The 226,071-nt window shown below is 40.2% G+C and overlaps 1 protein-coding gene and 1 long non-coding RNA gene across 4 annotated transcripts; both read right to left on the bottom strand.

The window, feature by feature from the left end:
• Window positions 1-25,985: 25,985 nt before the first annotated feature.
• LOC109496440 lies at window positions 25,986-34,357 on the bottom strand. The gene is made up of 3 exons (XR_002152434.2): window positions 34,061-34,357; window positions 27,181-27,276; window positions 25,986-26,396 (listed from the first exon to the last, which is right to left on the bottom strand). It is a non-coding gene; the product is annotated as an uncharacterized LOC109496440 (long non-coding RNA).
• Window positions 34,358-49,747: 15,390 nt separating this feature from the next.
• GLRA2 (glycine receptor alpha 2) lies at window positions 49,748-222,137 on the bottom strand. 3 transcript variants are annotated; one of them, XM_004000283.5, is made up of 9 exons: window positions 221,306-222,137; window positions 218,993-219,126; window positions 177,666-177,733; window positions 170,010-170,233; window positions 151,924-152,006; window positions 148,893-149,030; window positions 147,073-147,287; window positions 85,904-86,053; window positions 49,748-51,300 (listed from the first exon to the last, which is right to left on the bottom strand). In XM_004000283.5, exons 1-9 carry the CDS (start codon window positions 221,371-221,373, stop codon window positions 51,022-51,024), a joined length of 1,359 nt encoding a protein of 452 aa, XP_004000332.1. In that variant the 5' UTR covers window positions 221,374-222,137; the 3' UTR covers window positions 49,748-51,021. The 3 variants fall into 3 exon arrangements, with proteins under 3 accessions (XP_004000332.1, XP_004000331.1, XP_019679126.1); XM_004000282.5 differs by lacking the exon at window positions 177,666-177,733 and adding an exon at window positions 177,829-177,896 and having other exon boundaries at window positions 221,306-222,136; XM_019823567.3 differs by lacking the exon at window positions 221,306-222,137 and adding an exon at window positions 177,829-177,896 and having other exon boundaries at window positions 218,993-219,022.
• Between the last annotated feature and the right edge of the window lie 3,934 nt (window positions 222,138-226,071).

The raw sequence follows: 226,071 nt of genomic DNA, 5'->3' as shown, positions 1-226,071 counted from the left end.
ACACATATATTTACCACATCTTCTTTATCCATTCATCTATCATTGAACACTTAGGTTGCTTTCATATCTTGGCTACTATAAATAATGCTGCCATAAACATAGAGGTGCATACATTTTTTTGTATTGTTTTCATTTTCTTTGGGTAAATATGAAGTGGTGGAATTACTGACCATATGATATATCTATTTTTAATTTTGGGGGGAGCCTCCATGCTGTTTTCCACAGTGGCTGTACTAATTTACATTCCCACCTGTAGTACATGATGGTTCCTTTTTCTCTGTATCCTCACCAACACTTGTTATTTCTTATATTTTTTATTTTAGCCATTCTGACAGGTGTAAGGTGATATTGTGGTTTTGATTTGCATTTCCCTGATGATTAGTGATGTTGAGCATTGTTTCACGTGTGTGTTGGCCATCTGTATGTCTTCTTTGGAAAAATTCAGGTCCTTTGCCCATTTTTTAAATTTGGCTATTTGGGTTTTTTTGGTGTTGAGTTGTATTAAGTTCTTTATAGATATTGGATATTAATTCCTTATTGGATATATCATTTGCAAATATCTTCTCCCATTCAGTAGGTTGCCTTTTCATTTTGTTGATGGTTTCCTTAACTGTGCAAAATCTTTATTTTGATGTAGTCCCAATAGTTTGTTTTTGCTTTTGTTTCTTTTGTCTTAGGAGACCTATCTAGAAAAGTATTGCTATGGCTGATGTCAAAGAGATTACTGTCTATGTTTTCTTCTAGGAGTTTTATGATTTGGGGCCTCATATTTTGACCTTTAATCCGTTTTGAGTTTATTTTTGTGTATGGTGTAAGAAAGTGGTCCAGTTTTATTCTTTGGCATGTAGCTGTGTAGTTTTCCCAGCACCATTCATTGAAGAGATTTTCTTTTCTCCATTGTATATTCTTGCTTCCTTTGTCATAGATTAATTGACCATATAAGCATGGGTTTTTTTTTTGGCCTTTCTATTATGTTCCAATGATCTATGTGTGTCTTTTTGTGTCAGTACCATACTGTTGTGATTATTATAGCTTTATAGTATGTCTTGAAATCTAGGATTATGATACCTCCAGCTTTGTTCTTCTTTTTCAAGATTGCTTTAGCTATGGGGTCTTTTGTGGTTCATTACAAATTTTAGGATTATTTATTCTAGTTCTGTGAAAAATACTATTGGTATTTTAATAGGGATTGCATTGAGCCTGTAGATTGCTTTGGGTAGTATAGACATTTTAACAATATAAATTCTTCCAATCCATGAGTATGCATGTCTTTCCATTTGTTTGTGTCATCCTCCATTTCTTTTTTTTTTTTTTTTTATCATTTAAGTAATGTCTGTACCCAACATGGGGCTTGAACTCATGACCCTGAGATCAAGAGCCACATGCTCTTCTGACTGAGCCAGGCAGGTGCCCCTCTTCCATGGCATTGGTGTTTTATAGTTTTCAGAGTGTAGGTCTTCCACCTCCTTGGTTAAGTTTATTCATAGGCATTTTATTCTTTTTAGTATTTTATTCTTTTAGTGTAATTGTAAATGGTATTATTTTCTTAATTTCTCTTTATGCTACTCCATTATTAGTGTATAGAAATGCAACACATTAACAGAATAAAGGATAAAAATTGTATGATAATCTTAATAGATGCAGAAAAGGCATTTGACAATATTCAATATTCATTCAGGATAAAAACTCTCAACAAAGTGGGTTTAGAGGGAACATAACTCAACATAATAAGGCCATATGTGAAAAACTCACAGCTAACATCATACTCAATGGTGAAAAACTGAGAGCTTTCCTCTAAGATTAGGAACAAGAGAAGGATGTATACTCTTGCCACTTTTATTCAACTTAGTACTGGAAGTCCTAGCCACAGCAGGCAGACAAGAAAAAGAAATAAAAGGAACTCAAAATGTTAAGGAAGAAGTAAACCATCACTCTTTGCAGATGACATGATACTATATACAAAATGCTAAAGACTCCACCAAAAGACTATTAGAAGTAATAAATGAATTCAGTAAAGTTGCAGGATATGAAATTAATATACAGAAATTGGTTGTGTTTTCTCTAATGGCACAGATTTTTGTCCAGTGTGTTAGTGATCTATCCAAGAACCTAGAATAGTGCCTGGCACATAGTAGGCTTTCAACAAACACTTTTTGATTGAACAAATGAATGTATACATGCTTAAAAGATAAGAAATAATTCTGTCTCCTTGCCTTCTGTTAGAAAACCACCTAAAACCTATTAATAATAGTACAATTATACATGTCAAAGAATGTTCTAGATTGTTTACATATATCCATGATCTAATTTAGTTTTTACAATATCCCTGTAAGGTAAGGAAACAGAGGCTTTGAGGAGTTTCATAATATTGTATTACCACAGAGCTAGCGATTGACCCAAGCATGTCTTAACCATGTTGCCTCTGATGAACATAACTGCGGTGTTAATGCTATAGAAAGTGAGGATACAAAGAGTTCTAGTCTCTAACTATAAATTAAGCAATCATCTTGCAAACATCATAAACAAAAGATGAAGGACCCAATCAAAGGTATTTCTAAACATTGAATCTGATAGAGTGTGATGACTCATCATAAAATCAGAAAGAAACTTTATTTCTCCCTTTTGGGTTGTTGCAAGTCTTCTGGGAGTGAATTTTATTAAACTGAAATTACTTTCACTGTCATAATTCCTTATGTTATTAAGTGTGATTATTGTTAGCTTTTTTTGTCCAATTCATTCTTTCTGAGAAAATAATGTTCTACTGAACAATGGCATGCAAATAAAATCTTCTTGTGAAATGTCAGCTCCTTTTAACAGCCTGAGACAATATATCCCAGAGGGTTAAGTCAAGGGCTCTGTATAAACTGTGTGGCTTTGATAAGTTCCTTACCCACTCTAAATTCTAGGTTCTATATCTGTAAGATGGGATCAAAAAAGTACTTAGCTCATAGTGTTGGGGGTTAAGTGAAATACTGAAATCAAAATGCTTTGCACAGGACCTGACTCTAAATGTAGAATAAAATGGGAAATTAATAAATATAAGATGAAAAAACTGAGATCCCATGAGAAATACAATAGAAACAGAAGTTGAAGGAGGTACAGTTAAAATAAAGCTTAACACTTTTAGGTTAAAAGGTGAGGTTTCTATGTATAGAAATAGTGTCACTGCCATGACACCACCACCATCCCGATCACATTGAAGAAAAGTCCTTTTTATAATGGCACAATACTGTTACTTGTTTGAAGAAAGATTACTTTTTGCTGGGGTAGGGACGGTTTCTCTGGGTCTTAAGACACAACATAGAGGGCGAAACTTGCCAAGATCATTTGTGTTTCTTCTTATGTGAGTTAGGGCCTCACCATCCTCTACAGCTGTGTTGTCCTACATGGTAGCTGCCAGCCTCATGGAGCTCTCGAGCACTCCAAATATAGGTAGTACAAGTGAGGGACTGAATTTTAAATTTTATTTCACTTTCATATGTTTAAATTTTAACGTCAAGAGCTCCCTGTGGCTAGTGACCACCTGGCTGGACAGCACTGTGCTTTGGCATGCTGGGGATGGGACTTTGCTAACCTTTGTCAGCTGTTAGGCTTTGCCGGTGGGGGGCACTAGACGGAGACTTCAAGGTTGGGAGAAGGGCCTTGCTCCTTCCTGTCCACTTCTGTCCCTGCCAGCTAGTACCACCACAGCAATGGCTCTTTACTTTTGCCAAACTTCCAGGACTAACCCAGCTGTGCCCCTCAGAGAGGCCAGGACCAGCTGGGCAGTGCCCCTCCCCTCCCCCAGGGCTTTTCCTGCAAACCTTTAATTTCCAATTACCCAAACCTCTTACCCTGGGGTGGGTTGCTGCTTCAGTTTACTCTTTTTTTAAAAAATGTTTATCCATTGAAAATTTTTATTTATTTATTTATTTTATTCTTGAGAGAGAGAGTCACAGAATCTGAAGCAGGCTCCAGGCTCTGAGCTGTCAGCACAGAGCCCAACATGGGGCTCAAACCCACAAACTGCAAGATCATGACCTGAGCCAAAGTCAGATGCTTAACTGATTGAGCCACCCAGATTCCCCTTCTTTCTGCTAATTCTTAACCTCACCTTTTAACCAAAAAGTTTTAAGTTTTATTTTAACTGTACCTCCCTCAACTTCTGTTTCTTATATGGTCACTATATTCTTACATGGTCAACTATTGTATTTCTCCCTGGATCTCAGTTTTTTCATCTTAAATTTACTAATTTTCCATTTTTCTTTAAATTGGGGGTTTTGGGGCGCCTGGGTGGCGCAGTCGGTTAAGCGTCCGACTTCAGCCAGGTCACGATCTCGCGGTCCGAGAGTTCGAGCCCCGCGTCAGGCTCTGGGCTGATGGCTCAGAGCCTGGAGCCTGTTTCCGATTCTGTGTCTCCCTCTCTCTCTGCCCCTCCCCCGTTCATGCTCTGTCTCTCTCTGTCCCAAAAAATAAATAAACGTTGAAAAAAAAATTAAAAAAAAAATAAATTGGGGTTTTTTTTAAATTGGGTTTTTAATTATTACTATTTTTATTTTGTCTTTTGGTTTTCTCCTATCTTACTCTTGGTTTCCTCATTTAAAGTCTCATTTGTTTCATTTTTTTTTCTTTCTGTTGTTTATACTGGGTATGTTTATTTAAAAAAAACTTTAAAGCAGTTTTAAAATTTTTAAAAATTACAAAAAAAAACATTAGCTTTCTTTTATTTTTTAATTTATTGACTTAAGTCTCTGCTTCTTTTTCTTTTCCCTTGTTCTCTTTGTTTCATGTATGCTTTAAACATATTTAAAATTATAGTAAGATACACTTAACATAAAATTTACCATCTTAACCATTTTTAAGTGTATAGTTCAATGATATTAAATACATTCACACTGTTGTGCATCCATCACCACCCTTCATTCCTGTAATTCTTTTCATTTTCTAAAACTGAAACCTGATTCCCATGAAACAATAACTCCCCATTCTTCCCTCCTCCCAGCCCCTGGAAACCACCATTCTACTTTCTGTCTTTCTGATTTTGACTACTCTAAGTACCTTATATAAAGTGGAATCATCCAGTATTTGTTTTTGGGTTTTGTGTGTGTGTGTGTGACTGGCTTATTTTACTTAATGTAATGTCCTCAAGGTTCATCAATGTTGTATCATATTATAGAATTCTCTTCCTTTTAAAGGCTGAATAATATTCCACTGTAGATATAGACCACATTTTGCTTATCCATTCATCCATCAATGGACATGTGGGTTGATTCCACAGCTTAGCTATTGTGAATAATGCTGTGAGCATGGATGTACATCATATATGTTTTAAGTGACTTTTTATAAGCACAGCAAGAACTGAGTGAGTCCCAAAGGGCACTGAGGAAAGAACACTTTAAATGCTGATTTTCTTTCTCTGGCTCCCCCTAACGGATCCCCCAGCCTTGGTGAGGGATGTTCTCCCAAGAAATTCATCATGTAGTGACTGAGGCCATATGAAAGTTACCATTCCTTGGAATCATAATCCCCATTTTGCCTTTGACCCATTTTCTTCATGGCCACATTTCTACATTGTGACATTTCACATCATCTAACTCACTAGGCTGTAAATCTATGGCCTATGAAATATATTATCACTGGATCCTGGACAAATCCTTCCGGGCTTACAAACCTGGAGAGCTTGACACTAGGGAGTGGCAACCAGGGCAAGGCTGATTTCATGGTGCTCTCAAGTGGGAATGAACTTCTTGATACCAGTGGAGGCCCAATAACAGATTATATTGCCACTTCTTGGGCAATTTTACCCCAGTCTGCTTTCTGCCTACTAATTTGGAGGCTCTTTCTTTTCACTTTTTTTTTTTTATCAGGGCCCAGGAAAAGCTCTTTTGAGGTAAATTTGTCATCCCTTTCCTTGCCATGAAGGCCAAGGAGAAATGGGTGAAACAGGAATTAGCATTAACAGGAGTTTAAAAATAGTTTATATTGTATTGGGGAGGTTCTTTTATTTGTCAGGTTCCATTCTTGGCAACTGATGTTAAGGAGAAAGACCAGACCCTAGCACTTTTATATAATAGGTCCAAGATGCCACAGCTCCCACCTGAGGGTCAGGAAAAGTCATCTCCGCTTATCAAAGCTTCTGGGGCAAAGCTTTTAGAGACTTTTTTTTACCATAGTCCTTGTAGTGTGTGCTGCCCGTTTTCCCTTCAGGACTGAAGCCCATCTCCCCATGAGCTGAATACTGGTGGCTCACAGTTCACAGTGGGAATCTCTCTTTGGGAATTTCCCTGGGTTGAAGAGAGTCACTGCGTAAGGGTCACACCCCTTCCCTGGGGGCAGGCACAGTTGTTGATTAGCTGATGCAAGAGTAGAAAGATCTGGCCCCCTTACTTCAAGGCAGGACAACTTGAAGGGCAGTTTCAGCTGCAGAGCTCTCCAAGTGGGCTCAACTGAGGCCATTGTTGTGAAAACTTAACTTCCCTCTGTGCCCAAACCTGCTTTCCTCCCACCCTTATAGGTGTTTCCAAAAACACTCCTACACCTAAGAGATTTGGTGCCAGGAGTGATGAGAAGAAGCTCACTCTAAAACAGGATTTGGGAGGTGGATTACGCACCCATCACTGGGGGGCAGTGAAGCATGGACAGCCTCTGGCATACTGTAGCCCACAGGTTATTAAACCTTTCCAGGGTGGCAAACTGGGGCAGAATACTTTTTTCTCCTCCAGCCAATAGTAGACGAACTAGGGTCATTTTACACCATAACCCTGACAGAGAAGTGCTGGCCTTCTGAGAGAGGAAGAGGACTGTATCCCAAAGTTCTTGCAGGATCTAGCCAACAAATGCTGTTAGGATCCAGAAGAAAACAATGGTACTGAGTCTTGAGGTGCTGGATCAAGGGGAAGCGAGCCGAAGTTGGATCAAAGAGAGAGTATTGATTTGGGAACACTCTCCTGTGATGTAGGATTTGACATTCTGACAAGGATGCAAGGAGAAGACTGTGCTGACATACAATTATGATAACTCTTGGAAGCTTGGAGAAAACAACAGTCTGCACCAAGTCAAGTAAAAATGGCAGAATTGCCATAGCAAGTGGTGTAAGCAAGAACCAAAAGGCTCAGAGAAAGGGACACTCTGGCCTGGATATAGTATATACGACTAGAAAATCCACTAGTGATGATATTCCTAATCCCCACAGCCTGTGAATATGTTACTTTACACAGCAGATGTGATTAAATGAAGGATTTTGAGATGGAGTGATCATCCTGGATTATCTTGGTGGGCCCAATGTAATCACAAAGGTCTTAATAAGGGAAAGAGAGAAGCAGGAAAGTCAAAGAAGGAGATGTGATGACAGAAGCAGAGGTTGGGGTGACAGAATTGTTGATTTTGAAGATGAAGAAATTGGCCATGGGCTGAGGAATGCAGTCAGCCTCTGGAAGCTGAAAAGGCAAGGAAATGAGTTCTCCCTTAGAACCTTCAGAAAGGAACACAGCCATGCTAACATCTTCCTCTTGGCCTAGTGAGACCAATTTCAGACTTCGGACGTCCCGAACTGTAAGACAATAAATCTCTGTTGTTTTTAAAAACCTAAGCTTAAACAGAAAGACAAATAAAGAAACTGATCCCATTCACAATTGCACCAAGAAGCATAAAATACCTAGGAATAAATCTAACCAAAGATGTAAAAGATCTGTATGCTGAAAACTATAGAAAGCTTATGAAGGTAATTGAAAAAGATTTAAAGAAATGGAAAGACATTCCCTGCTCATGGATTGGAAGAATAAATATTGTCAAAATGTCAATACTACCCAAAGCTATCTACACATTCAATGCAATCCCAATCAAAATTGCACCAGCATTCTTCTCGAAACTAGAACAAGCAATCTTAAAATTCATATGGAACCACAAAAGGCCCCGAATAGCCAAAGTAATTTTGAAGAAGACCAAAGCAGGAGGCATCACAATCCCAGACTTTAGTCTCTACTACAAAGCTGTCATCATCAAGACAGCATGGTATTGGCACAAAAACAGACACATAGACCAATGGAATAGAATAGAAACCCCAGAACTAGACCCACAAAAGTATGGCCAACTAATCTTTGACAAAGCAGGAAAGAATATCCAATGGAAAAAAGACAGTCTCTTTAACAAATGGTGCTGGGAGAACTGGACAGCAACATGCAGAAGATTGAAACTAGACCACTTTCTCACACCATTCACAAAAATAAACTCAAAATGGATAAAGGACCTGAATGTGAGACAGGAAACCATCAAAACCTTAGATGAGAAAGCAGGAAAAGACCTCTCTGACCTCAGCCGTAGCAATCTCTTACTCGACACATCCCCAAAGGCAAGGGAATTAAAAGCAAAAGTGAATTACTGGGACCTTATGAAGATAAAAAGCTTCTGCACAGCAAAGGAAACAACCAACAAAACTAAAAGGCAACCAACGGAATGGGAAAAGATATTTGCAAATGACATATCGGACAAAGGGCTAGTATCCAAAATCTATAAAGAGCTCACCAAACTCCACACCCGAAAAACAAATAACCCAGTGAAGAAATGGGCAGAAAACATGAATAGACACTTCTCTAAAGAAGACATCCGGATGGCCAACAGGCACGAGGGTTGATGGGGGGTGGGAGGGAGGGGAGGGTGGGTGATGGGTATTGAGGAGGGCACCTTTTGGGATGAGCACTGGGTGTTGTATGGAAACCAATTTGACAATAAATTTCATATATTAAAAAAAAAGAAAACTTAAAAATAAAAAAAAATAAAAAAAATAAATAATAAAAAAATAAAAACCTAAGCTTATGGTAATTTATTACAGCAATGATAGGAAAGTAATAGTAATACAGGCATGTATTGCTAACATAACATGTCTGTGTCCATTGGCATTTGTAACTGTTGCATTCATGGTAATAGGGTAAAGTGTCCAACCCCTCCAGGATATCTTCTCTTGTAGTTGTGCCCCAGCCTTTCCATACTGAAATATGTGTTGTTTTATTGTGAATTATATTTTCTATTCTTCCTGTATACACTCTTCCTTTTGGGTTCAAAATCCTCAAGATCTCTTCCCACAAATATCCCCCTGATCTTTGCTCTTATGGTTTAATGAATTCCTAAAGATCTTCCATTGTATAAGCCTTCTCTTCCTGAGTTTGATCCCACACTCAGCTCTCCTCCCAGGACATGCTGGAATCTGATTATGGTGACTGACTGAGTGACACTGACTGGTGGGGCACACAGTAGTAACTTTGTTCTGTAAGGGTACACATTCAGGCCAGGAAGTAACAGTTTCTCTAAGCAAGAGAGGGAGAACTGCTCTGCAGACACAGGAGACCCAGTGGGAAGCTCTTCCTAAGGGGTTGGGAATTTAGGGTACTCCTCAAAGTGTTCCAGATATTTCCCTTCAAGTTGTTGGAATTGTACTCTTTCCAGGGCACTGCCTTCACTCACATCAAAGGCCTGGAAGGGCTATGAATCCTACAGTGGATACTGCCATTCCGCAAGCAAACTTGGATGGGGTCAGACTCACAGTCTGAGTTAGGTTTTTGGGTATTTGATTCCTACAGCCATAAGAGAGAACATTATTTAAAAATCATGTTATGGAAAATCTTTGATCTTAATCTGTGCCTTGAGGTAAACGTTTAGGCATATGAGGTGTTTGTCCATGCATTAAGTTCTGCACTGCCATCAGGAGCAGCTATCCAATTTCATGAGCTGTTTCAGCCCTGCCTAGTCTGAACCACTGAGTCCCTGTATCAGATTATGGACAGAAGGTTCAGTGTGTGTCCCATCCCTGCTACTCAGAGTATGGTCTGCAAACCAGCAGCATGGACATCCCCTACGAGCTTGTTAGAAATGCGACATCTTGTGCCCCATCCTACATGATGCTGAATTAGACTTGCATTTTAACAAGATCCAGGGTCTGTATGCACATTAAAGTCCAAGAAGCGCTTTACACACTGTCAGCCAGGTCAACAAGGCTAAGTTCAGAGTTTAGCTTCTCACTATCTCCTGGCTCTGCATTCCCTGAGGTTTTCGGTTTGAATCTTCAAGAGCTGGTCCTAGCCTCAACATATTCTTTAACCTCTCAGAGTTAGGCTAGGGGGAAATGGTACCATTGTCCCCCCAAGAAGCCCTAATAAAGGGCTAATTACCTCTCAGTAGTTCAACTGGGCCACACATTATTTCTGAACCAATCACCGGGGCCAGAGAAATGAGATACACTGACCGGGATTGCAGGCTTCAGTGCCGTAACGAGAAGTAACATCCAGTGAGAGATGCCCAATAAATATTGTCCGAGGGTAACTGATAGCATATTCCAAGAGAATATGTGGGGACTTTATGAGTATTGTTTTACTAGAAAAGCAAATAAACTCTGGGCCACACAGGATAGCAGCTGTTTACTATGTATCTCCCTTTGAGTTTTTGTGATGGCTCCTAAGGAAAGTGAGTTCTCGTTCGCGAGAACTCTGCCCTGTCACTGAACGTCCCCTGCCCTGCTCAGCTTCAGACAGTGATAGTTTCCCTCATTCTCGTGAAGTGAAACCTGAGTGGAGCATTGGTGCCACAGGCTGGCACTCTATCTTATTGCCTTTCTTCCCAGAATGAGTTGTTGGGACTCCTCCTCTGTTGTGTGAACAGTCTCCTCTCCCCTGCTGGTGAACTCGTCTTAAGACCTGCAGACTCGGCCTCCACTCTGGAACTGCTCAGGAACATTCTCTATCCATCTACTTAGACCTACAGCTGCAATTTTTTATTTTAGGAGTTTGCTTTCCACATGACCAACATTCCTTTCCGGATATGGAGCCCACTGAATAAGGTCCCCAAGATGTTGGCTTCATTCTGGGTTTTTACCTTCCCAGCCTGTGAGCGACCTAGCTTTTAGAATGTTCATCCCCTCAGATTTGTAATTTTAGGCTCCCAGAGAAATAACACAGAAATCAAGGTTATTATCAACGTTAGTGAACACTTTTTTTTTTCCTGTGCCACATTCCCTCAACCTACCTGTGATAGCATATACCGCTCTGCTGGAAGGTTCCCTGGGATGGCTGGTACCACCTCTTTGCTTTTCTGTTTCACAGCTTCACCAAAGTGGAGGAGCTTTACTGACCCACAGCCAGGGCAACTTAAATCGAAGAGACTGTAGCCAGGAGATAGTGACCCAAGCCTCCTATTCTTCACAGGGGCGTTTCTGAGGCATATTCTACCAGTTTCTCAGAGGATCCCCAGTGGGATAGAGCCCAGCTGCCTTCAGTAACCAACATAATAACACTTTGTAGGGTTTTTCTCTTTTTTTTTTTAGATTTTTATTACATTTCTTTATTTTTGAGAGGCAGGGAGAGACAGAGCATGAGCAGGGAGGAGCAGAGAGAGAGGGAGACACAGAATCCGAAGCAGGCTCCAGGCTCTGAGCTGTCAGCACAGAGCCCGAAGCGGGGCTTGAACTCACAGAGTGTGAGATCATGACCTGAGCCGAAGTCAGACACTCAACTGACTGAGCCACCCAGGCAGCCCGGGTTTTTCTCTTTTGTACCCTCTCTCTCTCTCCCCTTCTCTCCACCCCTTTCTCTCTGTCTCCTTCTCTCTCTCCCACTCTCCTATTCCTTCACTCCTGCATCCTGGGGCCACCTCCCAAATAAACTACTTGCACCCAAGCCTTTGCCTCAGCCCTGGTTTGAGGAAACCCAAGCTGGGACACCAGGTTCTCGAACCAAACCCACCCCACTACCTATTTTTATATAACCCACTAGTGAGCGGAGAATGATTTTTACATTTTTGAGTGGCTGAAAAAAAAATGAAAAGAAGACTATTTTGTGACACATGAGAATTATATGAAAATCAAATTTCAGTGTCTGTGAAGTTTTATTGAGACATAGCTATACCCATTGGTTTATGTATTATCTGTGGCTGCTTTTGCACCACAATGCAAGGTTGAGTAGTTGTGACAGAAACTATCTGGCCTACAAAGCCTAAAATTACTACTGACTCTTGCTTGCCCATGATTTACGCAATAAGCATCACGTTGAAATTGAATTGTAACATTATCAAGTATAGACTGAACTGTAACCTTCCACATTACATCAAAATAATTTTCTTTCAGAATATTTTAGACACTTAAAAAGTTTAGCAGACATTCTTCTACCTGATTATCATTAATAAAACTTACTTTTTTGACCTCAGACTAAGAGTTAATGTCGTAGGAAATCCTCTTCTGGTTATATACAGAATATAGAGTTTAAAAATCCAGAAAACTGGGGCGCCTGGGTGGCTCAATCGGTTAAGTATCTGACTCTTGATTTTGGCTCAGGTCATGATCTCATGGTTCGTAGGATCGAGCTCAACGGGCTCTGCGCTGACAGCATGGAACCTGTTTGGGATTCTCTCTCCTCCTCCCTCCGTGCCCCTCCCCTGCTCATGTTCTCTTTCTCTCTGAAAATAAACAGTTTTTAAAAATCCAGAAAACTATTTCAATTTTTAACTTTAATGTTTACTCCTTAATCTATCTAGTGCTTGGAACATAGTAGGCAGACAGAGAATAACAATAAACAAACAAAAAATGACCCTAATTTTCTGAGATACCAAGTAGTTCTCCTGTTTCATGTTAGAAAATTACCTTGTTATAAAGACAAGTGTTTCATTTTGTAAAATAAGTGGTCCCAGGCCACAGGGAAACAAGCTTCCTTTTTATGGTTGGCCATAATCACAGTTCAAAGTCATTTGATCTATTCATGTATTTCTAGAGCAGGAAGCCCCTTTGTACACAGAAAGTAATCAACACCTAAGAATTTTTCATTTTCCTTTATTACATTTTGCTGTACTTGCAAGTTCCCCATTATTTAGTAACATGCTTGGAAAATGTCTAATAAATTACATTTAGTATCCACTAAGGTTTATTAATGTGGCCAATTCTATTTCATGTGGAATGCTCTCCCCTACTGAAAATACTGGTAATGGTTTTCTGTTGTTCACAGGCTACATCCAAATTCCTTAGTTAGACTCATCCTAGGTGTGGTCTATCTCTCTGACCTTATCTCCCACTATCATCCAGCTAAAGGTCTTCTTACTCAAAGGAGCATCCCCAACCTCTTTAGCCTCCAAGGTACCTCTTCTTAGGCATTAGGTTTCCCAGACGGAGACTCGGACACAAGGATTTGCATGGAAACGATTTCTTAAGGAAGTGCTCTCAGGAGGAAATGCTGAGGGGGTGGAGTAAACAGGATAGGGAGGAGAGTGGTTGCAGGTACAGCCCATGAAGTGTCCCTCAGCCTGACCCCGAAGGGGAACCCTGGAGTGTAAGTTACTCCTCAGTGCTCGTCTTGCCTTGAAGAACAGCACCTGGACTTCTGTACTCCCGCGGTGCTGAGTTAGTGGCTGAGGGCTGCTCAGAGGCAAATAGAACACCAGGGACTGTGGACTTGCCATGCATGTGGGCACACTGGCTCTAGGCATGTAGGAAATGTTTTGAACAAAGTCCTAGGTGCATGCTGTCTCGAGCAGAAGCACACCGAAGCTAGTGAAGGGTGCATGGAAGCAGGAAGAAGGATCTCAGTTTCTGTCTCCTGATCTCCTCCAGCATATGCTTGCCGTGTGCATGTACCACCTTGTACTTCCAAATACCATGGGAACGAGAGAGCCCTGGGAGTGAATCTCGGCTTCCTACCCTACCAAGGGACCCGAGTCATGTGTCTAAACTTCTCTTAGTTTCTTAGGTTGTGCTTCTTTCAATGAGCATAGTTCTACATACCTCAGAGGATTATTCTGCAGATTAAAGAAGACACCTGGGAAACTGGTACAAGATAGGTCTTCCATGGATGTCAAATCTGAAATTGTCCCACTTTGCTAGTCTCTGGCAGCCCATTGCTCTCCTGGCCATAATGTAGAATTAGACTCTATTGCATGGCACAATGGAATGAATTATGAGCTTTTCTATTTAGTACAGGTAAGCTCCATTACAAATAGCGCGTCATGCCCTAGTTGAGTTAAGCGGGAGTTTTCAACCTCCGTTGACATTTTGGACTGGATACTTCTTTGTAACAGCGGGCTGTTTTGTGCACTGTAGGATGTTTAGCAGCACCCTTGACCTCTACCCACTACATCCTACTAGCACTCCCCCGAGTTGTGACAACAAAAAGTGTCTCCATACGTTTCCAAATGTCCCCTAGGGAGCGAAATCACGCCTGGTTGAGACCAGTGGATTAAATAAATTCCTAGGATCCGGTGCAGCGTTGATTTCAGTCTTGGAAACCATGTAGGTTGATTAACAGTAGCATCTTTTTTAAAAAATTGTTTTAATGTTTATTTATTTTTGACAGGGAGAGACAGAGCATGAGCAGGGGAGGGGCAGAGAGAGAGGGAGACACAGAATCCAAAGCAGGCTCCAGGCTCTGAGCTGTCAGCACAGAGCCTGACGTGGGGCTTGAACTCACAGACCGCGAGATCATGACCTGAGCTGAAGTCGGACGTTCAACCGACTGAGCCACACAGACGCTCCAACAGCAGCATCTTTTAAATGCCAGGAATATGTTCCTCCTTTCCCTCTTTAAACAATAGAATTCTTCATGCATGCTTGTTTTTCTTTGTTTTGGATGTTCACAGGTAAAAGGGAGGAATCTCACATTATGCAAATGCAAGAATTAGAGGAGCCATGCTCTGAGCAATATGTGGGTCTCAGAGACCCAGATGTCCCACATACAGTCTTATCCCAAGTCTCTGAAGAAATCAGGATTTGAATACAGACTGCCTTGCTCAATGGTAAGCAGCCATTAGAAGACTATGATACTGGGTAATGATTGTTTCCTACATAACATTTTATTGGGGACAAGAGGAAGAGAATGAGTATTATTGGCTAAGGCAGGATGTGCCAATCTCTTATTTAAAAGGAAAGGTTAACAGTGTTTTGTGACTGTGATTCTAATGAGACATATCGAGGAGCGGATGTTTCCATACAAAATGCTGTCCAGTGTTCTTATCTTTGTAAGACCTGTGTGTTACAATTTCAACTTGTTTCAGTCATCCTTGTCGAGGAGAAAGCCAGACTAGTTGAAATCATCAAATTACTGTAATTGTGACTTTATACTAATCTAGTAATTATCCCCTGAATTCAGTTTCAACACTGAATATTTATATCTCTATTAGGGGCAGAGAGAATTGAAAAAAATATTGAGTATTGCAAATCATAATCTCAGGAATTTGGACTGATACAAAGGCATTACCTTTCCATCTTAGAAAACTAGTTTGCTCTTTTTAAGCTCTCCGGAAGTGATGAAAGCTGACTCTCAGCAGGTGCCCTAACAAGTAGATCCCTGGGAAAAATCAGCGAATTTCTACTACAACAGACCTTTTATTCAAGACATACAAACTTCCAGTTATAAAATAAATAAGTCACGAGGATATAAAATATAGCACAGGGAGTATAGTCAATAATACTGTAGTAACTTGGTATGGTGACAGTTCGTAGGTACACTTATCGTGGTGAGCATTGTGAAATGTATGGAAATGTTGTAATGATTGGTTTTACTTTTGTAAACCCGCTTTTAGATTCAGCAATGCCTGCAAGGTCTGGAAACAACCCATTGTTGGTGTGGGCTGAAGCAGGAATACCCACAGAGGTCAGCACACACGGCGGTGTTGCCTGACCGTTCCCCTCTAGGCACCTTCCGGTTACTCTGAGCCCACCTCGCATGGGCAGCCAGGAGTCCTCCTACCTTGGTCCCTCTTTCTGCTGCTTCTTCCAGCCTGTCCCCTCAGTTTCACCCCTCTGATGACCCAAAAGGCCACCCAGTGTGGCCCACATGACAAGTTTTCATCCCTTGTATTACAACTTCCATTTTGCCCAGAATCCTTCTTCCATCCAGAGTGGCACCGCTACAGGATGGGCACCTATCTCTCTTGCTGATATTGATCAGTCCTCACAGGTGTCCCTTGATTTTTTCTTATGAGTAACTGTTTTAGTTTGGTGAAGTGATTGTCAAGCTTTATTTTAGCACCTAAGTTTCCCCCTTGAATAAAAACAGCTAAGCAGTCCCTCTATGTGAAATAGAAAAATAGACGCATACGTTGCTCCTAGAGAAGTGGGGCTGGGGCGCAGTGGCCGTCTCAGCTGGTCTTCACAGCTCCCTTCTCAGCTAAGGCACTCCAGAGCCTGGAGCTTCCTGTTCAGTATTCCTGGTGAATCACTCGTCTAGTTCAACCTGTCTACTTTATGAAGAACTTAGGCCCAGAGAGTTATAGGTGCAAATTCAAAGCTTCATTGCTTGTTTCTGACAGAGCCAAGATTTGAACTGGCCTGCTGCTCTTTCCCCAGTAGCCCTCCCAACCATCCTGGCCAGATGTCCAGCGGGTGTTTTTAACAACTCGAAGCAAGTAGGCATTTTCCCTAGGATCGGTCTGAACTACTTGCTTTTATCATTGTTGATGAACTAAAAAGCGCTCCAAAGAGCCACCGCATCTAAGCTGGTGATGTGCAGCCTCTCACACCATGAGGAAACCACTCTTTTTCTCATTTCTACTTTTCCTGCGATTGCAGAACCCTTGGCCCCTGTCTCCCCGCCATCCCAGTAGCTTTGAGAGCGACTAGGGCATATAAAATGTGCCCACCAACAGATCACCAATTGTATTCCCCTTCTGACAACCCCCAGCAGGCCTGCTGCTCTCAGGCCCTGTGTTCTCCCAGCTCAGCTTATGGACACGGGTGACCTGTCCACCATACAGCACTGCTCTTGTTTGGAGAGCTGGTGTGGAGTGGATGGAGAATCTCTCTTTCCTCTGTCATCCTCCATATAGCAGCATCTTGTGCCCTGGAGATTTCCAGAGTTTTTGATGATTGTGACCACGAATCCTCCACAAGGCACAGCCATTTGTCCAATAGTAGGTGCTCAGTAGAGAGATAACTCTGAATAACTGGTTCCACGCGATACTCGAAACAGCCTCAACCCTCTGATCATTATAACTGGGTAGAGGGATCAAGCTGGTTGTGCAGGACTTCCTTCTGTTTTGCTTTAGGAAGTTCTGTCTCGGGAGTTCCCTTGATTCCTCAAAAAACGTGGGGGGATTTCTGGCAGGCTTACCACAGCGGGCCCACAGACGTGCACAGATACTCTCAATTCCCCTTGGCGATCCGGTGGAAGCTCCAGCTGAGACTCCACCATGCTATAAAAAGTAATTCCTACAGCTGAGGATTTGTCTACAAGTTGGACTCCTCTCTAGCCCACTGAGAAGGTCCAGAATAGGTACCTCCCTTTCCAAGCTGCTTCCTCTCTGTGCCAGGATTCCCACGTGTCCTCCTAACACCATCTCCTGATGCAGCCTAGTTCTTCTGAGGTTCCTCTGCCCCTTGCTGACTGGCCAAGCAGGAATTGTTCTGAAATGCAGAGTAAGGAGGGCAGGGAAAGGTTTGGCAGTAGGAAAATCTGCAAGTGTAGAAAAGAGAGTTACATTTTAATTAGTGTTAAATAACAGTTCACAGTTTATAAAGGCTTTTATATATACACATAACGTACTTAGCCCTCAGACCTGGGCATTGTTCTCCGCATGAGGTTTCAGATTCTTGGAGAATACGGTGCCACGAAAATTTGTATGTCCTCAGAGAAACTGATATTCACTCTCTTTAATGAAAACCAAATATATGTGACCTCATTTTTCCCTTCGTGCCCTGGCTTTTAGGAACCTCAGATTCTAATATGATGAAAACGAATGGCTTATGTCAACCTCTATAGTTAGCATGCTTTTTCCTTTTTCGTTGATCTGATTCTTCCCAGCTTCACTTCCTCTCTTTTCTTTCTTTTTCATTTATTCATTTCTTTCTTTACCCATATGTACCCTCCTTAAAAACATTTGAAACAGATTATGAAAACTTATACCAACTGGTACCAAAATAAAAAGATTGGGTTAGAGGAATGGAAATTACAGAGTGGAAATAGAAAAAGGCCCCAAAAGGGAATGTACTAGTTTATAGACAACAAAGAGACATGGTCAGAGCTCTAGGAATTGGGTCCTTAGCTACCTGTGAAAGGATAGGAAAGAAAATAAATACATATGAGAACATTTGTACTTTTCCTCCGGGTTAGATACTTTGAATCACAAGCAAGTTTTCACTACTCCCAGGTTGTAAAGAAACTGGCCCATTTTTTTCCTCTAGTACTTTTAAGATTTCATAATTTTACCTTTAAATCATTGATACATTTGGAGTTGACTTTGCTCACAATGTAAAGTGGAGAGCCAGTTTCATCTCTTTCCACAGGGCTGCCCAGTCGTCCCTACATTTCTTAAAACATCCAACTTTACCCAACAGGTTTGAGACACCCCTTCTAGCTTATACTAACTCCATGTGTATTTCCATCCTATATTTCTAGGCTATTCAGTTATGTTGGCATTCCTAGTGTGCACTAGTTCCATATTTTTAATATGAACATTATAGATATATTTTAATATCTAGTAGCATTTGTCACTCCTCATTGCTTTTATTACTTTTCAGGTGTTTGCTTAACTACTCTTGTCTATTCTCTCATTTAATTTTACAATTAGCTTGCCTAGTTCTAGACAAAAAATATTGGCATTTATTGGAATCTCATTAAATTTATGAAATATAATATAAAAATTTTTGTGGTTACTTCTATTCTTTCATATTGATCTATCCTAATTTATCTAACCATTATGCTCTTTTGGGACCTTTACATTACAGGCATTGACTGTGTTGTCAGGTCTTTATTTGCCCTCTTTCCTTTGGGTAATGCTCCTTTCTCAGTCTAATCCTATGACTTGGTTGAAGGACATGAAACAAAGAACCTCATTACATCCTGGTAGCTGGTTCAACAGACAGACTGGTGACACAGGCCTAACCAGTTAGATTCTTTCTCTGGGACCTCTTTGAATTGGGAATCTCATGGTAGGGGGAGGAGATGTGAAGTTTTTAGCATTGAGTTGTAAGGACGGAAGAATGGTTTCGCTTCATGGAGAACACAGCAAGAAAGAAAAAGGCTGACATCAATAGAGTGTTCTAGTGACATGGATCTCCTGCTTCACATATCTCTAACTAGAATCACACTCTTGCTGGTTATGAGAGCTAAGAATCCCATTTTTCTAAAGATAGTTTTTCCCTTCAGTTTTATAGAGGCATGATTCACAAATAGAAATTATATATATTTAGGATGCACAGTGCACTGATTTAGTATGTGCATACATTATAAAATGATTACCACACTCAAGGTAATGAAGACATCCATCACTTCACATAGTTACCATTTGTGTGTGTGTGTGTGTGTGTGTGTGTGTGTGTGTGTGTGTGTGATGGGAACACTTAAGATCTATTCTCTTAGCAAAGTTCAAGTATACAACGCAGTATTATTAACTGTAGTCACCATGCTGTACATAGAACCTGAGAACTTATTCATCTTATTACTGAAAGTTTGTACCCTTTGACCATCATCTCCCTATTTCTCCCACTGCCTAGCCTCTGGCAACTACTGTTCTAAACTGTTTCCATGAGTTTGACTTTTCTAGATTCCATATACAAGTGAGAATATACAGTATTTCTCTTTTTGTTTGGCTTATTTCACTTAGCCTATCCTTCAGATTCATCCATATTATCACAAATGGCAGGATTTCCCTCTTTTTATGGCTAGATAATATTCCCTTGTGTGTATATAACACATTTTCTTTGTTCATTCGTCGGTTGGTGGACACTTAGGTTGTTTCCATATCTTGGCTGATATGAATAATGCTCTAAAGAACATAAGAGTGTAGATATCTCTTTGATATACTGATTTCATTTCCTTTGGATATATACCCAGAAATGAGGTTGCTGGATCATATGGTGGTTCTACCGTTCTACCGTTTTTCATAGTAGCTGCACCAAGTTACACTCCCACCAACATTGTATGAGCTCTCCCTTTCCTTTGGATCCTCGCCAACATTTATTAGCTTATCTTTTTGGTGATACCCATTCTAGCAGGGGCGAGATGATATGAAATAGTTTTAATTGAAGTAGGACCGAACAATACAAAAGATACTTTCACTCCTTCCCTCTCTCCCTCCATGCCTTTGTTTAGATGTGAGAAGCTTACTGAGTATTGAGTATCCTCTAAATTTCAGTCATGGCCTTTCTTACCTTCCTGCATGTCAGCCAAACTGCTTTAGGACTACACCTTTGCCTTTCTTGCCTTTGAAACCTCTTCCAACATTCCCAGATCCTCCATTTTTCTAATTTGAATAGCGCCATTATGATACTTCACCATTCGTAGGAAGTATGTTCAGAGCCTTCACAAAACCCCACCTTTGCTAAGTTGAAATGTTTGTTCGTGCTTCCTTTTGAGCTGAAGTTTTTGTACAAGGCATGTCTATATCCTAGAACTAGCTCTTGAATCATCACTGATGTTTTAGGTTTCACTTGATTGCTGTTTTTCAGTTTTTTTAATGTCTTCATAAATTACTATATGCTGCATAAGATTAAAGACAAATGGAGGGCAGGCAATGAAAACACATGACCAGCTAGTTTCACACATTAGCCCAATGATGCATCTTTCACCTGTCCTATGGTCTTGTGATAACTGCTTTTTATATTACCTTACCTGAAGACAATTATCCGTTATTAGAATTACACAAAGCTTTGATTGTTAAGTCAGCAGGATTTTGATTCATTTTTTTCTGTTTTTCATTTGTTTGCATTAAGTATTAACTTGCAATTTTGTTTTTTTGAGGGAAGAACACACATCTAATTCATCCCCCATATCACTCCCAGGTGCTTACTAATTTATTTAATGGCCGAATGAATTTCTTATACACAGTTTTTCACAAAGCACCTGGCACAGTGAAGCACTCAATAAAAATTTATTGAATGAAGTATGAAGATATGAATGAGTAGGGAATGAATAAATCAAAGTGTAGAATGGATCAATGAACTACATGTTTTCAAAGTAGAAATGGTCTAAATACCAGAGTATTAAAGCAACCTGGGGGCACCTGGGTGGCTCAGTCGGTTGAGCGTCTGACTTCGGCTCAGGTCATGATCTCACAGCTCTGTGAGTTCAAGCCTCTCATCGGGCTCTGTGCTGATGGCTCGGAGCCTGGAGCCTGCTTCAGATTCTGTGCCTCCCTCTCTCTCTGCCCCTAACCCACTTGCATTCTGTCTCTGTGTCTCTCAAAAATAAATAAACATTAAAAAAAATAAAGCAACCTGACTTGTCAGTGTAACAAAAAATTCATTTACAGACCGTCTCCGACTTATGATCGTTTGGCTTGCAACTTTGTGAGTTTACGTTGGTGTGGAAGTGATATACAAACTGTACTCGGAATTTTGAATTTGGATATTTTCCCAGGCTGGGGACATGCAGTACAAGTCTCTTGTGTGATGCTGGGCAGGGCTGGGAGCCGCAGCTCCCAGCCAGCCATGTGACCATGAGGGCAAACAACCGATACACTGACAGCCATTCTGTCCCCAGAGAGCCATTCTCTTTGTCACTTTCAGCACAGTATTCAGTGAGTTACGTGAGATGGTCGATACTTTATAATGAAAGAGGCCTTGCATTGGATGAGTTTGCCTGACTGTAGGCTAACGTAAGTGTTCTGAGCACGTTTAATGTAGGCTGGGCTAAGCCACGATGTTCAGTAGGTTAGGTGTATTAAATGCATTTTCTACTTACGATATTTTCACCTTAGGATGGGTCTATCAGGATGTAACCATGTTGTAATTTGAAGATCATATATTTCTTTCTCTCTCTCTCTTTTTTTATTACAAAGCTACTTTTAATGCTTTGGGGTGAGCCCCACAGGAAAAACAAGTCTGGGAAGAGGTAAGCCCTTCACCACCCCTCCCCCCAGGAGTCGCCCAGTGGGAGAGTGGCCACCTGAAGGAAGGAAGCATGAAGGGGACCCACTGAAACTCGAGCAAAGGGAACACCACCGGTTCTGGGGGCTGGGAGCGCAACAGGAGGAGCCACGAGTGAGCTAGAACTGGCTCCCGACATACAGGCCAAGGGCAAGAGGGTTAGACATGAAACCACAAAGCTCCTTGGCGGCCTCCTCCTTCTTTTTTATGCTTCCACATGATCTCCGAGTCCTTGGGGGTAGAGAGGATGGGGCGTTGTGCCTGGCGCGGGCAGAGGGCTGGGGCACTGTACTTGAGAGTGGCCACAGAAAGCCCGTCGTGTTGGCGCTTCCCCTTAACTGAGTCACTCTGCTTTCTCACATTCTTCTGGTGGGCGAGCTCACTCTGGGCACCGTGGGTCATGGCCATGGCAGCAGCTCCAGCCTGCCCCTGCTGCATCCCTCATTCTGTCCGATTGGATATTTCTCTTATGAAGCAGGATTTCTCTCTCAGCTTCAGCCCTGAAGAATTTGGGGTCAGATAATTCTTTGCTGACCCCACGGCTGTCGTGTGCATTGTAGGATGCTTAGCAGCATCCCTGGTCTACTAGATTCTGGTAGCTTCTGCCACCCCATTTTGACAACCAAAAATGTCTCCAGCCTTTGCCAAGTGTCTGCTGGGAGTGGGGGGCGGTGACAAAATTGCTGTAGTGGAGAAACACAGCTCTTAAGATCCTTTGCTTCATTTCCTCCCTTCTCTCCAGCTACATGTTTAATAATGTGTAAATCATTTTTAAACGTCTTTCTGTTCCTCCAGCGGCAGAGTGGACCCTGGCAGATCTCAGTAGTCTAATACACATTTGTCGTTCCCATCCTGGCTTGAGGAACTGCAGGAACTTGTATTTCTAACAGACATCACTTGTCTATCATCAGCATTTTCAGGCTGAATCTAGCTGTCAGGCTTTGTCATAGTGAAGCCACTGTTGCCAACTTCAGTAAGCAAGAACAACAAAAAAATGCCTTCTGACTTCCCTAATAGATAAGTCCTGTTTGACAGATTTAATTCACATAGGTACTGGGGCCTTTCATTAATAGATGATGAACTTAACTGTCATTTCTGAACTGTCTTCTTACAGTTCGACTGAAGAAGGGGTTTTGTTTCTTAGACGATGGAACCATTCCTCATTATTGTGTCTCATAAAAGACAGGCCGATTGGCCAAGATAGCAGGTAGACAGTTACCTATTATATTAGTCATCACCTAGTGTATAACAAATTACTCCCCAAACTTAGTGGCTTTAAATAATAAGCATATACATGGGGCACCTGGGTGGCTCAGTCGGTTAAGTGTCCGACTTCAGCTCAGGTCATGATCTCACGGTTCGTGGGTTTGAGCCCTGCCTCAGGCTCTGTGCTGACAGCTCAGAGGCTGGAGCCTGTTTCAGATTCTGTGTCTCCCTCTCTCTCTGCCCCTCCCCCACTTGCACTCTGTCTCTCTCTGTCTCAAAAATAAATAAACATTAAAAAATTTAAAAAAAAAAGTAAATAATAAGCATATAGGAGGCTCCTGGGTGGCTCAGTTGGTTCAGTGTCCGACTTTGGCTCAGGTCATTATCTGGTGGTCTGTGGGTTCGAGCCCTGCGTCGGGCTCTGTGCTGACAGCTCGGAGCCTGCAGCCTGCTTCACAATCTGTGTCTCCCTCTCTCTCTGCCCTTCCCCCTCTCATGCTCTGTCCCTCTCTGTCTTGTTGTCTCTCTCTCAAAAATAAACATTAAAAATATATAAAAAATAACAAGCATATATGATCTCAGTTTCTGTGGGTCAGGAATTCAGAAGTAGCTTAGCTAGGAGGTTCTGGTTCAGGGTCTCTCCCAAGCTTGAAATCAAGAGGTCAGCTGTGGCTGCAGCCAGATGAAGTTTTGATTGAAACTGGGCTGGGGAATCCATTTCACTCATATGGCTGCTGACAGGGCTAGCACGGTCTCAGAAAAAAAACACAGAAACACCCCAGGGTGCCTAGTTAAATGTGAATTTCAGTTAAACAACAACTAATTTTGCAAATGTCTGCAACATTTGGGACATACTTATACTCTTATTCATTGTTTATCAGAAATTCAAGTTGAATTGGCATTCTTTTTTTCAATCCAACAACCTTATTGGCAGTAGGTCTTTGTTCTTTGCCATGTGGGTCTCTCCAAAGGGCTGTTTTAGTGTCCTTATGGCATGGTGGCCAGCTTCTCTGAGAATAGGTGACAGAGAGGTGGAAACTGCATTGTCTTTTATGATATAGTCTCAAAAGTCACATGTCATCATGTCTACCAACTTCTGTTGGTCACATAGACCAATTCTCATTCACTGTAGGAGGGAATTACACAAGGGTCTGATCATGGGGTGCCATCTTGGAGGCTGATTCCCACGTCTATATTCTGGGACTTGAGGGATGGTTGGTAAGATCTTCCTCAGTCTCCAAATATTATCTGTTTGTGCAAGGCAGAATTCTAAGGTGCCCCTAAGGAGTTATACCCGTATAAAATACCTCCTCCTTAAATGCAGGCAGAGCCTGGGACTTGCTTCTAGCCAACATAATAAGACCAAGGTGATGAGATGTCACTCTCTTGATTAGGTGATATTATATGGCAAAGATACTAGGGTTTCATTTTCATAATTCTATTATATGAGTCCCCTTTAGCCTACTAGAGCAAGAGACTCTTCCTTGCTGGCCTTGAGGGAGCTTCCCTGTTGAGAGGCCTGCCAGACGGTCAGTGTATGACAAGATGGGTGGACTCTCGGAGTAGAGAGTGGCCCTCAGCTGACGGTCAACGAGAAACTGGGGGGGGTCTCAGTTCTACAGTGGCACAGAACTAAATTCAGCCACTGATCATGTGAGCTTGGGAGAGGACCTATGACTCCCAAAAGGAATACAGCCCTGGAAGCACCTTGATTGTACCTTTGTGAGACCCTGAAGTAGAGGACCCAACTAGTCTGTAACCGGGGTTGTGATGCACAGAAACTGTGAGAGAGTAAGTATGTGTTGTTTTAAGCTGCTGAGTTTGTGGGTATTTGTTACGAAGCAATAAACTGGTTCCCCCTTCTATCTTTCACACTGTATTGGGCTGATATTCCACCCTTGGGAGAGTATTATTAAATCTCACTCCCTTCTCGTGCCCTCTATTAAAATTCGTGCACTTTCACAATGTGCCTGAAAAGATATATAAAGCCAATTTGCAAAACTTGATCAAACAAGTAGCTGTAATTAAATGTGGAGAGTTGTTAAGATAGGTGAGCAACAGGGGACGTTGAATACACAGCAGGATGAGCTAAAATAGTCTAGGGATTCAGGAAAGGGCTTCTGGAGAAAGTGATATTAAAAGTTGGAAGAGAAAGATTTCCTTAGACAAAAGGAGAGATGCAGAGTATGAAGGCGGAGAAGTTTTAAAAAGGGTGAACTATTGTGGTGTGACAGAAAAAGTGCATAAATCCTAAGTGTGCAGATTGACACATTTTCACAAAGTAAACACCCATGCAACTTTCGCTGGGATCAAGAAACAGTGTTACCTGTCCCTTAGAAGCCTCCCTGTGTCCCATTCCAGAGAGGGACCTGCCCTTCTTCTCCAGAAGGGTAACCCTATCCAAACTTGTAACATCATAGTTTCGTTTTTGACTATTTTTATACTTTATATACTTGGACTAAGATAGCACCTGGCCTTCTATACCTGCTTTCCTTCCTGGTGTTATGTTTGTGGGACTCATTCATGTTGTCGCATATAGCTGTAGTTACTTTTGTCTCATGGCTGCACAGTATTGCCCTTTAAGGGGATCCCACATTTATTCATGTTCATGTGGATGATCTGGGTTGTTTCCCATTTGGAATGATGGTACACAGTGCTGCTGTGAACATTGTGCGTGGCTCTAGTGAACAACAATATATGTTGAGGAGATTCCTAGGAGTGGAATTGGGTTATGGTATGAGGCATTGGACTTTTGCAATCAAGGAGTGAGGCATCGAATGTGACTTATAGGAAACCAAGCAGTCTAATGCCAGTCTGCCTTTGCAAGCTTGGTTTAGACCACTCTCTGAAATACAAGAGAGTGGTCTCAACAGATTCCAGGAAGGTAGGCCAGTTCTAGATTATTCACTGCCCTGCAAACCACATTCAATTCGGACTTTGTCCTGAGGAGCCATTAAAGGGTTAAAGTGAGTAAAAGATCAAAATTGATTTTTTTCAATACTTAAACATTTATTTACCTCTAATTATTACTAAACACAATACTAGACACTGCAATAACACCAAAAATAACAAAACGGAGTTCACATCTTCTGGCTACAGTTTGAACAATGAATTGAAAGGAGCCAGGCCTGGTGTGTGGAGACAGATGGACTGCTCTTTCAGTGCTTGTGAACCACAAAAATGTTTGATCTTATAAGGGTTTATTGAGTCTGGTATCAATGTTTTCTGAAGTGAAGGGCCTTGCGTTGAATCATTGTTTTCTCCTGGCTCAGCCAGAGGACTTAACTGGCATTTTTCACCGAAGAAATGTGGCAGCCGGTGGAGCTGCTGGTTCGCTTTTGTTGGCTGACATGCTGTCCCGTAGTAGTCATGCACTCTGCAAATGCTCCCATAAAGAAAACAAGAAAAGCCTGAGTGCCACTGTCCTAATGGGGCCTTTGACCATAGAACATTGCTGGCTGTGGAAGAAAGCATGACTCCAATACTTTAGTGATAGAAATGCAGACTAGTGCTTGGGCCAGGAGGGCATCCTTGATTCTCTCCAGTAGACATGTGTGGTCAACCCACCGTCCTCTACACACTGAGACACTTCTAGCCAGAATGGCCCTTTCCCCACGTCATGGCTAGGGTTCCCCCATCTTGCTCTCTTTAATCGTCCCCACCGAGGTTTAACCATCACATCTACACTTGTTCACTCTCTTTATAGAAAGCTAACTCTCTACATCAGTATATGCTCATCTTCTCCAGCAAGGATTGTGCCTGCTTGAGACCTGTTTCATGTCTGTTCCCCATGTATCCACAATCTGCCTTCCACCTTCCACTTGTTTGGCCCGGCCTTTCATGATCTTTCTCACCACTCTACATCCGTTCACTAAATCCCATCTGTTTGACCTCAGAAAACCCACTTATGACCAGTTGTTTTCTTTCCGCACCTCCTGCCGACTTTCTAGCCCTGTTTCAGGCACTCTGCATCTCTTGAATGACCCCAACTGAATGACCCCAAGTGATGCCTTGCTCATTCTCCCCAGCCTGCTTCACTTTTTCTATATGTCCAGAAATTATTGTCTTTTTGGCACTATTCTTCCAGCTGTAGCCACAGTTAGGGTTCACTCTTAGAGCTTCTGAGACTGTTGCTGTTCATTCGAAAAAACTTATGAGTGATCACTGACCTGGAAAGTGATGAGATGCATAGGCCCAGAATGGACCCCCTTTCCTTGGGATTGGCCAAAAGAGGCAATTGTTTCTTAGCCTTCTAAAAGCTCAGTCTAAGAAAGCAAGAGAGAGAGAGAGAGAGAGAGAGAGAGAAAGAAAGAAAAATTATATATATATATATATATATATATATATATATATATATATATACATACTCAGTCTTTGCCCAGATCTCACAATCATGCTTCTAATCCATTGTCTGCACACCTTCCCCCATTGTGCAGATGCTTAAGGATTAGGACTCCCCTCACACCTGTGTGCATGATATATCACTAAGTGTTCGTAACACTACCATCTCTTTCTACCAGCACTGTGTCCCCAACTCCTTATAATCTCTCACCATTATAGCCAATCGTGAACTTCTGCCCATTCTGTTTCAAAAGTTTATCTTGGGGCACCTGGATGCTCAGTTGGTTGAGCATCCAACTCTTGGTTTTGGCTAAGGTCATGATCTCACAGTTCATGGGTCAAGCCCCACGTTGGACTCTATGCTGATGGGGCAGTCTGCTTGGGATTCTCTCTCTTCTTCTCTCTCTGCCCCTCCCCTGCTCACGTTCTCTCCCTCTCCCTCCCTCCCTCCCTCTCTCCCTCTCTCCCCGACTTTCCCTCTCTCAAAAAATAAACCTTAAAAAAAAGCTTATCTCATGTCAGCCTCTTTTCTCCACCTCTTCTGCCATGCCTTAATTCAAACCCTCCTCATCTCTTGAATCATTTGCATCTGACCTCCCTGTCACCATTCCTCCTTCAGTAATTTATTTACAATTACCCACACTCTTTCTCAAATACTGAACTGCTATGTTACTCTTAAAAACTTCCTAAGATTACCTCTGTAAGGGTATATATTTTGTGGCTATTTAATAATATTCCATTGTATAATGTACTACATATGGTTTATCCATTTATCAGTGAATGAACCTTTCAGTTGTTTCTAGCTTTTGGTGATCATGAATAGTGCTGCTATAAATATTGGCGCACAAGTTTTTATTTGAATACCTGCTTTCAATTCTTTTGGGTAGATACCTAGAGTTGGAATTGCTGGGTCATATGGTAACTCTATTTGTAACTTTCTGAGGAGTTACCACACTGTTTTACATAGGGGCTACACCATTTTACATTCCCACCAGCAACGTATGAGGGTTCCGATATCTCCACATCCTTGCCAACACTTGTTATTTTCTGTTTTTTGATTATAGCCGTCCTAGTGCATGTGAAGTGGTATCTCCTTGTGGTTTTGACTTGCAATTCCTTAATGACCATTGATATTAAGCACCTTTTCATGTGCTTATGGGCCATTTGTGTATCTTTTGTGAGGAAATGTCTATTCAAGCCTTTTGCTCATTTGCCCTTAGGATCCTCTTTTTGTATTATGTTCTAAGAGTTCTAATTACATTCTGGACATAAGACTGTTTTTAGGTACAGTAAAACCTTGGATTGTGAGTAACTTGTGTGAGTGTTATGCAGAATGAGCAAACATTTCGAATAAATTGTAACTTGATAAATGAGTGACGTCTTGCAATCCGAGTAGTATATGATGCCGAATGTCACATGATCACAACTGAGCCAGTGGTTCTTCTCTCTCTGTCTCACTGCGGGATTGTGGAAGATCCTCTCCCACTCTTGGTGTCAGGTCAGGCCACGGTGTTCGGCAGAAATCAGTGATTTTTCAGAACATTGGAAGGTGCCCACAACTGGCACTGGTGTATTTTCTGTCCCTTCAAAGTACCTATGGACAGTCCTTTGCTTTTCCAGACAAGAGTAAGCTTAGGAATGCTCTGCTTCATTCTAGGTCAGGCTGCCTTCAGATACAGACCCTTTCCTCTGCTGCCTTATTGCCAGTTACATTAAATACAGTCTGTGACAAGAGTTTATTAATGTACTGGAGTCAACATCTGTGCAGGCATATACAATGGCCCCCATACAGAAAAAGGTTGAAAAGAAAGGTGGTAAGAAGAAGAAGATGATTACAATGAAAGTTAAGAAGGAATTCATCGAGAAGTACAAATAAGGTATGCAAGTGGCCAAAATTGCAAGATTTCATAAGAAGTCTACATCAACCATTTGTACAACATTAAAGAAGAAAGACGAAAAAAGTGGACTAGATGCAGCAAAAGGAGTCATGAGAATATCAAAGCAATGGCCACATGTTCTAGAAGATGTAGAAAGTTGCTTCTGGTTTGGATAAATGACAAGCAACTAGCAGGTGATGCTGTGACTGAGAACTTTATGTGTGAGAATGCAAAGGCCTTGTATGCCGACCTCATAAGTAAACTGCCAGGTATGTCAAGAGAAAACAAAGAAGGCTTCAAGGCAAGTAGGGGGTGGTTTGATAACTTTAAGAGGGAAGTATCATCCATAGTGTTGTGAGGCATGGAAAAGTTCCGAGTTTAGACACTAAGGCAGCAGAGGTGTTCACTCCCAAGTTCCAGAGGCTCTTGGTTTCTGAGTGGTACCTGCTGGAGCAAGTTTTTAACTGCAATGAGACGGGGCTTTTTTGGAAAAAGATGCCAAAGAGGACCTACATTACAGAAGAAGAGAAAGCAGTGCCCCGTCACAAGCCCATGAAAGACCATCTCACCCTCTTGTTTTGTGCTAATGTAAGCGGGGATTTTAAAGTGAAGCCCCCGCTTGTCTATCATTCTGAGAATCCACAGGCCTTCAAGAAATGCAAGGTGCAGAAGAGCCAGTTAAACGTTATGTGGAGGTCCAACAGCAAGGCTTGGGTGACTCGTATCTTGTTCCTTAAGTGGATCAACGAGGCCTTCGGTCCTGCAGTGAAGAAATCCCTTTTAGGAAAGAGTCTGCCACTCAAAGCCTTGCTGCTTATGGATAATGCTCCTGTTTATCATCCAGGCTTTGAGGACCACTTCCTGGAGGAATTTGAGTTTTTAAGGTCAAGTTCCTTCCTCCCAACACCATTCCAGTCCTTCAGCACACAGATCAGCAGGTCATTTTGAACTTTAAAAAGCTTTACCCCAAAGCACTATTTCAGCAATGCTTTGAGGCGACCAAAGGAACGCCTCAAGGAACAAATCTTCCCCTCCAAGAGTTTTGGAAAGATCATTTTGACATCGTGAACTGCCTCAGATCATGGATAAAGCCAGGGATGGGTCACTAAGAGAACCCTCAATTCTGCTCAGAGAAAACTGGCCTGAAAGTGTTCTTGGGCATGACGTAGAGGGGCTTGCTCATGAACAGGAGCTGCCAGTTGTCACTAAAAGTGTGTCCTTGGGGAAGGCCAGGGGCCTGGAGGTGAACAAGGACGACATTCAGGAGCTGGTGGAGGAACATGGCCAGGAGCTGACCACTGACGAACTGACGGATCTGCATCGAGAGCTACAGCAAGAGGTTACGGAGGAGATCTCGTCTGCAGAGGAGGAGGGGAAAAAGGCAGAGGAATCCCTCACTTCAAGATTAGGGAGATGTGTGAAATGTGGGAAGCAGTGCGAAATTGTGTAGAAAAGCACCACCTGAATAAGGCTGCAGCAGTGCGAGCGAGGAATCTCTTTCACGACAATGCATTGTCACATTTCTGAGAAATCCTCAAAAGGAGGCAAAAGCAAGCGTCGGATAAGTTCTTTGTTAAAGTTGCACGAAAAGAAAAAGATTCCATTGAGCCAATAGATAGCAGTGATTCCGTTAGTGAGAGTGAAAGTCATCCTACACAGTAACCCTCTTCTCTCTTGTTTCCCTCACACCAGCCACGAGGGTTTTCAAAGGTAAGTGAAGGTTAATTTGTTTATTTTTCTTTCTATTTTGTATTTTATGTATTATTTTGTATTATATGACAGTGTTGTGATCATTTTTATATGAATATTTTGGGGTCGTGGAACGCATCATCTGAGTTTCCATGATTTCATATGGGGAAATTTGCTTTGATATACAAGTGCTTTGAATTAGAAGCATGTTTCCGGAACAAATTATGCTCACAAACCAAGGTTTTACTGTATGATTTGCAAGTATTTTCCCCCATTCTGCAAGTTGTCTTTTTACTTTAATGATAGTGCCCTTTCATGCATAAAAGTTTTAATTTTGATGAAGTCCAATGAACCTATTCTTACTTTTGTTGTTTGTGCTTTTGGTGCCATAACTAAGAATTTATTGACAGATCCATGGCCAGACTAACTTTTAAATTTCCATTTCCCACCATGAACCTTTATCCCATGGTTTACCCAGAATGAATGTCTAATAAATCCCTTGAAACCTTTTCCCTTCCTTCTAGATCCAGTTCACATGTCACCTCAGTGAATTCCCAATACCCACAGGAGGAGTGTTACTTATTCAAATACCTCCCTCCTTCAGGTGCTGATCCTATCTCACCTGGTGTATAAATGTATCTGTGTCTTTCTTTCCTTTTAAGATTGTGGTGCTTTGAACACAGGGATGAATTTTATTTTACTCTGAAGCCTATGGCTTGAAAACTGATCAATGTCTGTGGAATGGATGGATGAATGAGCAGTTATGGGAAACAACACATTTTCTTGTTACATAGCTTTAAAGGCATTCCTGGCACCCCATAAGTTTTGTGGAAAGGAGAGACAGATTTCCCACTGCAAGGGTCAGACAGATGTAAGACTGACTGAAATACATGGCATTGTCATTTGGCACTGAACACCCAGCAAGGTTCTTCTTGTCTTACCTACCCCCTATGGCCCTTTTTGGAGACCTTCCAATTCTCTAAGGCTCCCTGCCACCCTCTTTACATGAGAAGCCAGGACAGGGGAGTCTCATTTAAGATCTAATGTAGGCTTCATATTTATAAAGGGATAACCCAATTTATTTGAAGCTAGGGATATACTATTAATAAGGGGAAAAAAGTCATCATGGGAGTTAAAGTCTCTCATAGAAGTATATAAAAAATGAGCACTATTCAGCTGCTTGAATTTTAATCTGTTCTCTGATTCCAAATGTAGTTGTAATAAGACACAAGACTACCTTTACTTTGGTTTCTTTTTTTTCTTTCCCCTTCTGTTCCTCTTCAGCATCCCATGCTTTCTCTTATTCTCCCCTTTTATCTTGGTATTGGGGCAATCAGAGAGACTATGCTTTCAACGAAATACCATTTTTTGCACTTAATGGTTTTGTAGTTAATGAAGGTAGGAACATCACTTTTCAGAGAAGCAAGATCCCCCCCTGTGTACATTGACAGAGCTCTTCTTAGGTTGCCATGAGAAGTGGCCCTGACTTTCTACTTGGGCAGCCTTGACCTCACAGAGGAGCCATGCCCCTTGTGGTAATAAGCTCATAGCCCATTGTGAAATAGCATCTGTGGCCGTGTGAGGCCATGCCGCCAATGTAACCTTTGCAGTGTCCCACGTTAGTTCTATACAATTAATTCCAATAATTCACAAAGAGCCCTCATACTCTTAGGGAAAGATAGCCCCTTCTCTAGCCATGGTAACAGTCTAACCCCAGAACCAGAAATAAAGCTGTTCTATCTGCCTTATCTTATCTTTCTGAAAGCCAGCCAATCGGTGTCAGTCTCACACTTTTACCTTCATGTAATGGGAAGCTGCTGACTTTGAACTTGTTTCTAAGACTGACTACTCTCCTCTCTGACAATGTAACCTCAAAACAGACCCATGCCCTAAATCAGCTTCTTGTTTTGCTCAGGGAGCAAAGCTGCCTGACCAGTGAAACTCTCTTACTTAAGTAAGAAATAAATTCAGGCCTTTGATTTCAGAAATTGTGCCATGGTTTTATTCTTTGTCAGTTTTCCATTACCTGTCGAATGTCTGCATATGCCAGTATTACAATGTTCAATCATCTATGCTGTATATGATGTTTCATGCTGAAGATGATAGTTATTGAGCATAAAGGTGTATCCATGCTATATATATGATCGTAAGTCTTGTAGTTATTGAGCATGAATAAAGTTACATTTTACATAGTCACAGGTTAAGAGAGATACTGTGCCTAAGGGGATTGGATAAGAATTTCATTTATACAAAATTTAAAATCTTTCTGTTCTTGAAGTTTGATTTTTTTTTTATTATAGGTTAGAAAAGCTGAGATTTCAGGGCGCCTGGGTAGCTCAGTCGGTTAAGCGTCTGACTCTTGATTTTGGCTCAGGTCGTGATCTCATGGTGTCTGAGGTTGAGCCCCGTGTCAGGCTCTGCACTGACAGCCAGGAGCCTGCTTGGGATTCTCTCTCTCTTCCTCTCCCCCTCTCCCTCCCCCGCTCATGCTTTCTCTCTCTCTCTCTCTCTCTCTCTCTCTCTCTCTCTCTCTAAGTAAATAAACAAACAAACAAATAAACAAAAGTTGAGTTTTCAAACTCATGTTCTTGAGCCTAATTTAGCATGTGCATGTGCTCTTAAAAATACTTAAACCAACATTTAGAGAGTCTGGCAATTTCACATTTAAGTCTAGGTCTCCATATTTTCTTGGGAGGAAAAGATGGTGAATTTGGTGTTCCAGGGCCTCCACCGCTGCCTGGCAGCACTCAGCAATAATGGAGGAGCTGGTGCTGCTGCTTATAAAGTGGGCATAGGCCCCCATCTTTCTCACGGTCTCAGTCCTCCCTGTCCCTGCCCCAAGAGGTAGAAAGATCCTCAGTGACTCTTCGTCACCTCTTTCATTTATCTTACAATAGGGACCTATTCCTTATTCCTCTACACAGAATTCTCCATCATTTAGCATTTGTGTTCACTGCATTGTGGCTTCAGAGAGTGACCATTACAATTCCTTATAGGCTTTTAAATTTGTCCCCTGGACCAACAAAAAAAGCAGGGTAACAGACCCTTTATGAGGCCCCTTGTGTTACAAGCCCTTTTCCCACAGTAGTGTGGCATCTTGGATTTCATATTCTTTCAAGGTTATAAATTTAAGTGTTCATACCTCACTGTTTTGGAGGCTTTTGTCTTTTCTCCCGATTTCTTCCATCAATAGCGTATTCTTTCTTCCTTAAACAAACGTCATCCCTTGTGTTTAGCTGCTGTGGTAGATTATAAAAATGGTCACAAATTATGCTGCTTTTTCTACCCATGATCCATGCGAGTGTTCTCCCACACTGACTCCGAGCCTTGTGACTTCCTTTGGCCAACGGGACGTGAACAAACACGATGCAAGCAAAGGCTTGCAAAACATTTATGCGCTGGGGCTTGCTCCTCTGCTGAGCTTCAGGACTATGACCACCACCACCGTGTGTGTGTGAGCCCAGGTTAGCTCACTAATGCAAATGATGAAAGACACATGGCTAAGTTGCCCTTAGCCCCCTGGCTCATATCCAACTGCTAGACTTGTGAGAGAGCACATCCTAGAGCATTCGGTCCCAGTCAGGAGGGCCCAAACCAAAAGAATCATTTAGGTGACCCACCAAGTTGTGAGAAATGATAAATTTATATTGTAATAAATTTTTGGTTTAAGCTGCTAAGTTTGGGGGTGGTTTACCACATAGCAAAAACTAACAGGTACAATGTAAATTAAAGAACATGCTATTACCAGAAAAGACCTGCATTTTCCAAAAATGTCAATATTATGAAAGAAAAACAAAAAGACCAAAGAACTGTTCCAGATTGGAGGATAGCAAAGAAGCATGAAAATCCAGTGTAATAGTAAATCATACTGGATTGGATCTTGGACTGTGTGGGGGAAATGCTTTAAAAGACATCACTGGAACAATTGAAAACATTGGAATGTGGACTGTGAAATAGATAATAGTATTGTCTTGAATTTGATAATTATATTGTGGTTGTATAAGAAAACATCCTTGCCCTTAGGAAGTACACATTAAGGTGTGATGCAATAATGTGGTGTGGTTTATCTAACCTCCAAAGAGGAAAATACTGATAACGATACTCTCTCTGACAGGATAGATAATAATAATAATGCTACTAATCATAATGTGTGGGGGGGGGGGAAGGAGGAAATAGTTGGAGGAGGAGGGGGAAGGTGGGAGGAAGTCAGAATTATAAAGCAAACTGTAGTAAATGTCAAAAATTGATCAGTCTGGGTAAAGTTATATGGGAGTTCCTTATACTATTTTGTATCTTTAAGTTTTAAAGTGTTTCAAATGACATGAAAAGGAAAACTCAATGATTGAGGAAGTAAAAAATTAACTGCTATAGCTTCCTTCAGAAACTTCCTGACAACATTATCTCAATCAATGTATTGAGAATAGTGTGTTTTAGGCAAGAGCCAAGATACTTATTTATGTAGATATCAAACCTTGGGGCTTATGACTGAAATTGGACATGGAGAATGCTGGAGTCATGTTCATTTTATGACCAATACATGTGGAGATAAACAGAAGCCCTTTAAAAATATTGGGCAGTAAAAAGGATGCTAGATAGGGAAAAGAGGATCTGGATTTTTGTCTTGGTTCTGCTACAACTATCCTAGATTCACGGGAAATGTAATTTCTCAAGGTTCCTCTTGGTGCTAACATTTATAAAATACCCACAAAACAAAACCACATGTGTTGATCAGTGACTTCTAGTGTAGTCAACTTAGTGACTCTTCGTTATTATGTGATAACTACACACAATATGTATTTATGGTTATAGATGGGTGCGTCGTTAAATATATCGATGTACAGTGAGCACAGGCTTGAGTCATTATGTGGTTGCCCCTGTAGAAGCTAGGCTGTCTGGGGTGATATTAGCAGAGAAAGATTTTTGCATGGTCACGATGTTGGAAGCCTCCATTGGTGATACAGGTTGTAAGGATTGGGACTGATAAGGATCCACTCCTTCCCCATACATACACGTACACGTAACCATAGTTTCCCCAAGATGACACAGGAAAGAAGAATCACAATGACAGAAATGACAGGGTAGCATATGGAATAGAAAGACACATTATAATCTGGAAGACATGTAGTTGATTGCCCATAGGGAAAACTTGTATTTTTAGCAGCACTAAAACTTAGCCCAAATAAGGCCAGTGACACTGTGGGGAAATGTCCTGCACCCTTTTGTTATTGTCGGGGATTTGGGGCGTATAACACAAAATGGCATTTTTAAGAAAAGTGGTAGCTCTCTCTGGCTCTTGGTACCCTCCAGCCTTACTCTGCATCCGCACCATCTCTCCTCTCTGCACGGCTTACTTTCACATTTCTCCCCTCCTGTTCCTTTTAACTGTTTCTCCCCTTCCGAAGGCTGGTGGCATTCACGACGAATATTTAAGCATGTTGGAAGTCTCTCAGGGGAAGGAGGCTATTTTTGAAAACTTTTTTTTATTGTTGTAAGTGTACAGCTTAATGAATTTTCACAAACTGAATGTGCTCTGTAACCAGCACCTCCCTCCTTCCAAAAGAGAACGTCACCTGCCTCCCACGAGCCATTCTCACATCTCTTCCCATTCAGTAGCTTCCTCCAGGATAGCCGTCATTCTGACTCCTAACAGGATAGATTAAATTTGTCTGCTTGGAACTTTATACGAATGGAATCTCACAGTAGGTATTCTCTCGTATCTGTTGCTCAATATGTGTGACATTCATTCATACTGTTGCACGTAGCTGTAGTTTGTTCATGCAGTATTACCTGTAAGATACACTATAATGTATCTGTCCATTCATGTGTAACCTTTTTGTACTTTAGCTATTGTGAATAGTACTTCTTTGATCATCCTGGTATTTAACTTTGGGTAAATATGGCTATGCATTGGGCATATATCTGGCAGTGGAATTGCTGGGCCATAGGGCATGTGAGTGAGTGTGTGCTCAACCTCTGTAGATGCCGTGAGGGCATTATTTTGCAAGTGCCTTTTATGGGCCAAGAACTTGCCGTACACTCGCTATACGTCTTGACAAAATCCTCTCAGGCTCTTATTATGGAGCTTATGCCGCTGCCGAAGACACTGAGGTTTAGGAGGGTTAAGTAAATTGTGCAACGTCCACCAGTGTTTGGGCTGGAGCAGAGATTAGAATCCAGCCTGCTTGGCTCCAAAGCCCTTTTTTATGCTGCTCCCCCATAAGCTTCGGATCTCTGATTTAGAACCACGCAGCACTATTTGCATATGATTTAAGGATAAATGGCAGTGGTCTTCCAAGAAACGCTGTTCTATTGGTAACATTTCTAGCTAGAGAAACCTCTGCCGTGTGTATTGTATACAGATGCTGGCAAAAGGAAAGGATGCGAAATGTTAGAAATCTGTGCTCTCTCTGTTCCGTAGTGAGGAAGAGATGGCTACCTGTTCCCCAGAGATTTGAGCTCCTTTACCATGATGTGGAGTCATTGCTGGCAAACCAGGAACTATGTTTCGTATCTTTCTTGTATCTAGTGGGACCACGTGACAGGTTCTCACCGCAGAAACGTAAATGACAGTGATGTGCGTCATCTCCAGGGATGAGTAGTTGAAAGCAGGTGTTCCTTCTTCTCTATCTTTTTCCGCACAACAGACCAGATACAGAGGATTCAGTATGGGCCCTTGAGCCCATGGTGATGCCGGAGCCATCAAGAGAGGCTGGGTCCCAAATCACGGCTTGACAGACAGGAGAGCTGCCTGTCCATCAGAAATGCCCATTTGGACTTTGCATGAGTATCGATAAACTTTTATTGTGTTAAGCCTCTGAGATTCGGGGGCCTATTTGTTATAACATCTAATGTTCCCTTAATTAATATGTCAGAGAAGTCTCCACGTTCATCCCACCCCTAACTTCTGCTTTCATCATTTGGATTCTGGTATTTCTGCCACGATTGAAACCTTGAAGACTGATCCATCCCTCTCCTTACTGGCTAGGATCATAGGAATTAAATGCTCTGCTTTGCAGGGCCTTGATCCGATTATCTTTGTGAATCATCTTCAGTCCTATTATTTATTGCATGCACTGTGACAATGTCGTGTAATTTTATGTAATTTAGCCTTTGAACCTCATTGCTCTTAGTGAAGGAAGTCATTAGAGAGGAAAAAAAGGCCTTTTCATGGCAACAGTGGAAAATTTAGTGGAACCTCTTTTTATTTTATACATAACCGTGTATTTGTACGACTCTTTTATGCTTTTCAAACTCCAACCCACACAGAGCTTTGTGACATAGGACAGACAGCTTTTGTTATCTGCATTGGGCAGTTGAAGAAAATGAAGTGCAGGGAGGTTCAGTCATGCCGGCCGAGAAACCAGACTTGTGACTCCGGTTCACTGTCCTTTTGGCTCCTCTCTGACGCCCCAGTGTCTGCGACAGGAGTCTGTGTCAAGAGTCAAGGAATTAGCACAGAATCCACCAAACCACATTATGACAGGCTATCACATTTGGGATTCTTCAGTCTAGGTCTGGAGAGTCAGTCATTTAAAGAAATCAATAATTTTTCAAGAATGTTCTTTAAAGTTGGCATCTTGCGGGCTAAATTTAATGTCAGCTCCCAAAGCTTTATTGGCCTATCACAGGGCTGTGATGTACAGCTGTGGACAGTGAACATGACACAACCATATCTGGCAGCTCAGATGGGCATACAACAGCTGATACAAACACCACAAGATTCAGGTAAGGGTTTTGGCACATTCTGTGCACAGATATGAGTTCTGTATCTTTGGGTGTAAACACTTCCTCTTTCTGCTTCAAGACTATGAAACTAGCAAATTTCCCAAATTCTGATGCCCACCGTCTCTTCCTGCCCACCCATTTTTCTTATTTCCACATTCGCTCTGGCTGCTTGCCATAAAGTCTGATGCAAATGTTCCTCTGTTTGCCTCTCCACCAAGATTGGTCCTCCTTTCTCTGCTGACTTCTCTTTGTGGGCACCCTTTCTTTCCAAGGCCTCCCTGTCCTTACCTTTCTTTCTTTTTTTTTTTTATTTTTTTTTAACGTTTATTATTTTTGAGACAGAGAGAGACAAAGCATGAACGGGGGAGGGTCAGAGAGAGGGAGACACAGAATCTGAAACAGGCTCCAGGCTCTGAGCTGTGAGCACAGAGCCCGACGCGGGGCTCGAACTCACGGACCGTAAGATCACGACCTGAGCCAAAGTTGGCCACTTAACCGACTGAGCAACCCAGGCGCCCCCCTGTCCTTACCTTTCATATGAGCTTCAAGATGCTTGACCAAACTACGGAGATCTTGATTCTTCATACCCCTCCTGTGAGGTGCAGTCCCATCACTGTTTGTCATGTACCCCACATGTGGAATGCCTTCCCTAATTCTGCCCACTCTCCTAAGCCCTTCTTGAGCCTGACTTTCTACATTCTGGGTTCCTCCAGCCCTTCTGATATCCCTGTCCTCTAAACATTATCACAGAATGTTGTGGGAGGGTTCTGTGGTGGGAATCAGAAGCCCTGGGTTCTATCGTGACACTCGCATGGATCCTGTGGCCCCCGGGGAAGTCACTTAGCTCTCTGCATCTGTTTTCATTTCTATAAAGTGAAGGTGTTCGGCTACTGACCTCAAAACTCCTTTCCAGACAGCAGTTCTTTAAATTTATGCTAGATTTAAATTGATGGGATCCAACCAAGTTTTGGGCACACACCCTGTGTAGTTTTCCTATAAACACAAGCATATTCAGAAAGTCTTGGTCTGTTTCCTGGAAGTAAGTACCTAAGGATCCAAATCAGCTGAGCTTTGAGGGGACTAATTAAGCCATGCGTTTACTCCTTCATCAGCATATGTTTACTGATTGTATTAGTTATCTATTGCTGCAGAAGAAATTGCCTTCAAACTCAGCAGCTTAATACAACAAACATTTATTCCTGCCGTTTCTGTGGGTCGGGAGCCTGTGCATGGCTTAGCTGGGTCCCCTGGCTCAGAGTCTCTTACAAGGATGAAATCAAAGTGTTGGCCAGGACTGCAATCAACTCAAGGCTCAACTGGTGGAGGATTTGTTTCCAAGCTCATCTATGTGGTTGTTGGCAGGATTCCATTCTTCACAGGCCTCATAGGCCTGAGGACCTCAGTTCCTTGCTGGTGGCCGGCCGGAGTACTCCCTCAGCTCCTTGCCCCGTGTACCTCTCCATCGTGCATTTCAAAACAGGGCAGCTGGCTTCTTCAGAGCAAGCAAATGATAAGACCCAGAAAGAGCAAGACAGAAGTCGCAGTCTTTTGTGGCCTGATCTTGAGAGTGACATCCTGTCACTTTTGCCATATTCTCTTTATTAGTGGAGGCCAACAAATAGCCATCTGCTCTCCATTGAATTGTGAGCCAGTTGAAAAACCAGAAAGAGAGGTGAGGCAGATGGGGGGACAAAAATGCCGACCTCTCTTGCTTAACATAGATTTTCTGTTCATGAAATCAGATGTTCTGCACAAAATGTTAAAGGAACCCTTCTCCAGTTATTTTAAATGGGAAAAATGACTATGCATTACAAATCAACCCCAAACCCGCAAGCAACCCAAACACATCCAAATCCCCATGTATAAAGGACAAACTGTCCTATCATAAGGCAAAATACTTAAAACATTGCTTTGTTGACACCAAATAATGAATGTGGTTGTGAATAAGCAGCTGCTTTGTCTCCAGCCATGTCTTCGTGAGTGCCAGCAGCGCTCCAGCCACACATCCCCTCCGTTGACACTCCAGAGCTCTTCAGAATACCTACGCGTGCTTCTGGTCCATCTAAACTTGATCTATTCTAAATGCCAATTGTATTAGGAGTGAAGCTTGAGATGTTTCCCGTACATTCTTTCGTTAAAAAGGTCACATTGATTTTTTAAGGCATAAATGTAATTTTGTAATACAACCCTCATTCCCCTGGAAAGTACTTAGGTGAAGTTTGGACATTAAAAGGCAAGAGGCATTTTCCTGAGAAAACATTAAGCAGAGACACATTCTGTGTGGGATACGTGTGTCGCTTTTATTGTAAATAGTGCCAATATTGGAAAATGTGATTTATATCTGTGGGCGAGCAGGCTCTAAAAGTCTGTGCTCTAGAATTAGTCAGACTTATCTGTTGAGTCATAGATCGTGCTGGAGAACCGTGGGCTTTCCCTGAAGGGAAATGTTGAAAACATTTCCTCCATGGACAACATTTCCATTATGTTGAAAACATATGGCAAGACCAGAGCACAACATGCAATTTTGAAGGATTGGCCATCCCCCAAGAGAAAGGAAAGGGGAGGTGGGAGCAGGAAAATACCTTCACACTCCACAGTCAGATCCAGTTGCTTTTCCTGTCCCGGGAGGGGCAGAGAGGGGCCAGAAGGGCTCACTTTACTAGTGAGGGCCCTCCACAAGTAAAGAAACCACCAAGTTTGGGAAACAAACCCTGTATCGTAGGTTCTAACAATTTACATGCATGAATCTCACAAGGGCATTGCCAGTCAGATGCTGCTGTCATTATTGCCATTATAGGCGGGGAAACAGAGAATTTAAGAGGTTAACCAACACATCAAAGAAACAGGAACAGAAAGTGACACATTTGAGACTTGAACCCAGGCCTATCTGGTGCTAAACCCTGTGTTTTTAACCAGAGTGATAATACCTTACCATTTTGCTTAGCTTTTTAAATGTTTGAGAGAGAGAGAGAGAGAGAGAGAGAGAGAGAATCCCAAGCAGGTTCCATGCTGTCAGCGCAGAGCCTGATGTGGGGCTCAATCTCACCAACCATGAGATCACGACCTGAGCCGAAATCAAGTGTCAGACGCTTGACTGAGCCCCCCAGGTGTGCCAACTTAACTCTTGATTGTAACCAGAAATGGAACGTTACTGAAATTTTAGGCTGGTAATATGGTGAATTTTTGATGACTTTTAACTGGTAAAAATTTTCATCCACATTTCTAGGGTCCATTTTGCTTCTGTCTTTGTTCAGACCAGAAGTTCTCCTTTGCTTAAGTTATGTTCAGCAGTACACGGATCTTGTCAGGTTTCAACAGGAATATTTAATTTCCAAACTTTAGAGATCACCCCTCTTTCATCCCCCTCCTATCTCCTCTATGCTCCGTAGCTGGAATTATGTTCTGAAATGCAGAATCAATTCTGTCTCTCCCCTGCTTGAAAGCTTGTAATGGTATATCATTACTTACAGGAGAAATCCCAAGATCCTTAAAGCAAGCGTGTGAATTTATCTTTTCATCCCCGCTTTTCTTTCCAGCCTCTTTTCTCATTCCCATTCCAGAATAAGAACCACCCATTTTAAACTATCTGCAGCTGGTGTAGTTTCTCTGTGAAGGAGGATGTGGAATGCTAAGATTTTTGACCGAATGATTTCATGAAAACATAACCATAGAATCGGAGATGCCCCAAAGGTCTCAAACACATCTCCAGCTTGCTCCCCCTCAACTGCCCTGAAGTACCTCTAATATGAGTTGTTGTTAAGACTGTTTCTTAAAAATCCAGAGTCCCCAGTCATAAGTCTCAAAGCTTTTATTGCGTTTGGAGGCATTCAGGGGCTTTCAGCCAAACAGTGGGTTGTGTGTTCGTCCAGCCACCAGGCAAAGGGCAGTGTTGTTACAGGATTCCGGACAGCTTGGAAGGGAAAGGAGCTGAGCAGGTAAAACAGCGGGAATCAAAAAAAAGTCGTCTCCTCACGAGGCCTGGGGAGAAACATAAAATCAGCCTCAATTCATTTTTAGTCTGGGGTTTGGGGTCCTCTTGCCCCCTCCGTCAACCCACAGACTGCATGGAGTACTTCTGGGTTGATTTGCACCCCGAGCCTTGCCTTGCCACTTCATTAACGGCTTGCTCAGTCAGTGCCCAGAGCCGTGAAGAAAATTTCTGAAAGAGGGGACTAATGAGAGCACATGTTGAATGTTACCTTGATGCCTCGCAGGATCCATTCACAGGACCTTTTTGCCTGTTTTGATGTGTGATGTTCAGATATTTGCAGTCTGCAGGCCCTTACGCATGAGCCCATTTTAATGATACTCGTGAGCAAAAAAGAAAAGAAATTAGATCCATCCGAGGCTTTCCTGAGATCAATCCCATAATTACATTTGAGACCCTCCAGGTATTAATCTTCTACTTTCTTTCAGAAAAGCAATTCCATTTCCCTAACATGGTCTCTTAGAAATAACACTACTTCTCCACGGTTCTTTTGAAAAATTTTCCCCCGAGGGAGAAGGAAAGGCAAGCTTTTCCTTTTTACCTTTGCTTCCGCAGCCCTTCTCTTTTAAATGGAATGTTCACTGATGCTCTGAGAAGACTGCACAGAAAAAGGGCTGATGTGAAAATATTTCCTAATATTAACAGCTTGAATGTAAGCTGTTTTCAGTGCTTTCTGACACTTCTTGCTTTCATTATTTTATTTAACAGTCATTAATTGTGTTGTCCCAAAATGATGCTAATAGTATTTGTTGAACACTTATTATGGGCTAATGATTGTTCTAAGCACCTGACGTAAACTGACTAATTTAAATCTCATTAGAACTTCGTAAAACAGGTACTATTTCCACACTAAGATTTCAGTGCATGGAGAATTTGGAACCTTTGCCCAAAAGCTCACTGCTAGTAAAGGCAGAACTAAGATTTGATCCCAGGCAATCTCATCACAGCACCTGCATGGCCAACCACTAAGCTGTATTTAGCTGAATCTGTAGGTACCTTACCCTGAGCCAGGGGCCTGGGAGGCTTTAACAAATTAGATGCGATTGGTGCCTTTACTGTGTTGACTATGGTTCCCCCCAAATTCGTGTCCGCTTGGAACCTCAGAATGTGACCTTACTTGGAATTAGGATCTTTACAGATATTATTAGTGAAGATGAGGTCATACTGGACGACGATTGGTCTTAAAAAGTGTCCTTGTAAGGAGAGGGAGATTTTTGAGAGGGACACACAGAAGGAAGAAGGTCACAGAGAGATAGATGGAGGCAGAGATTGGAGTGGTGGCGCTAGAAGCCAAGGAAAGCCCAGGACTGCCAGCCACCACCAGAAGCCAGGAAGAGGCAAATGCTTCCCTAGGGCTTTAAGAGGAAGCATGGCCCTGTTGACACCTTGATTTCATGTTCCCAGCCACCAGAACTGTGAGAGAATACACTTCTGTTGTTTTAAGCCACCAGTTTGTGATTGTGACAATGGCCCTAGGAAACTAATACCGTGCCCTTGAAGATCTTGGAGGGGATATGGATAAGGAAATGAACAATTAAATTTTTTTTAATGTTCATTTATTTTTGAGAGAGAGAGAGACAGAGCATGAGCGGGAGAGGGGCAGAGAGAGAGGGAGACACAGAATCCGAAGCAGGCTCCAGGCTCCGAGCTGTCAGCATAGAGCCCGACATGGGGCTCGAACTCACAGACCGTGAGATCATGACCTGAGCTGAAGTCAGATGCTTAACGGACTGAGCCACCCAGGTGCCCCAGGAAATGAATAATTTAAATGATATGATAAAATCTACTAAAAGTAAATGTACCAAATGTGTATTTTATATATGTAACATCATAGTTGTATATATATAATTATATATAAATGTATATCCATCATGATAATAGTTTGTATTGAATAAGCAATATACTGTGGTGACTAAGAGCATGGATTGCGTAGAAAGACTGCCTGAGTTTGAATCTTGACTGTGAAATTTTATAAGCTATGTGTCCTCTTCAAGTTACTTTACCTCTCTGTGCCCCACTTTACTCTTTGATAAAATAGTTTTTAGATATCTTTGACATTTGTGGTTTTTATTTTATTTTTACAGTAGCCTTGAAAGGTGGGTAGGTGGTGGAGCAAATATCATTATCTTCATTCTGTAGACATTGCCTGGAGTCACATAGCCTAGTACCTGATGGCTGGATTTCCCTCTGTGACAGTAACCAATCCCTTAGCTGTGCTAAGTTTCAGTTTCCTTATCCATAAAATGATGATGACAGTGTGGTGATGATTATCGTGCACTGACAGCGTACTCCTTGCCAGGCTTTCTAATGGGAAACCATTATCCCTCCCCATTATGTTACAGGAGAATGAACTGAGGCTATGAGAGAAACTTGCCCAAGGCCACAATTCCTATGACCACAGGATAATCTGGCAGAATTTATGTGCAAGCAATTTGTAAACTGTACTGGTCCTGCACAAGTGTTAGTTATATACAGTAAAAGTCCTCCTGATCACTTCCTCCCACTGGCTCTGGTCATGCCAACTTAAAGTTTTTCAACGCTTAAATCAAGAAAATGTTTTCCTTTCTGTATTAGGTCAAAGTAAAACAATGAAAACTTTATTGTCCCTTTGTTTCTAACAAAGAAGTTTGTTCAGACTGGCTCTCGATCCGGTCCTCTTGTATTTACTTTTCACTTTTAGACCTTTTGATGTTTAGATGATAATTTAAAATTACAATAGTTACAGTAGATCATACAAGAATAGACTCCGTTTGTAGGTGATGGCATCATTAGTGAAATAAAACATGAATTAAATGGGCAGGAGAGGAAATGAGAACTAACACTTATGTATTACCCATCAAGTGGCAGATAACTCATTCAATTTAATGCTTCCCTACAATTGTATGAGGTAGATATCATTATGTCCTATTTTACAGTATCTTTCTTTGTCGGGCATTAAAGCTTTGCCCAAGGACACCTTTCATTTGAACTCAGATCTGATTCTACAAACTATGCCTTAACAACCATGCCACCTGCCTTCTAGAAGAATAGGCAAATAATCACATGGAAGTAGAGTAATATGAAGGAGAGAAACTGCCCTTTCTAACTTTCTCTATCAGGGATACATGGAAAAGAGCTCATGGGAGTACTTAGAAAGGAGCCAGGATAGAATTCACGAGATTTGGGTTTCTGAGCCCCAAGTGACACTGGCATGCTGTGGGATACAGAGCATGTCACTTTTACACTCTGGGTCCTGGTCCTGTTAAAATATGATATTCATAGTCTAATAACAGTTAAGCATTAAATCTGAATTGTGATCGTCTGTCCAAAAAATGATCTGAAACTTGAAATAGGCAAAAAGAGGTCACAGGTGCTCTTTCAGTACAGTTCTGGGCTTGACATTGTCTCGTCTGGTCTATTTTACCACTCTGTAGAGGCACAAGTGAATTTGTAGAATTTTGTCCAGTAGAAGTGCAAATAATTTCTGTCTAAAGAAGAAATAATCCCAATGGTTACTGGCTATAGCCCTGATGGACATCAAACAGTTTTGTTTCGAACTCTGGAAACTTCTCACAGTGCTCATAAAAACTTCATTCTCAAATGCCCTTTGCCTTGGGTTTAACATTTTACCATTTTTTATCAATTCACACGTTTAATATAATATTCGGCATGTTAACTTTATATTTGCCTGAGAGTCATGATTTTATCTTTTTGAAAACTATGCTTTAAGAATATTTAGATACAAAGCTTCGAATCTACAACATTTTCTGGAATCTGTGCCTCTCTGCTTCCTCTACGTGACACAACAATGGAACTGGAAGTTGAGGCTGCTACCTAGCACTTTGTGTTCCTCCTGCCAGGGAGCCAGCAGACAAAGAAGGGGACTACTGTACTAGCTGGGGTGACTGATCCTGACTATCAAGGGGAAATTGCATTATTACTACATAATGGAGGTAAAGGGAAATATGTTTGAACTGCCTTCAATCCCCCGGGGTACCTCTCAGAAACCCCATGTCTTACAAGGCCCACATCTTCTGGTAAAAGTCAATGGGAAACTAAAAACTCAATCCAGGCAGGATGTCTAATGTCCCAGACCCTTAAGTATCTGTAGAAATAGGGTTTTTCAGAATACATGTTGGAAAATGCTAATCTAATGTAATTTCTTCATTGTTATAAACCCCAAACCTGCTTGAGTTTTGACAGCAATTTTTCTCTAACTGGCTAGTAGTAGGTTGCTTACTTCTATCTCCAAGCCTGCCATGCAAACATTTAATTAACTTCTTATAAGTATTAACTTTTCAATATTCATCAAATAAATACTATATTGATTGAACACCTACTAAGTGCCAGGCACAGATCTAGAATCTGAGAATATAACAATGAACCTATGTTTCTACTTTCTCACATGAAGCTAGCTGTCCTTCAAGTATGTATGTGTGTGCGTCTATGTGTGCACAGGCCAATAAACACATGAAAACATCGATTGGGAAGTGACAAATGCTATGCAAAACATAAGGCATGAATAAGAAATAGAGTAAAATGGTTGGAGAGTACTAGTTTATATAGGGTGGTCAAAAAAGGCTTCTCTGATAAGAAGACATTTGAGCTGAGGACTGAATTAAATGAGGGAGTAAGTATGTATGTATGTATCTAGAGCAAGTGTTGTAAGTTACTGCCCATGGGACAAATCTGCCCTACCACTTGCTTTTGTAAATAAAGTTTTATTGGAACACAGCAACACTCATTTGTTTACATATTGTCTATGACTGCTTTCATACCACAATAGCAGAGTTGAATAGTAGCAGCAGAGATTGTATGGTTTCCAAAACCTGAATGATTGACTATCTGGCCTCAAAAACTTCAGCAACTCCTGGTCTAAGGAAAGAGGGTGGCCAGGCAGAGGAAACAGTAAATGCAAAGCTCTGAAGTAGAAGTGTGGTTGACATGTTTAAGCACTGGTTAGTATGCCTGGAGGGAGAGGGGATAGGAGAGGGTGATGGGAGAGGTAGGAAGGTCAGATCACGTGGCCACAATGAAGATTCTGGCTTATTCTCTAAGATGGAAAGCCATTGGAGACTTAAATCACAGGGTCGTGATCTGATTCATGCCTTCAAAGGAACTTTCTGACTACTATCTTCCTTTGATTCTTTTCCCTTTCTCACTCTCCTGCCTCTCTTTCTCAGAAAGCAGGGGTTGCTCAGGAAATGATTATCCATTGAATTTGATGATGTCTTGTTAGTTCTGATCCTTGCAGATGAAGGGTCTCCTAGCTCTTGATTCTGTTATTTTTAGGGACCTGGAGCTTCTCACGAGGCTTCAGTCTACATGAGGACTTACCAAGCTGTCCATTCCATGACCAGCCCTGGGTCCTACCAGAAGAAGGCCAGTATGGTACATACTTCAAAAGAGCACCCTGGAGCTTTGCTCTCCTCTTTGAAGACACATTCACCTATTTACGAACCATTTGTGCCAAGGCGATAACGTGCTCTCTAAATGCTGGCTCATGGTCTAAAAGCTTCACATACACACTACCTTCGGTTTGGGGAAAACTGACAGTGTGGAGCCTGCTTGGGATTCTCTCTCTCTGCCCTTCCACACTGTCAGCACAGAGCCTGGTGGGGGACTTGAACTCATGAACTGTGAGATCATGACCTGAGCTGAAACCAAGAGTTGGATGCTTAACTGACTGAGCCACCCAGGCACCCCACCATGATTTTATTCTTGAACTATTTTCCTTCAAATACCATTGTGAAAAAAAAATGTCCTAAATAAAATCTCCAATAACATTACAGGGGAATTATCTATTTTGCCAGAGTATGCAGCTCTCAAAATCTTTTCTCTGAGATTTTATCTTATTTCTATAACTCAAATCAGTGCACCAAAGAATTCTTTCCACTGAACATAGACTAGAATCAGAGAAGAGTCAAGAATCCCTCTTGCCATCCAGTATGTTTTTGCCTGCTTGAATGGGTGGCAGATATGTTTAGAGGTGAGTCTTTTTAAAATTGTCTGATGTGGGGACCACCCCCCCAAAATTATATGGTACATACATAGATTAGACATGATCATTTAGCTTAGGATTATCTCCCAAGGTGCCTCCTCATCGCTCCATGTGCAATATCAGGGCTCTTCCTAGAATTCTTAGGGAGTCAGGCCCATGTTTGGGAAGCATTTTAGCCTCAATTTACTATTTTCAGTGGGAGGAAGAGAAATGAGACCCATCAAAGACTTTGCCTTGTTTTTTTGGAAAGGAATGAACAATAAGACAGAAATAATGTTTTAGGAATGATACAAAACATAGTATTAACCTTGCCAAAATGAGGAATTGTGAAGCTTCTTGCTCAGTGGACAAGTTAATACTATTCATGACAATAATAATTATTGTTACCTCTTAGTTATTGAGGATTTACTGTGTTAGACACTGAGATAATGGCTTTACTTGTATTTTTCTCAGTTTTTCCTCTTAAAACTCTATGAAACAGGAGCTACTCAGAAAAGTCAGGTCAACCTACCCAAGATCACACTGTTGATAGGTGGCCAAGCTAGTCTCCCTATCTCCCAAATTCCTCCTGTTAGCCATTCTGCAATATTCCTCTCTATGGAAATGGTTCAATATTTGCAGAGGTTTAAAAGGCTATAAACATCTACTTATGAATCTACTTCTTGAAAGTATTCTGATGGATATCTTTGGTTAAGGAAAGTCTGCAAGGGTCAAGGTGAATTACATGGACTTCACTGAGGTTTTCAGAATTGTTTTTTTCATCATGGAACTCCATTCCTGACAAAATCAGAATGGCTAAGTGCACAGGTTGTTCTTTTAAATTTCTTTCCACTTTGAGATTTCATGATTCCTCAGTGCTCTTTGGAACTTTCTCATATCTCGTATGAAGTATCCAATACTAGATTCTGCTCACAGTGACTACCAATAGTTCCACATCCCCATTTCTCCGTTTCTACAATGAGAATGACTTCTTTTTTCTTTCTTCTTGGGGACACTATAAGCTCCTATTAAATTAGAACATAGTGTAATAGCTATAAGTGCTTTAAGCTCACAAGGAAGACCGGAAACAAAAATGCAGGTTACCATTGTCATGTAAATTATCTACATTGTCGTGCAAAAATTGAAAGACTCTTAGGGAAGTTTTGTGGCACACTTAGCTTTATTGAAATTGAACAAATATTTTTTTAATAATCCCTTTTACAGCACATGTAAAATTTAAGTTTCTCGTTATATTTTTACAGGTTGTCTTTTATCTGAGTAAGCAAAAATACGTCTTTTATTTGTTTTCTTACTTAAAACATGTAGCCAGGATTCAAACCACGTAGCTCTGGTACCAAAAAGGCAACGGGTTATGAAAATCACAGTACAATTTTAAAATTCTGTAAGTTAATTAAGGATATTTAAAACGATATTCACTTGGATTGACAGTAGAAATCATGGTCGTTTGACATTAGGACTAGTAGTTACACCTACAATGAGAGCAGAAATGGAAAGTTCAAGCTAATATGAGCTACACCGTTCAGGACATACCATCTCCATAAATACTGTGGCCGAGAGGCTGCAATGGCTAAGTGACACTTGAGCAGTTAAAGTCGCATGTCAATATAGTCAAAGCAAAAAAAATACAGTGTGCTGATTGGGATCTAAAATAAGATGGGCATCTATTTTTAAGAGGGTATACTCTCAAATCAATTACACAATACACAGTTTAAACCCCCAAATTACACTGAGGAACAAAAAATAATATTAAATTGCACACCTACACGGACAGTAAAGTAGAAATCTGTTCTTTGTGGTTGGTGCTTATTTTTTGTTGTTGTTTTCTCAATAAATAGAAATAATTTACAACCCACAAAAGGATTTCTCGGGTGAAACACTAATTACAGACACCGTAAAGAACGTAGCTCAGGGTACTTGTTTTAAAAACGAGGCAGCATTTTCCTGAAAAAGTTTGGTCCTCAACTCACTATAGGCTAGTCACTATGGTCAGATGGTAAGCATTTTCCTTCTGTGTGTGTGTGTGTGTGTGTGTGTGTGTGTGTGTGTGTGTGTGTGTGTTTTAAGCTAACTTTTCAGTACCAGAATTAGTCAAAACCAAACCAAATAGCTCTCAAGCACTTGACCTTGCATATCCTGTCTAATTAATACATCACCTGAAATAACAATGCTAAAGACTATGAAGGGAATTATGCTCACGTGATTCTGCAACACCTTAATTTTGTGCAAACATTTTCTGTCATTGCCCAGATAACTTATCTTTATTCATGTACGTGCCAGGAAACCTGCCCTCATGATCTTCCCTCCCCCCTCCCTTAGTCATCTCCTCTGTCAAAGTGATAGAAAGACAATTTCACTGTGTATTTACAAGCACAACAATTAGGCAAGAAAGTCCAGGGTCCGAAGGGCACATCTATTTCTTGTGGACATCTTCATGCCGAATGATCTTGTATGTGATCCAGTAAAAGATGTTGAAAATGAGGAAGGCCAATGGGAAGGCAGCTCGAGATATCGTGTCAATCCTTTTTGCCCGGTCCACAAACTTCTTCTTGATGGCATCTGCATCTTTTGGGGGTTGTGGGAGCGGGTTGGCAGGTGTGGCCTTGACAGCTGTTCCATCTTTCACTTGGAGGCAGTGACCCATCCCATAACCACTGAAATTAAAACGACTTTCACGAGTAACATCTTCTTCCTGGGAGAATAAAGACAGAGGAAGCACAGATTGGTTGTCAGTCAAATCAGATGGAAGATGCTTAAAATTCTTCAGAAGTAAAAGGATAAATCACAGTTAACTGGTAGTGTGGGAGGCTTTGGGAATGTGGAATTCTCTTTCAAGTTCAACTCAATTATTCATGGAACAGATACAGTTCATTAAATTTCAGGCTGAGAGATTAAGAGTAAGAATCATGACTTTGTGGTCATTTTAATTAATTAACAAACAGAAACACATTATATTCAGCACTGACTTTCCCCAAATCTGGTTTATTAATCCATAACTTTGAATGAACTATTTAAAATTTTTTTTTACATTTATTCATTTTTGCGAGACAGAGAGAGACAGAACACAAGTGGGGGAGGGGCAGAGAGAGAGGGAGACACAGAATCCGAAGCAGGCTCCAGGCTCTGAGCCGTCAGCACAGAGTCCAACACGGGGCTCGAACTCAGAAACAGTGAGATCATGTCCTGAGCCGAAGTTGGACGCTTAACCGACTGAGCCACCCAGGCGCCCCTGAATGAACTATTTTAAAGCCAAGTCTCCAAATCCCAATTTTATACTTCATGTAGAGCACCATTTGTTCATTTACTCATTCACGCTTCATTCACTCATTCAAAAAATCATTTACTGAATCCCTGCTGTGTACCTGGCCCTAAGCTAGGAACTTCTAGTTTTGTGGCCCATTCACAGCCTAGTTCCTTCCATTAGCATTGGCTTTAAGGTTAATATTAGATCTAATATTAACCCCTTATATGCATACCTGTTTCCCCCTGGTCTTCTAGTTGATCTCAGTTATGTATCAGAGATTAAACATCCACTATGTGGTGTTCAATATTTTGACCATGACTGATTTTTCTGGTGTTGATTTTTTTTAGGTGATCCAATTTTTAAAATTGTTTTATTTTCTAATATTGTTAGTATACCATATTAGTTTCAGGTGTGCAATACAGTGATTCAGCAATTCTATACATTATTCATTGCTCATCACGATAAGTGTACTCCTTAATCTGTATCACCTATTTCACCTGTCCCCCTCATACCTCCTCTGGGAACCATCAGTTTGTTCTCTACAGTTAAGAGTCTGTTTCTTGATCTGATTCTCTCTCTCTCTCTCTGTCTTCCCTTTGCTCATTTGTTTTGTTTCTTAAATTCCACATATGAGTGAAATTATATGGTATTTGTCTTTCTCTGACTGACTTTTTCACTTAGCATTGTACTTTCTAGCTCCATCCATGTCGTTGCAAATGGCAAGCTTTCGTTCTTTTTTACGGCTGAGTAATACTCCATTGTGTGTGTGTGTGTGTGTGTGTGTGTGTGTATACACAACATCTTCTTTATGCATTCATCAATCGATGGACACTTGGGCTGCTTCCATAATTTAGCTATTGTAAATAATGCTGCCATAAATATAGAGGTGAATGTATCCCTAAGAATTAGTGTTTTTGTATTCTTTGGGTACATCGTAGTGTGATTGCTGGATTATAGGGTAGTTCTATTTTTAACTTTTTGAGGAACTTCCATACTGTTTTCTAGAGCGGCTACACCAGTTTGCATTCCCACCAACAGTGCCTGAGGGTTACCTTTTCTCCATATCCTCACCAACACTTGTTTTCTAGTGTGAATTTTTATCATTGATTCTTTTGTTAGTTATCTCTACCATATTTAAACACGGGTCATTTTAGCAGATGTCAGTGGTATTTTGTGTTGATTATTTCAACGTGAATTAGATAAAAGACTGAAAAAGTATAACCTCAGGGTAAAGTGCAGATAGCCTTAGTAGAGTCAAACGTATGGAATCTTGGTGTGTGGTTGGGTCAAAATGGTGGAGTCGAAAGAGTGGAATTGAAGTGACCTACTTAATAAAAGTTTAGTTCTAAATAACCATCGATTGAATCTTCTTTGGAAACTAGTTCACTGCCTTCCACAATACTGTACAACCCCTGGGAATCACCAAAGGCACTGGACTTTTTGTTTTGCCAGATAATAACAATGGTTATGTTTCCCAAAACACAAGAGAACTTGGTATTAATTTTATTTCATGAGTTTGTATTGCACATAGTTGTGCCTTAAGCCACATATAAAAGATATACAGAATGTTTATTTATTTATTTTGAGAGAGAGACAGAGAGAGAGAAGGAAGGAGAGGAAGGAAGGAGAGAATCCCAAGCAGGCTCCACACTGTCAGTGCAGAGCCCTACGTGGGGCTCGAATTCACAAACCGTGAGATCATGACCTGAACTGAAACCAAGAGTCAGATGCTTAACCGACTGAGCTACTCAGACGGCCCCTGAGTGAAGTACTTTTAACATGATATGAATGAGAACCCAACCGTAATTCAAGTGGTACAGCAAGGACAAATTTTTATCAGGAAAATCAGACTAGAGCTCTTAGAATAAAGTAACTGTAAAACTACCTTTATAAAATCATCTCAGTACTTTTATTTATATGGGATTGTCCTATACAAGTTGGTTCAAGATACTCTGTCTTATTTCTTAACAAAATGTATTAAGGAATTTCTCATGCAACAATGAATTATTGAGTGTTGAGTCTATGGTGGGCATTTTGCTAGGCACTCAGAAACAGTTGATGAAGTTGGCTAAGAGCCCTACTTGCATGGAACTTTCAGAACCCACTGGAAGTGTTCAACCTCAAGGCGTTATCATATAAGGTAACTGGCTAAGAAAACTGAGCCTGACATTAGAGTACTTTCATGTGCCCAGCTATCTATATAAGCTCAATAATGAAGACTTTAATTGGACTCAGATTCAAATATTGAATCTGTTTTCTTTGCCTTAAAATGTGAATGGTAGAGGCGCCTGGGTGACTCAGTCGGATGAGCGTCTAACTTGTTTTCGGCTCAGGTCGCGATCTCACAGTTTGTGGGATAGAGTTCCGGCTCTTAGTGCAGAGCCTGCTTGGGATTCTCTCTCTTCCTTTCTCCCTGCCCCTCCCCTCAAAACAAATAAATAAACATAAAAACATAAAGAATGAAGTTCTAAATGAAGTATTTAAAAAGGTATTTTTAAATATGGAATAAATAGATATATTAAGCATTGCAGTGCTATCAGAAGACTTATTCAGTCCTTAGCAAGAAAGGAAGCACACAGGTCATTAGAGGGAGGGGACTTAGGAGTCACATGGGTTATAGGCGGTCTTGACTTTCTATTACCAACTGGTAATTCGATCTCAACTACTGAGTGAGAGAAGTAGAAACTGTGTCAGTTGGTTTAGTAAAGAGAGATACAGACTAGGAATTTGGATATTTGGGTTCTAGCTCAGGCTCCAAGGGTTGTAAGCTGCTGTTGATCTTAAGCAAGCTCTTTATTTTTTAAAGGCCTCAGGGATCTCATACCAAAAATATCAAGGCTGGACTAGATTTATGGGCCTCAGCTTTGACCGTTGGGGAACTTTTACAAGTATATGCATGCCTGCCTCGCCTCCTAACTCCTTCCAGATCAAATGAATTAGAATCTCTAGGGCGATTTAAAATCCAGTGACCCTGATGCAGAAGGTTGGAAACCAGTGGCCTCGATGAGCTCTAAGGTCCAGCTCTAAAATGCGGAAATTATTCTATATTATTAAGTCTAAAATTACTGTTCATAATGGAAACTATTCCTCAAAGTACATTTCCCCTTATCTGCCTAAATTTACTGTGCTGTTTTTCCTTTCCATATCTGTAGAATCTTGCAAATTGCTGTTCTCAGCTCTATAAACATTTAGAAACTCACGATTAAGCATATAGTTCACTGCCTACGTGAGATAAGATTCTTTTTAAATTCCTGGATCCCTGAAGCAACAGGAAAGGTGGTTAGCTAGCAAACTGCTTTAGCACGCAGAACAAAAGGAAACCTAAATACCCACATCCATGTTTCTTTTCAGACTGACTCATTCATTTAGTTTCTATAGTCTTGCCTCACATACTGTGAATGGACAGCTGAAGAGATGAACTCATCCGATGAAAGACCAGAGCTAGAGTAGAATGATGCCAGCTTGGGTTCTCATTATGTTGTCCGGTGCCCAACAAACCGTGGGTGCTTAATAAACGTTTGTTGCGTAATGAACAAAAGGGAATTTTAAGAGGGTTTTTTTCTGCTCTTAAAAATACTTTCCTCATTCATTCAGCAGTACTTCCAATTATGCTTGTGAGCATAGTTACAGCTAATTAAATCCATTCTTTAAAATCCTCCATCGCAAAAAATAAATTTGTCGTAGGTAGGAGTTATCCATTTAATTTTTCATATGCAGGAGATACGCATGCTAGTCTAAGGGTCTTCTTATTCACCGTTATGACTCATCCGACGCATTTTAAATACAGAACCTTAAATTCTCCACATCAAACGGTATGGTTTTGATTCAGAAAACATAATTGTAACAATTTGAGTTTCTGTGTTATAATGAATGACTAATTGCCTTTATAACAGGTTCAGCATAAAATGTTATGGTAATATGGCAGGATTCCTATATGAGGGTAAGAAGGAGATGAGCTTGAGTCAGGGATAAGCTGACGCTAAAATAAAGAGCAATCTGTAGGCACAGCTCAGTTGAACATATTCACAGGGAGAATCAGATCTTCCCAGTAAGGAAAGAATCTTACTCAGATATTCTCCACTTCTTCTAATTAGCCGGGAAACTGATTAGTTAAGTATCGCTGCTGACCCACCATCTTCAGTAACTTTGAACAGTAAATACTTCTAGCTCACTCTCTTTGGTTATGCACTGATTAAATTCCCACAGAAAATGAATCATCCCAAGCTTCAATATGTTCAATTTCTATATCCCACTCCTAGAAAATCTCCTTAAGTCCTGTCCTGCCGCATGAAGCACTGCCATGGCACCATGCAACTCATTTGAGATTTATTATTTTATTTAATTCAGGCCTCACTTTTACTTACTGTAAAGTTTACTCATTTCTGTGTCTGTAATACCTCCTGTCTAGATGTGAAATTGGACCTAAAGCTCACCAGAATTGCAATGTAGCGAATTGTTCGTCAGAAGCGAATGATTTCGATATAATTAAAGGACATGGCATTTATAAAATGAAAGATTTTAGTGGAGCTCATGGTTCCAATTTTTCTCTTATACCCTAGAAAGGAGGAAAGAAAAGGATTCCTAAAAACTGGTGTAGGGGAAAGTTCTTTCCATCACATTTCTCACCCAGATTCTTTGATTGGACCGAGGCTCTCTTCTGTTGGAACAGGAAAGGGCTCAGTTGGAACTGAAGGTTCTATGTAGTAAGCCTCGATCAATACGGGGACATAATGGAGTCTCTGGCCCTCCTTAGAAAACACTGTGAGTCCAAAACCCAGCAGGTGTTCACCAAAAAAGTCCCCTGAGAAAATGAAGGTTGGATAATGTTTAGCTGTAAGGCCTGCTGATTTCTATTACCTGGACTTGGGTGGCAGGGATGGCCTTGAGAAATTCTCAAGTCTTGCAGCTTCAATTTCCTCCTTTGTGTCACAGAGACTTGGGGATCAATACGAATAATAAATAAGTATAATTTTTTGATTATAACTATGTACTAAGCACTTAAAACCACAGTCAGTCCTATCACCAAACTGACCATGGAAATCACATGCTTTCAGGAGAAACCGAGACTGGGGAAAGTCATGTGACTTCCCCAAATTATATTACTAATGTTGAAGCTGAGATTCAAATCCAAGTCTTTCTGATCCCCTAACTGTCTGATTCCAAGGACTCTGGAAGTCTTTGAGTTTTATGAATTTTTCCTTATCAAACCCCAAATAGCTTCATTTAAGATTATGGATGAAGACTCTGACTGAACTTGGCAGAACAACAAATTTAAAGTAAACCAAATATGACCCTTTGTTGATTAATGAGTTGTGGTAAAATGAATTAAAACTGTCAAAGTGTCCTTCTGGCAGACAGTCCATAGCAATTTTTCCAGAAGAAAACTTATCATTGGAGCATCTCTTTTCAGTGCATCATATTGCTATAGTAATTTTTGCACAAGGAACCTTCTGGTATTCATTTTTTGAGCACTTGCCATTCGTGAATTTGTATTTCTAACAAATATTCATTGAGGACCTGTTATGTGCTGGGTATGTGGTGGGACTAGAGCAGTAAACAAGAAGGTGAAGTTTCGGGTTTTTTTGAGTTTACATTCTATTGGGGAAAACAGGCAGTAACAAGGAAAGAAATGATGTATGCACACGCACAAACACATTATCCTACATATACATATATACATATATGTATACACACATACAAGATATTCCCAGACACTCACACACACACACACACACACACACACACACACACACACACACGGATATATGTTTTTTGAAGAAAAACAATCAAGGTAAGAGACTTAGGAGAGATGAGTGGCAGAGAGGATGTTTTAGATTGAGTAGTCAGACAGAAAATGCCTAAGGAGATGCCAGGCACTGTGCCATATTGCGAGGGACCCAGTGGTAAGCAAAACAGATCAAATTCTTTTCTTCAAGGAGCTCACAATCTTGATGTAGACAAATGTAAATAAAATAATCACAGGAATACATAATTAGAAACTATGATAAGGGCTCTGAAGGATAGGTACAGGGTACTATGTGAGCTTATTAATGGGGGACCTGACCTAATCTGGCAGATAGGAGAAGCTTTTCCCTGAGAAAGTGACATTTTGTTAGAGACTTGAAAAATCAAAGGCATTAAAGACGTGAAGGCAGAGTTGAGAGATGTCTCACATGGGAGGGTTTGCTGCAATGGAGAGGGGGCAGGAAGGCTCCTGGAATGCAGGGGCAAAGTGGAGTGAGACAAGGTGTCACAAGTGACCAGGGGCTGGGTCATGTAGGGCCTTGCAAACCACACTGCCTGTTTGGGGCTTTATTTTGAGAACCATGGGAACCAAAAGATGAATAAGACCTTGGTTTGGTTTTTTTTTTTTTGTTTGTTTTTTGGGTTTTTTTGCAGGGTGTATAGAGAATAATATAAGACATATGCTTGAGATACATACAAAGATTTATTGGTGGTCAGATGTGCCTCAAGTCTCTAGAATTGGTGAGGGTATCCATGGTAATGTAGCTGACATATACAAGGCAATGTGCAAATCATCTATGATTGCCCTAATCTGGAAAAGACTGTTTAGCTACCTATTGCTTTTTAGAATACATTTCCAATTTTCCTTTTTATTATTTAAAAATTTTTGCTTCCCAATTATGTTAAAGAATAGGTAGTCAGAAACTCTGGATTTTGATAGCTGATTTCCACTATATTGTCTTCAGTCACTAGAGGGTGAACTCCTGAGAGTATGCAAAGTCACCTCTGTAACCCCATCCCCCAGTACGGTGCTAGTCCTGTGACAGTTATTCAGTAACTGTGCTTGCGGTGATCCTCTTGATTCTGAGTAAAGGTTCAGAAAGGATATGTTCCCCGGGGGAGAGAAGGGGCTAGTGATCGTCTCTTAGTTGATCTCCCTCTCTTTGCCAGTCGCAGTCCTTTCTGCAGCCTCTGGGTCGATATTCCTCAAAGAACTTTCATCCCTATCCCTCTCACTACAGACTCGATAGCCTTGTGGCCAACTCTTGATTTGGGCTCAGGTCATGATCCCAGGGTCGTGGGATCAAGCCCCGTGTTGGGCTCCAGGCTGAGCGTGGAGCTTCAGATTCTTAAGATTCTCTCTCTCTCTCTCTCTCTCTCTCTCTCTCTCTCTCTCTCTCCCTCTCTGCCCCTCACCCCCCCTTGTGCTTTCTCCTTCTCAAATAAATAAATAAATAAATAAGTAAAACAGAGGTATTTGTGGTCTATATTTGAAACACTGTCCATTTTTTTGGCCCACCATTAAACTAGTGAGCAGCCCAGATAGTGTGAAAATACATAAATTTAGATCAAACTCATGAACAATCTTAGCAAAAACTGTATACTTACTTGCAAAGAAAATAAATGGCATAGACAAACATGCCAAAGTACAAAGAAACATTTTTCATTTATCCATCTATTTGGAAGTCAAAATAATAATGCTAGGCAAATGAAAAGACAGTATATATTAGATATATGCAAATATTTCATCAAATAAATTAGACCTTATCAGTTATTTCCCATAGCAAAAGACTAAGGAGTATTTGCATAATATTAAGGGTATTTGAACTGACGTGCCATCCATTTGGGTTGGTGAAGAGAATGAAATTCCTGTAGATCTGTTGTCCTCACCAAACATCGGTTTTATCTTATGAAATTCTAATTGATGGAACATTTTTTTCACAGATCTCTTAAATCACCACCTGCACTGTGGTCCTGCGTATCACTTAGCCACCCTTACACAAAGTCTCCTTCATTGCCTCGGTCACATGACTTGGTTTACAAGTCTCCATATGAAAACAAAAGCCCCCTGGGCCTCTTATTCAGGACAAAGCTCACCTCCAGTAACAACGGAGAAATAGTGGGCAAGGAGGACAAACGGAACTCAGCTGTGCTATGAGCTGGGATTCCAGAACTGATGTTGCCACAGCCTACAAATGCCTTGCCAGGGGTTGGGACCCAGGGATGGCATTGGGCTAAGACTCCCAGTTATCCACAAAAACCCATTTTTCTAAGATTTCCAGTGGTGGATCCTCTTTACCTCAGGACTGTTTAACTGCAGCACTGTTGACACTTAGGACCAGGTAATTACTTGTGGTAGGGAGCTGTGTTGTGTATTTTAGGATATTTAGCAGCAGCCCTGGCTGCTACCCACGAGATGCAAGTAGCACCCTTCCTTCCAAGTTGTGACGATGAGAAAATGTCCCTGGACATCGCCACATACTGCAAAATCACCCCAACTTAAGAGACCCTGTTTTAGCCAGCCACACATGCGCACATGGGGAGACTGCATTTTCTAGCCTCCCTTGCACCTGCAGGGGGCTATGCAACACACCTAGGACCAGCAAGCCCAGTCAGCCCAATCTCCAAACCAGAATGTAGTCACCTTTTACTCCCCCCAATGCTACATTCTGGTCTGAGCCACCCAATGGTGGCTTATCAGAACTGTTCCCACCAGAATTATTTTAATAGTCTTCTTCCTGGTCCCCTGGCTTCCAGACCCTCTCTCCCAACAATAATATCTATTCTCAGTGCAGCAACTAGAGGGATCCTGTGAAAATGTGAGTCAAGTCAGATCTTCATCAGTTCAAAACTCTCCAGTGGGTCTCACCTCACTCAGTAAAAGACAAGTCCTTGCAATGGCCCCGTTACCTCTCAGACCTTAACTCCTGCTGCTCGTCTTCTAGCGCAGGTGTCAGCAGAGCTTTTCTGTGAAAAGGTTGAGACTCCATGGGCCATACAGTCTCTGAGGTATATGTCTTTTCGATGTATATTTTGAGTCTAATTTTCTAAAGTGCAATACATACTTCACTCTACTTTGGACCACACCTCACCTACAGCACCATACTTTTAATGGACTGGAAGTCCATTATTTAAAAGTAATTGTTTGATTTTTGGGTCAATATCTATAAAGCAGAAATATTTTTACTTAATGTCAGCTGTAGTCCTAGAGAGTGGTTCAGAAATCGATAACATGCTGGTGATGTTTCGATTCCTCAAGAGCAAGGCCGTGCCTTGTGTCTGGAAATTCTTTCCTCGTAGTCTCTGTCAATTCTGGTCTAGCTAGAATGCTCAGAAGACACCCGAAAATCTAAGAAGCATGAAGGGGAACATCCTCCATCTGGAGTATGAGCTGTTCGATTATTAACATAGTTTGCCATCTGTTCAGGGTGCAAACAAAGTGAACATTGAAACTGTCTACAGAGCACAGCCTGAAAGGGACGGGGGATCAGAGGACGAGCCCTCTGCCAAAAGAAAAACAAGAACAGCAGCAGCCACAAAATCACATCAAGCATTTACTTGCTTTCTCACTTGGATGATTGTGACTCTGCCAAATTCTCCAGACCATTTATGTGCTCCAGTCCCTCTCTCCCTCCCTCCTGTCCCCTCTCTCTCTCTCTCTCTCTCTTTCCCCCTTTCTCTCCATATATACACTTAGTGCCAAAAAGCGATTACTCTATGGGATTATCTTTGTTTACCTGGCATTGCTATTCCTGTACAAGAGCCTGCCTAAAGCTGGTGGAAACTACACTTCCCAGAATTCCCTTCTTGATTGGCTCCAGGTTAAGGTTTCTCCGTGAGAGGAATCTGAGAAATTTCAAAAGTGGAAGGGAGGCAGAGGCTATTATTTTTGGAAGTCTGAGGATGTCAGATGAGGCTGCTTTGTTAGATGTTGTGGAATAACAGATGTTTCTGTGGGCCCGCATTTTATGATCTCACTTTCTAGGCTGGATATGGTGGCTTCTCAGATTTCCCTGTGAATACCTTCTTTTCGACCCAGAGCTTCAGGTTCAAGTCCTTTTTTTCTGGCTATAGCCTTCTAGACCTTCATTCCTATAGTTACTCTCATATTCATATAAACCCTAATATCTATATTAAACCCCTTGTTCTGGTAGTATATTAGTGTCTCTGTTTTCGTGACCAAATCCAGATACAGATATACAGGGACTCCAGGCTTATAAGTACAAAACACCATTTGAATGCAAGTTACTATAGTTTTATTCAATTAAGACTTATTAAGCATTATAATGCACCAAACATTGAAAAGAAGTAAGGATAAAAGAGACCGGGTCCTGCCCTTGAAGTCAGTGTGGGATTGTTTGGGGTGGGGGAGTGTTAGAACATGTGGACCAGTGGTTCTCAACCAAGAGTGATTCCACCCACTAGGGGATATGGGCAATGTCTGGAGACATTTTTTAGTTGTCATAATGGGGGAGACGATGCTATTGGCATCTAGAGGGTAGAGGCCAGGATACTGCTGAACATCCTACAGTGCACAGGACACTCCCCCACAGCAAAGCATGAATTATCTAGCTTCAGATTTCCGTAGTGCCGAGGTTGGGAAACACTGATACACACAAATGATTCCAATATAATGTGATATCTGCTGTGGTAAAGGAATGTACAGACCAATAGCATACTGTGGAAGGGGTAATGTTAGGCTGGAATAACTAAAGGGAAGTTAGATGGCATTGTTTGTCTAATAGCACCTTGAAACGCACTGCCTCTGGAAGATACATAAGAGTATTACAGATATGTTACAGAAAAGCGATTGATGTAAAGGCAGCCTCATTTTGTTAACTGAGCCTACTTTTTAGTGCAACTACAGAGCAGCTCAAAGGCACCTGTCTGTGCCATTTGGCCAGGAGTTAGTATCTTTTAATCTTCCTGTATTTTAATTGGGGAGGATTTGTTAAGAAAGACAGAAACCTGCTTCACAGTTGCTTAAATAAATGGGGAATTTCTTTAAGAAATTACTATACAAAATATTGTAAGAAAATCTCGTGAATCTCCAAGGACAGGGAAGCAGTGCCCTGTAAAGGTAAGAAGCCTGACTTCTGGATCCAGAACTCCTGATTTCAAATTTTGGCTCTGCCACTAACCAGTGTGGGAGCTGGGTAAGTCACTCAGTCCTCTACATGCCTCAGTCTCCTCTGCAGTAAAAGAGAAATAATGACATCTTCCTTACAGGGTTTTAGAAAGGATTCAGTGTGATAGTGCACATTAAGGGCTTATAGCAGTGCCTGGTATACAAAACTATTCAATAGATGAGAGGCATGATGAGGATATTGACGATGGTGTGAGCAGGTCTCCCCAGCCCAGGAACTCCAGTGAGCAAGTCAGGAAATGCCATTATTCTCAAACTTGCATGGCTGTTCTTCTCTCCCATTTCTGCTTTTCTCTTTTCAGCTTCCATTACTTATGCATGTTTCAGCTGGGCCAACCCAGCCTCAACCCTGTGGGAACCTTGTCAACTCAAGTCCTTACTATCATCTAATCAGAGTACTCTTCATTCAAATTCTTGAAAGAGAGAATTTCAGGGACACCTGGGTGGCTCAGTCGGTTAAGCGTCCGACTTCGGCTCAGGTCATGATCTCGTGGTCCGTGAGTTCGAGCCCCGCGTCGGGCTCTGTGCTGACAGCTCAGAGCCTGGAGCCTGTTTCAGATTCTGTGTCTCCCTCTCTCTCTGACCCTCCCCCGTTTATGCTCTGTCTCTCTCTGTCTCAAAAAATAAATAAACGTTAAAAAAAGAAAGAGAGAATTTCATTGATATCCCAGCTTATGGACTGTTGTCCTTGGGTCATTGGATAGGAAGAGGGGTAAGACATACAAACAGGATAGCCTTGAGGGCAGGGTAAGGTGCAAGGCGCTGATGTCCCTGAAAGCACACCACTTGAGGAGCCATAGAAGGAACAGAGAGAGGCTGACCTTAGAAACAGATGAGTCTGGCTTATGTTAATAGCTCCAAGATTGCTAATTAGAGACAATTGGTTGACATTACAGGGGACAGAATTCAACTCATTTGTGGAAGGAAGTTAAAACTCACTTTCAACAACTGTGTGACTGAACGTGGAGCACAACAACTTGGAAGGTAATGACTTCCTTGTTGCTAAAGGTATTCAAGTGTTTAATCATTTGTTGGAGATGTTGGGTATAGAGGTAACGTGTGGGTAAGCAACTAGGTGACCATTTATGTACGTACTAACTGTGGTAGTCTGTGATCGTGTATGAAAATTGCTGAGGCTTATACGAAGCCTAGAAGAGGAAGACACATTGAAGATGCTGACCCATGTGCAGTTAAGATATATTCAATAGGCTGTGCCCTGCTATGACCGTCCTTGGTCTCCTGGAAGTTTCTAGTCATTCTGATCCATTTTGAGAAACCCTTCTCTATTATAATCAACCCCACAGGAACGGTTTGTTTCGGGTGTATTTTCTCTTTCAGTTATCTTTGACTTGCAAAATATTTTATTTTATTATTTCTAAGGGTTTCATTTAAGCAGCAAGCCCCTTCTAATTCAAAATTGGAATTTTGAAGATTCTAATATAGCATATGTAAAACAGAATATGAAATAAGCCCCCAAATAGTAACGTATAACCTGACATTACATAAAGAATTAGGCACTGAATGGATGTATTTTTGGAGGTCAACACACCATGTTCCTGGAGTCCTACCTTTATTCCCTTTTGACCGCCTAGAGGCTGCAAGCAGTAATATCAGCCTTCCAAGTAGCCACCTCTTTCCTTCTTCTCTTCCCACCCTGTGCTCAATTTCTGCTGAAAGGAGCTCAGAGGGAGAGGAGTCAGTGCTATTGGGCGTCAAGGTTTGGTGAGCTGGTTGTCGCTGCAGGGAGCTAAGTAAAACTCCAGAGCTGAGGGCTCAATCAATAGGATTGGTTCTATGATCTTGCCCTTGATCCCTTCCTCTCAACTTTGAAGAGACGTCATGATGAAATCACCCAGGTGTGACCTGGAGAAGCATTAGGCGCTTTTGACAGAGGGGCAGTGAGGCCTAGCCTGAGGAAAGAGACCTCGGTGGGACAGCACTTCATTTTCCACAGCTGCAGAACAGACCTATTTTCTGCAAAACTATAAACCTGCTTTCTCTGGCCAGTCATGATTCCCTTCTGAATTTGAATGATCCCGATAAGCTGGGTCTTCTCAAATGAATATGGACTGTAGGTTCTATTGTAAAATTAGCAGTTCCCGAAGCATGTGAGCACCGTAAACCGTCAGGAGGCACTTGTGTGGCGCTTCTCCCAAGGACATGCAAAGCAGGGAAGTGAACCAGAAACACAATCTCTGCTCCATTATTCTGGATTATTATTTAGTTTTGCAGATCATCTCTGCCCTAGCTCTCTTCTCCCTTCCCTGCAACTGTTTGCTCACTAGCACTTTGACTCTAGCTTCTGGCAAGCAACTCTTACAAAAAAAAAAAAAAAAGAAAGAAAGAAAAAAATAGAAGAAAGAAAAATGGAAAATAATAGGTAAAATGAGGTGCCCCCCCCCCCTTGGAGTATCTGTAGTGTATCTCCATGATCTCCCCTTCCCTCTGCTTCATTACTATGGTTACCAGATTTAAGATTTCAGACAGAAACTTGTCTGTAGGCCCGGAGGGAAGATTGATTGCAACAAACACAGAAGACAGAGATTGGGCCCAATTTGAAAATAATATCGCTCTCTGTTGATCTAATTGTTAACCAGTTGAGTTTCCGGTTAATAAAGTGGTTGAAGCTATGTCGAATATGCGTCCTTGTCCCTTTCCTTTTCAAAGATGTCAGTACAAAAGTCCTAATCAAAGGCAAAGAGTAAACCTTGTGTGGTTATAAGAAGATATATTTTCATGGAAAATAGACTTAAGTTCTGGGTAGGCACCTTTTCTCCCCTCAGCTTGGGCCTCCTTCTAAGGCAGATGTCACACCCAACTGAGGAGGACTCAGCTCTCAAGCTGCAGGCACAGGTAACCGCATGATAAGCCCACAGGGTCATGGGCATCCCAGTCCTCAGGTAGGGCGTAGGTGTGGGCTGGTAAGGCAGGCACGGGGGGCTCTGGGAGTTTGGGTGCGGTGCGGTAGTTAGTGCAAGGGCCACCTCCTGTCCCTGCCGTCAGACCCCAGCTGCTGGGCCTGTGACGGATTCCTCCGTGTATCTGTGAAGGTTTACACCACAGAAGTTCTGGTGAACTTGTCCGCTTGGCCTGAGACAGGCTGGAAGCACCTTATTGCCATGACCCAAAGTAGGACACATATCTTCCAATGACATCCGGGACACGCACACACACAGAGACTCCCACACACGTTAGTTTATCTAACGGAAACCAAAGTTTCACAAAGTCGTATTTGCTTTCCCAAAACGGGATGCATGCCGATATTTTCTAATTTTCTCCCAGTGTTTATTTTTCAAAAAAGCTGCTGTTGAGCTACTGAACTGGCTTCACGACCCACAAGTCCATCATACCCCACGGTTTGAAAAGTACTGCGTTTACTGGTCTTAATTGGCTTCTTCACTGTCAGTTCTCATTCGTCAAATATTTACTGAGCGTCTAACATATGATAGGCCTGTGGTAGGCATGGGGAAATCTAAGAGAGAGACTTCTAAGTAAATACCTAGGAGAGTCTTGACAAAGAGTCAGCTGTTCCGTTGAAATTCATTGCAGCCATAATCCGTCATGCTTAAGAAGGTGCTGGGACTTCACAGGAAATCTGAGAGGTGGCCTGCTATGTAGCAGGTGTTGTGCTTGGCCCTGAGACTTCCTGATGAGCCCTAGGTTCTATGTGTACCCGGCTTTTGGTTGATTTTTGCAATAAGGTAGCAGTAATGCTTCAGGTCTTCGGGAGCCTCTCGGAGCTTCTCGGGAGAAGAACCCCTCTGTTATGAGGCATGAGATCCAGTGTTCAAGGTTTCTGAATTCACTTGTGTGCTTATCCAAGTTGCTTTCCTCCAGGATAGAGATGCAGACTCTGTTGGCAGAGATTGCCAGGCTCTTTATAATCAGGCCCCGATGGAGTTCGAGTTTCGTTTTCTGTTTCTTTTTGAATGTTTATTTATTTTTGAGAGGGCAGGGGCAGAGAGGGAGGGAGACAGAGGATTCGAAGCAGGCTCTGCACTGTCAGCCCCGCCATCCCCTGCCCCCCCCCCACCGCGCGGGGCTCAAACTCAGGAACCACGAGATCATGACCTGAGCCGAAGTCGGACGCTCAACCGACTGAGCCACTCAGGCGCCCTGAAGTTGGCTTTTAATAATACAGTTGTGAGTCTTTTGTGCACTAAACAGTAGGCAATTAATCAAAATAATACATAGGATCATTTTAAAGAGTCAGAGGACATTTTCCATGAAAAGGAGAAGATAAGTTTACATAAAGAGCTCATTCTATTCCAGGTAGCTGTCTGTTCCTTTTCCCACAGATTTGTGAGTTGGGCTAGAAGTTAGAGGCCAGTGGCCTGGATTCTTAAGAAGACGTAGCTATCTAAGTTTACAGTGTGTAACGTACTGTCTATGGGACAACGTGACAGGCTCATTGGATTAAAAGATGAATAATGAACAGCCCCTGATGTTTAGATTTCTGATGACATTTTCCTGAGGGTTTTTATTTTTTTTAAATGTTTATTTATTATTGAGAGACAGAGCATGAGAATGGGAAGGAGCAGAGAGAGGAGACACAGAATCCAAAGCAGGCTCCAGGCTCTGAGCTGTCAGCACAGAGCCCGATGCGGGGCTCGAACTCAGACCACGAGATCATGACCTGAGCCAAAGTCGGAGGCTTAACCAACGGAGCCACCCAGGCGCCCCTTCCTGAGAGTTTTTTTTTTTTTTTTTTAAAGAAAACAGGTGAAGGGAAGAGAAAGGAAATATTTGGTGACTGCTGGCTGTATGCAAGGCACTGTCGTTTACATGCATACTCTTGTTTACTTCTGATAGTAATTCCATGACAAAGGGCTTTATTAGACCCTTTTTACGGATGAGGAAACTAAGACCCAGAGTGATTTGACCATGGCTCACTCCAAATCACACAGCAAATATAGTACCAGCCAGGATCTGAATTCAGCCAGCAGGACTCCTGACAGCAGCTCATTTCACTACACCCGCTTCTCTCTCACCTCTTTCTCTGTATGATTTGAAGCAAAAAAGGTATATATATATATATATATATATTTTAAGAGGACAGAAATTCACATGGCAGAATTATTCCAGAAAAGGGTGCTCTAATGAAACATGTTGACAGGATATTTGGCTGGGATGAAGAAAGCTGGCTTTATGACAGGGATTTTTACAAGTTTTTTTTGTCCCTTTTATCAATCTGTCCTAAAAGACAGGAAGTGTGAAAGAGCATTTGACGATTCAATGATGAATTACGACATCTAGGGTCTGGCAGCCAGGAGTTGGCTGTCCAATTTTTAACAAGTCTCCTAAACTCTCTACGAAAATATCACCGCCAGACTACTTTAATTTGAAGCATTTTGTGCTTCCTGGAATAAAGTCATATGACTATTTAGAACAACTGTTTTACCACGATACATGTGAGCACAGGTCAGTGTTGTTAACTAAGGTGAAACTCTTTAGCTTGGCATGGATTCTATTGGATGGCATTTCATCTTGTCTCCTCCTTGTGTATATGAACATAGAGCTGAGAGGGCACCTTTTCAGTTATAGGAGAAGGTGTTGCGTGGGGTTCTCATTTGGTTCCCAATGCCAGGATGATAATCTCAGGCCACTGGACAGCTAGTGCTACTCTTAAGAAGACACGCATGTAAAAAAAAAGCACAACATGTGATTATTCTATATGATTACGATCTTTCATAATTAAAATAGATAAGATTTTCTGAAAAACCTAAGCAGCCATAGTGATGAATTTAACATTTCTCATCAAGTGAAAATTAATTTTATTTAGAGCTTTGGGGCACTGTCCCATGCCTTCATAGTGTGCCTTGTTTTAGACTGTATGTATTAAAATATGTGTATATTTTGGGGGGCAGGAAGAGGGGAACAGAGGATCTGAAGCAAAATCTGCACTGACAGGCTGATAGCAGTGAGCCCGACGCAGGGCTCGAACTCAGGAACCGCAAGATCATGACCTGAGCCGAAGTCGGACACTCAACTGACTGAGCCACCCCGGCCCCCCGCAATATGTGTACATGTTTCAAATTGACTATTGGCAGTATGTTCTAGAGCAGCACTTCTCAAGTTTCAGTGTGCTGTTGGCCTCCCCCTCCAATCCCGGGGATCCTGGTATGATGCAGATTCTGATTCTGGTAGGTCTCAGGTAGAGCCCAAGAGTCTGCGTCTCTAACAAGCTCCAGGGGACGCTGGTGCTGGTGGTCAGTGGGTGACACCCTAAAAAAGCAAAGCTCTAGAGCACTGGTTCTCAAACCTGGCTGCACATTGAAATCACCTGAGAAGTCTTTAAAAAATCAAGATGGCTTCATTTGTTTTCCACTCCGAAAAGGCGCTAACTTAACTGGTCTGGGCCTGGAGAGCTTAAAAAGCTCCCGGGTGACGATCATGTCTGGCCAGGCTTGTGAAGTTTGCTCCAGTGGATTACCTTGTCTCTAGAAGATAGGAGGGCTCATTTCTGGTGTGACTTTTGTTGCTCTTGAATACATCCAGCAGCAGAGTGAAATCAAGTGGGAACATTTGGTAACTTAACCTTCTAGTGTTCACACCCACGTCAGCGTCTTCAGAAGCAATTAAATTATATGCCTCCAAAAACTCATACCCCTCTTCCCAGTGCAAAGAACCATATCTTGCATCTGTTTTTTACTATCTGGTGTACATAAAAGAAGCTTACATAAAGAGCTAACTTACTAAAGAGGAAATTCCTAATTGAAAGGTTTCTCTGGCTGTATAATCTTTTGGGTTATGCTAGCCTAATTACTCCTGACAGGAGTGATAGCATTGTTCATAACCGCGTTGCAGTCCTGAAGCTAAACTTTTTTTTTTCTCTCTCTCTGAAAACCACAGTCCTCTGTGAGTACAGCGTGTCTCTGTCCCTTTGATCAGGGTTTCTCAGCCTTGATACTGTTGCCATTTGTGCCGGATCATTGTTTGCTGTGGGTGCCTTGTCCTGTACCCTGTAGGACGTTTAGCAGCATCGGTGGCCTCTACCCACTCACCGCCAGGAGCTCACACAATCTCCCGCCTCCCCGTCCCCAAGTCGTGAAGACCCAAGAGTGCCTGCAGACATTACCAAGTGTCCCCTGGGGCAAGATCAGCAAGGGAGGCCGCGTTCCTGGGAGCCTTGATTGCCACCTCATAGAGCAGAATTTTCATTGCCCATTTAATCAGTTCATGCTGTTTTATTTATCTGGCAATAACCAGATGAGGTTAGAATAATTGACGGTTAACATTCCAAGACGCAATGAAGTGCCTTGGACGCCAGGTCCTCCTGGAGATTAGCCCCTGCTCGTCACCTGGAAGTGATTCCCTTCCTAGGGATTGCCACCGCTCCGACTAGAACTCTAGTACGGTTCTTCGCATTCTCCGCCCCATAGTAGAACAAATTTGCACTTCATTTTTCTTCCTATGGATCTCGAAAGCTGCACGGAAACAGGTTTCAGGCAGTTTTCATCTCCTCACTTCCCCTGATCTACAACAGAACTCTGTACAAAGCAAGCAGTCTAAAAAATATCTGTTGAATAAACGAAGTGTAGGGTTTGTCCAGCGGCGCAGGGCGCAGACAGCGAAAACGAGACCGATTTCTGTATGCCCGCTTCTGCACAGAGGCCAGAGCATTTGTTTTCTAAATGGCCACGCCTGCTTCTGATCATTCTTCACTCAGGTGGGAAAGAACTCCAGCTTCGGTGTTTTGTCCCCAAATGAACTTGTTACAAATAAGAATAATAATTGATGGAAGACAAAACTGTGATTAGGGAAGCACCAGACTTCTCTCTCGTTCTGTTTGATCTCCTTACAAGAGCCCAGTGATGGTGAGGTACCTTTGGCTGGCATCCCCAAGGAGGATTTCACAGCAACTAAGAGCTGGATACGAGGATCCCTGCCATCACAGCCTTTGTGAGATAATAGTAGAGCTGAAGGCACAGGCTTCATTTCGGGGACATAAGAGAGAGAATTGTATTATGACACCTGTCAGGTTACTTGGAAAACCCAGTAGCACCAAATATTATCTCAATGCCAACTGCCAAGTACGACAGATGCAATGCAACTGTTTTTCTGTAATTTGGAGAAACTACTCTTCTGGTTTCAGGGATGCCATTCGTTGCTCCTTCTAGATCCCTAGCCCTCTGTTTCCACACCTTGGGCACAAAATGTATTCTAGGGTCTGTTTGGCGTTTGGTGAGGAGGCAGAGGGTGCAGTTAAAGGGGACTGTAATTGTCGTCGGGCTCCTGGCCCAAAAGGCACTGCACCGTACTTTGCTTTTGTGGTCTCCAATATCCAGTACAACACTGACACAAGGATTTGTGGGCAAGCAGTTTATTTGCGAGGCGGTACCCGAAGTGAGGTGAGGGAGGAGGGAAGCGGGACACAGAAACGAGGAAAGTCAAGGAAGGCTGAGTGAATCTTCAGCGCATTACTGTTGGCAAATGAGTTCAAACCTCTGAGTGACTCAGACTTGAACCTACCAAGGAGTGAGGAGGCTCGGTATTGAGCCACCAAGCCCCAGCTCTCACTGGTTCAGCACCACTCCTGGGGCATTCACCTCCTGGCACTTCCAAACTGCCTCGAGCATGGATGGAATATACCAGAGTGGCCTGCGGACACGCTCAGACAGTCCTGGGAAACCATTGCTCTGTGTGGTGGTCAGAATGATGGCTACCAAAGATGTCTGTGTCCCCATCCCTGGAACTGGAAATATGTTACTTTAGAGGACAGAGGGAGTTTGCAGGTGTGATTAAGTGAAGGCATTCGACATGGAGGGAAAGCCCTAGGTTATCCAGGTGAACTTAATCTAATCACATGGCTCTTAAAAGTGGCGGACCTTTCTCAGCTGTGGTCAGAGGGAGACGGGTGTGTGGAGGGAAGGTTAGAAAGAGACAACATTGTTAGCTTTGAAGAAAGGGGGTTGTAAGTCAAGGAACGTGGGTGGCCTTTAGAAGTTGGAAAAGGCAAGAATCTGATTCTTCCCTAGAACTGTGTTATATAATTGAGACAAAGTGGGCCACGACGTATTGGCCCCTGGGTTGTTTATTTCTTCACTGCGAGCTGGGATCTGTTGGCTCAAAAGCCTGCTGACATCTCACATGTTACACATTGAATAACTTAAAAAATTTTTTTAATATTTATTTTTGAGAGAGAGAGACAGAGCATGAGCTGGGGAGGGGCAGAGAGAGAGGGAGACACAGAATCTGAAGCAGGCTTCAGGCTCTGAGCTGTCGGTACAGAGCCCGACGCGGGGCTCAAACCTGCCGTATGTGGGATCATGACCTGAGCCGAAGTTGGACGCTTAACTGACTGAGCCACCCAGGCAACCCTTTAAAGTGGCCCAAACAAGCAGATTTTTAGCCACCTAAAGCCTGCCTGCTTTGCATAACTCATGAAACCATGTTCAGCATCTGCTGACCAGTGATAACATAGAGCCTTGTGATTTTAAGACCCTCAGCTGCCGCTGCCTTTTGAAGCTCTCTGACAAGGACACTTCCGAGTGCTGCTGAATGACATCACCTATACTGATAAGCCATCTCTCCCTTGGGAGTCCCTTTGCCCTCTTCCCTTCTGGGTGACAGCTCCTTGCTATAAGCCACCGGACCATCTCATGCGGTAAGTGACTTTCCCCCCGCCCCGATGCCACCCCGCCGAGCTCAGCCCATACACCTTGTCGTGTGGTACTTCCTCGCGCGGCCGTGTCTTTTTCCTTGATCGCCTTCCAGATCGCAAAACCCCCCACAAGCCTCCAGAAGCAATGCAGCCTTGCCAGTGCCTTCTGCTTTTGCCCAGTGAGGCCCATACTGGACTTGTGACCTCCGGAATTGTAGATCCTAAGTTTGTCTTGGTTTAAGCCACTAAGTTTGTGGTGATAAGACAGCAACAACGAGAAGCATTTCTTAATGCAAATAATTCAAACCACAAAGACCTTTCCGTATTTATACTTGTTGAAGGAGAGCTTTGCTAAGGTTATAGTATGTATCCTAGATTTGGAAAAGTAATTCCAGCAAAATTACAAAAGGATTAACTACTGTGTATTCATAATCTATTCATCTAGGGAGGGGCTTTCAGGTAGGTGTGGACTAATTATACAGTTAAAAGCATGTTTAAATAGAAATGCCAAAGTAAATATTTTCCTGATCTTGTGCCTCGTTCCGATCTGATGCTTTTATGGGGAGTGCTGTTTCTACAGCCCAATCTGATTACTGCATCTGTAAAACCTTTTGGTGGTTCCCACGTCCGGAGCAGCTGAAGTCTTCCTCTCTCACAGGCCCCATGTCCCCAGCATTCTGCTGGGTCCATCTCTTTATGATGACCTTCGCATAACTGTTCCCTCAGCCAGAACAACCTCTTTAGCCCCTTTTTGCCTGTCCAACTCCTACTCCTACGTCAGGACCCAAACGAGCGGTCACTTCCCAGGTACTACGAAGTGGAGGACCTGATGTATCCTTGGTCCTCACCGAATCTTGCACTTGAACCTTGCCTGTAGCACATAGCATTCTGTATTGAAACCATTTGTCTGCGAGTCTGTCCATCCTAGCCAACAAAACACAGACAAGGCAAAAGGGAGACTAGTTGGGGCACCTGGGTGGCTTGGTTGGCTAAGGATCTGACTCTTGATTTCAGCTCACGTCACGATCTCACAGTTGTGAGACTGAGCCCCCATTTGGGCTCCTCTCTGGGCATGGAGCCTGCTTGGGATTGTCTCTTTCCCTCTGCCCCTCCTCTTCACATATGCGTGCTCCCTCCCTCCTCCTCTCTCTCTCAAAAAACAAAACAAAACAAAAAAAAGGAGACTAGTCGATACAAGTTTTTCTTCTCATTTTAACATTGAATTCCCTTTTAAAATTTTGTGTAGCAAATCTCTCAAAAGGGTCTATCTGCAAAACTGGAGCTGCAGCTAAGTTTGATGATTCTAGAAATATAAAGCATAATTGATGTTTACAGACCTGAGGTAACTTTTATTGCAAAAAAACAGTGGTAACTCCTGTATTGGTCACGTTTTCATTTATATATAAAGTGTCCTTTCATTCTTACTCATCTCCTTTTTATGTTATATAGCCATTGCTACCCCCTCTTGGACCTTCACAGGAGCCGTATTTTTGTCTCCCCATTGCCTTGAGGAGGAAGCCCAGCCTTCTTAGCATGGTGCAGAGTCTTTCCTTGCCTAGGACCTGCTCAGCTGTCCAGGCTCTTGTCTTGTTACTTATCTCTGAGGGGGCACAGGCGTGGGTTTGGTGCTTGTCTTAGCTGGCTTTTTCTAGAAGGCCCTGAGACAAGGATTTGAGTGCATGTAGTTTATTTGGGAGGTGATCTCAAGAGGCACCAGTAGGGAGTGGGAAAGTGAGGCAGGGAAAGAAACCATATCAATTTAAGGGGCATTGGTAATCAGGTTAGAGTGTGGGTGATGGGCTCAATCCCACTGGGAGCCAGTATAGAACATACCTCAGAGGGACAAGGAAGGTGGGATATTTATCTCCAGCCCCCAACTATTGTTGGCAGAGAGTTGTTCCTGGAGTAAGGTCTCAGTATTTCCAGCATGCCCTGCAGAAGTTGAGCATGCTTCTGGGGCCAAAGACCCGTCTTCTCCACGCCATGACAGAGTGAAGCTTATAGTAGGAAGCCATCATTGTATATAGAAAGCAGGAGTGCCATGGGAAAAATGGGTGGAGCATTGACAGTGTTTACCACAGAGCCACCCCCAGTGTGTTCCCATAGCAGTCCTCTGGCCTCTATCACAATACCTGTCATATGTACACGGAAGGTGTGTCTGCTTATCAGTCTAGCTCTCCCTGGGCTGTGAGCATCCCCAGGGCAGAATCTGCTGGGCTCTGTGGATGGCTTGTAGTAGGCGTGTGACACGTTTACACCGAATGAGTGAATGAATGAATAAAATGAGATACTCTGAAGAGATGACGTTGAGAGTGAGGGAAAGAAAATGACAAAGAAAATCCAAGACAGAGAAACAGGACATAGTAGGAAGGAACGTAAAGAAAGTGGAGATAACGGTAAATAGTCTGAGATGGAAAAAAAGAATTGGAGATACTAAAAAGATAGGCATTTCATTTGTAAGGCTTCTTCTGCACATCACTTTTTGCATCTTGCAAAGGAGAATTCCATATTGCAAGCCTTAAAATAAGTCTGTCATAATACCTAGCAAAATGGAACAAGCTTGGAAGAAAAACACCTCAAAAACATTTCAGGCCTCTGTGTCCCTGACAAGTACCAGCTCTCTAGCCTGGTGGTGTATGGGAATTGCAAACTACCGTGACATTTATTTATTCTTGCTGGCTTTCACAATTAAGTCCGAACTCCGAATCCACACAGGCCTGTTAAAGCTTCATCTAAACTCCTCAACCTTTAAGACAAAGAACGAACGCGCGTTCTAGCTCCCTGGGGAAGCAGTTACAACCTCTTCAACATCCTGCTTGCTAAGGAAGCAGTTGTTACCTTAATTAATGATCTACAAAATCCTCTTTAAACACCTTGTACAAACACGTGGCACAATATCGGGGCAAATGCTAAAGGACAAAAGAGCACATGTACTGCTTCCCTGTATTCTTGAAAGAAAAAGAAAAAAAGCTAAAAGCTAAGACCCTGGAGTTTCCTTCTCAAGGACAAGGAAAAGGGAGAGACCTGTAGGGATTTCCAGGCTAAAATGTCTTCATGAAATATTTCCTGTCAATCTTTTAATGGCTAGTTTTTCAACAGGGAATCACTGGGGTTAGTGTCTTTGACATGACTATGGACACACTAGTAACAAGGGTGTGAAGTGATCCCAGCATCTTCATTACTGAACGCCGTGTTAGAAATGTCCCAAGCTCTGACCGGCTGAGTCCAGCTTGGGGCTGGCTTCCAGGAGCCTCTGTTTTACCTAGGCCAGCAGGGGATCCTCATGCAAACCAGAGTTCGAGCGGGACTGATCTAGAGCAGATCAGCAGGTAGCCCATACTCCAGCGGCAGGCTGCGAACTACTCGGTCCCGTCTGCAAGCAGGCGAGTGTGTTGGTTACTGGTTCGTCTCAATCCCTGTGCCTATCGCTGGTCCAAGTGGTGAAGATTCTTATATGCCTACTCACGGTTTTAGTAACTGAGCCAGTTTACGAGTTCCTCGTAGATTCTTTCTAGAATGGTTGAAATTGTCGGTCTCTTTAACACCTACTGCGCTCCCTAACACTCAACATCATTGTGTGTGCCTGTTGGTCCGGTAATCTCAAAAATAAGCTTTCATTGTGACTGTTCACACCACTGAGCATTCTCTAAATAGGTGTGATAAAGAACTTAATTTTTTCCTGCCCACATGCAAGCATCTTCATCGCCCAGAATTTGGATATTCAGGGTGTGAACCTAATATTTCCCAGATTAGGGCCCTGTCTCACTTCCTGTATGAAGCCGTGCGTAGCATCATAGGCTGTGTGGATCCATGTGATTTATGTTTTAATGTAGCCAGTCAGATGGTGTTTTCTTTCATACTCGTGGGGTATTTGAATAAATCAAAATGTCAATGGTAGGCTGCTGGATAGAATTTGCCTTTTTCTAATGTAAGGGAAAGCATTGGCCATCGCCCAGTGAGCCCTGCCTACATACGAACCATGGAGGAATGGACTCTGAGGTTAGCAGAACCGAAAGTACTCCCCTGACTGAGTGGGCAGATGTATGTAAACCGTGTCTCCCTTGCAAATAAGAAACAAAAAATTAGGATATACTTCTCGATACGAAACAGTCTTAGCAATGTTCTAAACCAGGGTTTCTTCTACCATGGCACTATCAACATTCGGGGCTAGATAATTTTTCATTTTCTGGTGGTGGGGGGGGGCTATCTTGTACACTGTAAGGATGTTTAACAGCATCCTGGCCTCTACTGCCCCTTGGGGGGCAAAATTGCTCAGGCTGAGAACCACTACTCAGCCTTTGGAGGGGAAGAGAAAAAGATGACAGACCTTGAGCAAGATTCTCAAAGGTGGATCCTATTCTACTTATATAGGTCAGCGGGCTCATTTGCTTAGATTTGTATATTTGATTAGGTTTAGTGATATAAACATCTGCATTTCAATAGTGGCCTTTCAAACTCCCCTTTACATTCTTACTGGGTTAGAAGGTTTTTTTTTTTTTTAAGTTTATTTTGAGGTGGGGGGTTGCTCAGAAGAAACTCACTTACCAGGAGATCATTACCTGAGATCATGACCTGAGCCGAAATCAAGAGTTGGATGCTTAATCAACTTAACCACCCAGGCACCCTGGTTAGAAGGTTCTTAATGGGTTCTCTACTTTTGGAAAAAGTGCCCTTGCACTTAGGAGGGAGTTTAGCTACAACCTGTATCAGTTTGAGATAAAATGGAAGAATTCAGCTTGCTCCTAATTCTTTCCACTTCTCTTGTTAGAAGAAGCACTAACTCATTATTTCAATACTCTGATTATAAAAATAGCTGTACGGAGATCACATCTGCTGTGCAATCGAACTTTCCGTTGTGGAAGAAAGACAAGAGGGATGAAAATGGGGGACGGAAAATGTAGGCAGCCTATTGTGGCTACTTGAAGATGCTGGATTTTGATCTGTAGAACATGTTCCCCAGTAAATTGAACAAAAACTTTATGACCCAGAGTCTGGTACGTCGTGGTGGAGAAAGTGGCTATCAAAATGATCACTAAACATAGAATTTACCGCGTGCCAGCGTTTTTATTTTATGAGCTTTACTCGCAGGAACCCCCTTTATTCTCACCACAGTCCTATGAGGTGAACACTATTAACTCTATTTTACAGATGAGAAAACTGAGCCACAGAGAAGTTTTTGTGTTTAAGTAACCCGCCAAGGTCACAGGACTGGTCAACTACAGTGCCTCCATTTGAATGTTGGCAGCTGAGGCCACCTTAGGAGGTGAAATCCGCAACTCCAAAACTTGAATCCATCTCCTAGGATACCCACCTCGGACGAGGCTACTCTGTGACCATGACAAAATCAGACAAAACAAGACCACTTCCTAACTTGGTCTAAGCACAAACAAAAACAAGGCCCCTATGCTCCCCACAAAATACTAATCGTCCCGCTCTTGGTTGAAGTGAGTGACTGCTGTGTCTTTACCAGTTTTATCCTCACATGAGTCTGCCCTTCTACAGGTAGAAGTTATTGATATCCCCACTGAATTATAGAATTTCCCGTTTTCTGACAGTATCCAATCTAGAGCAAATCCCTACTCCCTTAGATTTTCCTCCCAAATCGCCCCATTTACAGAGGACCCCTCACCCCCTGCCTCCCCTGGTGTGTGTGTTCCCTCACTGCAGAGTAAACCCACCTTGTTTAACTACAGCCTTCTTTCTTGTGGCCTTTGGCTGAAGAGTGTTGACACTACTTGTCAATGTTACAAAGCTAAAAGTGGTAGCTAATTTTCCAGATGATTAAATCAGTATCAAAAAGATTAATATCATCTAGAAAATGGGCCAAATTCAATGAAGTGAAATTTATAGCAATAAATCTGAAGTTGTTTGTTTACATTAGAAAAAAAAGTCAAGGGGCGCTTGGGTGGCTCAGTCAGTCGGTTAAGTGTCCGACTTCGGCTCAGGTCATGATCTTGCGGTTGGTGGGTTCGAGCCCCGTATCAGGCTGTGTGCTGACAGCTCAGAGCCTGGCGCCTGCTTGGATTCTGTGTCTCCTTCTCTCTCTGCTCCTCCCCTGCTTGCACTCTGTCTCTCTCTTTCTCAAAAGTAAATACACTTAAAAAAATTTTTAAAAAAAGAAAAGGCAAGCACTTAAGGGGAGATAACTTGATAGCTATTCATATTAACAATAGGGGAAAAAAAGACTTGGGAAATTAAGAAGCATTAGCATTAGGTCAAACTGAGCCAATAATACAATAGACTACTTAAAAGCAATATTGTAATTTAATACTCTATTGAAAACTGCAGCTAAAGAGGGGACATTACTGCTCCTTTGTGTTACGTGCTGGTCCCGCCCCGGGCTCTCTTTCAGATTCTGTGACTCCTACTTCAAGGTGCTCACTAGCAAACCAGAAAAGGGTGATCAGTGTGCTGAGGGGCTTTAAGCCACATTACAGGAAGAACTAGGTCTGTTTAGCTCAGAAGATTTGAGAAGACCTGCCAACTCACCATCCTTAAGTGTTTGAAGGGATGTCTCGAGGAGGAGAGGAAGGAGATTTTTACCCCTAATGAGGAAGAGTGTCACCGTGGCCATTTGAAGACCCCATGGGTTTTAGATAAGCCACTCCAAGGTGACCATTTGCTCTGGGTCCTTGTCTTCTGGCCTTCACCAGTGGGGGCCTTGTGTCCCATTGGAATGGGAAAATCTCAGGCCTTTGGAACAGTGGGGAAGAAATAGTGCAGGGTTTCTGGACCGACTGAGTGAAGGGACAAGGGCTTCAGCTACGTTGTTTCCCTCCTGGGGGCATTGCATTCAGATTTGAGGCCAAAGCCCGGATAAAAATAGTTTATTGCCCTTGTAGGTTTATTTCCACTCAGTAAGTCAAGGAGAAGATGATTGGTTGAGAGCAAGATTCAGGTATTTCTAGGTAAGGTGTCATAAGTAATATCTCCCAATATCTTTCCAATCTTCTATAAAACATGGACAACAGTGGGTAGAAAGTGACACCTGTTATGAAAAGGAACAAATTGGGTACTATATGTACTTGGAATAGTGGGATGATATCAGCCCTATAGGATCAGGACATGATCTTTTGAGGAATTAGCAGTGTAGCTAAGAGTTAAAGGATAGATAAGGAGGAGGGAGAGAATCACAACAAAATGAGTACTGAATTTTTACTTTGCCAACTTACTGTCATCTGAGACCTTTTGATCAGGCCCTCACATTTCACCCTGTTGTCTAATCAGGTTGAAGCCCTGTATTTTCTTCCTGGGAGGTCGAAGTCTAAAGAGTGTGTTAACATTCCTTTTAAAAGGCAGCTTATCATGATGAGCACCGGGTGTAGTATGGAAGTGTTGAATCACTATATTGTACACCTGAAACTAATACAATTCTATGTTGGCTAACTGGAATTAAAATCAAAACTTTAAAAACAAAGGCCGCTTATTAGGTGGCCTAAAAACCATACCGATGTTCTCAAGCAGCCACCATTTCTGTTTGGTCTCTGAAAATATAATAAAATAAATCAGGGCTCTGTGGGCAACTGGAAATAACTGAAATCAGGCCTGATGCCAAAAGTCAGGTGTGGTGTGGCCAGATATGAAAAAGAAAGAGGGGTGGAAGGGAGAAAGTCAGGTGAGGCTTTAAAGTTCTTGTGGGGAAGTTGTTAGAAACATCACATGTCATGAAAATTTACTGGAGCTCAGGAGGTAACATAACGATAGGATTTTAGCCGGTAGACCTGGGGCGTCAGCTTCTAATAGACCCAGGTTGGCCCCAGCATAGGGATTTGCAAGTTGTGTCCCTTGACGATCTGGGCTCGATTGTTTCCAGGAAACTCTGCTTTGATAAAATTGACTGCTTTTCGGGATGGAGAAAAGATAATCTAAGCGAACACACCTAGTCACAAAGTACCTGGCTCCTCCTTGAAAGTGACCCCATTTTAAAACTGGATCATTTAGTAAACACCAGGTATTCTTCCCATGCGAGTAAATGTCATCTCACGGTTCTCTCAATACATACGTTCCTGGAATAAATCTTAATGCTAATGTCACTTTGGAAAGTGATTCACTCTTGTTTTTCTTATATGTTCTAAATAACCTGTATTATGTTGGAGAGGTAGGGTACCCACTGGGAAATTAAAGAGCTGACTTTTTTCATTGGGAATATTGAACATTTAAAAATGGTGTTTTTGTTTTAACTCAGGCCACAACCTATTAGGGTCTGTGAAAATTGAGTAGTTCAGGACTACCTGGTCCAGAACTAGGGCAAGGTAAGTCCTCAGGTGCAAAATGTAAGGTGTGCCAGAACCTCAGTTCTCCCAATCAATATTTTCATGCAGTATTAAAAAAAAATTCATTGTTAATGCAAAAAATCCAAGGTGAACAATACATCAACATTTTAAATAACAGGATCTGACCCTGTACTGGTGTGCTCACCCCACTCGCCTTACCCTAACCACGTCTGCATTTCAAAAACAGGACAGGGGCGCCTGGGTGGCTCAGCCGGTTAAGCATCCAACTTTGGCTCTGGTCATGATCTCACGGTCTGTGAGTTTGAGCCCTGCGTCAGGCTCTGTGCTGACAGCTCGGAGCCTCCTTCAGGTTCCGTGTCTCCTTCTCTCTCTGCCCCTCCTACTCACGTTCTGTCTCTCTAAAATAAACATTAAAAAATTTTTTTCTAAAGCAGAATAGACTATTAGAGTGCATTAGAGTTGTTTGTTTCAAGTATGTGTGTGTCTCAAAGATGCTGGATCATAATGTAAGATATAAAATGTGAATTCGGCAACAGCAGTTGAGGTCAGGGACTCTGGAGCCGGACTGCCTGTGTGTGTAGCTTTGGGCATTTTCCTGAAACTCCCTTTGCTTTAGTTTTCTCATCTGTAAGATGAAGATAAGAATACTGCCTTCATCTTTGACAGCATGACCATGTAATTTATCCAAACAAGGACAATTTGGATAGCGGAAGATAGCACTAACAAACAATTCAGCCTGTAACGTGAAGTATTACAAAACAAAAATGCATTATCAAACAATAAAGTTATCCTGCAAAAAATGACCAAAGCGTTCAATTGTGAATATTCAGAAGCCCAACAGCAAGACTGCTCCGCGTCTTTTTTGTTTTTTGTCCATCAAACCGTGTGTTCCCACCAAGTGGTGGCCTACTAGTGTCACGGATTTTTTGTGCCATGTTATGGACCAAGTGGCCAGCAGGATGGCAGTGTCCCAGTACTGACAGAGGCCAAAAGAAAGAACCCTTTATCTCCAGTCTCTTGTGTCCCAGGCACTTCATTTTGATAACAGCAAGCTCCCTTTGAGCTATCCTGGAAAGAAAGTGATATGACATTGCTTCTGGTAAGGGTCAAAAACAGAAGCCAGGAATAGTGATGGCTATTTTTAAGATTTTACTACATGTTAAAGTGAGAACTTGTCCACTGAACACGTGTATCGCCCTCCCCCGCCCCCCCCCCCCAGAAGATTACACCATGACAGAAACCGGCTGTATAAAGTGGAAGTCAACCAAACCCATTTCAATTTATTTTAATGCAACTATTAATAAATTGTTTAAAATGAATAATCCATAACAAATGCTAAGTTACTATCAGGAAACCAGGCAAAACCAGGACTTTGCACCGTAAGCTGGGCTGTATGAGCACACCAGGCCCCTAGCTGTTGTGGGGATTAAATCAATTACTATATGGAAAAGTGCCTAAAACAGTGCCTGGTATATAGTAAGCCCTCAATCAGTGGTAGCTCTTATTACCACTTTTTTCTTACCATGGCTTAGATTTAAAAGACTTAAAGTGCTGCCTTAGAGAAAAAGATGCCATTTCCTAAGGGATACATAATTGGAAATGTCTCCTCTTTCCCCCTCCCCCGCCCCAAATTTAATTGTCAGTGAAAATCAGAGCCTTGACTGCAAAGGTCCAAACATGATCTGTTTTGTCCCCCACCTCCCTCTAAAATCTTAAGTTTGTTCATTAAGCTTCATATTTTGAATGGCCATTTTGAGATGCATAGTCAAAGTCAACATCTCCAGGCAAAACACATAAACTTGGATTTCTCAATTTTTTTAAGACAAAGCAGTGAAAACCAATGCCAGCTGGCATCTCTAAGGAGTCTTCCCTTAATGCCCACCACTATCAGCCATTTCAGATGTCCTTCTTGCTCCTTTTTGCAGTGCCCATACTATCTTGCTGTCTTCCTTTCTCTTTTTTAATTTTTGTTTATTTTTCAGAGAGAAAGAGAGAGAGAGAGAGAGAGAGAGAGAGAAACTGCCAGAGCAGGGGAGGGGCAGAGAGATAGAGGAAGACACAGGATCTGAAACAGGCTCCAGGCTGTGATCTGTCAGCCCAGAGCCAGACGCGGGGCTCGAACCCAGGAACCGCGAGATCATGACCTGAGCTGAAGTCAGACGCTCAACCGACTGAGCCATTCAGGTGCCCCTATTTTTGACTTTTTGAGGAAACTCCATACTGTTTTCCACAGTGGCTGCACCAGTTTGCAGTCCCACCAACAGCGCACAAGTGTTCCTTTTTCTCAACAGCCTTGAAACACCTATTGTTTCTTACATTGTTGAATACCTATTCTTCTCAAATATTCCAAAAACTAGAAAAGAAAGCAAAACTTCCAAATTCACTCTATGAGGCCAGCATTACCTTGTTACCAAAAGCAGATAGACACCACTAAAAAAGAGAACTACAGGCCAATATCCCTGATGAACATGGATGTAAAACTTCTCAACAAAATACTAGCAAACGGAATCCATTAAAAAAAAAATCATTCACCACAGTCAAATGAGAATTAATTTGGGGATGCAAGTGTGGTTCAATATTTGCAAGTAAATCAGCATGATACATCAATAAGAGAAAAGATAAGACCCATATGATCATTTCAATAGACGCAGAAAAAGCATTTGACAAAGTACAACTTGCATTTCATGATAAAAAAAAACCCTCAACAAAGTAGTTTTAGAGGGAACATGCTACAACGTAATAAATGCCATCTCTGAAAACCCCCAGCAAACATCATCCTCAATGAGGAAGAACTGAGAGCTTTCCCCCTAAGTTCAGGAGCAAGACAAGGATGTCCACTCTTACCACTTTTATTTAGCACACTACTGGAAGTCCTAGCCACAACACTCAGACAATAAAAAGAAATAAAAGGCATCCCAATGGGTAAGGAAGAAGTAAAACTTACACTGTTTGCAGATGACAGGATACTATATAGAGAAACCCCAAAAGACTCCATCAAAAAAATTGTTAGAAGTGTTAAATGAATTCAGTAAAGTCGCAGGATACATAATCCATGTACCGAAATCTGTTGCATTCCTATACACCAATAATGGAGCGGCAGGAAGAGAAATAAAGCCAATGATCCCATTTACAGCTACACCCAAAATAATAAGATACCGAGTAATATACCTCACCAAAGAGGTGGAAGGTCTGTACTCTGAAAACTGTGAAACACTGATGAAAGAAATTAAAGATGACGCAAAGAAATGGGAAGACCTTCTGTGCTCATGGATTGGAAGATTTCCCTAATAGCCTCCTAACTGATCTGCAGCTGCTACTCTTGACCCCATGGGCTATCCACTTGATAGGCGGACATTTGCTATGTTGAAACTAATTCCCGCATTGCAGTCAGTTCGAATAAAATCCATTCCTTTATGACTGGCCTGCAAAGTCCTATATGAATCTGAAATCACCCAGTCCTCCAACTACGTTTTCTACTACTTCATCGTTCTTATTTTCTCCTACCTGCTCTTGTACTGCCCAGGTTTCTGCAGACTTCTCGTAATATGACTCACTTGGGCCTCTTGTGAAAAGTACTCATTTGTAGTGACCTCCCCTTGCAGACTGTGATTCATAGGTTTGGGAATCTGTGCAAGAACTTGTACTTTTAACAAGTGTTCCACATGATTCTGATGATGAGGGAAGCTACAGATACAGCCTAAGAATCTTCCACATGGCGTTCCAAGGCGGTCCTACCAATTATTCAGAATTGGGAAGCATGATGAAACCCATTTTCCATCTCTGCTCTAGGAGACTATGCGGTCAGCGGCCATCTACTATGCTAAGCCAGGGAATTCTTGGAATACAGTTTATGGGCTGAATCCTCACATTCCAGTAATTTCCTGGGTGGCACAAGCGCCACTTTGTGCTAGACTCCTGTAGGTGAAGTTGAAGAAATGGTTATCATCCACACGGAGGTGAAGAGGAGAAAATTGAGAAAGGCTTGGTGTTCAGCAACGTAGAGCAAGAGCATATGTGTGTGTGTTTCCCTGGGCTGTGGTAGGACAAACTATTCCTAAGAGGTAAAGAAGAGAAACGGGGCAACCAGCCAGATACCAGTCCAGAGTATGTGGAGGAAAGGTTTTGGTAGATGAGGTCAGGATTCTCTGAGCTCGTACACATACAAACTCCTCAATGTGACCAACATCTAAGTTACAACAAATGTTTATCTTTGAATCTGGGTATTTGGAAGCCTTAAGATTGACACTGAAACGTTTTTGGTTTAATAGCAGGTTTAATTTCTCAAATTTGAGGGGAACAGGTTTTGAAAACTCTCATTTCCTGTATGTAAAATTTTAACTCCAGTTAAAATTCAGTTCTCTAGCGAAGATTATATGGGCACTAGCATTCTCCATAGCAAGGGGCATGTTTCTCTCCCAGAATGTGACACACAAAATAAGCACGAGCCTTCTGGTGTCCCGTATGAAATTAGATTATAAACCAGAGTGACGCTTCTCTAACGTTTCCACACACTGAAATGACCTGGGGGGAGTTTCAGAAATCCTGACTCCTGTGCCCCATCCCAAGACTGGGATTTAATTGGTATGGGGTGTGACCACGGTTTGGGATTTTTGAAAGACCCCCCTCCCCTCCAGGCTATTCTCATGTCCCTCTACTACACCTCCACTGTACCAGCAACTTTGGGAACCACTAGAGCTAATGATTTTGAGCCATATATTTGAAACCGCAAACCTCTGGATAAAGTGTAAAATTTGGGTTCATGCGTTAAAGTTTAAGTCGAGACAACGAGGTCAGTTTGATTGGATTTATCAAGATGTGCCCAACATGGGTCGGGGCCTTATTTACATGAAACCAGAGCAATTGAAGAAAAAGTCAAGGCAGCTATGTCCCCAAAGTCACATACACACAAATTATTAATATTTAAAACAACAGGATTTTAAAGCAATTTTGTCAAATTGAGCATCTCCAATTAGAGTTGCCAGATCAAACACCGGGCCCCCAGTGAAATCTTAAATGCAGATAAACAGTTTATTAATACAAGTATCTCTGATGTAGTATTTGGGGCATATATATACCAAATGCTATTTGTTTATCTAAAATTCAGGTTTAACTGCATGTCCTGTGTTTTTATTTGCTAAATGTGACAACCCTGCCCTCATTTTAAAGGACTCACCGGAGCAATAATTCAGTAGAGTAGGGCAAATCAGGACAAAAATTAACCTTAGCTTCTTGCTCATTATGTATTCTATTTTCTGAATGACACTGCCTGGCTAACTACCTCAAGCTCTACCTGACTTTGTCTGCGCCAAGGGTCAACTGTACCTTATTCTGCCTCTTCTGTCTTCTCCGGAGCCGCAGGAACTCCTTGTGTTGCCTGGAGACAAAGTTCACTGCTGCATATTCCAATAAGGCAGCAAACACAAACAGAAGGCACACCGCCATCCAGATGTCAATCGCTTTGACATAGGAGACCTGAAAGAGAGAGAGGAGGGGGGCCACCGTGAAAACTTGTGGGGAAATCAAGTTCCTAATGTTGTGAGAGGCAGAATACCTCATTTTTCTTCATCAAGGATTTTCTGTCCTTTCCTTAACAGAGTGCTTAAGGGGCGCCTGAGTGGCTCAAGTCCGACTTCAGCTCAGGTCATGATCTCACGGTTCGTGGGTTCAAGCCCCACGTCAGACTGTGCTGACAGCTCAGAGCCTGGAGCCTGCTTTGGATTCTATGTTTCCCTCTCTCTCTGCCCTTCCCCTACTTGCTTACTGTCTCTCTGTCTCTGTCTGTCTCTCTCTCTCTCAAAAATAAACATTAAAAAAAATTGTTTTAAAGAGAGTGCTTAAGCATTTTCCGTTCCACTTTGCAGATTCTGGGCCAAGCAGTGAAAGTGACATGCCCCTGGCCCCAGGCCCTTGTTCCTTCGCTCTCAGTATAGCCCATCTGCTTCGGTCACCTCATCCCTGAGACCAGCTCTGAAGAGCACCACAAGAATTTGCTTAATGAAAAAAAAAGAAAAAACAAACTTTTGAAATTGCTTATTTCCTTCTATTTTTTTCTTAATATTTAAAAACTAGTATAATTAAGGTAATTCCAAAACCTTGATGAGAAATAGGCTATGTATGGCTTTGGGCCCTTCAAAAACCAGTTTGTAATTTCCATCCCTCGATTGATCCTGACATGAAAGCACATTTCTAAATAGTTTAAAACTGTCACAATTCAAGAATATTCGACCCAAATAAAACATCAGGGCTCTAGTCTTAGGACAGTATCTGGTTAAAAAGGAAACTTTAAAACACTTCATTGGTTGGTCGGGTGTTTAGTATATCTTAAAATTTGAGAAAGCAGATTCTGAAAGCAAATAGTTTTTACTTGGAATGGAAAGTGCCCTTTATCTCACTTCCAATTATTTTTTAAAAATAACTAGATGGTGTAACCTATTAGACCCCAGACTACAAAGTCTTATCAAACTGCTAGCTGAATGTGTACCACTAAATGTGTAGCTCTAGTTTTTAAATAGGGTTTCCAATTTTTTTAATACGGACACTGAGTATTTACCAGCCTGTATTGTAAGCGTTTTACCTGTATTAATTTTGTAGCCACTACAACAACTATATTACCCCCGTTTCCTTTTTCTTTATGTTTACTTTTGAGAGAGTCACAGTGTGAGCTGGGGAAAGACAGAGAGAGAGGGAGACACAGAATCCAAAGCAGGCTCCATCCAGGCTCTGAGCTGTCAGCACAGAGCCCGACACGGGGCTTGAACTCACAAGCAGTGAGTGAGATCATGACTTGAGCCGAAGTCGGACTTAACCAACTGAGCCACCCAGGCACCCCTTACCCCCATTTTCTGGTGAGGAAACTGGAATACAGAGAGGTTAAATTATTACCCAGGGTCGCAAAGCGAATTAAAGGAAAGAACTAAGATTGGAATTGGAGGTACGCCTGGGTGGTTCAGTCAGTTAAGTGTCTGACTCTTGGTTTCCGCTCCGGTCATGATCTCATGGTTTCATGAGTTTGAGCCCTGCATCAGGCTCTGCACTGGCAGTATGGAGCCTGTGTGGGATTCTCTCTCTCTCTCCCTCTCTCTGCCCCTCCCCCACTCCTGCAGTCTCTGTTTCTCTCAAAAGAAATAAACTTTAAAAAAAGAAAAAAGATTGGAATTGAATCCCAGTATGACTAGTGGATTTCCTTTCCACACACACACAAACACACTACTAGGATTATGCCAGTGCAGTTTGTATCTTACATTTCTCTTTGTCCTTTTTAGTGAGCATTTCTTACATCATTTAACTTTCTTCTTTTTTTTTTTACTTTTATTTTTAAAAATTTACATCCAAATTAGTTAGCATATAGTGAAACAATGATTTCAGGAGTAGATTCCTTAATGCCCCTTACCCATTTAGCCCATCCCCCCTCCCACACCCTCTCCAGTAACCCTCAGTTTGTTCTCCATATTTATGAGTCTCTTCTGTTTTGTCCTCCTCCCTGTTTTTATATTATTTTTGTTTCCCTTACCTTATGTTCATCTGTTTTGTCTCTTAAAGTCCTCATATGAGTGAAGGCCTAGGATTTTTGTCTTTCTCTGACTAATTTCACTTAGCATAATACCCTCCAGTTCCATCCATGTAGTTGCAAATGGCAAGATCTCATTCTTTTTGATTGCCGAAGAATACTCCATTCTGTGTATATATATATATATATATATATATATATATATATATATATATATACCACATCTCTTTATCCATTCATCCATCAATGGACATTTGGGCTCTTTCCATACTTTGGCTATTGTTGATAGTTCATTTAACTTTCTTCTAAAGTGTGCTTGCATAATAGTTCATACCATGATTAATCATTCTGTATTATAGGACATATAGGTGATTTATAGTTCTATTTTTTTGCTATGGTAAATTTTGAGGCTATGAACATTCTTCTCCCAAAATATTTGGCTGTATCTCTGATTCTTTATCAGATCAATTTTTAAAGTGGGATTATGGAAGTAAATGATATGAAAATAGACTTCTAACTTAAAGTTAGTAGCAACACAGCCGATGTAAAAACAGAGGCTTTATAACTTTGTCAAATTGTTTAACCTCTTTCTGCTTCCTGTCCTCGTCGGTATAATAGGGACAATAATAGTTATCTCAGAGTTATGTGGATAAAATCACTTAATATATGCAAAGTGCTTAGAATAGTATCTGGCACAGAAGAAGTGCTATATAAATGTTTACAATTATTTGTCTACATAAAGGTGTGACTTTGTTAACGGAGCAATTTTGGAAGAGACAGAAAAAACAAGGAAAATAAAAATCACCCATAATTCTAATATATTCCAATTATTATTATAATTTTTTTGAAAGGGCGTACATGTGCATGCTAGTGGGGGAGGGGCAGAGGGAGCAGGAGAAAGAGAATCCCAAGCAGGCTACACCCCAGTCTGACACTGGGCTCAGTCTCACAACTGTGAGATCATGACCTGAGCCAAAATCAAGAGTCTGACGCTTAACCGACTGAGCCACCCAGGCGCCCCTCCAATGATTATTTTAAGGTTACCGCCTGCTTTACACTATTTGTCTCCGTCAACCTGAACTACTGGTCAATCCCACATACAGTGTGACAAAATGGTCCAGCGCTTTGTCATCTCTAGTGATTTGACTCTATAACCCTTCCCACCTAGGATGCCTATTCCCATTCTTTCTGATTTACAGACTCCTCAGAATCCTTCAGGACTTGACTCAGATGCCGGCTTACCTGGGAAGCCTCCCCAACCTTCCTACTTTCTCCCATCTGGGTTAGGAGCCACTTTTCTTTGCTCTCTCATCATCCTCTATTGAGCCTGTCTGTTCCTTCTCACTCCATGAACTTCCGACCCCACCACTGGACCATAAACTTTTTTTTGGACAGGCTCTGTGTATTATTAATCTTTGTATCACCAGCACAGGACCTGGCAAGTAATGAGTAAGCATTACATACGTGGGATGGATGGAGAAATCAATGATTGAATGACAAAAGGAATGAAGAAATTATCTGGCCATCTTTCCATCTTTGTGTTAAATTTCAGCAGTTTTGTGCTGTATAACATTACCCATAGTTGCATGTATTGGATATTTCTAGGAGTGGACCGTTAGTGCATTTTAATTCTCTCAGCACACTTAGCATGCCTGGAATGTTTCTTCCCTTAATAAGCAATCATTTGTCTTGTATTTTCTCTTCTGGAGCAATCCTGTTCCCTTGTAATAATAGAACATTACCAATCACAGCATTCCCCAGTTATATATTATTCAGAAGGCCCGTAAATGTTTTAAGACCCAATAATGAGAGGAATTTGTCAGTGCCTGAGATATGTCCGTACCAAGAGCTGAGTCCAATAGAGCTGACCATCATTCCTCCCCTTCCTGGTGTTTATAGCATTTAGTAATTTGTAAACCTTTTTCCCGTCTCGTTCCGGCCACCAGCAGGCCAAGCACGTATTTGGCTTCTTTTATAGCTACTCATAAATGAGTCCTTTCAGTCTCTTAATCATTTTGGTTAGCCTCTGAGTCTCCTCCAAATCATGAACATCTTTCCAACATTGAAGTGCCGGCATTAAATAAATGCATTATTCACACGGATTTAGAAGGTGTTGTGAGACATCTATTACATATGTGATGTCCCTCGGTGCTGACCTCTGAGGATTGAAATGCCTTTTTGTTGCTTTTACCCAGCTCTGATGTCAGATTCTCTCTCTTTGGCTGCTCATCCCTAGATGTTGTTAGCTCACATCTTCCCCTGTCACATTCTTTTTATGATTCTTGGGCTTACATGATTGCTTCCTGAGCTACTTTAGTACAATCTTGCAAAAAATAGTTTTCAAAGGTAATTAAGTTCTCAAAATGCTATTATGACTCACTGAGTTGGTATCTTTCCAAGCATATTTAATTCAGAAAAATAAATATTGAGGGCCTACTACGTGGAAGGCTCTGTTATAGGTGCTGGTGGGAGGTGGGGAAGAAGATCCAAGGATAATTAAGGTGTATATTGATACTTCCCAAATGACACTTTAGAGGACCCTGTTCACACTGCGCCAGGAAGCATCATTCCCATATGTCAGGGAACAGCAAATTATGGCCTATGGATCAAATCTGGCCCACCACATGCCAAGTTCTTATGAATTCCATTTCCTTTTCTTGGGACACCAGTAAGATAAGATTTGCCAGTCCAGTAGGATCCCCAGTGGAAAGTGGGCAGGAGTGATATATGCCACTTTGGGGCCTCTAGGAGACCCAGGGCCACCCATTCTACAGTGGAGCATAGTTTGAGAAATAAACTTTCATTGTATTGCACCACAGAGATTTAAGGGTTTTGTTTTTCCAACACTCCCAAATCCATCTTTCAGTCCTGACCTCTCACCTCTTGTTCCTGTGCTAATTCTAAAATGCCTGCAGTTAGTGTTTACAAAATCAAACTCATTAAATGCCCCTCCTTCCCTTTCATCTCATTCGAATCTTTCTTCCCACTAGCTTACAGAGTTTCACCATTGGTTCTTTCCTTGCCTTAGTCTCTAGTATTCAATCTGTTGTAAAAGGTCACCATTTCTTTCTGCAAAGCACCCTTGGGTTTACCCTTTTCTCTCTGTTTTAAAGATGTCACTACAACCCTGGCCATCGACACTTAAACCTGGTTATTATAACTTGCTGACAGAGCCCCCCTCCCTGTATTCAGTTCTTCCCCATGGCACTTTATCCTTTTGCTTCTGCAAGATTAAATTTAAAACGTCAATTTCATTTTGCAACACATCTGCTTAAGAACTGCTGAGGCTGCCTATTACAGGCTCTAGTATCCAAGATCTCGCACAGCATGTGTCCATCCTAGTTAATCAATCTTATTCCACTCTTTCCTAACGTGAACCTTGTACTTTGTTTAAGCAATTCTGCTTACACCTGAGGGAGCCAAGTCCATTCCTACTGAGAATCCCAGTGGTTCATAAATGGGTGTGATTTTGCACCCCAGGGGGGCATGTGGCAATGTCTGGAGATATTTTGGGTTGTCACAACCAGGGGGAGGTGCTACTGGTGTCTCGAAGGTTGAGGTCAGAAATGCTGCTAGATGTCCTAGAATGTACAGGGTAACCCCCACAATGAAGAATTATCCAACACAAAATGTCGATAACTCTGAGGTTGATAAACTCTGTGATGGAGAAAGCAAAAACTCCCAAAACCCAGGTATTTATATCTAGTCCAGTGGTTCTCAACTGGGGGTGATGTTGTTCTGAGAAGACATTTGGCAATGTCCAAAGATGTTTTTGGTTCTCCCCACTGGAGAGTGCGGTTTTGCCACTGGCTTCTAGTGGACAGAGGCCCAGAAAACTTCTGTAAATGCCCAGCAATGCATAGGACCATCTCCATGGGGCACCTGGGTGGCTCAGTCGGTTAAGCATCTGACTCTTGATTTCTGCTCAGGTCATGATCTTGCCGCATGAGTTCGAGCCCCGTATTGGGCTTTGCACTGACAGTTGAGAGCCTCCTTGGGATTCTCTGTCTCTCTCTCTCTTTCTGCCCCCCCCCCCCGCTCACACACCGTCCCTCTAAAAAGTAAATAAATAAACTTAAACCAAAGGCCATCCCCATAACCAAGAATTATGCAGCCCCCAATGTTAATAGTGTTAAGGTTGAGAACACCTAGTCTATATATTTCTCCCAGCATAGAAATTCTTCCTGCTATTACTCTACTTGTTTATTTCCAGATAATTCCTCAAGGTGTAGCTCAAATTCCATCTCCAGGGTGATTCTTTTTCTGCCTATTGTAGTCAACAGTGGTCTTGCCCATCTTTAGAATTTTTGTTATACACTTAAGGTTAATAAGATCATACGGTTTAGTCTTTGCTTCATGTATGCATGTTTTATCTACCCAACTAAAGTATATGATACTGGAGGATAAAGACCCAGTAATGTCTTTTGTATCTACGCCACCCAGGACAAGCCTTTGAGCATATAGTAAGTGCCCCATACTTTCTGTTGATGGGTGAGTTATCCAAGCTGTATATAAATTCAAATTCCTTTCACAATCCATGCTTTATATGAAGGATCAGCTACCAGAATAAAACAAGGACAACACAAACTGAAAAAAAAATTAGCTTTGGTCTTTATAGGTGATGATACCCAGATTACTCTTTATTTGCACTAAGGAAAAGAAGAATATGTATTATTCTCATGACTTCACAATTTATGTAGTTGGCAAATCTATCTGGTGAAAAGATAGAGCCAGTCAAGTAGGTTAGGTTTTCATGGCACTAAGTAAACGTTTATCTGACATTTGAACACATCAGTTAGATGGTGGAGTTTACCTCATGGCTCACTTGTTTTGGCATCGTACTGACCTTTCTTTGATGTATTTTGCCTCAATGTTCTTTTCAACACTGTCTTGGAATTTTTTGAGTTAATTTTTTTATTATATCCTCAGATCAGTTTCAAAATGCAAAATCAAGCCATGAACTCATTTACTTTAGTCCCATAATTTGTTTTGTTCATTTTCAAAAACATCACCATATTCCCTGTCATGAGGCTGGCTGTTTAGGAGTTGGGCCATTTTCTACCCAGGGTTTAGCCTCAGCACAGAGGAGTGAATCATCATTGTATGAGGATTGCCTTACTGTCCTTACAGCTTGGATGCCCTCTCCATCCTCTGTGGGCAAGTCACGCTCGTCTGACAATTTGTCAACAAAAACATATCCACATTCTCAGCTTCTGGGCTGACCTCAGAAAGCTGTGACATTTCTCCGGCAGACAACCAAGGAGGGCTAGTTATGAACACATATGGAGGAAAGAAGCTCTCTACAGGAGAGAAAAGATGACTTCGATCAGCCAAGTAGTATTTCTTTAAAAGAAAAGAGACAAAATGGACTCCTAGAGCAATCTGAAAATACTAAGATATTTTTCTTTCTTTAAGTTGAATGGTCTCCCACAGCCACCTGCTTGAGTCAATGTTTATTCGCAAACTATACATACAAACTGTTGCTAAACCAGAAAAGAAGCTTTTCTGCTCTGTACAGTACAGTTTCTTCTTATCTAATTTAGAAAGCAGATTTTTAATTAACCCTGGTTAATGCAGCTGTTGAAATGGAGGCTACCTGTTGGTCACAGTAGCCTGACTTGTGCTTTCATTACAAGGAAGAGAAGCCTTTGGTAACGCCAATGAACTTGTCTTTTATTCAGTGCCGTGAAGTATACCACCACCCTCTCCATCCCCATTTTATGGGGGAGAAAATAATTTTATTAAATGCATGTCCACATCTGATACAGCTAGTAATCAACAATAGTGGAAATGAGAATTTTGGCTTTGATGTTCTGTCTTGACTCTTACCTATATTCAGTCATATAAAAATATCATCAGAAAAATATAGGCATTCAAATTAATCCTAGTACCAAAGATTCATGGTGTTATACAATTTTATCTGTATAACTTTGCTGCCAAGTTGCCATTTTTATGGCCCGATTAAAGAGCTCACCTCTGCCGTTGAATGGCACCTGGCCCATCCCAGCGTCACCACCCCACCCCATTTTCTCTCCATGTCTCATGCTCTTGTTGGGTTCTGGGTAAAATATGGAGTAAACTCTTGTGAATGTGCTGTTTGTAGAAACAGCCATTGGGTGGCAGTGCCTCCAAGCCTGGTATCCGCAGGAGGCAACTAGTTATGAATGGTACTCCTCAAATCACAAAACTTTCCTAAGGACAGGACCTGAACAACCTTCAGGGACCAGTTAGCGCGTTGGGTGGCACACAGGCCTAGAGAGCTGATATCATTTCCAAAGGTGAGTCAGTTTCTCTCCCTTATGGTGCTCAGAGAAACAGTTCAAAGTAGCTGGCCAAAGCAGGCCAACTTCCTGCATAAGTTGTTGTGGATGGAGAGGCTGAGAGAAGGGTAGGCATGGAAGCCCCAGAATATACAAGGAGTATTAGATGATATCCACTGTTAGAGGCACCAAAGGGACACCCTGCAGGAAGGCACCCCCGAGTCTCTCAGCCTTCTGCAAATGTAGGCATCTGGGGAGGATGCCAAGGTGAGGAGGGAGTGGCATCTGGAGGAAGGGGAGGAAGCCAGGTGAGGGGGTGTCATCTTCCCTGTGCTTGTGTTTGCACTTGCCTCCTTACATTCTCAGCTTAAGGGCAGAAATACTCATTTCTCCCAGAGTCAGTTTTCTGCAGCTGCACCCTCAGTGATGAAACAAGTGCAGTATATTCTCAAAGAAGGGCAGAAATGAGAAGGGAGTGGGAGTCAGGAGCAAATTGCCCAATAGTGTAAAAAACAACCCCAATGAAGAAAAGAGCCAATTGGATTATCTCAGTATAAGAAAGACAACCACCAGCTTTTGGGGGGATAATGAGATGATCCTCCACTTAACAGATATTTGTGTGGTCACTGTGGGGGTGGGGTAGGGAGAGAGAGAGAGATTGGGGGAGAATATGAAGATGGAAAAGCAAGAAAGAAAAGAAACAGCCAGGCCAATTCAGGATTTGAATTCTTGCTGAACAGCCAGTGAACTTGGGGGAATTACTTAACCTTTTAAAACCTCAGTTTCCTTGGGGCGCCTGGGTGGCTCAGTTGGCTGAGTGTCTGACTTTGGCTTAGGTCATGATCTCACGGGTCATGGACTCAGGCCCCGCATCGGGCCCTGTGCTGACAGCTCAGAGCCTGGAGCCTGCTTCGGATTCTGTGTCTCCTTCTCTTTTTGCTGCTCCCCCACTCGTTTGCACGCTCTCTCCCTCGTTCTCTCACTCAAAGGTATTTAAAATTTTTTTAAAATAAAAAACGAAAGACCTCAGTTTCCTCCTATTGAAGTAAGGGCTCAAGGATTCCAGTGTCATGGGATCACTGAAGGATTGAATGAGACACTTTATGTAAATCTTAACGCTCATTTGGCAGATTGCAGACCCTCAGTCACATTGGTTTGCCAGGGATGAGCTCCTGAAGACATCATGTAATTCAAAACTTGCATAATTCAAGGCAATTTTCCCTGGAGGAATGAATGTAAAGGAGAATTTGTTGTATTTCATGTTCCGTGCGTGCATGAAGACTTTATTAGTATTTTTACATGGCCCTATTTCAAATTCACATCAGCTAAGTTCACGTGAGACGGAACGTCATTGCAGTGAGCACAACGGATGTGTCGTGACGGAGGTCAAGAGAGCTGATAGATGCTGTTACAAACAACAAACCCCTGCCACCATCAACAAAGAGCTTGCAACACCAGGACTCCAGGAGTTCCCTCAACTCTAAGTATAAGAAAACTTGAGTTTACTCATCAACTGCCGAGATCACGCAGCAGAAGTGTGGTTGGACTGCGCCTCACCTCCACCTGGCTTTACTCCATGCTCACTGACCCCTGTGGGAGCCTCCCTCTCTGGGGAGTGAATCAGGAGAATTACTCCCGGATGATGATTTCACCGGATGACAACATCTGATGTGGAAGAGAGCTGAAAAAGTGCCCACAGTGGGCCGGGCGAGTAAGAAATGGCAGCACAGTCACGCCCGCAGCCGCAGAGATACTATGAAAATAAATGTTTAAAGATGAAAGCTAACCACCCTGGTTGTGATTTGCTTTCTCAGTCAGCAGTTAGTGCTGTTTCCACTTCTTTATTTCCCTTACCCACCCCACCCAGCTTCAAATTTCATACTTGTGAGCAAGGAAGGAGAAGGAGGAGCAGTTAAATAAAACAGTCCTTGGGGCACCTGTGTGGCTCAGTCAGGTAACTGTCTGACTCTTGGTTTCTGCTCATGATCTCGCGGTTCATGAGGTCGAGCCCCACATCAGGCTCTGTGCCAACAGATTCTCTCTCTCTCTCTCCCTCCCTCTCCCTCCGCCACAAAATAAAAATTTAAAACAAAGAAAACCCTGTCCATTCTTGTCCTTTGGACTAAGGCTGAGTGAAAGGCCTTGAAATGATGGCTGTGACTTATAGTGATGATAAAGATTTTCTCCTGCTTTCTATCTTGTTTCCCAGGGAGGAGGCTTGATGGTGGAAGGAGTATGGAAAAGCTGAGGCATCCCTACCTCCTAGACTGGGCTTGGTGGCTTATGATTTCCAAGTTGGCAGTGCTCCCTAGAGTAGGATGAGGAGGTCAGATTAGAAAGGCAGCATTGGCCAAAATTCTCAGGCTGACCATTTCTGAAACTCAGAACCTTGGAGTGAGTGGGTAGGCCGGTGCTGAATGTGTGCAGGCTTTTTCACCCTCCCACCACAATCATGATGGTATACCCGTGACTGAGGCCAACTTCTGAGATGATCTGTAAGTAAGATAGCTGGGGAATGAATGGGTGATTCTGGGCTACAAAATGGTGGCGGTCTGAGGGGCCCGGTTCAACCTGCTATTATAGAGAAGCCTAGAATCTTTTGATGACTTCAGGGTACAAAGAGACTTCTCCCTGTGCTGGGCTTGCCCACTTAAATCCTTTGAGCATTGGGATGCTACATCCTGGGAATAAGAACAAGTGCCCTTTTGCTGGAGAGACAAAAAACTGTTTCACAGGTGAGGACATAGTGTGAGATGGTAACTGAATGGCAGAGTCGGTGCTAGGTGAGAAGTTCACCACCCAACTCCTGACTTCTGGCCTGGTTTAGCGTTGGCCTTGTACTTGAATGTGAACTCACAGTGGAGGCAGCAGGCCAGTGAGGATGTCTCCATGATAGAACCTTGACAGAAACCTTCCCTTCTTGGCTTGAGACTCTGGGCACATGAGTGCCTGGTGCGTGCTCATCTAAAGCTCCTGAAGCCAGTCAGCTACCTAGTGTTTCATGCCATTCGATGTAAAACTGAAATGGAAAAATTCCAGGCCCCCGTCAACTTCCAGTTTACATGTGGGGAGGAGAAAACAAGAAAAGGAGCTCCAGGTCAACGAGAGGTTGAGAATTAACTATACAAAAGCTACTGGCTGGGCTAGTGATCTCACTTTTTGTTACTGTAAATTACCAAAGAGCTGGCCTCCACTGTATCTATTTCCTGTAGCTTCGCAGCATTTCGATGCAAGTCAGCTCCATGCCTTTCTCCTCACCACAAAAGCCAGAAGCACAAATCACCGCTAATAATTAGATACTTATTTGCAATAGATACTAGCCTGCAGGAGTCTGTTGGTAATTAAAAAGAAATCCTACAGCCTCTTGAATAAAATGACAAAAATAGATATGCAAGCTCTTTGAAGAAATAAAAGTCCCTGCCATCAGGGAGCATTATTATTATATTTCAATATGGAAATGTACAGACTAGTAAAAACAATAAATTGAAAATGTGAAAAGATTTTGGTAGAACTCATTGAGCACACCAGTTTGTAATACATCAGTTGTGTATATCTGCTTCAGAGAGTTATGATCAATCTCAGTCCCTTGGTGGAAATCAATCCTGTAGGATTATATATAAAAAAAAAGAGGAGGCAGCGGGGCTGTGATGGAGAGAGCAGTGAGAAGCTGCCGGGTATGTGCGTTTTGGCTTTGCCACTGCCTGGCTTTGACCATATCATTTCACCTTCCTGGGCCTCAGATTCCTTCTTGGAAATAGAAAAGGCTTAGAGGATCATCTTTACGGTTTCTGCTATTCTATAATTCTGTGGCCCACGGGAAAGAGAAAGTGAGGAGAGAGAAAACCAAGTCAATAGGAGAATGGGTTTCCAGTCTCAAGGTAGCGACCCTCTGCTCTGCTGTCTTACCACCTTCAGTGTCATCCAATCATGCATATTCGTTGAGCTCTTTTGTGCCGTGCAGAACTTGCCTAAAATGGTGAATCCCTTGCTTAGAAACAGATTGCGGTGATGGACAATATTTACATGTCTAAGACGTGTGGAGCAGATGCACTGAATTCACCTCCAAATTCAGTGGGAACGTCTCCTGTAAATGGTCAGCAACTTACCTCAAGCCCCTGAACCTCTCTGCTTTTCTGCCTGAGAGATTTTTCTGGCACTTAAATAACTTCTACTTGCATACAAGGAAGCCTAGAACACTCCTCAGGGGTAGCCCTCAACCGCGGAGGAATGGGTGTTGAATTGGTAGATGAAGACCCCAGATTTCCCATTATTGGTGGGACAAGTCCAGTGAAAACTCTGTGTGGTTTTTCAGAGGACCCCCACCAGGGCTGAACCCCAGTTGCTCTCCATGGGTAACCAACTCAGTAATCTGCTTTATTGTCTTTTCTCCTTTCCTTGTTTATGCTCCCTACTCCTCACTTGTCCTTCCTGAGACCACCTCCCAAATGAACTCTCAGCATCCAAATACTTGTCACAAGGTCCACAGTTTACTGAAACAAATGGCCCCAACCTAAAATTAGATCAGGGTAACCTGACACAAATACGATGCCTGCCATATCAGGCACCATTTAGAACCAGGATGGCAAATGAACCACACCTCCTCCAGAAAATTCCTTTCTTATTGGCAAAAGCTCAATATCTAGCCGGTTTTCTCATCATCAATAAGAGTGGGGTGTCAGCGTGGTTCAAAAACCAATCTGGAGAAGTATCAAATCAATTTTGGATCTATATTACCCATATCATTTAACACCTATCACTTCCCTTTTCGTTCTACACAGCTAGTTTTGAACTGATCAAATCAGAATTGTGTAGCTATAACAGAAACTAATATTTTCTACCTAATAACATGCAAGAGTTATTTGGCATATACCAATGCTCTTGGGGTTAGGGAAATCATGAGAGCACCTTATTTGCAGAAACAGTCTGTTCCATGCTAGGTATGATGTTCGTTAGGGAGACTGAGTCACAGCTATATTTTGAGCCTATAAGGATGTGCATATTATAAAGGTACAGATTACTCCTGTTGACAGGACATCAATTTTAAAATGCTAACATTACGGTAAAAAAAAAAACCAGTGGAGACTTAGTTTTAATAGTGTGTAGGCATCCTTCTAAAATGATTCTTGCCTCCTGGTATTATAACGCTTCCTCTTGACTATGAGCTGGACCTAGAAACTTGCTTCTAACAAATATGGCAAAAGTGATGGGATGTCACTTTCACAATTAGGTTATAAAAGACTTCCATCTTGCTTGAACTTTCTTTCTTGCTGGCATGCTCTCACTGGCTCTTTTCATGTGCTTGCCTTGGTGGAGAGGGCTCCCTGGCAAGGAACTGAAGGTGGCAGTCAGCCAACAGTCAGTGAGGAACTGAGGCCTCTGTCCAACAGCCCGGGAGGAACTGACTCCTGCCACCAACCACGTGAGTTGTCTTGGAATTGGATCCTTCTCTAGTTGGGCCTTCATGTGAGACTGCAGTCCTAGTCGACACCTTGATTTTAGCCTCCTGAGAGACCCTGAAACAGATGTCCCAGCTAAGTTTTGCCTGGATTCCTGATCCATAGAAAGTAAAGATTAAAATGTTATTGTTTAAGCCGCTAAGTGTGGAGGGTAGGGGGAGTAATCTGTTACGTAGTGGTAGTTACCTAATACATGGTGTCTTTAGGAAAGAGCAGGAAGGAAAAGAGAGAAGGAAAGGGAGAGAGATAAGTTCTTTACTTTGGGCCTCACAAAGGCAGAATTTGGTAAGATTTTATGGTTAATTTTGGACTTTTTAAAGAGGAAAGTTTAGTTAAAAATAATACCCAGGGTATCTGGAAGGATATAATTAATCAGTGTAAGAGAACAAGAAGTGAATACATTCATTTTAAATCTATTCATTCAAGTAAGCTCCCTGCTTGAACATATATAAAATAGCTATTCAGAATCAATTTGCCTTTGCTGAAGTCCAAGGGTCAGCAGACTACTGCCCATGGGTTACATCTGTTCTGCTGTTTTCCTTTGTAAATAAAGTTTAATAAGAATGCAGCCATATCCATTCATTTGCATACTGTGTGTGGCTCTCGAGTTACTACTTCTAATGGTAGAGTTGAGTGGTTGCAACAGCTCTTACAGCTCAGAATGTCTAATATATTTACTATCTAGCCCTTAACAGAAAAGAATTTTGTCATGAATTCCTGATCTAATCATATATTGTAATTCAAGCTAAACACTATCCAGGGTAGTCTGAGTTAATAAATTTTCTCTATGTCTTGATCAACATAGAAAGTAAAACTAGATAATTCATACTCAAACATTCCATGTTAAGGGTTGTTTTTTTTTCTGGGATCACTTCAATTCTCATCTCAACTTCTTGTTGGTATTGTGTATACAGATGTAGGGTCCCAAAATGAGCTGCATATTTTTGGCAGTCAGTCAACAAATCCTTCTAAACTGTTCAGTAGATGATGGCCATGCATTCTATCAGTGCTTTGGTGGCATGGTGGTAAAACCCATTTGCGCCAGTGTTTGACTTTGAGGGTCTAAATCAGGCCTTGCATCTTTCTACCTGTATACTTTGCATAAGGTACTTAATCACTCTGTGCCTCAGATATCTCAGCTGAAAAATGGAGACAAGAATGAAGCTGATCTCTTAGGTTTGCTATAACAATTGAGATATACATGAAATAAGGGAGTAGTGCTTACACTGGGGCCTGGTACTTTGTAAACGCTCAAACATGTTAACTCTGATCATCACGGTGGAGCTGACCTCTTGTACTCCCATCCTGCCATCAGAGTCAACGCCTTGAGTACTGCAAATTAGTTAGATTAATTAATAGTTTCATCCAATTTAGGATCTTCATTAAAATTAAATGTGGGAGTCCGTCTCGTGTGACTTCTTCCCGGATGGAAGTACTTGTGAGATTTTGGTCAACAGCTGGATCTTGAAATCCATGTGAGTGGCTAATTTTCCTGCCACTATTCTTGTTTTAGAATTACCCTTTGGCCTGAAATGGCTCAGTTTTACCTTTAAATCCCCAACTGTTTATTTTTAGAAAACCAGGCAAAATTATTCTTGTGGAATTTAGATAAACAGGATGCAAACTGTATACTTGCTCAAATGCTCTTTAGAGATTCATTGATGGTCCTATAATTCATAATTGAATTTGATCTTTTCCATAAGCTTTTGTTGAGCTTCTTCCAATATTATGACTCATGGTAATATTGCAGGCATTTCAGAGCAATATTCTGAAAGTACTAAATTCATGTAATTTTGTCCAGTTTTCTCTAATATTCTGAAGCATATTATCACCATGAACAATTATTATTATGTATTTAAATAGCATACGTTGATCTTTCAAAAATACTTCAATATATAATTTATTCTATCTCCTCCTACCATAGTTGTACAGATACTGAGGTCAGAGAACTTGAGAGATCTCCCTGATATCAAAGAGCCAGTCAAGAGCAAAGCCAGGCCTGGAGCATGATTCTTGGTCCAGTCTTATTTCCACTGCGACATCACATACTCATCCTAGTTTTAACACTTGGAATATTTTTATTGTACTCTAAGTCTTTCTAACACTTAATTGAAATATTTGATTAATCAGAATGCTTCCTACAATACCCTTTTCCAGGGGATTTATGCCTATATGGAAAGGGTTTGGCCCAAATGGTGTCTTAGACTCTTCCTTATTCTTTTGTCTTTGCTCACTGATAACACAGATTTTTGTGTTATTCACTGTTCAGATATTCGTACCATGCCCCAGTCGTGTGGATAGTCAGGGACTAACTGTACTACCCCTCCCCCAATTTGAGGATTTATCAAGTTCAATATTTGCCTTGCTTGTCCTTACTAATTCTCCAGTGGTGACTGAGGTTATTTAGAGTAATTTGCCAAGATTAGATGACAGAACACCAATCATAGAATTTTAGAGCTGAGACAACTTTCTAGATGAGCTCACTGAATTCCCTCATTTTTCAGATGAGAAGAGGAAATGAAAAGGGCAAGATTGTGTATGGCTGCCTGCTTTAAACTATGCTGATTCCATGCATTCTGAAAGCATAATTATGCATGGATGTGGAGGTGTCATTCAGAAGAGATAAACAGCAACTAACTCAAGATGTACTTGGATTAGCAGGCTCCCATTTGGGGATGAACATATGTCCTGAAAAACTAAGTTATAGAGTCAATTACAACTCATTGCCTATTACTTTAATAAAATCAGTACTTAACTGAGACTGGCCTAATTGGCTGGAATTTACATTGCAGAAGGGAAAAAAGGACTGAGGAGGTTTCAGAATGTTGGAACTAGATCAGTCATATGAGATTAGTGACTTCATCAAGGCTGACTAAAGAATACGAATAGAAAATGCCGGTGATGAACACTGGCCACTGTGCCATTTTTTCTGATGTAGTTGGGCTGATAGCGTGCTGCTGACCACATCTGTGTACCAATAGTGGATGCTGCTAATGTCTGATTGGGAATCATAGGACTTGTTTAGAGTGTTACGTACTTGCCAGACACCTTCAGTCTATCCTTAATGTTTTCTTCCCGGTATCTCGCTCCCTCTCCCTAGTCCTCTTCTCTAAGAGAATTCTAACGGGAAAGCTATGGAGATGCTCATCCGTTCATTCAACAAATGATTCTGAGGATCTTCTAGGAACCAAGGGCTGTCAGGTCTTGAGGATATAACAGTGTACAACACACGCTCCCTGTTTTTGAGGACCTTAGATGTGTTGATGAGTAAATAAGCGGTTATGATACAGGCTAAGAATTGTGAAAATAGCTAGAAGTATAGGTGCTAGATGAACAGAAAAGTAAGGAGCCCATCTGGGCTTAGGGTGTGCATGGTTTGAAAACCCGTGTCAGAGGAAATGTCTGGTGAGTCGAAGCAAGCACGAATGGAAGACCTAATAACATAATTAATGAGGAAGATCTGACGTTTTCTGAACTCTCTAAATAAAGAATATGCCTTCTTTCCCATAGAATGTTCACAAAAATCCGTCATGTACTAGACTGCAAAGACAATCTTGACAAATTTCAGAAATTCAAATAGTACAGCAAGCATTTTTTCATAATATGGCAAAACTAGAAATAGGCAACAAAAACAAGAACAATGAAATCCAGAAAATAAGAAGACCTTTCTTTTTGGGGTAAAATGTATTTCTCTTAATCCTTAAACCATGGAGGAAATATAAACTGAAACTGCACAGTGTCTAGAAAATAGTAAGAAAATATGTATTGTAATTTATAAGGCTTATCTAGGGCAGTACTCAGAATGCTATTTATGTTTAATATTGTATCAGTAAACAAAATAGACTAAAGGAAAGTAGAAGGAAGTAATTAAAAGTTGTCTTTGATAAGCAGGAATTAATGAGGAAAAGGAAATTATTTGAAAAATAATTACAATGAAAAACCAGGTTTTTAAATACTAAAACAAGATAAACTGCTTGCTAGACCAATCAAGAAAGAGAAAATAGAATTTCTTATTTTATTTGGTTATAACAGCAAAAAACTGAAAAAGAAAATTAAGACCACTAAGAGACTACTTTATTCAACTTAAACATATTTTGAAACCTGGATGAAATGGATGATTAGTAGAAAAATATGGTTTACTGAAACTGATTCCAGAAGAAATATTTTAAAAATCTAAGTAGACCTGGGGCACCTGGGTGGCTCAGTTGGTTAAGTGATTGACTCTTGATTTCAGCTCAGGACCTGATCTCACTATTGTGAGATCAAGCCCCGCATCAAGCTCTGTGCTGTGCATGGAAACTGCTTAAGATTCTCTCTCCCTCTGCCCCTCACCACCCCCCGCCTGTCTAAAAAATAAAATAAAAATAAAAATCTAAGTAGACCATTTTCCCAGAAGAAATAGAGACATTTGTTCAAGGGCTCCCTTTTTTCAGCATATAGATAACATGATTTCTCTCCTTACATAAATTAATATGAAGTACTTTAGCAATAGATTTTCTTATAGCAATTTATCAGTGCATTCTTTAATAAATCCCATTTGGTTATAACTTATTTTTTAATGCCTTGCTGAATTGTTTGCCCATGGACTTATTACATCCATTTTTCTAAGTAAGTCTTGTCTATAGTTGTTGTTGTTGTTGTTGTTGTTGTTGTTGTTGTTGTGTGTGTGTGTGTATGTGTGTGTGTGGAATTGGAGAATTTTGTATCACTGTTTGCTTTATGACTTAGAAGTTTCTTTTTCATACATGAGGTTCTGGAGTAGACAAAACAGATTAGAATTATTCTCTTTCAAGGTATATCAGAAATCCTGTAGGAAGCCATCTGGGCCTGGAATCTAACGTGAGAAATTATAAGGTCATCTTCTGATGTGCTAAACAGATGTTTGTACAATTCAACATACATTCTTGATAAAATAGTCAATAATATTAATTTGGAAACTATGTATGCAAAAGCCAGAACTATGTTTAACGGGGGAGACACTAGTAGAATTACAACTAGTGTCAGGAACAAAGCAGGGGTGCCCATATTACCATTATCATGCAATATTGTACTAGAAGTAGACATTAAGGCAATTAGGCACAAGAACTTCACTAGGGGTATAAAAATTAGAAAGGAGATGGTAATAAACTACTTGTGAATGATATAACAATCTACCTGGAAAACCCAAGAGAATGAACTGAAAAGTCTACAAGTGGTAAAAGCATTCACTAAGGTAGTAAAGTACAAAATTAATGTATAGGAATCAAAACCTTTTATTCATATAAGGGTGTAATAAAATAACTTATTCGCCATAGCAATAGAAAAAGAATAAATGTCTATAAATACACTTAGGAAATAGGCAGGAACACAAAAGTTAATTTAGTAATCAAAAGACATTCCATGTACTTGCATCAGAAGGCTCGATACCATTTCAGTTTTAATCTTTTATAGATTAAATTTTTAACTGTAATGTGTTCCTGAGAAATATGTGAAATGTTTACTTGTTGAGAGGGATACAAACCTAGGAAGTGGGCCTGTGGAAGATGTCGTCAGGGAAGACTTATTTTTAGTCCCTTATATGGGCATTTATGTAAATGTATTGCCTGTTCATAAAATGAAATAAACATTTTTATAGATCACGTGCAACTAAACCTCTAAAACCTGAACATTCATATACATTTTGTTTCGGCCCTGGAATTCTTACCAGGATCATTTCTCTATTTTTTTTATCATTTATATCTGAAATACAGTTTTTGAAACTGAGTTAGCTTAAGTGAATTGTGTTGCTCATCTTTCTGTGTAGTAATATAGAACCTGAAGTTAATGTGAAAAATATGAAATCAAGTCATACCTACCCCTTTAAGTAAAACTGTCTTATTGATCATGAGTTTTCATTAATAAGTCTTTGTGTGTGTGTGTGTGTGTGTGTGTGTATGTGTGTGTGTGTGTGTGTGTGTGTGTGGTGTATACATGAGTGTGTGTTTTGTTCTTCATGAATTTTAAAGAGACAGATCTTAGAATGTGTAATTCATCTTCATTTATCACAAGTCAACAAAAAGAATTATAGTGACAAACTAGGGAGTATTCGGAGAAATAATAAATCCCAGATGTCCTCGCATTTCAGTTCTATCCACGTAACTATTCCACCCCCTTTGTCAAATATAATCTGGAAATTAAAAGTGATAAAATATTCATATTAGTATCACATTTATCTAGATAGAGTTGCAAGTTTTAATAAATCATAGGCTTGAGATCTTATTCAGATAAAAAAATTAGGTGATTTTTGAAAATATACTGAATTCTTAGACTGGATGATATTGACAAATCTATTTTAAAATTAAGCTTTAGCTTCCCTCTCTGTTTTTATATTATATAAGGGGTTTTTTTTAGTGTTTATTTTTGAGATAGGGAGCATGAGCTGAGGTGGGGCAGAGAGAGAGGGAGACAGAGGATGGGAAGCAGGCTCCACACTGACAGCACAGAGCCCAATGCGGGGCTCGAACTCACAAACCGCGAGATCATGACCTGGGCCGAAGTCAGACGCTTAACCCTTAACCGACTGACCCACCCAGGCTCCCCTGGGACTCTTAAAGAACAAACCGAGGGCTGTTGGAGGGGAGGTGGATGGGGGTATGGGCTAAGCAGGTGATGGGCATTAAGGAGGGCACTTGTGGAGATGAACACTGGTGTTATATGTAAGTGATAAATCACTAAATTCTGCTCCTGAAACCAATACTACATTATATGTTAACTAACTTGAATTTAAATAAATAAAAAAAAATTTTTAATTTAGTTTTAGCAAAATTATCTACTTTCTAGAGTTTATTATATTTCTCTTGGCATAGTTTTCAACTACAGAATTTTTCCCAGATGGATGAATTTTCCTGCCCTTTTTCTTTGGAATTCAATTTCTCTGATCATCCAGCTTGTTCAGAAATTAACAACTCTTCTTTGATCAACCGAGTCATTCTTTCATATCAAGAATAACAAGAATTAGGATTTTCAATGCATTTATTGTCTTCATACAAGTAAAATGATGGTAATGACTGCATACTGCCAAGTTTGAAGGTCATATGTGATCTTTTACTGTGGTACCCACTTGAGCATTGCTTCCTAGATACTATTAAAGGTAAAGAAAATAATTTGAGGTCTTCTCATTTCCACAGAAGGAAAATATTCCTTTCTCAAAGTGCATAAGTTGGTCTCATTAAAGTATTTGTCCATTTACTTATTCATTCATTCACATAGCATCTTTGAATATCAGTAAAATGCAGTGTTATCCCTTGTGCTCCTGGTACCGTATTAAGGGCTAGAGATAAAAAGATGAATGAGAAAGGGTCCTGCCATCAAAGAATATATAGTCTAGTATATTAATCTATACTATATATAATCAATGAAATTTGCATCTCTAGCTAGAATCTTCTATTAACTCCACACTTGAGTATGTAATGTTAACTCAGTAACTCTACTTTGATGTGTAATGGACATCTATACTAACCTGCTCTGAAATCTTTCCCATGGCCATATTACTTGGTAACTCCATCCTAGTTGCTATGCTAAAAAATTTAACTACTTTTTTTCCCATTTAAATCCCATATCCAATCCATCAGGAAGTTCTGTTAGCTCTATTTCAATATACATCTAGCAGAATGCAGCCATTTCTTGTCTCCACTGCAAGCCACTGGTCTCACTCTTCACCATCTCTCATTTGAATGACTACAGTAGCCTCCCAACTAGTAGTATTCCTGCTCCCTTGTTCTCCCAGAATCGCTCATCAACAAAGTAGCTGCAGTAAACTTTTGAAAACATGAATTGTATCACATTTCTTCCCAGTTTAAAAAGTTCCGTTGCCCATATTTCACTTAGAACATCAGCTGAAATGCTTGCAGTGGTTTAGCAAGGACCTACATGGTACCATCCATCATAGTTACTTTGACCGCATCTACTAATTTCCCCTTTATTCTCTACTTCAGACACATTGTCCTCTTTGTTCTCACCTGAGAGTCTTCACACTGACTGGTCCCTGTGCCTGGAATGCTCTTTCCTAGATTCCTATGTGCCTTTCTCCTCATTTCATTCAGTCTTTGCTCAATATCCTCTTCTCAATGAGGAGAAGTGTTGAGGAAAAGTCTACTCTGCCAACACTATTTAAAATTGTATCCTTCCATTTGTACACTCAGTCTCCCATCAGCTTTTTTTAAATCCCACAGAATATCTCTCCTTCTAAAATACTGTATATTTACTTACTTATTATATATATTATTTATTATCTGTCTCCTCTTGCTGCATTGTAATGTATAAAAGCATGGGGGGGCAGTCTTGTTCACTAATAAATCCCAAGAGAATCTGGCATATAGTAGATACTCCATAAATACTTCTTGAATGAATTTACCGAGTGAAAATATTGGCCAGAACCCAATTTGCAACAAATAAATTCATTGAATGACCAATTTACCATATTTAACAAATTTATCAAGTTATCAAATTACCTTAAAAGTATTTGTGGTGAATTGGCCTATCTCCAGCTAACTGTTAGATGTGCTATAAGGTGTTCTTTTAGAGCAGGGGTCAGCAAACATTTTCTGCAAAGGGTCATATAGTTAGTAATTATTTTAGATTTTGCATTCTCTGTCACAGCTACTCAATTCTGCCTTTGTAGTGCAAAATCAGCTGTAGAAACTATGTAAATGAATGACAGTGCCTACATTCCAATAGAACTTTATTTATAAAAACAGATAGCTGGATTTGGCCCATAGGCCACAACTTGCTGACCTCTGTTTTCGAGGCCACTGGAGCCCTTAAGGGAGATTGAAGGGCTTAGGCCATGTACCCAGTGTCTGGTCTGGCTAAGCTTTGGGGCTTTTATCTATTCAGACTGGATTCAAATTCTGGATCTGTATTTATTTACACTATCAGATTGGGTGAATGAATTACACCTCCTTTTTTCCATCTTAAAGTGGCAAAAACTGTCATTATTTGCAGACAATATGATACTATATATAGAAAATTCTAAAGATTCCACCAAAAAACTACTAGAATAGTAGTAATAAATGAATTCGATAAAGTGATAGGATACAAAATTAATACCCAGCATTTGGTAGCATTTCTATACACTAACAATGAAATTGCAGAAAGAGAAATTAAAAAAAAACAGCATCTACATTCTCATCAAAAGTAATAAAATACCTAGGAATAAACTTAACCAAAGCAGTGAAAGGCCTGCTCTGAAAACTGTAAAACACTGATGAAAGAAATTGAAGATGACACAAACAAATGGAAAGATATTCCATACTCATGGATTGGAAGAATAAATATTGTTAAAGTGTCCATATCACCCAGAGAAATGTAAAGATTCATTGCAGTCCCTATCAAAATACCAATGGCATTTCACACAGAACTAGAACAAATAATACCAAAATATGTATGGAACCACAAAAGACCCTGAATAGCCAAAGCAATCCTGAGAAAGAAGAAGAAAGCTAAATCACAATACCAGATTTCAAGATCTACTACAACCCTGTAGTAATCAAAACAGTATGGTACTGGGACAAAAATAGACACATATCAATGGAACAGGATAGAGAGCTCAGAAAGAAACCCACATATATATGGTCAACTAATCAACAAGGGAGGAAAGAATATATACAATGAGGAAAAGACTTTTTTTTTCCTTTTTTTAAATGTTTGTTTATTTTTGAGAGAGGGGGAGAGAAAGAGAGTGTGTGTGTGAGCAGGGGAGGTGCAGAGAGAGAGGGAAACAAAGGATCCAAAGCAGGCTCTGTGATGTGGGGCTGGAACCACCAAATGTGAGACCATGGCCCGACCAGAGCCAAAGGATGCTTAAACGACTGAGCCACCCAGGCACCGCAAGGAAAAGAATTTTCAATGACTGGTGCTGGGAAAACTGGACTACTTTCTAACACCATTCACAAAAATAAACTCAAAATGGACTATAAACCTAAATGTGAGACCCGAAACCATAAAACTCCTGGAAGAGAACATAGTAATTTCTCTGACATTGGCCATAACAACATTTTTCTATAGATGTCTCTTAAGAGAAGGGAAACAAAAGCAAAACTTATTGGAACTATATCAAAATAAAAAGCTTTTACACAGAGAAGGAAACCATCAACAAAACAGAAAGCCTACCAAATGGGAGAAGATATTTGCAAATGATATGTCTGGTAAGGGGTTAATATAAAAAATGCATAAAAACTCCTACAACTCAACCCCCCCCCCCAAAAAATCTGACTAAAAAATGGGCAGAGGACCTGAATAGACATTTTCCCAAAGAAGACCTGCAGTTGGCCATAGACACATGAAAAGATGCTCAGCATTACTAATCATCAGGGAAATGCAAATCAAAACCACAGTAAGATACCAACTCATGGCTGTTAGAATGGCTAACATCAAGAAGACAAGAAACAAGCATTGGCAAGGATGCAAGAAAAAGGAACCCTTGTGCACTGTTGGTGGGAATGTAAACTGGTATAAACTGGTGCAGCCACTGTGGAAAACAGTATGGAGACTCCTCAAAAAATTAAAAATATATGTACCATATGATCCAGTAATTCCACTATTGGGTGTTTACTCAGGGAAAATGAAAACACTAACTCAAAAATATATATGCACCCCTGTGTTTATTGCAGCATTATTTACAATAGGCAAGACATGGAAGCAACCTAAGTGTCCATCAATAGATGAATGGGTAAGGAAGATGTGTTTTATACATACACACATGCACACACAACACTGGAACATTACATACCCACAAAAAGGATGAGATTGTGCCATTTGAGACAACATGGATGGACCTTGAGGGTATTACGCTAAGTGAAATAAGTCAGACTAAGAAAAATAAATACCATATAATTCACTCATAAATGGAATCTTAAAAAATGAGTAAACAAAAAGCAGAATCAGAACTGTAAATACTGAGAGCAAACTGATAGTTACCAGGGTAGGGACCTGGTGGTTGGGCAAGAGGGGTGAAGGGGAGAGGGAGATACAGGCCTCCAGTTATGGGATGATTAGTTCACGGGAATGAAAAGCAGAGCCTAAGGAATACAGTCAGTGGCATCGTAATAGTGATGTAATGGGACAGATGATAGCTGTACTGGTGACAAACATAGCATAATGTATAAACGTGTCAAATCACTAAGTTGTACACCTAAAACTAATGTAACATTGTGTGTCAACTATACTAAGACAAAAGAAAAAAAAAGACATAGGGTGACTGGATAGACAAAAAAACAAAAAACAAAAAAACAAGACCCAGCTATATGCTGCCTACCAAGACTCACTTAAGACCTAAAGACACAGACCAAGGGGTGCCTGGGTGGCTCAGTCAGTTGAGCACGTGACTTCAGCTCAAGTCACGATCTCACAGTTTGTGGGTTCAAGCCCAGGGTTGGTCTATGTGGTGACAGCATGGATCCTGCTTCAGATTGTCTGTCTCCCTCTCTCTCTGCCCCTACCCCACTCACTCTAATTCTCTAAAATAAACATTTTTTTAAAAAAAGACACAGACTGAAAGTGAAGGGATGGAAAAATGGCAAAGATTTAAACCCATCTTAGAGTGGTGATAGTAAATTGAGGAAGTGTGTATGACAAGGGCAAAATATAAACACATGGATGGCCATTGCCTTCTCTTTTTTCCTTGTAATAAAAAGGTTCCTTTGCTGCTAAGGCCGCTACCTCTACAGTGAGGTCAGTTGATTGAGCACCCATCCTATTGGCCATGGAGAATTGAAGCCAAGGTGGAAGAAGCCTAAAACATAGTAGACTGATTTATACTAGAAAAGATACAGAGCTTCTCTAGAGAGAGAAAAAAGTGGATTTGGAAAGAAGGGGGAGTTGGGAGGGAGGGAGGGAGAGAGGGAAGAAAGCCTATGCCAGGATGGGTTTTAGGGAGAGAGTTTCAGAAGTTTCAAAGAAATGGGATTGGAGGCAGCCTTCATGCACTGCTTTGTAAGCTAGAGAACTGGTGAGGGAGGGGGAGAGAAGGATTCTAAGAAGTATTACTCTGTGTTATGAATGTAATTCTCCTTCTGGAAATTTTAGAATACAATTAAGACTAAAAACTACAATTTAATTTTACAGTGTAGGGCTTGGAATAAAACCATTTTACTGCCTGACCAGGAGGCAGCCTAATTTTATAAGGGTTACATAAGTACAGCACTAAACACAGAGCCTGACACAGAATAAGAACTTAACATTGTAATGCTAGAGTTTTTGCTATAGTATTTATACCCGATGATGGGGAGATAAGCGAAAGCTACATAGACAGTAGACTCTTTTGTAAGATAAGTAGCTGGTTGTCCAGCAGGTAAGCTATATGAGCTCATGCTGTGGAACCAGAAAATCTGGAGTTTGAAGCCTGTTTTGGTCACTTTTTGTATGCCTTTGGACAAGTTGCTTAATCTCTATGTGGCTCAGGTTCCTGGGAATGAACTTGACGATAACTAGTGCATAAGGAGATCATGGGGATCAAATTTGATAACACATGTAATGTACTTGAAGACAGAGTAAATCAAATTATCTTGTGCTAGTCAATATTCTTATTATGAATATTTAATCTGCACTTACTAGAGCTAAATATCATGTGAAAAAGAGGAGACCTCTCAGGAATATATTAATCATCATTATCACCAATCATCATCATCAAGAGTTGTTTCCTTGGGGGCTTATATTCCAACTTCAAGATTTGCAGTGAAGACTCTGAAAGTCGGAACACAGATCTCTGAACCCTAGATGGACTTTGGTGGTTGAACAGTAGAAATAAAACCATGACATCTGGTGGAAAAAAAAAAAGGTGGTTCAAGAAGCAAGACAGCAACAAAATAATGATGATCTGCTTATCTGGAACCAGAGACTCTCACAGTCTGGAACCAGAGCTAAGCTCCAGCACTCTGGAAGCCAGCGCCAGAGGCCTGGCTTTCTCCTGATCATGGTTTTCTGAGCAGTTCACTAGAGCTCTGAGAAGAAGAGACAGAAGCAGGAGTGTGCCCAGCTGGACCTTTTCATCACACAAGAGAGCCAGGAGTAAATCCCCGGAACTCGAGGCGCTGTCTAGAATGGTAAATATTATCTGTGCTTGTGTTTGGGAAGCACAGTCCGGCAGATTCTCAAGTAAAGTACTAGTATATTGAGAAATGAAGAAGCCAGTGATGGTAATGCTCTGGTTTTTGTTATTTTTCTGCTGCCCCAAATATTAGATATTTTTACCTTCAGGTAATTTATGTTTCCCCCAAATGCACTAACGCTTTGATAGTTCCAAGACTGACATAAATCTAGCTGATCCTTTAAGCCATAGACTAGCAACATCTACAAAGAATCGTTGCCTATGTCTACCCTGACTACTCCTAGCTTGTTTCTGCCTCAGGGATTTTATTCTTGCAGGTTCTCTGCCTGAGTTCACCTGGCTTGCTTCTTCCATCATTCAAGTCTCTGTTCAGATGTCCCCTCTTACAGACCTCTTCTCTGATCACCCAGCTATGTTGCTCTCCTTACATAATTTACCACTGTCCATCACTTTACTGTGCTGTTTTTCTTCTTAGTACTGATTACTACCTGTGTCTCTACTCTCTGTATTTCTATTTGCCTGTTTGTTATTGATGGCACATTACAATACAAGTTCCATGAGGACAAGACTTTTCCTGTCTTGATTATTTACTGTTGCATCATCAGTGCTTGGAACAGTACCTGGCACAGAATAGATGCTCCTAAATATTTGTTGAATGAATGGCTAACTACTAGAATAGGAAGTCATTCACATTTGACTGACAAAGAAATGGACTTCCTAACAAGTTCAGTGGTCTGCTCAAGGTCAAAGACGTCATGTCTTGTAGAACTAGGACGTGAACCCCAGTCCTCTCTCTCCTGCTTATGTTCCCTATCACCCATGAACATGTGAGTAACCACCATATGCTAAGTACTGTTCAAAGGGCAATTTGGAGGACACAAAAAATACAAGAGATGGATTTGGCCTTCAAGGATCTTCCAGCCTAACACTGAATATACAACCTGTACAGCTAAAAAGATCCACATTTTACCTAATATTGCTCATTCTAGAGAAGTAGCATTTCTGATCTGTGGTTGCTCTTTAAAATAAATGTGAAAGCTAAAAGTAATACCCTTATCAGGGCCCCATATCAAACCAATTAGAATCTCTAGGAGTCGGACCTAACTTTGGTTGTTTTAAGTTCTCCATGTGACTAATGTACAGCCCTTGCTTCAAAAACCACTGCTGTAGTCCAGTGTGTTTCAAATTATAATGTGCACGTGAATCACCTAGAGATCTTGTTAGATGGCAGATTGTAATGCAGTAGGTTTGGGACAGGGCCTGAGATTTTACATTTCTAACAAGCTCCAGATGACACTGATACAGCCGGTCCTCGACTACAGTATGCAGGTTCCCAGGTACAAAAGTGATCGGTGTTAGCAAATAGTCTATATATAGTTATGAGATAAATGTGCCGAGTGCCATGTTGTAACACAGATGGATCCATGGCATAGAGCCCACATTTCATAGTGAGGTTCCATTATATTTGGGGAAAAAATGAAAAACAACAATGTAGAAACGCAAGCAGCTGAGCCCAGTATAAAATACAGCCAACAAGAACTGGGAAGATGCCGAGGGAGGCAATTAAGAACATATCCTAAGAACTGAAAATAAATACTAAGCTACAGAAACCTCCTTCTGGACTGATTCTGAGAATGGAACGGATTCAAATGTGCAGCTACAGAAGCCTACTTCAGATTCCTCTAGGGAAGAGTGGCGGTCGAAGAGTCAGGAGCAGTTTTAGACAGGAACCTTCGGTTCGGATTATTTTCACCAAGAATAACAGATTTCTCATGAGAATCTGATCTGGTCATCACCTTTCCAGGTCGACAGCAGGAAGTAAATCAGGGGTGGCCAGAAAAAGGTGAGTGAGGCCCAGTCCAGGTGTCGTTGCCTAGATTACAGGAGGAAGAAGGGGAACCCACCGCTGCGAGAGTAATAGATAACCTTGGCAGTCCCTCAGCTCCCTGCCCCACAGCTGCTCCACACAACCCAGATTGGCTCTCATCTCACCTGGTTTGTTTTTACCTAGTTTCTCCTATTTCCGCAATGAAACCTCAGGATGCTGGGATTTACCCAGGGAAGCACTTGCTTTCTTCTCTAGAGGATCCCCAGTGTGCAGAGAGCCCCCGCTCCGTGTGGGGATCAGACCTGCCTGGCTTACTTGTTTCCATCCAGACAGCCCTCCCTCTCCTCCATTTTGGAGTACCTGGATAATCCAGGGTACTGCGTCCTTATAGCCCTGAGTTCAAGTGGAAGTTCACCAGAGATGGGTGCTGATTTCCAGGACTAAAAATGCTTCAGGGATAGAAACGCCCACATGCTGTCTATGTGTGGAAAGAAAACTCAGAGGGAGAAGAGAGCAGTGTTTCTCTCCTACCTCCAGGACATCAGGATGACTCTCTGTTCTCATTTATGTCCAGTAATCCCTGGCTTGATTTCTGCTCAGCCAAGCGAAGCCATGCCTAAGTGACAGTCTTGAGAAAGTGCTCTAAGTAAAGTTAGTCCCTGAGTTCCAAGTTAGGTTGGTTTTTTTGGAGCTTTACATTTCAGTACACCCAATTTTACTGTGGGATGTCTGAATACAATAACATGGAGTTAAGCTATAATTGGGTCATAGATATTATAATATAAAACAAATTTATATTTTAATATGCTGCATATTTTTGAATATTATAATAGAATTTATATTACAACATCAGGCATAATTTTACTTTGAAATCTCCCAACACTCGGATCCTTACATGTAAGAAAGCACATTGCACCCTATCCACTGGTTTAGAATTACAAAATGTGGGAAAAACAGTTCTCTGGAATTATTTAAAGGCTCTTGCTTGAACTTCATTTAGTAGCCAATTCTCCCCTCATGAAACAGTAATACCACTTTCAGAAATGATTAAGGTCTTGCTATTCTTCAAATTCAACAGAAGAATAAAGAACATATTCATATTCGCCTGCGATGACTTCAGAGAAGGCATGCTCTACAGTGAATGCTATGCTATCATAGTTGAACTGTTGACACATGTCTCCTGGAATATAGTGTTACTGATATCATTATATAGATAATGAGCAAAAGAGTATAGGAAAAATTCTACCTTCCATCCGAGAATGCACCTCTCAGCATCCGCGTTCCACAGGAGGATCTTCTTCTTCTTCTTCTTTTTTTTTTTTTTTTAATATTTATTGACTTTTTGAGAGAGAGACAGAGTGTAAACAGGGGAGGGGCAGAGAGAGAGGGAGACACAGAATCCGAAGCAGGCTCCAGGCTCTGAGCTGTCAGCACAGAGCCCCATGCAGGGCTCAGACTCATGAACCGTGAGATCATGACCTGAGCCAAAGTCAGATGCTCAACCAACTGAGCCACCCAGGTGACCCGAAAGGATCTTCTTTTGATTATTAGTTAAGCAATAGAGCAGAGAGCCCTCCATTTACTTATTCCAGATTATAAATAGACATTGATGAAGTCACTAAGTAAAATACCATGTCAAAGATTCAACCCTGGGATGACACAGATAAGCTCCCTCTCGCCTTACAAATACAGGCAAATGTTGGTCCTCCGGATTTCTCTTTCAGAGATGCAAATGCAGATGAAACCCTTGTGCACTTGAGGCCTTTGGGGTGGAGGTGAGATTGCGATGCAATGGAAAGCAAAGGAGTAGACTGTCTTTATTATAGTAATAAAAAAAAAAGTGACGCACAAGCTATGTTTTCCTTTCTGGGTCCACGCTGAACAGATTGCTACTAGAATTCCTTGGTGGGTAGAACAGAGTTGGGATCCACTCTTTGGGTCTCAGTGCCCAGGCTCCTTCAGGAGGAGGCTGGCAGGAGTGGTTGGAGGCCCTCTCTAATGAGACAAGAGACTTCTTTGTTTTCCCAGAGGTGAAAGGTACAAGGAACATTCAGATGTATTTTCCCTTCCTGCCATATTTACTCGATTAACATGTCACTAAAGAACAAAAGAACAGAAGGGAACAAGGGAACAGGGATTTTGTTAATTTTTTTTTTTCACGAAGCTTAATTTGCACACCAGGAAGAAAAATTGAACCTCTTCTTATGTCTGCTACTCTGTTGAGAGTGTTCTATGCAGAAAATCAATTTCCTTGTCTCAAGTTGGTTTGCCTATTTAATTAACTTAGAGGCTTAATGGAGACAAACATGATTAAAACCCAGTTTGAGAAAGCTTTCAAAATTGTCATTTATTATATATAATAATATATCATCAGAGATTTTCCTGTAGTCATTATGGTGTGTTTGGATTTTGTTTTCCTTGCATCAATGTTTTATTAGTTCTCGAAGGTGATTAGTGCAATAGTCCTGTGATAATCAGAAACTAAAATATTCCTATTATGCTTTAATTTATGCAATACAGTACTACTGGGTTGGAATATTATGTTGTACATGAAACTGTAAGTTGGTGTTTTATTTGGCTTCCCTAGATTCTCGTGTTGAACAATCATTATATATTTGTCAACTAAACTAATTCATAACAATGAAGTTTTAAAGATTTACTTCTAGGAAATCACTTTTTCCATCTAACATTTTTTACCTCTTCTTTTTCATGTAAGTGATCAAAATCCACATATTCCTGATGAGGGAAGTAGATGGGAGGAAATCTGGGGAATCAGATTAGGCAGGTCAGAGAAAACTTAAATTAGGGAGAAAGATGACATATTGCATCTTGGACTTGATTTACTTTAAAAGTTAATCTCCAAGCATACATAAATAAAGTTGACTTAAGGTTGCCTAAATATTTTTTAAGTTTATTTATTTTGAGAGAGAGAGAAAGCGCGTGAGCCAGGGAGGGGCAGAGAGGAGAGAGAACCCGAGGCAGACTCTGCTGACAGCGCGGAGCCCGATGCTGGGCTCGATCCTGTGAACCTTGGCATGACCCAAGCCAAGATCAAGAGTCAGACGCTTAACTGACTGAGTCACCCAGGCATCCCTAAGTTTGTCTAAATATTTTTAAATTATTAGGAGTGAGCCGATTCTCATTGTTCTCTAATTTTTGCTAGCGTTGCCAAAGCGTACAGCCATTAGGTACTGTACTTTCTTCTTGATAGCCTTAATTTCATTTTAGTTCTACAGATAAATAAGGACCAGCACTTCTACTCTAAAAGTTCATGGCACAGATACACTACAGTGTGCTTATTCATTCAGCTACTGATGAACATTTGGGTTGTGTTCAGTTTTAGAATATTGTGAATAATACTATGAACATTTATATACAAGTCTGTGTGGACATATGTTTTTTTTTTTCAACGTTTTTTTATTTATTTTTGGGACAGAGAGAGACAGAGCATGAACGGGGGAGGGGCAGAGAGAGAGGGAGACACAGAATCGGAAACAGGCTCCAGGCTCTGAGCCATCAGCCCAGAGCCCATGCGGGGCTCGAACTCGGGGACCGCGAGATCGTGACCTGGCTGAAGTCGGACGCTTAACCGACTGCGCCACCCAGGCGCCCTTGTGTGGACATATGTTTTACTTTCTTCTGGGTAAACACCTCCGAGTGGGATTGTTGTGTTTTATGGTAAGCGTCTCTTTAATTTTATAAGACGCTGCCTTACTATCTTAAGATGTGCTTTGACATTTTGGATTCCTACCAGCAATACAGAGGATTTCAAATGCTCCACATTCTCACCAAAATTAAGTACGATCAGTCTTTTTAACCTAACCATTCCATTGGGTGTATAATATTGTCTTGTTGTGATTCTATTTTACATTACCTTAATGACTAATGATGCTGTCTTGTCTTTACTGGCCATTTATAGATCTTGTTTGTAGTATCTGTTGAGACTTTTTGGCCCATTGTTTTATTAGGTTGTTTCTCTTGTTATTATTGACCTATAAGAGCCTTTTTTATATTTTGGATATAAGCTTTCTGCTCAGTTATATGTCTTGCAAATATCTGTCTCCCAGTTTATGGCTTGCTTTTTCATTTACTTAAATGTCATTTCACATTTAATAAGGTCCCCGTTAGCATTTTGTTTTTCTTTTATAAAGGTTTGTGCTTTTTGTGATTTGAGAAAACTTTGTCTACTCCGGTATCTCAGAGATTTTCTCCTATGGCTTCTCATTTAATAATCTTAGCGCCTACATTTAGATTTGTGGTTATTCAGGATTCAGTTGTCCAAGATTCATTTCCCCTGTGACTCTTCCAGGAAGAGTTCATCAAATCTTCCTTCTGTACTTTCACAGCACCATATGTACTTAATTGTAATTATTTATTAAAATGTTCACTTTCCCTGCTAGACTGTGAGCTTCAGTGCATAGTGATGAGTCTTCATTTATGAACACCAAATGCTTAGACCATGCCTGATATGTAAAAGGCCCTCAAATAATACTTGTGAAATGAATGAATGAGTGAATGCAATCATATAATAATACTTAAATATATTTTTATAGAGCACTTTTGCATCAACATTTCATTAAAATCTCACAAGGGGGAGCCTGGGTGGCTCAGTCAGTTAAGCATTGGACTCTTGATTTTGGCTCAGTTCATGACCTTATGGTTCCTGGGATTGAGTCCCATGTCATCAGAGCCTGCTTGGGGTTCTCTCCCTCTCTCTCTGCCCCTCCCCCACTCACGTGCTCTTGCGTGTGCTCAGGTGCATGTGTTCGCTCGCGCTGTCTTTCTCTCTCTCTTTCTCCCTCCCTCCCTCTCAAAAATAAGAGAATATACTTAAAAAAAGAAAATCTCACAAGAAACCCATGAGGCTGGCAGTGTGTTACCTCGATGTTTATAAATTATTATTGCGTCTCCAAAGCCTATGATGGTAGTTAAGAATTAAGATCAAACTGTAGCTTGGCATTCAGAAGTGGCCATGGTGTTATCCATCCCTCCCCACGGCTTTGTTTTCTGCAAAACCCTTTCACATAGCCAGTGCAGCACCTGAACAGGGCGGTTCATTGTTCCTCATTTATGCCATTGATTTCTGCTTTTTTACATTCACTCAACTTGTCTCTTCCACCTGACCATTCTCTCCGCCCCATTTCTGCTTGAGAATATCCTACCCATCTCAAAAACCAACACTTCTGTGTACCTCCCATAATCTGACCAGATATGTGACCAGTTGGATATGAGTGCTCCTTCCTGTATATAACCACAACCTCCATCCATCTTACCATAAAATAACTGGTGTTTGTCCTTAAATTTATACCATTTTTCTCTTAACATCTGTCTTCTGGCTATGGCATGCTCTCCTCTGTTAGTAGGTTCCCCTTGCTCCTCTGTTGCTCATCTCCCCAAATTGGTCTTTTCAGCCTCCTATATCCTCAGACCAGGAGTCATGAAATCCGGATTTCAACTCTAGTTCTGTCAGGCACTGACAGTGGGGATTGGCCCTTAACTATCTCCTTTGCAAAGGAGATCTAATACTGCCTACGTTTGAAGGCTGCTCTGGAAACTTAATAATGGGAAAATCACTTGTAAATTTAACACACTATGCAAATATAAACGATTATAGTCATTATTGAAATCAACCTTTAGCTTGAATCCATGCATTGTTCAGTCTCACAGTTGAAGACCAATGTGTTTGGGAGAAATGATTGAGGTGTATTTTTGGTATTTCCTCAAGATGGTCCTTGACTCCTAAGTCTCTCTGTGGCCAGGGTAAGCCCAGAAAACAACCTTCTTGTTGCTCACTGCATTTTGTTTGGTTAAATTCTATGCTTTTGGATCGCCCTGTCCATTGCCCACATCTGTTCATACTTCCTCATGTCAGGTTTTCTATAGCTGATGTGAAGAGTTGCAATGACTTATTTTGCTTGATTTACTTAGGTTTTTGCAGTTGTGAAAACCTGGCCTAAAAGTGGCCATCACTGTATTTTATGAGGTCTCAGGGATACAGATAGCAGGATATGAAAGCTGAAGCCCAGAGTAAACAATCACTTCCTGTTTTCAACACCAGCAAAGGGTCTTGCCTCCCTAGGCGAAACAGCTTACCACCTTACTCTGCTGATGGGCCCTCCCCACCTTTGCTAAACCTTCCCCTCTGGACTACGTCACTCTCAGTCTTCTCTGTCACATGACCACCTGCACATCCCAATCATCTTCTTCCAAGGCCTTTGGTCTGAGACAGAGTCAGACTCTCCAGATTAAGTTTACTTGCCCAACTCTCTCTCATGGGGAATGTTCATGGGGAAAGTTCATGGGGAAAGTTAGTTATTTAGGGACATAAGAGGCCACAGTTAAAAGCACAGTCTCGGGTATGAGATTTTCTGAATTCAAATTCCAGCGCTCTACCTTACTTCCTTTCTAATGATTGCATGCTATTGAACTTCTCTTGCCTCAGTTTATAAAAGTGTAAAATGGGCTACTGAGAGCCTCTACCTCATTTGTTATTTGATTAAATGAGTTAATCACATAAAGAATTCATTACAGTGCCCAGTACCAACTAAGCAGTCAATGTAAGTCCAGAATGCCAATTAAGTGAACTGAGGGAACCTAGAACAGAGCCATAAAACACATGGCTTCAGACTTAACTGTCCAGGCACTAATCTTGTCTCTGCCACTCACTGGCCACATAATGTAAGTTGGTAGCCTGAGTTTCTTCATCTACATATAATAACAGTAACTTTACCATATGGGGTTGTATACATATAGGGTTGTACATAGGGTTGTATCACCATATAGGATGTGTATAAATCACTTTTAGTGCAGTGCTTGATGCATAATAAGCATGCAACTCATTGGCTATTTTTATTTCTTAGGTTACTGGAATTCTCCTCTCTAATTATTTAATCATGGTCTTCTGGATCACTCTCCATTTGTCTCCACTCATGCCAGAGGGATGGCTTTAATAGTATATAGTCTTAAATTTGGTTTGGAAGATGGAGAAGCTATTTTTGCATAGACTAGATTTGTGGTACTTTTCAACTCACAGAGGATCAGTGGAGTTATTGTACAAGGAATACAAACAACGGAACAGGCAAGCAAAGGGGCAGTTTTAATTCACCCAAGAAATTAAAGCCCTTTAATTACTTTTCAAAGCACATCTCTCTCACTCTGTGGGAAGACCAGCCATCTAACATTGCACCAGGTCTGGCAAGCCCCAGGTGGACTTTGCTCCAAAATCTGTGATGAGTTCTTGTTCTAGTCTTTCTTGTAGGTTAATTACAAAGAGGCAAGATAATGGATTGAGAGCTGTGTTTTGTTTGGATGTATGTTCAAAGTATTTTGCTTTGAAAAATGACTCTGCTATTTGCATATGTATTTGTGCAGAGTATCTAATTATGGATTCAAAGAAGAAAAGACCAAAAAATAGAGTTTACAGTCATTTCTCCATATTTTTTTTTTAGTTTTCTCTTGGTAAAAGTATAATTTAATTCCCATCCCTGAGGAAGAGACTGGAAAATATAACCCAATAAGAATAAGAAGCACATCTGGCCATTAGGAGTGAAGAAGAGAAAAATGAAGGCATCAATTAACTATTCACCTTCATTAGTGCAAGGAAAGAGAGACTATTTATTAGACACTTTGATCTGTAGGTAAAGAGAGTCTGTGGCTCAAATCAAGGAAAATGTACATTATCCACCTTGCAGTTACCTTTCATCTACCCAAGCCAAGTAATCAAACCATGAGCAAAGTGAGCATAGAATTTGCCATTCACCTTTACATACCTATGTCATTACTATGGATCAGGAAAGTGATATCAGTTACATAAAATCAGTATGTCTCATTAATGCCATATATGAAAGTTGTTCAGGCCATTTTTATTTATGCCACCACCAAAATTCTACTTCACTTGAAGATGAAAGCTGAAGCATGAATACATTTTGAAGATTGTACAATGAACAGTATTTACAGTGCTCACTGAAGTGCTATGATTGGTACCAGAGGTTAGCACTAGGAAGGTATAGGATAAACAAGAAAGGAATTGCTTTTGTGAAACTATAAAGCCGAGAGCCAATACTGAGCTGAATTATCCTCTCCTGTTCATTCCTTTCCTTCAAATCAGCATTTAATTTGACGAGTAGGAATGTTTAAGGATAGAGCAATACTTTAAGCAATTTAGAACCACTCACTTAGGCAGGAAATAAAATTTATTGTTTGGCAGACCAAGGAGACTTCTAGTTTTTTTTTTTAAATCATACTAATTAAAAAGATAAATCCATCTTCTGAAATCCTATCAGCCAAAGAAACACTGTAAGTTAGGATAATAAAATAAATTACCCAGATTTGATGCCCTGGGCTTTTCCTTTTGAGATTTTGGCTGTAGGGAATAGCATACTTCTTTTCCTTGCTTAAACTAGCAGGCTTTGAATCTGTTTCTTTCTACAATTAATTCTCTAGTTTTTAGAAAGCTTGGACTATTATTTGAAAGAAGGATTTTCCAAATATCTAGATTGCCCCATTAGTTTATTAAAATCCATGACTCTCAACTTCTCTACTCCTAAGAAAATTCTACTTCATTTTTTATTTGATTATCTAGTCTTTCTAAACTTGTTTTCTATCAGAGCAAGGGATGTGAGCTGTGGTGAGGCGAGGACTCTGGATTCAGAAAGAGGAATGTCGTTTGGACAGTATCATGGGGAATCTTTCTGAAAAAAATCTCATAAGAACTGGAAAGGCTATAGAAGAAGGGTGAAGGATGGCAGGAATACAGAGAAAATGCGACAAGATGGTGACACATTTGGGGAAGCATTCCAATGGGAATGGTCCACACCAGAGTAAAGGGACTTCAGAGCTGTTCCTAGCAACTGTAGGGATGGATAAATAAATGTATCCTTCCCTTAACAGCTTCTTACTTTAGCTCTGTGTTAGGTACACACAGGACCCATACTCCTATCTTCTTTCTTTTCCAAGATTCCTGAATCAACATATCATACTTTCTTATAATTTTGGCAATTATTTTTATTACCACTTGGCACCTTCCACTTTTCTAACACCTTGTCACACCTATGCTGTGTATGCTTTAATAATGGATTTTGTGATAATGATAATGTCAGCATTTTCCTATTTCATTCATGGAGCTGTCGTGGCATTCCTGACCTTGGCCGTATTGCTACAGGAATGAGAATGAGTCCTTCTAAGTCAGAGAGGAAAGGGAAGCACAAAAAACAAAATGACAGTCCTGGTATGATTCAAATTGGAGGAAAAATGATTGTCAAACCCAGCACCTGGTCAACTCTCTTGCGTAATATTCTTTTCCTTACCCCAATTACATTGTGGTAATTACTGTTAGATGGGGTCAATTGGAGCCTTTTCTTCTTGAAGTGACCCCATAATGTCTAATAATCTGAGTTAATCCCTGGGTATTTCACAAGCCTTTTAATTTTCTCTATTCAATCCTCATCTGTTGCTTGGCCATTTAAAAGAATGCAAAGAGCAGAAACCAAGTGGGTTGGTTTTCTATCGTGTAACATATGACCATAACTTTAGTGGCTTAAAACAACACCCATTTTGGGGCACCTCGGTGGCTCAGTTGGTTAAGCAACCAACTTCGGCTCAGATCATGATTTCAAGGTTCATGAGTTCTAGTCCTGCGTTGGGCTCTGTGCTGACAGCTCAGAACCTGGAGCCTGCTTCAGATTCTGTGTCTCCCTCTCTCTCTCTGCCCCTTCCCTACTCATACTCTGTTCTCTCTCTCTCTCTCTCTCTCTCTCTCTCTCAAGAATAAATTTAAAAAAATTTTTTTAAAAATCTAATAAAACACCCATTTATTAGCTCATTTCTACAGGTTCAAAGTCTGGCTCAGAATAGTTGTGTTCTGTGCATAGGATCTCACAAAGCTCAAGTCAAGATTTCAGCCAGGTGTGTTCTCATCTGGAGCCTGGAATCCTCTTTCAAGCTCATTTTTATTAGAAGCAGAATTCAGTTCCTTGTAGTTATAGGCTTAAATACCTATTTCCTTGATCACTGTCAGCCAGAGACCTCTCTCAGCTCCTTAAGGCTACTTACACTCTTGTGGCCTCCTCTGTCTTCAAGCTCGAGTGAAATCTCCCTTGTGCTCCAAATCTCTCTAACTTCCCCTTCTGCAACCAGTCAGAGAAATCTTTCTGCTTTTAAGGACTCATGTGATTAGATCTGTTGCACCCAGATCATCTCCCTACGTTAAGGTCAATTATGCCATACAACATAACACAAACACAGCAGTGATATCTCATCACATTCAAAGATTCTGGGGGAAAAGGGCATTTTTAGCATTCTGCCTACCACACCAGGTCAATAAACATTTTTTTGTAGTTTAAAGTGTATTTATTTTGAGAGAAAGCTTGATGCGGGGAAGGGGAGGCAGAGAAAGAAGGAGAGAGAGAACCCCAAGCAGGCTCTGCACTGTCAGCACAGAGCCTGATGTGGGGCTTGAATTCATGAACCTTAAGATCTGAACCTGAGCTGAAATCAAGAGCCAGATACCTAGCCTACAGAGCCACCCAGGCACCCCACAATAAACAGATTAAAAGGATCCAGGATTGCCTTTCCTCTGAGCCAAGTAATTCTCAAGAATCATTTTCTTAAAATCCATGAAATAGTTTAAAAACAACAAGCAAAATGAAAATAGCTGCTTGTTGGACATATTAATAGCAAGAAAGCCATGTAGCTGTAACTTGACGAATTGTGCAAAAAAAAAAAAAATGACCAAGTGCAAATCATTGAACATGCTTACATGAGCATGTTTGGGAAGCTAGCATCCTGATGGCATCAGATAAGCAAGGGTGTGATTCCTTTCTGAATGTAATGATTCAGTGGAAGAAGGATAGTCAGCACTGTCCTCTGTCCTCCATTGCATCAAATGACTAGAGGAGCTGGGTGACTGAATGATCATACCTGGTTGTGCCTTGGAAGGTCTCTTCCCTGAAAAATTGTTTCTGACATGACGCTGGCACATGTAAAAGGATAGAGGTGAAGACTTATTTTTTCCAGTATTAGGAAGAACAGAATCTCATTAGTAGAAGAACTGCCAAGCACCTAGCCTAGGCAGATGGACTTAATGAGAGGAAAAGCCCATGCCCCCCTTTAAGTTACTGATGGAAGAGTCAGTGCTCTTACTTAGGCAGTTTCTCCCCTGCCACATTTGACTTGTGCTTTCTGGCCACTTGGATGTCCTTGAATATATAACCTTTATATGAGTGCATTATAGATTTTACAAAATGATTCTTATGAAACCCAAGTTCCCATTTTAATTAAAGTGTTCCTCTGTCTTGGGCTGCCTAGAAGGGGAGCTGCTATTTTTTTTCCCTACATCTTTTAGTTCCTGTTCAGAACTGGACTGAACAATTTACAAGTCATGAATACGTATAATTGGGCCTGGGCCCTCCTAACTCAGGCCCCGGTGGAGCTATTAGGCATACGCTAGGTCCTCAAAACCAAATGGATCAGAAAGAACATTTTCAACAGGCTTACGTGATCATTTCAAACAGCCAGTTCTGAAGATTCACACCCAATCCCCCAGTTTGTTGTTTGAGTGGTCCGGATCCACGTGTGAATGCTTCCCCAACGTACTGGGTAATGTTCTAATCTTCTCTTGATTGGACAGACACGATGAGGGCCTAATCTGGCACCCTAAGTAATGTTATCAATAAACATTACTTCTTGAGGGATTGCTCTATGCTACACATCACTCTAAGAGTTTTATGTAGGTTAATCCCAGTGCTCTCCACAGGACTATGAGGCAGGCAAGTCCTGTCATGATCCCCATTACACAGATCAGGTATCAGAGGCATGTACATATCACCAACATCATGTGGCTTGAACCCACATATGTTGGCCTCAGAGTCTATGCTTTGAACCACTAAACTGTGGGATGGTATCTCACTTCTGGTCATATATGCAGGATAGGAATCCTATCATATAGAATTTTGCACTTGAAAAAAAATTATTTTGAAATCAACTGTTTTGGAAAGCATGACAGAGAACTTCTAAACAGGCAAAAATTATTGCCCCTGAAAAACCTCATTAGATTTATTTACTGAAATTATGTAGAACTCAACATACAGTATTCAGATAATAGAGTTCAAATAAAAAATTGCGCTTGGGTAATAACATAATGGGCAAAAACTTGGAACAAACACTCCACAAAAGAAGAGAACTAAATGGCCACTACTAAATTTAGGAAAAGATGTTCATCATCATTGCTCATTAGGGGCATGCAAGTTAAAACTGTAATGAGCTACCTCTAAATACCACCTGAATGGCCAAAATGAAACAGACTGACATTGTTGACACAGATATGGAGCCACTGGAACCCTCATACATTGGTAGGGAAGTGTACGTTTTTCATCCCCTTGGGAAAACTGCCAATATATACTGGAGCCAAGCATATTCATACCCTGGGGCCCAGCAATTCCTCTCATAGATAGATTCTCAAATGAGTGTATAGGTTCATCCAAAGTTATGTGTCCCATGTTCACAGCAGGTTTAACACATAGTAGACTAAAACCTAGAAGCAATACCCATCAACAGGAGAATGCTCAACAAAAAGGCACGAATTATAGCTATACAAACAACATGGATACATCCCACAGACATCCAGTTCTGTGGAAGAAGCTAGTCATAAGATACATATTATAAAATTCCATTTATCTGAAATACAAGAAGAGGCAAAACTAGTCAACAGTTTAATACATCAGAACAATGGTTTTCTCTGGGGGTAGGTGTTGACTGTGATGGAGAAATAAACTTTCTGGGGGTACTGAAGGTGCCTGGGTGACTCAGTTGGTTAAGCATCCAACTTTGGCTCAGGTCACAATCTCACAGCATGAGTTCGAGCCTCGCATTGGGCTTTGCACTGGTGGTGTGGAGCCTGCTTGGGATTCTCTGTCTCCCCCTCTCTCTCAGCCCCTCCTGTGTGCGCGCTCGCTCTCTCTCTGTCTCTCTCTCAAATAAATAAACTTTCTGGGAGTACTAGAAACATTCTATATCTTGATCTGAGATATATATACCATACACGTAAAAATTTGGGGGGATACACCCTTAACGTTAGGGCATTTTGTGCATTTTAATGTGTGTATATTTTTCCTCTAAGGAAAAGATTTGTGCCTGGGAAAGTTTTATTGAACAGAACATTTTGGCTTTTTTCCCTTTCTTTTTCACTTGCATGATATTCCTTTCCTTATGGTGCAAACAATATACTTGTTGATTATTTTTTTTCAATGAGGATTTTATCATATAATTGTAGGCACCTTCCAAGCAAAAATAATAAAAAGAGCAAATATAGCAAACAAACAAATGGGGAGCTATTTAAATATATTAAACTCTCAAGTTTAGTTGGATTTCAGTTCTTTTTGTGGGGTTTTCAGGCATTTTTTAGGAATTTAGAATCTTACAAAGGCAACATAGGTCCGAATTGCTAATGATGGGCAGCATTTGACGAGTAGAAAACAGAGGCACAGGGCCCAGAATGGAAGAGCTGGCTTTAACGACTGTCCCTCGGGTTCCCATACTGACACTGGAATAGAAAAGCATTGTCATTGAATAGAGAAAACCATAAATAATTCCAACACAGGAGGGAATTTCTTCTAAGAGTGTTAAATCGCCTCATTTAACTAATGAAATGTTGAGGATTTCCTTCCTTCTGATGTGGGATTTTCTCCAATGGAAAATTCCTAATCTTCTTTTAGTTATTCATTCCATAAATGTATATCGAGCACCTACTTCATACCAAACTCTGTGCTGTGCTGGGTACACAATGGGTCTCTGCCTTCATGAGGTGTATGTTATATTTCTGCATGTCTGCAGTGCCCTATTTCTCAGCCCTGGGGGTGTGATTCCCATTTAGAGTCACCTGGGAAACAAAGTTTGGGTGACTTCCTAAGAAAGACAGGCAGGAGTTTGAAGGAGAAGAGAAGAGAACTACCTTTTATGGAATATACAATGCAAGAATTTACTTGTGGAATGTGTCATGTAAGACCCCACAGCAGCCTTAAGAGGTAGCTAATTATAAAAGCTGGTTTGACCAAGGGCACTTACAGCTGATAAGGGATTCAAGTCCAAGGAATATGAATCCTGGATGTTTTATCCTGCAGGGAGCTGTCTCACTTCCACCTTCCCTAGGATCCTTGGCAAACTTTCCTTTTCATAGTCCTCAGAACATCAAAGAAAGCACATATTAAGTAGCTTTGGTATGCTTTTACCTACATGCTCAAAATTCCAATTCAATAACCCCTTTCCATTTGAGACACAAAGTGCCAGAGTTCAAGGTCATTGGATTAGTAGTTAGGAGACATGTAACTGAGACCCTGCCCTTTCTCTAGTAAAATCTTCTCTAGCTGCCCCTATCTTATCCATAAAAGGCAATAATAGTATTTACCCTGCTTATGTCCAAGACTTGTTTTGGTGATTAACAAAATAACAGAAGAGGGATTTGAAAACTAAATATTATGTAAAAACACGATATTATTATTATTAGAGGTTATTCTCCAAAACTAGCAAAGATATTGTGTATTTTTTTTCTCTCACTGTGTTCAAGTTTTTAAATTTATTCTCTTGTATGGTTTTTATTTTTGAGGCTCTTATTTTCAGAGCTACATAGAAATTGACATTCATGTTCTTCAATATATGTACCATTATGTATGTATCCTTTATATGAAGCCCATGGGAACATTTAAGCCCTGTAATTCAGAGTATTTCAGATTTTATTAACGTGATACTGTAACATGTACAATTGATTACATATTACTTACTCCTGGGGCTTGGGGAAGGCCCTGTAATCAAACACATTAATATTTCTTTGGCAAACGGTATGAATATTCACACTAAATGGGATATGTAGAACGTATAATTAGCCTCCCGTCAGTTCAGGACAGGTTTGCTGCCAAATGAGCTATGGAAAATCTTTTGGTTTTCAGAGCTTTGGGGATTTCAGAAGTATAGATAAGGGATTTTGGACTTGTATGTTTTCAGAAGTGCTAAGTATTTATGTTTTATATTAAGTCTGATCTTTCCCCCTCAATCTTAGGAGCTTTATTAGACCTCACTTTACTGGACAGGAGCTACCTTGTCCTCTCCACCCTGAGAAAAACTCTCTTCCTCCTCCCCCTCCTGCTCCTCCTCTTCCCCCCTCCAGAAGAGGGTCTCTGGGCAGCCATGTTCACACATATCACTGTTCCCTTGATGGCGACTGATTTGTCCAGGGCGAACAAGGCAACCTAAGTAGGCTAATCGGAGTCCTTTCCTCGACCCTGCCTATGACAGTTGATGGAAATAGAGGTGAACTCCTGTCCCAGAGCAGACAATCCTTTCCTCTGGGAATTTGGCATTGGGCCAGAAAGAGAACAGTTCCTCTTCAGACACGTGGCATGCAACATGAACATTCTGGCACTGTCCATAGCCAGGCTTGCTCCCTTGTGTGGATAAGAGACAAGAGTGAGAGAGAATAGAATGAACTAGGTCTCTTATTTAGACAGAGAGAAAGAGGATTCCCCTAGTTCTTTCCCTCTCTCCAGTCCAGTTTGGATGCCCAGGGACACATCAATTCTTAGATTCTATAAGGCATTTCAGTTGCTTTAAAATAGGTAATACTTTTTAAAGTAAATTTTAAGAAGTTTAGATTCATAGAAAGTTGCAAAGATAGCACAGGGAATTTCCATATAACCTATACCAGGTTTTCCTAATGTTAACATTTTTCTTTGGTCTGGTATTTTTGTTGTTGTTGTTCAAGGATCCCATCCAGGATACCATATTACATTTAGTTTCTGTCTCTCCATAGGCTTCTTTTGGATGTTGACAGTTTCTCAGATTTCTCTTGCTTTTGGTGACCTTGACAGTTGTGAGAAGTATTCTTTAGGTATTTTGTAGAATGCCCCTCAATTCAAACTGTCTGTTGTTTTTCTCATGATTAGGCCAGCGTTACGTATTTCGGGGAGGAAGACTACAGAGGTAAATTTCCCTTCTTATCACATCATATCAAGGTTACATGCTGTCTACCTGACCTATCACTGTTGATGTTAATTTTGATCATCTGGCTTAGGTAGTGTTTGTCTGGTTTCTGTACTGTAAAGTTATTTTATTTCTCCTTTCTGTACTGTCCTCTTGGGAATAATGTCACTGTACACACCCTACAGTTAAGGAGTGGGGAATTAATGGGACGCCTGCGTGGCTCAGTTAGGCATCCGACTTCACAGCTCATGGCATGATCTCGTGGTTTGTGGGTTAGAGCCCCATGTCAGGCTCTGTGCTGACAGAGCACAGCCTGCTTGGGATTCTCTCTCTCTGCCCCTTCCCAACTCATGCTTTTTCTCTCCAAGTAAATAAACTTTTTAAAAAAAAAATAAGAAATCAATAAATAAAAGTGGGGGGATTATGCTCTATCTCCTTGACAGCAGAATATTTCCATAAATTATTTGGAATCCTTCTGCATGGGAGATTTATCTACTATCCCACAACTATTTCTGTTCATTTATTTATGTCAGTGTGGACTCATGGATATTTATTGTATAATATGGGTTATAATCTAGTACTATTTCATTTCATTTAAATTGTTTCAGCTTTGGCCACTGGGAACTCAATCATTTGGCTCCTATATCCTTTTGACATATCCCTATCGTGTGTGTGTGTGTGTGTGTGTGTGTGTGTGTGTCCCCATGTCCATCTGCCCAATTTCAGTATAGCCAGGGAATACCAGGAGCAGTGATTCTACCTGGGCACAAGGGGGAGTATCTCTTTGCTCTCAGTACCAACTGCAATACATTTGAACCCTATGATTTGGGGCTGGGAGACATATACTCAGAACTCCTCCTTAGGAGTTGTTTCTAATAGCGATAACATGAGACACACATCTCACATGACCTAATTAATTTCACATAAAGAACAGATTAACACTTCTCTGGAGGCCTTCAAAGACCGTGACAGAAATTGTCTTGCGTTCTCATATTTTGATGTGTACATTATATCCTTATTACACAGTCGTTTTCTTCCGAATAGTGACACAGATTTCGGCCCTCCTATTTCTCTTCTTTGCTTATTTGGTGATATTTACTAGCAAAAGAAGGTTCCCCCTCAGAAGCTACCACCTAAATAGTCTCAGACACACAGGTGTTACGTAAACAGATCCTGCTGACGGATAGTGTCACCATTTGCTCCTAGGAAATCTTCATTAAATGGACCGGGGCCTCTTCTCTCAACCCCATGTGTGTAGTCAGATTCCATTTTTGCTCTCTTTCTTCATTTTCTCCATGGACATGATAAAGCCGATTTATAATTCTGCAGTTATTTACTCACATCGCAATTCAGAAGGTTCATTTCAATGCTAACTGCTTGGTGTTTTTCTTTAAAGAACTGCTCGAAAAGTACATCTTTGTGAAACACTGTGCATTTTACCAAATAACTGCTACGGAGACGCCGTAGCAATTGCAGGAGGATTTGAGAATCTTTATCAGCTTTCCTGTCTTCTCAGGTTAAACTTGCCGTAGGCAATTTTGTCTGCTGATGCATAATTAATGGGACACATAAGATTTATACTCATTTCCTAAGCTTTATTATTCATTTTAATACTACACTGACTTGATTTTAACCCATTTAAATTATTTATTCCAAATTTCACAGAAAAATGTATTCAAACATAAAGATTAATTCACTTAATTAACCTTTTGATTAAAAAATAAAACCCCAGTACTTATCTATATGGATTTTCCCCCTTGAAATAGAATGTGGTGAATTGCAACCTGCAAGCTGTATTTCAAGTGGCTGCTAATTACAGTCACATGTCCGTGGTGGAGGAATGAAGGGAATTAACCTATGCACACCTGCATGGTCTCTTAACCCAAACTCGTGTTGAAAAATAAAGGTGCCACTGTTGTAACGGGCGAACATTTCTACTCCCTGGGAGTCAGCTCGTCTTTAAAATGGTTCTGCGGGGCCTCAGCGTCTAGTTAGTAAACCCAAATGGTGTGAGCTGAAGTAGATGTTTTCATTTATTAATCCCACAAATTTCTTTGCCCTGCTGCTGGGTCTCATCTCTGGCTCGAAACAGTGGAGATTCAAAGAGGAGCGATGTATAATCATTGCCCTAAAGGTGAAGATTGTCTCGCAGAGGAATAAAGAGAAGTGCAAACATAACCATACTATAAGGCAGAATGAGATAAAGGCCCAAGGACAGGAGCTTAGCCGGTCCGGAAGAGGAAGCTATTTCTGTCGGGGGCGGGGGGGGGGCTACCCCAAAGGCCTTACATTTCCTTCTTTCTCTACCTCACTCCTGAGTACGATCAACATTCTAGCTAAATAGGACTTCTTTTGCCCCCCAAATCTTCAGGGTTTACTCATCTCTAGTACTTATTTCAGGTCTCCTGTCATTTCTGCTTATGATGATTCTGTCTAATCTTAATACATCAGCTCAAATATTGCTGTCTCCATGAAATCCCTCACTGTTTTTATAAACCTGATAGTAAGATATGAGTCTCCCTTCTTTGACATCCCATAGCACTTGGTTTTGGTCATCTTTGATATATGTGTGTGTGTGTGTATATATATATATATATATATAGTTCTGTGTACTTCTCTGCCTCTTCCTGTTAGGTCAGGGGTTTTATTGGAACATAGCTACACATTTGTTTACATATGGTCTGTGACTGTCCCTTTGCAGACAATATTTGCTGACTCTTGTACTAGATCATAAATTCCTCAAGGGCAGGGACTATCTTACCGTCTCTTTGACCTACTTAATGCCTAACATAGCAGGTGTACCTTGAATATTTAGTGAATTGCATTAAACCTAAATGAAGTAAATAAGTGACTGCTTCCATGGGGGCAAACGGGAACCATTAAGAGAAACTGACTCGTGGAGAGGAGTTGCCGAATGGGAGGTACGGTCCCTTCTTCCCAAAGAAGTCCAGAGTGTGTTACAAAAAAAGTTAAGGATAATCAGTCCACTATAAGCCTAAATATGTTGGAATATATCACTTTGAAGCACATCTTTTGATGAAACATTTTGTAGAGCAAAACCAATTTTCCCATTAGGATATTAATATTCATGCCCATACATACCAATGATTAATTTCTTTACAAAACATTTGTTCTCGGTCTTAGAGTTCATAGACCGTGTGTTTAATAAATGCAGTCTTCATTGATTAGAACAACTGTACTCTTAGCATTACAAGCTACTGCCGCTTCTGGTAATTATTTCAATTGCCTAAATGGTCGCATTCAGTTTATTTACATCCCATGTCAGATTTTAAAACTAAACCAAGGACTCAAAACCATAGCACTGACTTCCACTTAATGTCAAGAGGGAATAACAGGAACCAGATTCACCTTCCGTCCTGAATCACTAAAAAATCTGCACAAAACATGGGGAAAAAATGGATTTCCAGGCACTTAGACATTAAGCAAAAAAGGACAAGGGTCCCTGGAAGATAGAGGAGAAATGCAGTCAGTCCCGCTATTGCTCCAGTTTAGTTTTGAGAGAGTTTTCAGGTCATGATGCCAAGAGACATGGAGCTGAAGGGCACAGAGGCATGGAGGGCATGAAGACATAGTGTCCACAGAGCCTAGAGTTCACGGGAGAGAATGCCAGCATGGAGACAATTACTGAGAGAGACAGAGGGGGAGATTCTAGAGGTCTGAAGAAGGTTCCTCTGGAGCAGTCAGCAAAGTACTAATAAGTGCCTACCTGTGAGGAAAGTAACTGAGGCCAGAGAAAGGACAGCCGGAAAGGACTAGAGGAAAGAGTATTTGGAGTTCGCAACAGGGCTGAGTTCCCACAACCAAGTTAGAAAACCTGATCATCCACAGGCCTATTGCAGTATCATCAGCCAATCATATACTCAATATTTGGCACTCCAGTGCAACGCAAGCTCTCTGAAGGCTGAGTGCCTGTATGTTTTAGTCACTTCCATATGCCCAGTGCCAAGCATAGTGGCTGGCTCTAGAAGAAGTTCTGTATAATAGTTCACTAAATCGAAGATGCCAGTAATTGTAAGATGTGCCCTGATTTTACATACCACTAAGAAAGAAAAACCTCTCTGATTAAACTCTGATTTGCCTTCACTTTTAAGTGGCAACTCAAACTCAGAGCTGTGAAAACAGGAAAAAGTGTGTCTTAGAATATAGGATATACTATGAATATTTAAAAAAAAAAAAAAGGAATGACTAAAGACTAGTCCTATAACGTATTTCCATATTTGCAGACCATACTTTCTCTAGAGTCCCACAAAAAGAGAAACCCGTGCATATGGTTTGGAACCAACAAATTTATGGGTAAAGGGAAATGGTCTTCTATATGAGCCAATTACAAAAATGTTCATTCCTTTTTTTTTAATAATCTTTTAGTTAAGGTTACATAGCGCAAGAAACATTATTAGGTATCAATTTGTATAATGTCTTGGATCTTCAGATTTTCTCCAGTGACCGGAAGCTGTTAATTTCCCTTTCCATAAGAAAGGATTGTTTGGCAAATGGGCAGGAAACAGCAGTGGAAAGCAAGAGGAAGGATGAGCCTGTTGCAGGGGCAAGTCAAAGCTGGATGAAAAATTCACTACGATCACTCAACACTGTGCACCTTATGTTAAGAATACGGAAGGAGGGGCGCCTGGGTGGCGCAGTCGGTTAAGCGTCCGACTTCAGCCAGGTCACGATCTCGCGGTCCGTGAGTTCGAGCCCCGCGTCGGGCTCTGGGCTGATGGCTCGGAGCCTGGAGCCTGTTTCCGACTCTGTGTCTCCCTCTCTCTCTGCCCCTCCCCCGTTCATGCTGTCTCTCTCTGTCCCCCCAAAAAAATAAATAAAAATGTTGAAAACAAAATTAAAAAAAAAAAAAGAATATGGAAGGAATCTCTAGGTTACCGAATCCTTTGAGACTCATCAATCGACCATCAAGCACATGAACCACACAGTCGTAAAGGACATCCATTCTAAAGGCTGAAGGGATATTAGTGACTATAAAATGAGGAAAGTGGCATAGTAAGAAAGGAATATTTAGGATCCAATTAAGTTTGAATTCTGCCTTTGGCACTTATTACTTGTATAACCTTGAGTTTTTATGTATTTATCTAGAAAATGGGACCCATAATATGTAGCTTATAGGATTGTGAAGAGGTTTAAATAATAAATGAAGGAAAAGCACTCAATCACAAGTTTGGGACCCAGAGTCAAAAAATATCAGCTTTTGTTATTTTTATTCTGAAAAAGAAAGAGGAAGTTGCCTAACGTGTATGAATATTCTCTATTGTTTATTCGTTATTGGTGCAATCTGGGTTTTTAAAAATTTTGTTACAAAATTCTTTAAAACTACCAGGACCAAAAAGAAAATTAAAAACAAGAAAAAGGAATGGCTCTGTGCCAAAATGTTCTCCAAAGCTCATTTGGAGAACCTGTATTTCTTTGCTTTACCAAACCACCTTTATTCATCTTTTTATCAACAAAGTGTGCCATTTATATTGGAAACAAAAAAGTACCAGGATCACGACTGTACAGTTCAGTGAATCACCATGAAATGCACATGCCCATGTAACCACCCTGGTCAAGAAGTAGAACATTGCTTGACCCCTGGAGCTCAATCCTCGTGGTCCCTCCCCGTCTCTAATTCCTCTCTACCTCCCAAATCCAACCATAACTCTAGTTCAAACACCATAGATTTGTTTTGCCTGTGAATTTTTTGTGGGTATGTTTGTTAACTTGTTTTTTCAACCTTAGACTTGAGATATCCATCTCTGTTTTTCTGTGTGACTGCAGTTCTTACATTTCTGTATCTGTCATTTCATTGCATGAATAGGCCACCATCAACTTAACCATTTTATTGTTGATGATCATCCGATCTGCTTTTGCTCAACTTTTTAGTCAACATTAAATGATAGATAATGGCTCATACCTGGTTGGGCTTTTAACGTAATCACTCATGTGAGCTGATGAAAATGATGGTTAAAATGGCTACAGCCGATAGAAGCTATAAACAGCAACTGAGTTCAGTTGGAAAGTCTGCTGAGGAGGAACGTGTAATGGAAGTCTCAGGAACCATTATAAGTTCTTCATAATATGAAGAGGGCAATCAGACAAGCATTGTCTCTTCATCAGAATGATGAACAGAGATGCCAACTGCATATAATATACAGTGAATACAATATGCATAGCCAAATAGAGGGATTTCAGAGGCTGGAAAATAACTTATCTCCCACTCAAAAGCTTCCACCTGTAATTAGCATAGTACGGACAGCGTGATGGAACTTAAAATTCTTAGTTCTTCCTGTAGGAGGATTTGAATTGACCTGAGGTTTGAATCTTGTTTCTTTACTTGCTAGAAAAATGACTGTGGACAAATTGCTCAACCACATCACGTTTCAGTTTCCCTACCTGTTAAGTGATGATGCAAAGTAGCACTTGCATCATCTGTTTGCAGTGAGAACGTACGTAGAGGGTTTAGCCCGGCAGCAGGCGTAAAGAAGGAACTCAAGAATGAGGCCAGATGCTGTGGCATAGTGATTCGTCATACCACCTCAGGGTCAGACTGCCTAGGTTCAAGGTCTAGCTCTGTGTGAACTTGAGCCAGCTATTTACCTCCTCTGTGCCTTAGTACCATCATCTCCAAAATGAGGATGATAATAGTAGCTGATCCAGAGTGTTGTTGTGACGGTTAAGTGAATATATATTCTGGTACATGATCAACACTGAAAACATTTCCCCAGACACTAAAATTCGGAGCCACAGCCTCAGCCCTGGCTACACATTAAAAAAAATTTTTTTTTGATCCTGATGCCTCGTTCCTACTGACAGATAGTTTGGTTTAATGTGTCTGTGGTGAAGTCTGGGAGAGCTTGAAAATCTCCTCAGCTGATTCTAAAGTGCAGCACAGTCTGAGATCCCCTACTTTAGTGATTTTTTCTTCTCAGGCCAGTTAAGCTCCAGCAGTCATTCACACTGTGATCCCCGAACACCAGGAATTGTTGAACACAGTCTTCTTACAGTACTTCAACTATAACTACTGAGGGGTTCTTTGTAAGTCACCTGAGTTGTGCAGAGTTGAACAATACTAGGGGTTTACAAGAACTTAGGGCAAGTACACATGGGCCCTGGTCACTAAGCCACTAGCCCAAAATGCAGTGATTGCTATAAAGCACAAAGTTCCATAGAGGCAAGGAAAACAGGCCATTAACATTTTATGGAGACCCATGAGGGCTTCGTGTAAGAAGTGGCATCCACTTCAAGCAGATCTTAAAAAATGAGAAGTGAATTCACCTTCATAGTCCTCAGTTTTCATATCCCTAATAGGACTGCTGAGGCCCTTTCTTCTAACAACACTAACGTTTAAGATTTTAGAAGATCAATTCATGTGTAGTTTGGAAAATATTTTGATATTCTGACTTCATTAAGGCACAGTCGTTTTTGGAAAGCAACTGCAGTTGCCCTTTTTTGGGGGGCAGGGATGGAACATGATTTGCTTTAGGCATATGCAGTTTGCTTCAGATTGGAGCTCATGGCCTCTCAAGTCCTCGATGCAGTCCACAGCAGTCCTTAGGTTTCAATGCGCAAATAGTCTTTGATGACATTAAAATCAGAGAAAAACACAAATCCACTTGGTTTTCATTAGATAAGGAAAGGGGAGTATTTCCTGCTGACTGGGCTCCTATGGCAGAAGAACGGAGCCCTAGATGCCTCCACGAGAATTCAGAGAATATGCTTGCATCCGAACAAACTGAAGGAGCAAGAAGGGGAGATGGACACTCTCGTCGGCATGCCGAGAAACTTCCAAATTAGTTGTGACAGTGCTGAGGAAGCAAAACTTAGATAAAAATCGCCTGTCTGGGTGCTCTCTCGTCATCTAAACCATTGCTGTTTTATTATTATTTCTTTGGTTAGATTTCTCTATAAGAAATAGCTATCAAAGAAAAAGGAACATAATGCTATTTGGTACAATCAGAGAAGTGAAACTTTATAATAATGTAATTATGTGACAGTAACATAATGTAGGCAGCCAGGATTCTCTGTGGTAATGAACAGCCAGCCAATTAAGGAAAGATGGGCCCCTGGCCGTGTGGGCTCCTTTTATTTGTTCTATATCCTAGAGAAAGTTTTGATGGATCTTTCACAACGACTAGACTTTAGAGAGGTATATATTTGTTCATTCATTCAATCAACAAACATTTATTGAGCATATACTATAGGCTAGGTGCTGTTTTAGGGAGCAAGCCAGATAAAGATCTTTGCCTTCAGGGAGTTCATAGCCCAGCGAAGGGAAACAGGCAATGTACAATAAGTTTAATTCATAATCGAGTTTGATATAGGTAAGAGTGTTGCTATAAGGTAATAAAGTATGGTGAGAAAACAAAAAACAAACTGAAGAGTTGGGTCAAGGTATTGATGAGGGCATGGGTGAGATGATAAAGGCCAGAACAGGCTTTATTGAGAAGGCAGGATTTGAATAAAGACTTGGAAAAGGTGGAAAAGCCTATCAGGTAAATATCTGGGGTCAGAGCATTCCAAGCCCAGAGAAGAGTCATTGCAAAGGTCCAAAGATGACAGCATGTCCCTGGCATGTTCAAGAAGCTGCAGGAGGCCAGTGTACCTAGATCAGTGAGCAAGGAAGTGGTGGTCAGCTGGCTGTCATCTTGGTAATTGAGATAACCAGGCCATGTGTCTCTCGTCATTCAATAGGGTAGCCCGGCTTTGTTCCCTTGGTAGTATTTATAGGATCCCAGGATTAGCAAGAGAAAGCTAGCTACAATATGCAAGCATTTTTAAAGTCTCTGCTTGTGTCACATTTGCCATTGTCCCATAAGCCAAGGCAAGTCACATAGTCAAGTTGACAGCTAATGTGGGAAGGGGCTACTACCCAAAGCATATGGATAGAGAGAGGAGAATAATTACAGCCATTTTTGTAAAAACTGTACCCCATTGCTTTACTTTACTGGGTTGTAATCTATTTTATGGATACATCAGTCCTCTTAAAAGTTCTCTTTCTTTTTGTAGTACATATGCCATAATAGTTCATTTTTTACCTCACTGTGTGGCATTTCTAAGAACCAAAGACATTTAGGCTGTATGACCCAGATAGTTACCCATTTTAGTGAAATGGAAAGAGAGAGTTCAAAATAATCCTGTCTTTAACTTTTTGAGAAATCTCAAAAAAGTTAAAAATAGAACTACCCTATGATCCAGTAATCATGCTACTGGGTATTTACCCAAAAAATACAAAAACAGTAATTCAAAGGGATACATTTACCCCTGTGTTTATTGCAGCATTATTTACAATAGCCAAGATATGGAAGAAGCCCAGGTGTCCATCGGTAGATGAATGGATAAAGAGGTTGTGGTATATATACACAATGGAATATTATTCAGCCATAAAAAGAAGGAAATCTTGCCATTTGAGAGAACATGGATAGAGCTAGACAGTATAATGCTAAGCAAAATAAGTCAGTCAGAGAAGACAAATACCATATGATTTCACCCATGTGGAATTTAATATACAAAACAAGTGAGCAAAGGAAAGAACGAGACAAAGCAAGAAACAGACTCTTAACTATAGAGAACAACCTGATGGGTCCCAGAGGGGAGGTGGGTTGGGGGCTGGGTGAAGTAGGTGATTGGGTATTAAGGAGTGCACCTGTGATGAACAATGGTTGAATCACTATAGTGCACACTTGAAACTAATGTAAGACTGTATGTTAACTATGCTGGAATTAAAATAAAAAAACTATAATCCTGAACCTCAAGATGCTATCCCAAAAAGATTTATGAGTCTCACCAGGACTTGAGCAGAAGCACAGCCTGGGTAGCTTCTCCCACCATCAGCTTCCCCATAAAGGCTGCCAACAACATTCTGGAACTAGAGTGCCAGTGGTGCTGCAGCTCTGTCCCAAGAGAATTCACATACGTCATCTCTCTGCATATTTTTATCACACACTCACTACATCAACAACTCTTCAGTTTGCTGTGGCTTGGGGAATATCAACAGGGAAAGTTTATAAAGTCTCCCATACATGCAGACATCTGGCTAAAGCAAGCAGGCCTGCAGATCAATTTGCCAAAGCTTGGCTTTCTTACTTTTCAACCTTTTATCCAAAAAGTAAATAAAATCCAGATTTTACAAGACAAAATTATTCCCACCGTCTTCCAGAAATACCAATCTGACCTAGCAAATTCATTCCAATGAGCTGTGGATGTACTCGATTCAAGGAGCAATCATCTTTGATTTTTAGAGTTAAAACAGACATTCAGATAAATTCTTATTTCAAAACTTCTGTAGGTATCAGCCTTACTGCTTTCATAGTTTCTCTTACTGAAGCCTCTAGCTAGAAACATTCTCATGGGAAATAAAGCAAGACCAAACATAGTAAGCCTCTTTTGTTTTAAATTCCAAGCTGTCCCGGGTTTGGCAGCTGCTTGAAATGGTCCAGCTGGTCTTAGTTGACCAGATGGCCAAAAAGTAAGGGGGAAATTTGCTTATATAGGAAATAGGGCATCTCAGTTAATGATGGCCAAAGATAATACCTCTGGATCCCTGCTTTAAAGGAGATGGTTATCGATCTGTCAGAGTCACCTGCACACTGCATCATCCCAACTGTCCCCTACCAATGCTAGCTCTCCCCTCTACAGTCTCTGGGCTGCAGCTACAAATGGGGACTCAAGACACACTTAGGAGTGGCAGCAAATCATTGAGAAATAATCGAAAACACAGAGTAAAGGAAAATAATTGTTTAACCCTGTTTGGCCACGCTCGAAGCCTGCCTGATGTCCCACAGGCTTCTATTCACTTTACCCTGATATTTTCCCGTGGGCTGGAAAGACAACAATACACCCAGCCTTTAGTCTACCATTAGGGGTTTTATGCTCCAAATAGAACATTAGCAGCAGAACAGCTTCTTGGAGGTTGGCAGAGATGTATATTTTAAAAAAACAACAATTTTACAGCTTCAAATGGGAAGGCACCTATGAAACAGATATCATGCTGGTATTTCATTTTCCTGTATTTAGGGAAGAGATTGAACTTTTGAAAACCAAATCAAACCAAACAAAACCAGACCAAACAAAACAAAAACCACAAAAAGCTTTGGTTGGCAGGAAAGCAGGAAATTAACTTGGAATCAATAAACACAAGTTTCTTACTTGAAATGTGTTTAAAATTTGTGAAACATGTTGGAAACCTGCCCAGAGCGTCTTCTAGAAAAGCTTATGTTATGAGTGTAGCCCAAATATTATGAGTAGGAAGTCCTCATTGCCTGGAATAACCTTTACCACCTCCTACTTTACCTATTTAATATGCTACATAGATTCAGCTCAGGCTCCCTCCTTCAGGCCATTTTCCCAACACTACTCCTTCTTTCCCTCCTTCTCTGGCTCTCCTCCTCCAACCCTTCCCTCCCCCTCTACTTCTCCCTCCTTCATTTAATAGGTTTGGCATCCCCCTGGATGTCCTTATATTCCACATCGTTTAATAGTCACCATTTCAAGTTTCTGTATCTGGCATACTAGATGACAACCCCCTGGGGCAGGGCCTATGTTTTATTTATCTTTGATTTACCTAGCTCCTAGCACAATGGGTGGCACATTGAAAACATTCAATAAATGTCAGTTGAATAAATGAATGGACGATGAATCACCAATTAAATAACGCCTGGAATACCACTTGACCATAAGTCTTTTTAATAACGTTTATTCATTCACTAACCCACTCTTTACTGAGCACCTACTACTACTTTACTGAGCGAGACGTTGTGCTAAGTGTTAGGTATGTTAACGAGGACAACATCAATGAAGTCCTTGCCCTCATAGGTATAAAGCTCTAAAATTAAGTATGTTTATATATAAGTGTGACAGTATAGGAATGAGATATTGTCGCAGAATTTCGACTAAATCCTTATTCTGAAGGGAGACTACACATGTGCATGAAGGATACAGGACTTGCTAGAACAAAGCAAATGCTATCTAGAGACCATTGCACCCAACATCCTGGATTATTACAGAAGACTAGACATTTGAAAAGAATTAATTGAAGTATTGGAATTCATGGGTATTGACAGGGCTGTGGCATTTTCTCTATTCTCCTAAAAATGGGGAGAATGTGGTTCACCCCCACCCCTGCAAGGGAAGGGACAGGCATCTCCTGCACGTGTCTTTTATCTGCTGAGCTGATGAAATTCCAACAGGTTGCTCCTGGATCAGAGAGTAAAAGTGTCAGTAGGAGAACCTGTCATGTGTCCTCAGTAGTTTGGGGTTTGTATGCAAACAGGAGCATCACTACTTGTTTCTTACCTGGATAAATTCTGAAGGCATTGGGCTAGCTGGAATCCCCAAAATGGTGGGGTGGAAGTGGAATGGTCAATAGTTAAGTTACATTTCCACTATTTAGCAACGCAACAAACACACGTTCTTGGTGGGCCAAATACATGGCGTGGAAGATAGGTGTGAACCATCTTGAAAACATGTCAACCAGGAAGGCTATCTTTGTGAGTAAGGAAACCCTGAGAGTAAGGTGTTTTATGGGATAAGCTGCTAGGAGGTGATAGATAAGAGGAGATTATGACACCAGTCAGAAATTGCATTATTCATCTAGGAATGCTGTAGTGTGCAAGTGCCCCTGGAATTACCAAGGAACTCAAGTTCACCTGACAAGAAAGCCAGCATTTGGAGGCTTGCCACTAGAGAAGGCAAGAGTTAGAACCAAATATGTCAATCATGTATAACTTTCTTCCATCCATTCTTTCCCTCAGCCCTCAACAGTGGAGAAGCAAGCAACATTCCCACCTCGCTGCACATCTTCAAGCCAAAGGTGAGGCCTGGGCTGGGGACAAGGGAGGGAAAGAGCATTGAATTGGTTGTGAGACTGAAGTTTTATTCAAACTAGCTGATTGTTTAAAAATCGGATAATGGACTGTGCTCAAGTATTTATCACCAATACTTCAGCTGTCTATTAAATTGTAAAACACATGTTTGTTCATTCTGGGTCTAATGGCATGGCATGTAATTCCCGAGAATCTATGGGATCTTTCTGAAGTCCTCCAGGGACAGGGAAAACAGAACCAACTGAGGATGTTTAATGGCAGTGATTGTAGAAAAACAAAGCCATTGCTTATTCAGACCCTCTAGAGCTTAACCCATTTAATAAATTGCCTACCTATGAAAAACACATCCATGGGTGTATACACACACACACACACACACACACACACACACACACACACACACATAACAAACTTTGGCTCATCTCATTGGCAGCATGATTATAACCAAATAATGGGCCATCCAAAGAACATAGTATCTTCTACTCATAAGGCCCTTTATGAGTCTTCGAATATATCCTCCCATCCCATGGAACAGTCTTTTCTATTATATTATGGACTGGGAGCAATAACAATGAGCAGAATGATTTGAGTGCCTACCATGTACAAAAACTGGGCTAAACAATTTCTATAAATAATGCCTCATCTCATCCTAGTTCAGTTTTTGAAAGGGGTAGATAAGGTTATTCTCACTTTAGAAATGAGGAAACAGGCTTAGACAGGTCGAGTGAAATGAAGGCTTTAAGATTTAGATCCAGGAGGCCTGCCTGTATTTCAAAATATGTATTTGTGGATATATTCTTCCCAAAGTCTACTTGAGAACTTCTGGAAAGGAAGACATAGTCATTCCTCTATAGTGTATGTCATATTTTAGGAGATTGTTCCATATATTAGGACTCTAATATTTTCTGTAAACAAAAAATTTACTCATAGGTTCTGTTTTTAGTCTGTCTTCTGCATGGTTTTATATGGGGGAACATGGCTGTTCAGTAATTTCTTTATCTACTCAGTGAGGATTTATCGTTCATCTATTGTAAGTCACACACTGTTCTAGGTGCTGAAGTTAACATGATGAACAAGACAAAGTTTTTGCCTGAATAGAAGATATTGGGCATCTTCCTACAGATTGTACCTCCTTTGCTCTAATAATGTTCAATTTCTTCTTCTTTTTTCCATTGCAAAATAAAATTTAAAAATGTATGCACATGTCTTCAAGAACATAGACACAAGCCTTCATAAACAAATATATTTATCATGATCACACTTAGAAAAGCCAGCAATAAAATCCTCAATATCCAAGATAGTAAAATAAGTATGATGAATATGCCAGATAGACTATTAAGTCATGGCAAATTAAGTTCATGATAGATTTTTAATGCTATGGAAATAGCGGATGATATATAACTGTCTTAAAAGTTTGATCCAGTTTTCGGTGTGTGCATGAGTGTGGGTTTGTCTACAAATGTCTGTAGAAAACAGGCTAAAGGGAAATATGCCAAAGTCTTAACAACAGTTATTTACTGGATGATATTTTCTATGTTTTTTTATAATAAGCATGTCTTTTAAAGTGCAAGGTTTATGCCTAGTGTGTAAAGGGCATTGCTTTAGGCAGTGTACAGTCAGCAGTCAACATAGCGGGACATCTGCTTGGGGACTGCAGTGTTTATAAATCAAAATGAGTGTGTGTGTGTGTGTGTGTGTGTGTGTGTGTGTGTGTGTGTGTGTGTATAAATAAGTATATGGTCAATTCTTTATTTTCCAGAACTCACTTTTTATCCCATTTTCCTTTCTCACTGTCTGTCATCTATATGAGTCACATCTCGCCACAGTCAGTTGCGATCCAACCATGTTTAATAATAGCCTAAGAAAAATACACGTAGGAAGATGAACCTGCTTATGGCAAAGGGAGAATCGCTACAAGTTCAGAGCCGTGTAGAAAATGATTTTGGATTATACCATCTTCTGGTTTAGCTGAGTTCCTAATTGCCTCTACATACAAAGATCACTAATCAGTGACCATTTGCTTAGCAATAGTTTTGACCATTGATGTAGAATCATAATAGCTAATAAGAATGAGTAACAAATTTATAAAAACTCATGCTCCCATTCTGGAAATAAAGGACTAGTTCTTTTTCACAGCAGTGATAATTTGGAGGCAATAAATGTCTTACATTTTGACATTATCTGCTTACAATTTGTCACCAGTACTTTAGCTATCTATTAAATTCTAAACTATATGTTGTGTGCATCCTGGGGTTCAGTGGCGTGGTATGCAGTGATGGCTATAACTAACAACTAACAAGGAATAAGCAAATGAACCTGTTTGGGATGGGGCACGCAGTGGATTAGAATTTTTGTTAGGTAAAATTGATTTGCAATTACATAGCTGCAAAAGAAGCTGTTAGTGTTTCTGATATCTGTATTTCAATAAAAATACAACACAAGTATTTTGTACTATTTGTCATTCTAGACAATTAAACAGTACTAGGGATAGATCTATCCCTCTCTCCATTAGCATGCAAATCCTATATTTGTCTTTGGAGGCATAGAACTTGGAAAGTTGCTATGACCGTTTCCCCGGTATTCAGTCCATCTCCGTTACAGCCCCACCTCTTGCACATGCTATCTTGTCTTCCAACGCAGGAGATAATGCGGAACATGATCTAACATATCTCATGTCAAATGCAGCGCAGCTGAACTTAAGCTCAAGTCAGCAAAGACAGGCGATTATATCTCAATTATTTTCTGGAACTAGGTTTTGGAGAGACGGCTCAACCAGTATAAGACAGTGTACAGTGAATACTAAATTGAACTCACACTCCTAGAAAATTGAAGACCGCGGCTCAATGTAGTCAGTGAAAAGGAAACCCACATAGGCACACTTCTGGGGTGCTGGGACGTTTCACAAACAGGATATTTATCCTCACTTGCTTAAGGAATATTTACAAATATAGAGGGCCTGCCCTTATATAAAAATAAGTTATACAGCCATTATGGATTGTTACATAGACATTTTGTGGCACTTCAGGTAACAATCCATAATGGCTGTATAGATTCACGTATCTGATCTGCTGCACTCTAATATTTACATTTATTTCTCATATATACTCATTAGTATGGCGTTTCTATGTAAATTTCCAGGAGCTTCATTCAAACGTTTATTACTGTACATGACTTCACTGAGCATATGAATCACCATAGCCTCACCAGTAAATACTGGACAATACAGCGTAAGTTGCCTCAGTCTTACTGATTCCTGCAAGCTTCATGGCTCATGAACAGCATGAGGTCACAATCACTCAAGGGCTTCTTAGACATAATTCCTGAGCCATGTTTCTGCCTCCACTCATTCCTCTTCTCTGTCAACCCTTATTCCCCATCTCCCCTAACTGATCTGAATAGGAATTTCCCCTAGGTCCTCAGAGCTCTAATTCTCTCAAACTCAGCTCTCCGTTCTCTTATTGTGTTACACCTCCCATAATACCACAGGATGGCAAACATTTCTGTCCTCACAAAATCTGCCAGCCCACAAGACCTTTGACACCTGCCCTCCCACCCCTGGTCACTTGTCAAGTGAGATTCCTTACCTTTGGCAGAGATGCCCTGGAACCTGAACTCTGGGTGGTCATCGTCAAGACGGTGGTGATGCCCAGTGCAACCCTAGCAGGGGCTGCATCCATGTTTATCCAAAAGGAGACCCAGGACAAAATGACTATCAACAGACTGGGGATGTACATCTGGATCAAATAATACCCCATCTGGCGTTCCAGGTGAAATTTAACCTCGATGCAGGTAAACTTTCCTGGAAGCAGGAAATAATTATTTAAAATCCAATTCGAATTTATCTTTCCCATTCCAGCCTCCCACTGTTGCTTTCTTTTTAAGAGTATTACAGGTAGATTTAGAAGATTGCATAAAATGCCCACCATGCATAACCAATTCAACTCTTTTTCAAATCAACCAGTAATGAAGTAACAGTGGGGAGAATGAGTGATCTAAAGAGTCATTGGACCCAGACCATGTGGCATATTTAACTTTCTAACTCTGTGCTTGTTGTAGCTTGATTATTTAGAGTTTCAGAATTTACAAGACTTTCAGAAACTGACCAGAAGAAATACTCACATTTTGTGAAGTTATAATATATAATATATAACCTGCAGTATATATGCATGGCATAAAATATATAGCATATAACCTACAGTATATATGTATGGCATAAAATGTATAGCATATAATATGTAACAGTTGAAAATGGTAAAGTTCACATGGAGCTCTCAAAGTATTTGGATAACTGTGTATCTGTCTTTGTGCTAGCCATAGTAAGAGAAAAATGTACATTTGTATATGCCGTGCATATAATCTACTCATTGTAACAGTTTTCTAGCTTTCTGGGTAATTGCTTGAGGACATTTAGAATATTCCTACAATCTGTTTACAGTGGTATATTACTTATAAAAAAGGGTGCATACAAAGGTTTTAAAACTTTGGACATACTATTAAGAGACAGAAGCTCCTGCCCCTTGCCACTTTTCTTCTTCTTTAATTGGTTTGGAGTCAGAACCTTGGAAGGTAATTTGGCTTAGTCCACACAAATTACAGGAGATAGGGTTGGATTCCTCTTGGTCAGGAAAAACACTTTGGAATCAGATTTTGGTCACTTCATTAGAAGCACCATTGACTACAGGAATAAGTGTTCACGAACATTCTATTCAGCAAGAGACCTGGGGCCGTCACTGAACAAACCATCCTGTCTAGCTTGTCTCTCCATGATCAGCCTGTGTAGAACCAAAGACTGGGACATCCATAGGAAAAGCCATCAGCTTTACTGGGCAGGCATGATCTCCCATTCTCCCCTGGCCCTGTGTGTCTATCAACACTACTGACAGTGCATGACCTTAGAGCCAGCTGAATTCCTGCCAGCTGATTTTCATCCAAATTCCTATTCCTGTCCAGGACTGGAGAGCACAGCAACCATATTCCTGAGTTTACAGAGACCTAGGTGGTTATTCCTCTCCCACTAAGTCAAAGAGTACAAACTGACCTGAGGATCCAATGTCAAGAGTGGATGCCAGGGATGGGCCAGAATTTATGCTTTTCCTGCACTATGCACAAGGTCTTGTACACATTTCCTCAGATTCATTTGACAGCAAATGGTCAGTAAGAGAACAGCAAAAGATTCCCAAATCTGTTTCCTTCTGTCTCCATTTTGGAGGAATTACCTATTTTGCCCACTGACTTATTCCAGAGGGTATAAGCATCTATCTCTAGAGGCGGTTTTGAGCCAAGCCCAGGTCTGTGCCTTGTACCTCCACTTTCTTGCTAAAGAGCTAGCAATGAAGGTGATATGATGGATCTTCCACGCTACAGATGGAGTCCGCTTGGGTTTAGCAGCTGAAAGGAAACTTACCAGTGTTGTAGTGCTTTGTGCAGTAGCCAAGTTCCTTCTCTTCTTTCAAAATAAACTGAGGCAGGGTCAGTCCTTCAGCAACTTGAACTGGACCATCGCTTAACCACTCAAATATCAGGTCATTCATCGTGTACCCAACTGGAGTAAACAAATCATAGTGAAAAACTGAATGCATCTTTCAAGAAAGCTCGAAAGTAAAAAACAAGCAAGGAAGCCATCTAAAGCAGACACATGCTCAGTCAATTCAAGAGCATTTAAAAAAAATAAATGTTTATTCATTTTTGAGAGAGAGAGCACATGAGCAGGGGAGGGGCAGAAAGAGAGATGGGGACAGAGGATCTGAAGCAGGCTCTGTGCGGACAGCATCGAGCCCAATGTGGGGCTTGAAATCATGAACTGTGAGATCATTACCTGAGCCACAGTTGGACATTCAACTGACTGAGCCACCCAGGCACCCCAAGAGCATTTTTAATAAAAGAGCTATAATCATCATGACAACTACATGTCATTGGACCCAAAGATATTGAAGACAGCACTCTTTCTGAATGATTTTTTTCTGTGTAATGGGAGGATGGAATCTATGAAGTCCATTTTCTTCTACCCTCTTTATTTACTAAATCTTTCTGAAGAACAAACAAGTAAATAAACATAAAAATCCTTTGAAGATTGTCTTTACTTGAAAGAGCTGACAACCCAGTAAGACAATCCAATTCTTGGCACCAGGCTTAGTATTTTAAATGAAAAGCATTCTTCTTCTTCTTCTTTTTTTTTTTTTTTTTTTTTTCAGATGAGAATGAATTCATCACAGGGCTGCCTAAAACACTCCCATTGCAAGTGTGGCCCCTCTTCTAGGGTATATTAGCTTTATTTTCAGAAAGCGTATCTTAAAGTCTTTATGTTCAATCTTATGTTATTTTACCAAGTGGGGAATGCTGTGGAATAACGCAAATCAAGAATATCCATGTGTGCTAGTATCTTGCTAAATGGGCCCACTCATCACAATGATTCATAGGAAGTAAAACAGATTCTCCAATATGTAAGGTCCTATTGTTATGTGACTTTTGAACCAGCCACAGTAAGATTGTTATCAGTTTATTAAACCAAAGTTAGCTCTTAGTTTCTAAGCTCCTGCTAACTAGGTCACTATCTGTTAACTGCTCCTGGACCTTTTCACACCTCAGAAATGAAGGCTGCTATACCTTCAGGTATCATTTCTCTCCCTTCCCACTTTGTTTGTGATATTTGAATTCTAAAATGAGAGTGAGTAGCACAAGAGATATTATGTGAGGTCTTGGCTGGCCAATAGCTTCAGCATATTTATTAAGTTTATAGATTCTTATTCTTGTTGACTGCAAGATAGTGACTCACCAAAGCCACCCAGAAATCAATGGCAAAGTTAACTGGAATCTACTTTCCTCTTTCTTTGGACCACCTTTTCTATTCAAAGCCAAAAAGGAAAGCATGGACGTCAAGGAATTACAAAGAGAACCCTGTGCAAGCATAGATGTTCCATTAAGAGAATGGCCAACCCTGTCTCTTGCACTGCTACCCTGTAAGAGTGCTTCTTGGGTGTCTCCAACAACTGCAAGAAGCTTATAGCCCTGTATCCTTGTAGCCCCACATCTTTATCTGGCAAGCTTCTTACTGGCCACCACAATAATTATTGTTGTCAGCCATCCTGAAGTCCCACACTGGGACAGAAAGAGGAGTCAAAGGGAGGGGGAAGGAGGGAGGAAGTAATATGAGGGTAAAAAAGTGAGGAACAATTCCCACCCTATACATTCAAAGTCAGAGGTAAACACACCGCTGCTTCTTTGATTTCGTTACTTCCAAGGCCTGCAGGAACCAAACATATTTACTAATTGGAGCTTTTTAAATCTTGGAGGAGCCTCAGATGACAGCTATGGAGCTATGGTTGCTGTTTTACAGAGAAAATAAGTGTTGGGGTGAGGCAGGGGAGACTTTGGACCAGTAGAGAAGACACAAGAAAGGAACCATTATATAAGAAAATGTTTTTCTCAACTTTCTTCTCAGGAGAAGGGACAATAGGGAAAAAAATAAATACATAAAGCCTATTGTAAATCAAAAATTCTCATTTTATCCCCGCTAACTTCTTAAAACAAAGACATTTCATTATTTTGTTTATTTCTGTAGGGAATTTCAAGGGAAATCTACAGTCATTTGAAGTGATCAGGAGGAAACCCTGTGACTGCCTCTTTTTTTAATAATAGTTGACACGTCTTTTTATCTTTATTATTTGTCTACACCAAGAAGTTAAAAGTATTTCCTTGCCCTTGCCTCATTAAATCTCCTAACATCCCTGTAGGTCAGTAGCACTTGTTATTCTCTGCATTTTACAAACAGAGAAAGTGACAGAGCAAGCCATAAAAACATTTCATGTCTCTTGCCTAAAGATCTTATTACCTTGGAGGCATCAGCGACTTATGGCACATGTCAAAAATTTCAGTGACATCAGGGTAGGGCATAAAGGGGACAAAGTAGATAGCATTTCTCTGTTTCCTTCCCCATGCCTTTGTGAATCCACTGCCCATCTAAGGGAAATGCCATTTCTTCCATATCATCTCTAGCCCCCCGTTCTTCTACCCTCCTCTGGTGAAGGTCCCTGTATCTTGCCCTCAAATCAGGTATCCCTTCCTGCCACAGTTCCTTTGGGGTGATGGTCTTCATGAGCATAAGATAGAAAGAAACAATTTTCTGATTAGAGAGTGATTCATTTTAGAGAGTGAATGACTAATAATCTTAATTTTCCCAGGACACATTTTTATTTCAAATGAAAGTTACTAAATCAGGTTTGTTTTTTGAGGAAGGGTGAGTTATTTGGCCTTTTATTTTGAAAGATTGTCTGTGTATGAGACTTGCGCACACACTTGCTACTCCTTCCATTAGGGCCTTGGGAGTTGGTAATGGGTAGAGAATGAGTCTCATGGGTCCTTTCTTCTTAATGACACATTAAAAGAACCAGGTCATTGGTTAAAACAAGCAGGCAGTCATTTCAACAGTAGGGACTTACAACTCTCCAGCTGCATTGTACACGTCTGGACATCCATTGGAAAATTCTTCAAGTCCATGGGACAGGATAGGGTCAAGGTGAGTCTTAGCAAAGAAAAAAATTAAAAACAAGTTTTAGATCAGTGAGGTCTGATTCTTGAGGAACAAACCAAAAATACATTTGGCATTAAGCAAAGTGACACTGATCTAAAGAATGAAATCTAAGCTTTCAGAGCAATGCTTTCTGTTTTTCAAATGAACAAGTAGTCATTGGTAAATTTTGAGAATATTGTAGAATTTCATTATAACCCCTTACTCTCTATTTCCCATCTTCCCACCTCAGTGATCTCAAGTGTATTCTAGAATCAATAAGAGCACCTGAGAAATAGTGTAATGAGAACAATGGGCTCTTGGTCACACTGATGTCCAATAGACATAAAGTTCATACTATTTTAGAGTTATACTTTGGACACGTGGACTTTGCTCCAAGGACAATCAATGATGTGATAAACATAATTGGTTGTGATAAGCATTGGCTCTCCTTCCATCAAACGGGCACATGCTTACCTCTTCTTTTGCTAATGCCCTTGGATAGGTTAACAATATATTGTCGTACTTATTCTAAAATTTTGACAAATCTGGAGCCAATAATGCTTGAGCTGAAAAAACCACTTAAGGATGGTGGTCTTCACCTCTCTGCACCCAAGAAAGGCTACTCTGCTCCTCCTTTCCTCTTCCCTTAACTTTTCAGAGCTCTGGCCAGCTCTGACCATGCCTTGTATCAAGGTGTTGATTGAGCTGCTCTCTCTTTTCCACCATTTCCTTGTTTAGTCCTCAAGGAGATGGTGCACACCTGTAGCTCTTCAATTTTTCAGTACCTCAGAAGTGTAAGGAAGGAAATTAAGATTGAGAATCAGCAGATCTGGGTTCCCTTCCCAGTATTGCCTCAAACTATCTCTGTCCCCTAAGCAAGACCTTAAACTGAAACATTCATCTCCTTATCAATCGATGGGGTAGGGTAAAATGATGCTTATTCCCATTTGGCTCTAATATTAGCGTGCCTGTTATTCTAAACTTCAGTGCTCCAAGTTCTGTTCATTTTCTCCCAAATATCTTTTATATGCATAGAACCCTCTGATGCGTGCCCTGTTACCTGAACTCTCCTCAACTGTCATGCTCATGCTTGCTCTCCTTTTCTGGTTCTCTTCTCTTTCCTTTCTCTGCTTCGTTTTGTCCATTCCATGCAAGCCAACACAAAGCAAAAAGTAATGGCATGCTTATGTTAAAGCAAGAAAATGTCTGGGATTCGAAGTGAGATTAAGTGCTGACAGTCTTCAAAATTGTTAAAATGCTACAATGATTGGGAAAAGCAAGACACCGTGGAGTGTATTGTAATCCCAATTATGTAAAAATATTTTCAATTTGGGGAAGAAACACGACGCTGTCTTAAAAAGTATTTGTGTTTGGTGGGATGATTCATATTTTGTTTTTACTCTTTATTCTGCACTATCTGTGTTGACAAGTATAATTAAACATGCCTGTTTTCAAACAATAGCAGGAAGGCAAAATTATAAAATTCTGTTTTATCCAGTGATCCCTTGATTTGTTGTATTCTTATTAAACTTTTGCCATAAACATACAGTATTTCACCTTCATTGCTAAACAAATTACCTAGCTTCTGTGGGCTATCCTGAGAACACAAAAACTGTTTTTCTAAGGGAAAAAAGAATTGTTTTGAGTTGTAAACAAAGGTCTTAAAAATAACATTTTATACAAGAAAAATAAGTTTTGTCAATCATGGAGTTCATTTAGAGATATAGATATAAATGTAAATACAGATATTTAGATTTTTTCATGTCATGAAGACTTTATTTTTGGAAAACACAATATTATTGAGATTAATGATGTAAACTGTTTAAGGGCAGAGTAAAAGAATCAAAATGAAAATTTCTAGTAATCAAAAACTGTTTAAAATCTGACCCTTTATTAAGTGGGAAAAGACCTCAACAGGATCTACAGATACAGGTTTTGTTACTAACACGATGAGAATCTATTTATTTTCTCCTACTTTTTAAACTGGAATATTTTTTTCAAACAAAAATAGGTTCATCATACAGAAATAATGAGGGGGCATGTGCATAATTTAAGTGAATCAAAACCAGAAACTCTGGAAATTTCGTCACGATTTTGAAAAGTTTACTTTTGAGAAATTAAAAAAAAAATAATAGTGGAAATGAATACAGCTTTACAAAATATGCAGCATGCAATTCAACTGTATTTCATCTGCTATTGGAAACAACTCAATTTTAATATTCTTTAAGTTTATTTATTTTAATACATAAAAATGCTTTTTTTATTATTTTATTTTTTTAAATTTTTTACCATTTCGATTTAGTTTTGAGAGACAGAGTGCTAGTGGGGGAGGGACAGAGAGAGAGGGAGACACAGAATCTGAAGTAGGCTCCAGGCTCCAAACTGTCAGTATAGAGCCCCATGTGGGGCTTGAACCCACCAACTGTGAGATCATGACATGAGCCAAAGTCGGACGCTTAACCGACTGAGCCACCCAGACGCCCCTACAAATTTTATTTAAATCCAAATTAGGTAACATGTAGTGTAATAATGGTTTCAGGAGTGGAATTTAGTGATTCATCACTTACACATAACACCCAGTGCTCATCCCAGCAAGCTCCCTCCTTAATGCCCATCACCAATTTAGCCCATCACCCCACCCTTCTCCCCTCCAGCAACTCTCAGTTTGTTCCCTGTATTTAAGAGCCTGGGTGGCTCAGTCTTTAGTCTGACTTCAGCTCAGGTCATGATCTCCTGGTTGGTGGGTTTGAGCCCCACATTGGGCTCCTGCTGACAGCACAGAGCCTGGATCCTGGTTCCGATTCTCTTGTCTCCTTCTCTCTCTGCCCCTCCCTTCCTTGTGCATGTGTGCACACACGTGCACTCTCTCTCTCTCTCTCTCAAAAATAAATACACATCATGTGGTTCACAAGTTTGAGCCCTGCATCAGGCTCTGTGCTGACAGCTGGGAACCTGGAGCCTGCTTAAGATTCTGTGTCTTCCTCTCTCTCTGCCCCTCCTTTGCTTTCTCTCTCTCTCTCTCTCTCTCTCAAAAATAAACAGTAAAAACAAGAGTCTTATGGTTTGCCTCCCTCTCTATTTTTATCTTATTTTTCCCTCCCTTCCCCTATGTTCATCTGTTTTGCTTCTTCAATTCCACATATGGGTGAAATTATATAATATTTTTAATCATAGGCTTGTTGAAAATGTTTTTATTGTGAAGTGAACTTTTTACATTTAGGGAGAAGTGGCCTCACACACGATGATTTTTGCCTTTGCGGAAGATCTCACAATCCTACAGGGACCCAGAATTCTTAGGGTCAAAACTGGAGAACCCCACTGAGAAATTCCCAACAAGCCTGAAACTATCTGTGAGCTTTGCCTCAGCTGAGGACTCAGTGGGTATTCTTCTTCTTCCTCATTTGTTTTTCTAATTTCCTTTCCAGATAGGTTTTGTATTGGAACCCAATGGGCACCAATACAAGGAGAAAAGTTCACGGCTAATAGTTTGCTAAATCATGTCATTAGCTGAGCAAATGGGAAGCCTTTGTAAAGACGTAATCAATCCCTTCATGGGTCACAGAGCCCATAATTTATGATGTCTCATTTACCACACATCTGCAAGCCTAAAATTCAGACTTGCCCTTTACTTATTTTTTTCTTTTTCATTGAAGTATACGTTAAACACCGTGAAAACATACAAATCCTAAGTTACAGCATGATGACTTTTTACATCTCTATCCACCTCTTTAAAAAGCACCCAGATCCAGATTTAGCATATATCCATCACCCCAGAACATTCCCTTGTGTTGTCTTCCCTGTCAAGAACCTTTAAAAGGAACTACCACTACATTTATTTTTAAGCTATTTTTTATTTTTAAAAATGTGAGTTTTGTGGGAGGGGGGGATGAGCTTGATATTATTCTGTTCATCTCTACTGAATTGTAGAAATGGCACCAAATAAGACTGACACATACAACATTATCCTGAAACGTGAACAATTTTTATCTTCTTTACTCTGGCTCTCCATCTATTTTTGGTGGGTCTTACAGAATTAAATATTTTAATTGAAACTCAGACTTTTTGCTGGCAGACACTGCCTACAGCATATCAGATATGCTCGCCTCTTTTCCATGATGTGAAATATTAAGGCCGTTGCACCTGAAGGCACTGAGCTGAGGCCACCCATCTTCCATTTGATTTTTGTTGAAGAACTCATTTCCTGAAGCATTATCACACATTCCCCCACTGTCACTGTGGTTGACATACATGCTTTCAGGGCACCCATGCTCCTGTTTGCATAAGGTAGACAGTAAAGTTCCTTTAGCAGGGGCCCGGTTACTTTCCTGAGCGTAAGAAGGCTCTGCAAACATTTTCATTTTAAAGGCAAAAAAATAAATAAAATGAAACACAGGAAGTGAGTCTCCCAAAAACCTCACTTCCCTTCCCTCTCCTGTTTAGTTCACTTTGCCCGTAAGACTAGCTCTTGGGTTTACACCTTACTCAAAGTTTAAATGACTAACAGATGCAGACCTTGTAAAGTGTTTCAGCTAGCTTTCCATGTATTTCTCCCGTATTACAGTGCATGATCCACAGAGCCTGGGACTGTGTTATTTACCATGTAAAATGATGCCTGGCATGGGGCAGACATTCAATAAATATTTGTTGACCAAGTGGATGAGTCAGCATCCTAAAGTCCTATGGGAGAAATCCAGGGTTTTCTGTGGAAATGGGAAAGGACTACGGATTTAGAAGAGAGGAACCCGGTCATCAGAGCCCAGAGAGTATTGCCAAATTAAAAGATAGAGGAAGCTGGCAAAGCTTGCTTGCCCCTTCTGTAAGTTGCTAGCAGGTTCTCAGTAGAAATAAGGCAAATCAAGCTGAGGGAAAGTTAGGAAGCTCAGGCCACCTGTCCTTGAGCCTTGGACAGATAGCTGGGTCCATGGCAGACTTTTCTCACATTGCTAGACAGATGCAGATTAATCACTTAACTTTCCATTGGAAAGCTCCTTGATTCATGAAGCAACTACTGGTTCATAAGAAACTCAGTGTCAGACTTGGGAGTTCATTCCTAGGGAGAGATTCTTGAGGGGAAAAAAAAGCCATTTGAAGAGGAAACGACTTTTCAGGTAGAAATACAAATTTTAATGAGTGATCTGCTTACCTGAAGCAAAGATTACCAATGTACTATTTTGGTAGAGTTGATTCTAATGGTTACAGTCGTATGTCTTTCTTGGAGAGGATGGACAAGGGGATGCTTTGTGTTTTTCAGGATAAGCAAGGGAGTCTCTGGTATATTGCTATCATTCCTCTGTTAGGGACTATGTTGAGCACCCTCTATGTAGCACACCACAAAACCCAGCAGAGGGGTAAGACCTGTGGTGGGTTTTTTTTTGCATTAAAATACTTAATAAGGAAAAATAAAAATTTAGTGATGACAGGGTGCCTGGGTGGATCAGTTGGTTGAGAGTCCAACTCCTGATTTCAGCTCAGGGTATGATCTCACAGTTCATGTGTTCGAGCCCGCTTTGGGCTTTGTGCCGGCAGCATGGAGCCTACTTGGAATTCTGTCTCCCTCTCTCTCTGCCTCTACCCTGCTCACTCATGCTCTCTTTCTCTCACTCTCTCTCAAAATAAGTAAACAACGTTTAAAGAAATCTAGTGAGGACAGTGATGCTCTTAACAATCATAATTCTCTGAGCGCCTGCTGTAGGCCAAGCACTCTTACTGGTTTACAGTCATGGAATACTCTCACGCAAGGCAGAGAGCATTCTCTCTGTTTTTGAGCTAGGCAGAGTGAAGCTTAGAGATTAAGCCATTTTCCCAAAGTCGCAAAACCTTTATTTAAGTGACCCAAGTTAGATTTGAACCAAACTTTAACTGGTGTCAGATCCATTTATTATTTTCCACTCTACTACATTTTCTCCTCAGGAAAAATTCTTACTAATTTCTCATCCTCTTTTGTCTGTGAAGTCAGGAGAGTGGATTAGAGACACTTTAGTTGCTTTCTAAGGAAAGCAGGAGTACCTCTTCCATTTTTCTTCAGAAATCCAGACTTCTCATGACCTGTTCTTTTAAGAACTCCTCTAGCCTCCCGTGGTAGCCTCACAGAGTAGAAGCCTCACAGTGTAGAAGGGACCTGGGTGGTAGACGTAGTTTACCCATAAAGAGCTATTTGACCTTGACTAAGTTTCTGGCCTCATTCTCCACATACCCACAGCCCTATCCTGCTCAAAATTTTTGTGATTCTAAACTGTAAGTGAAGGTGACCAGCTTACAGGATTTCCTCTTATAGGCCAATTTGCACCCTCTTTTGTTTTTAAATAGGCTTCACACCCAGCTCGGACCAACTGTGGGGCTTGAACTCATGACCCTGAGATCAAGACCTGAGCTGAGATCAAGAGTTGGACACCTAACCTACTGAGCCACTCAGGTGCCCCTACACTCTTGAATATAGTGAAAACTTTCAGTGCAAGTAATAATGCTACTTAAAATAGGAACTTTCTGGCAATCCAGGTATATAGGTGAGATATTTACTCCCCCCATTGGACTTTGTCATCCAACATCCTAGAACACAATCCACTCTTTCCCCCAAGAACATAAGAGCAGCCTTACGATATAATGTAGGTTTGTTGAATCTCTCCTCTGAGTTGTACTTTGAAATATCTGAACCATGTGACATTCTAATGCCAGGGAGATTTGATAGGATACATCAAGTATCAAACAAGTGTGTCATCTTCAGCCACCTAGACCTTAAGTGAAATTAGCCTGGGGGCAAGTTAGAAGTCAACTTAAAAGTGCATCATTAATACAACCCACAGATGGAGAGAGGGAAGGGAAGAGTTAGGGAGTTAGTGGATTTAAAGACACTGCCAGGCTGGTTGTCTGATCAAGAAACCTTTATCATTGTGGGTTTTAAACCCTGGTGGGCATAAGTGTCATCTGAAGGGCATATGAATGCAAGTTCTCTGGCCCTCTTGATAAGCACCCCACATAATACTGATGCTGGTGTCCTGGAGCAAATTTTAAGAAGCACCACTTTAGCATGTCCCAACAGATGACTCTAATTACTGTCACCATGATAGATTAAAAGGAGAAAATTTTTGAAAGGGAAATAGGAAAGGGGATTGAGAAAGGGGTCTTAAATTTTTCAGTAATGCTAACACTCTTTTTGGGAAATACTACTTTCTACTTGATACCAGGGCAGGACAATTAGGCTCAAGTAGGGTTCTGTGTGACTGTACCAGGGGCTGTGAGACAAGAGGTGTGAATTGTGATCCTCAGTCACAATAGAGAGGCATGCTGGTCAAGCCAAGACAGTGAAACCAAGCTTAGTCCACTGGCAACCAAGAATATGGTGGGTGTGTCCAGGAAACTGGGATAGATGCCAAGCAGGGTATGATGACAGTTTCCATGTGCAGCAGAGAGGAAACCAAATCCATGCCTATTAAAACACATGAACATGCAAAGGTAGTCAGGGCAGTGGCAGTGTGTCGGGGCACCACTGTCCCTGGTCTCTGGACTAGAAAATGAGCCACTGAGAAATTTCAAAGGAAGTTGGGGAGGTGGCTGTAACATGCATTGGATGAACCTCCGCTATAAATTTTGAGAAGCTCATGGTACTTGTCAGGAAGGAGGACAGCACAGAGGAGGACAAGCACCAGGTCCATAGGGAGAAGGAATTAGTGTTACAGAATTCCACCTGGGTTGTAATCTAGCACATCCATTCAGCAGTTTTTGACAAGTGTTTATTGGGCACTGTGCATATCAGACACTTGAAATAACAGTTTCTCTCTTGAAGGAGATTTTAGTTTAATATTATCAATTTGTTATTTCTATATATATATTCTTTTAATGGAATATATCCCAAGAGTTTGCATTTATTCTTCAACTTTTTAAAATTGTTTCCAAACATCCATTTAAAGAATCTTTCCGGACTATGTCAGTGAGACATACCTGAACTGAATTAAGCAGAAGTCTTTTAATTACTCCCTCGGGGCCTAGATAAGTGCTCACACTGATTGGGTAGAACAGATGACATACCCTTACAGACCTAGATCCTGAGCGGGCCCTTTGGGTGTATAAGGGAAGTAGGATTTCTAGTAATCATTTGATGCTCCTGAATCAAAACCCGTGGTACCCACAAAAGGATCTTGATCTATGGAGAACAAAAATAATTGGTCCAACTTCGGCAAGGCAGGCAAGGAATGAAATTTTTAAACTCATCTTTTGAAAGCTTTGTAATTAAATGGCTGCTTTGAACTCATGCATCATAAAAAAGCGTAGGCGAGGGTCCTGCTCACTCCAGCCCTGAGCTATTCGCCTAATCTGTGGGCAAGCACAGGTGTGGCTGTATGGAGGAAGGCCTTCCACATAAGTAAGGATTGCAAATTCGTGGTGTGTAAATTATTAGGAGTTCAAGAAAGTTCCCAATGCATATCCTTGCTCTTAGCTGCTACCTTCTCTTAGCTGCTACATATAATAGACATTTAGTGAGAGGCTCCCATGACTATTAAGATGCAATCCTGGTGAAAGAATGATGTTTTAAAGACCGTTAGTCATTTCCTCCTTTACATATTTGAGCTGATGGATTCTCACATTCCCTACCGATATCCCCTAGAGCAGACTTTGATACTGAGACTATTAAATGGAAGGATGAAACTGGATGGAAAACACGGCTCAGAATAGTGTGGCTAGGGCACCAGAGATCAATCGTTTTTCAATAATGTTAGGGCAGAACGTAAACCCCACATTGGTTCTAAGCAGTACAATTAGACTCTATCCTCTTAGTCAATTTCAAAAAAAAAAAAAAAAAAGAAGAGGACCTGTTTTTCCCCGTTGACCTTGGGGTTTGGAGGAGATAAATTGCATCACTGCTGGTTCATCAGCAGTTCTCCTTTCCCCTAACGAAAATGCCAGTGGCTGACTAGGAAGGTCCATGTTTACCAAACATTATAAAGGCATCAGAAAATACCCATATGCATTGAGCAATACTAGCTGAGAAGGACAGAAATACAATATCTGTTCCCATCTGTGCCTGGTCCTTTCAGAAAATGTGCACACATATGGTTAGCCCATGTTAATTAAGTCCAAATATGGATTGGATTCAACTTGGAGAGCAGCTGATAAATCTGTGGCTAAAACTTTTCCAAATGCTTTGATATTTCCTGAACAAAAATGTTTTGAAGGTGTTGAATAGGAGAAGGCTAAATTGGACACCACCGGAAAGAAGAACTCAAAGTATCGAAGACTCAACTAATACTGTTCACATTTTAGTTACATGTTAAATTTCAAAACCATTTCATATCTAGAATTTATTTATATACCCAAATATTCATGAAGACAAAATGTTATTAGGTCTGCACATGAGGATAATGAGAACTGACATGTCCATGGTTACTATATATCTAAAAGTACTGTATAGTAATTTTCTTAACATTTTGTTTGGGATTATTTTACTTTTGGCAAAAGAGAACAAATGTTTGTGAACTGCAGATATGGTTTGAAGATAACCAAAGTTGCTTTGTATCTGCTAACATCTGAGATAAAAATTGTGCTACTTTGTTGGTATTTTACTTCATTAAGAGTTCTATTGTGATCGGTGGTACAGAGTACTGGCTGCTGTTTCTGGTGGGAAAGGTTGGAGAGAGAACGGAGCCCTGGTCAGATGGTAGGATGCTCCATCGTTGACCAGATAACACTTTGAAATCCAGCACAGTTCCTCAATTTACTTTTAACTGGCAGATAAAGAGGAGACCTGAGCCTTATCTGAAAGAAAATGCAACTATCCCTTCTGTCATGAGCTAAAGGTCTCCCAACAGGAGGAAACCCAAGGCAGGGAGGGGATCCATCTGCTTGAAACTAAGTATGGAAGGTGAGTGGAGCCTGAGTGTTAATGGGCACTGAATAAGGAAATGTCCATGGGTGTGGGTTAGGGAGAATGGGGAGAGCTGTCTTCCCCCTATTCTTCCCCTTTATCCCATAGCCAACTTGGGGTTATTATGATATCCATTGCACATTTAGTATGAATCTGGAACTGAGAAAAATTGCAGATCAAAGAAAGGTTAAATGACTTCTCCTGGTCACCTAGTAAGATTGAGTTTGAATCCAAGTCTTCCTAAATCTCAGAACTGATGTCTTCCCCACCCCCATAGCATTCTGTGTGTAATCCCTACTAAAATGAAACATCAAATAAAGCATTTGTTTTACTGTCCTTTGGAAGAAATGATCAATCAGATATGGGATGGCCTTGCTCCGAGTGTGTGTCATGTATAGAACTTTATAATTCAATACATCCTTAACTGTCTTTCAATGACTGTCCAGTGATAAATGTTGTATCTTCTTCAGTACAGACATTGGTTTGTAATTTTAAATGCCACAAGCAAGGATAGACTTGTTGGAGAGACTACTGAACTTTGAGGATGTATAATTTTTTTCCCATTTTAAAATGGCCTGCCTTTCCTTTGGATTATGTGCTTTGAGAATGTGCTCAAGTAATTCATATGTCTCATAGGAGCCCTGGTGATATTATATGTATTTATTTTGGGATTAATGCCATCCAGGGAGGCTTTCAAAGACAGCACTATGGACCAGGCAGGAGCCCACGTCAACATAAGTTGAACAGACTCACTAGGACCTCTGAATTTCCTTTGGCTTCCTGCCACGAGATAATTCAGGTAATGAGTAATAGCAGATCTACCCTTCAACTCCACTGGCTCAAATATACCGGGTAATTTCCTTTAGCCTACATATCTAGTTAATAATTGTCCCAGCCTACCATCTTTGTATAATTGTCTAAAAGTATATAAACCCATAATTCTTGAATACATTCTAAAATAATATCTCATGGATACTCCTGCTGAGTGAATCAGAGGGTATAAATGATCTAATTTGCGATCGTGAAATTTCTCAATAGGGAGTTTGGTATTGAGTATTTGTCATTGTGTAAACTACATACTGCATATAAGGCTGCCTCTTAAACTACACGTAGTCCATTCTTCCCTGCCTCACTCCAAAATCAGGTTCCTCTTCTCAGGAGTTGAATATTCAGTTTGTGAGAGAAAGATTCAAAGATCCAAAAGTAGTTTGAGACAGGCACCTTAAACTTCAGAATCCTCTTTTGCTTACTCCCAAGCCCCAAGGGACACAAAGGACTCACTCTTATTTCTTCATCCTGAGGGAATTTTGTGGTTTGGGAAGGAGATCATTTTGAGTTATATATGTATGCTAGAGCTCCAAGGAGCCTCAGATTTTATCTAATCTTTTCTAGTTCAATCTCATGTTATGGACAAGGAAACTAAGACTCCGAATGACTGATGGGGTTAGAGAGGCAGTTCCATGAGCCTGGAGGATACAGTAAATGATGCAAAGAAGTGTGGAGTTCCTGATGCCCTGAGCTACCTTCTCAGTATTCTGTTCTTTGCACCATCACCTTCAGAGCAAACTCTGATGAATGTTAATGAAGTGGAAAGTTACCTCCAAGAGGAGTAAGATCTACTGGTTGCCATGTATTTCATTGCACAACCCCCTCTTTTCCTTCAAACAAGGGTAGAATCCTTACTCTGTTGCGTTTGAACCAATATTATGCCCTTAAGTATATGTGTATTTCTGAACCCAGTCAGGAGCTTGACAGAGCTTTCCAGCACTTTAAGAGAGTCTGTCATATACAGAACACACTTTCTAGACTCTAATACTTCTACCCTCAATGTTGCCTTTTTCAAGAGCCACTCTCCAGCAATACCTTCTTTTTATTGCTTAGCTCCTGATGAATCAACCAGTGTTTGTGTATGCCACTGCTTCCCAACCTCCCAACCTAGCTTGCCTCTAGGAAGAATGGAATCCTTGTGGTTTCCATGGCATTTACCAGCACTTCTCTAAAAACTTGCTGCTTAATTCTGATGTGGGCGCTTATGTTACAGTCATTAATTACTGCATTAAGTCAAGTCACAAAAGTAATGAGGATTTGGGCACAGAATTGGAAAATGAGAATGTAATTTTGCCTGGATTATAGGATATAAAGATAAACACGGTCCACATATGCACAAAGAAATCACAGCTTTCATAGCTGTCTTCTAACAGGAAATATGGGCTTATGTGCCTCATCAAAATTGAGAGTAAGATAATAAAAGTATCGCCGTTGGTAACATTTAGGCAGGTCTTAGTTCACTGTGCATTTTATTTCCAGCTCTGACATCTAAATAGAGAATTTTCTTTTTTCCTATGCCATAAAAATCATCCTGTAACTAAAGTTAGAATCTTCTGAAGTTCTTGCATCAAGCTGCAGGCTGAGTCAAGGATAGGAGGTTATGTGAGAAAAGTTGGCCTTTTATATGTGTGGGTAGAGTTGGTCATTAGATAGGATTATTTGCAGAACACCGTTGGATGTCTGTCTAGAAATCTACACTCCACCTACTCTCAGTGGTGCCTTTATCATCAGAGGGAGAGGCATGTCAATCGCCAAGAGTTCTCTATTACAACTCAAGTACTACTGGGAAGGTGGAACACTGAATCATTCACACCTAGAATTATGAATCGAATCAAGAGAGATTAACAAGCAAATCATCTCCAGTACCATAAAAGAATGAGTTTCAGGTCAGATAACATTTGACGATGATGGGAACAGATATCTTGGTGATAAGGGGTACTGTTGTGGAGGAGCAATCCCATAATTATTTATGGTTTGGAGGAGTCTCTGTTTGGAGGGTAGCATAAAGCCCATAGGTACCTGGTCAGTCAAATAAGAAGATGCTGAAGGCAAACAATATTTCCTTACCAACTTTGCCTCAGATATACCAATTCTGGAGGCATGCAATAAATATAAAAGCAAAAATAACAGTTGGAAGATGGTAGCTTCCTTAAGAACGATAAGGACCATTTCCTCTAAAGAAACAAACGAAAAAGCTGAATACCCCAATACATGAAACATGCATACACTTTAGGGAGATTCAGGGAGCCCCTGGAGTTTTCACCTAGCCCTCAGGTTAAGAACCCTACTCTATAGGGTCACATTCCAGGAGTAGGTCCATCCCATCCTTGTCTGGAATTTGTAGGGAGTTATCTTGATCATTTAACTCTTTGTCTTAGAGGCTGGAACAAAAAACACTAACATTAATTATAAGAAAATACCAAGAGCCCTAGAGTATATGGCAATGCCACTTTTGACCTGTATCCATATAATATATATTGTATTCTACTAACGTTCTTAACCAAAATCATCTTTTTCAAAGCTGAAAAAAATAGAAGTTCAGAGAGTAACAAATCTCCCTAGGTCATACAGCAGGTTCTGAGGCCAGAGACTCAAGCCCAGGGGTGTTTTACTCTAAAACCCTTGTCTACTATAGTATCAGAAATAGCCAAGACAGCATTCAACATCATAAGTTTAAGAGTACAGCAAAATGAAAACTGGGAGATGAAGAACATCTTGGGGCTAGAGTGGAACATACTGTAAAATCAAATCAGCAACATAGTGTTGGTGACCAAGCAGATGTCTACTAACTCTAGTGGGACAAAAATGTATGAAAGTAAAAACAGTGGGCAATTCCCTCCATTCTTCCAAAAATGGTAGCCATTTGTTTATAATGTTAACAAATGTAGGGAAAAGCTACTGATTTAAGATGTAACAACTGTGATTTAAGTTATATAAGGAAGAGTTTCTGTACAATGCTAGACTAACTTATTATAGGATCCAAAGAGAGAATATGAAGTCTCCTTTTCTAAAGGTCTTTAAAATGAGAATGAGTTCTCAACAGGTTGCCTAAAGGTAGGGAAGTTGACTTAATGACTTTAATGGGTCTATTCAGCCCTTTGGTCCCTGGGATAGCAAAATTTTTCAGAAAGTAGATATGCTATATAAGCTACATATGCTATATAAAACTGAAGAGCTTTGATTCTTGTCCTAGCTTTCCTATTTATGGGCTCCATTATTTTACCTCACCTAACTTGCTGGAAGAATTCACTTCCTCATTGGTAAAACAGGGTGTTGGATTAGATATTTTGCAATATAATTCCTTCAAATTAAAAAAAAATACACCTATGGTGCTATAAAAGTCAGAATACTGGCAGAAAATTTTCAGAAGCAATGGGAAGTAAAGGAAGAAAATAAATATTAGCAAAGACATTGTGGACAAGTGAGACAAGGTGCTCTTCTCCAAAAATACTCACCCTCTCCTTTTTTCTTTCATATTGCATACCCTATGCCATGGTGCCCTGACTTCTACTGCAATTCATTACATTCAATTCAACAGATATTGTTTGAGCAATAATATATACAATACTCAAGGCTCACCTCACTATTCCACTATGGATTCAGGCCTTTTTAAGTAACATGAATTTAGAATTTGACTATCTCTGAAAAGAAGGTACAAAGCAGGATGTGTATCTTTGTTTACACTTTGGTCAGGGATGATCAATACATAATGGAGTGGGTCAACAAAAAGACTTAAAAAGAAAATGGAGTAAGATCAAACATATTAGGGAAGTGAATATTAAAGAAAAAATCAGAAGAGAAGCATACAAAAATAGATTTGACACTTTTTCACCAGTAAAGACTGTGTCTTGCAACACTGGATAGAAATTTTCTAACAAGGAACTAAGACTTTTAGTTCCTATTTAAAAAATTTGTTTGCGGAGCCCCTGGTTGGCTCAGTTGGTTAGGTATCCAACTTGACTTCAGCTCAGGTCGTGATCTCATGGATCATGAGATCGAGCCCTGCGTTGGGATCTGTGCTGACAGCGTAGAGCCTGCTTGGGATTCTCTCTCTCAATCAATCTCTCTCTCACCCTCTCTCCCTCTCCCTCTCCCTCTCTCTCTCTCTCTCTCTCTCCCTCCCTCTCTCCCCTCTCCTCTCTCCTCCCCCACCCCAAGAATAAACAAATAAACATTAGAATAAAAATAAGTATATACAAGATTCACTTGGTTCTTACCAAAAAACTTCAAGTGTTTGAATCTGCAGGACACTTGTGGAGTTCTGGTCTACTATCCCCTCTTTTTTAAACTGCTGCCTTTTGGGAAACTTCTTGGGAAGTGTGATCTTGCTCGTTATGACATCAATGGACTGCATAGTTCTCTTTGGGTTTTGTTTGGCTATCAAAAACTTAGACTTTGGTTTCCATGTGGGAAGCTACAAAGCTAAGGAAGCATGGGATTGTTCATAGAGGAAATGCTATCATCAATTTGTTTTAGGTTTCAGAAAATGCAAATGTAAAGCATCACCACAGAACCTTATTTTTTTAATGTGAACCAATGTTTAAGTAATTATTTAAATGGGTAGGGTAGAGACAATTCATGTTATTTTTGGTACTTCCGTTGTATCCCTTCCTTATATCTTTCTTAACTCTCTTCATCCTGATTTCTCATCTCAGGCATCCAATTTTCTCATTCTCATTATTCTTCATAGACATTAAATGTACTATCAGAAAGAAAATTTCCTATCAGCTCCTTACAGGTTAGTGTGAATTTAGGTCAATGGATTCCCTCTTCCAGGGGTATTTGCATTGTAAGCCTGAGTAGAGGGAAAATCCTTCCTGATGAAACATCAGCAGGGATCTTTCCAGCACCTTTAAAACATCAGAAACTGTCACCCGCAGGGCCTTAAACTTGAGTTGGACCTCTAGTTAAATCAAGTCCAGTGACTCAAGTAAACAAGTGTATAGGTGTCAGTCCCCAAATTCTAACAATATTTGAATCACATTCATTTGCAAAGTTAGAGCCATTTTTCTTTTCCTTGTTCCTCATTTATTCCTATTACTTAATTTATCTTCTATCTGCCTGCCTTGTTAGACTGGAGCCCTTCCAGGGCAGGGATCATATCTTATTTAGCTCTGGATCTCTAGGCCCAGCACAGTGTCTGGCTCATTGAAAATCCTTCCAGGCAAATAATTAGATTCCTGTAGTTCAAATCTGCCAAGAGCCGTGTTTCTCTAAAATGACATGCCCAGTTCTACACCAAGGATCTTTCCTCTGATTTCATAGAACACCCACAGTGAAGGAAAAGTCTAAGCCAGCCTGCCACAGGACAAACTCTACCCAATCCAAAACAATTGTGAGGATATTTCAGAGCTTGTAATATGCTACGCTGGGAACGAAAGATAGAAGAATTGCCTCTGGATCTAGGTCTGGGAAACATCTTCTTCATGGTTCTAGAATGGAAAGGCCTTCACAGAACAGAAAAAAAACCCTAGTTTTATTTCTGTAGTGCATGATGCCAGGTATTTACTAGAGCACATGCCACTCAAGGCCCAGAGGGTTAGCTGGAGCAGCTGATACCCTGTGCTGCTTTTTATAACTCTCCTCCATAGCACCACGCTCTACATATGTCCCATTTCATCAGGTCACATCGACTTAGGTTGTGCCCAGTACTGCATCTTACACCAAACACATCACCATGTAAAGTATTGTGTGTTTCCTTAAAATCTTTAGAAAAATAAAAATAAAAGTAAAGTTCCTTATAAATAAAGCAGAGGATGTTTCCTGGTTCTTCATGTAAGCAGTGACTTTGCCAGTTGTTACAAATGAGCAGCTTCTTTCATTCCACAAGACATTGGGTCTGTCAGCCATTAGCAAACTGTGAAATTACTAGGTTAAGAATGGAATATACAGTACTGACTTAAATTGTATATAGAGTTGTGAAATGAGTTTTTTGATGGTGGTAAGTCTACAGACTTTTGAAAATTATTTGCAAGGATGGCTGTCCATTTTCTTTATAATAAGATTGGAGAGAAAGGGGGAATTCTATAAAGGATCTTTAAAACATCACTGCTTGTTTAATGTATTAAATATCTCTCATATACAATACACCATCTTGGGCCTTTGAGAGGAGTTACAAAAGGCACAAAATCCAAATATCTTGGCTTTAAAGAGCTTACTGTTTAGAAAGAATGTTAACTTTAAAATACAGGCAGCCACCATTGCATTTATTGAGCACATACTCTGTGTCAGGTACTGTGTCAAGTATTTTTATATACAATATATCAGGGATTGGCAAATTACAGCCAGAGGGCCGAATCTAGTCCACCATCTGTTTTTATAAATACAATTTTATTGAAACACAGGAATACTCCATTGTTTGAGTATTGTCTCTGGCTGCTTTTGTGCTACAATGGTAGAGTTGAGTGGTTGTGACAGAGTTGAGACAGTCTGGTCTACAAACTGAAATACTTACTGTCTAGACCCTTACAGGAAATATTTGCTGACCTCTCCTCTACATCATTCATTCTTACAAGAATACTTAGAGATAAATTTAGTGTTTCCCGTTTTATAATTAGGTAACTGAGGGTTACAGGTTATGTAGCTTAGTAAGTGGCAAAATTTGTATTTGATTCTAGATTGTATGATTCAAAAGATCTATTCTTATTCTAAATTCATACACAAAAATAGCCAAAGCATGAGGTAGGAAGAAATAAGAGCCTTACAGATTCACAGAGAAACTGTTACTAGTGTTCAGAAAAGAAAGATACTATTTTGAGTTTGGGGTGATAAAGATTCTGGAGAAGATTGTATTTGAATGTAAAAGCAAAAATGAATCTCAGAATTTGCTACTCCCAAGCTCAAGCCCAAGAGAAGTTAAGAGATCAAGGTCACGTGATTAGTTAGAGGCAGATCTGAGATTAGGACCAGTTTTTCACTCACCCAGCCCAAAGTATACTGTCACTGACCATGCTGAGCCATTGAATGTTTTTGTATGTGTGGTTACATGTTATAGAATGGCAAAACTACTTGAAGTGGAGAATTTGTACATTATTCTCAATGATTAATTGAACTAAAGGCTTGTACTCCTTTTATTGAAGCAATCAAAAATACACATATACAGGTATTTACATGATATCTACCCACCATCCTACCAAATATATTTTTGTTGTGGAGAATCACACTTCTGAGACCATAGGAATCTCTGGCATTCTCACCAGTTTTAAGATTCAGATGATAACCAATTGACCACAAAAGTCAAATATTTATATGCATGTTGCCCTCCAGAATCAGACAGCTCTAGGCCAGAAGGAAAATGGAGAAGTAGATAGGTGCAGCCAACGGAAGCTTACCTGATACTGTAGAGTACTTTGCCATTTTTTGAAATTCGAAGCAATTTGTTGTCAGTGGTGACATCATGGAAGTTGGCACCCTTCTCATTGGCAAAGAATAAATCTGGTTTCCAAATGGAGTCCAGCATGGATGGGTCCAAGTCCAGGGAATCATCAGGATACTCGCTATATGCCAGCCGTGAATCATTCCACTGTTGTCTCAGAAAAATATTCACTCGGTAGTCCTATAGAAACCCCATGTATAAGAGTTACTTATCACCCAGTCTTGCATAAGAGGTCCATCTACACTTCCCCCTCATTCCTCCCCCTGATTTTGTGCAGTATTGGTGTCTATATGAACCAGGCTGTGTATATCTTGGTCAAAATAAACTACTCAGTTCTATTAGGAGGGGAAACAGAGGGGAGAAAGGAAGAAGACTCAACCAAACCAGAACACTAATGGAATAGGTTGACTTCGTTGAATTTTTTCATGTTTAAATTATTCATTCTGAGAGGAAATAATACCAACTCAAGCTGATTTTTCCACAGAGAAAGGTAACCATGAGTACAGAAGTCAGTCTGTGATGGCAGATTGTCAAAACTGATTCCTTTTCCAAATCAGAAACGACATGATCTCTATTCTCATTCTGCTCAGATGCTCTGGGCAGAAGGAAACCCACTCTGTACTTTTGGTAGTGGAAATCTTATCATAAAACTTTGACATGATGGGACAATATTTTTACATCCATCTATATAAATACTGAGATGCTTCGTGTTGACAAGATAATTCCATCATGCTACTTACTTTTAAAATTCTTAAATATTTTCTCATTTCTCTGAATGGGTTGTAGCTACAGTTGTTGACTTGAAACTTCATCAATACAGAGATCTTTTTCATTTTTCCTAGTCTGAACACCTTCTGACAAAGGTGCTCCTCCCTGTGAGAGACTCAGGTACACCCTGTCATTCCCACTTGATCCGGGAGTATACTTCCTTGCCAGTAAATCAGCTTGGGGCAGTGACTTCTCTCCTGGGAATTTCTACTCAAAGATCTTTTGGTTCATGGAAATGGTTGCTTTGCTTGGTAGAGCAGACCCCAAAAGAGGCTTTAATGGTGTTCCATAGCCATGTGGGACTATGATTCAGAGGTAATAGTTGTCCACTCTTGACACTTAGGGTCATTTAAGATGATATATACTCATTCCTTCTTGCTCTCTTTCCTTTTCCTTTTTTCGCCATTTGCTCCATCCCCACATCTTTGGTGCTTGGATTTTTGGTCATTGTTTATTTTACTCCAATGGTAACCAACTTGTCCCGGTTTGCCTGAGAACTTCCCAGTTTTATTCCCCAAAGTACCACATTCATGGGATCTACTCAGTCCCAGACAAAACTGGGATAGTTGGTTACTCTACCAGGTACAGTGGATACCACCTCAGGATGGTCAGTTTTGGTTTATTCCCTTAGGGCCAAAAGAAGAAAAACATACTAAGTTGTAAAGATTACGGTATATGGAAAAGAGCTTCAATCCAGTTCCTTCTACCTATTACTAAGCTATCCAAATTCCTATGATATTTTTTCAAATACAGCCATCCTAATTATCAGGCTGATACAGTATTTTGGAGGTGGCAGGTCTCGGAAATAGTGCCCAGTATAGGCTTAAAGAATGCTAGTAATCAAATAGTTACTAATTTCTGAAAATCAGTCATCAAAACCCAGCTTATTTGGAAAGGCTGAAACATTAGAAGGAATAACCTTAAGGTTCTCCACTATACAACATACAAACTTTCTAACTTGGAAAATTTTATCAGCTGACTTTTATTTGGGATTTTACCAAGCACGGATGGCAAATTCTCAAACCTAAGAGGGCACTGTTGTGGGCCCAGTCAGGCTTCCATCCCGTCCTGTTTGCTCACTGACTCCTCCTGTGCTTGAATCAAGAGAATGGCAGCACCTCAAAGTTGTCCCCATCACATATTTTTGGAATTGTTCAAAGGGACCAGAGGATTGTAACTGGAAAGAGATTACCAGTTCAGTGTTTCATTGGCAACAGGAGTTGCCAGAAGCTTTGGAATTTTGTGTGAATAAACAGTGGGAATGTGTGATATGTGGAGAATCAAAAATGGGGCTATTGAAAATACAATAATCCAACTTACATATAAAGTATACACTAGATACATCAACTGTAAGCTTTCATTAAGTTTTCCTGAGGGGGGAAAATGCAGCTTCTCCAGTGTTTGACATCCACCCCTGTTATATCCCTTATAGTGAGAGCCAGTTATCCTTAACAGATTTGGGGAGGGGAGCAGGTGTCTGTGAGTGTGTTTCAGTAGGAAGTAGGAGAGAAGAGAATCTCTTCCCTCAGACAGCTCTGGAGGTAGAGAAACTCTAATATGAGAAGTAATGACAGCTAGAAATAATAGAGGTGAATGGGTTAAATATCTTGGACCATAGGGAAGACAATTAGGGCCCCTCAGAAAGCAATCTTAGGATGGGCAAGGCCATGAGAAGCCAGGTAGACAGTATTGGGCAGAAAAATCACCAAGAGAACATCACTGCAATCCTCCCTTGAGCCTGAGAATGATTTAAAGCTGTGTATCGAGAGACTCTAGAGAATATTACATTAGTGACATACAATATGAAAACATTGACCTTTAAAAAAATTCAGTATAAATTTTCACAGCTAATATACATCTTTTTTTAAAGTCTTTCCCATGAGTATTCTTCTCCAGTATTTCCTGGTTTCCTACTTTGAATTTTATATATAGAAAATAATAAAACATATTCACCCAATGTCAGAACTTGAAAGAGAGTACTAAATCTATCACATCACGATAGAACCATTAAATGTCTAACAGTTCATTTAAAATAAACGAATCCTCGTATTTGTAAGCAAGGACAAGTAGAAAACTTAGAGGAAAAATACAGTGTGTGCCACAATGACAGGAATTATATGAAATAAGACTTTTATTAGGTCTTTTGGAAGTATTTGTTGTTTATATAAATGTATGGGAATTTAAATTTTCGATTATTTTATTTATGATGATATACACTATTTTAAAATAAACAGCTGCCCTTAAAACCTTTAAGAATAGAAAAGGATGCTCAAGGAACTAGAGACATAGGTATCCGAAGAAAAGATTTTCTGAGGCTTTGACCTCTGTAACTCTTTCACTTTACTATGATTTTCGACACAGGGTAGAAACTTGACACATGTGATTTATCCATGCATCATCTCTGTTTATGTAGAGCTAAGTTTATTTTCTCATGATATTATAAACCACAGGAGATAGTTATATTCTTCTGTAGTTTGTCTTTGTCTTTATGTCTGCTTCTAGGTTTGATGAAATATTAAAGGGGGAATAAATATTGAGAGACATGCTTAAATGCAGACTGAATTTTCTTTTCCTGCCTTCTTTCTCCAGAGACCTATTCTATGTCAAATAAATGTCATATTTCCTTGTATTAAAATTTGTTTTCCTATGACTGACTGGGTATTAGATTAGGTCATGGAAACATTCAAATTAAAAAATATATATAAGAGTAAATACATTTTTTTTTCAAATGCTACGTGTAAGTCATATAATCTTTATTATATTCTTAACACAAATACAAGTACCTACATTCCATACTATTATCTCACATCAAGTTTAGTATTTCTAAAGTTTCACTTTTCCTAATACCTTCTAATGCTATGCTTATGCCACAGATGGTTTCCTTAAATTGAATTATTTTGGTACTATGATATTTGGTCTAGCATTTGTACACAGAGATTACCACTATGTCTCATATACACTCTTATTAAACCTTACTCTTGCTCTCTTTTATTTGCATACATACACATTTTTCAATCTAGTTACATTATAAAGTTATCAACAAGAAGGCTATGCTTTGTTGACTCCCCACAGTGCCTCTGTGGCACTTTGGTTTTAACCTGTGGCTACACTGCAGTAAAGTTTCATCCTCCTCAGTCTGTGCTAGCTTTGATACGGGAAGTTAGCCTTGAGTTGGAAATTATGGGGGTGGGTGCAGTTGTTTTATGATGGATTCAGGCTTTAACGTTGCAGTGTGAGAGGCCAAGGTCACCTTGTATCTCAGTTTAACAAAATGCCAGGCTTGGGGTAGACTCTTGGTGCTTCCTTAAGTCAGAAATAAGAAACGTAGCTACCTGCTATTCCTGATACGTTAGCCTCTCCTCCTGAATTGCGTATGCAGCTACAGAATGAAAGGGAACCCACTGTGTCATTTCAGCAGTTACAGCACAGCGGGCATCCTCCTAAGGGGCTGTCTACCACTCATCCAGTTCCTCAGGAACATGATCTCAGATCTGAGATAAAACAACTCTTCACCCTGCAGCAGTAACCGGCAGAGCATGTGGAACTTATCTCTTGGGGCCAAGTTTGGGGGAGCTGGACTCCTATTCTGGAGATACTGTCTGAGTGAACACATTTTAGGCCCTTCCAGCTCTTTCTCCCCCACCTCAAGTGTTAAATGAGGAGGGAGTCAGGATCTGCTACTGTGGCATGGGTAGTGTTCCAGCACACACAGGTCCAAATCACATCCTTTGAGGAGACTATCTCTTCATTTTCTGATGGCCAGTCTTGGGGAGAGCTGCATGCCGGTGGCGCGCAAATACTTGTGACCTTTACTGACATTACTGATATTCCTAAAGTATGTCTTTATATGAGGAAAGCAGGCGTTACAAAAGTATTCCCTCTCCTCTAAATTCTCTTGCCATCAGCAGCTAAAGAAAAGGGGGAAAGGAAGAAAAGGAAATGGTAAACTGACATTCTCAAGACAAAATATAACCTTTCTCGGAACCACAAAAAAATTGTTCCACTGAATTATTTTAACGCAAGGTTGGTGGGCAATGACCAGCCACAGATCCCTATGACTCTTAACGAAGAAAAATGTGTATTTTGGAATAATGTATATCATCATAATGATTCATAAAAAAGCATTCCTTAGAATAACACAACTGCATCGTCAACACTAACATATCAAAAGGATGAGAGGCAGTATTGGGTCTCTAAGGGAGCCTATACTTTGTGGGCAGGTAGTGTCAACAATAGTTTAATGAGATGACATCGCCTCTTATTTAGAAACAAATCAAATACTCAACTAAATCCTTCAGTAATGCGACCAGGGTTATGGAGTGAGAGTGGGGCATGAGGGAAGAGAGGAAAATCAACATGTTTAGAAGCTTAAAATTCTGAGGCACTCTTGGAAAAATTCATCCCAGAAAACATAGGTAAAGCAAAACTGATTTTTGCTTCCACATAGCTCTAAGCAGTGTCTTCAGTGACCACACACGTTATTGTGCATAAAGACTAAGGGTCTGGTATTCTGACTCCTACTAAAGACAGTTCAGAGAAAAATCTGGTTCTGTTTCATTTTTTTTTTTTGTCCAATTTTCTTTTAGTCAAACTTTGTGAAAGTGTGGGTAAATTTATGGGCGATAGAATCTCAAGGTTTTTGCAAGGGACGCTTGGGCTGCCATGATATTCCATGTGCGTCAGGTAGATTCCCAGGTAGGACCCGAGGGGTCTGGGAGGATAGACCCTTTCTCTCAAGGTGGAGCCTATTTCTGTAAGTAAAGTTTTTTGGCGTACAGCCACACCCATTTGCTTACTATTGTTTATGGTTGCTTTCATGCCAAAAGGGCAGAATGGAGTAGTTGTGACAGAGACTGTCAGACCCTCAAAGTCTTAAGTATTTACTGTCTGGTCTTCTACAGAAAAAAGTTTGCCAGTTCCTACCCTATGTGGCATGAGGATTTATTAAGCACGATAGAGTTTCAAAAAAAAATATTCATTTTAGTTTCACACAAAAGCTTTAACTGAAGAAAATAAAAGATCCCTTTTCAAAGCCAAATGAAGTTGGTCATTACATCAAAAGCTAAGAAATAAAAGAAACACAATATCCACTACTCTTCTGACCATGCGATACAGTCTATATGATACGGCAAGATAGGCAGGCTGTTCATTTTACACTTGAGCAATGATTTCCAACATTTCTCACAGGAAACATGACAAAGGACACCTTAATAAGTGGCCAGGAAACACCTAAGCAGCCCATTTATTAAACACCTTCAGTAACTATTAAACACACAGGAAAACAAGGATATCCATAGTTTCCGTTTTTATCTCCTTAAATGTTTAGCTTTTTCTTGCATTAATAAACATTGGAAAGGTGCACATTTACATTTTTGATTGAGGGTAAATGCAATGAGGAGTTTAATCAAAGCAACTTAGGATTCTAATTAATGCAATCAGCATTAGGTCGTGCAAATATCGTCATTGAATGCCATCGTGTAAAGCGGGTGACAGTGATTTGGGCTGCTGGAAGATTTGCCCCTCTGCTATCAGGATAAAACCAAGAGGGGAGAGACAAAAACTGAATGCCAAGCCTAGAGCTTGGCTTAGTCCTTCCGTGTTTACATTTTCTTGTGAGTCATTTAATAACCCTATCAAAACTATATTGAGTAAAATTCTTAATGCACTACCTCCTGTCAAAGCACCAGAAGGCTCATTTCTGGACAGTGCTGTGTCAGTAATGTTAAAATGGGTAGTGGAGTTGCATTATGTCTAATTTTGCCAGTGAGAAGGAATGCTAAAAGGTAAATTACTTTTTTCTAGCATTGAGGACACCAAAAAGTACAGTAATTTGTTAAACACAATCCTAGTAGCCTGAAAGAGAAAATTCATAAAGACAAGGGAGCACTATTTTTTACTTCCCAATGGCATTATGCTCATTATTTCACTTGAGTGTTTCTAGGACATCAGCCATCAAAGTACTTAGTCAAGTTCAACCATATTTTATTTTGACTTCATCCAGTAATATGGCTACTTTACGTAGTCATGAAAATTAGAACCTGCCAATTGATTGAGGACTTAAAATAAACTGTGCGAGGGCCAAGAAAAAATGTCACCCAAAAGTCAACTTCCACACTATCACCTAGCACTATAAGGCTCTTGATCTCATAGGCTGTGTCACAGCAACACCATCACCATGAAATTTATAAGAAATATTGGTGGATTTTGTAGTATCTGAAATCTTTTTCATGTACATGGAACATACTTGTACATACATGATGATGAGCTTATAATTAGTTTTATGTTTATTGGGTTTTTTTTTTTGAGGGGGAGCCACGCATATGATGCGTTTGCTATGGACTCGGGGCTACTTTCTTTTGCAACAAGATCGTGTGTGCGCACACATGTGTGTATTTAGTGTAAGGTCAGCCCCTTGGCATGTATCTTTAATGTTGCATATCCGAGGCTTGACTATGTTAAAACTTCGATTATATGAAAAAGACTGGCTATAAAAAAAATACCCCCTAAACTTTGAAATTTGTATTTCTGAAACATTAGAGATATAAATATTTAAATATCTTTAATGATACATGATGCTTATTACTGATAATTGTACCTAAGTCGAGCCAAACATCAAGTGTTTTAAAAATTTCTCTGGCATGATAGATAAAATATTATTGAATTTTAAGTAATGAACACTTGACTAATGACTTTCTAAAGTGACAGTGTACAAATAATCGCTTTCTAGAGGTGAGTGAACTTGGAAATTGGCATTCAGTAAGTGTCTCACACATATAAAACAGTGCTTCTTCGATCCTGTATCCCATTCCTTCACACGATGGCTTCAATGCTCAGTCCCACTCACCATTGTAGTTTCTGCTATTGACCCAAAGCTGTTGATAAATATGTTGCAGGTAACATTTACAGGAGGCCCTGCAAGTTGAACAATAAATAGAAAATTTGACAGGTTGTGTTCATGGCATAATCAAGTCACGTTTGTCTCTTGCCAGTGGCATTGTGGCACTTACCATGGTAGTTTCTGTGACCGATCCAAAACTGTTGATAAAAATATTGCAAGTAACGTTTACTGGAGGACCTGCAGAATGCAATAAGAATATTGCAATAGACATTGAAGCAAGAATACAGCTCCGTCAACATCTGTGCAAATGACTAGAAATGTAAACTAAAAATGATGGTGAGATTGCAAAAAAAAAAAAAAAAGCCAAAAACCAAAATCAAAAATGTTGTACCCAGAGGTTCAGAGTGATAACATTACCACTAGTGTTTCGAATAAGGACAGTTAAGCAATGATAACTTACCCAGCAGAGTTTGGGATTTAGAAAATATAAGCTGGAGACTATTAAACTGAATTCATTGTCACTAGTTGCTATCAAAATAGCCTTTTGGGTGGATGGCCTTTATCCATCTACCTCCTTTTCCAGGACACCCTTTAAATCAGTGGGTCTAATTTGATTCTCTTGACACCTTTGAATTTAGCCCATTCATTCTGTATATCCTCTGATCCCCAATGAAAAATGATGTACAAAAATACAAAAATAAAGAAAATTGGCTGATTTTAAGAAATAAACACAGAAATGTCACTTAATGTCTGGATTGTAAAGCAAGGGCTATTAATCCTAGATATGCTTTCAAAAGAGAGTCCACTTTTTTCTCCAGAGACCCAGAGGCTAGCTTTCTTGATCTTGCCCTTGGTCTCCCCAACCCAAGCCCTACTCAGGCCCTTTTCTGCTTAGCATCTGAGATCAGATGACAACAGATATGTTCAGGGGGGTATGGCCACAGATTCTTTGCCCTTCGATGATAGATATCACTGTCTAATTATTTCCAGTTTCATGTTTTTCTGGGAGATATGTTTATTGCCATCATGTAGTTACCCCTTAATTCTGGGTTAAGAATACACTGCCATGAGCCTTCTATCGCTAGAAAATTCTCTCTCTTTACTTAACAAGGTCTATGTAACCTAGTTCAGGCTACACCCTGGTTGGCTCTATACCCAACATGCCATGAGGATCTAAGTGACTGAGGCCTCCCTCTAAGGGTGGTGGTAAAACTCAGCCATGGTGGCGCTTGGGTACCGTGTGTTTAAACTTGACAAGTCAGAGGGTTCTCCAGCCCTTTCCTTTGAGGAAAGGAAACTTAGGTTAAACAGCGAACTTAAGTCTCCAGGCAAGAACTTTTGGTAAAAGAGATGTGTTAAGTTTTTTTCTTTAACATAACTAACTTTTCTGTTCTTAATGGAAAACGATTGTGTTTATTTTTTTAAATGTTTGTAGGTATGGAATCACAGGCACCATCATATTATCAAAATATTTTTCAGCCTACATCTTTGAGATATTCCAAGTCTTTTAATTCATCCCTTCCCCCTCTTATTTCAACATCTGCCAAGACGACTTCTTCCCCAGGGTCACTTTCTACTCTATTTGACTTTGCTTCTCATTTGGTTACTGAAAACAGAACAAAAATGAGTCTCTTCCTTGATGATAAAGTTCTATTCCATAGCAAATATACTTTTCTGCTAATAAGAAATACATTTAGACAAGGTAGAGGCAAGTTGTGAGACATTGTATATGTTCACTTTTTTTCTTCTCTTCACAATAAAATATTTCATTGTAAATAGCCCAATTCAGGATGGGAAGCTTTCATGAATTTTTATATGCAAGATAGATAAGAAAATGAATGATGGGGGGGTAAAGAAACAGGAAAGAGACATGTCTTCTACTGTACATTATCCTGGCCTTCCCAATTGGCCTCCCCAGTTGGCTTACAGGCATTTAGGATGCTGGGTCATACCATCATACACTTATTTTTATCCTTCCAAGTAAATGACGGTGTGAGTGTATTGCTAGAACTCAAAATATTTTTTAAGCTACCACATATTAACAAGTTGTACTAAGCACATTTTAAAAATTATCTAGTTTAATCTTCTCAAAAGAGGAATTGTTTTACTGCACCAGTAAATGTTTTCAGATGAGGAAACTGGGGGTTAGAGAGATTAAGCAACTTGCTTAAAGTCATGCCACAGTAAGTAGAAAGGCTGACACTCCATGCCTTATCATTCTCATCCCAAACACCTAAACGTTCAGCCCCTTTGCTGCACCGCATTCCTTACACAATAACCTCGCTTCCTCCTGACCTGCCAACCATGGTGTTTGCCACTGGTTTGTGGGATATTTCTGGGACAGTTTGATCCTTTACTTCTGACCTCTTCAATCTTGGGTATTTTCTCAAGTTTCATTTGCATCCGGATATAAAATTTTGGAAAGAAGAAAAAGCAATTTTTTTGGATGCGGGGTTAGTACATGCATGTAATAAGAGTTGATACATATTAAAACCCTGCTGTGCGCCAGTGAGTGCCTTATTTCATTCTTCAGTCATTAGGTGCTACTATGTCCCCCACTTTATAGATGAGGAAGCTGAGACACAGAGGTAATTAATTAATTTTCCCAAGGTCACAGAGTTTGTAAGAGGCAGAAGTTGCCTAACTTATGGACACTTTTCTTAACTGCAGGAGTAAAATGCCTGAGGCCCCTGAAATTATCTTTCTGATAAAAGCTACTAGGACTATGGCCTGAAAATTCTTTGGGTTAGATGTTAGAATTGTTTTTCATTTTGTTATCCTGATATGTGTCCATACAACCTTTCATCTGTATTTTAGCCCAATAATCCACTAAGGTGTTCTAATTAACAAGGACACATCCTTAGATGGGATCATAAGTGAATGATTATTCTGTGAACTGTAGAAAGAAATAGTTAACACTAGTTAACCTCATGTAATTGGTTTTATCAGCAAAGTTACGATATTCCAATGTGAATTGGATGAGAATTCAATAGGAAAAAGAATTATGTAGACACCTAATCTCTCATATCACTGTTATCCCTTCCTTCTTTCCAAACATCGTCTCCTCTCTCCCATCTCCCCTCTCTCCCTCCCTGCTTCCCTTTCTTTCTCACTCTTTTCTTTCTTTTTTGCCTTATTCTTTTTTATTATTATTTGAGTGTAGTTGACACCCAATGTTATATTAGTTTCAGGAGTACAACATAGTGATTTGACAGGTTTAAACATGATGCTATGCTTACCACAAGTGTAGCTACCATCCATCAGCCTACATTGTTGTTACAGTATCATTGACTATATTCCTTATGCTGTGCCTCTTATTCCCATGACTTATTCATTTCACAACTGGAAGTTTTGCCTATCCCCCCACCCCCTCTGGCAGCCGTCAGTTTGTTCTCTGTGTTTACAGGAATGATTCTGCTTTTTCTTTGTTTATTCATTTTTTTTTAGATTCTACATATAAGTGAAATCATGTGGTATTTGTCTTTCCCAGTCTGACTTATTTCACTGAGTATAATACCCTCTAGGTCCATCCATGTTGTGGCAAACTGCACAGTTTCATCTTTTTATTTTGCATGATATTTCTGTGTGTGTGTGTGTGTGTGTGTGTGTGTGTACAACATCTTCCTTATCCATTCATCTATTGATGGACTCTTAAGTTGCTCCTGTATCTTGGCTATTGTAAATAATGCTGCCATAAACATAGGAGTGCATATATCCTTTCAAATTAATGTTTTTTGTTTTCTTTGGGTAAATATTCAGTAGTGGAATTATTGGATCTTATGGTAATTCTGTTTTTAAGTTTTTGAGGAGCCTTGGTACAGTGACTGTATCAATTTGCTTTCCTGCCAATGGCATGTGAGGGTTCCTTTTTTTCCACATCTTCACCAACACTTGTTATTTCTTGTCTTTTTGATTTTAGTCATTCTCACAGATGGAAGGTAATATTTCATTGTGGTTTTGATATGAATTTCTCTGATGATTAGTGATGTTGAGCACCGTTTCGTGTGTCTGTTGGCTATCTGGATGTCTTCTTTGGACAAATGTCTGTTCAGGTCCTCTGCCCATTTTTTAATTGGGCTGTTTGTTTTTATGGTGTTGAGTTGCATAAATTATTTATATATTATGGATATTAACCCCTTATTGGACATATCATTCTCAAATATCTTCTCCCATTCAGTAGGTTGCCTTCTTGTTTTATCAATGGTTTCCTTCATTGTGCAAAAGCTTTTTATTTTGATGTGGTCCCAATAGTTTATTATTGCTTTTGTTTGCATTGCCTTAAGAGACATACCTAGGAAAATGTCAGAGAAATTACTACCTGTGTCCTCTTCTAGGATTTTTATGATTTCAGCTCTCACAGGTCTTTAACCCGTTTTGAGTCTATTTTTGTATATGGTATTAGAAAGTGGTCCAGTTTCATTATTTTGCATGTAGCTGTCTGCTTTGCCCAGCACTATTTACTGAAGAAACCATCTTTTCCTCATTGTATGTTCTTGCCTCCTTTGTCATATATTAATTGACCATGTAAGTGTGGGTTTATTTCTGGGCTCTATTCTGTTCCATTGATCTAAGTATCTCTTTTTTGTGGCAGTACCATGCTGTTTTGATGACCACAGTTTTGTAATCCCAGATTACCTTGCAATGTGGGATTGTGATACCTGTAGCTTTGTTTTTCTTTTTCAAGATCGCTTGGGCTATTTGGGGTCTTTTGTGGCTCCACACCAATTTCAGTATTATTTGTTCCAGTTTTGTGAAAAATGTTGTTGGCATTTTTATAGGGATTGCATTGAATTGTTTTGCCTTATTCTTATGAGAGACTGATCTTGCCATATCTTTAGTATGTAATTCACATATAAATGGAGGTAGATTTTTATATGGTAAATAGATTTCAAATACTTTAAATGTATTTGGAAGAAAGACTCCCTTCCCTGATCCCCGGCACAAAGATGACAAGCCCCATTTTATACGGGTCCCCTTTGTTGCTATATACTGCTCTCTCGGATTATCTTCTTTGGAGTAAGGCATTTGTCTTGGTAACCCAAGTAAAACTACAATTATGCTACAATTATCACCTATTAACATCTTCACTTTTGGATCAGTTGACCAAATTGGCTGTAAGAGGGCAGCTACTCAGGCTGCAGTTGGAAGCTCCGCAAAATCAGCACCACCTGGGAGCTTGTTAGAAACGCAGACTTTCCAGGCCCATTTGGGTCCTGAGGAGGCAGTTTTCACTTTAACAAGAGAGATTTGTTCCTTCAGATAATTCTGTCTCCCTTTCAAAATTATAATCACTTGTACTTTGTTTCAGTCTTTCAAGAATGTCCCTTGAAATGTCAACTGTAGTCCATTTTTAAAAAAAATTTTTTTTTCAACGTTTATTTATTTTGGGGACAGAGAGAGACAGAGCATGAACGGGGGAGGGGCAGTGAGAGAGGGAGACACAGAATCGGAAACAGGCTCCAGGCTCTGAGCCATCAGCCCAGAGCCCGACGCGGGGCTCGAACTCACGGACCGCGAGATCGTGACCTGGCTGAAGTCGGACGCTTAACCGACTGTGCCACTCAGGCGCCCCCAGCTGTAGTCCGTTAATAAAACCACTAAAGGTAGGACAAGTTTGGAAAACACTGTTGAATCAATTAGGCAAGTTTCTTTAATATAAGTTTCTCCAAAGTTGTGCAACCACTAACCACTATCTATTTCCAAAGTTTTTCCATCACTTCAAACAGAAACTTTGTAACCATTAAGCAGTAACTCCCCATTCTCCTCTCCCTCAAGCCCCTGGTAACTTCTAATCTACTTTCTGTCTCTATGAATTTGTTTACTCAAGGTATTTCATATAAGTGGAATCATACAATATTTATCCTTTGTATCTGGCTTCTTTCACTTAGCATAATGTTTTCAATGTTCATCCATGTTGTAGCATGTATCAGAACTTCTTTCCTTTTTATGACTAAATAATCATTGTATATATATACTACATTTTGTTTATTCATCTGTTAATAGAAACTTGGATTTTTTTCACCCTTTGGCTGTTGGGAGTAATGCTGCAATGAAATGTTTGAGTTCCTACTTTCAACCCTCATGGATGTATACCCAGGAGTGGAATTAGGGGTCACATGCTAATTCTATGTTTAACTTTTTAAGGAACTGCCATACTGTTTTCTACAGTGGCTACACTATTTTAAATTGCCACAAGTAATTTTTGAGTATTCCAATTTCTCCACATCTTCACCAATACATATTTTCCATGTTTGGACTGTAGTCATTCTAGTAGGTATGAGGGGGTATCTTATTGTGGTTTTGATTTTCATTTCCATAATGACTAATGACATTGAACATTTTTTCTTGTGATTATTGGCTATCATTTTGGAGAAAAGTCTATTCAGGTCCTTTGCCCATTTTTGTATTGGGTAGGTTGTCTTTGTTCTTTATATATTGTGGATATTAAGCCCGATCAGATATATGATTTGCAAATAGTTTCTCTTAGTAGGTTTACTCTTCTTTGATAATGTACTTTGATGCACAACAGTTTTTGGTTTTGATGAAATCCAGTTTACCTATTTTTTTTCTTTTGTTGCTTATGTTTTAGTGTCATCAAAAAAGATCAACGACCAAATCCATGGTCATGAAGATTTGCCCCTATGTTTTCTTTTAAAAGTTTAATGGTTTCAGCGCTTATATTTAGGCTGTTGATTCATTTTGAGATAATTTTTGTATATGGTGTGAGATAGAGGTCCAACTTCATCCTTTTGCGTTGTGGAAATCTAGTTGTGTATTATGCTAAGTGAAATAGGGCAGAGAAAGACAAATACCATATGATTTCACTTATATGTGGAATCTAAAAAGAACAGAACAAATTAACACCCGACTCTTCAATACAAACTGTTGAATTTGTTTTGCTAATATTTTTTTGAGGATTTCTGCATCTGTATTCATAAAGGAAATTGGTCTGTGATTTTCTTGTGGTGTCTCTGTCTGGCTTTGATATCAGGGTAATGTTGACTCATAGAATGAGTTTGAATGTGTTCTTTTTTATTTCTTGGAAGAATTTGAGAAGTATTGGTGTTAATTTTTCTTTAAATGTTTGGAAGAATTCACCAGTGAACCCATCTGGTCCTGAAGTTTTCTTTGTTGGAAGATTTTTGATTATTCGTCCAATCTCTTTACTTGTGATAGGTCTGTTGAGATTTTCTATTTCATCTTCAGTCATCTTAGGTAATTTTTGTGTTTCTAGGTATTTGTCCATTTCATCTAGGTTATCTGATTTGTTAATAATCTTATAATTTTTTTTTTATTTCTGAAAGGTCAGTTGTAATGCCCCCACTTTTATTTCTGATTTTAGTTGTTGGAGTTTTCTCTCTTTTTTCCTTGTCAGTCTACATAAAGGTCTGTAATTTTTGTTGATCTTTTAAAAGAACCAACTTTTGGTTTTGTTGATTCTCTAAAGACTTTTCTATTTTTTTTTCCCGATTCTAATCTTTATTATTTACTTTTTTGGAGAGTGTTAGGTTTAGTTTTTCTCTTCTTTTTCTAGTTCTTCAGAATATAATATTATGTTATTTATTTAAGATCTTTCTGCTTTTTGGGGTGCCTGAGTGGCTCAGTCAGTTAAGTGTCCGACTTCAGCTCAGGTCATGATCTCATGGTTCATGGGTTCGAGCCCCGTGTTGGGCTCTGTGCTGACAGCTCAGAGCCTGGACCCTGCTTCAGATTCTGTGTCTCCCTCTCTCTCTGCCCCTCCCCTGCTCACACTCTCTCTCTCTCTCTCAAAAAATAAGTAAACATTAAGAAATTTTTTAAAAAAGATCTTTCTTCTTTTTTAATGCAGGCACTTGTTTTATAAATTTCCCTCTGAGTACTGTCTTCACTGCATCCCATAAGTTTGTTTTCATTCATTTCTAATTTCCCTTGTGATTTCTTCTTTGACCCATTGGTTGTATAAGAGTGTGTTAATTTCCAAATATTTGTGAATTTTCTGGGTTTCCTTTTATTATTGATTTTTAGCTTCATTCTACTGTGGTTGGAAGAGATACTTTTTATGATTTTAATCTTTTAAAATTCATTAAGAATTATTTTGTGGTTCAATATATGCTCTATCCTGGAGAATGTTCCATGTGCACTTGAGAAGAATGTATAGTCTACTGTTGTTGGGTGGGGCACTCTATATATGTTTGTTAGATCTAGTTGATTTATAGTGTTGTTCACATCCTTATTTTCCGTACTGAGCTCCGTATAGATGCTCTATCCATTATTGAAAATGGTGTATTAAAGTCTCCAAATGTTATTGTAGAAGTGTTATTTCTCCCATTGTTTCTGTCAATGTTTGCTTCATGTATTTTGGGGCTCTGGTATTTGGTGCATATACTTTTAGAATTGTTATATCATCTTGATGATTTGATCCTTTTATCAATATATACTGCAATTCTTTGTTTTAAGAGATTTTTACTAATATTGTATTTTGTCTGATGTTAGTATAGCCACCTCAGTTCTCTTTTGGTTACTGTTTGCATAGAATAATCTTTTTCTACCTTCTGACTTGTGTCTTTGGATCTAAAGTGAGTCTCTTGTAGATAGCATATAGTTACATCATATTTTATCCATTCTTACCATCTATGTCTTTTGATTGGGGAGTTTAGTTAATTTGCATTAAAAGTAATTACTGATAAAGAATGACTTACATCTGCCATTTGGTATTTGATATCTATGTATCTTACAGCTTTTTTGTCTTTCATTTCCTCTATTACTACCCTCTTTTGTGTTCAGTTAACTTTTTTGCAGTGAATTATTTTGATTCTCTTTTATTTCTTTTTTGTATACTTTTTAAATATTTTCTTTGTGGTTACCATGGGGATAACATTTAACACTGTAAATTTATAGCAACTTAGTTTGAATTGATACCAACTTAACTTTAATAACGTACAGAAACTCTACTCCTATACAGATATATCTTCCTCCCTTTATGTGCGGTTGTCACAAATTACATCTTTATTCATTATGTGCCCAATAGCATAGATTAACAACTTTTAAATGCATTTGTCTCTTAAATCCTGGAGGAATTAAGAAGTGGAGTTACAAACCCAAACTACCATAATACTGTTTTATATTTGACCATGTATTTACCTTTACCAGCAATTTTTATTTCTTCATTAGGTTTTGAGTTACTGTCTAGTGTTCTTTCATTTCATTTCATAAAGGACTCTGTTTATCGTTTCTTGGAAGGTAGGTCTGGTTGTAATGAACTCTCATAGCTTTCGTTCATCTGAAAATGTCTTTATTTCTTCTTCATTTGTGAAAGACAGTTTTGCTGGATAAAAGCTCCCAAGCTCTCATTTACATTGATTTTTTTCCTCCCAACACATGAAATATATCATTCCATTGCCTTCTAGACTCCAAGGTTTCACTGAGAAATAAGTTGATATTCTTATTGGGGAATCCCATATAAGTAATGGGTTTTCTCGTGCTGTTTTAAAAATCCTCTCATTGTCTTTGGCTTTCAACAGTTTGATTATAAATGTTCTCAGTGTGGGTCTCTTTGGGTTTTCCTACTTGGAGTTCATTGAGGTTTTTGGATTTGTAGATCTATGTTTTCATCAAATTTGAGGACCCATTATTTCTTTAAATATTCTATTCAAATATTCTTCCCACCTTTTCCTTTTTCTCTTCTTTTTTTTTTTAGTTTTATTTATTTTTGAGAGAGAGAGAGAGAGAGAGAGAGAGAGAGAGAGAGAGAGACACCACGTGTGAACAGGGGAGGGCCAGAGAGAGGGGGAGACACAGAATTTGAAGCAGGCTCCAGGCTCTGAGCTGTCAGCACAGAGCCCAACACAGGGCTCAAGCCCACGAACTGTGAGATTACAACCTGAGCCCAAGTCAGATACTCAACCGACTGAGTGCCCCTCTCTTCTCCTTCTTGAACTCCCATAATGTATATGGTGGTCCAGTTTTGGTATCCCATTGATGCACTTGAGAAAAATGTATATTCTGCTGTTGTTGGGTGGAGCATCAGTTCAGTTTTCTTCATTCTTTTTTCTTTATGCTCCTCAGACTTGGTAATTCAATTGCCCCATCTTCAAGTTTACTGATTCTTTCTTCTTTCTGCTTAAATCTAATTTTGAAATTCTCTAGTGAATTCTCCATTTCTGTTACTATACTTTTCAGCTTCAGAATTTGTTTGGTTCCTTTTTATAATTTCTATCTCTTTATTGATAGTCTCATTTTATTCATATATCACTTTGCTGATTTCGTTTCATTCTTTGTTTTTGTTTTCCTTTAGGCCTTTAAGCATATTAAGACAGCTATTTTAAAGGCTTTGTCTATTAATGTCTGGCCTTGCTCAGTGACAATTTCTGTTAATTTATTTTGTTCCTTTGAATGGAACATACTTTCCTGTTACTTTATATGCTTTGTAATTTTTGTTGATAATTGGATGCTTGAATATTATAATGTGATTGTTCTGGAGATCAGATTCTTTCCCTTCCTCAGAGTTTGCTGAATGTTTTGATTGTTGAAGGATACAGGAGGTCATCTGTTTATTGAGTTTCCCAAACTTTTTTTGCAAAGAGGATATTCCTTCTCATGTGTGGCCATTGTAGTCTCTGTTCCTCAACTTGTGTTCAGTGAGGGTTTTGACAGAGATTTCCTTGAATACCAAGAGCTAACAAATCAGCAACCTACGAAACAAACAGATGAAACACACCTTTCCCACGCTGCAGATTTTTTTCTGTGTTCGGACATTCCTTCAATACCTAGCCAGACTTGAACTGAATCTACAGATCAGCCCAATGTGAAATTTAGGATCTTCTCAGGTCTTTTCTGAGGATGCATCTTGCCCTGAGAATGCATGTTGCTTTCAAAATTCCCCGGCATACATGGCTGATTTGAATTTCCTAATTTCCCTAAGAAAATTTCCTCAGCTTTTGCTCTCAGCCTTAGATGGCTCATTGTATGTTTCAGCTGTCATCTTTTGCCCCAGGCATCTGCAGGTTTTTAGTGGGTTTTTTGTAGTGTCTTTGATCAATACTTGCTGTTTTTTTCCATCCTGAGTTCCAAGTTAGGTGGAACAGGGATAGGAACTGTTATGGGTTGAATTGGGTCTGCCCCCTTCCCCAAATCATATGTTGAAGCGCTAACCCCCAGTACCTCAGGACGTAACTGTATTTGGAAAGATCTTTAAAGAGGTAATTAAGGTTAAATAAGGTCGTGAGGGTAGGTCCTAATCTAATATAAATTGTGTCCTTGTGAAAAGAGAAGAGAGACGCCAGAGATGTGTGTGCACAGAGGAAAGACCTCTGTGAGAAGGTGGCCATCTGCAAGCCAGGAAGATAGTCCTCGGGAGACCAATCCTGCTGACACCCAGTCTTAGACTTACTGCCTCCAGAACCGTGAGAAAGCAAATCTCTGTGCTATTTTGTTGTGGCAACCCTAGCAAACTAATGCAAGAGCTTTGTATTAGTCCATCTGGTAGCACACATTGGTTAGAATAGACAGACAAAATAATTTGTGAATAATGCTTGTTCTGCCCCCTCCAGAACTAAGGACCAGGGTTCCACGCTGAGAATGCAGGTTGCCACTAATTCAAAGCCAAAACCAGTGTTGGGGAGGGAATGGGGCAAGGGCAAAAAAAAACACCACAAAACTTTCCTACCATTTGAAGTTGGCTTTTTCTTACTTCAGCAGTCTCTTGGTTACTGAAAGCTCTTGACTGTTTTCTAGAGTTAACTCTGACAAAGTTAGTTCTGACAGTTTCTACTTACTTTTTGCTGTTTCTGTGGGGGGACAAGAGCTTGGAGATGCCTACTCTACTGTTTTGTTACCGCCAGCCTCCTCCTCCCCAAAACTTTAATAAACTCTTGTGGATTATGGTGCCCCTGAAGGAGAACATAGTGTGTGTTGTTGTTTTCCAAATTTATTTGACCGTGGGAGATTTTTTTGTTTTTTTAAATAGACTATCCTTTTAATGAAGCATATTTCAAAAATGGCAAGCATTCTGCAAAACATAGTTCTGGAAACGCTGATCCACATTTTTCTTTTAGTAATTCCATTAACAATTTCTTGTTGAACAATAAATATGTTAGATGGTAATAATAAAACTATGACTAAAACTAAAGGCAATTGTAGGGCTATAATAAAATTCTGTGCTCCTGCCAAGGAGGGAATGTTTTATTGGGGGCTGCAAGATAAGTGCCTGGGATAGAGAGGTAATGGAGGAGCAACAAAGAGTCAGTAAAGATCAGCTGAATCTTTCTTGGCTACTTGTCTAAGACTAAATTTTTTTTCAAATGTTTATTTATTTTTGAGAGAGGGAACGAGTGGTGGAGGTGCAGAGATAAAGGGGGCCAGAGGATCCGAAGCGGACTCTGCCCTGGCAGCAGAAAGCCAGATGCAGGGCTCGAACCCACGAACTATGAGATCGTGACCTGAGCCCAAGTAGAATGCTCAGTTGACTGAGCCACCCAGGAGCCCCTGTCTAAGATTAAATGTATGGAATGATACTGTAGTCTAGAGATATAACTCAGGGATACAAGTGAAAAACCCTGCTTGTAATCAGATTTGATAAACGTATTAATTCCTGGATGAGTTCTCTTATGGGTCAGCAACATTCTTTTTGTAAAGGGCCAGATGGTAAATATTTTAGGCTCTGTGGGCCACAAAGTCTCTGTCACACAGACTCCATTCTGTCTTTGTAGTGCAAGTAGCCATAGACAGTATGTAAACAAATGGGTGTGGTTGTGTTCCAGTAAAACTTTATTTACAAAACAAGTAGGGGATTAGATTTGTTCCATGCAAGGGCCACGTGTGCTGAGCCCTGCTCTATTTTCAGAGGAGGAGGTTAGTGAACAACAGAAATTGTTCTGGAATTCCATGATCTTTCCATAATGATGTCCTTTGGGCCAGCTGCACTAACTAAACCATTAAGTTTGAGTTAGACTACTAATGTTATTCTAAGAGCTAGGAGGCAGTATGGAAGTAATATAGGAGTAGGCCAGATAATATGGACAACAAATACTTAGTGTATTTGACTCAGTCATTATATTTAATATATTCTGTATCTTGCATATTTAAAACCTAGAACCAATTTTTATAACTTCTACCATGGTAATGAAAATTTTACCTATTATTCGTAGTGACTAAAATAATACAAACCTATAGATAGATAGATAGATAGATAGATAGATAATCTCCATATTGACCAAAGCTTTCTAAGTTAAGCATACATATATTTTTTAAAGCTTCATGATGGGGGCACCTGGGTGGCTCAGTCAGTTAAGATCCAACTTGTGGTTTTGGCTCAGGTCATGATCTCATGGTTTGTGAATTAGAGCCCCATGTCAGGCTCTGTGCTGCCACTGTGGAGCCTGCTTGGGATTCTCTTTCTCTCTCTCTCTCTCTGTCTCTGCCGCTCCCACATGTGCTTTCTATTTCTGCCTCTCTCTAAATAGATAAATAAACAAAAAAAAAAAGCTTCATGATGGATTCTATTTAAAAAATAAACAGTAGAGACAAATATTGTATAATATCACTTATTTGTAGAAACTAAAAAAGCCAAACTCAGAGGAGCAGAGAGTAGAGTGATAGTTACCAGGGGCTGTGGGTAAGAGAAATGGGGAGATGTTGGTCAAAAGATACAAACTTCCAGTCATAGGATGAATAAATTCTAGGGATATAATGGTAACTATAGTTAACAATACTGTATTATATATTTGAAAGTTGCTAAGTGAGTAGCTCTTAAATATTCTCACCACAGAAAAGAAATGGTATTTATGTAATCATCTTGTAATATTAACACTACAACAGTAATTATTTTGCAATATTTAAATGTATACATCAACACATTGTACACCTTAAACTTACACAATGTTATATGTGTCTTATATCTCAAGTTGGAAAAAAATTTAAACAAAGGCTGCAGCAAAGGTCTTAAAAATAAATGGTAGGAAAGAATAGGAGATTTGGTATATTACCAAAACAAGAGTCACTATTCGTTAGGTTTGCCCCAAGTATGTTATTTTCCAACATCATTTTAAGGAGAGAGATTTAAGAGCAGAGGGCAGGCAGCCTTTGAGTTCCAAGATGAAAATGTTACTTTTTTCTCTCTTGTCACAAATAGGCAAGAATGGCATTTTCATTTTGCATTTTATTCCTAGTAAATAATTTAATGTGTCATTAAGTACCACAGTACTTTAGTGTAGGACCCTTGGATGGGAATGGAATATTAAATATATGTGCTTGATTTATACAGAAATGAAGTTTACTTCGGAATAAGATTTTTGTCTAGCAGAAAGATTCATGCCATTGGTTCAAGAGATCAAAAGAGAAAATAAAAAGCACACAGAGGAAGCAAGAAGATGTATAGTTAAGGGTCAGAGCCTCCTTTTCAAACATGGAGAAGCAGTGTTCCTTATGATGGCTTCCTGTGTTGCATGGTACTTTGATGCTCATGAAAGAGAGAGCCTTGGAGGATGGGAGGATTGTAAGGGGAAGGAATGGCTTTTCATGGTGGTACTCCCTTTATGAGGGGTGATTTGAGGCATCTAAACTGAAAGAATGGAGAAGGCTTTTTTAAATGTCATGATTGTAATTATAAATGACCACATAAACTAAGTAACCCATTGCGTTATTTTCACCTTGATAATTCACCACGAATAAATCATATACCGTTGATTCTTCCCGTTCAGCACATGGTCAAAATGGTTTTACCAGTCCTGCTACATTTAGTTTGGTTGCTGACATCCAGGTCTGTGCTAAGGGCAACATATTTAGAGAAATAAAAAAGTTGGCCATTTACTGACTGCTGCAGCTTATGAGACAGTCCAGCAAACCCTTTGCTTTGGGCCAGCCATGTTGATAAAATGATGAAATTGCCAGACAAAGCAATTAATTAGCACCTAAAGTAGCTTAAATATAGGGAACCAAATGGCAGCTTCTGTGAGTCCTTCCCACTAATGGCTACCAGTTGTCAACCACTGTCGCACAAGGATGAGTGAATAGAAAGATGTGCACGTAGCTCAGATCCATGTCAGAGGGCTTTGAGAATGTCGGCAAGATTCTATTTTTGCACGCTGTGGTATCTCTGTGATTTAAAGACAAGGGATAAGACGGGAGCCATTATCTAATATAGGATGATTAATTTTTAAACAGAAAGTAGGTGCTGTTGATAACTATACAGAAACACCCAGCATAAACCAGGAATGTCCTGTGGAAACCTGGACTTTGGGTCATACTACGTAGATATTTTTGAAGTGTGGTGACTCCCAGTCTATCTTGTTTTTACCACTAGCTCTACCTATTACCACCTGTGAACTTTAAACAGTACAGAAACTCTTTGAGTCTGTTATATATTCTGTGGAATGGGAATAATGATACTTGCCATGATGTTAATTGTCAGAATTAGTGCTAATGTATGGAAAACGCATAATAGTTGCTCAATCAGTTATCATCAGTATCATTATTACAAGTTCATTGGATTGTCAAAATATGCCTATGCAGGAGGTGTGTCATTAGACCCATTTCAATATAGAGTAAACTGAAATGTTGAGACTACAACTTAGATCTCCCAACGTTTTCTGGGCTCATCTTTACTGAAATAATGTCCATCTCGTCCAATTTTCTTTCTCTTCTCTCTGTAAGCTCTGTTTTTTTTTCTCAGCTCTATAGAACTTTTTAGCAGGATCCAACCATCTTTTATAACTCTTTTTTCCAGGAGTTATGCATAAACAATCTTTTTGTTTGGACAACCACATAGCACTGTGGCTTTGAGATCATTGCTGCCAGCTTCTTTATTTAAATTAGGGTTTCTCCACCTTGGGATTATTGGCACTTGGGGCCAGATTGTTCTGTGTTGTGGGAGCTTGTCCTGTGTATCGTGGGATGTTGAGCAGCACGCTTGGTCCATGCTTATTAGATGCCAGTAGCTTCCCAACCTTCACGGTCCCTATTGTAACAACCAAAAACATGTCCGTGAACTGCCAAATATCCCCTGGGAGAAAAAAATCACCCCTGGTTGAGAACCAGTAAGTTATTTTTTTTGTTATGTTTATTTATTCTTAAGAGGCAGAGAGAGACCCAGAAAGGGGCAGAAAGAGAGGGAGACACAGAATCAGAAGCAGGCTCCAGGCTCTAAGCTGTCCGCACAGAGCCCCATGTGGGGCTCGAACTCGCGAACTGCGAGATCACGACCTGAGCTGAAGTTGAACGCTTAACCGACTGAGCCACCCAGGTACCCCGAGAACCAGTAAATTACAAAAAGATGGCAAAAACGGCAGGATGAGGGGCGCCTGGGTGACTCAGTCACTTGAGTTTCTGACTTCGGCTCAGGTCCTAATCTCACAGTTCCTTGATTCCAGCCACAAACTGGGCTCTGTGCTGACAGCTCAGAGCCAGCTTCAGATTCTCTGTCCCCCTCTCTCTCGGCCCTTTACCCTGCTCATGCACATGCTCTCTGTCTCTCTTTCTCTCTCTCTCAAAAACAAATATTTTTTTTAACGGCAGGATGAGTGGAAAGGTTTTTCAATAAGGATTACATGTTTATTTATAATAATGTAATGAAATGAGTTTCAGATTATTTTGCTTAGCCAAACATATGTTAGGGTCATATTAAAATATTTTTGGTCCTGTGACTTTCTCATAAGCATGGTCATGAAACTTTTACGCCTTTGTTGGGTTCAGGAAATTAAATTTGGTGCCTCCTTGCAGGAATTTACTGAATTCTGTGCATTTCCATCCTATAAATCTTCAGTCATGCATTAAATCAGCAAACATTTATTGCATACCCGTATGTACCTGGCATATATTTGGTCTTCTTCTAATTATCATTTACTATTAGATGGTGAATTGTGGGACTAAATATAAGAAAATCAGGCATTAAGGACAAGTCAGAAACTATTTGCTGAAAAGCCCTTGAGTCATCCTGCAAGAAATGTCAGGTGGAACAAAAAGTGTGCGCCTAAGCAAACATCACACAGAGGGCATTTTTGTTAAACCTCTTTCTAATCCAAGTGAACTGCTGCGTTTTTGTTCATTGTAGGATTATAGTGACCTTAAAGTGAAGGTTCCTAAGTGAAGGTTCCTATAGTGACCTAAAGTGAAGTGTTCTGGAAGATTTAGGGCCCTTTGCCTATGGTGACAAGGTTCATTTACTATTTTAAAGATTGCAGAGACTGGATATAGACCTTCTTTTGGGAGTAATTTGTAAGTGTAATCTACATCTATTTCTATTTATGCTATAATAAAATGTCATCAGATGGAGAATTGCTGAAAAATATGAGATTCTTGCTACCTTGGGATTAGGGTGGATAATAAATAAAGGCCTATTTAGCTTTAGAAGAAGTCAATTTTAAATGCCATTTGGAATTAGCTTTGAAATGAAGAGACCTGAGAATTTCTCATGAACCCAAATGATAACTTCCATTGATTTTAGGAAGTAACAAAAATAGAATTAAAGACAACTTTCTCTCATGTTAATTGGATCCTTTAGTACTTTGCAAAGTGAATAGCAGGTTGATCAACTTGTTAGGTCCTGACGAGTTGAAGATAGATTTTTTTTTCATTAATAATTTTTAAAGAAGGAACTATGCTGCATTTAGGTTTATAATAATGGAATCAGTAGGTGCAGTCTACCCACATATACATACATGTTCCCATGTTCAAATCTCATGCTTCAAAGTCTGGTTCAAATGATACATACTCAGTGAATTTCTCCATGATTCTCCCCACTCGAATATCATCTTTCTTGGCATTTCCATAGCCCCATAACCCTTACCATGTTGTATTATTGTCAATTTGTCACGTGTGTCTAGTTATTTCTAGTATGCTCTGGGAAGGATGTGGTTCAGGTCTGATTCACTGTAATGTTTTCCAAAGCATTTAGTATAGTAGTGAGCACATAGTAAGCATTCCACAAATGCTCAATGAATGTTATTGATCAGAATATAAGCCTTTTAGTGCAAGGAAATGCCAATGGTATCCCAAGAAATCTGTGTGTTTCCATTTCATTTCAGAACAGCTTTCAATCCGAGGCATTTTAACCCCATCAATTGGCCTCCATCCATTCAGCTTCAAAGGGTAGTTCATTCAAAAGGTTGTTCATTTAAATCAATTGCCTCACCTCACTCTGTGAACTCAGAAGCAAATCCTGTTTGCTATGTTTCCAGAACACTCAGCAGAATGAGAAAATTATGACAAAAACTTGATAGTCACCAATGAGCAGCACTGTAAACTGGCCTGATGAGCTGCCCTGTCTGAGGTGGGAGCTGGGAAACTTCTTGACTGTTTCCCTCCCTCCTGACATCATCTCTCACCAGGGCAGCCTGAAATAATGCGAGGAAAATCATAAACTTCAGAGCTAGAAGAAAGGGATTTAAATCCTGGCTCTGCTATGTACTATTTATGTAACCCTCTGTAAGCTATTGAATCACTCTGGGCTCCTCATCTATAAAAGAAGAAATATCTTCACCTAGCTTTTGGGTCCATTGCGGGGATTAAATGTGACTGTGTGTGGGCAATGCCACCTATTTCTTTTCTCTCACCACCTCCTTCCCCTATCAAGGAAGGATCTTCCGTCTAAACCTTAAGTTTTTTCCCTTTATTTCAAAACTAGGTGTGCTCTTCTCAAGCACCATATCTCTGTTCTACATTTAAATTTTTTTTAATGTTTACTCATTTTGAGAGAGAGACAGATCTAGTGTGAGTGGGGAGGGGCAGAGAGACAGGGAGACACAGAATCCGAAGCAGGCTCCAGTCTCTGAGCCATCAGCACAGAGCCTGATGTGGGGCTTGAACTCATGAGCCATGAGATCATGACCTGAGCCAAAGTCGGACGCTCAACAACTGAGCCACCCAGGCACCCCATCTCTGTTCTACATTTAATTGCTCATCCCTACTCACAGTATTAAGAAAAAGACCTGGATTTTAACAGTATAAACAGGTACTAGGAAATTGGAGAATCATGAGGTGGGGGCAAGGGGAAATGTGTTTCAGTGGGAACTATGCATTGCCAATAGTACACCCTTTCATGTTATCTGATTCTGATTCTGCAGGAGCTATTTTACAATTCTATAAATTGTATAACTGATAGCAACATATATTTTGCTTAGAGACACATAAATTCTGTCCTGTTCTGTCCTGTAGAAGTTCAAGTGATTGCCCTCCCCCAATGTGGAAGAGGGTAGTTTTGCCACTATTTGCGCATTCATTTCAATGTTCTTGATCTGTTAATGTGTCTGTTCTTTGGATTTTCTTTTGAGCTGCTTGTACACCTGTCTGGTCTGGTTCCCTCATTGATTAATGAGTCGAATAAAATCTTTAACATGTATTCATTTTGTATCTGCATGAGAGTCATGATTTTACATTTAAAAAAATTATTTTTTAATGCAAGGCTTAAAAAAAGAAGAAATGATTACCCTTTGGAAATGTTAGACTCAGAACCGGGCTTTGGAAGCTTGGAGACCTAAATTCTGTTCAAGGCCATTGCACTGCTGGGCAACCCAGCTCTTGCTGTTTGGCTGCCAAAGGAAGTCTTAGAGCACCATGCCTGCCAATATATAGTACCTAAGTTTTCATTTCCCTCCTCTTTTCCCCTGTGGCTTCCACAAATAAGGGACTATTTTCTCATTAGGCATTCTGCACCATTTCTCCAAGGGTAGGAAGGTCACCATTGTACTATTAGGAAACAGAGGTTTTCTATGTCAGCAAGAGATCTAAAAATAGAAGCCAGAGTTCCTGACGTGCACTCTTCTCTACTAACAACTAGGACAGCCGCTTCACTACTGCAGAGGGAAACCCTGAAATCATGATGTTTGTTGTGTTTACATGCGCTCAAATTTGACTAATAGGCCCCTAGCACTTATGTAGCATCGTGCTTTTATACCTCTAATGTCATGCTACACTCTGTATCTTTGTAATTAAGTTTCATTAAAAGGACATTCATTAGACTTCTGTATATTGGGTGATTACTTCATTTGGGTTATCCTTGAGTCAAGGACTCAGGTGAAAGTAGTTTATTAAAGAGGTGAATGATACACCAGTTGGGAGGTGGAGAAGAGAGACAGGGTAGGGAAAGAAACTAAGAAAAGGTACTTTAGCAAGTCCATTATTCTTTGAGGGCAAATGAAGCTTTATTCCATGAACAACTCTGGAAGGCACATTCTTCTGAGCTATACTTCCCAGGGGAAGAAGGAACTGGGGTATTTTACATCAACTCCCATCAGTCATTGAATGAGAGTATTCTCAGGGGGCATTAATTCATCTGCACTTCTGGTCTGCCACAGGGTGGGCAAAGTGGCTTAGGTCAGAGAAAGCCTTCAAGCAAAGAAATCCAAGTGTTGGCAGTTGGAAGTCAGATGGTGCATTGAAGAGATCAGGGATTGGTGATATGGGCTGGGCACTTACAGTGGTGCCTATAAGTTGCTGGGAATACCAAAATGCACTCTATCCTTGCATCCAATTAAGTCAATCTGTCATGGCACAAAGATGAATGGATGCCTGGGTGGCTCATTTAGTTAAGCATCCAACTTCGGCTCAGGTCATGATCTGACAGTTCGTGAGTTCAAGCCCCACATCAGGCTCTGTGCTGACGGCTCAGAGCCTGGAGCCTGCTTCTGATTCTGTGTCTCCCTCTCTCTCTGCCCCTCCCTGCCCTTCACTTTCTCTCTCAAAAATAAATAAACAGTAACATTTTTTTTAAAAAAGATGTAAATCAGACTAACTGTAATATAATGTGATGGTAAGACTAACATTGTAAGGGAATGTCAAAGAGGAGACAATGAATCGTGCATGGGGAAGGAGAAAAGGAAAGGAAAGGAGAGATTCTTTGTAGGGAGGCTGATGTATTTCTTTACGTACAGGATGGGAAAGATATGGCTCTGTTTTATAAATGTACATATTATTAGCCAACACATAATCAGAAATCGAAGATGGACCCTGCATTATTGCTCTTGAAATTCAAAGGCCTCCAAATTTTGCATTGTTTGAGATTTTTTAAAGTTGTAGAGAAACTGTCCTATGTCTGGATTTTATCATATCATATATTTCCACCTCCATCTCACTGTGATAGGATCTCTGATACTAAGCCAAGTGGAGCTGCCCCTCCACGAATGAAGAAGTTAAGTGGCCTCCTCTTATGCACCACAATTAAGTTCACACTTGAATTGGAGGATGTCATTCTCCCATTAGACATATGTGAGCTCATGACAGCAAGCAGGAAAATCACTTTGGGACCTTGAGATGGTTAGAATTTGAAGACATGAGAGTCTGGATGATTTGCTAAAGAAATACAGTGGAGTTTGTACTCCTAATCCGTGCACACTAGAGACAAGTTTTGTTGAAGCCTTTAATGGGCTCTAATTTTGTGTGTTGTGCCAAACACAGGATAGCAGTGCTGTAGAAAAGAATCCTCTGATGAGAAATGACCCCATTCCCAAACTCTCAGGTAATGGAGGTAGAAAGTCCCTCAAGTTAAAAGGCAAGAATCTTCCTAAAAGAGTCTTCATTCTGGGGATTACCCTGCGTTCACGCACACCTCTTCCAAAGCTCCCTTCCAGTCAGATGTGTTATTCATTTGCAAACACAGACCCTGGCAGTCTGCTTAGGCTACCATAAGAACGGGGCCGTGGGTAGGTCTGTGGGCTCCAACGCTCCACAGCCTGAACGTAACCAGCTGTTCTGCCTCTCACAGCTGTGCCAGCTGTAAGGATTCTGAACGTTAGCTTCTGGATCTGGCAAAAGGGAATTGGTAACAGTAGTGTTTATCCATTTCGTAGGGAATCAACAAGATCCTGCATGCGACACATTTAACATGTTGCCTGACACGCCATGAGGCACACATTGTCTCTGCAAACCCCGCCTATAGTTCAAGTCCTCCCTCATTTTCTACCTCTTCCTTATACTTCAGCCATCATGAACTCCCTTATTCAGAACTCCGAGTTGCCATGATGTAATTCCACATGTAGCTGCATGTTTATATAGAGAAGAATTGGCTTCTGTAGCTCAGACTTGTTTTATGTCTCTTTATTTCATTTGTTCACCAAGATGACACATTTTCTGAAGGACCGTTACTGTCCTATTACTGCTTTCAATAAGTCCTCGGAGTACCTATAAGTTAGGCACATCATAAGTGTTTCTCCAAAGTGTGTTGTGATTGATTTTTACCTGGCCTCAAAGTAAAGTTGACTTTGTACTTAAGCAGTCAGTGCCCCTTCTGTGTAAGAAGAGACCACATACATTATTTCAGAGAGCAGTCTCCTTAGGTCTTAAAGAACACTACTCCAGCAAGCGGTACTTAAAACCTTCCTTCCCCTGTTATCTTTGCAAGCTTGGGCTCATCATCTATGTTGGAAAGTTATGATAAAGAGAATCAAATTGCAGACTTCAGGTCCCAGACTAAGCATTTGTTCCCACTGTGTCCAAATGATTGAGATTATTAAATGAAAACATTCTCAGAGCCCAGAGAGTAAACTGCACTAGAAAGTAGACTCTCAGACTACAGAAAATGCCAGATGCTTGTGGTATGTCATAGTCAGCATTTTTCTGTGATATATTGAAACACATCACAAATTTGCACTGAAAGAAGATGTAAAAACATGACTACAAAATGCCATTAGTCAGGCACCAAATCACAGAGCGTGTAACCTGTGAAGAAGCCGTGACTGAATCTCTTCTCCTTCCTTCACCCACTAACTGCCTCCCCACCCCCACAAGCTGCAGGCCAGTTCCAACGTATTCCGAGCAGAAAGCTGTTGGTTGATTGGAGAGAGATCAACTTTGCTCATTCATTTAATTATTCCTCAAATATTTATGAAGGATTAATGTGCTCGAATCTGAAGATACAAAGTTGAATAATAAACAGATTCTGAGGCAAATCTCCTGCAGCCTTCCAGACTCACAGGCCCAAGCGTGGCTCTACAATTAAGAAATGGATACAGGTCTAACTCATGAACTTGGTGTACAACAACACCAATCTTCTAGGCCTTTACTATCCCACTAATGGGAGTAGGGTAGACTCATGCCACACTACATGGGATTGAAAGTTAGCTCTGTGTCCTACCATGCTCTGCTTTTCGGTTTCCTTATCTGTAAAATAGGGCTAATAATACCATGTATATACTTGTCTATAAGGGTATTGGAAGGATTAAATGAATGAATATGCAAAGTGCTTACAGGAATGCTTGACACATGGTAAGGACTCAAGTAATGTCAACTACTACCTTTATTATTAACTCTTTCTGGGTCTCTACAATGAAAATAGTGTGAAATATACAGATAGATGCAGTGAGGGATAAAGGGTTGGCCAAGGCAAATGATGGATATCTTGGACACTGAACCTCTTTAGTTCCTTCATTTTTTGTCTGAGTATTGCACATATTACCTTCTGGCTTTATCTTCTGGGTCTTATGTTTAAAACAGATTTGGGGGGCACCTAGGTGGCTCAGTCTGTTGAGCATCTGACTCTTGATTTTGGCTCAGGTCATGATCCCACGGTCGTTGGACTGAACTTTGTGTTCGGTTCACACTAAGCATGGAGCCTGCCTTAGATTCTCCCTCCCCTCCCCCTCTGCCCATCCCCTGTTTATGTATGCACTCTCTCTCTTTACTTTATATATATATATATAAAATCTCCCTACTCAGTAATCCTACTAACAAGTGTACTTTTAGTAGAAAAATCTGTTTTTATGATTTATTTAAATTTTAAAAATGCTTCCTGAATGTCTGGGTGGATTGTCCTGATAGTAAAGAGGGCCATCGGTCAAAGCATCAAGAGTCTGGTGCTCTTTTCCAGCTTATTGGTGACTATACTCAGGACCAGCCCATGCTGATGGCAGTGACCCCTCTGTGTGAGGTGATAGAGTATGACTTCACCAAGAAAATAGAGGCCTTTGGATGTGAACTTACCCTGACTACCATCCTGTCCACCAGTAAAACTTACTATCGGAGTAAGGAAGTGATATTTCTCCTTGAGTGCAAGGATAATCTCTGCTTCGTCAGTTACCTTCTATCTCTCTTGTATTTTCAATCTACCTTTCCCTTATTTCATAAATGCATTCTTTTCATCTTAATATCAAAACAAAACAAAACAAAAGCCTTCCTTCTCTCAAACTCTGTAAGCTAATATGTGAACTCCCTTTTTCTTCCTGGCATTAGTCTTGTATCTTTTATTTTTGTATGAATTTTTTAAAAGTTTTTTAAATTTATTTTTGAGAGAGAGAGAGCATGTACAAACATGAGCAGGGGAGGGGCAGAGAGAGAGAGGGGGAGGGAGGGAGAGAGAGAATCCCAAGCAGGCTCTGCACTGTCAGCACGAGCCATGTGTCAGACCCACAAACCATGAGATTATGACCTGGGCCAAAATCAAGTCAGATGCTTAACCGACTGAGCCACCCAGATGCCCCATCCCTGGCATTACTCCTTTAAATGAAAAGTTTACACATTAACTTTTTTCCACTTTGTAAAATTTCATTCACTCTACAACCAAATACAATCTAAGCTTTTGTCACCCTTTTTTAGAGAGATTGCCCCTGCTAAGGTCAAAAATGTCCCACTGACAAAATCCAGTGGTCTCCTTCCTTGCCTCTTTCTACTCAACGTTCCTGCTGCTGCACTTGGCATGATTGATTTCCTCATCCACGAAACTCTCTCTTCCTTTAACATCAGTGACTACATACATCTTTTCCTGGTTCTTTGCCAGATTTTCTGACCACTCCTTCTCAGTACTCTTTGTTGAGTCCTTCTTCCCTTCCCCCTACTCCCTCAATGTTCATGTACATGGACGTCCTATTCTTAGTCCTCTTCACTACTCTTTCTACACTTCTGCACTGAGTGATCTTAGTTGATACTATCACATTCTGATGAATCCCATTCTTACATTTGTAGCCCTGACATATCTTTTTGGCTTCAAATTAACATTTTCAATTGCAGGTTAGACATGTCTGCATGGATTTGTAGTGGTCATCTCAAACACGTGCCCAAAGCTGAGCTTATTATCTTCCTCCCTCAGCATCTTCTTCCCCTTATATCTCCTCTTTGGGTAAACAAAATCACCAACTGCTCATTGCCTGAACTGGAACCTTGCATCAAACACTACGCTTTCTGTTGTACCCTCCACATCTTGTCTAATGCAATTTGGCCTTAAATTTATGTTGTTAATCTGGCTCCTGGTCTCTAATCCCATTGCCACTGTCTAAGCCTAAAGCTTCACTATTTCTCTCTTGTGGGTGATTGTCATGGCACCCTGATTCTCCACCATTCTAGCGTATCATTTGAAAGGTATTTTGAGTTATCTTCCTAGAAACCACATTTAGTTATGCCCCTTCTCTACTTAAAAAGCTTCATGGCCTTCCTGTTACCTATGGTTAAATTTCGACGTGATAATAATCTCCTTAACACTCTGGCCCTAACTTTATTTTCTAGCCTTATCTTCTATGACTCACCTCCTTTTACTTCCTCTAGGTACACTCATCTTTTGTTATCCCCCAAGCTAGCTGTTTTCTCCCCAGACATAGAGACTTCCCTAACTGAAATTCTCTTTTTCATTCATAGAGTACCTACTCATCTCATAAGAGCCAACTCAAACAATCACCTCTTTTATGGAGCCTAGAGCTACTTTTTGTTTCTCCTCTGTAGTTTGACCTCTAGCATATAAAGGGCTCTCCAAAGAAATATAAAGATCATCATTAGTAGTAAGTGCCTAAGTTGGGCTTCTCAGGCTCTATGAAAAGTTTTTGTCCGCTGCCTCATAATCTGGGAGAATCCTATACCTTGAAAGCCACTCTTCTATTTTGGATGAAGCTGGAAGATGAGGCTCAAAAGGAGAATTTTAGAGGAGAATCAATCACAGGCTCACTGGTTGGAAGGGGTTAAGGGCTATAACCATGAAGGGAATCTGATATTGCTTTAGCAGTTGAAACTTACTGGTAATTCAGGTATAACCAATATTCACAATGAGTATCATTTGGGCACGTTGGTTTTATTTACTAAACACTGCAGGCACTGAGTAGGAAAGTTGCCTCAGGCCAGTGAATCCTATTTGGGTACGTTTGCTGCTACCATACATCCCTGTGCAGAACTGGGCATGGAAAATACAGCTTTTTATACATAAGATGTTAGCCCTGGAATAGTGGTAAAGTAGAAGGAGGTGGGATAGGAAAGTTGGAGGTTAGAATGCTGGTAAATTAACAATTTCCCTTTTAATTCTCCTCTACTTGGTGCCTAGCACGGTGCCATATGCACAACAAATATATGATATGTATCTATATGTGAATGAATCTACTCACTCAACATTGAACATTTATTAAGCTCCTACAAAGAGCACAAAAATCTGGGAGTTCAAAGCTAAATTAGACTCACCCCGTAATAGAAAGGGGGGCAGTTATATTAAAAATACATTCAATGAAGGATTGCAGATCGAGGGTTTTTGTCTTCACTCTTTAAATCATGACCTACATTCTTCTCCATCCTAGGTTTTATGTATCTGGGAAGGTAGTGTTGGCCTAAGTCCTGTCTGACAGCAAAATGACTTTTTCTTCCCCCTAAATAATAAGAATGGTAAACAAAATTCCAGCTGTTTTTGATTCTGAGGAATACATAAGGAGTCAAATGAGATAACACGTGTGGGGAAACTTCATGCATTTTTTAATGTTTATTTTGGAGAGAGACAAAGACAGAGACAGAGTGTGAGCAGGGGAGGGGCAGAGAGAGAGGGTGACACAGAATCCCAAGCAGGCTCCAGGCTCTGAGCTGTCAGCACAGAGCCCGATGCGGGGCTCAAACTCAATGAGCTCATGACCTGAGCCGAAGTCGGATGCTCAACCCACTGAGCCACCCAGGTGCCCCTTGTGCATTTTTAAAGAATCACAAATATTACCAGATAGTAATTTTTTTTTAATTTTTTTTTTAACGTTTATTTATTTTTGGGACAGAGAGAGACAGAGCATGAACGGGGGAGGGGCAGAGAGAGAGGGAGACACAGAATCGGAAACAGGCTCCAGGCTCTGAGCCATCAGCCCAGAGCCCGACGCGGGGCTCGAACTCACGGACCGCGAGATCGTGACCTGGCTGAAGTCGGACGCTTAACCGACTGCGCCACCCAGGCGCCCCAGTAATTTTTTATTTTAATTCAATTGTTCATGTCCAACTTTGTTTTAGTATAGATTCTAAGAATAAAGCTTTTTTTTTTTTCTAGGAATAAGATTTGTATTGTAGGTTTTTCTATCCATTTGATAAATGTTTATTGGCTACCCACCTACTGTCAGATGTTGGAGGTACAGTGGGGAATGACATAAGCCCAATCTCTGGCCTCCTTGAACTAGTTTAGAGGGAAAGAGACAGAGAAGCAGCCAATCACAAGAGACTGGAGGACATGATATTGACGCTGAGGTCTGTAGGATGAGTAGGTATTAGGCGGCTGGAAAGGCAGGCACAGTGAAGGGAAATTAAAGTGGCAAAACACCACAAATAAAAGGTTTGAGGAACAGGAACTAGGGCACTGAGGCTGGAACAGAGTGGGAGGGCATGGCTGGAGATGTGGAATGGTCACATTGAAATGGACAGTATTGATTCTCCCCCAGGTTCCTTGGATCCCATTTATCATTTTCGGCCTCTCACCTCAGTGTGCTTTTGCTTCCAGTAGTCAGAACATGTGGCCTTTCACAGAGGACTGTTCTGGGGCTACTGGAGGTCCTTTTGCCCACATGAAAAGAGATACATAGAAACATCTGGGAAATTTACTCTCTCCACTCACTTACATACACCCTGAGGGCAGTCTTTACTCAATAATTGACAGAGGTGAGTATGAAAAGCCAGCTCTCTTGCCTCTACTCAGGAAAACACTGGGATACAGCTTACACTGAAGAGTTTCCCCTGAAACTCTGGCGATCAGGTCGAACCCACCTTCTATTGAACTTTGCCTGAGATCACGCCCATACTGGGTTTCTCCTCCGTTCTTTCCTGATTTTCATATCACCCTCTTATATGTCTCTCCTGCTCACTTGTCCTTAGTAAATTACTCGCACACAGGGTCTGCCTCTCAGAAATCTAACCTCAGATAGATGTAGTCAAAAATCTAACCACAAAGATCCTTGTAAGCCATGTGCAGGTGTATAAGGAAGTGATAAGTCCCAGGAGAATTTCTAGAGTCATGAGAGGCCTAGAACATCGAGGATACTAGTATTTTGAGCTCTGCACTCTCTTGGGTGACAGCTCAGCTTGCTTTTCCTGTGCATTCAGATAAAGATATCGCCAATCAGACACCCCAGAGCAGCTGCACTATGAGTTTTCTAAAAAAAGTATAGGAGTTTATTTCTGATCTTAGCTTGCCTTTAGAATCTATTTATTATCCATTCTATATTTCTTTGCCTTCTTTGCACCTGCCACATTACCCCTCGGCAGTAAACAAATTTTTTTCAGAGGTGTCATTCTGCAATTTATATGGCATATTGTGCGATGTCACCGATGGGCACTTTTTGTTAGTACCCTCAACTGTTTTGCTCTATCGCTGAAGCAGATAATTTATTCTGACATTTATATGAATAGTTCGACACTGAGGGATAGCTACTCACTTGAGACTTTACATATGCACAGTTTATTGTGGCACATATTGTTAGCACCTGGTTCCAGATTCTTATAGAATATCTATGTTCTTTTCGTGTATAGAGGAATGAGAAAGGTCTCATGACAAAGGACTCATAATTCAGTCATGGAAACGTCGTGTGTCGATCTATTTTCACTGAGCGCCACAAACATTCCTTCACCCAAGCTATATTGCTGTTAACTATACATTGACACCTCTTCAAAGAATTCAGTTGGGGTGAGTGGGTGCTATGGAAGACTCTTCACCCAAGGGCCCTATGCAAACCCAGTTTCAAAAGTAGGCAGGAAATAAAAAAATCTGCGTGTAATTATGCTATTTGCAGAGTCTGTTTGACAAGTAGAAGTGTGGAATTTTTTCCTTAAGTGTGTTCTCTTGCTGAGGAAATCCTTTTTTTAAGGGGAGTTAGGATATTTGCCCCAAGTCACAAATTCATACACTTTGCTGAAAGCCCAGCATTTTAGAAACTTGGTTGGCATCAGGAGATCTATGGAACAGGAAGCCACCTGCTGGGTTTTAAGTGGGAATATTTGTTCAGAAGATTTGAATAAAGGATGAGCTTAAATGAGGCATATGTGCCCAATAAACAAATATGAATATTGGAAATGTAGGTAGGTGCTTGGGGGAAATAAATGTAACACATATCCCAGACTGTGGGTAATTCCTCCTATTTTTGGAGAGCTGGAGAAAATCAGCCTGGTAATATAGGATTCATTTGGTAAGCATTAGGTCAAGTATGCTACTGGTCACAGAGTGGTCATCAACCCCAGAAAATGAAACAGGATATTCCAGAGAAAATAAATACTGAATAGTATAGCAACTTTGCTGATAAGAAGCTATGATCTCAAATTTTAGAGAGAGGAAGCAGAGTGGCATTTTATCTATCAAAACTCCTCCTGAAAAACATGGAAATTTTGGTGCCAGTTTTCCTACTCACAAGACATGGCATTGGGCCTATGTGACACTTCCTTTCAAAGAGCCATGATCTCTTCTTAAATTTTTATATTTTGGGAAGATATTATGTACTTTGTTTTGAAAGCAAATCTCAAAATTCTGGAGAAAATGTTATCTTCTTGTTTGTATTCCCTGACTTCTATAGCTAAGGATTCAGCAAAGCCATCTCCTTGTCCCCTAATGGTCCCTAGTCCCCCTAGTCCCTAGTCCCCTAATGCCACTGTCCACCTCCTAGAAATGGAGAATCAGCAGTGACATCAGAAGCAAATGATAACAAGGAATTTGAGTCAGGCATCAGGCTATATGAAACAAAATTTGAAGACAGAGTAAGCAAACTGTGTATATGCTAAGTAATTTCGTTATAGTTAGTCTTCACTCACTTCCTCCTTGAGGTCCAGTATGTCTAAGGCTGCCAACCCTCAATCACCAGAAAAGCTTAAAAATTGGTATTCCATTATCTGTGGGTCGTACAGTGAAATGTCAGTTACACTGATGCCATCAGTGTAGATACCTTGAAGCAATGTTTCAAATAAAGGACTAGTCTCATAAAGAATGTGTAGTTGCTCTGTCATCAATGTATCTTCATCTACTGTATGAAATCAATGGCATGGATCAGAAGTCACTGATTAAATCTAAGGTAGTTTTAATATTTCTTCACTCTCTACTTTGTTCTCATATTTCCCTAAGATCCTGGAGTAAGAAACAGAAAGAAAAAAATCATACTTGGTTATTTGACAAACTCTCTCAGAGAAAGCATGGGAGAATAACTAGTAATAAAGATTATATATATAAGATTATATGTATATAATCTTTATTATATTATATAATAAGATTATGGGGCGCCTGGGTGGCTCAGTCGGTTGAGCGTCCAACTTCAGCTCAGGTCACGATCTCACGTTCCATGAGTTCGAGCCCCGCGTCGGGCTCTGGGCTGATGGCTCAGAGCCTGGAGCCTGCTTCTGGTTCTGTGCCTCTCTCTCTCTCTGCCCCTCCCCCATTCATGCTCTGTCTCTCTCTGTCTCAAAATAAATAAACGTTAAAAAAAAAAAAGATACACACACACACACATATATATTTTTTTCCCAAGACATTTAGTAATTATGTCAAATACATTTCTCCCCACATCCACCTTTATTGAAAACAATTTTCAATAGTTTTTCCTGGGAACTTATATATCTAAGTATGAAACATAATTAATTTTGAGAAGACCCACTTAGAATATATTTTAGTGCTAATAAATGAAGACCTTAATCTTAAACCTACACAAGTTATCTAGGATAAATATTGTATAATTTCAATGTTTTTAAATGTGGGGTTTTTAAGAATGGATTCAAATTTGAAAAATTTCATTTCAAATGAAAAAAATTGGGATGGGAAAAAAATTCTAAACCACCAGCTGAATGGAAATGGTACAACCATAAAATTTATCCATCTTGGAAAACTGCCTGAAAGAGACAATGGCAATCCAAAAGGAAACTCTTCATACGGGCCTGAAACTTTGTCCTAGCCTGCTGGAGAAATGTCTTTAGTTCAAGGTTAAAGGTCACTTGTTTGGATGTGTATTTGTCATTCAGCATTCAGGAAACATAAAGACTAAAATAGAAGATGATCATCCGATTGAAGTATTTTGCTGTATTGACTAATGTCTTTTCTTTTGTCTTCAATGTTTGTTTTTTCAAAACACCACTCTTTGCTCATTTATTCATGTAAATGAAACAGGAGATAAATAGCCTGCAATAATATTTTAACTTGTAGAGTAATTCTCTTGTGGCATCAGGATGTTCATGTTGACCATGTATCAAAATGAAAGCCAAGTTTACTGAATGCAGGAGCCTTCTCACTCTTATGGATATTATCTATCAGAGCATCATAGGTTTTCCATCATCATCAACATCTATTTTCATGGCAAAAGATTTCATTTAGATTTATGGAATTTAGGGGCACCTGGGTGGCTCAGTTGGTTAAGCATCCAACTTTGGTTCAGTCATGATCTCGTAGTTCATGAGTTCGAGCTCCAACTCGGGCTCTGTGCTGCCAGCATGGAGCCCACTTCAGATTCTCTGTCCCCCTCTCTCTGCCCTTCCCCCTCCCATGTTCATTCTCTTTCTCAAAATTAAATAAATATAAAAAATTTTTTTAAACTATGGATTTTACCAAGACCACATTTTCCAAAGTGTATTCTATGAAACACCAGTCCCTCAGAATGTTACTCATTTAAGAAATTCATGATCAAGTAAGCATAGGATAAGCCCCTATGGAAAAAAAAAAGTTTTCAAAACATTTATTTGTGTATTTTTACTTCAGGGTTTCTTGAAACTTTTTACTATGCTAATGACTACTGGGGCTCTCTCAGAGGATGTTTTGTAGACTAGCCCATTCTTATTTTACATTTTAAACCTCTTATCTGAGAATATTTCATGGGACTAGTGTTGGGAGAAACATCTTTGGCCAGATGCTGAACTAAAGAAACATGGTGGTACTTTTCCCAGAAGCAGCCTCTGTGCATGAATTTGCTACCTCCAGACCAAAAGCAAGACAAAATCATAAATGCCTGATTTCTTCAGTAATCCCCTCATAAGTTTCCAGAGTCTTCCCATAGGATAATGGCCATCCTTGAAATATTGGGAGTTAAAATGAGACAGGGGCAACTGCGAAAAATATCTGGACATAATTACTATTTCTCAGCAGAAAGACCTGTTCTCTAGGAATAGTGGATGTATCCAAGCTCTTCTGTGGGTGAATTAATAATTTATAAAATGACATACCCTAGAATTTTAATTTAGAATATAAAGGCAAGGGACTATCAAAGTTGGAAGTGACATAGACATCTTGGTCCAAATCCTTTATTTTTGGAGATGACAAAAATGAATCCCGGAAAGGTTAGGTGAAAAAATCAGGTCTCATGAGTCTCTGTTTAGATTTTTTTTTTCCTGTGGGATTCCCCCCCCCCTCTTATTTGGTAAGGCAATTCCTGGCACGTGGTATCTTGGGGACAATACAAGGAAGGTATTATCCTTCAGATACAGGGGCAAAATTTTCTCATCCTAGCCCTATAAGCTGTAAGGTGTTATGAATTTGTTCAAGTGAATATTTTAAGATCCCATCACTCAGCAGTTCTGAAGAGGTAAGCCTGGAGAAGCGTGGGGCTAGGCATGTGCCCTTTTAACAGGACTCTCAGGTGACCCTGAGGCAGGTGTTCTGAAACTTGTGGTTAGAGAAACACATCTGGTTGGTTGCTCATTTGGTTTAGTACTGAATCCTCAATCCTTTGGCTTCACATACTTTATGCAACGTTCAAGTACTAAAACCAGAGTTAACTCAAAGGAAAAAGTAGACTGTAAGAATTCCACTGTGAGCATTGCACATTATATTTATAAATTATTCTGAATCACATCATTTAGCTTGAGTTGCTATAGTGCCGTTTGCCAAATGTGTGTATCATTCAATTTTCAGAGAGTTTGAGGTTCAAAGCTGAATAAACAGACTCCTTGTTTTCTGAATATATTTTGGGGGCATAGAATGCTTTTTGTAGGAGAAAGCCTGATAAAAGAAATCTCAACTGCCTTGTTAGACATGAAGTGGTTCTTAGAAATCAACATCTTGCAGTATTTAAATGTAAATAAATCAGAAAAAGATAGATTATATTATCTTCTCTATACACTTGGGTTTTAAAAATGAAAGAAAAATTATGTGGTAAAGTGGTTCTGAGGTTTTCCTAAAGTAGCAAAATTGCCGTGATAACTGTGTTTCAGGTGCGGTAATCAAACCAGCCAAGGAGTGGGAAACAGGCCTCACCATTTCCTTGAAACACACACTACTCTACTCCTGGTCTTCACACTCTTCTAACCTCCACCCAATCTTTTCTTCGTCCACCACTCTTCGGCTCTATGCAGGACACAAGAGCATGGCTGGAAAGAAAGTGTCTCAGAAATGCTGCCCCAAAGAGACTCGGCATTAAGTCTTATGCTCAAATCTAAGCCCGCAACACATCCCGGTATGAGGAGCCTGGAAGGGATGACCATGGGGCAAAGCACAACAATATAGTATTGGCAAACATATAAACATATTAGATAGACGGGAAGCCATATTGATTATATTCATATACTCCACAGAAAGCTTTCTCTCTCCGCCCCCCTCTCGGCCCCCCCGCCCCCGTGCACGCGCGAGCGGTGCACACACACACGCACAATGTGCCTCTTTCAGTTGTCAGTTTAGGAGACAGAACTATCAGTTTACATTGTCTTCCTCTCTCTTCTGTGCTTTTAGAGGTACCATTTACTCTTGGGATAATATATCCAAATGACATCCCTTTCTCACTTCCCTTCTTTCCCAAGACTGATCAGGGCAGACTTTCTGAACTGATTATCAGTTTTGGAGATATCTGCTCCACCACTGGAAGGTTGAGGGATGACTTTGCTTGCACATTGGCTTTGTGCTGATTATCTTCCATTTCTTTCCAGAGACACTGTCTTCTCTTTTCTGTTCTTCTCTGTACCTTGGGAAGCTGACCTTTCAGGTATGCATCTTTGAGCTCCCTTGCCCTCTAACTTCTAGTTGGATTTGGCCAATGAGAGGCTCCAATAAGAAAATGGAATACAGGAGGAAAGTAAGATCAGAATATTTATTCTGTAGCTTTCTCCCTGCTAGGACAGCATAGAGTGACTACATTGCTCTACAGATCTCATTAAGTGGCCTGTCTTATATAGCCACGTTGTCTAGGTTCTGGTAACCACTCCCTCCCTTGCCTCTTCAGGTCTGTTGTTGATAGTCCCAGAGTACTACAGTCTCCTTTCAGGACTGGTTTTCCAAACCTTCTCAAGCCCCATTGGAGTGTGCCATTTCTTTCCTACAAAGGTCCTGCAGCATTCAGTTTACAAATTATATTCCAGTTTTTAGTAAAGTGAGGACTGACACTTAAAAGTTGGATTTTGGTTTGCCATCTTATACTTAGCAAGTAATGTGGCACCTGGCTCAGAGTAATTACTCACTATTTATTATAGGAACAAAGAAATGAACTTTGTGTTTAGACTCCAGTACAAAGATGTAAAACCATTACATGTACTTGCCCCATGACCATACTTGTTTGGCCAGCTAGACTATACTCCAAGAGGGTAACCCAATGGCTTCATTTTTTTTTAATTTTTTTTACATTTATTTATTTTTGAGAGACAGAGTGAGACAAAGTAAGAGTGGGGGAGGGGCAGAGAGAGAGGGAGACACAGGATCGGAAGCAGGCTCCAGGCTCTGAGCTGTCAGCACAGAGCCCAGCATGGGGCTCAAACCCACGGACCGTGAGATCATGACCTGAGCCGAAGTCGGACGCTCAACCGGCTGAGCCACCCAGGCGACCCCCAGTGGCTTCATTTTTAAATGTCTTTCTCACTTAAGAATACCACTTAGAGACCTATTCCTTTGTGCAGGTCCTTCCTTCAGTGCATTTCATGTGACAAACAATGTCTGCAGTCAGTCACAAGTGTCCAAAGTAGCCCTCTCAAGAAATAAGTCAATGAGCAAATGCTGCATGCCCCAGTCAGGACAGCCTCTTAGGTGTTAACCACAAAGAGTACCCAAAACATTTCCGAAGACCTTGGTGTTATGAGGATTGATCAACTATATTTCCATTTTTAAGACCCTATTCTAAACATGTCTGATCCCACACCACGAAACATATTCAGCACCACCAGGAACAAACTAATGATTATTTTTTCCTCACTCTAAACCTGATAGCCCTAACTGGACACACTTTATTTTTTTTTAATGTTTTTATTTATTTTTGAGACAGAGGGAGACAGAGCATGAGCCGGGGAGGGGCAGAGAGAGGGAGGGACACAGAATCCGAAGCAGGCTCCAGGCTCTGAGCTGTCAGCACAGAGCCCGACGCGGGGCTTGAACTCACAGACTGTGACATCATGACCTGAACTGAAGTCGGACGCTCAACCGACTGAGCCACCCAGGTGTCCCTAACTGGACACACTTTAATGTCTAATCATTAAGGACCAAGATACCCTGATCTCTATGCTGTTATCTTTTTTTAAGAAATGAAGTCTCGGGTTAACAGCAAAATGGACTGAATTGTCCTTCAAGATGGACAGCAAGCACTATATAATTCAGGATAACATGCTTAGGCTCTTTCAATAATGAAAATTAAGGATATGAAGTTACCCAGAATCAACCAAGGAGCAATACAGTACATTCTCAACAACTAAATTATGGGCTTCCATTTCCAGTGCTCTTAACCTGCCATGTTGTAGAGACCAAATGTTCTCTTTAAAATACTTTCTAAAATAAGAAATCAATTCTGCATGCTTGTGCAGTGACCCTTGCAACTACAGTAAGTGGACAAGAAAATACATAAGAAATGACAGTCATATATCTCCGGTTAAGCCCAGGGTCCTTCTTTCTAGGGCCAAGTAAAGTTGGTTCTTTCTTTTACTTGGTTCTTGTAAAAAAAAAAAATGAGTCCAAGAAAATAATCAGGGATGGGATTTGAATGTATAAAGATAATTCCTTCCCACAAATGGCTCCCTCTTTGTTTCATATTTAGGAATGTGAACTAGCCCTTTCAAGTTGGAAATCTTCCCACCAATATAATAAAAGGAGAGCCAACTGAGACTCATGACATCTACGCTCTGATTAGTGCAGTAGCACTCTAAGGTACTAGAACTTCTCTGACTTTTTTGTGTGTGTCTATTAACAAAACTCAAGTAACAATAAGGCCCCAATAGCCATAAAGGGTTAGCTTTGGTGATACAGCATCAGTGTCAGTTACAAAAGAGAAATGAGGGACTAGTAATAATAATTCAAATTGTTTTCAATAAACATAATAGTTAAAGACAAATCATTCAGATGCATGATCTCATATGATGCTCAGAAGGACTCAAATGAAATGGGCAAAGGCAGAAGAAAACCTGAGGCATGGAGAAGTGAAGACACCTTTTCTCAAAAAGGACATGAATGTGAATTTTCTGGATCCAAGTCTAGGACTCTCTCCACCATACTACTCTGTCACCATGGAAAGGAAAACATATACTTTTCCAGAATCTATTAGAGTGTTGTACATGCCTCCTTCCTGATGTCACCTCACATCCTGGCAAGCACCTTATAGGCCCATTGTAGCAGCGTAGTATATACAAAAGTGTTGGTTGGTGTCCATACAGTCCAGAAAAGCTAAATTGTGACACAGTCAATGGATTTCAGATGTTCAAAAATCTTGGGGCACCTGGGTGGCTCAGTCGGTTGAGTGACCGACTTCGGCTCAGGTCATGATCTCACAGCTCGTTGAGTTCAAGCCCCGCATCGGGCTCTGTGCTGACAATGTGGAGCCTGGAGCCTACTTCGCATTCTGTGTCTCCCTCTCTGTCTGCCCCTACCCTGCTAGCACTCTGTCTCTCTCAAAAATAAACGTTAATTTTTTTTACAGAATCTTCATCAGCATCATTTCTGAACAAAACTGTCATACGTAAATTTCCCATTGTTATCTGCAGCCTTTCATTTCAGTAATCCCTTTTCCCTGTTATCTCCTATTGTCTTGTTCTAAAATGGCTGTACCCTTTCAGGTGCCTGAAGGCTTCTGCCACTTCCTGCACTCGAGTCACATACTTCTGATACTTGCAAGAATTCTAATCTTTTTCTCAGAATCCACAGTAACATCTGATGCCCCACATCTACCAGGGTGATCAAAGAAACGATCACACTGGGACTGCATTCTCACTAACTGAGAGAAGCACCCTTTCCAAATGTCCCTGCTGGACATTTGTGCTCAAGCTACCCCCTACAGGGATTGGTAAGCACATTTGAGCTTGAGCTCCACTTGGCTACATACAATAGAATTTCCAAGGGGAGAAACCTGAACCTCTAATTTTTTGGAAGTGGATCTATTTCTACTTGTATCCGAAACACCTCTTGAGCTGATAACTCCTTAGAAAATGAAGGAAACCATATTGCATGCAAATGTAGGTTTTAATGTCACACATCACACTTTCAAATTTAGGTCTCCCAGACTTAGAAAAAAATTAGTGTGCATGGCATGCACAAAGAAGTGGAGTGAATAATTATCTCCTGGCATTATCTATCCCAGATCTTCTTCCAAAATGAATGCTATAGTGAAATGTTATTTATTTACATTGGGATGCAACTTAGGATATATCTCTAAGTTAATTTTATTTTCAAAGAAAATTTCATTAAAATAGATAAAAGCTTTGTTTCAAAGAGACAGAATCGGAACTAATGCATTTTGCCCAGGCTTGAGCATTTCATTTGGATTCCTTAAAAGCTTAATATTTAAAGTGGCATTTTCAAGATACAATAATACTGACAAAGGAATATCTGATAGGATGATGGAATAACACCATGATAAATCAACTGACAATGAGACAAATCACCCAAGTGGGGAAAGTGGCCCCTCTGTTGACATAGAATCAATATTTACCATGGTTTCAGAACCAGGTAATTGTGAATGAATATAGCTTGTGTTCTCATCTGAACTGAAGATTTTGAAAATTTGTGTTTTGACAAGATCTGACCCAGGTCTCTATGGATCTTATAGTTGGAATGCAATTGGCAACACTGACCCATGACTTTGTTTATACACTTGTGCTTCAACACATCAGAAAAGCGATTTCCCCCCATAGTTTCTAAGAATGGCTCTCAATTATAGAGCCTAAGTCTGATTCATTTCTGGTCCCCTTTTCTAGCTTACGTCCATTTTCCTTCTTGTATATATGCCCATTATGACATCTTTCAGAGCCCATCAAGGATATGGAATAGACATGAAATATTTTATTGACTTAAAAGCATGCAGGAAAAATTCCATCCAATAAGAAAAATTATGCATATGCATTTCCTTTTCCCTTGCCAATGTATGGCAGCAAGGAAAACAGAGAAGAGCTAATATTTAATAGGACATCTAGAAAAGCCATTCCCTTTACCTCAAAAACCCATATTTTGCTCTTGTTTTTATTTTTATGGTCAAATCTTGCCCTTCTGTCATCTTATTAATTACTATTATTGTTGTTTTCAACATCATGTTCATCACCATGTTTATTGTTATCATAGCCAATTTATTTTTTAGCATTTACAGGGTGCCTGTCACTATTCTAGATACAGTCACATTTCCTAATTACCCTTCATTTCTACCTACTATAGAACATTTCTCATTCGTACATTGCTAATCAACTACAGTAAGTTACAGTAAGTACTATAATGTTCTTCCTAGCCTCCTCATTTAACAGGTTCCCTATTATCTCTTTATGTCTTTCTCCTCAGCTCAGCTAAGATCATCTTTACTAGCCATTGTGACCCCTGGTTGGTCCCTCAAAAGTTTCCACCCTCAACTTCTACTACATCTAATTGTAAGCACTAATCTTCATAATTGATCTATATTTTCCTTTCTTTATCAGTCCTTATTTTCTCATTCTGGAGAAAAGGATGACTTCTTTTCCCTATGCGATGTGTGTGTGTGTGTGTGTGTGTGTGTGTGTGTGTGTTGTATATAGTACATTCTTGCCCTCTCAGATGCATTGTGGGGTGGGTTGATAAAACATAAATATGCAAAGAACCATATTAGACATATAAAGTTTCATGGGAACACAAGGAGTGAAAATTATTTTAGTCTAAAATAATGGGGAATGTTTTACATCCAGGAAGAGCCAAGATTCTCAGAGTAAAGAGAATTGTGGGAGCTGTTAGGTAATTAATCTGATATAAATGGTTCATGTAAATAAAATTTATGAAAGAGGATCAGGGTTCCTTGAGGTGAAGAGTTAAAGGGAGAGGGAGGCAAAACTCCATGAAGTCCATTAATGTTAAGAGTCTTGAAGGATATCTACCCCATTTCCCTTTTATAAGTCTTTAAAACATCCTATGCTCAGGTCTTTAAGTAGTGGAAAGATCTCAAAAACATGGCCATGATTTGCTATACTTGATATTCTCTCCATTTATTTATCCTTGAGAATCATGAGAAATATCATTTCCAAAGAGTAACATCCCCAGAAGGACTAGAAAAAAAGCTGTGTGAAAGTGATTGCTCATTCTATATGGTCATTTGAAGTAGCAATGGCAACATGGGCATTTGTTTTATTACTCTCTTCACTTCTCTCCCCTTTTGGAAAGTTACTTTTAGAAAATAATGAATAAGTGCTGCTATTAAGCATGATGCTCATAAACTTGAAACAATTTTCTATCTCTGGACCTTCTCTATGAACCTTTTCATGAGTAGCTTAATAGGAAATCATGTTTTCATTTGTTGGAATCCTGTAGCATTTTATCTGTACTTCCTAATGTTACTTAACTATTAACTCCTTAACTATTTCTGTCTAATATTATATACTCTTGTATTTAACTATTCATGTAACATCTGCTCTCCCCTCTAAAATTTTTGACAGTAGCTCCCAAACCTGTTTCGTCTCTCAACTTTTCAAAGCATGCAGTAGTTAATATTTCCCATATAGTTCAGACTCAAAAGTTATTGAATGACTAAATGAATAAATTTATGAATGAGCAGTCCCATTGAAAGCTCATTCTCAACTTGTTACTCAGAGGATTTTATTTCAAATATTGACTTGCAAAGCAATGACCACAAAATTAGTATGAAATGGGATGAGCATGAAAATTGTTTTTAGCAGAATCAAGCTTTGAACTTAGTTCTGTTTTTGCTTTTGGAAATACTCTAAAAATCAGAAACATTTGTTTTGTCAAAATTCTGACATATCTGTTTATGAAATGTGCACTCAGCTGGGTATATTCAGAAGTGTAGCATTTAAAGAAGAAATGATTTAGAATTTAGTTTTCATGCTCATATTTGCCAATAATAAAATTAATCAAAACTCAAGGAAAGCAATCTAATTAAACTGCTAATAAGCAAAACGAAAACAATGCATGAATATTATAAGATTCTTCTTTTATAAAATATAAACACTCCACAATGCATTATGTTAAATTACAAGATAAAATTCAATTGTCATTTAAAGGGAAGGGAAACAAAAATAATATAAAAACAGGGAGGGGGACAAAACACAAGAGACTCTTAAAATATGTATTTGAAAGTTAAAGCATCAGGAATAATTCATTTATTATAACTGGTTCTTATTTAGAATAAAAATAAACAGATAAGAAGTAATTTCTACAGATGATTAATTACATGTTTATAATGTTAAACAAATAAAAACATCAAACTTTTTGGTTTGTTTCTAATTAAACAAAGAAAGGATCCACCATCTTTGACATGTGCACTTTACAATTCTATGATTTTTGTTAATTTCAGATAAACAATTTCAAATAAACAGTCAAAATGTTTACACAAGAGGAAACCAAAAATTTCTGATGTATTCAATTAGAGCCTCTTGTTACAATGTTGAAAAATGAGAGAGGCCTGACAGTGTGTAAAATGGCATGTTTTATATTGAGATTTAAATTTCACTTTGGGAGTAGGTATTCAAAATAAAAACCAAAGATCCTGAACAATCCTTGAATCTTGTATGAATCCTGGTAGACACTCATACAAGTCAAATCCATCATTTGCTCTTGTATTCATTTCCACTCACACTCCCACTTAAAATAGGGAATGTAGCAATAATCTCTGACATTAGTTTTCTTTGTGGAATGGAATAAAAATGAGGGAAGTTTTCAAAGGTGGCAAACAACCTGTAAAATTTAAGGTATTAAATGTTGGCTAGGTCAAAAGAATGCCAAAGAGAAATGACTACTATACTTGTTTCCATTTTATAATAAAAAGTCCTTAATACTCATTTCATATTATTCAAACATCTAGATTTCCCACAGGCTTAACATAAATTTAAATGGAACCTACCTTTAAAATTGGGCCTGATTCTTGCATCATATCCTGATGTCCTTCCCATTAATTTGTCCAAGAAATCTGAAGGCGATAGGGTCTGTGAAGGTTGTTTTCCAGACCTGGAGTCATGGTCTTTGCAGAAAGCCGTCCTAAACACATCATTAATTTGTTTTAGCAACAATTCCACTACCATCGCCTGAGAACTAATGCTCACAGAATGTTTGACATCATGTTTGGTTAATGTATTCGATATGTTTGTAAGAAGAAAAAGAGAATTATAGACTCTTTGGTCAGCTTCTGAACTTGTACATTCTGTAAAGTTAACTTTAAATGATGAGAGTTATAAATCCTGACTCCTATCTCCCAGATGTCCAAACTGTAGCTATAAAGATGTTCAAGATGGTATAACATGCATAGCTTATGTTGTAGATTTCATGGACATATATTAAAGCTATTTCTTTCTAGAGTCATCAGAGAAATAAAGATGATGATAATGAAATGAAGATGGTAATTTATAAAATGTGATTGTCTTAAAATCATTCCATGACTTTCAAACAATTCTTCCAGCATTTCAGCCCTTAATATAAGTCTTCTACTTTTTATTAGAAGTATATAATAATATGAGTAGAACAAAGTAAACAGTGAACTAATTATTCCGTTGCTTATTTTCTCACCTGCTGGATTCTATTCCAGCTATCAACTACTAACAATTTTCTATGCATTGTCTAAAAGAAAAGCTTCACTTGGACATTTATCTTCATTCTAAAATAGGTCAACAATAAGTGTGTCTGTACTTCTATTATTTTATCAGGTGTTATTTATATATTAGTGTTTAAGTTGTTGACTCTCCAGTAAAGTATTCATGAAAAAGAACTTCTAAATCATTTTGTCTTCTGCATTATCAAAAACACTAAATGTTGATTGGAAAATTTCTCATGTTTTTAATTTCCTTAAAGGGCTTATAAAAAGAACCTATTTGGTTCGTAGTGAAATGAATTCTTTCACATTACATAGTGGCTGACTGAATGTCTATTTCTTCCCTAAAGCATAATATTCTACAAGCTCTGTTTTAATAGTTTAACAAATAATCTAATTAATTCTATCACTGAGAAAACACATTTTTGCCACTTTTTCAGAGAAGTAGTATTAAATACAAAGTATTAAATGCAAGGAGGATTTAAACATTTGGCAGGAGTTAAAATTGATAGAGTCATCTAAAAATACTCACATTCCCATATGCAGATTCATCTGATTAATCAAATATTATTTGATTACGATGGTGATAGTGGTGGTAATGAAGGTGATGATGATGATGATGATGATGGTGATGATGATTCTAATGAAACCCAGCATACAATTTTTCTTAATCATAGTAGGTGTGAACCTGAAAGGAACATAGTGGGTTTTCCCAGTACTCATAGAATTATCACTATATGTTCCATTTCTCATGGTTCTGTGAAAAAATACCATAAAATTCGGTGAAAATAAATGAAGACTCCTACACTTTGTTGTATGAACATCTCTAATCTCTACGCTGTCTTAGAACCTCTGCCATTAGGATGGCTCTTTCACTTAGTGACTATTATCTGATATTTTGAAGTATCAATTGATTTGGTAATTTATAAATTAGGTAGAAAATGCAAGCATGCAAATAATAATTTCCCACTTGTTTTAATTATGCATAGTCCATTTCTCATGTATAGATAAATACAAAGATGTGATACTAATTAAATTTTGGTAGGCATTCAACTTCCAAATATACCAAACAGTGGAATATAGTGGTAAAATGAGATTTTAAATATTTTTGATGTTTCAAGAAATTTCCTGAATTGTAGTGCTCGTAGTATGCATCTAGTTGCTGAAATACAAGTTTCAAGTTGACTAAGAATTAGGGTTCTTTTATATTTTATATAAAATGAGCATGCTCCTGGCAAATTAATCCAATCACTTCCACCACATGAAAAGCATTGCATCCAATAATCATTTTAAATGACTTTAAGAAGAATTTGACAGCAAAAAAAAATCATTATTATATAGAAATGTAAAGAGCATGCAACTCATTAGACTGCCTTAATATCACATTGGCTGTGAAAACGTGTTGAAATGCATAGAGTGGGGTTATGCATCATAAAACTTGCCTTTGTGAAAATTTACTACCCTCCCCCCATAATTACACCTTTTAAAAGAACAAAAGAAATCTAATTCTCCTCTATAAAATTAAAATAATATGGTCCAGGGCATAGAAAAATAGATAAAAATTGTATGACACATTCTCTTTAAAACAGTTTTCATGGGGAAAATATCAGCATGCAAAGTCGTTTCACCTACCTGAAGTGGTTTGTCTCTAAGAAAAATGCAAACAAGGCTGTCAAAATGTTCACTAGCTGCCGGTTCATTCCTGTTTCTGTGATGCTTGTGGAAAATATTCCCGAAAAGATTCCAGAAAGAAGCTAGGACAAAGTATCTATTTATTGTCCAGATTCGAAATCTGGCAGGAATCTAGTTTCCTTGGAAATCAAAAAGAGATTTGGGCTTGTACAGTTTGCTGAGGAAAAACAAAAAGTGCCAGTCCTAGGCATCATGGTCAGGTCAAATCGGGGCTCAGGACCATCAGTTAACCAAGGAAAGACAAAGCCTTAGAACTGATGGATTCCCCAGCTGCTTTTCCGAATAATAAAAATGCCGCTACCTTAATCGCATCACCATGCAAAGGGGGCTGGTGACAATGCCATGCTGGAAGTCGGGTTGCTGTGGCTTTTGTTTTATGTCCTTTCTGTTTAGCAAATCTCTTTTCTCAAGAAAATGTTCTCTTTTTAAAAGAAGTTGTAAATGAGAGAGAAGAAAGGACTCTGCGCGCTGGAATGGGCAGGGGGGAAGAGGGCAAAATTGCTGAGATCCTGTGCTGGAATGAGAGCTACAGAAAGAGACGGAGACGTGATCTTACCCAGCCTATAAATTTCAGCACTCGGACAGCTCCTAGCTCTGAAGTGCGCATGTTTCGTTTTTCAGTCGCTTGGGGCGGGGGGTCGGGGAGAGCATTCAAGAGGGGACAAGCCAGATGTTCAAAGGCAAAGAGTGAGTCGCTGTTCAGCGAAAGGGTGCTAAGGTGGGGGGGGGGTGCGACGACAATCGGGCGGACAGAGGTCAGGGTAGACGGGGAGGGTGAAGGAGGTTAGGGTCTGATCCCCTGGAAATGCGAGTCTGTAGGTGGGTGGGTGGGACGGGAGTTTGAAGCAGAAAAGAAAAGGGAATACGGTCTAGCTGTGGGAAAAGGAAATTGGGGGAGACAGAAAACAGAATCTGGAGTACTGAAATTATAATAGGGGAGTGGTAGTTCATTCCTTGTCAGTGGAACCTAGAGGCAAAAGAGGAGTCCTGTGCTGAAGAGGAGGGGACATTTCCTTGGCATTGAGAAGTCTATGTGCAGAAAAAGGTTCGTGAGGATCGATAATTTAATTTAGAAGCCTTTTATGCCTTCCTCGCCCCCTGAGTGTTTTCGTTTGATTTTAGCCGCCTGTTCCCAAAGGATCTCTACATCTCTACTAGGGAAAGCCCCTTCCGCTGAGCTTTCTTCCGTGGCTCAAAATCCTTGGGCATCCTGTTCAAGTCGATTTGAAGAGGAGGAAAAATACAATAGGCCAGCAGGGGGCAGTAGCAATCTTTTTTCTGTCCTGATTAAAGGTTAGAGTAAGGCTTCAGGTAAGAAACGGAGGAAGGAAGGGAGAGACTGAGGGGTTGAGTTTTCATATGTCCATTCCAGATGTTAATCACCAGGAAGGGCCATGCAAGAAAGTGTAGGTGTTCTCCTAAACTGGCTAAAGAGAAAATGATGAAAGTTTATAAATCCTGTACAAAAAGCATGACAGGTATGCTATTTCAAAGTAATTTTACAAATATTATTTTTTAATGTTTATTTATTTATTTTGAGAGAGAGAGAGAGAGAGAGTAGGGGAGGGGCTGAGAGAGAGAGAGAGAGAGAGAGAGAGAGAGAGAGAGAATCCCAAGCAGGCTAAACGCTGTCAGCACAGAAATCCATGGAGGGCTCAATACCATGAACCCATGAGATCATGATCTGAGCCAAAATCAAGAGTGGGATGCTTAAGTGACTGAGCCACCCAGGTGCCCCACAAATATTATTAATAAAAGAAGAGGGGTAAATAGTTCAGTGCAAGTAATTAGCAGCTTCTGGCAAGGGGAAATGAAAAATACATGTTCTGCCATGAGTTGGGTGAGTAACCTCCTTTTTGCCTGTAAAATATACCTTATGAGTCACCTTGGCACTCGAGTGCAGGTCTTAATTTTAAAACAAAATAATATGATTAGTTTTCAGTCCATAAATGACTAATCTTCCCTTGGGCCAATTTAAATATCATAGCAGAATAGCAAAGGATTCTCTATTTTTAAAAAGTAGATTCTGAGAAAAAAAATTACAAGTTCTTTTCACCTTTTAATGTTAATATAAATCACCTGAGGATCCTGTTAAACTGCATATCCTGATCCAGTAGGTCTGAGGTGGTGCCCGAAATTCTGCATTTCTAACAAATTCCTAGCTGAGGTTGATGCCGCTGGTCCACTGACCCCACTTTGAGTAGCAATGGTCTATGCAACCGTTTATCAGATTTCCGTCCTACCAAGACAGTGAGAATATAGGAACTCCTCTTTAGATGAAAAGCAGCAGTGCCCAAGCATTCTGCTTACATACAAAATCAATTCTTTGGATGTGTTCTTTTAGCTCCCAAAGCCCAGAAAAGGTGATTCAATTTAAAAGGAAAATAGTATAGTGTAGTGTGAGACATCCCTGGACTGCAGCTTTGAATCTGTTCACTTCCAAATTCATCCACATGGAAACTCTAGACTTGATTTCATCCCTGCAGTCCTGACCCGAAAAATAAAACCAGCTCTTGGAACTATATCTCTTGAATTGATGCTATGGAAAAATCATGTAAGAATTTTTGTGCTCAAGATCCTTTTCAAAAGAAAAAATATATATGTCCAAGTAGAATAGAATGATTTGTCCCAAGTTTGTTTGAGGTTGTAATGATGCTTAAAGTAATACAGTCTTTGCAAATCATTTCTTTCAACAGCAGAGTCTTTTTTATTAACCAGGAGTAGGGTGAGTAGGGAAACATGTGGCAAAGAGAGGCTCTGGCCAGCAGCATGAAATCACAGCATTTACTATTTTAAAGTTGGAAGGGACTTTAAAGAAAATCTAGTCTAGCCTCCTCATTTTACTTTTCCACTCTTTTCAATTTGGATTCCATCTCTGTCAATCCACAGAAACAGCTCTCACTAAGTCTTCCAATGAGTTCCTTGTAACTAAGGCTGAAAGGATATTTTTCTGTTGTCATCTTGACATTTCCATGGCCCTTAACATTATTGGTCTCTTTTCCCTTCTTTCTTTAAAATTATTTTTATTTAATTGTGGTAACAATGTATAACGTAAGATGTATTCTCTCAACAGATTTTTAAATATGCAATACAATATTGTTAACTCTAGGCAAAATATTTTACAGTGGATCTCTAGAACTTACTCATCTTGCATCACTGAAGCTTTATACCCATTGATTAGCAGCTACCTATATCCCCTTTTCTTCTGTCACTAGCAACCACCATTCTGTTCTCTTGAAATACCTTCCTCCCTTGACTTTTGGATACAGTGCACTCCTAGCTTGTCTCCTATTCTGTCTTTTTGGCAGGCATATCCTACTTTGCCTGGCTTATAAAAGTTACAATTCCTAAAGACTATATTCTAGGTTCTTTCTTCTTCTCATACTACACTCTTTTAGACAACATTATGCACATCCATACCTTCCATGATCCTTTTATACAGATGACATGCAAATACATATTTCTGTCCAGACCTGTATATCCAACTGCTTGCTAAACAATTCCTACTGGATGTCTCAAAGGCTTCTCAAACTCTTCATGTGAAAAACAAACTTTTAATACTTTCTCCAAATTCATGCCTATTCTACTGTGCCTGTTTCACTGTTGCCAACCAAAAGCCAATGCATAATCTCTAAGACTCCCTCTCCATCACCCACCATATTTAGTTCTTTATCAAGCCCTATTGATTTAATCTCTCAAATGTTTCCCAAATTGTCCACTTCTCTCCATCTCAACATCCACAACCCCAGTTGAGCATTCTTTATCTCTTCTTTGCATTGTAGCAATAGTTACCTTACTAGTCTATATGGACAAACAGCTGATCCTTCCACCACCTCATTCTCTACACTCTAGCCAGAGTGGTTGTTTAAAAATAAAAATCTGATTATATCACACACCCTGATTAACACTATGACTTTCCATTGATCTTTGGGTAGAACAAAAAAACTACTTAACATTACCTAAAAGTTCCACATGGTCTGGCCCATGCCTACATTGTCCTTCATCTCCTCCTCTACTCATCTCATTTCTTCCCCTATAACCATATTGGCATCTTTTTAGTCCCTCATGCTTGCCGTATTGCTTAATCCCAAGGAATGCCTATGCCTCCCACTTTGTCTTGTTAATATCAACTTATTTTTCAAATCTCTGCTCAAATGTTATTTCTTCAAGGAGGCTTTCCCTGACCTATCAACTCTTCCTATTACAGTTTTCCTTAGTACTCAGCAACTCTGATTCCAAGAGTTTATCACCATTGCATGTATACATATCTAAGACTAATTGCCTAAATAACGAGCCTTGTAATGGACAGGGACAGCATCTGTTTTAGGCTATCATTGTATCCTTATACATTCACTGATGACAATAATCACAATGGTTTTGATGATGATTAGGATATAATTTTTTAAATGCACCCAGAAGTACTGCTTAAAGAAAACAATATGCTTAAATATGTATAGTTCTGTCAAAAATTACTTGCCAGGGAATTAAAAAATGAAGAAATATGATTATTTGAAAGGAAACTAAGCTCAGTGGCTCATGAGTCTATAGCTTGAGATGAAAATACACATAAGAGCCTAGGAATCTGATGTCCTTGATTCAGGTTCCAACTCTAACACTGATCAATTATGTGACCTTGGGCATGCCGTTTAATCCCACTGAACCTCTTTTTCATAATATGTAAAAACATAGATGACAATATTGCTATA

The sequence above is a fragment of the Felis catus genome, chromosome X, assembly GCF_018350175.1.
Source record: "Felis catus isolate Fca126 chromosome X, F.catus_Fca126_mat1.0, whole genome shotgun sequence".
NCBI classification, from domain to species: domain Eukaryota; kingdom Metazoa; phylum Chordata; class Mammalia; order Carnivora; family Felidae; genus Felis; species Felis catus.
The sequence above is the reverse complement of the archived record's forward strand: the minus strand, read 5'-3'. Positions and strand labels throughout refer to the sequence as shown.

Bases quoted from the DNA above. Each gene is read 5' to 3' on its own strand.
- GLRA2 (XM_004000283.5), bottom strand. From the start codon at position 221,373: ATGAACCGGCAGCTAGTGAACATTTTGACAGCCTTGTTTGCATTTTTC. The intron at 149,031-151,923 runs GTAAGTCCCTAC...TGTTTACTCCAG, and splicing joins TACAATGCAGCTGGAGAGTT to TTGGGTACACGATGAATGAC. The intron at 86,054-147,072 runs GTAAGGAATCTC...TCTCTCTTTCAG, and splicing joins CCAGGGCATCTCTGCCAAAG to GTCTCCTATGTCAAAGCGAT.